The sequence below is a fragment of the Oncorhynchus nerka genome, linkage group LG9a, assembly GCF_034236695.1.
Source record: "Oncorhynchus nerka isolate Pitt River linkage group LG9a, Oner_Uvic_2.0, whole genome shotgun sequence".
Classification (NCBI taxonomy): Eukaryota; Metazoa; Chordata; class Actinopteri; order Salmoniformes; family Salmonidae; genus Oncorhynchus; species Oncorhynchus nerka.
The window spans coordinates 26,521,432-26,780,502 of record NC_088404.1 but is presented as its reverse complement, the minus strand read 5'-3'; the positions used below and the strand labels follow the sequence as shown (position 1 = coordinate 26,780,502).

Here is a 259,071-nt window from a genome sequence, read left to right as displayed (position 1 = left end):
CACTGTTTCACATTTTATTTTACCTTTATTTTACTAGGCAAGTCAGTTAAGAACAAATTCTTATTTTCAATGACTGCCTAGGAACAGTGGGTTAACTGCCTGTTCAGGGGCAGAACGACAGATTTGTACCTTGTCAGCTTGGGGATTTGAACTTGCAACCTTTCGATTACTAGTCCAACATTCTAACCACTAGGCTACCCTGCCGCCCCACATGTTCAATGAACCATAAACAATTAATGAACATGCACCTGTGGAACGGTCGTTAAGACACTAACAGCTTACAGACGGTAGGCAATTAAGGTCACAGTTATGAAAACTTAGGACACTAAAGTGGCCTTCCTACTGACTCTGAAAAACACCAAAAGAAAGATGCCCAGGGTCCCTGCTCATCTTCGTGAACATGTCTTAGGAATGCTGCAAGGTGGCATGAGGACTGCAGATCTGGCCAGGGCAATAAATTGCAATGTCAGTACTGTGAGACGCCTAAAACAGCGCTACAGGGAGACAGGACGGACAGCTGATCGTCCTCGCAGTGGCAGACCACATGTAACATTGCCTGCACAGGATCGCTACACCCGAACATCACACCTGTGGGACAGGTACAGTATGGCAACAACAACTGCCCTAGTTACACCAGGAACACACAATCCCTCCATCAGTGCTCAGACTGTCCGCAATACATTTACATTTAAGTCATTTAGCAGACGCTCTTATCCAGAGCAATAGGCTGAGAGAGGCTGGACTGAGGGCTTGTAGCATGTGGGCACACAGGTCCTCACCAGACATCACCAGCAACAACGTTGCCTATGGGCACAAACCCACCATCAATGGACCAGACAGGACTGGCAAAAAGTGCTCTTGACTGAAGAGTCATGGTTTTGTCTCACCAGGGGTGATTGTTGGATTCGTGTTTTTCGTCGAAGGAATGAGCGTTACACCGAGGCCTGTATTCTGGAGCGGGATCGATTTGGAGGTGGAGAGTCCGTCATGGTCTGGGGCGGTGTGTCACAGCATCATCAGACTGAGCTTGTTGTCATTGCAGGCAATCTCAACGCTGTGCTCTACAGGGAAGACATACTCCTCCCTCATGTTGTACCCTTCCTGCAGGCTCATCCTGACATGACCCTCCAGCATGACAATGCCACCAGCCATACTGCTCGTTCTGTGCGTGATTTCCTGCAAGACAGGAATGTCAGGATTTTTGCTCACCGTTCTTGTGATCATTTTGACCCCACAGGGTGAGATCTTGCGTGGAGCCCCAGATCGAGGGAGATTATCAGTGGTCTTGTATGTCTTCCATTTCCTAATAATTGCTCCCACAGTTGATTTCTTCAAACCAAGCTGCTTACCTATTGCAGATTCAGTCTTCCCAGCCTGGTGCAGGTCTACAATTTTGTTTCTGGTGTCCTTTGACAGCTCTTTGGTCTTGGCCATAGTGGAGTTTGGAGTGTGACTGTTTGAGGTTGTGGACAGGTGTCTTTTATACTGATAACAAGTTTAAACAGGTGCCATTAATACAGGTAACGAGTCGAGGACAGAGAAGCCTCTTAAAGAAGAAGAAGTTACAGGTCTGTGAGAGCCAGAAATCTTGCTTGTTTGTAGGTGACCAAATACTTATTTTCCACCATAATTTGCAAATAAATTCATTAAAAATCCTACAATGTGATTTTCTGGATTTCTTTTTCTCATTTTGTCTGTCATAGTTGAAGTGTACCTATGATGGAAATTACAGGCCTCTCTCATCTTTTTAAGTGGGAGAACTTGCACAATTGGTGGCTGACTAAATACTTTTTTTGCCCCACTGTAGATGGCTCTGACACCATCTGGCTGATTACCTGTCACTCACTTACTTAACTAAACCTTTGTACTATGCCCTATTATGCAAAAGGGTACATAGACTACATGTCATTGTTTGTCTATCAGTTAATGATCCATCATTAGCCTGCCCTGCACCTTTGGCCTGCATTGTAACAGGTAGGCCTATGTCACACCACAACAAAAATTGTGATGTTTTGAAATTAATGTGATTAGACTACATGAAACTTCACATGGGCTATGCATTGCTTGAAATGACTGCATTATGTGTCATTTCAATGTCAATTCAGTCAACTGAAATTCTTTGAGGGAAATTCATAGCTTCCACCCCATATGACTTGCATGAATAGAACCAACTGTTCATGGACCTCGCCTACAATCCACTGCAATTCCTTTTGTATCTTTTGACTTCGTCTATTTTCTATTCATTTTAATTGACTTTACATTAAAAAATACTTCCTTAACTTAAATAGCTTCCATTCCATTTGACTTGCATAAATACACCCTGGTTCAGGGACTTCTTCCCTCCAATCTATGGCAAATGTTTTTTGACTTTGTAATTTTTTAATATGAATTTTAATTGAATTAAATGAGATATCTCCTTAAAGCTGCAATATTTAACTTTTTGAATGACGTGACCAAATTCACATAGAAATACGTGTTATAGGTCTGTCATTCTCCTTGAAAGCAAGTCTAAGAAGTGATAGATCTGATCTAGGTGCACTATTTCTATGCTTCCCGTTCTTAAGTTTCGTTTTTGTCTTTTACTTTTGGGTTTTGAACACCATATACAAACAGCTGAAAATACAATAGCTTTGGTTATGGAAAATATATTTCACAGCAGTTTAGATGGTACAATGATTATCTTCACAATACTTGATTGTTTTGTCACATAAACTGAAATTAGGTGAACTATTACAATTTTAGCAACCAAGAATTATGGAGCAATTTCACATTTTTGTATTTAATAACATTTTAAATTTAATGGATTTTAGCTGGAGAAGTTAGCGTATTTTTTGTTGTTGATTGGGCGCCATTTAGGTTTACACGATTTGTGACTGGATTCTGTCTTATGTAGCAAACTTTTATTTTTTATTACATTGGATAAAAGTAGAGATTCCCAGTCACAAAATGGTATATCATACAAAGCTATTTGAGGAACAATAGGAAAGTATTGTTGATGATGATATGGAGCTGTGAGGGGAACGGCACCTCAGTACCTCCAGGCTCTGATCAGGCCCTACACCCAAACAAGGGCACTGCGTTCATCCACCTCTGGCCTGCTCGCCTCCCTACCACTGAGGAAGTACAGTTCCCGCTCAGCCCAGTCAAAACTGTTCGCTGCTCTGGCCCCCCAATGGTGGAACAAACTCCCTCACGACGCCAGGACAGCGGAGTCAATCACCACCTTCCGGAGACACCTGAAACCCCACCTCTTTAAGGAATACCTAGGATAGGATAAAGTAATCCTTCTCACCCCCCTTAAAAGATTTAGATGCACTATTGTAAAGTGGCTGCTCCACTGGATGTCATAAGGTGAATGCACCAATTTGTAAGTCGCTCTGGATAAGAGCGTCTGCTAAATGACTTAAATGTAAATGTATACACTTGTAAACTCACTTTTGAGAAAAGGGCCTTTGAATGATTTGATACCTACTGAAGAGCTCACCCTCTGAAGCCAGCTCCACCCCTCTCTTTAAATCAAATCAAATGTATTTATATAGCCCTTCTTACATCAGCTGATATATCAAAGTGCTGTACAGAAACCCAGCGTAAAACCCCAAACAGCAAGCAATGCAGGTGTAGAAGCACGGTGGCTAGGAAAAACTCCCTAGAAAGGCCATAGCCTAGGAAGAAACCTAGAGAGCAACCAGGCTATGAGGGGTGGCCAGTCCTCGTCTTGTTGTACCGGGTGGAGATTATAACAGAAAATGGCCAAGATGTTCAAATGTTCATGAATTACCAGCATGGTCAAATAATAATAATCACAGTAGTTGTCGAGGGTGCAACAAGTCAGCACCTCAGGAGTAAATGTCAGTTGGCTTTTCATAGCCGGTCATTGAGAGTATCTCTACCGCTCCTCCTGTCTCTAGAGAGTTGAAAACAGCAGGTCTGGGACAGGTAGCACATCCGGTGAACAGGTCAGTGTTCCATAGCCGCAGGCAGAACAGTTGAAACTGGAGCAGCAGCACGGCCATGTGGACTGGGGACAGCAAGGAGTCATCATGCCAGGTAGTCCTGAGGCATGGTCCTAGGGCTCAGGTCCTCCGAGAGAGTGAAAGAAAGAGAGAATTAAAGAGAGCATACTTACAGTGCCTTGCGAAAGTATTCGGCCCCCTTGAACTTTGCAACCTTTTGCCACATTTCAGGCTTCAAACATAAAGATATAAAACTGTATTTTTTTGTGAAGAATCAACAACAAGTGGGACACAATCATGAAGTGGAACGACATTTATTGGATATTTCAAACTTTTTTAACAATTCAAAAACTGAAAAATTGGGCGTGCAAAATTATTCAGCCCCCTTAAGTTAATACTTTGTAGCGCCACCTTTTGCTGCGATTACAGCTGTAAGTCGCTTGGGGTATGTCTCTATCAGTTTTGCACATCGAGAGACTGAAATTTTTTCCCATTCCTCCTTGCAAAACAGCTCGAGCTCAGTGAGGTTGGATGGAGAGCATTTGTGAACAGCAGTTTTCAGTTCTGTCCACAGATTCTCAATTGGATTCAGGTCTGGACTTTGACTTGGCCATTCTAACACCTGGATATGTTTATTTTTGAACCATTCCATTGTAGATCTTGCTTTATGTTTTGGATCATTGTCTTGTTGGAAGACAAATCTCCGTCCCAGTCTCAGGTCTTTTGCAGACTCCATCAGGTTTTCTTCCAGAATGGTCCTGTATTTGGCTCCATCCATCTTCCCATCAATTTTAACCATCTTCCCTGTCCCTGCTGAAGAAAAGCAGGCCCAAACCATGATGCTGCCACCACCATGTTTGACAGTGGGGATGGTGTGTTCAGGGTGATGAGCTGTGTTGCTTTTACGCCAAACATAACGTTTTGCATTGTTGCCAAAAAGTTCCATTTTGGTTTCATCTGACCAGAGCACCTTCTTCCACATGTTTGGTGTGTCTCCCAGGTGGCTTGTGGCAAACTTTAAACTACACTTTTTATGGATATCTTTAAGAAATGGCTTTCTTCTTGCCACTCTTCCATAAAGGCCAGATTTGTGCAATATACGACTGATTGTTGTCCTATGGACAGAGTCTCCCACCTCAGCTGTAGATTTCTGCAGTTCATCCAGAGTGATCATGGGCCTCTTGGCTGCATCTCTGATCAGTCTTCTCCTTGTATGAGCTGATAGTTTAGAGGGACGGCCAGGTCTTGGTAGATTTGTAGTGGTCTGATACTCCTTCCATTTCAATATTATCGCTTGCACAGTGCTCCTTGGGATGTTTAAAGCTTGGGATTTTTTTTTGTATCCAAATCCGGCTTTAAATTTCTTCACAACAGTATCTCGGACCTGCCTGGTGTGTTCCTTGTTCTTCATGATGCTCTCTGCGCTTTTAACGGACCTCTGAGACTATCACAGTGCAGGTGCATTTATACGGAGACTTGATTACACACAGGTGGATTGTATTTATCATCATTAGTCATTTAGGTCAACATTGGATCATTCAGAGAACCTCACTGAACTTCTGGAGAGAGTTTGCTGCACTGAAAGTAAAGGGGCTGAATAATTTTGCACGCCCAATTTTTCCGTTTTTGATTTGTTAAAAAAGTTTGAAATATCCAATAAATGTCGTTCCACTTCATGATTGTGTCCCACTTGTTGTTGATTCTTCACAAAAAAATACAGTTTTATATATTTATGTTTGAAGCCTGAAATGTGGCAAAAGGTCGCAAAGTTCAAGGGGGCCGAATACTTTCGCAAGGCACTGTAAATTCACACAGGACACAGGATAAGACAGGAGAAATACTCCAGATATAACAGACTGACCCTAGCCCCCCGACACATAAACTACTGCAGCATAAATACTGGAGGCTGAGACAGGAGGGGTCAGGAGACACTGTGGCCCCATTCGATGATACCCCCGGACAGGGCCAAACAGGCAGGATATAACCCCACCCACTTTGCCAAAGCACAGCCCCCACACCACTAGAGGGATATCTTCAACCACCAACTTACCATCCTGAGACAAGGCCGAGTATAGCCCACAAAGATCTTCGCCACGGTACAACCCAAGGGGGGCGCCAACCCAGACAGGAAGACCACGTCAGCAACTCAACCCACTCAAGTAACGCACCCCTCCTAGGGACGGCATGGAAGAGCACCAGTAAGCCAGTGACTCAGCCCCTGTAATAGGGTTAGAGGCAGAGAATCCCAGTGGAGAGAGGGGAACCAGCCAGGCAGAGATAGCAAGGGCGGTTCGTTGCTCCAGAGCCTTTCCGTTCACCTTCACACTCCTGGGCCAGACTACACTCAATTATATGACCCACTGAAGAGACGAGTCTTCAGTAAGGACTTAAAGGTTGAGAACGAGTCTGCGTCTCTCACATGGGTAGGCAGACCATTCCATAAAAATGTAGCTCTATAGGAGAAAGCCCTGCCTCCAGCTGTTTGCTTAGAAATGAAATTCTAGGGACAATTAGGAGGCCTGCGTCTTGTGACCGTAGCGTACGTGTAGGTATGTACGGCAGGACCAAATCGTAAAGATAGGTAGGAGCAAGCCCATGTAATGCTTTGTAGGTTAGCAGTGAAACCTTGAAATCAGCCCTTGCCTTAACAGGAAGCCAGTGTAGGGAGGCTAGCACTGGAGAAATATGATCAAACTTTTGTTCTAGTCAGGATTCTAGCAGCCGTATTTAACACTAACTGAAGTTTATCTAGTGCTTTATCCGGGTAGTCGGAAAGTAGAGCATTGCAGTAGTCTAACCTAGAAGTAACAAAAGCATGGATTATTTTTTATTTTTTTATTTTTTATTTCACCTTTATTTAACCAGGTAGGCTAGTTGAGAACAAGTTCTCATTTGCAACTGCGACCTGGCCAAGATAAAGCATAGCAGTGTGAACAGAGAACACAGAGTTACACATGGAGTAAACAATTAACAAGTCAATAACACAGTAGAAAAAAAGGGGGAGTCTATATACAATGTGTGCAAAAGGCATGAGGAGGTAGGCGAATAATTACAATTTTGCAGATTAACACTGGAGTGATAAATGATCAGATGGTCATGTACAGGTAGAGATATTGGTGTGCAAAAGAGCAGAAAGTAAATAAATAAAAACAGTATGGGGATGAGGTAGGTGAAAATGGGTGGGCTATTTACCAATAGACTATGTACAGCTGCAGCGATCGGTTAGCTGCTCAGATAGCTGATGTTTGAAGTTGGTGAGGGAGATAAAAGTCTCCAACTTCAGCGATTTTTGCAATTCGTTCCAGTCACAGGCAGCAGAGTACTGGAACGAAAGGCGGCCAAATGAGGTGTTGGCTTTAGGGATGATCAGTGAGATACACCTGCTGGAGCGCGTGTTACGGATGGGTGTTGCCATCGTGACCAGTGAACTGAGATAAGGCGGAGCTTTACCTAGCATGGACTTGTAGATGACCTGGAGCCAGTGGGTCTGGCGACGAATATGTAGCGAGGGCCAGCCGACTGGAGCATACAATTCGCAGTGGTGGGTGGTAATAAGGTGCTTTAGTGACAAAACGGATGGCACTGTGATAGACTGCATCCAGTTAGCTGAGTAGAGTGTTGGAAGCCATTTTGTAGATGACATCGCCGAAGTCGAGGATCGGTAGGATAGTCAGTTTTACTAGGGTAAGCTTGGCGGCGTGAGTGAAGGAGGCTTTGTTGCGGAATAGAAAGCCGACTCTTGATTTGATTTTCGATTGGAGATGTTTGATATGAGTCTGGAAGGAGAGTTTGCAGTGGTCATTTTTCTGCATAATTTTTGAACAGAAAGTTTCTGATTTTTGCAATGTTACGTAGATGGAAAAAAGCTGTCCTTGAAACAGTCTTGATATGTTCGTCAAAAGAGAGATCCGGGTCCAGAGTAATGCCGAGGTCCTTCACAGTTATATTTAAAGATTCACACGAGGTCATGTGAGTAGTGTAGTAAAGAGTAATACTAAAAGTGGTGGTAGCCCACAATAAGGAAAAATTCCAGGTAAACAAAGTGTCCATTTTTTTTAAAATATTTTTTTTTTAATACATTTTAGATCAAATCAAATCAAATTTATTTATATAGCCCTTCGTACATCAGCTGATATCTCAAAGTGCTGTACAGAAACCCAGCCTAAAACCCCAAACATCAAACAATGCAGGTGTAAAATATGATGCTTACCCAGACACTATTATCTAAATTGATGGGTAATCTGAAATAAATGCTTTAAACCCAGCCACATCCAGTGGTGGAAAAATTACTAAATTGTCATACTTGAGTAAAAGTATAAATCATTTCAAACTCCTTATATTAAACCAGACAGCACAATTATTTTTTTATTACATTTTTATTGACGGAAAGCCAGGGACGCCCGGGTTTACTTCTCTTCCTGCTCCATCTGGGCCCAGTCAAAGACACCCAGAACACCACCCTTATGGAATGCTCCTTCCCCTGCCGATTTCACAATGACCCTGGTCTCCCCTCTCGGTGGACTTTGTCACTGACCTTCCCCCCTCCCAGGGCAACACAATCGTTCTCGTTGTTGTGAACCGGTTTTCCAATGTTTGTCGCCTCCTTTGCCTGGGCTCCCGTCAGACTGACATTGTGTCAGACCGTGGCCATCTTCACCTCACGCGTACGGAAAGTGTTCATGGAACGCCTGGAGGGTCACAGTCAATCTCACCTCTGTGTACCGTCCTCAAGCTAATGGGCAGGTGGAGAGGGTCAATCAGGGAGTGGGCACGTTTCTGAGGTGTTACTGTCAGGACCGACCAGGGGGGTGGGTGGATTTTCTACCTTGGGCTTACTACTCGCAGAATTCCCTCTGCCACTCCTACAGTAACCTTACTCCTTTCCAGTGCGCGTTGGGGTATTGTGTTGGGGTATCGTCAGTCGAGGATGCCTGGTCGTTCTTTAAAAGTAATTTCCTCACCATCTTAAATAAGCATGCCCCTTTCAAAGAATGTAGAACTAAGAACAGATACAGCCCTTGGTTTACTCCAGACCTGACTCCCCCCGACCAGCACAAAAACATCCTGTGGTGGACTGCACTAGCATTGAATAGTCCCCGCAATATGCAACTTTTCAGGGAAGTTTAGAACCAATACATGGAGTCAGTCAGGAAAGCAAAGAATAGCTTTTTCAAACAGAAATTTGCAACCTGTAGCTCTAACTCCAAAATGTTTTGGGACATTGTAAAGTCCATGGAGAATTAGAGCACCTCCTCCAAGCTGCCCACTGCACTGAGGCTAGGTAACACTGTCACCACCGATGAATCCACGATAATCGAGAATTTCAATAAACATTTCTCTACGGCTGGCCATGCTTTCCTCCTGGCTATCCCAACCCCGGCCAATAGCTCCGCACCCCCCGCAGAGACTTGCCCAAGCCTCCCAGCTTCTCCTTCACCCAAATGCAGATAGCAGATGTTCTGAAAGAGCTGCAAAACCTGGACCCGTACAAATCAGCTGGGCTAGACAATCTGGACCCTCTCTTTCTAAAATTATCCGCTGCCATTTTTGCAACCCCTATTACCAGTCTCTTTCGTATTGTCCGAGATCCCTAAAGATTTGAAAGCTGCCTCGGTCATCCCCCTCGTCAAAGGGGGTGACACTCTAGACCCAAATTGTTATAGACCTATATCCATCCTGCCCTGCCTTTCTAAAGTCTTCAAAAGCCAAGTTAATAAACAGATCACTGAGCATTTCGATTCCCACCGTACCTTCTCCGCTGGTCACGGTTTCCGAGCTGGTCACGGGTGCACGTCAGCCACGCTCAAGGTACTAAACGATATCATAACCGCCATCGATAAAAGACAGTACTGTGCAGCCGTCTTCATCGACCTGGCCAAGGCTTCCGACTCTGTCAATCACCGAATTCTTATCGGCAGACTCAATAACCTTGGTTTCTCAAATGACTGCCTCTTCTGGTTGACTAACTACTTCTCAGACAGAGTTCAGTGTGTCAAATCGGAGGGCCTGTTGTCCCGACCTCTGGCAGTCTCTATGGGGGTACCACAAGGTTAAATTCTCGGGCAGACTCTTTTCAATGTATATATCAACGATGATGCTCTTGCTGCGGGTGATTCGCTGATCCACCTCTACGCAGACGACACCATTCTGTATACATCTGGCCCTTCTTTGAACACTGTGTTAACTAAACTCCAAACGAGCTTCAATGCCATACAACACTCCTTCTGTGGCCTCCAACTGCTCTTAAACGCTAGTAAAACCAAATGCATGCTTTTCAACCGTTCGCTGCCCACACCCGCCTGCCCGCCTGACTAGCATTACTACTCTGGACAGTTCTGACCTAGAATATGTGGACAAGTTGTCTTACTTGAACCAAATCGGAATATTCAGGGGGGAATGCTCACGGCGGAGACCTGGTCTGGACTTTCCACCGTAGTAGCACCAACGGAAACCCCTAAACACCTCCCCGAGCACTCACGCGACCACCCCGTAAGAGCCCTCCGCTGCCATGAGACAGTGGGGTCATGACAGGCTAACCAGGGAAGGCCTAGCACCACGGGAAACGCAGGAGAGTCAATGAGGAAGAGACTGATTCTCTCCTTGTGACCCCCCTGTGTCACCATACCCAGGGGAGCGGTGGCCTCCCTAATAAACCCGGACCCTAAGGGTCGGCTATCTAGAGTGTGAACTGGGAAGGGAACAGCCACTAGAACAATAGGGATCCCTAAACTATGAGCGAATGCTCTGTCTATAAAATTCCCTGCCGCGCCTGAATCGACTAGCGCCTTATGCTGGGAATGAGGGGAAAACTCAGGAAAAATTACATGCAAAAAACTGGTGTGCAACAGAGGGCTCTTGGTGAGAATGGTCCCGGCTCACCTGTGATGAAGCTAGAGTGCCCTGCCTGCTGCCTCGACCCCCAGAGGAACCAACTCTACACCGGCTGGCAGTGTGACCTCTGAGGCCACAGATGATGCAGGCGAAGGCCCCTCCTCCGGCCTCCCTACACACAGCACCTCCCAGCTCCATAGGTATCGGAGCGTTGGTGCTGGAGGATCGAACCAACAGAGCCCGATCTGGACGTCCGCGGGTGGCCAGCAGGTTACCCAGTCGGATGGACAGGTCCACCAGCTGGTCAAATGTGAGGGTGGTGTCCCTGCAGGCCATATCTCGACGGACATCCCCGCGCAAGCTGCAGCGATAGTGGTCGATCAGGGCCCTGTTGTTCCATACAGCTCCGGCTGCCAGGGTTCGAAAGTCCATAGCGAACTCCTGGGCGCTCCTCGTCCCCTGCCGCAGGTGGAAGAGACGTTCACCCACCACTCTACCCTCTCCCAGCGGTCCATTGTTTGGACGACACGGTCCATGGCGGCGCCGAGATGGTGGAGCATCGCTGTGTGCTCCTGGACACGCTCCCCTACCCCTATAACAGGGGCACCTGCTCCTGCTGACTCCATCGAGGTGGGGTATTCTGTCATACGGTGGGTGTAGCTGGTGCATGGAAGTCAGGCGCAGGAGAGCAGAGATGAGTGGACAAAGAAGTGCTTTACTGAGGCAATAGTAAGAACAGAACAGAACTGTGTCACAAAAACAAATGCCCAAAGAACGAGTGAGGCAGCACAAAGTACAACAACCAAGTACAAAGTACCAGTTGCCACAAATCACGGGTACAAATAAAACCCGGCGCAACCCATCCGGAAGCATGCCGACATAGACAATAAACAATACCCCACACAGACATGGAGGGAACAGAGGGCTAAATACACATATTAGTCATGAGGAGATGTAAACCAGGTGTGTGGAAAACAAAACAAAACAAATGGAAAATTGAAAGGTGGAGCGGCGATGGCTAAAAGACCGGTGACGTCGACCGCCGAATGCCGCCCGAACAAGGAGTGGGACCAACTTCGGCGGAAGTCGTGACACAACTACAAATACCTAGGTGTCTGGCTAGACGGTAACTCTCCTTCCAGACTCATAATAAACATCTCCAATACAAATCTAGAATTGGCTTCCTATGCTCTAGTCGGCTGTCCCTCGCTACATATTCGTCGCCAGACCCACTGGCTCCAGGTCATCTACAAGTCCATGCTAGGTAAAGCTCCGCCTTATCTCAGTTCACTGGTCACGATGGCAACACCCACCCGTAGCACGCGCTCCAGCAGATGTATCTCACTGATCATTCCTAAAGCCAACACCTCATTTGGCCGCCTTTCATTCCAGTTCTCTGCTGCCTGTGACTGGAATGAATTGCAATAATCGCTGAAGCTAGAGACTTATATTTCCCTCACTAACTTCAAACATCAGCTATCTAAGCAGCTAACCGATCGCTGCAGCTGTACATAGCCCATCTGTAAATACCCACCCAATCTACCTACCTTATCCCCATATTGTTTTGTTTACTTTTCTGCTCTTTTGCACACCAGTATTACTACTTGAACATCATCATCTGCTCATCTATCACTCCAGTGTTAATATACTCAATTGTAATTACTCCGCTACCATGGTCTATTTATTGCCTTCTCACGCCATTTGCACACACTGTTATGCAGGTGAGTGAGGACCCAACAGCGATTCAACAGAAACAGAGTCTTTTAATGTCCAAACAGGGAAAACATAAATCCTCAATCTTTACAGGAGATGTCCAAACAGGGAAAACATAAATCCTCTATCTTTGCAGGAGAGTCCTCCTTCTAGTAGTAGAGGAGAATTGCAGGGCTAGCGGCAACAGACTGCAGGTCCCTCTGGGTAGGCGCGGGCCGTAGAGGACAGAGACACCTGCTCACACGCAGCATCTGATGAAGAGGCAGATTACGACAGGACGGGACAAGGGCAAAGCAAACAAGAATCCGACAAGGACAGAAGCAGAAACAGAGAGAGAAATAGAGACTTAAGAGGAGACAGGTGTGAGAGAGTAAACGAGGTCGTTAGGAGAATGGGGAACAGCTGGGAGCAGGAACGGAACGATAGAGAGAGAGAGAGATAGTAACCTAATACGACCAGCAGGGGGAAACGAAGAGAAGAGAAAGCACAGGGACAAGACATAACATGACACACACTGTATATAGACTTTATTTTTTTTCTGTGTTATTGACTGTACGCTTGTTTATTCCATGTGTAACTCTGTGTTGTTGTTTGTGTCGCCCTGCTTTGCTTTATCTTGGCCAGGTTGCAGTTGTAAATGAGAACTTGTTCTCAACTAGCCTACCTGGTTAAATAAAGGTTAAATAAAAAATTTAAAAAATCAGCTGACCCTGGCACCTTGGTATCTGAGCCAGACTGAGGCCCCTGCGGTGGACGAATGTTTTCGGTGCGCTGAGGAGACCTGGAACGCTGCGCACACTTGTCTCCAGCGGGCCGTGCGTCAGCACAAGGAACAGGCCGACCACCACCGCAGTGAGGCGCCTGTTTCCTCTCCAGGCGACTGGGTCTGTCTCTCTACCTGGAACTTGCCCCTCCGCCTGCCCTGCCCGAAGCTGAGCCCACTGTTTGTGGGGCCGTTTAAAGTCCTGAGGAGGGTTAATGAGGTAACGTACTGTTTGCAACTCCCTGCTGATTACTGCATTAACCCGACTTTTCATGTGTCTCTCCTCAGACCAGTGGTGCCTGGTCCCCTCGCTGAGGCTGGACCCAGTTATGCCCCGCCTCCACCTCTGGACATCGAGGGAGGTCCAGTGTACTCGGTCCGTGAAGTCCTGGATTTAAAGCATCGGGCGGGGTGTATCCAGTACCTCATCGACTGGGAGAGGTATGGCCCAGAGGAGTGTTGCTGGGTTCCTGCGATGGAGATCCTGGATGCTTCCCTGACCAGGGATTTTCACAGTTGGTGCCCTGACCGACCCGCACTGCGTCCCTGTGGTTGTCCCCGAGGCAGGTGTCGTCCCACTGCTGGTGCAGCACGTCAGTTGGAGGTACTGTCACGGATCCCCCCGCAACTGCTGCTCATTCCATTCACCAGCTCCGGAGGTCTACGTCACCGGCCTTCTAGGCGTCACTGAATTGGATTCAATACCATCGACCCTGGACTGTCTTGTCTCATTACGGACACCTGGTTCCCATTTCCCCCTGATTAGTATGTGTATACTGTATATGTGCCCTCTGTTCCCCATTGTCCTTGTCGATTATTGTCCCATGTCCGTTGGTCTTGTGAGTACCTGTGCTCTGTTGTGCTTTCGTGCTACATGTTATTGTACACTTGTTATGACGTGTCTCGTCCCGTATTATTTAGAGGTTTACATCTCGCTCTTTTGTTTGGGTTACATCCCTGTGTTATATATATATATATAACTCAGCAAAAAAAGAAACGTCCTCTCACTGTCAACTGTGTTTATGTCAGCAAATTTAACATGTGTAAGTATTAGTATGAACATAGCAAGATTCAACAACTGAGACATAAAGTGACCAAGTTCCACAGACATGTGACTAACATAAATGGTATAATGTGTCCTTGAACAAAGGGGGGGTCAAAATCAAAAGTAACAGTCAGTATCTGGTGTGGCCACCAGCTGCATTAAGTACTGCAGTGCATCTCCTCCTCATGGACTACACCAGATTTGCCAGTTCTTGCTGTGAGATGTTACCCCACTCTTCCACCAAGGCACCTGCAAATTCCTGCACATTTCTGAGGGGAATGGCCCTAGCCCTCACCCTCCGATCCAACAGGTCCCAGACGTGCTCAATGGGATTGAGATCCGGGCTCTTCGCTGTCCATGGTAGAACACTGCCATTCCTGTCTTGCAGGAAATCACGCACAGAACGAGCAGTATAGCTGGTGGCATTGTCATGCTGGATGTCAGGATGAGCCTGCAGGAAGGGTACCACATGAGGGAGGAGGATGTCTTCCCTGTAGAGCACAGCGTTGAGATTTCCTGCAATGACAACAAGCTCAGTCCGATGATGCTTTGACCCACCGCCCCAGACCATGACCCTCCACCAAATCGATCCTGCTCCAGAGTACAGGCCTCGGTGTAACACTCATTCCTTCGACAATAAATTCGAATCCGACCATCACCCCTGGTGAGACCATCACCCCTGGTGAAACTCGTCAGTGAAGAGCACTTTTTGCCAGTGCTGTCTGTTCCATCGACAGTGGGTTTGTGCCCATAGGCGACATTGTTGCTGGTGATGTCTGGTGAGGACCTGCCTTACAACAGGCCTACAAGTCCTCAGTCCAGCCTCTCTCAGCCTATTGCAGAGAGTCTGAGCACTGATGAAGGGATTGTGCGTTCCTGGTGTAACTCAAGCAGTTGTTGTTGCCATCCTGTACCTGTCACACGTTGTGATGTTCAGATGTACTGATCCTGTGCAGGTGTTGTTACACGTGATCTGCCACTGCAAGGACAATCAGCTGTCCATCCTGTAGCACTGTCTTAGGCAGCTCACAGTACTGACATTGCAATTTATTGCCCTGGTCACATCTGCAGTCCTAATGCCACCTTGCAGCATGCCTAAGGCACATTCATACAGATGAGCAGGGACCATGGGCATCTTTCTTTGTGTTTTTCAGAGTCAGTACGAAGGCCTCTTTAGTGTCATAACTGTGATCTTAATTTTATTAACTAGGCATGTCAGTTCATAACAAATTCTTATTTTCATTGACATCCTAGGGACAGTGGGTTAACTGCCTTGTTTAGGGTCAGAACAACGTTCAGCTCAGGGATTCGATCTTGCAACCTTTCGGTTACAAGTACAACGCTCTAACCACTAGGCTACCTGCCACCCCTACTGCCTATCGTCTGTAAGCTGTTAGTGTCTTAATGACCGTTCCACAGGTGCATGTTCATTAATTGTTTATGGTTCATTGAACAAGCATGGGATATAGTGTTTAAACCCTTTACAATGAAGATCTGTGAAGTTATTTGGATTTTTACGAATTATCTTTGAAAGACGGTCCAGAAAAAGGGACTTTTATATATTAAAACAAGGTGCAGCGTGGTGAACGTACATTTTCCTTTTATTAATAAAAATGACGCTGAACAAAACAATAAACACTACAAAAACAAACCGTGAAACTAAAGGCTATGTGCCCTAAACAAAGTCAACTTCCCACAAACACAGGTGGGAAAAACGGCAGCCTAAGTATGGTTCTCAATCAGAGACAACGATAGACAGCTGTCCCTGATTGAGAACCCTACCCGGCCAAAACATAGAACTACAAAACACAGAACATAGAATACCCACCCCAACTCACGGCCTGACCAAACCAAAATAGAGACATAAAAAGGATCTCTAAGGTCAGGGTGTGACAGGTTGGTGTCATTAAAACTCATTTTTCAACCACTCCACAAATTTCTTGTTTACGACTATAGTTTTTGCAAGTCGGTTAGGACATTTACTTTGCGCATGACACAAGTAATTATTAAAACAATTGTTTACAGACAGATTACTTGTAACGGCTTTCTTCCTGGGAAGGAGAGGACCAAAGCGCAGCGTGGTAAGTGTCCATGGGTCTTTAATGACAGAAACTCAACATGAACACACTACAAAACAATAAACGTGGCAAAACCCGAAACAGTCCTATTTTTTTTATTTTTATAAAAAATAATTTATTATCTTCAATACCATTCATTCTTTACAACTCATAATTTTCATACATACTCAAATAATGGTATTTTAATTAAACTAATTTAACTAAACATAAACCCCAAACAAAACCTCAGGGGAGCATCTTCCCTCCCCGTCACCCTACAAAATACCTTTCCCTATCTCCCCGTCCCTAATCTATCCCCTTACAAATCTAAATGACACCCAGCCCTAAACCCCCCTTCCACCTCTCCCGAGCAGCATGCTGCCCCCACTTCCTCTCCTCCCTCTTCATCCTCCCCCTCAAATCTCCTTCCACCCTCCTCACTATCCCTTCCACCCCCCAATCTCTCCCTGTCTTCACCATGTTCTGCCTGCCACAGCCCCCGTTTAAAGAGACTCATGAGAAGCCAAAGCAGAAACCTGTCCCTATCCGTCCCTCTCACTCTCCCTACACCTCTCTCTAACCTGGCCCGCGTCAATACAAAATCCCCCCTTACCAAACCTAACAACACCCGTGCCCTAGCCCATACTACTCCGGCAAAGGCACAGTCCCAAAAGACATGGCGCACAGTCTCCTCCCTGCCACAAGAGGATCTTGGACAGGTGGGGGATTGCACCAAACTATACCGGTACATGATGGAACGTACCGGCAAGCACTTATGGAGGCTCAACCAATTCAGGTCCTTGAGCCTGTTGTCCAGACTACCGGTGAGAACACCATCCGTAATCCCGACATCCCCCCCTCTTCCTCCATCACACCCTCCCAGGATGCAGGAATAGTGTTTGGCTCCGGAGTGCCCTGCACCCTGGGTCTACCACCACAATCCTCCCCCTCCCCAGTGTTGCAGCTGGTTTGGAAAAAAATTGGGGAGGCTGAGTCCCCAAACAAAAAACTCCCCACCTCCTCTTGTACCCAGTCCTGAGTCTTGTTATGTGTGTCCCCACCCAACAGAAGTTGAGGGCCTGGGGAAACCAGCAGCAACCCAGAGGTTTCTCCCGCCCCCATCACTCTCTTGGCCATCCCTTCCCCCTCACTGTCGGCCAATCGCCCCCTCCTCTTCATACTCTTCTTTGGTGATGGCGGCAGTGAAGAGATACCACCATACCCCTCATCTCTTCCACCATGGCACTTTCCCCCCAGTCCACTTTCTCTTCCACCGTCTCCTTCTCCACCACTCCTCCCTCGCTTTCTTCTCTCTCATGCTCCTCCACTCGGTTGCCTTCTTCCGCCGCTTTTTCTGGTTCTCCTACTCCCGTGCCTTCCGTTTCCTTCTCTCTTCCATCCGCCACTTCTGGCTCCTCCTCCTTCCTTGTGGCCTTCCCCTCTGGACCTGAACTCTGGTCATGAGGCGTGCTTCCTTCCCCTCCTCTTCTTCCCCCATCCCCCGCTCCTGCTCCCCCCAGCCGCAGACGCATATGACCTCTGACGGGCCGGGCACCCTCCACAGGTGTGCTGACGAGCCACACCCATGGCACGTCTTAGGCTTGTCACAATCCTCGCCTCGTGATCCTCAGATGCACAAAATCTGCATTTTCTTGCACTGCATGAGGCGAATATGTGACCATAGGCCATACAGCGTCTGCAAAATGGGGCTGACGTGCATAATACAACGTCCCCTGTCAGCCCCTAGGGAGAACATAGCAGGAGGATGGAGGTAGCCACCATGTCCCCTTGGGTCCTCTCTGAGGAGGGCCTGGAAGCCTCTCCTCCCATTCCAAAACCCAAGGGAGTCTTTGAGGTGCCTTGCTGAGGAGACGTTATCCATGTATCTCCCCAGAAAAGCCCTCACCTCTTCGTCCTTAACGTAAGGGTTGTAAATGTTCACAGTTACAACCCTAAAGTTATTCTTCGCCAGGCTTGTTATTTCGTAGTGGCACATCGGCCTCTCACCTCCCACTGCTCTTGCCCTTCTCAGGATATCATCGTGTTTTTCCTCTGTATATAGTGCAACGTCGTATGCTCCCTCCAACGAGTTGCCTTGGAAACAAAACACGTCCTTCACCGTCAGCTTTAGAATCCCCATCAATATTATCCTTCCAAAGGATTCCCGTCCTAAAGGCTCAAACTCCTTTTCCTTCCAAGCAAACCGAATCGTGTTGGCCAGCCCAATCCCAGGGACCGACCGTGTTGATGTATTTAGCACCATCTCCGCAAGGAGAATGGCGCTCGTTCTCTTCTCTTCCAAAACAATTGAAAAGAAAAAACCAAGTGACTGAGCCTATCTTGTGACAACAAACACAGAGACAGGAACAATCACACACCAAACCCAACACAAAACAGGCTACCTACATATGGTTCCCAATCAGAGACAATGACTAACACCTGCCTCTGATTGAGAACCATATCAGGCCAAACATAGAAATAGACACACTAGACACACAACATAGAATGCCCACCCGGCTCACGTCCTGACCAACACTAAAACAAGGAAAACATACAAGAACTAAGGTCAGAACGTGACATTACTTCACTAATCATTCACTGTATCACAATTCCAGTGGGTCAGAAGTTTATATACACTAAGCTGATTGCCTTTTAAACAGCTTGGAAAATTCCAGAAAATGATGTCATGGCTTTAGAAGCTTCTGATAGGCTAATTGACATCATTTTAGTCAATTGGAGGTGTACCTGTGGATGTATTTCAAGGCCTACCTTCAATCTCAGTGCCTCTTTGCTTGACATCATGGGAAAATCTAAAGAAGTCAGCCAAGACCTCAGAAATAAAACTGGAGACCTCCACAAGTCTGGTTCATCCTTAGGAGCAATTTTCAAACGCCATTAGGTACCACGTTCATCTGTATAAACAATAGTACGCAAGTATAAACACCATGCAGCCGTCATACCACTCAGGAAGGAGACGTGTTCTGCCTCCTAGAGATGAATGTACTTTGGTGCAAAAAGTGCAAATTAATCCCAGAACAACAGCAAAGGACCTTGTGAAGATGTTGGAGGAAACGGGTACAAAATTATCTATATCCACAGTAAAACGAGTCCTATATCGATATAACCTGAAAGGCCGCTCAGCAAGGAAGAAGCCACTGCTCCAAAACCGCCATAAAAAAGCCAGACTACGATTTGCAACTGCACATAGGGACAAAGATTGTACTTTTTGGAGAAATGTCCTCTGGTCTGATGAAACAACAAAATAACTGTTTGGCCATAGTGACCATTGTTATGTTTGGAGGAGAAAGGGGGAGGCTTGCAAGCAGAAGAACACCATCCAAACCGTGAAGCACAGGGATGGCAGCATCATGTTGTTGGGGTGCTTTGATGCAGGAGAGACTGGTGCACTTCACAAAATTGATGGCATCAAGAGGATGGAAAATTATGTGGATATATTGAAGCAACATCTCAAGACATCAGTCAGGAACAGTACATCACAGCTTGGTCGCAAATGGGTCTTCCAAACGGACAATGACCCCAAGCAAACTTCCAAAGTTGTGGCAAAATAGCTTAAGGACAACAAAGTCAAGGTATTGGAGTTGCCGTCACAAAGCCCTGACCTCAATCCTATTGAAAATTTTTGGGCAGAACTGAAAAAGTGTGTACGATCAAGGATCCTACAAACCTGACTCAGTTACACCAGCTCTGTCAGGAGGAATGGGCCAAAATTCAACCAGCTTATTGTGGGAAGCTTGTGGAAGGCTACCCGAAACTGAAATGAATCATTCTCTCTACTATTATTCTGACATTTCACATTCTTAAAACAAGGTGGTGTTTCTAAGTGACCTAAGACAGGGACTTTTTACTAGTATTAAATGTCAGTAATTGTGAAAAACTGAGTTTAAAAGTATTTGGCTAAGGTGTATGTTAACTTCCGACTGTATATATACACGTGTTTGGTTTGTGCTTCGTCCCTGTCGTTTTCATGACATACTTTTTTGGGGGTGGAGATATAAAAAAACCTATGTATTCCTGCGCCTGTCACCTATCATTTTACAGCGTGACATTCTTATCTGCTTGTCGTCCCCTTATGCCAAATTTTGTACATCTCAGTTGTCAGTAGAAACCACATTCTTTTAAGCTTGTCAGCCATATCAGCTATGTTTTTTAGAAGGCAGTATATGAGGCTGAATGAACTATTTCACTGCCAGACAAGGCTCTTCTGAGAGCCAGGTGTAGCAGTGGTAAGGTGTTGGGACTGCTGTTTAGACTCTTCTGTTGGGACAGCTTTATGTAGGCCCTAACAGTTTGTGGGCAATTCATGTGCAATTAATGTATTGTTTAGTGTTGTGTAGTGGCTTTGCTGGCATGCATCCCTCACAATTTTTTTTTGTTTGCCCCACCAAGATTTACATGCTAAAATCGCCACTGTGTAGGAACAATAGTGTATCAATATATTAGTAATCTGTTTTATTCTTGACTTGCAGTGTATACAGATGGTTTAAAGGATCCCATAACTGGGAAGACAGGACCAGGTGTTAATGTTAATCTATGCAAGAGACTGACAAATTATATATCTGTATATTCAACAGAAATGGTTGTGATAATTGTTGGATTGCAGTGGATAGGAGGTGCAACCAAGAATATGTTAATATTTTGTGAAATGTATGATGTAGAAAGATTGAGGTTGTTCACAGGGTCAGACAGGTTGGACAGGAATGGGGAGTGGGTGATATTTTGGGTGGGGGTGATGGGAGTAGTTAAGTTTGTAGGTAAGTATCACATTTTTGTTAGAAAATCAGGGTTAGTTAAGAGAATATAGTGGTATAGATTGGTCGTGATCGGCCTCACACTCCTGTACAGTAGGTGGCGTTGTATGCACATGTCAGTTGGTTGCGACCCCCCCCCGAAAAAAAGTCGAGGAAGCGAGCCGACGTTCAGCCTTTTTCTCTCGCGAGGAAGGACGCCGTTATCGGAATCCCTACAAACAACACGAGAATTCATCATTCACACGGTAATATAACCCAATCTAACACCGTACATATCTCGTGAGCCAGAAGTGAAGTTACTGGGTGCTTTCAACCCGCATTCAAAATGTTATTTCACAGGACTATTAATATGGTACCAACTGCAACATACATCTATTCCGCTGCCACGGACGGACATTGAGGCCTAGCTAGCTACCATTGCGCGATTGTGTCTTCTGGCTAGTAGCACGCTGCAGCTATTCCATCTACAACTCGCTAATGTGCGCAAGCTAGTTAACCTGATGGAATGGCAATGGTTTTGCCCGGATACATCACATTTAACTACACTGTTATCTGTGACTGAATTTGTAGCCTGTTCTGGAAGATATGTCAGCTATGTTTCCCTATTTACCCTGCACAGATACTAGCCCAGCTAACTAGCAACGTAGCGCACGCCTGCTGACATTTTATCTAAGAACAACTTATCTAAGAACCAATAGCAACTACAGTACATCACAATGTATTGACTAATCTAGGCCTATCTAGAGTATAAATGAGACTTGTCAGCGAGTGAATGTACAGGTCACAAGCTAGCTAACGTTACATGCTATGGTAGACAATCATGATTTAGGACAAGGCGGGACTCTTAAAACACGCCACTTCGATACTGCTACGACCGGAAGTGACTTTCCGTTACAGATTAGGAGAGCATTTTCGCGAACCCCTTAACTAACCATAATCTAACCTAATTATCCTAACCTGCTGCATATGTTCTCCAAACCAACTGTAAATTATAACCTGCAACGAAAAAGTAACATCCGGTCGTAGATCTGTCGAAGTGGCATGTTTTTAAGGAGTCCCGTTTTAGATGGCTAATAATCAATATCAAGAAGACTTATAATACTTGTATCTGAAACTTTGTCTTAAAAGTGAGCTGTCTAGCTAACATTGTCTTCAACCATGATCTAGCTAATGTACATGAACAGCTCGTTGTCTGGAGCCTCTGGTCCATTTGTCCGTTTGATCAAGTTCAGAAATTATTTGAGTGCCTGTCATTTATAGTTATGTTGATATTGTCAACATGATAATGACCATTACTCAGTTTAAATTGTTAATGAATAAAGTAATTTATTTTTATACCCATTCACCAAAATCCACAAACTTATTTTAATTGAGGTTGTGGTTGACTTTTTGTGCCACTAGGCATTACACAATATCCCACGATTAGCAGGCAAAGTTAGACCATGACACATGCACTCACTGAACCGTTCTCCAGTATATTCAACTAGTTAAACATCTGTGGAACTGTGAAAGAAGAGCAATTAATGTGCAAACTGAACTTTTCAAATATGTTTATTTCAAGAAACCATAAGGTACATCATTCTCAGTAGTATAAAGTAACTTCCTTTCCAGATGCACCCACATTAGGAATCTTGCTCAACAAGAAGCCAACACGATTGAGAAGCTTATAAATAATAAATACAGTTATTTGTCCAATGACTCAAACCCACTCAGGTAAAACTTCACCCCAGCACACAGTGAACAGAGCGGAGAAAAGAAAAGGTTCTTTCTCAATTGTCTTCGATTCCAGGGCCCTATCCAGAAACACCCCCTACCCTCTGGACACTTCTGGAGATTTGAGAGGGTTGAATAGGTGTAAGCAATATGGCAAACATTTCTTCTAGCATGTCAGAGGTCAAGGTGGATCTATCACCATGTATACAGTACCAGTCAAAAGTTTGGACACACACCCACTCATTCCATTTTTTTTACTATTTTCTACATTGTAAACTATGAAATAACACGTATGGAGTCATGTAGTAACCAAGAAAGTGTTAAACAAATAGCCACCCGTAGCCTTGACAGCGTTGCATACTCTTGGCATTCTCTCAACCAGCTTCATGAAGTAGTCACCTGGAATGCATTTAAATGAACAATTTGCCTCAATTTGTAGTTCCAACCACCGTGTCTTTGAGACGCATAGTAGGTGAAAGGATGATCCCTGCATGTGTGGTTCCCTCTGTGAGGCATGGAGGAAGAGGTGTGGGGGTGCTTTGCTAGTGACACTCAGTGATTTATTTAGAATTCAAGGCACACTTAACCAGCATGGCTACCACAGTATTATGCAGCAATACTCCATCCCATCTGGCTTGCGCTTAGTGGGACTATCATTTAGTTTTACAGCAGGACAATGACCCAAAACACACCACCAGGCTGTGTAAGTGGTTTTGACCAAGAAGGAGACTGGTGGAGTGCTGCATCAGATGACCTGGCATCATAAAACAGCTCCCTAAAACACTTCTGCGAGCAGGCCTTTCTAATCAACCTGGCCCGGGTATCCTGGAAGGATATTGACCTCATCCCGTCAGTTGAGGATGCCTGGTCATGCTTTAAAAGTAACTTCCTCACCATCTTAGATAAGCATGCTCTGTTCAAAAAATGCAGAACTAAGAACAGATATAGCCCCTGGTTCACTCCAGACCTGACTGCCCTCAACCATTCTGTGGCGGACTGCAATAGCATCGAATAGTCCCAGCGATATGCAACTGTTCAGGGAAGTCAGGAACCAATACACGCAGTCAGTCAGGAAAGCAAAGGCCAGCTTTTTCAAGCAGAAATTTGCATCCTGTAGCTCTAACTCCCAAAAATTCTGGGACACTGTAAAGTCCATGGAGAAAAAGAGCACCTCCTCCCAGCTGCCCATTGCACTGAGGCTAGGTAACACGGTCACCACCGATAAATCCATGATAATCGAAAACTTCAACAAGCATTTCTCAACGGCTGGCCATGCCTTCCTCCTAGCTACTCCAACCTCGGCCAACAGCTCCGCCCCCCCCGCAGCTACTCGCCCAAGACTCCCCAGCTTCTCCTTTACCCAAATCCAGATAGCAGATGTTCTGAAAGAGCTGCAAAACCTGGACCCGTACAAATCAGCTGGGCTTGACAATCTGGACCCTCTATTTCTGAAACTATCCACCGCCATTGTCGCAACCCCTATTACCAGCATGTTCAACCTCTTTCATATCGTCTGAGATCCCCAAGGACTGGAAAGCTGCCGCGGTCATCCCCCTCTTCAAAAGGGGAGACACCCTGGACCCAAACTGTTACAGACCTATATTCATCCTGCCCTGCCTATCTAAGGTCTTCGAAAGCCAAGTCAACAAACAGATCACTGACCATCTCGATTCACACCGTACCTTCTCCGCTGTGCAATCTGGTTTCCGAGCCGGTCACCGGTGCACCTCAGCCACGCTCAAGGTACTAAACGATATCATAACCGCCATCGATAAAAGACAGTACTGTGCAGCCGTCTTCATCGACCTGGCCAAGGCTTTTGACTCTGTCAATCACCATATTCTTATCGGCAGACTCAGTAGCCTCGGTTTTTCTAATGACTGCCTTGCCTGGTTCACCAACTACTTTGCAGACAGAGTTCAGTGTGTCAAATCGGAGGGCATGTTGTCCGGTCCTCTGGCAGTCTCTATGGGGGTGCCACAGGGTTCAATTCTCGGGCCGACTCTTTTCTCTGTATATATCAATGATGTTGCTCTTGCTGCGGGCGATTCCCTGATCCACCTCTACGCAGACGACACCATTCTGTATACTTCCGGCCCTTCCTTGGACACTGTGCTATCTAACCTCCAAACGAGCTTCAACGCCATACAACACTCCTTCCGTGGCCTCCAACTGCTCTTAAACGCTAGTAAAACCAAATGCATGCTTTTCAACCGTTCGCTGCCTGCACCCGCACGCCCGACTAGCATCACCACCCTGGATGGTTCCGACCTAGAATATGTGGACATCTATAAGTACCTAGGTGTCTGGCTAGACTGTAAACTCTCCTTCCAGACTCATATCAAACATCTCCAATCTAAAATCAAATCTAGAGTCAGCTTTCTATTCCGCAACAAAGCCTCCTTCACTCACGCCACCAAACTTACCCTAGTAAAACTGACTATCCTACCGATCCTCGACTTCGGCGATGTCATCTACAAAATAGCTTCCAATACTCTACTCAGCAAACTGGATGCAGTTTATCACAGTGCCATCCGTTTTGTTACTAAAGCACCTTATACCACCCACCACTGCGACCTGTATGCTCTAGTCGGCTGCCCCTCGCTACATATTCGTCGCCAGACCCACTGGCTCCAGGTCATCTACAAGTCCATGCTAGGTAAAGCTCCACCTTATCTCAGTTCACTGGTCACGATGGCAATACCCACCCGTAGCACGCGCTCCAGCAGGTGTATCTCACTGATCATCCCTAAAGCCAACACCTCATTTGGCCGCCTTTCCTTCCAGTTCTCTGCTGCCTGTGACTGGAACGAATTGCAAAAATTGTTGAAGTTGGAGACTTTTATCTCCCTCACCAACTTTAAACATCTCTCTGAGCAGCTAACCGATCGCTGCAGCTGTACATAGTTCATCGGTAATAGCCCACCCAATTTACCTACCTATCCTACCTATCCAATTTACCTACCTATCCCCATACTGTTTTTATTTATTTACCTTTTTGCTCTTTTGCACACCAGTATCTCTACCTGCACATGACCATCTGATCATTTATCACTCCAGTGTTAATCTGAAAAATTGTAATTATTCGCCTACCTCCTCATGCCTTTTGCACACACTGTATATAGACTCTTTTCTTTTCTTTATTGACTTGTTTATTGTTTACTCCATGTGTATCTTTGTGTTGTTGTCTGTTCACACTGCTATGCTTTATCTTGGCCAGGTCGCAGTTGTAAATGAGAACTTGTTCTCAACTAGCCTACCTGGTTAAATAAAGGTGGAAAAAAAATCTACATTCACCTGACCTCTACCCAATTGAAATGGTTAGGGATGAGTTAGACCGCAGAGTGAAGGAAAAGCAGCCAACAAGTGCTGAGCATATGTGTGAATTCCTTTTAAGACTGTTGGAAAAGCATTCCTAATGAAGCTGGTTGAGAGAATGCCAAGTGTGCAAAAAATATATTTTGATTTGTTTAACACTTTGTGGTTTCTACATGATTCCATGTGTGTTATTTAATAGTTTTGATGTCTTCAGTATTATTCTACAATGTAGAAAAGTCCAAATAAAGAACCTTTGAATGAATAGGTGTGTCCGAACCTTTGATATTGTCTCAACGCTGCAACTACCCAATGGGTTCAGGAGAGGCAAAAACATGACCCGCCTAACGGCGTTCCTTAACACCCGCCTGCTTAACCCGGAAGCCAGCCACACCAATATGTCGGAGGAAGCACCATTCAACTGGCAATCTGTGTCAGCCTGCACCCTGTCCGCTAGGGCGCGATCAGCCAAGTAACATGACCCAACCACTATTCAAACAAATGCATACCAGATCCCAATCAAATTGTAATTGTCACGTGTCCACTTTAGTGAAATTCTTAATTACATTTACATTACATTTACATTTAAGTCATTTAGCAGACGCTCTTATCCAGAGCGACTTACAAATTGGTGCATTCACCTTATGACATCCAGTGGAACAGCCACTTTACAATAGTGCATCTAAATCTTTTAAGGGGGGGTGAGAAGGATTACTTTATCCTATCCTAGGTATTCCTTAAAGAGGTGGGGTTTCAGGTGTCTCCGGAAGGTGGTGATTGACTCCGCTGTCCTGGCGTCGTGAGGGAGTTTGTTCCACCATTGGGGGGCCAGAGCAGCGAACAGTTTTGACTGGGCTGAGCGGGAACTGTACTTCCTCAGTGGTAGGGAGGCGAGCAGGCCAGAGGTGGATGAACGCAGTGCCCTTGTTTGGGTGTAGGGCCTGATCAGAGCCTGGAGGTACTGAGGTGCCGTTCCCCTCACAGCTCCGTAGGCAAGCACCATGGTCTTGTAGCGGATGCGAGCTTCAACTGGAAGCCAGTGGAGAGAGCGGAGGAGCGGGGTGACGTGAGAGAACTTGGGAAGGTTGAACACCAGACGGGCTGCGGCGTTCTGGATGAGTTGTAGGGGTTTAATGGCACAGGCAGGGAGCCCAGCCAACAGCGAGTTGCAGTAATCCAGACGGGAGATGACAAGTGCCTGGATTAGGACCTGCGCCGCTTCCTGTGTGAGGCAGGGTCGTACTCTGCGGATGTTGTAGAGCATGAACCTACAGGAACCTACAGGAACGGGCCACCGCCTTGTACATAATTACAAGCCCTTACCAACAGAGCAGAGTTAAAAAATTATAACACAAAGCATAAAATGCACAAGAATGAAGCCATATGGAGGGTGTACCAGAAACATATCAATGCGCAGGGGTACTTGAGGTAGATATGTACAGTTGGAAGTTTATATACACCTTAGCCAAATACATTTAAACCCAGTTTTTCACAATTCCTGACATTTAATCCAAGTAAAAGTTCCCTGTTTTAGGTCAGTTAGGATCACCACTTTATTTTAAGAATGTGAAATGTCAGAATAATAGTAGAGGATGATTTATTTCAGCTTTTATTTAATTTCTTTCATCACATTCCCAGTGGGTCAGAAGTTTACATACACTCAATCAGTATTTGGTAGCATTGCATTTAAATTGTTTAATTTGGGTCAAACGTTTCAGGTATGAATTTTGTCCCATTCCTCCTGACAGAGCTGGTGTAACGGAGTCAGGTTTGTAGGCTCCTTGCTCGCACACGCTTTTTCAGTTCTGCCCACAAATTTTCTATAGGATTGAGGTCAGGCTTTGTGATGGCCATTCCAATACCTCGACTTTGTTGTCCTTAAGCTATTTTGTCACAACTTTGGAAGTATACTTGGGGAAGACCCATTGGTGACCAAGCTTTAACTTCCTGACTGATGTCTTGAGATGTTGCTTCAATATCCACATAATTTTCCTACCTCATGATGCCATCAATTTTGTGAGGTGCACCAGTCCCTCTTGAAGCATTGTTTTTTCTTCGGACCAGAGGACATTTTTCCAAAAAGTATAATATTTGTCCCCATGTGCAGTTGCAAACCGTAGTCTGTCTTTTTTATGGCGGTTTTGGAGCAGTGGCTTCTTCCTTGCACTTTTCGCACCACATCTCTAGGAGACAGAACGCGTCTCCTTCCTGAGCGGTATGACGGCTGCGTGGTCCCATGGTGTTTATACTTGCGTACTATTGTTTGTACAGATGAACGTGGTACCTTCAGGCGTTTGGAAATTGCTCCCAAGGATGAACCAGACTTGTGGAGGTCAATTTTTTTTCTCCCAGAGATCTTGGCTGATTTCTTTCGATTTTCCCATGATGTCAAGCAAAGAGGCACTGAGTTTGAATGTAGGCCTTGAAATACATCCACAGGTACACCTCCAATTGACTCAAATGGTGTCAATTAGCCTCAGAAGCTTCTAAAGCCATGACATCATTTTCTGGAATTTTCCAAGCTGTTTAAAGGCTCAGTCAACTTAGTGTATGTAAACTTCTGACCCACTGGAATTGTGATACAGTGAATTATAAGTGAAATAATCTGTCTGTAAACAATTGTTGGAAAAATGACTTGTGTCATGCACAAAGTAGATGTCCTACCCGATTTGGCAAAACTATAGTTTGGTAACAAGAAATTTGTGGAGTGGTTGAAAAAGAAGTTTTAATGACTCCAACCTAAGTGTATGTAAACTTCCGACTTCAACTGTACATATAAGCAAGCGTAAAGTGACTAGGCATCAGGATAGATGATTATAAGAGTAAAATGAAGAACAGGGTAGCGACACTATATGTTTACTGTGTGTATGTCTGCGGCATCTATGAGCATGTGTGTGTTATGCGTTTGTGTGAATGTGATTTAGTCAGTGCAAGATGGAGTCAATGCAGTGAGTGGTGGTGTCTGCCAAACTTGTTAAATAACTCCTTCTTGAATCAAGAGGTCCAGGTAAACAAAAGGCACAACCTGTGGTTTGTTTTCTTTTAAAACAAGCCCCTTTGTTTTGTTTGCTTATTACTGTCAGTGATAAGTTCACCGATGTTGAGGTTGAACAGCCTGAGAATGTCAATTCTCTTTTATTTGCAATAATGATTTGTTTTGTGGTTCTCTGGATTTACAGGTCTGAGTGATGTCGGACCAAGATTTGGCAGAGATGGTACAGATAGCAGTGGAGGACTTGGGCCAAGGCGACCAGACTGGTAAGATCTTTATTAAAGACCACAAAACTCTGTCTGATCACCATAACCAGGGCCATGTGACCTGATCAGGAAAACAATTAGGGGGAAATTGCTGGCTCAAGATAAATGTAATGCTCATCCCTCTGAAGTTGTCTCTTTATAATCATTTGCCTGTATTGTAAAGGACCACTGACTGGCCAATGGTTCAGCTTTACTTCTGGCTTAAGTTGTTTTATCTTCATGGTAGCTATGAACCATTTGTGTACATTTGGTTAAATCGCTTGATTTGGAAGAGCTACTTATAAGCGTCAACAGTGCATCTGGTAGTTTTTTTCATGATCGTGTGTATGTTTTACTGTGCTTGACTGCATTTGGGATTTGTTTTAGATGTTTTGGACAATCATGAAGATTGTGATGACAAGCCTGACAGGAAAAGGCCAAGGGTGGACAACAGCTCCCAAGACGCATCTCTAAAGGTAGTTACTCCTGCACTACATCGTGGTCGTGGGTATACTCACCTTGCTGTGAGTGATTGGATTCAGTATGTACTTACAAGCTGAATCAGTCATGTGAGCATGCCAGCTGGTTTGTCCTCTGAAAATAAAGCATAAATTGCATTTATAAAGGCCTACTTTAGTGATTTTTACAAGGTCTCTAAGCTCTGCATTGTAAAAGGGGAGCTCACTTCATCAACCACCAATGTGTAACATGTAGCACCCACCTTTTCTTACACACACACAATGAACTGTCTTTCCCTCTGCCTCTTTCCCTCTTCCTCTCTCCAGACCTTGTTGTACTCCATTAGCCAGACGATCTGCCAGCGTCTGGACAACATGGAGGCTAAGCTGCAGATGGTGGAGGCGACGTGCCGGGCCCTGGAGAGGAAGCTGGATGCTGTGGTCAACAAGAACCAGGCGCCCATCCAGGTCCCCATGGTGGCCGGCTCCCCTCTGGGTGCCACCCAGACCTGGAATAAAGTGCGTTGGTGAGTTGAGGTTTGCACCTGGGCCCATACTCGTTAGGGCACACCGTAGCACACATTTTGCAACAGACAAGTTATTGGACAAGTTCGGGTAGTCTTTCCCTGTCATTTTATTCTGCTTTGTGCCTAATGAACACAACCCTGGTTAGGACTGAGGATCGTGGTGGGATAAAATGCTGGGACTTAGACTGGGGGATGATGACACTGGTTGATTGGTGCTTTGAGGGTTAGGGAGTTGTGGCGTAGTACTCATTCTCTTACAAGTGAGTGCTAGAGTAGAATAGCTAGAGTAGCACCTATTCCCATGAACACAATTTGACACTGGAGCCTGTTGAGATATTAGACACTGAAGAATTCCCTGTCTGCCCCTGCAGTGTTGTTCCACAGACCAATGTGATAGTGAGCCAAGATCGACCGAAGGGCCAGGAGGAGCCAGTAACTCGAGGGGCAGATTCCCTGGAGAACCTCCTCAGCAAGTGAGTGACTGATACCTGTTTTCTTCTGTCATCATGCAGAATGTAGAATTGAGTATAGAACAAACACTGTTGTGCATGAAACTGATCCCCACTAAAGTTTGTTCAACACAGAACCCTCATAAAACAATGGTACTCTGAACCCTGCAGAGTTTAGTAGCTCACACAGAACACAATGGAACACATATGAGCTCGGCTCACGTCCCTGTGTTGATACGGGGCTGTAACTCAGCCTGTGTGTGATCCGTCAGCACGGTGGGCGGGCGGAGGCAGAACACGTTCCTTGTGAAGGTGCCGGCGCCGGAGGACAGCCAGGAGGACCAGGAGAGCGGTTCAGAGGCCAGTGACTCTGTGTCCAACAGCGGCCAGACCAACAACGCCCAGAGCACCCAGAACGTCACCCTCATCACCCTCAACTCAGAGGGTACGGCCCTGTCAGAATACGTGCACACATACACAGAAACCAAGAAACACACACACAAACACATCCATATATTTATATGTACATATTCTTATTCATTCCTTTACACTTGTGTGTATAAAGTAGTTGTTGTGAAATTGTTAGATTATGTGTTAGATATTAGTGTATGGTTGGAACTAGAAGCACAAGCATTTCGCTACACTGGCATTAACATCTGCTAACCATGTGTATGTGACCAATAAAAATTGATTTGCTTTGAGAAACACATGCATGTCCCAAACATGGCTTAAAAAGTGTAAAGAAACAAGTCACTTACTGAACTGTTCATCAATGTGAATCCTACTTCTTGCTTAACGCCCAAATAGCACAGTCGTGGCCAAAAGTTTTGAGAATGACACAAATATTAATTTTCACAAATTCTGCTGCCTCACTTTGTATGATGGCAATTTGCATATACTCCAGAATGTTATGAAGAGTGATCAGATGAATTGCAATTCATTTCAAAGTCCCTCTTTGCCATGCAAATGAACTGAATCCCAACAAATCATTTCCACTGCATTTCAGCCCTGCCACAAAAGACCAGCTGACATCATGTCAGTGATTCTCTCGTTGACACAGGTGTGAGTGTTGATGAGGACAAGTCTGGAGATCACTCTGTCATGCTGATTGAGTTCAAATAACAAGACTGGAAGCTTCAAAAGGAGGGTGGTGCTTGGAATCGTTGTTCCTCGGTCAAACATGGTTACCTGCAAGGAAACACGTGCCGTCATCATTGCTTTGCACAAAGAGGGCTTCACAGGCAAGGATATTGCTGCCAATAAGATTGCACCTAAATCAACCATTTATCGGATCATCAAGAACTTCGAGGAGAGTGGTTCAATTGTTGTGAAGAAGGCTTCAGGGCGCCCAAGAAAGTCCAGCGAGCACCAGGACCGTCTCCTAAAGTTGATTCAGCTGCGGGATCTGGGCACCACCAGTACAGAGCTTGCTCAGGAATGGCAGTTGTGAGTGCATCTGCACGCACAGTGAGGAGAATACTTTTGGAGTATGGCCTGGTGTCAAGAAGGGTAGCAAAGAAGCCACTTCTCTCCAGGAAAAACATCAGGGACAGACTGATATTCTGCAAAAGGTACAGGGATTGGACTGCTGAGGACTGGGGTAAAGTCATTTTCTCTGATGAATCCCCTCTCCGATTGTTTGGGGCATCCGGAAAAAAAGTTTGTCTGGAGAAGACAAGGTGAGCGCTACCATCAGTCCTGTGTCATGCCAAAGGTAAAGCATCCTGAGACCATTCATGTGTGGGGTTGGTTCTCAGCCAAGGGAGTGGGCTCAATCACAATTTTTCCGAAGAACACAGTCATGAATAAAGAATGGTACCAACACATCCTCTGAGAGCAACTTCTCCCAACCATCCAGGAACAGTTTAGTGACGAACAATGCCTTTTCCAGCATGATGGAGCACCTTGCCATAAGGCAAAAGTGATAACTAAGTGGCTCGGCGAACAAAACATCAATATTTTGGGTCCATGGCCAGGAAACTCCCCAGACCTCAATCCCATTGAGAACTTGTGGTCAATCCTCAAGAGGTGGGTGGACTAACAAAACCCCACAAATTCTGACAAAGTCCAAGCATAGATTATGCAAGAATGGGCTGCCATCAGTCAGCATGTGGCCCAGAAGTTAATTGACAGCATGCCAGGGTGGCTTGCAGAGGTCCTGAAAAAGGGTCAACACTGCAAATATTGACTCTTTGCATCCACGACTACCACCTGTCTTGGTGTATAATGGTGCTGTGTTGATGTGTTGGGATGTTTCACTCTTTATCATTACCAGCATAGACATCTGTGGCGAGGTATCTTTGGTAGCTATTGTCTCACTCGGACAGTTTTGAAGTCCTCGAGGATGATGTCTCACTCTGTCGGGACTCAGTGGCTTTCCCGGTGGTCATGGAGAAGCCTGAGGAGAGGAAAGCTTTCTGACTGCAGCGCATGCTGTTGTTTTTGTTATTGTTGTTTGGGCTGTTTTGAGTGGTTTCTTGGAGTTCCTTCGTTAGCATCAAAGACATCTATTTTGGCATACATTCATTCATTTGCAGATGCGAGTTTCCATGACAATGTGTTTTAGTCAGCATTAGTCGAAGGGCACCATGTTTTTCTTAAAAAGGAAACATGCATGCCTGGGTGTGTGTGCGCGATCCTTTGACTTCCTTGCATTTTACTCTCAATGTCACTGTCAGCTGTCTGCCTCTCCACACCTCTCCAAACCTCTCCATAGACAAAGTGAGCTCTCGGGTTACTACTCTTTATATAGATTTAAAATAGGCAGTCGGTTGTTTCACTGATAGGTTCCTTGTTGAACTCTGTAATGCTCCATGGAGGTGTCATGCTAATGTTTGAGAATGTCACAACAACGCTCATAATTACCTCCAGAACTGTATGCCGGTGTAGTCTTGATGCTCACCAGAAGGCTGTGCTGTGGTATCAGCAAATCAGAGATTAGGAAGGTGTAGGCCTATGAAGTTTCAGTGCATGCACTGTGGGATCTGTGACTACAAAAATACATATTCATAAAACATTGAGCCCAAAAACCCTCACACATGAGGCGTTTGATATATTACAGTTGCTCTCCCTGATACAGACAGACAGTACCAGTACCAGTACCGGTCAAAAGTTTGGACACCTACTCATTCCAGGGTTTTTCTTTATTTTGACTATTTTCTACATTGTAGAATAATAGTGAAGACATCAAAACTATGAGATAACACATGAAATCATGTCGTAACCAAAAAAGTGTTGAACAAATCTAAATATATTTTTGATTCTTCAAAGTACCACCCGTTGCCTTTGTTGACAGCCTTGCACACGCTTGGCATTCTCTCAACCAGCTTCACCTGGAATGCTTTTCCAACAGTCTGGAAGGAGTTGCTGAGCACTTGTTGGCTGCTTTTCCTTCACTCTGTGGTCCATCTCATCCCAAACCATCTCAATTGGGTTGCGCTCGGGTGATTGTGGTGGACAGGTCATCTGATACAGCACTCATCACTCTCCTTCTTGGTAAAATAACCCTTACACAGCCTGGAGGTGTGTTGGATCGTTGTCCCTATAAAAAAACAAATGATAGTCCCACTAAGCGCAAACCAAATGGGATGGCGTATCGCTGCAAAATGCTGTGGTAGCCATGTGACTTGAATTCTAAATAAATCACAGACAGTATCACCAACAAAGCACCATCACACCTCCTCCTCCATGCTTCATGGTGGGGACCACACATGCAGAGATAATCCGTTTACCTACTCTGTGTCTCACAAAGACACAGCGGTTGGAACCAAAAATCTCACATTTGGACCAAAGGACATATTTCCACCGGTCTAATGTCCATTGCTCGTGTTTCTTGGCCCAAGCAAGTCTCTTCTTCTTATTGGTGTCCTTTAGTAGTGGTTTATTTGCAGCAATTCGACCATGAAGGCCTGATTCACACAATCTCCTCTGTACAGTTGATGTTGAGATGTGTCTGTTATTTGAACTCTGTGAAACATTTGTTTGGGCTGCAATTTGAGGCTGGTAACTCTAATGAACGTATCCTCTGCAGCAGATGTAACTCTGGGTCATCAATTCCTGTGGCAGTCCTCATGGGAGGATGGTTTTTGATGGTTTTTGCGACTACACTTGAAGAAACTTAAAGTTCTTGACATTTTCCGTATTGACTGACCTTCATGTCTTAAAGTAATGATGGACTGTTGTTTCTCTTAGCTTATTTGAGCTGTTCTTGCCATAATATGAACTTCGTCTTTGACCAAATAGAGCAATATTCTGTATACCACCCCTACCTTGTCACAACACAACTGATTGGCTTAAACACATTAAAAAGGAAAGAAATTCCACAAATGAACTTTTAAGAAGGCACACCTTTTAATTGAAATGCATTCCAGGTGACTACCTTGTGAAGCTGGTTGAGGGAATGAGTGTGCAAAGCTGTCATTGAGGCAAAGGATGACTACTTTGAGAAATATCAAGTATATTTGGATTTGTTTAACACTTTTTTGGTTACTACATGATTCCATATGTGTTATTTTATAGTTTTGATGTCTTCACTATTACTCTACAATGTAGAAAATAGTACAAATAAAGAAAAACCCTTGAATGAGTAGGTGTGTCCAAACATTTGACTGGTACCATATATACTATACTATACATTCAGTCAGTCAGTTGAAGTCGGAAGTTTACTACATACACCTTAGCCAAATACTTTTTTCATAATTCCTGACATTTAATCCTAGTAACAATTCCCTGTCTTAGGTCAGTTAGGATCAACACTTTATTTTAAGAATGTGAAATGTCAGAATAATAGTAGAGTGATTTATTTCAGCTTTTATTTCTTTCATCACTTTCCACATTCACAGTGGGTCAGAAGTTTACATACACTCAATTAGTATTTGGTCGCATTGCCTTTAAATGGTTTAATTCGGGTCAAACGTTTCGGGCAGCCTTCGACATGCTTCCCACAGTAAGTTGGGTGAATTTTGGCCCATTCTTCCTAACAGAGCTGGTGTAACGGAGTCAGGTTTTTAGGTCTCCTGCTCGCAGCACACGCTTTTTCAGCTCTGCTCACAAAGTTTCTATGGGATTGAGGTCAGGGCTTTGTAATGGCCATTCTAATATCTTGACTTTGTTGTCCTTAAGCCTTTTTGTCACAACTTTGGAAGTATGCTTGGGGTCATTGTCCATTTGGAAGACTCATTTGCGACCAAGCTTTAACTTCCTGACTGATGTCTTGAGATGTTGCTTCAATATATCCACATCATTTTTGGCTTCTTCCTTGCTGAGCGGCCTTTCAGGTTGTCAATATAGGACTCGTTTTACTGTGGATATAGATACTTTTGTACCTGTTTCCTCCAGCATCTTCACAAGGTCCTTTGCTGTTGTTCTGGGATTGATTTGCACTTTTTGCACCAAACTGCGTTCATCTCTAAGAGACCGAGCCCGTCTCCTTCCTGAGCGTTATGACGGTTGTGTGGTCCCATGGTGTTTATACTTGCGTACTATTGTTTGGTATCTTCAGGCGTTTGGAAATTGCTCCCAAGGATGAACCAGACTTGTGGAGGTCTACAATTGTTTTTCTGAGGTCTTGGCTAATTTCTTTTGATTTTCCCATGATGTCAAGCAGAGAGGCACTGAGTTTGAAGTAAGGCTTTGAAATACATCCACAGGTACACCTCCAATTGACTCAAATTATGTCAATTAGCCTATCAGAAGCTTCTAAAGCCATGACATAATTTTCTGGAATTTTCCAAGCTGTGTAAAGGCACAGTCAACTTAGTGTATGTAAACTTCTGACACACTGGAATTATGATACATTGAATTGTAAGTGAAATAATCTGTCTGTAAACAATTGTTTGAAAAATTACTTGTCATGCGCAAAGTAGATGTCCTAACCGACTTGCCAAAACTATAGTTTGTTAACAAGAAATTTGTGGAGTGGTTGAAAAACAGGTTTTAATGACTCCAACATATGTGTATGTGATCTTCCAAATTCAAATGTATATACTACTGTTCAAAATGTTGGGGTCACTGAGAAATGTCCTCTTTTTTTTTTTAAAGGAAAGCACATTTTTTTTGTCAATTTTTAAAATTAACATCAAATTGGTAAGAAATACAGTGTAGATATTGTTAATGTTGTAAATTACTATTGTATCTGGAAAAGGCATCACTGGTTACACACTTAATGAAGCTGCCAGTTGAGGACTTGTGAGGCGTCTGTTTCTCAAACTAGACACTCTAATGTACTTGTCCTCTTGTGCACTGGGGCCTCCCACTCCTCTTTCTATTCTGGTTAGAGCCAGTTTGCACTGTTCGGTTAATGGAGTATTACGCAGCGTTGTACGATATCTTCAGTTTCTTGGTAATTTCTCGCATGGAATAGCCTTCATTTCTCAGAACAATAATAGGCCGACAAGTTTCAGAAGAAAGTTCTTTGTTTCTGGCCATTTTGAGCCTGTAATCAAACTCACAAATGCTGATGCTCCAGATACTCAACTAGTCTAAAGAAGGCCTGTTTTATTGCTTCTTTAAATCAGCACAACAGTTTTCAGCTGTGCTAACATAATTGCAAAAGGGTTTTCTCATGATCAATTAGCTTTTACAATGATTAAACTTGGATTAGTTAAGACAACGTGCCATTGGAACACAGGAGTGATGGTTGCTGATAATGTGCCTCTGTACGCCTATGTAGATATTCCATTAATAATCTGCCGTTTCCAGCTACAATATTAATTTACAACATTAACAATGTCCACACTGTATTTCTGATCACTTTGATTTTATTTTAGTGGACAAAAATGTGCTTTTCTTCCAAAAACAAGAACATTTCAGAGGGACCTCAAACTTATGAACTGTAGTGTGTGTGTGTTTTTTAGTATAGAAACAGACCCACACATACAACAGGCTGGGAGCAGCTTTAGGGGTTTTATCATTACCATTATTCTCCCACCCATGCCCCCTCTTTCTTTATAGATGACTACCCAGCAGGTACGTGGCTTGGCGACGAGAACAATGCAGAGATGCGCGTGCGCTGCCCGGTGTCGCCGGGCGACATGCTCCACATCAGCACCAACTGCCGCACGGCAGAGAAGATGGCACTGACACTGCTGGATTACCTATTCCACCGTGAGGTGCAGGCTATCTCCAACCTGTCGGGCCAGGGCAAGCACGGCAAAAAGCAGCTGGACCCACTCATGATCTATGGAGTACGCTGTGAGTCACGCACACCTATTCACTCCAATACTCACACTGCTGTTTAACCCTGTACAGACTAAGCTGGTGCAGGGGGTCATACCAAGGGTCATTTAGCTATTTGAATTTTGAAGACCCCTTTAAGTATTACAAAAAAAATAATATATATATATATATATACATACATACACAACCGTTCAGAAGTTTGGTGTCACTTAGAAATGTCCTTGTTGCTTTTCTTTCAAAAACATTTTTTGTCCATTTTAAAATAATATCAAATTGTTTAGAAATTTTATTTCACATTTATTTAACCAGGTAGGCAAGTTGAGAACAAGTTCTCATTTACAATTGAGACCTGGCCAAGATAAAGCAAAGCAGTTTGACACATACAACGACAGAGTTACACATGGAGTAAAACAAACATACAGTCAATAATACAGTATAAACAAGTCTATATACGATGTGAGCAAATGAGGTGAGATAAGGGAGGTAAAGGCAAAAAAAGGCCATGGTGGCAAAGTAAATACAATATAGCAAGTAAAACACTGGAATGGTAGATTTGCAGTGGAAGAAAGTGCAAAGTAGAAATAAAAATAATGGGGTGCAAAGGAGCAAAATAAATAAATAAAATAAATACAGTAGGGAAAGAGGTAGTTGTTTGGGCTAAATTATAGGTGGGCTATGTACAGGTGCAGTAATCTGTGAGCTGCTCTGACAGCTGGTGCTTAAAGCTAGTGAGGGAGACAAGTGTTTCCAGTTTCAGAGACTTTTGTAGTTTGTTCTAGTCATTGGCAGCAGAGAACTGGAAGGAGAGGCGGCCAAAGAAATAATTGGTTTTGGGGGTGACCAGAGAGATATACCTGCTGGAGCGCGTTCTACAGGTGGGTGATGCTATGGTGACCAGCGAGCTGAGATAAGGGGGGACTTTACCTAGCAGGGTCTTGTAGATGACATGGAGCCAGTGGGTTTGGCGACAAATATGAAGCGAGGGCCAGCCAACGAGAGCGTACAGGTCGCAATGGTGGGTAGTATATGGGGCTTTGGTGACAAAACGGATTGCACTGTGATAGACTGCATCCAATTTGTTGAGTAGGGTATTGGAGGCTATTTTGTAAATGACATCGCCGAAGTTGAGGATTGGTAGGATGGTCAGTTTTACAAGGGTATGTTTGGCAGCATGAGTGAAGGATGCTTTGTTGCGAAATAGGAAGCCAATTCTAGATTTAACTTTGGATTGGAGATGTTTGATGTGGGTCTGGAAGGAGAGTTTACGGTCTAACCAGACACCTAGGTATTTGTAGTTGTCCACGTATTCTAAGTCAGAGCCGTCAAGAGTAGTGATGTTGGACAGGCGGGCAGGTGCAGGCAGCGATCGGTTGAAGAGCATGCATTTAGTTTTACTTGTATTTAAGAGCAATTGGAGGCCACGGAAGGAGAGTTGTATGGCATTGAAGCTTGCCTGGAGGTTTGTTAACACAGTGTCCAAAGAAGGGCCAGAAGTATACAGAATGGTGTCATCTGCGTAGAGGTGGATCAGAGACTCACCAGCAGCAAGAGCGACATCATTGATGTATACAGAGAAGAGAGTTGGTCCAAGAATTGAACCCTGTGGCACCACCATAGAGACTGCCAGAGGTCCGGACAGCAGACCCTCCGATTTGACACACTGAACTCTATCAGAGAAGTAGTTGGTGAACCAGGCGAGGCAATCATTTGAGAAACCAAGGCTGTCGAGTCTGCCGATGAGGATGTGGTGGTTGACAGAGTCGAAAGCCTTGGCCAGATCAATGAATACGGCTGCACAGTAATGTTTCTTATCGATGGCGGTTAAGATATCGTTTAGGACCTTGAGCGTGGTTGAGGTGCACCCATGACCAGCTCTGAAACCAGATTGCATAGCAGAGAAGGTATGGTGAGATTTGAAATGGTCGGTAATCTGTTTGTTGACTTGGCTTTCGAAGACCTTAGAAAGGCAGGGTAGGATAGATATAGGTCTGTAGCAGTTTGGGTCAAGAGTGTCCCCCCCTTTGAAGAGGGGGATGACCGCAGCTGCTTTCCAATCTTTGGGAATCTCAGACGACACGAGAGGTTGAACAGGCTAGTAATAGGGGTGGCAACAATTTCGGCAGATCATTTTTGAAAGAAAGGGTCCAAATTGTCTAGCCCGGCTGATTTGTAGGGGTCCAGATTTTGCAGCTCTTTCAGAACATCAGCTGACTGGATTTGGGAGAAGGAGAAATGGGGAAGGCTTGGGCGAGTGGGGGATACAGTGCTGTTGACTGGGGTAGGAGTAGCCAGGTGGAAAGCATGGCCAGCCGTAGAAAAATACTTATTGAAATTCTCAATTATGGTGGATTTATCAGTGGTGACAGTGTTTCCTATCTTCAGTGCCGTGGGCAGCTGGGAGGAGAGTTAGTGTTGCAGGAAGCAAATTTCTGCTTGAAAAAGCTAGCCTTGGCTTTTCTAACTGCCTGTGTATAATGGTTTCTAGCTTCCCTGAACAGCTGCATATCACGGGGGCTGTTCGATGCTAATGCAGAACGCCATAGGATGTTTTTGTGTTGGTTAAGGGCAGTCAGGTCTGGTGAAACCAAGGGCTATATCTGTTCCTGGTTCTAAATTTCTTGAGTGGGGCATGCTTATTTAAGATGGTTAGTAAGGCATTTAAAAAAAATAACCAGGCATCCTCTACTGATGGGATGAGATCAATATCCTTCCAGGATACCCCGGCCAGGTCGATTAGAAAGGCCTGCTCGCTGAATTGTTTCAGGGAGCGTTTGACAGTGATGAGTGGAGGTTGTTTGACCGCTGACCCATTACGAATGCAGGCAATGAGGCAGTGATCGCTGAGATCTTTGTTGAAGACAGCAGATGTGTATTTAGAGGGCAAGTTGGTTAGGATGATATCTATGAGGGTGCCCGTGTTTAAGGCTTTGGGGAGGTACCTGGTAGGTTCATTGATAATTTGTGTGAGATTGAGGGCATCAAGCTTAGATTGTAGGATGGCTGGGGTGTTAAGCATGTTCCAGTTTAGGTCGCCTAGCAGCACGAGCTCTGAAGATAGATGGGGGGCAATCAATTCACTTATGGTGTCCAGAGCACAGCTGGGGGCAGAGGGTGGTCTATAGCAGGCGGCAACGGTGAGAGACTTGTTTTTAGAGAGGTGGATTTTTAAAAGTAGAAGTTCAAATTGTTTGGGTACAGACCTGGATAGTAGGACAGAACTCTGCAGGCTATCTTTGCAGTAGATTGCAACACCGCCCCCTTTGGCAGTTCTATCTTGTCTGAAAATGTTGTAGTTTGGGATGAAAATTTCAGAGTTTTTGGTGGTCTTCCTAAGCCAGGATTCAGACACAGCTAGAACATCCGGGTTGGCAGAGTGTGCTAAAGCAGTGAATAGAACACATTTAGGGAGGAGGCTTCTAATGTTAACATGTATGAAACCAAGGCTATTACGGTTACAGAAGTCATCAAAAGAGAGCGCCTGGGGAATAGGAGTGGAGCTAGGCACTGCAGGGCCTGGATTCACCTCTACATCGCCAGAGGAACAGAGGAGGAGTAGGATAAGGGTACGGCTAAAAGCAATAAGAATTGGTCGTCTAGAACGTCTGGAACAGAGAGTAAAAAGAGGTTTCTGGGGGCGATAAAATAGCTTCAAGGTATAATGTACAGACAAAGGTATGGTAGGATGTGAATACAGTGGAGGTAAACCTAGGTATTGAGTGATGATGAGAGAGATATTGTCTCTAGAAACATGATTGAAACCAGGAGATGTCATCGCATGTGTGGGTGGTGGAACTAATAGGTTGGATAAGGTATAGTGAGCAGGACTAGAGGCTCTACAGTGAAATAAGCCAATAACACTAACCAGAACAGCAATGGACAAGGCATATTGACATTAAGGAGAGGAATGCTTAGTCGAGTGATCAAAAGGGTCCAGTGAGTAGTGAGGTTGGTTGGGGTAACGGCGATTTAGACAGCTAGCCGGGCCATCGGTAGCAAGCTAGCATAGGATGGAGGTCTGTTATTAGCCACCTCGTACGTTTCCATCGGTAGGATTAGTGGGGTTCCGTGTGGTAGAGGGGATGAATCCAATTCACACACACACAAAAAAAGCAATAGATATAGTTAGAGGCCCAATAATAAAAAAATATAATAAAAAAAATATATATATATATATATATATATATATAAAATAAATTGTCCGATAGGTCTATTCAGAAAGCTGTCTTATCGGCTGATTGTTAATGGAATATCTACATAGGCTAACAGAGGCACATTATCAGTAAACATCACTCCTGTGTTCCAATGGCACGTTGTGTTAGCTAATCCAAGTTTATAATTTTAAAAGGCTAATTGATCATTAGAAAACTCTTTTGCAATTATGTTAGCACCTCTGGAAACTGTTATGCTGATTTAAAGAAGCAATAAAACTATCCTTTAGACTAGTTGAGTATCTGGAGCATCAGCATCTGTGGGTTCGATTACAGGCTTGAAATGGCCAGAAACAAAGACTTTCTTCTGAAACTCGTCAGTCTATTCTTGTTCTGAGAAATTAAGGCTATTCCATGTGAGAAATTGCCAAGAAACTGAAGATCTCGTACAACGCTGTGTACTACTCCCTTCGAAGAACAGCGAGAGAACAAGTATATTAGAGTGTCTAGTTTGAGAAACAGATGCCTCACAAGTCCTCAATTGGCAGCTTCATTAAATAGTACCCGCAAAACAAGGTCTCAAGGTCAACAGTGAAGAGGCGACTCCGGGATGCTGGCCTTCTAGGCAGAGTTGCAAAGAAAAGGCCATATCTCAGACTGGCCAATACAAATGAATGATTAAGATGAGCAAAAGAACACATACTGGACAGAGGAAGATTGGAAAAAAGTGTATTGGACAGACTAAAGTTTGATGTGTTTGGATCACAAAGAAAAACATTTGTGAGACGCAGAAAAAAATTACATTTGCTGGAGGAGTGCTTGATGCCATCTGTCAAGCAATGTGGTGGTCTGGGGGTGCTTTGGTGGTTGTAAAGTGGGAGATTTGTACAGGGTAAAAGGGATCTTGAAGAAGGAAGGCTATCACTCCATTTTTCAATGCCATGCCATACCCTGTGGACGGTGCTTAATTGGAGCCTATTTCCTCCTAGAACAGGACAGTGATCAAAAGCACAGCTCCAAACTATGCAATAACTATTTAGGGAAGAAGCAGTCAGCTGGTATTCTGTCTATAATGGAGTGGCCAGCACAGTCACCAAATCTCAACTCTATTGAGCTGTTGTGGGAACACCTCCCTATCCAACTTGTGGGAGGTGCTTCAGGAAGCATGGGGCTGTAGACCACACTATCTACCAAGGGAGTTCTCATCTATATTATTTGTAGCCGTCTATTTAGCACCACAAACCGATGCTGCCACTAAGACAGCATTCAACGAGCTGTATAAGGCCATAAGCAAACAAGAAAAGGCTCATCCAGAAGGGGTGTTCCTAGTGGCCAGGGGACTTTAATGCAGGCAAACTTAAATCCGTCTTACCAAATTTCTACCAGCATGTCACGTGCAACCAGAGGGAAAAAAACTCTGGACCACTTTTACTCCACACACACAGATGCATACAAAGTTCTCCCTCATCCTCCCATTTGGCATATCTGACCATAATTATATCCTCCTGATTCCTGCTTACAAGCCAAAACTAAAGCAGGAAGTACCAGAGACTCGCTCAATACGGAAGTAGTCAGATAACATGGATGCTACGCTACAGGACTCTTTTTCTAGCACAGATTGGAATACGTTCCGGGTTTCATCCAATGGCATTGATGAGTATAACACCTCGGTCATCGGCTTCCTCAATAAGTGCATTGACAGTTCCCACAGTGACCGTATGTACATATCCCAACCAGAAGCTATGGATTACAGGCAACATCCGCATCGTGCTAAAGGCTAGACCTCCCACTTTTAAGTAGTGAGACACAAATCCGGACCCTTATAAGAAATCACGCTACACCCTCAGACGAACCATCAAACTGGCAAAGCGTCAATACTACATCGGCTCTGACGCTCGTCGGATGTAGCAGGGCTTGAAAACTATTACAGACTCCAAAGGAAAACCCAGCCGCGTGCTGCCCAGTGACACAAACTTACCAGACGAGCTAAATGCTTTTTATGCTCTATTCGAGGCATGCAATGCTGAAGCGTGCATGAGAGCACCAGCTGTTCTAGACGACTGTGTGATAACGCCCTTGGTAGCCGATGTGAGCAAGACCTTAAAACGGGTCATCAGGTTTCTTGGCCCAAGCAAGTCTCTTCTTATTGGTGTAGTAGTTTCTTTGCAGCAATTCGACCATGAATGCCTGAATCACGCAGTCTCCTCTGAACAGTTGATGTTGTGTCTGTCACTGGAACTCTGTGAAGCAGTTATTTGGGCTGCAATCTGAGGTGCAGTTAACTCTAATGAACTTATTCTTTGCAGCAGAGGTAACTCTGGGTCTTCCTTTCCTGTGGCAGTCCTCATGAGCGCTAGTTTCATCATAGCGCTGGATGGTTTTTACGACCACACTTAATTTTCCGTGTTGACTGACCTTCATGTCTTAAAGTAATGATGGACTGTTGTTTCTCTTTGCTTATTTGAACTGTTCTTGCCATAATATAGACTTGGTATTTTACCAAATAGGGATATATTCTGTATACCACCCTACCTTGACACAACACATCTGATTGGCTCAAATGAATTAAGAAGGAAATAAAAGATTGCACTATTTAACTTTTAACAAGGCACACCTGTTAATTGAAATGCATTCCAGGTGATTAGCTCATGAAGCTGGTTGAGAGAATGCTATGAGTGTGCAAATCTGTCATCAAGGCAAAGGCTGGCTACTCTGAAGAATCTCAAATATAAAGTGTATTTTGATTTGTTAAACAGTTTTTTGGTTACTGCATGATTCCATATGTGTTAACATCCTAGTGTTGATGTCTTCACTATTATTCTACAATGTAGAAAATAGTAAACATCAAGAAAAACCCTTGAATGAGTAGGTGTGTCCAAACTTTTGACTGGTACTGTGTGTGTATATGCCTATTTGACATGTATTTACAGTGCATTTAAAAAGTTTTCAGACCCCTTCCCCTTTTCCACATGTTGTTACATAACAGCCTTATTGTAAAATTGACTACATACTATTTTCCTTTTCAATCTATACACCCCATAATGACAAAGTGAAAACAGGTTTCTAGACTTTTTTGCAAATTTGTTAAAAATAAAAAACAGCTACCTTATTTACATAAGTATTCAGACCCTTTGCTATGAGACTCAAAGTTGAGCTCAAGTGCATCCTGTTTCGATTTATCGTCCAAAATTAAATGAATTGGACATTATTTGGAAAGGCACACACCTGTCAATGTAAGGTCCCACAGTTGACAGTGCATTTCAGAGCAAAAACCAAGCAATGAGGTCGAAGGAATTGTCCTTAGAGCTCCAAGACATGATTGTGTTGAGGCACAAATCTGGGGAAGGGTACCAAAAAATGTGTGCAGCCTGGCCAAACTGTGCAATCTTGGAAGGACCTTGGTCAGGGAGGTGACCAAGAACCTGATGGTCACTCTGACAGAGCTCCAGAGTTCCTCTGTGGAGAATGTTGTCCTTCTGGAAGTTTATACCACCTCTGCAGCACTCCACAAATCAGGCCTTTGTGGTAGAGTGGCCAGACGGAAGCCACTCCTCAGTAAAAGGTATATGACAGCCCGATTGGAGTTTGCCAAAAGGCACCTAAAGGACTTTCAGACCATGAGAAACAAGATTGCCAAGCGTCATGTCTGGAGGAAACCTGGCACCATCCCTATAGTGAAGCATGTTGATGGCAGCATCATGCTGTGGGGATGTTTTTCAGCGGGAGTGACTGGGAGACAGGATCCAGGGTAAAGTGCAGAGAGATCCTTGATGAAAACCTGCTCCAGAGCACTCCGCTCCAGTCTGAGGTCCTAAGGTTCACTTTCCAACTGGACAACGTCCCTAAGCATACAGCCAAGACAACGCAGGAGTGGCTTCGGGACAAGTCTCTGAATGTCCTTGAGTGACCCAGCCAGAGCCTGGATTGAACCATATCAAACATCTTTGAAGAGACCTGAAAATATTTGTGCAGCGACGCTCCCAATCAACCTGACAGAGCTTGAGAGGATCTGCAGAGAAGAATGGGAGAATCTCCCCAAATACAGGTTTGCCATGTTTGTAGCATCATACCCAAGAAGACTTGATGCTGTAATCACTGCCAAAGGTGCAAAGTACCGAGTAAAGGGTCTAAATGTTATATTTGAGTTTTTTAATTATTTTTTAAAATAAATTTGCAAACATTTCTAAAAAACAGTTTTTGCTTTGTCATTATGGGGTATTATTGTGGGTAGATTGATGAGGATTTAAAAAAATCTGTTTTAGAATAAGGCTATAACGTAACAAAATGTGGAAAAAGTCAAGGGGTCTGAATACTTTCCGAATGCACTGTAATCCCTTATTCTTAAACGATCTCCATATATACTTCCAGACATTTTTTAAAACTGGTACCGGGGGACCTTCAGACGAGTCTTGTGAGGCCTATTGATCGTCCTGGAGCTAAACATGTTCATGAGAGTCTCACCTTTCCACAGAGGAGTCATATTAGTGTTTAGCTCCAATTGTTTGAACGCTACGTACAGAAGTTAGCAGATCGGATCTTCCGTCAGACGAGTCCCAAGACACTTGTGGTGGTCTAAAAACAAAACTGAGGACACCATCGTGTTCGTGGGAGTCTTTCTTTACATAGAGGGGTCATAATAGTTTTGTAGGCCAAACCGTTCAGATGTTAGACAATTCTTTTGAGAAGAACGATTTTTGGGATATCTCATGGTCTGACAAACACCGCTCTGTCACCTTTCACCGTGGAAGTGCGACTTCGACGGAGGAGATGGGTTGAGACGCATCCAATGCAAAAAAAAGTTTTCTCTAGCTTAAACTGACAGATTTTTATGGGGATTTTTTTATTATGCTAATAAGATATCTACAGGGGCGTGGACATTGACTCTATGGGTTAACCAACTGACAGAAAACCAACCAACTGACAGAAAACCAACTAACTGCATCAAATTCCCTTCCATTGACCAACTGACCATCTCAACCCCTGCCATTGAGCATCTGACCAATCTATCCCCATAGATGTTTCATAGGCAGGGTTCAATCACTTCACCCTTTAGCCCTTAGGTTCCCAGCGGAGGGAGACAGCAGATCGGAGGGGAGCCAGGGAAAGGGAGGGCAGACAGCAGAGCCAACGGAGGGGAGACAGCGGAAGGGAGGGAGGGGATGGAGTGGAGACGGGAGGGAATCCAGTGGAGGGGAAGGGAGCCAGCGGACAGGAGGGAGGGTGGACAAGGCTGAAGGAGTTTTTATTGGGAGTGTGTGTGTGTGTGTGTGTGTGTGTGTGTGTGGGGGGGATGCACAGGAAATGGACTCTGTCACCCCACATGTATTACTGTCTGCTGATCGCAGGTGCTGTGTGTGTGTGTCTACTTGCCTTGTGTGATGCAGGTGTCTTGTTTTGTGTGTGTATGTAATTCAGGTGTGTGTGTGTGTGTGTGTACCGGTTTCCTCATGCCTTAGTGGATTGGTCACAAACCTTTTCTGAGCCAAGATTATTTTCTGAGTCAAAATGAAGGCCGAGATCTATCACTCAGATTTGTTTTTAAAACATTACTTAAACTTAAGCCTATGTAACATTAACCTCTTAAAAACGGGCCTGTAGCAATGAGGTTTGTGTAGTTGGCTATAGGCTCAATATTGGCTATTCTTAAATAGCCCTGGCAATGTTGTTCCTCTCAGACGATTTTAAAATGATTTTTTAACTATATATTATATCCTATTGCTAAACAACCGACATGTACGTGTTTGTGAGAGTCTCACCTTTCCACAGAGGTTCATATTAGTGTGTAGTTCAAACTGTTTGGATGCTGCAGACAGAAATTGGCAGATTATATTTTAAAAGGTGAGGTATATGATCACACTGGTCATCGATCGTTTATTGCATTACTTGAGGCATAAATTGAAGTCATTTGCATTTAAAAAAAAAAAAATGTTGATAATAAGATCCGCTGCACCAAGTCATGTTATACATACAACGGGAAATACTCCTCGTTGTTAGAAAGACACATCTGACTTGACCCTCTTTGCACTCTCACAGGGCCCTACACACTCACTGACACTCCAACATACAAACACTCAATTCATCATTTGCTCACACATACATAATATGCACATATGATTTTACACACACACGCACAGCCAACCCACTTACATACAATCATCATATACACTGCTGCAGCTTCATTTATCATATATCCTGATGCCTAGTCACCTTACCCCTATACATATCCACCTCTATCACTCCAGTATCCCTGCACATTGGAAATATGCTGCTGGATCTGACTGACCTTGTGTATAGTATGCTTACTAACTTTTTCTTTGTTATTTCTAGTATTACATTGTTATTGATTACTGCACTCTTGGGTTTAGAGCTTGCAAGAAAGGCATTTCATTGTACTTAACCAAGCAAGTCTATCGATACACTTTGTGGAGTGAGTGGATAAGGAGAGGGCGTTTTATGGCTTGTAAGTGTTGAATAAAGTGTTGACAGTGCTGAATAAAATCTTAATCATGAACTCACTCATAAATACAGCAGCCATTTGCTGAATTCGTTGATAGTTTTGCTCTAGGCATGTTTTGAAATCTCACACAATAGAGATGACTATCAACTTCGCTGTGGGCTGGTGGAAGCTGCAGACACTGATCTGAGCTATCTGATTGGCCAGCGGTAGGCCTATAGGTGCACTTGATTTGCTTTCCGGGTCTGCCGGGTAGGCGGAGTTTATACTTTCAGATCCATGAAACGCCGTGCATTGCATTTGAAGTGTGTGTGTTGGGAAATTTCTCTGACCCCAACATTTTGAACAGTTGTATATACAGTTTAAGTCGGAAGTTTACACACACTAAGGTTGGAGTCATTACAACTCATTTTTAAACCACTCCACAAATGTCTTGTTAACAACTATAGTTTTGGGAAGTTAGGACCTCTACTTTGCACAAGTCATTTTTCCAACAATTGTTTACAGACAGATTATTTCACTTATAATTCACTGTATCACAATTCCCGTGGGTTAGAAGTTTACATACACTAAGTTGACTGTGCCTTTAAACAGCTTGGAAAATTCCAGAAAATGATGTCATGGCTTTAGGAGCTTCTGATGGGCTAATTGACATCATTTGAGTCAATTGGAGATGTATTTCAAGGCCTACCTTCAAACTCGGTGCCTCTTTGCTTGACATCATGGGAAAATCGAAAGAAATCAGCCAAGACCTCAGAAAAAACATTGTACACCTCCACAAGTTTGGTTCATCCTTGGGAGCAATTCCCAAATGCCTGAAGGTACCACGTTCGTCTGTACAAACAATAGTACACAAGTATAAACACCATGGGACCACGCAGCCGTCATACCGCTCAGGAAGGAGACAGATTCTGTCTCCTAAAGATGAACGTACTGTGGTGTGAAAAGTGCAAATCAATCCCTGAACAATAGCAAAGGACCTTGTGAAGATGCTGGAGGAATCCGGTACAAAATTATTTATATCCACAGTAAAACGAGTCCTATATCGACATAACCTAAAAGGCCGCTCAGCAAGGAAGAAGCCACTGCTCCAAAACCACCATAAAAAAGCCAGACTATGGTTTGCAACTGCACATAGGTACAAAGATCGTACTTTTTGGAGAAATGTCCTCTGGTCTGATGAAACAAAAATAGAACTGTTTAGCCATAATGACCATTGTTATGTTTGGAGGAAAAAGGGGGAGGGTTGCAAACTATAGTTTGTTAACATGAAATTTGTGGAGTGGTTGAAAAATGAGTTTTAATGACTCCAACCTAAGTGTATGTTAACTTCCGACTTCAAGCGTGTGTGTGTCTGTGTGTGTGACTATATGTATGTATATACAGTATTTCCTGAGCTTTTAAAAATATCCTAGCTATAGAACAGACCCCTGTTTCTTATGATTTATTTTTTACTGTCTTTTTTGCCATTTTATGAATGTATTATTCATTGTTTCTCTGTGCTATAGAAGTAAAAGTCAAATAAAATATTTTAGCACTTTAACATATATATTTTTTAAACTAAAGTGGGCTTAAAATTCAAAATCTAGAGTTAATGTGCTTCTGACATTTTGACAGCTCCGGCAGAGTTGCATTGATAGTGGGACAAGGTTGCACTGTTCAAACTATACACACAGACTTGGTATGAACTGCTGTCCATCCTAAGCAAGGAATGTGACTTATTATACCTTGTCATGGTGATTTAGCTTAAGTTTAAGATTTCAATGGTTCTTAAGATTGTTAAATTACATGACCCTGAACTCATGTGCCCTCTGTCATTGGTTTCCTCAGGTCACCTGTTCTATAAGTTTGGCATCACTGAGTCAGATTGGTACCGTATCAAGCAGAGCATCGACTCCAAGTGTCGCACTGCATGGAGACGCAAGCAGCGCGGCCAGAGTCTGGCGGTCAAGAGCTTCTCCAGACGTAGTGCCAACGCACCGGGAAGCTCAGGTAATTTCTGGAAATAGCAAGTGTGTGTGTGTCTCACACGCACACATCTTTTCACTTATTTGTATGTAATGAATCCAGTGAGTAATGCAGAGTGTAGCAGATGGTTATAATCTCCACAACACAACAACGCCTCCTGTCCTCCCCTCCCTGAGATCCATCACCTCTCAACCCTGACCGGAGAGAGTGGGACAACAAGGGAAACCCAAATATCCTGTGAGCCCACTGTGTGTACATTGTAGAATCACAGCCCGCTCTCCTCCCAGGCCACACGCACCCCACCAGAGCACACACACCACTATAAAGTAAACACACACACACACACACTCCAGAGCAAGTTCTCTCATACTCCTCTTTATAAAACTGCTTTGGAATTAAACTAATAGGTTGGAAAGAGGTGGCTGGGACTGTTTTTAAACAGTTATTTATTAATGAATGGGGAGAGAGGGCTAACACAAAGTACCGTCTCCACGAGCTACCTGGCTCTCACCTCACTACCAATGATTGGGCTGTGGAGGATTTATATACTGCAATACTTGGACTGTGTCCCAAATGGCAACCTATTCCCTATATGGTGCACTACTTTTGACCAGGGCCCATGGCTCTCTCTGGTCAAATGCAGTGCTCTATAGGTAACTGACATAATAAAGGAAACTCCAACATAAAGTGTCTCAATAGAGCATTGGGCCACCGTGAACCAGAACAGCTTCAATGCACCTTGGCATAGATTCTACAAGTGTCTGGAACTCTATTGGAGGGATGCGACACCATTGTTCCACAAAAAATCCATTATTTGGTGTTTTGTTGATGGTGGTGGAAAACACTGTCTCAGGCACCGCTCCAGAATCTCCCATAACTGTTCAACTGTGTTGAGATCTGGTGACGGAGACAACCATGGCATATGGTTTAGATCGTTTTCATTTCAGTGAACACTCGTGCCCTGTGGATGTGGGCATTGTCATCCTATGGGGGCAAAGTCATGCATGGTAGCCAAAATAATGGCCACAAATAATGACTGGCAGGTCATTATTTGTGGCCATTATTTTGGCTACCATGCATTTTTATATATGACCCTAAGCATGATGAGATGTTAATTGCTTAACTCAGGAACTCAGTGTGGAAGCACCTGCTTTCAATATACTTTGTATCCCTCATTTACTCATGCGTGTCCATTATTTTGGCAGTTACCTATATATTTCTTTTTTTTTTAACCTTTATTTAACTAGGCAAGTCAGTTAAGAACAAATTCTTATTTTCAATGACGGCCTAGGAACAGTGGGTTAATTGCCTGTTCATGGGTACGGATTTGTACCTTGTCAAGCACGGTGGTTTGAACTTGCAACCTTCCGGTTACTAGTCCAACGCTCTAACCACTAGGCTACCCTGCCGCCCCAAGGTAAAGGGTGTCATTTGGGACATGTTTATGCTGTAGGATGGGAGAAAGAACTCTCACTGGCAGGAAACACAACACATGTCTATGATATGAGCTGCACCAAGCAGATATCTGTGCTACATGTTTTGTCTATCATGATATAATTATTTTGAGTGAATTCTTTAGGCCTACTTTGTCACTTCTCAGTGTGGTGTGATTTCCTCAATGTAGGCCTCCATCAATCTAGCAACAACAAAAAAACATTCTCATAGCGAGCAGGGACACACGCATGCACCAGTGTAAACACACACACAGTGAGATAATAGATGAAGCTGTGGTGGGCCGATGGGGGACGTTATGGTGTGTGATTTAGACTGAGTTGTGGGTGTTTAGACTGAGGCAGGGGGTTTATGTTTGACGGCTCATTCATATGTGTGTGTGTGTGTGTATGTTTTGGATTACTAGCTTGAGCGTCCTTGTGTTATTTAGACATGCTTGATACAGTGTAAACACACCACATCACCCAGCAGATGGCCTGTGCTCAGTTTTCCAAAATCCTCTTAAGGCTAAGTTCATCGTTAGAACCTTCGTAGGTGCATCGTTTCCCAAAACCATTGTCACTAAAGTTGCAATTGAACGCTTGTTAATCATCAACTGCCTTAGACCACTCGTTGAGCAGTTAAGTGCATGTTTAGATGCATTTTCCGCAGATCTCTACTAAACAGAATCAAGATGTTTATCTGTCTCTCTGTGACTGCCGATAACTTCAAAACGAAGTTGATTACAAATACAAAGTTACCAATGTCTTTGCAGTTGTTACAAACAAGTGAATGATAAAAAGATGCTAGAAAACCAAGAATACTGCATTAAAAGATAAATAGCCTACCAAAAGTATAGGCTACATGAGCCTATATATTTCAATGATATTGATATCAATTTCATGTCCATTCAATTTAGTTTTATTTGGCTACTGTCTGTATTTTGTTGCCTCAATATATTTGATGACGTGTAGCTAACAGGTGTGCCATATCTTGATATAGTGCAATATTATTGGGTAAGCATTAGAATAAGCTGCCTCAATATTTGCTGCCATAAGTGCTAATATCTCTCTAGGAGCTGATCCGTCATCAGTATTGTGGAATAATTCTGATGCGCTGATCAGATAGCAGCACTGCCTTTTCTTTGGAACCTATCATTATCAACACATGCCTCAACAAGGCACTTAGCAAACATTCTTTCGGCGTGGTGTTTTGGAAAACACATGTTACATCTTCGGCCATTGCAAGAAAGATACATTGTTAAAACACTCGTAAGCCTAAGTTCCTTCGCTATTGTGAAACCAGGCCATGGCCCGTTGCCAAGTGTTCCTTCAGAGGTGAAAGGGGCTCTTCTTTCAGCCTCCAGGTGTGTGCTAACCCCCCTCCTCCCTCCAACTAATGGATCTGGGGGAGTCTTATCAATTTTCTGATCCTAGATCTGTGACTAAGCTGGGCAACTTCTACCACACCTTACTGTTGTTAACTCATCTGCCCTGTGCTCATGCCCCTCCTCCCTAGAGGGTGGCGCTGTGGTGGAGGCAACCCAGCAGACTCTACACTACACCCTGGCCAACCAGGCTGTCCAGCAGGTCCAGATCCATCGCATAGGAGAGGACGGACAGGTGCAAGTGGTGAGTGTCACTGTCTCCACCCTCTATCTGCGTCTCCTCTCTCATTCCTGCTCTACTGCCTGATTTCTCTGTTAATCTCTCTCATCCTCTTTCACTTTCCTCTGTCTCTAACCAGACCTATTTCTCTCTCGGGTCTTATTCTCTTTTTCTCCCCTCGTGACCCATCTCTTTCATGTCTATCTGTCACTCCTTTCTCTTATCCTCTTTTTTCCCTCTCCTTTTTTGCACTCCCTATCTCTCTGCCTTCTGTCTCGATTCTCTCTGTCTTGTTCTCGTTCTATCACTCTCTCCTCTCCACACACACACACAACCCTCCTCCAGTTTCTTAGTCATCTGAGAGTCCCAGAGTGAGTCTCTTTATCTGTGTTGTGTGGGTAGATCACCTCACCCTACTATACTGAGACTGTCCACCACTCCACAGGAAGACAGTGTGTCAATGAAGCAGAGTTCCATCATGCTCAGGGATTCGATTGAACAACCTTATACAGCTGTAGGTGCCAGAGGTCACACTCAGGCCCACCACATCACTATGGGTGGGTGGGCCAACAGTGATCACTTTCTGTTCCCTGTGCACCTTCATTGAGTCACACTGTGGCTCTATTCCAATGTCCACACTATTACTTACTATCAAGAAATGTTCTTTGACCTTTTCAGTGTTAATGAGGGAAAGAACCTACAAGTAAATCTTATGTATCCCATTCAAATGTGTTGAAGCCCAACTAATAAAAAAAAAATGTTACCTTTATTTTACTAGGCAAGTCAGTTAAGAACAAATTCTTATTTTCAATGACGGCCTAGGAACAGTGGGTTAACTGCCTGTTCAGGGGCAGAACGACAGATTTGTACCTTGTCAGCTCGGGGATTCGAACTTGCAACCTTTCGGTTATTAGTCCAACGCTCTAACCACTAGGCTACCCTGCTGCCCCAATTAAGGAGCAAATACTATAATCTCACCACTTCCACCGGGCTGGACTGTGTTACTGAGGGAAGCAGCTGCTTGATAGCCTGAATGCCAGTCTGTTTGTGCTATCATGCCAACTCATGCCAAAATTATGTGTATAAGCTATTTGAAGATTGCTGTGAGGCCAGTCAGACTGTTTGGCTTGATAATGACAGCAAAATAGTTGGCAAGAGCACAAACAGATCTGAAACCAGGCTAGCAGGTTGAATCTATCGTAAATGTTTATACTGCGGTATAGAGGCAGAGAGCGTTGCGGAAAGTGCTGTTAACATTATAATCTCTATCATGTCCGTGACCTGTATATACTCCAACGCTTTCTCAAAAGTCTGGAACCGGTTTCTCAAAAATGGCGAGTGTAGTAATGCATAAAAAGACAGGATAAGGCTGGAATTCCACTCTTGTGGACCAAAAAAAAGAAAAAAAAGTAACAATCATTATTTGTGTTTCAAATGAAAAGTCCATTTTAGTTTTGAGTCAAAATGCAACATTACACAATTGTCAGACTTTTCGATTGATCTTCTTGGTAAACTCCTACTCTGCTTTTATTCAAAGATGATCAGTCCCTCATGTGTTATTAAAGAGGAAGGGGGAGGAGAGGAAGTGGTATGAGGGAGTAGACCTGGGTTCAAATACTATTTGAACTAATGTAAATACTCAAACTGTTTTTAATTGAGCTTGTCTGGCTTAATGGACAAATGTAGTAGGTGGAGTTTGCAGTTTTAGGACTATCTGGCACTCTAGAGCAAACGTTCAAAGTACATTTTGAAAGATTTAAAGTAGTATTGGACTCCAGTCCTCGAGTACCCTCAACAGCACATCTTTTTGTTGTTGCCTGATTCAACTCATCAAGGGCTTGATTAGTTGACAAGTTGAATCTGGTGTGTTGTACAGGGCTACAACAAAAATGAGTGCTGTTGGGGGTACTCAAGGTCGGATGATAGTTGGTAAACACCGTTCTAGAGTATTAGTTGGTGCAGCCGAGCTTAAGATGTACGAGTGCTGCTAAAAACCTGACAGCAGCGAGGTTCAGACTAGGGTCTGATGGTGGAGGGGGGAAAGTGGACTCACTAACTGTATGTGTTAATGGTGCCAGAAGAGTAGTGCACATTATAGTACACACATACACACCTCATATTGTGAGCTCTTTCTCTTTTCTTTCTTTCTCTTTTCTTTCTTTCTTTGTCTGTCTGTGCCTTTCTTTCTTTCATCTTGTTCTCTCTCTCCATTATCAGATCCCTCAGGGACATCTCCACATTGCCCAGGTGCCACAGGGGGAAGAGGTGCAGATCACACAAGACAGTGAGGTAAGTGTTTCTGTCAGTCCATCCGTTTGTCTGTCTGTCTATGCGGTCTGTCTATCCGGGTATCCCAGTCAGTAAATCGGAAGTGCACGGTAATAGTCAGTAATGGTAGCAAGTATTAAAGTCATTAGGCAGGAGTTCACCGCAAGCAGATGTTAAATGTTAAGAGTGCTTGTTTATATCTACTGCCTGCTTATGCATGGGTCATTATACTATTTGTTTCCACATAATACCCAGATGGCCTGTCTCTCTCACCAGGCAGCCTTGCATGCACACAATGGCTTGACTCTATGAGAATCTGACCCAAAACCACACCAAGTGTCTGAGAAAGAATTCTCTGCCTCAGCATCATAGTTAAACATTTTGTTTAATAATATGTGGGGGGGAGAGAGATTTATTTCAAGGCGCCACTGCATGCACGCACACACACACTCTTGAGTAGACACATACATACGCTCATACACACACTTGAATACTCACTCATGCACAAAAGCATACCTAAACAAAAACATACCAAACAAATAAATAAACACTGGCACTCATGAAAATAGGGCTGACACACTGACCAGGTATTCTTAGAGGTTCTTAACCTGTACAAGCAAGGAGTAGCGAGAAGCGAGAAGGAGTAGCGAGAAGGAGAGAGCAAGAGAGACGGAGGAAGAAAAGCTCCAAAAGCCTTTCTGCTCTTTGTGATTGGATGACAGAAATGTTTTTGCTGTTGTCTCTCCTTCCCAATCAATGATCTTGTTTGTTTTGGGAGTTCATTACATAGCAACAAAATCCCTCTTCTCCCAATTGCCACTCAGTGTGTGGAACAGGGCACTCCTCATCAAAGCCATTGGCATGTTGGAGAAGGAAATTAGGCTATTTGGGAGAGATTACTATGCTGCCTGTCCATATGGCAGCTGAGACGGCATTGGATATGTATGAAATACAATTACAAATGAAAAATAGCGCAGAGGGAATGAATGTGGCTTATTTGGGCTTGTTTTTAATGTGGTGTTGCTAATGTCATGTGACTGTGATGCTGTCTGATTGATCTCGCTCTCTCTCTCGCTCAGGGGAACCTTCAGATCCACCAGGTGCATGTTGGGCAGGATGGACAGGTAAGTCCCTTCACTCCCGATAGTAACTCTCCCCTCAGGTTTTACCCCCAAATTTCTTCACAGAAAATATTTGCAATGAAACACGAACTAGCGGTTGTTATTGGACGAGTCCATGTTGCCCATCCCTGTTTCAGGTCGTTTTGTTCTGTTTGGTGCCTAACAGAACAAAATGACCCATGGAGGTTTAGTTTAGTTCCCACAAATTCTTCATTACTTCTGGGTTACCTCCATGTGCTGGTCCTCCTCTTTCCTGTGGATCCTTCAAACACACATAGAGAGGAGCTACAGCATTTATCCATCCCTGTCTGATCTTTCTCTCTCTCGAATGTCTTTCTTTCTCTCTCAAATGTCGTTCTCTCTCAAATGACTTTCTCTCCTTCCCTCTCTCTCTCACTTACCCAGCCTCTCTCGCTGTCTGTCTCACATGCTTTCTCAACTTCCTGTCAGTCTTTCCCCTCTGTCCATCACTCCCTTCTCTCTTTGTGGGTAGAGGAATGGATGGTGTGTTTGGTGCCGAGGGCCCTGTTCTTCCTGTTTCTCTGTTCTTTCCTCTGGGATCAAATAGAGACTCCTGATCAAAGCACAAGGGCTGTGTGATGATCACAGATCACACATCACAGATGGGCGCTGTGCAGACCAGCCATTATTTCATATTCATGATCTCATTGCGATCGTCTAGAAGCCTGGCCGTAGAGGAAGTGTCTCACTCTCTGTCTCTCGCTCCCTAGACTGTTTTTCTCTCTCGTGTGTGTGTGTGTGTGTGTGTGTGTGTGTGTGTGTGTGTGTGTACAGGACCGATTGTGTGAAGTTAAGTCTTTCTCAGCTTATGAGAACTGTTTTTATTAAACCCAAGCTATTTTTAAGCCAATTAGCTCACCCCTTATTCCAAGGTGCTCTCTGTGTTTGGAGAGGAGCAAGAGTTGGGTAAGGAACTCCAACAGCCATACCAACTCTAGACTAGACTAGAGTTAATGGCCCTAGGGCTGCCAATGGTACTTTCCACAATATGGTAGTTTATCAGTTATCAACCGATATTCAACTCCAGCTGTTCTCAGTATCTCCATAACTCCTTGAACTCAGTGACTCTCAAATGAGTGTAAGTTGAAGTCTAGCCTTGTTGACTTTGAAGGCAAAAGCACTAACACATCTGGGACCAGGCTAGCTTGGATCAAGAGTTATTGGATCCATTTGTCTGTTCTAGACAGGGCCTCATTGTGAGTCTCTGTAATGACACCTGTGTGTGTTTGTGCGTGTGGCATGGTTTTGGTTTGTATTAGATCTGCATTTCAAGCGGCATTGTTTTTTACATGTGTTCTCATTTCCACAGATTAGGTATTTGTCCCTTACCCGTTTACAGAAACACACACACACACACACACACACACTCCTCAGATGAACCGGTCATTGAGTCCGGTGGGCGTGATGGCACAGCAGCATTCCGGACTGTTTATCTTTTGTATCTTGGCTCCGGTTACGACTCTGTTCTGGTTCTGATTTTGAAGCCTCCTTAACCCAAGTTCTACAGTAGTTTTACAACCCTGTTTCCGATGTTATTCAGCAATAACCTGTTATTAACTCTTAGGCTTTCTGCCAGTACGTTTCACTTGTCAGGATAGGGCTAGTTCCTCATCGGTTTACTATCAAATGTGCACACACACACGCTCACACTCATCCACCACCACGGCATGTAGCCTAGCGGTTAAGAGCGTTGGGCCAGTAACCGAAAGGTCGCTGGTTCGAATCCCTGTGCTGGCAAATCTGCCGTTCTGCCCTTGAGCAAGGCAGTTAACCCCCAACAACAACTGCTCCCTGGGCGCTGATGACGCGGACGTCGATTAAGGCATCCCCCCACACCTCTGATTAAGAGGGGTTGGGTTAAATGCAGAAGGCACATTTCAGTTGAGTGCATTCAGTTGTGCAGTTGACTAGGTATCCCCCTTTCCCACCCACACACCGCAACACACACCCCCACACACTCCTCTGTAAGCCTGATGTATAACACCAACTCCTGCCGTTAACCCTAGATCCTGCCATACTATGCAAACATTTGACTAAGTCCCTCTGAAGAGCAGAGTGTGTGTTAGAGCTTGGGTTGCAAAATAGAAAAGTTAGCTTATAACAGTGAACCTTTTTTGTGGGATACACAAGGCAATTCTAGGTTTTGTGGCATATTTTGGTTAAACTTTCCCAATTCATTGGAATTGCAACCCTCTACATGCACAGTGAATCCTTCCATCACATGTGCAGTGCGTTCTTCCATCACATGTACAGCTGATTCTCAAGATCTTGCACACTAATGAGATGCTATTGACCCCACACTACTACACTGTCTGAGCCAAGGACTACATGCTTTCTGGTAAGTTTTGATTACAATACTGGGTGGGGTGAATATATTTTATGACATACATGCTTTTTTGTTAACTAGTAAATAGTAGCCTACAGCAGTGTGTTTAAATCATTTCTAACTTGTTAACAATTTCTGCTTGTTAGTTTTTGCTACCATGGGGGTTTTTAGCTTGCTTGAGACTGCTGAGGAGTGTTAATTCACTTGTTTTCCATACATGTTTCATTTTAAAACCATTTATCTTACAAGGAGTTGTTTAATCTAACTGCTTAACTGTTTATCTGTACATGGAATTGTATTTGGGAGTTTTTGACACTTTTCCCCCCTACTCTTTACAGGAAAATGCCACGGGAACTATCTGATGTGTGGAGACATTTCACTGCAGCTAATGTAGATGGAAAAGCTGTGTACATTTTCAAATACTGTGCCAAATCATATGTGAAGACTGCAACAAAGATGCAGAATCATCTGGCCAAGCGCATAAAGTCTCCACAGCGCTCACAACAAGCAACCTCTGACAAAAGTCCCTCTACTTCTATTCAAGGTGAAAATTATGAATCAGACACCTTATCAATAGCAACAGCTCATGGTCCTCCCGGAATCAGATGTTTTTTTTTACTCAATGGAGGAACGTAGTCAAAGATGCTGATGAATGTCTTGCTCGAGCTGTGTATGCAACTGGCTCACCTCTGATGATCACAGCAATGTGTATTGGAAGAGATTTCTGAATGTTCTTCGCCCAGCATACACCCCTCCAACCAGACATGCTTTATCTACTAATTTGCTGGATGCAGAGTTCAACAGAGTTCAAGTGAAGGTCAAGCAAGTCATAGAGATAGCAGACTGTAGTGCAAACATCTCTGATGGGTGGTCGAATATTCGTGGGCAAGGAATAATTATCGACATCTCCACCCCTCAACCAGTATTCTACAAGAGCACAGACACGGGACAACAGACACACAGGTCTTTACATTGAAGATGAGCTGAAGGCAGTCGTCAATGACCTTGGACCACAGAAGGTATCTGCACTGGTGACAGACAATGCTGCGAACATGAAGGCTGCTTGGTCTAAAGTGGAGGAGTCCTACCCTCACATCACACCCATTGGCTGTGCTGCTCATGCATTGAATCTGCTCCTCAAGGACATCATGGCACTGAAAACAATGGATACACTCTACAAGAGAGCCAAGGAAATGGATAGGTAGGTGAAGGGTCATCAAGTTATAGCAGCAATCTACCTCACCAAGCAAAGTGAGAAGAATAAGAGCAGCACATTGAAGCTGCCCAGCAACACACATTGGAGTGGTGTCTTCATGTTTGACAGTCTCCTGGAGGGGAAGGGGTCTCTCATATCACAGTCTGCTGATATGGACCGCACCATCAATAGGATCCTCCTGGATGTATTTTGGGAGAGAGTGGTAAGCAGTCTGAAACTCCTGAAAACTGCAGAAATAGCCATTGCAGTGATTGAGGGACACAATGCCACTCTGTCTGATGTTCAGACTGCTTGCAGATGTAAGAGGAGAAATCCATACTGCCCTGCCCACTTCACTGTTGCTCCAAGCAGAGGAAACTGCAGTTCTGAAATGCATCAAAAAGTGTCAAGACTTCTGCCTGAAGCCCATACATGCCGCAGTGTACATGTTGGACCCCAAGTATGCTGGCAAGAGCATCCTGTCTGGTGCAGAGATCAACAAGACCAGTGGTGTCATCACTACCGTGTCTTGCCACCTTGGCCTGGATGAGGGCAAGGTTCTTGGCAGTCTGGCGAAGTACACTTCTAAGCAAGGGCTTTGGGATGGAGATGCAATATGGCAGTCGTGCCAACATATCTCAGCCACCTGGTGAACGGGACTTTGTTGAATTGAGGCTCTTTTCCCTGTTGCCTCCATCATCCTCCAAATGCCACCAACATCAGCCACCTCAGAGCACAACTGGTCCTTGTTTGGGAACACACACACCAAATCATATAACAGGCTGACCAATACAAGGGTTGAAACATTGGGGGCCATCTGGGCAAATCTGAGTCTTTTTGAGCCTGACAATGAGCCATCCTCAACAAGATAAGTTCTCAGAGTCTGATGTTCAAGAGGTGAACATTGAGGAGGTCCAGGGAGAAGACATGGAAGCCTGAGAGGAAGACCACCAAAGCTTTAGTGTCTAGACTATCATTTTACAGATGTATGTTGAAAACGTTTTTGGGAGATGCGATGGATCATTCAATATTCCCTTTCTTTTGTTGTTTAGTGAAATCATCCCATGTGAAGAGTCAACTCCATTTAATTTATGTTCAATTTGTAACTAAATAGTTTTTTATATTATTTTTGGAAGGATTTAAGCATTTTCAAATATGTCTACTTATGATAAGGTTAAACGTTTGTTTCTTGTGGAGCAATAGAGCAGGAGTGGTAGAGATACTCTGAATGATCATCCATGAAAAGCCAACTGACATTTACTCCTGAGGTGCTGACCTGTTGCACCCTCAACAACCACTGTGCTTATTATTATTTGACCCTGCTGGTCATCTATGAAGATTTGAACATCCTGGCCATGTTCTGTTATAATCTCCACCCGGCACAGCCAGAAGAGGACTGGCCACCCCTCATAGCCTGGTTCCTCTCTAGGTTTCTTCCTAGGTTCTGGCCTTTCTAGGGAGTTTTTCCGAGCCACTGTGCTTCTACATCTGCATTGCTTGCTGTTTGGGGTTTTAGGCTGGGTTTCTGTACAGCACTTTGACATCAGCTGATGTAAGAAGGGCTTCATAAATATATTTGATTGATTGATTTCTGTCTCCGTATGGTAAGTATATCCAATGCAAAAAACATCTAAATTGAAATGCTATTAATATTAATTTGCATATATTTCCATTATTTCCCATATTCCCGTTAATTCCCATATATTCCCGTTAATTCCCATGGAAAGTTTCCACCTTTGAATTATTCCCCAAAATGTGCAACCCTAGTTAGATTTAAGTGTCCCTCCCAGTGCCCGAGTGTCGCTGACTAGGGTTGTGTCCCAAATGGCACCCTATCCTCTACTATATAGAGTACTACTTTTGACCAGCCCTGCTCAAAGGTAGTGCACTACATAGGGAATAGGGTGCCATTTGGGAGGCACACTAGCTGTGTATAGGGACTTAACGAGACAGGACCTCTATCCCCCTGGCAGAACATGAGACCCTTGTCCAATAAAGACCCACTCTTTTCTTTTCCCACTTAACTTTATAGGTCCTATTTTGATTGTGTCTGTAAAATGATATGAGGCCAGCGCCAAAACAAACACACACTGACTTATTCTTCTAACCTTGTGTCCCAGGTCTGGCTTTTCACACACACACACACACACACACACACACACACAGATATGGACATACACACAGTGACTCAAGGGTATCTTCCCCTCCTTGCTAGTGTGTTTTCCCAGGGAGTGAGACAGGAATAGCACTAGCTAACTCTTGTCAGTATTGTTCTCGTATGAGCCTGGTGAGTTTTTATGTGTGACTGATTGCTTTGAACGTTGATGCAACCCAGATCAGATTAAAGGATACACACACACACACACACACGGAGAAAGGCACAGAGGAACGGAGCGTGAAGTTGTTTCACTTCTGACTTATGAGTCACTTACTTATAAGTGAAGTCAGGTTTGTCAGATTAACTCGATTTGATTGCATCCCGGATTGTGTTCTGTTCATTGTGCGTCGGTAATGATGATTACTCTAACATGGTGAGAGCACAGCACACATTGCCAAAGGACCAAGGCACTGCATCTCAGTGCTCGAGGCGTCACTACAGACCCTGGTTTGATTCCAGGCTATATCACAACCGGCTGTGATTGGAAGTCCCATAGGGCGGCGCACAATTGGCCCATTGTTGTCCGGGTTTGGCCGGGGTAGGCCGTCATTGTAAATAAGAATTTGTTCTTAACTGACTTGCCTAGTTAAATAAAGGTGAAATAAATAAATAATAAATGAATCTACTACAATATACAAGGCCTGTTTCTGAGTACGTAGGCTACAGCTACACTTAATATCTGTGTGATGTCATTGTTGCTCCAGCGCAGTAGGATACTGCTCACTCTATGTTAGGGTAGCCTATATCACACTGCTCCACATCTCCTCCCTCTCTCTCTCTTATCCGTGGCTCTCCTCTTCCCTCTCTCCTCTTCCCTTTTGGTTATAGATAGGGCCTGTCTATCAGGCAGCAGGGTGCTTCCTTCTGCAACGCTCACTACCTCTCGTCACAGCTGCAGACTGCTGCCCCCTAGTGACGGGATGGTTGATGAGTGTGTGAGGGTGGTGGGAGGGTGGGTGCGTATGTGTGTGGTGGCGGGGATGCTATGTTTCAATGTGGTGACTGGTGTTTCTGTGGCAGTGGGATCCACTGTGGTCGCTTGGGAGATTGTGGCTTGTGTAAGGGGTGTGTATTCTTGGTCCAGACAGAGCAGTTGTATTATAGGCCTGTGTCATTGCAGTGTTGTGTGTTTACATACTGGGGTTGTGACTCCCTGTTAGAGGTCTGCAGGCTAGTTGATGGGTGAGGGTGGAAGAAGGGCTTTGGGGTTAAAGGGGAACAGAGAGAGGGGAAGACAGCGATAAGACAGTTTTAGCCAAACAGAGAGAGTTTAAAAAGCTGAGTGGGATGCAGACTGACCCCCATGTCTGCTCCCTCCTTGCCCTCTACCCTTCTGTGACGGTACAAAGTCTCCGGACATTTACTGCTTGTAAAGGTACAGTGGCACGGTATAAAACTCACTGTGTGTGTGTTGGTCTGTGCGTTTCTATGTGTATGTATCCCTCCTATTGGAGAGGGAAAGAAATTCTTGAAAAGATGTTCATGCTGACACTGAGGGGAAATAGAGAGTTAGGCAGAACTCTGTGTCACGCACACACAGAGCTAGATACGAACACACGATACCCAATACCTGTGTGGAACTCCTCTCTCACACACACACACACACACACACACACACACATACACACACACATAAAAGGAGTGACAGTAAGTGCACCTGCTATATGGTCATACAGTTGAAGTCGGAAGTTTACATACTTAGGTTGGAGTCATTAAAACTCGTTTTTAAACCACTCCACAAATTTCTTGTTAACAAACTATAGTTTTGGCAAGTCGGTTAGGACATTTACTTTGTGCATGACACAAGTAATTTTTCCAACAATTGTTTACAGACAGATTATTTAACTTATAATTCACTGTATCACAATTCCAGTGTGTCAGAAGTTTACATACACTAAGTTGACTGTGCCTTTAAACAGCTTGGAAAATTCTAAAAAATGATGTCATGGCTTTAGAAGCTTCTGATAGGCTAATTGACATCATTTGAGTCAATTGGGGGTGTACCTGTGGATGTATTTCAAGGCCTACATTCAAACTCAGTGCCTCTTTCTTTTACATCATGGGAAAATAAAAAGAAATCAGCCAAGAGCTCAGAAAAAACATTGTAGACCAGCACAAGTCTGGTTCATCCTTGGGAGCAATTTCCAAACACCTGAAGATACCACGTTCATCTATACAAACAATAGTACGCAAGTATAAACACCATGGGACCACGCAGCCGTCATGCCGCTCAGGAAGGAGACGTGATCTGTTTCCTAGAGATTAACGTACTTTGTTGCGAAAAGTGCAAATCAATCCCAGAACAACAGCAAAGGACCTTGTGAAGATGCTGGAGGAAACAGGTACAAAAGTATCTATATCCACAGTAAAACGAGTCCTATATCAACATAAACTGAAAGGCCGCTCAGCAAGGAAGAAGCCACCGCTCCAAAACCGCCATAAAAAAAGCCAGACTATGGTTTGCAACTGCACATGGGAACAAAGATCGTACTTTTTGGAGAAATGTCCTTTTGGTCTGTTGAAACAAAAATAGAACTGTTTAGCCATAATGACCATTGTTATTTTTGGAGGAAAAAGGGCGAGGCTTGCAAGCCTAAGAACACCATCCCAACTGTGACGCATGGGGGTGGCAGCATCATGCTGTTGGGGTGCTTTGCTGCAGGAGGGACTGATGCACTTCACAAAATAGATGGCATCATGAGGCAGGAAAATTACGTGGATATATTGAAAAACATCTCAAACATCAGTTAGGAAGTGAAAGCTTTGTCGCAAATGTGTCTTCCAAATGAGCAATGAGCCTAAGCAAACTTCCAAAGTTGTGGCAAAATGGCTTAAGGACAACAAAATCAAGGTATGGGAGTTGCCATCACAAAGCCCAGACATCAATCTTATAGACAATTTGTGGGCAGAACTGAAAAAGGGTGTGTGAGTGAGCAAGGAGGCCTACAAACCTGACTCCGTTACACCAGCTCTGTCAGGAGGAATGGGCCAAAATCCACCCAACTTATCGTTGAAGGCTACCCAAAATGTTTGACCCAAGTTAAACAATTTAAAGGCAATGCTACCAAATACTAATTGAGTGTATGTAAACTTCTGACCCACTGGAAATGTGATGAAAGAAATAAAAGCTGAAATAAATCATTTTCTCTACTATTCTGACATTTCACATTCTTAAAATAAAGTGGTGATCCTAACTGACCTAAGACAGAGCATTTTTACTAGGATTAAATGTCAGGAATTGTGAAAATCTGATATTAAATGCATTTGGCTAAGGTGTATGTAAACATCTGACTTCAACTGTGTTTGTATGCATTCCTTAAGTGATACCGAGGTGACCCACTTGGTGCTCAGGCAGGAGGAAGTGGCTTTGAAACCCCACATCCTCTCTTCCTGTCTTTCGCTCTCCCCCTTCCATGCAACCTCCGGTAGAGCCCTCGGGCCAGGCCTCATCCTGTCAGGCAGATGTTGCATAACACCTGGAACGTCCTGAGGTTCAACTGTTGTGTTCTTGTGGATAAGCAGTGTGGGAACCGGGTCAGGGAACTCAGTGGTCCCAGCCGGGCCGGACGGCTCAGTTTGTCCTGGAGTGGGTCAAGAACCCCAAGCCCCTCTCACTTCCCCAGGCCTGTCTGTCAGTCAGGGGCTTTAATCACCAGAGAGCGGGAGGGAGGGAAAGGGAGCAGGAGTGAGGGAACGGGAGCAGGAGTGAGGGAACGGGAGCGGGAGTGAGGGAAAGGGAGCGGGAGTGAGGAAAAGGGAGCGGGAGTGAGGAAAAGGGAGCGGGAGTGAGGGAAAGGGAGCAGGAGTGAGGGAAAGGGAGCAGGAGTGAGGGAGCGGGAGTGAGGGAACGGGAGCGGGAGTGAGGGAAAGGGAGCAGGAGTGAGGGAACGGGAGCGGGAGGGAGGGACGGGAGCGGGAGGGAGGGAGGGAAAGGGAGCGGGAGGGAAAGAGAGCGGGAAGGAGGGAAAGGGAGCGGGAGGGAGGGAGGGAAAGGGAGCAGGAGAAGTGGATGGGAGGGAGGGGGGAAGATGCAAAGTAAGTGATGGGGAGGATGGGACAGGTGGAGTTAGTGACAAAGAAAGGAACAAGTGGAGGTGGAGTACAGAGAGAGAGGGAGAGAGGGGGGGTGGATGGGACAGATAGAGGGAGAGGTAGAGGTAGAGAGGTGAGAGGTAGAGGTATTAGAGGTAGAGGGATGAGAAAAGGGAGAAGCAGTACCATACTGTTGCAGGGCTCTTTGGAGCTCAGCTCCCTCTGCTTCTAACACTGGAGTTCTGGGCTGGACTGCACTTAGCTCATTTCCCAGAGAACATAATTAAAGCACCAGGAGATTGCACTCGAACAAGTAAATGCCATTGGCAGCGTGGTGTGTGTGTGACACTGACCATACCAATCACTCATTGCAGGCATTTTGCTGTTATTGTTCAGTTTGATAATTAGCCTGTACTAGAGAAATGTGAAGTTTGAAATGAAATACATTTGCTAATGTTGATGGGACTGGTGGTGGTGGAAAGGATAGTAATAAAAGAACAGTGGTGCACAATGTTTTAAACTTATTGTTGAGGCAATTTATCACAATATACATTTTTGTCCAGCACTACCATCACTCTACTGTTCCTGATGTCTAACACATAGAGCAGATGCTGTGGAGGTCTACAGGGTTAAGAACATAGAACACTCCGGATCGAACCGCTGGGCCACAGCCGGAATTTGTATTTAATCGTCCTATTTCTCCCTGTCCAAGAATGTTGTTGATAATATCATGGGAGGGCTTGTTGAGTATTTTGGGATCCAAAATGGAGGAGAGAGAGAGTGAATGGAGAAGACAGGCAGCGGCTCCCCCCGTAAATTATATCCACAAGGGGAGTGGAAAGCGAGTGAGAGTTGCATACTTGGAAACAGTGATGTACATACAGAAACATGTATGTTTTGTATCCATGTTTAGTGTTTGTGTAATGCATGTTAGTGGTGTAGGATTTAAAGCTTGTGCTATTAAAGAGGTTCACATTTCAAAGGAGCAGTGTTTTAATAGGGAGTCTGCACTGTCTCCTATAGACCTATGGCATTATAGGAGGAAGATAAGGGGCTTTCTTCTCAGATCACAGATCATTCTGTAGATATCCAAGATCAAATATGGAGATCACAGATTGCATGTCAAAATGTGTCTGTCTACTGTCTAGATGGTGTATGCTTTGCCTTGCTGTGTAAGTGTTGGTGTTCATATCATTGTGTGTGTGTGTGTGTGTGTGTGTGTGTGTGTGTGTGTGTGTGTGTGTGTGTGTGTGTGTGTGTGTGTGTGTGTATATATATATATATGAGAGAGTGAGTGAGTGAGGAATGGATAGTAAAGAGGTTCTCTATGTCCCTTGTAGTGGTACTTTATGCCCCTAGTAGTGTGTCTGGGTAGATAAGATCTGTGGAGCCTGCCTGGTTCCCTGGTAGTGTGTTAACAAGAACAAGATGTCTCTGGTAACAACTTCACTGTGCCTGGAGCATCACTACCACACCAGACCTCCAGACTCCTGCTGGGTTTGAGCCCACAGCTACCCCAGGAAGATGCACCACAGCAGGGCTTAGAGAGGGATGGAGAGTCTCTAATTATACCCTATTCCCCATTTTTGGGGGGGTTAATTGTAGCTACCACTTAAGTCAACAATTTCCTCAGTCTCCCATTGACATCAATTCATGAATAAGGGAAAATGTGACACAAAGTTGTCTGTAGGCAAGTAGTGACAGCATGCAGAATAATTTGTTGTGTACTTTTGTCGCAGCTAGGAGGTAGCATGAGAAGCATCGTCCCAAAAAATGAATGTAATCCATTGTACCGATATTAGCAAAGCTGCATTGCAAGCCGAAACCTCAAACACTTGCAGTGGGCCACAGTCCACTGCTGCTAAATTTATACAGGGGAAACACTGACTTCAAACTAAGTTTTGTAGCGTCAATATTCAAGAAGAATCTGTCCATGTTTTCTTTTCAGTGAGAATGTTGTTATTTTTTGCATCAAGCCACCTGTGAGTTTGTTCACAGCTCTGGTAATCAATCTGCGATACACCTTATTGTCTATGTTACAACAAAAAACAGACAGATGTGGCTGTGAGACTGCATAAGGAAGTAGTTCCAGTTTTGAGTTTAAAAAAATCAAACTACGGTACCAAACTTAGTTTGAAGTGTTTTTCGGCTGGCAATGCAGCTTTGCTTACATCGGTACTATGAATTACATGCATTTTTTGGGATGATGCTAATAATGCTAACACCTGGCTGTGGCAAAAGCAAACTATTTAAACCGTTTGTGGATACTGTCACTACTGGCCTACAGACACAGTTCATCCACAATTGAGTTATCTCGTTAAGAATATACACGGCCAATAGACACACCTTATCCCATCACACTTTGATGACACAAGCAATTAAAGATGATCCAGAGGATCCCTGTAAAGGGTCTGTTTTATATTTATACAGTGTATATATATAGCCATGTTATTTTTTACTAGTTATTCAATGTGTATTTATTCCTCGTCACATGTTTTATTTATTTTTTAAATCTTTAATCATTGTTGGAAAAGGACCCGTAAGTAAGAATTTCACTGTTTAGTCTACACCTGTTGTTTACGACAAATGTGACAAATATAATTTGACTAGATGTTTTGTTTCCTTTTCTGATAAAGACTACTCTTATAAACAGCAGTAAAACACCCTGAATGGTGGATAAAGAGGCTTTTATTTACACATGTACATAAACCAGAGATGTCCTTTCATGGAAGATATGAAAACCCAGCAGGGAGGGTTGTAATCGTGGACAATGTGGGCTGCGTGTGAAAGATCAGAGGTGAGGGTGTTGCTCCCTCACAGTGGGTTGGTGGGAGGTCAGGACCAGTTTTTGCTCACTACAATATTTTGTTCTGTGGAGTGTGTATATCAGGTCTACACACTCAATCTAAAGAAACAATCTAATTCGAACCATCGTAAAGTCATTGTGGAAAATGGAGACTGGCTGCAAATGCCAGAGCCCATGTGTGTCTGTGTGTAGGTCGATTTATGGGTGGAAAGGAAGAGCGGGGCAGAGGTGTTTGTTTGGGTGGGGTGACTGTATGCCTCTTTTGACAAAAATGTAGAATTCCTACTAAAGGCCGTTTTTACCTATAATAAATATTACAGACATCTACATACACTTCAACTGTGAGAGATGGAATCTAAAACAAAAATCTAGAAAATCACATTGTATGATAAGTAATTAATTTGCATTTTATTGCATGACATAAGTATTTGATCACCTACCAACCAGTAAGAATTCCGGCTCTCACAGACCTGTTAGTTTTTCTTTAAGAAGCCCTCCTGTTTTCCACTCATTACCTGTATTAACTGCACCTGTTTGAACTCGTTACCTGTATAAAATACACCTGTCCACACACTCAATCAAACAGACTCCAACCTCTCCACAATGGCCAAGACCAGAGAGCTGTGTAAGGACATCAGGGTAAAATTGTAGACCTGCACAAGGCTGGGATGGGCTACAGGACAATAGGCAAGCAGTTTTGTGAGAAGGCAACAACTGTTGGCGCAATTATTAGAAAATGGAAGAAGTTCAAGATGACGGTCAATCACCCTCGGTCTGGGGCTCCATGCAAGATCTCACCTCGTGGGGCGTCAATGATCATGTGGAAGGTGAGGGATCAGCCCAGAACTATACGGCAGGACCTGAAAAGAGCCGGGACCACAGTCTCAAAGAAAACCATTAGTAACACACTACGCCATCATGGATTAAAATCCTGCAGCGCATGCAAGGTCCCCCTGCTCAAGCCAGCGCATGTCCAGGCCCGTCTGAAGTTTGCCAATGACCATCTGGATGATCCAGAGGAAGAATGGGAGAAGGTCATGTGGTCTGAGACAAAAATAGAGCTTTTTGGTCTAAACTCCACTCGCCGTGTTTGGAGGAAGAGGAAGGATGAGTACAACCCCAAGAATACCATCCCAACCGTGAAGCATGGCGGTGGAAACATCATTCTTTGGGGATGCTTTTCTGCAAAGGGGACAGGACGACTGCACCGTATTGAGGGGAGGATGGATGGGGCCATGTATTGCGATATCTTGGCCAACAACCTCCTTCCCTCAGTAAGAGCATTGAAGATGGGTCGTGGCTGGGTCTTCCAGCATGACATGACCCGAAACACACAGCCAGGGCAACTAAGGAGTGGCTCCGTAAGAAGCATCTCAAGGTCCTGGAGTGGCCTAGCCAGTCTCCAGACCTGAACCCAATAGTAAATATTTGGAGGGAGCTGAAAGTCCCGAAACCTGAAGGATCTGGAGAAGGTCTGTATGGAGGAGTGGGCCAAAATCCCTGCTGCAGTGTGTGTAAACCTGGTCAAGAACTACAGGAAACGTATGATCTCTGTAATTGCAAACAAAGGTTTCTGTACCAAATATTAAGTTCTGCTTTTCTGATGTATTAAATACTTATGTCATGCAATAAAATGCAAATTAATTACTTAAAAATCATACAATGTGATTTTCTGGATTTTTGTTTTAGATTCCGTCTCTCACAGTTGAAGTGTACCTATGCTAAAAATTACAGACCTCTACATGCTTTGTAACCTGAAAAATCGGCAGTGTTTCCTACTTATCAAATACTTGTTCTCCCCACTGTATATACACCTAATTGTTTTTATTCAAATAACTAGATGCAGTACAACCCAGGCGAGGGCGTTCGAAATGATGCTGGCTGCGGATCTGGTTCAGTACTGTAGGTGGCACCATGTGCTCTTTTTAAAGGCCCTAGGATCTATGTACAGCAATGGTCAGCCAGTCAGTGGGACGACAACCCAATTTGGTTTGAGGGGAGGTTTTAGTGGGTGGAAAATTGGAGGACAATTAAAGCTTTATATCGTCGCAGCTACAGTATGCGTAACAGTGCAAATATCACGCAACAGCTATATGGACACTAAATGATCATGGTACTTAATGGTAAGTTTACAAACGTATAATTGCAACTTGTATCTCATTATGGTAAGTGGTGAAATAAGTATAGCTAATTGTAATGGCTTAGCAGATAATAAGACTATCAGTCTTTACCTGGCTAAAAGATAAGGAATATTATATCAATTGTTTACAGTAAACTCATTCTGCACATTTAGATGAAGTTGTAATGGAAAAAGGACTGTGGGGGGGGTCTATTTTTCACATGGGCAAAGAAACTCAAATAAGCGATGATATTAATTAGCAATAACATTGATCTGAATGTTCAAACTATTCAAACAGATCCGCAAGGAATGTGGCCCATTAATCTATATGGTCCAAATAATGATGATCCATGCTTCTTTGTAAATAAATATATTACTTTATCGAGCTTAGAGTCAATACATGACTCAATTATTATGGTGTGAGATTATAATACGGGTTTAAATACCTCAATGGACCGTAAAGGAAATCGCACTACAAACTATCACCCTCATGCACTTTAAGGAAATCACGAATATCATGGATTTATTGGAACTAGTGGCTATATGGAGGCTTAAATATCCTGACCTAGTGAGATAAACATGGCGGAGCTTCAATCAAGCTAGTCGTCTTGACTACTTATGTCATTCTCGCTGGCACTAAAAAAAATGTAATTGTTGATGGGGGACAGAATGCGGTTGGACCATCAAATAATTGGTATACACATTACTTTTACAGAGTTTCCACATGGGCGAGGATATAGGACATTTAATCAAAGCCTACCAGATGACAACTTGTTTTTAACCAAGACAGAAGAATTTATGACTGACTTTTTCCTACATAACATACAGTGCATTCTGAAAGTATTCAGACCCCTTCCCCTTTTCCATATTTTGTTACGTTACAGCCTTATTCAAAAAATCCTCAATCTACACACACTACCCCAGAATGACAAAGTGAAACTTGACTTGGAAAAGCACACGTGTCTATATAAGGCCCACAGTTGACAGTGCATGTCAGAGCAAAAACCAAGCCATATGGTCAAAGGAATAGTCCATTAGAGCTCAGAGAGAGGATTGTGTCCTGGCACAGATCTTGGGAAGGGTACCAAAACATTTCTGCAGAATTGAAGTTCCCCAAGAACACAGTGGCCTCCATGATTTCATAAATGGAAGAAGTTTGAAACCACCAAGACTCTTCCTTGAGCTGGCCGCCCGGCCAAATTGAGCAATCGGGGTAGAAGGGCCTTGGTCAGGGAGTTGACCAAGAACCCGATGGTCACTCTGACAGAGCTCCAGAGTTCCTCTGTGGAGATGGGAGAACCTTTCAGATGCACAACCATCTCTGCAGCACTCCACCAATCAGGCCTTGTGGTAAATTGGCCAGACTGAAGCCACTCCTCAGTAAAAAGGCATATGACAGCCCGCTTGGAGTTTGCCAAAAGGCACCTAATGACTTTCAGACCTTGAGAAACAAGATTCTCTGGTCTGATGAAACCAAGACTGTGAAGCATGGTGGTGGCAGCATCATGCTGTGGGGGTGGTTTTCAGCGGCAGGGACTGTGAGACTAGTCAGGATGGAGGTAAAGATGAATGGAGCAAAGTATAGAGATCCTTGAAGAAAACCTGGTCCAGAGTGCTCAGGACCTCAGACTGGGGCGAAGGTTTGCCTTCCAACAGGACAACGACTCTAGCACACAGCCAAGACAACACAGGGGTGGTTTCGGGACAAATCTCTGAATGTCCTTGAGTGGCCCCGCCAGAGCCCGGACTTGAACCCGATCGAACATCTCTGGAGAGACCGGAACAAAGCTGTGCAGCGCGCTCCCCATCCTACCTGATAGAGCTTGAGAGGATCTGCAGAAAAGAATGGGAGAAACTCCCCAAATACAGGTGTGTCAAGCTTGTAGCATCATACCCAAGAAGACTCAAGGCTGTAATAATTTCCAAAGGTCCTTCAACAAAGTACTGAGTCAACAGTGAAGAGGCGACTCCAGGATGCTGGCCTTCTAGGCAGATTCCTCTGTCCAGTGTCTGTGTTATTTTGCCCATCTTAATCTTTTATTTTTATTGGCCAGTCTGAGATATGGCTTTTTCTTTGCAACTCTGCCTAGAAGGCCAGCATTCCGGAGTCGCCTCTTCACTGTTGACCTTGAGACTGGTGTTTTGTGGGTACTATGTAATGAAGCTGCCAGTTGAGGACTTGTGAGGCGTCTGTTTCTCAAACTAGACACTCTAATATACTTGTCCTCTTGCTCAGTTGTCCACCGGGGCATCCCACTCTCTATTCTGGTTAGAGCCTGTTTGCTCTGTTCTGTGAAGGGAGTAGTACACAGCGTTGCACGAGGTCTTCAGTTTCTTGACAATTTCTCACATGGAGTAGCCTTCATTTCTCAGAACAAAAAGAGACTGACGAGATTCAGAAGTTCTTTGTTTCTGGCCATTTCGAGCCTGTAATCGAACCCACAAATGCTGATGCTCCAGATACTCAACTAGTCTAAAGATGGCCAGTTTTATTGCTTCTTTAATTAGGACAACAGTTTTCAGCTGTGCTAACATAATTGCAAAAGGGTTTTCTAATGATCAATTAGCCTTTTAAAATGATACACTTGAATTGGTTAACACAACGTGCCATTGGAACACAGGAGTGATGGTTGCTGATAATGGACCTCTGTACACCTATGTAGATATTGTGTTTAAAAAATCTGCCGTTTCCAACTACAATATATGTATTTCTGATCAATTTTATGTTATTTTAATGGACACATTGTTTAGCTTTTCTTTCAAAAACAAGGACATTTCTAAGTGACCCCAAACTTTTTAACGGTAGTGTATAGATATTATATTTATAAAAAATATATTAACCAAAAAATATATGGGGGATTGGATATGATACAGTCAATTTTACACTAACATAAGCCACAATCTATCTGCAAAATGAAAGCTAATCTACCCCATAAAAATTATAATAATAACATTTAAAAAATGTAACCTTTATTTAACTAGGTTATTTCAGTCATCTCAGAGACCAACCGAAGACCTTTTGATTCTACTGGTCCTGGATCAGAATTCAAATTGATCTGGTCATAAAACCACACTAGCCTCTACTGACTGTTTAGGAATGGTGTCACTGAGTGGGTTGATGAGAAACCGTAGATGGAATGGAGAGTGTGGGAGTAAGTGCATTTTAGGACAAATACAGATATACAAAGATTAGAGCTTTATTTCAATTTGTGCGATTCCTCACATCCTCTTTCCTCGCATCCTTCTCTTTCAGATATGAAGTTGGTGGTTACATGACAGTGCCAGGAGTTTTCGACTCAAGATTTAGGTAGAACTGTTTCCTTGAGTCTACCTACTTAGTTACAATTTTTTTTTGGTCAGGTCATGTGGTTAGGAATAACTCTGGGCCTTAGTTATGACTTGAACAGAGTCCCTCCTGTAGGCATTCCACTAAGACTAAAAGCGAAATATTAAATGTATAGTTTGGGATTTTGGCAATATCTACTTCCTCAGAGTCAAATGAACTTGTGGATAACAGTTTTCTGTCTCTGCTTCCAGTATGAAGGAATTTAGAGGATGTTGTGTGAGCCAATGCTGGAAATCTTTGGGATCACTAGCATACTAGTTGGTCCGGAAGACTTAAGCTGTGTTCGAATACCCATACTAACATACTGTATACTACATACTTAATGAGTATATACTACATACTGTATACTATTAGTTCAATTTAGTATACTGTAAAGGAACGGTATCCTCTCAGTTGAGCATGCTAGCGCTTCGCCTGTCTACCTGAAGTTGTTGCTATGAAACCTCTTGCTTGCTATTTAGCATAACAAATGACTATCTAGACATTTTACGATTTCGGATGTGTTCATAAATTCAATCTGGAGTGCCAGAGTGTGCTTAGAGTGCCCCCTGGGCGTTCATAAATCCAGAGCGTGTAGGTGAAAATTCATGACTATGGTTGATTTTCCAGCCGCTCCCTCTATGTCCTTTTGTCCCCCTCACACCCCAAATCATATTTGTCCTGGCTGGCTCAGAAAGGCTGCAGCAGTTGCAGATGTTGTTGACGGCTGTGAAGTAGGGAGGAAGTTCCAAATACTCCAGAATTCTCTTCTCTTTTTACATGTTTGATCTGAGAGGATAGCAGTGATTCCACTGAGGCTGATAGAAAGCAGATTGGAGTGGTGGATTTATTTGAGCTGTGCCTTGTAAAAGTGTGCTGTGTGTGTAGGTCTTTGTGTGTTTTTAGGTTTGGTTGAGCCAAGTGGGCTGCAATGAGACAGAGGTGGAATGACCTGTTGAGAGTGTGAATGAGGGCTCTGACAAAACATACATGCATGTAGATAAACACAAGCACCTCCACACAGATACTCAAAAACATACACACACACACAAAGCATTATATAATTATTGTTATCTAAAGAGATTCTGATGCAATTACACCACAGTCCAAAACTGTAACAGTTGAAGACCGAGGGGTAACATAACAAATATGCTTTTCTTTTGTTTTCGAACAACTATCTTATTGTCCTCTATCTTGCATTATTCAATCTGAACCATATTCACATGCACCCAAAAGTACCATTCAGATTGCAACAACAGAAAGGGCCTTGTTTGCACAGTTGGTTATTGTGTTTCAATCTGGCCTTCTCCAAATGTTCTCCAAATGTTCTCCAAATGTTTTTTTGCATTAAGCCACTGTTGTTTAGTTCTGTCTTCTTTGGCCCATTGCTGTATTTCTTCAGTATCTTGGCTCCATTACTGTTGAAATCATTAAAAAAAAGATTGGCATCAACAACAAAAAAGAAAGCTTTATCCACTTTTTTGTTATTTTCAGGTCATAGCAACTAGCAAACTCTGCTGAGTTGAATTTGAGATGCCTCTTTATTGTTCAGCGTATTTTCTTCTCCAGCTCGTCTTGGCACGGAAACAGCGTGGGCTTGTCTGATGCAGCCTTCTAATCCTCCCCACACACACACACACACCTCAGTGAGCCCTGCTGGTACAGTACTGGTGTGATCAGCCAGTTCTTATTATTTAGGGACCCAAATCCTGCAAGCCGGAGTTTAACAGTAACTAATGCACTTAAGAGCCAAACCACCACGGTCTATTCTGATTTGTGCTGCTTCTCTCTCGCCAAGTTTTATATTTCTTACTAGGCATTTCTTTGACAACTCATTGCAAGTTGATGTGATTTCGACTTGTGCGAACTTGGGCCTAAACACGAATTAGGCTATTGAAAGCATTGGAAAAATTGTGTGCCTGTGTATAAGTCAGAATATGGCACCGAATGGTGTGTGTCACTCGGACTGTGTGCCAGTGTTTGTCAAAGAGTGTGAGATGGTGTGTTGTTTGCTTCATATTGCTTACAGATCTCCGTCATGTGTTTGGGTTATATGTGGTCATTGTGTATCTTGTGAGTGTCAGATCCATAATTTCATACGACAGTTTGTGTTTTTGATCGGAACACATTCTCCTTCCAGACATATCAGTCTAAGCCCAGATATGGGAGATGATGGCTCTTTCTCTATTCGTCTTTCATTAATGACTTGTCCTCTCCTCACCTCTTTCTCAAACCTCATTGGAGGAGAAGCCCTCCCCTCTTACCTTTTCCTCCAATGAGTTCTGAGAAGTAGGTGAGGAGAGGTTTTGAGGAATCAGAAGTGGTTCCTGGGAGACTTCCTGTAGTGATGAACCCTCTGCTCTCTGTGTGCTCAGATCCTCAAAGCTGAGAATGCTAACAGCTCTCTCATGAAGGGTTAAAGTCCCAACCTTTTAGTTGAATCGGACAAGTGGTAGTCAACCCTTGAACCCCGTTGTCCTTAAATATACTAGTAGATTTAGCAGCACACAATCAAACACTACACTTAGCAAACTCAATCACACTTAGAATTTCTCTTAAACTGACAAGACCAGAATCATTTAATAGTTATTCACTCATCATTAAGCACACCCGCAGTCATAAATCATTTTAGTCCACATAGACAACATATAGTGCATTCGGGAATTTTTCAGACCCCCTGACTTTTTCCACATTTTGTTACGTTACAGCCTTATTCTAAAATTGATTTTTTTTTTAAACTCATCAATCTACACACAATACCCCATAACGACAAAGCGAAAACCGGCTATATAACCTGTCTATATAAGGTCCCACAGTTGACAGTGCATGTCAGAGCAAAAACCAAGCCATTAGGTCTAGGTAATTGTCCGTAGAGCTCAGAGGCAGGATTGTGTCGAGGCACAGATCTGAGGAAGGGTACCAAAACATTTCTGTAGCATTGAAGGTCCCCAAGAACACAGTGGCCTCAATCATTCTTAAATGGAAGAAGTTTGGAACCACCAATACTTTTCCTTGAGCTGGCAGCCCGGCCAAACTGAACAATTGGGGGAGAAGGGCCTTGGTCAGGGAGGTGACAGAGCACCAGAGTTCCTCTGTGAAGATGGGAAAACCTTCCAGAAGGACAACCATCTCTGCAGCACTCCACCAACCATGCCTTTGTGGTAGAGTGGTCAGACGGAAGCCCCTCAGAAAAAGGCACATGACAGCCCGGTTGGAGTTTGCCAAAAGGCACCTAAAGGACTCTCAGACCATGAAAAACAAGATTCTCTGGTCTGATGAAACCAAGATTGAATTGTTTGGCCTGAATGCCAAGCATCACGTCTGAAGGAAACAGTTTTACTTTAATTATTTGTCTCTCAGATTTAGAGGCCTGTTCAGACAGAAAGTGTGTATCCCTAATAAACAGATTAGCCTAGTGCGTCTTTCTACAGAGTTCATATGACTGATGGTCTATCCGCATTTATTTCACAGCTGTTTTGTCTTTTTGTACAGAGCTGGGCTGACTTGCCTGAAGAGTGGAAAAGGGTTGAACTTTTGATGGACCGCAGATAGATATGACAGAATGTGTAGATGAATATGACAGAACGTGTAGCTGCAGATGAATATGACAGAACGTGTAGATGCAGATGACAGAACGTGTAGATGCAGATGACAGAACGTGTAGATGCAGATGACAGAACGTGTAGATGCAGATGACATAACGTGTAGATGCAGATGACAGAACGTGTAGATGCAGATGAATATGACAGAATGTGTAGATGCAGATGCATATGACAGAACGTGTAGATGCAGATGCATATGGCAATGTCTCTGTGGTCAGTGTATTTATTTTCTCACAGAAGGGTCAGTTTCCCTGTGGTCAGTTTTTGTATAGTCTGTCTGTGATTACCGTTATTCAGACTACGATCTATTGCCCTTCAGTCAGTCAGTGTATGTTCACTCAGCAAGACCCCTCAGATCAAGGCTATTTATTGCCCTCTAAGTGGTCAGTATATACACGGACCCTTTGTCCAATCACATACACTCCCTGTCAGTGTGTGTTTATAGTCCCACAGACCATTACAATAATTACAATACCACAGAGCAGTGGTCCTGGAGCAGATTTGAGGAGTTAAGTGCCTTGCTCAAGTGCACAATGTCAGTAGGTAGCACATGGAATATTGAAGCCAGGAAGCCTCCAGCTGCCGGCTCATTCCCTGCCGAATTCCTCCGTCAGCCTTGGGATTTGAACCGGCAACTCTCTGTTTACTGGCCCCCCTTTTCAAGACTACCTTCACCCCCCCCAATCACCCTCTCTAGTTCCCTATGTTGCATCCGTTTTGTGGCTCTTATCCGGCTAGTGTAGCCAGGGAGTCTTCCTTCTCATCTAATAGTTCCCATCAGCCCGGCTGGGACTGGCGTGTCCTGGTGAGTCGGCATCAGACATTGTGGTGAAAAAGAAAAATCTGGCAAAATCTCCCGGAGCCTGACACAACCCACCAGGCTCCAGGGGGGTTAACACGACTCACGAAACACGTAACCGAGTCACCAACTTCAAAGCGAAGGTTGTGGTTTGGTGAGGGGGTGGAACAGGGCGGGTTGATACGGTAAGGGGGGCACAAACAGCATCTGTAATTGGGGTTTGAGGTTTGGGTTTTTTCTGCAGACAAGCAGATTCTGATTCATCCCCAAATTGGGAATGTCTGTTAAGCCTGCACCCAGCTGCTCTGCTCTACTCCACTCCACTGGCATGGGAGTAAGTCAGACTGGTTAAAGCTGGAGACAAATCACACATGGGAGTAAGTCAGACTGGTTAAAGCTGGAGACAAAGCACACATGCAAGAGGACATGTAGGTCATGCAAGGTAGAGAGAGAGACATGTTGTAGTGCTGTGTAAGGTAGTAATCGCAAGAGAGATGCATGGTTTTATTTAAACGCACACACACACAGTTCACTTAATATTTTCCTTCATCAGTCTTGCTGGGTCAGGTGTGACAGTATGATTGTATGTTAGCTTTGCATGTCTGTTCAAATATTCCACAACTTATTACAGTTGGCCTACTGTATGTTATTAAATTAGGCCTAGACATCATAGCTCTTACACTAGGGCCTTGGGGCTATAGGTTGTGTGTGTGTGTGTGTGTGTGTGTGTGTGTGTGTGTGTGTGTGTGTGTGTGTGTCAATGTAAATCTACAGGAATACTCCATACCATGTTGCAGCTGTACTATCCTGCTCTGTTATTAGTGAGTGTGTTAAATGCTGAGCTTTGGCACAGCTTGGCTGTAGTTCAACAGGGTTTAGGGGTCTCCCCTTCTCTAGATGTTTCGCTCATTCCCTCTCCTCCATCTCTATCTCAGGTGGCAATGAGAGTGACATGTTCAGTGATCTGTGTGTCCCGGTACGCTAGCCTGTGCTTGTTACACCCTGATAGCTGTGTCTAATGAAAGAATGTAAACACACATCAGATCGGGCATAAATACTTCTGTCTGCTGTTTATTGTTAATCGGCCTCTCTTCAGGGAAGTGTAGCCAGTCAGTGAGTTAGAGAGCAGATCCAGATCCTGGCAGTAAACTCTTGATTCAAAGCATTAGCTAGTTGGCAGAGGCAGCTAACGATGGCTGCATCTGAAATGGCATCATGTTCTCTACATAGTGCACTACGTTTGACCAGAGCCCTATGGCAGTACACTATAAAGGTAATAATAGGGTGCCATTGTGGGCACTGTAATGCTAAGCAGACGTCTAATAGGGTGCCATTGTGGGCACTGTAATGCTAAGCAGACGTCTTCAAAACCATAGTGGCTGCTCTCTCGCTCTCTCGAAGATGATGTGATATCATTGGCGAGAAAGCTAGGGGTTGTGTGTGTGTTAAGGTTTGAAGTCATGTTTGATGTACAAACAGACACATTGGCTGACCCTTGCACAAGCTCTCACCAGAGGCAATATTTTTCTTGCAGTGAAATTAATCATAGTTTTGTTATTAATTAGACAAATCATAGCCTTGCCATTGTGATAATAAATATTTGCTCCAATTGAGCATTTTTCCAATTCCATCTTATATTAATCATTTTCCCTCCCTCCCTCCTCCTTCCCACTCTCCTTCCCTCCCTCCCACTCTCTTTCCCCTGGTCAGGTGTTGCGTGGGGCCCAGCTGATAGCGGTGGCGTCAGCTGACGGGGGGGCCACAGCAGTGGAGGGCTCCCCCCTACAGGCCAGTGACATACAGGTGCAGTATGTCCAACTGGCCCAAGTCAACGACCACACCACTACTGTACAGGTGAGGAGCACAACCTGTCGTTGAGTCTGGCAGGCCTGACGGCAGCATTCCTGACTGTTTCTGTTTTGCATCTCAGCTACGGTTCCGACTTAATGTTCGCTCAAACTCCTGAGACACACCTGTGACATTTACATTTCCACACATCCAGTAGAGTAGACTTCAAACATACATGGTGTATATAATTGTCTATTTTCTATGCTATTCTGTACGTACCTGTGAGACGTATCTCCCCAGCCCAGGCCATATCTGTGAGCTCACCCAGAGGCTACATTTGTATTTATTAAGGATCCCCATTAGCTGCTCCCAAGGCAGCAGCTACTCTTCCTGGGGTCCAGCAATATTAATGCAGCTATATACAATTATTTTTTAAAGAACACATTAAGTTTACACGTTACAGGGCTGTACGGAGATTAGTCAGCCAGCCCAGTTGACTGAGCATTCCAAGGGAGTGAACACAGCTCCCTTGCGGTGAGGTGAAACAGGTCCTCAACACTAATCTACACCAATCGCACTACACAATGCATTTTGTTTTTTTAAACAAAGCATAATAAATATCCTCTCACACCCTCTCTCTATCCATCCATCCCCCAGGAGATCATTAATCATTCCCCGATGGTGCCATTAAAGAGTATCAAAGGCAGGGCGGCGGGCGGTTTACACTGGTGTTCTCAGACATCAGGAGAGAGCAAGGGGCTGATGGAGCCATCACAGGTTCTGGGTCTGAAGTGGAGGGGGGTGGATTAGTGTAGGATATTGTGGAGGTGAGGGGGAAATGGGTGGAAGGTGTAAGCGTTTACAGATGTAAGGGGAGGTTAGAGTGGGTGGTTGATAGTTATGGGTTTTATGTGTAGGGGGTGTTTCAGATGAGATGTGACAATTTTGTCAAGTGTTGGGGATGTTTGGGGGTGGTTGAGTTGAGGGAGACCGAAGTATAGAGGGTTGGGTTCTAAATATACCTGAGGACAGTTAAGGGCTCACACCAGGACATTCTGGGCTCTATTTAAACAAACCTAATGCATTAGCGTTATAGGTTCGGGGATGTGTCAAGTATTCTTTTCTATTTTCTGAACCAGAATCATGGTCGCACTAGCTGGCGCAAAAGGGTTGGGTTTTGATGAATAAACAAGTTTCTGGCCAATCAGAACATGTTCCATGGCTAAATACAGTGTATACATACAAAATTATGTGGAGACCCATAGATGCCACGTTTCCAACAAGTCAGTTCGTCAAATGTCTGCCCTGCTAGAGCTGCCCCAATGAACTGTGTTATTGTGAAGTGGGAACGTCTAGGCGCAACAACGGCTCAGCCGTGAAGTGGTAGACCACACAAGCTCCCAGAACGGACGGGAGCACTGGGTGCTGAAGTGCGTAGAGAGTGTAAAAATCATCTGACCTCGGTTGCAACATTCACTACTGAGTTCCAAACTGCCACTGGAAGCAACGTCAGCACAAGAACTGTTTGTCAGGAGCTTCATGAAATGGGTTTCCATTGCCGAGCAGCTGAACACAAGCCTAAGATCACCATGCGCAATGCCAAGTGCTGGAGGGGTGTAAAGCTAGATGCCATTGGATTTTGGTCAGGCTAGGCACCTTAGTTCCAGTGAAGGGAAATCTCAATGCCCGATGCCATTGGACTCTGGAGCAGTGGAAACGAGTTCTCTGGCAGTCCGAGTGGACTGCAGTCACCATCTGGCAGTCCAATGGACGCATTTGGGTTAGAAGGATGCCAGGAGAACGCTACCTGTCCGAATGCATAGTGCCAACTATAAAGTTTGGTGGAGGAGGAATAATGGTCTGGGGCTGTTTTTCATGCTTTGGGCTGGGCCACTTAGTTCCAGTGAAGGACAGCATACAATGATATTCTAGACGATTCTGTGCTTCCAACTTTGTGGCAATAGTTTGGGGAAGGCCCTTTCCTGTTTCAGCATGACAAGGACCCCGTGCACAAAGTGAGGTCCATACCGAAATGGTTTGTCGAGTTCATTGTGGAAGAACTTGACTGGCCTGCACAGATCCCTGATGTCAGCCCCATTGAACACCTTTGGGATGAATTGGAACGCCGACTGTGAGCCAGGCCTAATCACTCAACATCAGTGCCAACCTCACTAATGCTCTTGTGGCTGAATGGAAGCAAGTCCCTGCAGCAATGTTCCAACATCTAGTGGAAAGCCTTCCAGAAGAGTGGAGGCTGTTATAGCAGTAAAGGGGGGACCAACTCCATATTAATGCCCATGATTTTGGAATGAGATGTTTGACGAGCAGGTCTCTAATATACTTTTGGTCATGTAGCGTATGTGGTTGCTTCAAGTTGTCTTTACATTATTTTATGTATTGCGTTGTCATCAACTCCAATTCAAATGTTAGTCTGTTACAGCCTAGTTGGTTAAAAAGCCTGCCCCATATTTGTTAAACATGTTTTGTTCTAATTGTATTGCTTCAATATAGAAATACATTGTTAAATATAGGCTATAGCATTCACACTCATAGGGGCTAGGCCTACTGTAAATTGCAGTCTGGAACTGGACATGCCACTTATAGTCAATAAGCAAGATTAAATTCACTAGGCTATTGATAAAGCCCAAAAAATTGAATATAAACATAACGACAACTTATTTTAAATAAGCTGGGCATATATTAGAGACATGGCATCTTAGACTACAGAGGGTTGTACTTAAATCCAAACTTTTCACAGGAGCCGGGTAAAGCACCAAAATATAGAGAAAGGGGGCATGTCTACTCATCGCTATACGCAAATGTAATGTTTAGAAATATCAAGGAACCATCTTACATGTCGTATTTTCACTTCTCCAGACGAAAGTGCATTGCATTCGAGTCATGTACCATAAACCCATGGACGGTTAATCTTTCTAATTCATTTGATTAAAAAACAAAAAAAACAAATCTATTTTTTAAACCAACAATAATATTTCTAAATAGGATTTGGTCCGAAGCATGATATCATAAATCGCTTCTCGTTCCATGGCACTGTGTGCACACGTAGGCCTAAATGTCTATACATAACATTCGCATGTCTACAAAATATTAGGCTTCTGTCAATTGTATCGTTGTCTATGTTCGAGACCGATTCAGAAAATAATTTGATGTTGATATGGCATTATAGGAGGACTGAATAGTGTGGAGGGGCACTCCTTGAAAATTGGGATGGATAGCCTACTTGAACAAGCGAAATGCAGGTATGTGAATTATGAATAATGAAAAAGCATGGAGAGCAAAATATTTCAACGCACACTCAGTTGACCATTTAAAAACCCTTTATTCATAGGCTACTTTTGGCTAATGGCCAGTATAAAAAGACGCAACTATGCAATGCTAAACCAGCCTTGATTAAGGGGAGGGTAGGCTATGCTTGGTTTTCAATCAAATTGAACTAAAAATGGGGAGAAGCCAATCGTGTTTTTATGTTTCTAAATACGAGATTCACCGACACATCTCTCCTTCAATGGGCACTGCGAATCATGGCTGGGTAGGCGGCGCTTCCGTTGTCAAAATCCATGCCATTATCAACTGCGTTACCGTCAAGCCCTGCTTTTATGGGTCTTTTGCACTTGTTTTTAAGGACACGCCTCAAATATTGCCACCCCTCCCACCTGTTAGACAGGTAAATTGCCGAACCTGATGTCAGGGCTGGAAAAGGCCAGCCCGCCACTTTTTACTCGATCAAACTAACGTGCTTTTGACACTTGCGCCTCCTTAGCACCAGCCGAGAATAGAGTCGTCAGTCTCTCACTTCCCCTTTAAATGACACAAACATATATTGTGCAGTCTCCCAGTAAGACTGGCTATGCGGCGCACTGCCATATTTCTCCTTATAATTACTGACATGTTGAAATCAAAATACCAGCGTAATACCTAGCAATTTCATCAAACTGCTTACAGGTACTCAACGCACAGCTATTCTCCCTATTGTAATGCTTTCACTCAAAGCTAATGCCCTTATCCTTTCAGTCCTACAGCTGGTGTTTAGTAAACAGTCATTTAACAATGTGAAATGTACAGACGCAGCTTCAGAAAGAGGAAAGTAATAATTACTAGATTAGCTTTGAATCCCTTGATGGTTGAGCTCAGAGACTGGGAGCCATGTGTTGAAAGCAGGAAGGGTGCACATGCACCCACAGCAGACCCACTTTTAAGTGGCCTGCTTGGCACGTCCAGAAACCAAGGAGGCTCAGTTTTTTCCCTCTGTTTTTCCAAACCATGTCAACTGTCACATCCTCCATAATGCTAACTTTTCACTGAAGTCACATGTTTTTTTTATAGGTATCGCTGATTCGTCTCATGCTTATCAAAGGCATTGTTTTCATGCTGTGCAACATTATTTAAAAAATGGACCCTAAAAAGAGCTTTGGCTCTTTAAAATGTATTTGTTGTTTGGCTGTTTTTAGAAATGCCAATCCTACCCAGAGTTGGAGTAATTTGAGTCTTGTTCATTTAGAGTGAGTGATTGTATACTTTCTGCTGGCTAAATGCAGGCATATGCAGAGAGTATCCTGCCCCACCACCTATCACTCTTCTGGGCAACTATACTAAACAAAAATATAAACGCAACATGTAAAGTGTTGGTCCCATGTTTCATACAATTTCTATCAAATGTTGTGCACAAATTTGTTTACATCCCTGTTAGTGAGCATTTCTCCTTTACCAAGATAATCCATTCACCTGACAGGTGGCATATCAAGAAGCTGATTAAACAGCATGCTCATTACACAAGTGCACTTTGTGCTGGGGACAATAAATTGGCCACTCTAAAATGTGCAGTTTTGTCACACAACACAGTGCCACAGATGTCTCAAGTTTTGAGGGAGTGTGCACTTGGCATGCTGACTGTAGGAATGTCCACCAGAGCTGTTGCCAGAAAATTGAATGTTAGTTTCTCTACCATAACCCGCCTCTAACATCGTTTTTAGAGAATTTGGTAGTGCGTCCAACCGGCCTCTCAACCGCAGACGACGTGTTGCCAGCCCAGGACCTCCACATCTGGCTTCTTCACCTGCGGGATCGTCTGAGACCAGCTACCTGGACAGCTGATGAAACTGTGGATTTGCACAACCAAAGAATTTCTGTCAGAAACCGTCTCAGGGAAGCTCATCTGTGTGCTAGTCGTCCTTACCAGGTTCTTGACCTGACTGCTGTTCGACGTTGTAACTGACTTCAGTGGGCAAATGCTCACCTTCGATGGCCACTGACACGCTGGAGAAGTGTGCTCTTCACGGATGAATCCTCGTTTCAACCGTACTGGGCAGATGGCAGACAGTGTGTATGTCTTTGTATGGGCGAGAGGTTTGCTGATGTCAATGTTGTGAACAGAGTACCCCATGGTGGCGATGGGAATATGGTCATTTGAATGCACATGATACCGTGACGAGATCCTGAGGCCCATTATCGTGCCATTCATCTGCCGCCATCGCCTCATGTTTCAGTGTGATAATGCACGGCCCCATGTCGCAAGGATCTGTACACAATTCTTGGAGGCTGAAAATGTCCCAGTTCTTCCACGTTTGGGATGCTCTGGACCGACGTGTACGACAACGTGTTCCATTTCCCACCAATATCCAGGAACAGCCATTGAAGAGTGGGACAACATTCCACAGGTCACAATCAAATCCTGATCAACTCTATGCAAAGGAGATGTGTTGCGCTGCATGAGGAAAATGGTGGTTATACCAGATACTGACTGGTTTTCTGATCTGCACCCACCCCCACCGTTTTTTTTAAGGTATCTGTAATCAACAGATGCATATCCGTATGGAGTCATGTGAAATCCATAGAATAGGGCCTAATGAGTTTATTTCAATGGACTGATTTCCTTATATGGACTGTAATTCAGTAAAATCTTGAAATTGTTGCATGTTGCGTTTATATTTTTGCTCAGTGTAGCTGTATGAGGTATGGCATCCTCGGTCACCACTTGTGTCTCTGTCAGCGCTCTAATTTGTCCCACCCGTACCCCCGTTCCTCTCTTGAAGCAATGGATATCCTAAATGGATTCATTTCTCCCTCCCTGACCAGGCTGGGGTTTGCTTGTGATATCATCAAATATATATATACAGTTGAAGTTGGAAGTTTACATACACCTTAGCCAAATACATTTAAACTCAGTTTTTCACAATTCTTGACATTTAATCCTAATAAAAATGTCTTTGGTCATTTAGGATCACCACTTTATTTTAAGAATGTGAAATGTCAGAATAATAGTAGAGGATGATTTATTTCACCTTTTATTTCCATCATCACATTCCCAGAGGGTCAGAAGTTTACATACACTCAATTAGTATCTGATAGCATTGCCTTTAAATTGCTTAACTTGGGTCAAACGTTTCGAGTAGCCTTCCACAAGCTTCCCACAATAAGTTGGGTTACGTTTGGCCCATTCCTCCTGACAGAGCTGGTGTAACTGAGTCAGGTTTGTAGGCCTCCTTGCTCGCACACGCTTATTCAGTTCCGCCCACAAATGTTCTATAGGCTTGAGGTCAGGGCTTTGAGATGGCTACTCCAATACCTTGACTTTGTTGTCCTTAAGCCATTTTGCCACCACTTTGGAAGTATGCTTGGGGTCATTGTCCATTTGGAAGACCCATTTGCGACCAAGCTTTAACTTCCTGACTGATGTCTTGAGATGTTGCTTCAATATATCTACATAATTTTCTGTCCTCATGATGCCATCTATTTTGTGAAGTGCACCAGTCCCTCCTGCAGCAAAGCACCCCCACAACATGATGATGCCACTCCCGTGCTTCACGGTTGGGATGGTGTTCTTCGGCTTGCAAGCCTCCCCCTTTTTCCTGCAAACATAACGATGGTCATTATGGCCAAACGGTTCTATTTTTGTTTCATCAGACCAGAGGACATTTCCCAAAAAGTACAATCTTTGTCCCCATGTGCAGTTGCAAACCATAGTCTGGCATTTTTATGGCGGTTTTGGAGCAGTGGCTTCTTCCTTGCTGAGCGGTCTTTCAGGTTATGTCGATATAGGACTCGTTTTTACTGTGGATATAGATATTTTTGTACCTCTTTCCTCCAGCATCTTCACAAGGTCCTTCGCTGTTGTTCTGGGGTTGATTTGCACTTTTCGCACCAAAGTACATTAATCTCTAGGAGCCAGAACGTGTCTCCGTCCTGAGCGGTATGATGTCTCTGTGGTCCCATGGTGTTTATACTTGCATACTATTGTTTGTACAGATGAATGTGGTACCTTCAGGCATTTGTATATTGCTCCCAAGGATGAACCCGACTTATGGAGGTCTAAAAAAAACAATTCTGAGGTCTGAACAATTCTGTGGAGAGGTGTACAATGTTTTTTCTGAGGTCTTGGCTGATTTCTTTTGATTTTCCCATGATGTCAAGCAAAGAGGCACTGAGTTTGACAGTAGGCCTTGAAATACATCCACAGGTACACCCCCAATTGACTCAAATGGTATCAATTAGCCTATCAGAAGCTTCTAAAGCCATTACATCATTTTCTGGAATTTTTCAAGCTGTTTAAAGGCACAGTCAACTTAGTGTATGTGAACTTCTGACCCACTGGAATTGTGATACAGTGAATTATAAGTGAAATAATCTGTCTGTAAACAATTTTTGGAAAAATTACTTTTGTCATGCACAAAGTAGGTGTCCTATCCAACTTGCCAAAACTATATTTTGTTAATTTTCAAGAAATTTGTGGAGTGGTTGAAAAACTATTTTTAATGACTCCAACCTAAGTGTAGGTAAACTGTAGGTAAACTTCCGTCTTAGCTTTAATTTCTCAGAACAAGAATAAACTGATGAGTTTCAGAAGAAAGGTTTTTGTTTCTGGCCATTTTGAGCCTGTACACGAACCCACAAATGCTGATGCTTCAGATACTCAATTAGTCTAAAGATGGCCAGTTTTATTGCTTATTTAATTAGAACAACAGTTTTCAGCTGTGCTAACATAATTGCAAAAGGGTTTTCTAATGATCAATTAGCCTTTTAAAATGATCAACTTGGATTAGCTAACACAACGTGCCATTGAAACATAGGAGTGATGGTTACTGATAATGGGCCTCTGTTCTCCTGTGTAGATATTCCATTTAAAAAATCATCCTTTTCTAGCTAAAATAGTCATTTAAAACATTAACAATGTCTATACTGTATTTCTGATCAATTTGATGTTATTTTATTGGACAAAAAATATGCTTTTCTTTCAAAAACAAGGACATTTCTAAATGACCACAAACTTTTGAACAGTAGTGTGTATATATTTAAGCAATAAGGCGGTGTGGTATATGGACAATATATGATGGCTAAGGACTGTTCTTAAACATGACGCAATGCGGAGTGCCTGGATACAGCCCTTAGCTGTGGTTTATTGGCCATATGCCACAAACCCCCGAGGTGCCTTTTTGCTATTATAAACTGGTTACCAGCGTATGTAGAGCAGTAAAAGTACATTTTTTGTCATCCCCGTGTTATACGGTCTGATATACCACAGCTGTCAGCCAATCACAATTCAGGGCTCGAATCACCCAGTTTATAAATATATATACACCATAAGTATACATGATTGCCACCCCAGCTGCACTCTGGTTCCATTTCACCTCTCACCTCTGTTGTTTGTGCACACTTTGTGAATGGACTCTTAAAGAGCTTCACTATTTATTCTAATGGTTGATTGTACACTGACAGCTTGATAGAAATCAACAAAGTTGACTGGGCCCTGATCAATCTCCAATTTACTGCTCCGAAGAGATGAAATGAAGCATCTTGTGTTCAACAAGGGCATATGGACCAGGAAGGGGAGAGAATACAACTGTTGAACAGCCTGAAAAATATAGGATACTGTACATGCTGTTCTTTTAGGCTACTCAAAGTGAGACAACTCTAATCCATTGTCTTTTAACAAAGTCCCACTCCTTATTTCTAAATTCAACAAAACTGTGGCCACCAAAATGCTACTTGGTTTTGCTATAAATCTGAGGGTTTGGGATTGGAGAAATGTAGACTAACAACTCTCAAATTCATAGATGGAGATGAATAGTAAAAAAAAAAAAGAACAGACTGCAAATATCACAGAGTGATGCTGTAGCTTGATGTTTCTGTTGCAGGGCCAATTTCATGGCTGTTACTAATATCGATGTCAAGAGAGTTTGTGGACCCGTACTTCACACAACCAACATTGGGCAAATCAAATACACAGTAGGCTTGTGAGGAGATGTACACTATAAGTCAGGTAAAGCGCAAGGTCGCCCCTGAAATAGCCAGTACTTACCGATGGTTTGCCACCTTTCCAGTTCAAAGGTCAGGGAAAGGTCACAACCGCTTTTTCCCCTCTCCCCAAAAAGTGTTGAACACGAGCGATTCGCTCTAATCTGTTTTCCCGAACATATGGGAGCATTTATAACTAAGAGCTCTTGATGAATTGCTTTAGCTTTTCCTTTATTTATCTAAAAAAAAAAAATCCCCACTCTCTTTATTCAATAGTTTCCATTACACAAGCTATATCAAATAAAGTTTAAAAAAAACGAACTCAAATAAGATAATAGTTCAGAATAGGAAGGCCTGTTTGCCCTGGTTTGGCGGCGCCTCTTGACAGATCGGTGTTTAACATTTCTGACATTAGCCTTGTGATGGTTCAGACACGGGTCAAGTCTATGGCTGGCCCTACTACAACCCAACAGGGTCTGGTCCCGGGCGGGATCCTCATACAGTGCCAGAGGCATCTGTTATATACCAGATGAAAAACAATTGGCCATCATATGGAGAGAGGAATAGGAAAGGTTTTAGTTGGACACCTGGGTCATATTCATTATGCACCACATGGTAGAAAGCTGACTGAAACAAGGTACTACCTGTACTTGCTCAATTACAACCGCTTGTTTTCGTTTTCAGTTGAAAAAACTGCTATGGTGGGATATGTTACAACTTATTAGGTGTGTTTGGTTGGATTCTGTAGCTAGATGTTTCTGTTGCAGGGCCAATTTCATGGCTGTTACTAATATCGATGTCAAGAGAGTTTGTTTTAATCTAGTGAAACCACTTCAGTGTGGATAGAATAATGTTGTCCAGATCAGACACCAGATGGTATCCACGCACCTTTGTCTTGTGTTGGCTAGTCTGGTGCACCTGTGCGCACTAGCCTGTGTGAGCACACGCTGTGCTGTTTTGAGTGGAGGATTAAAAGATGCAGGTGTGCTGTTGGGGAGAACTTTGGCATCTCGGCTTGGAAGGAATGACTCACCAGACCAGACTCACCAGGTCCTCTCTTTCTCTCCTAGCACAGTGACTCATCCTTGACTATTCTCATCTTTTACTGGGGGTTACCCATTCCACATCTCCATGCCTCTCTGAACTGAGGTTGGCCCAGGAGATAACATGTCTGCTTTTTATTTATAACTTGTCTCTCTTCTCTCTTTCTCCCTCAATTTTTCTTCTCTCTCCATCTTCCCTCTCACCCCTCTCCGCTTCCTCCGCTCTCCTCCACTGACTCTCTTCTCTGACTTCCTACCTTTCTCACTGTCTCTCTTTCATCCTCTCTCTCCCCTCTCTCCCTCCTGTCTCTTTCCCCAACATCCACTCCTGCATTTCTCCTACTCCTATTCCTCCCTGGTTTCTTCCCCAATCATCCCCTCAATCCCCCTTTCCCCTCCCAGGCGGCGGAGCTGGCCCCAGCAATGCAGGGTGAGATGGAGGTGAAGGAGGGATCCCTCCATCTGCCAGCGGGGGAGAACGGGGAGGTGGTGCAGATCGTCACCTCTGTGGGGACATAAGGGCCCCCGAGGGCCTCGAGACAGAGAGAGAGAGATGGCCAGCACCCTACGACAGAGTTACAGAGGTGTAGGTGAAAGGGATGGAGAAGTGGGGGTGGTCCATAGACAATATACAATTAAATTTAATTTTGTAAATTGTAAATTAAATAAATAAGAAAGTTAGAAAATGTCAAAAGAACAACAGCAAAGATCAAGAGAAGTGGTTTTGTTATTTTATATTGACTTTGTCCAGCAACCACTCGTTCATTGTCAACCAACAGTATGAAAATGTTCATAGAGCACACAGTCTTTCATAGCTTCTATCAAGAACTAGTTAACTCACATTGTCGTCATCAGAAGAGGACCCGGAGACCTGGCCTGGGCACAGTGCAGGGGATTAAACCCTACCCATAAAGGATGCTGCTCAGGCAGACCATCACTACCTACACCTGAGCATCAGCATAAAATGTTTACATCAACTCTGGGAAAGCATGGAGCTATTAGAAGTTAAGCCACTCGGCTCAATATCCCTCTCTTGAGGGGTCACAGTAGGCTAGGCTAACCCCCTGGACTCGTACTTCACACAACCAATACTGTGCTGTTCTCCTCTCTAGCATCCTGCAATCGTGTCATGCTGGACTGCTGTGGAAAGTAATACAAGCCTAACGGTACTTACTAATGGTTGTGTTTTCTTTGGCTTTTTTTCTTTCTCTCTGTTTGTGCATCATTTCTGGGATGGACCCTTACTTTCTTCGCCATTTTTTCCTAGCTTTTTTTCATATTGGTTAACCCACATAGCTTTTGTTTGTTTGTTCCATGTACATAATTGTACCACATCTAAATGTTTGCGGAGCTTTGGTTGGAGGTAGACAACCACAAAATAGCAAAGATGATGTTCATGATAATACATGACAATGAGTTACATGTAGAGTAGCCAGAATTTCACTTTTTTTGTTTTTCCTGCTGTATTTCTGTGAAGGATACATTCGTGTGAATAAAATGTTTTGTGGTTGCCACAAATGTGTGTTTTGCTCTTGCATTTCAATGGTATTTTCATCTCTCCATAGACAGTGTTCGACAAACTCCAAAACAAGCTCCAAAATGTTTGAGATGTTGACTTTGACATGTATTTTTGAATCCCCTAGTACATAAATATCCTTCTGTGGAGATGTTGAGAGAGTAAGGGGTCACATGTTATTACATTAGCTTCACATGAAAATGTGTTTTCAGGCCTCCCGGGTGGCGCAGTGGTTAAGGGCGCTGTACTGTAGCGCCAGCTGTGCCACCAGAGACTCTGGGTTCGCGCCCGGTCGTAACCGGTCGTAACCGGGCCGCGACTGGGAGGTCCGTGGGGCGACGTACAATTGGCCTAGCGTCGTCTGGGTTAGGGAGGGGTTGGCCGGTAGGGATATCCTTGTCTCATCGCGCACCAGCGACTCCTGTGGCGGGCCGTGCGCAGTGCACGCTAGCTGTGCCAGGTGCATGGTGTTTCCTACGTTACATTGGTGCGGCTGGCTTCCGGGTTGGATGTGCTCTGTGTTAAGAAGCAGTGCGGCTTGTGTATCGGAGGACGCATGACTTTCAACCTTCGTCTCTCTCGGGCCCGTACGGGAGTTGTAGCGATGAGACAAGATAGTAGCTACTAAACAATTGGATACCACGAAATTGGGGAGAAAATGGGGTAAAAAATTTAAATGTTTAAAAAAAAACATGACAGGTGACACTTCACATGTGATCAAATGAAATTCATGTGGGGTTTTTTCGTAAGTTCTGTAACGCACTTGGGTGTTTGGGTCTATGGTATGCTATTGCTGTGCTATTTTAGAGCTAGTCTCTTATGCCATTTCAATTTGCGATTGAGTTCAATAATGTTGTGCAATACTGTTTTAAGAGTGTTCAATTTGCTCAAAAGGCCTATCCTCTCTAAGAGGGAAGACAAACCATCACAAATGACGGCTGTGTGCAAGCGGGTAGCCGTCCTTTCGCCTCTGATCACAGAACATCAGCCATTATTTTCTATGAATTTACCTAACAATTCTACATTTTGAATGGCCAGTGTTTGTCGACACTCAGCAGGTGATCTACTGCACATGGCCGATGCTCGTGTTGGTCTGTCTTCTATCTAATGCAATGCAGGTAAACAAACCGTATAAATGTATTGTAACGCTACAAAGAACCATGATACACTGATAAAGATTGATAGCGTTAGACATGCTCAGGGTGGAATATACCTGGGGCGGCAGGTAGCTTAGTGGTAGAGCGTCTGGCCAGGTAGCGGAAGGTCGCTGGTTCGAATTCCCGAGCCGATTAGGTGAAAAATCTGTCATGCCCTTAATTGCTCCTGTATGTTGCTCTGAATAAGAGTGCTCTAAATTACTAAAATGTACATTTTCAGTGGAGTAACTTTACTGGATAGCTTATGTTATCTGATGTAAGTTTCCACACTTTGTCAGCTCAAATAGATTAATTCTACTGATAATGTATTCACTTTCTCTGAGTGTGCATGCATACAACATTTATGTGTAAAGAACAATTCTGTTCCAGTGATGAATATCTAAGACGAGAGAAATGGAGTTCTTTGGAAAACATTTTTGTGCTTCAGGGAGATTTCCCACGCACAGTGTGATGTAATGGTGTATTTTGGAGCGACAGCAAGAACCAGTCGTACTTGGACAGCAGAACTTGATAACATCTCTCTGCTGTTTCCTTTTATTTTCTCTGTGTCTGTCTGCTTCCACTCTGCCTCTTCTCTGTTTTCAATCCCACTTGGGATCTCTTTTTGTCTCTCACTCTTTTTCTTCTTTCTAACTCTCTGACTCTGACATTATTTGACACTGTGGAGCAGTAAGTCTTGGCATGGACAGCCCCAGCCTCCCCCTGGTCTGCTCTTCCCGTCTTCCTCCATCCCTCTGAATCCAAGGGGGACTTGGCCGTCCTCTTTCTTGAAGCTGAGGAAACAGCCTTGGATGTAACGGCTTGGACCCTTCACTTTTTATAACCCTGGGCCCTGGCCAGGGGACTGGAGTGGTTGCCACGGCAACGACATGGGCCTTCTGGGCGCCGCCACAGTAATCTGCTGAAAAACAGCGATGAATGATGGAGGGATGGGGTGGCTGAGTTTAAAGGGGGGAGAGATGGGCAGAGACCAGAGAGGGTGAAATGACTCCCTTCTCTCAATACCTACCTACATGTTCCCATGTTCTTTTGATGGCAGGTCCATCCACCCTGATCGTAGATTGGTATGTGCTTAGCCAACTCCTCGTTGTATGTATGGCATGACAATGGCCGTCAGGGCAGTTGGCTAAAGCACATTCTGGGACCAGGCTACCAGGGAACTATCCACCTCCATGCCTTGGAAATCTCCCCCCTAGTGAAGGTTTACAATAAGGATAAGGGTTATCCTGAGATACGTAAAATGCAGAGAACATAGTTTGGACTGAAATGAAAATAAAAATAAAAGCCCAACATAAAGGGTTTCCAGGGAAATAAATCAGCACTTGTTATAATCTTGTAAAAACAAAGCCCCCCCCGAGCCAGGATGTCTCTGACGCTGGCTCACACTCAGCTGAAACACCAGGGCAGAGGAGTCACTGTTTATGGCTAACACATTTCCTCATCACCCCTTTTATATCTCCCAGGCTCTGAAATACTGTATACCTGTAGAATGAATGTCTTGTGTAAGTGGATTTGTGGATGGCTAAGGGTTGAGAGATATTGTTTGTATGTTGACTAGGGAATGAGTAAATGTGAGTGTTTTCATGGTGTTTGTGTTTACGCTGGTTTGATTAGAGAATTGGTTGATTGAGTGCCTGGAGATGTCATATGTTGTGTGGAGTTGTCCAGGGACATGACCAGTATGTTGATCATCCAGAAATGGAGATCATTGAGAGTCTGAGGAACTCCAGCTCCCATTATTTATCCAACTGACTGCAGGCTGAGTGAAGAGTGAAGTGAAGAGAGTGAAGACCAACAACAGGACTGCACTGCGGCAATAAGACGTACCAGCTGCAGGTTAACTATCAAGAAACCTGGCGTTCTAATGGGAATAGTCAAGTGTGTTAAATTCTCTTTCCTATAAATTCTCTTTCCCTTGAAGTAATTGCCAATATAACATGATGGGTGAAAACTGTGATTAAAGTTAAACCATTGCTTACACCTATTCAATTGTGTTGCATCAAGGAAGTGAAGGAGGAAATATGCATATTGAGTGTTTGATTAAGCCAGGCCAAACCCACTGGGCACACCACGTATTTTCAACGTGGATAACTTGGTAATATTTGGTTGAGACGGTGATCAGAGATTACAACCTATATTCACCCACGCAAAAAGACAGTCAAAAGTTTGTTGAATTTCCAATGTGTTATCACTATGCTTACAACCATTTATTAAAAGCACAACCAAATGGAAAAACATTGTCAGATGTTTGGTTTAGTTTTCACCCAAATGTCTATCACTGCGCTTTCAACCATTTAAAAGCACAGCAAAGTTTAAATGGGAATACAATGCCCTATATTTTGTTTATTTACACAACAGATTGTGGTATCACTGCTTAATCTAATAGCAGAACCGGATGAGCTGGATTGCAGTTGAGATTACATTAAAAAATACATGGTGCAGGTGATTAATGCCATTCAAGATTATTTCTTTTTTATCACACCTGCCCAGACCCACTAGTCTCCACCCCTAACTCCAGCGCCATTATCACTTTTTGCCACATGGCCTCAGCCTGCACAATTTTGTTTCTCTCCGTTGCCCACGCTCTTGACTTTTTTTGATAATAAACCATTTGACCTTTCAATTCTGTGAATGACGGAGGATTGGCTGATTTCCAGTTTGAGTATATTTTTTTAAAGATAATTGATGAGAAGTGTATTGTCTAACCCATCAGGTATCTCTCATTTCGTCGTTCGAGATTCCGCACAGATTATTACCACAATTGTGAAGATCTATAGAGGACCTATGCAGGCTATCTTGAACATAAATGCTTATATGGTAACATTACAAGACATGTATAGTTACAATAACCAACAAATGTGGCCATGGATGTGTTACTCATTTAATGTTAAATGTTACATTAGTTTGCAAGATAGCCTTCACTTTAGGCTATTTACTGTATTATAAAAGTAATTTTGAATTGTGTTTGGTTGACAATGCAACCAACTATAAACATATAAAAGAGATGTATCTACATTTACATTACATTTAAGTCATTTAGCAGACGCTCTTATCCAGAGCGACTTACAAATTGGTGCATTCACCTTATGACATCCAGTGGAACAGTAGTGCATCTAAATCTTTTAAGGGGGGGTGAGAGGGATTACTTTATCCTATCCTAGGTATTCCTTAAAGAGGTGGGGTTTCAGGTGTCTCCGGAAGGTGGTGATTGACTCCGCTGTCCTGGCGTCGTGAGGGAGTTTGTTCCACCATTGGGGGGCCAGAGCAGCGAACAGTTTTGACTGGGCTGAGCGGGAACTGTACTTCCTCAGTGGTAGGGAGGCGAGCAGGCCAGAGGTGGATGAACGCAGTGCCCTTGTTTGGGTGTAGGGCCTGATCAGAGCCTGGAGGTACTGAGGTGCCGTTTCCCCTCACAGCTCCGTAGGCAAGCACCATGGTCTTGTAGCGGATGCAAGCTTCAACTGGAAGCCAGTGGAGAGCGGAGGAGCGGGGTGACGTGAGAGAACTTGGGAAGGTTGAACACCAGACGGGCTGCGGCGTTCTGGATGAGTTGTAGGTGTTTAATGGCACAGGCAGGGAGCCCAGCCAACAGCGAGTTGCAGTAATCCAGACGGGAGATGACGAGTGCCTGGATTAGGACATGCGCCGCTTCCTGTGTGAGGCAGGGTCGTACTCTGCGGATGTTGTAGAGCATGAACCTACAGGAACGGGCCACCGCCTTGATGTTAGTTGAGAACGACAGGGTGTTGTCCAGGATCACGCCAAGGTTCTTAGCGCTCTGGGAGGAGGACACAATGGAGTTGTCAACCGTGATGGCGAGATCATGGAACGGGCAGTCCTTCCCCGGGAGGAAGAGCAGCTCCGTCTTGCCGAGGTTCAGCTTGAGGTGGTGATCCGTCATCCACACTGATATGTCTGCCAGACATGCAGAGATGCGATTCGCCACCTGATCATCAGAAGGGGGAAAGGAGAAGATTAATTGTGTGTCGTCTGCATAGCAATGATAGGAGAGACCATGTGAGGTTATGACAGAGCCAAGTGACTTGGTGTATAGCGAGAATAGGAGAGGGCCTAGAACAGAGCCCTGGGGGACACCAGTGGTGAGAGCACGTGGTGTGGAGACGGATTCTCGCCACGCCACCTGGTAGGAGCGACCTGTCAGGTAGGACGCAATCCAAGCGTGGGCCGCGCCAGAGATGCCCAACTCGGAGAGGGTGGAGAGGAGGATCTGATGGTTCACAGTATCGAAGGCAGCCGATAGGTCTAGAAGGATGAGAGCAGAGGAGAGAGAGTTAGCTTTAGCAGTGCGGAGCGCCTCCGTGATACAGAGAAGAGCAGTCTCAGTTGAATGACTAGTCTTGAAACCTGACTGATTTGGATCAAGAAGGTCATTCTGAGAGAGATAGCGGGAGAGCTGGCCAAGGACGGCACGTTCAAGAGTTTTGGAGAGAAAAGAAAGAAGGGATACTGGTCTGTAGTTGTTGACATCGGAGGGATCGAGTGTAGGTTTTTTCAGAAGGGGTGCAACTCTCGCTCTCTTGAAGACGGAAGGGACGTAGCCAGCGGTCAGGGATGAGTTGATGAGCGAGGTGAGGTAAGGGAGAAGGTCTCCGGGAAATGGTCTGGAGAAGAGAGGAGGGGATAGGGTCAAGCGGGCAGGTTGTTGGGCGGCCGGCCGTCACAAGACGCGAGATTTCATCTGGAGAGAGGGGGGAGAAAGAGGTCAGAGCACAGGGTAGGGCAGTGTGAGCAGAACCAGCGGTGTCGTTTGACTTAGCAAACGAGGATCGGATGTCGTCGACCTTCTTTTCAAAATGGTTGACGAAGTCATCTGCAGAGAGGAGGAGGGGGGGAGGAGGATTCAGGAGGGAGGAGAAGGTTGCAAAGAGCTTCCTAGGGTTAGAGGCAGATGCTTGGAATTTAGAGTGGTAGAAAGTGGCTTTAGCAGCAGAGAGAGAAGAGGAAAATGTAGAGAGGAGGGAGTGAAAGGATGTCAGGTCCGCAGGGAGGCGAGTTTTCCTCCATTTCCGCTCGGCTGCCCGGAGCCCTGTTCTGTGAGCTCGCAATGAGTCGTTGAGCCACGGAGCGGGAGGGGAGGACCGAGCCGGCCTGGAGGATAGGGGACATAGAGAGTCAAAGGATGCAGAAAGGGAGGAGAGGAGGGTTGAAAAGTTCCATCTGAGCAACTGGCTTAATTCCCATTCCCAACTTTTATTTTTGGTTGAGCTGGAGACATGAAACCAAATATCAACATTTGTGGGAGATTTATGTTTTGCTTGAATAGTTCCATCTGTGCCACTGACTTTAATTCCATTTGTAAACAAATTAATAATTGATATGTTGGATTCACGTCTCCATCTCAACCAAACATTTTAGTAAAAAAATAGGACTAAATCAATTCAAACTATAGTGTTCTATTAACCCTACCCCTTGGAATAACTTTGATAACTTTGACTTTCCTGTGCTTGGCCCTCCTATGTTGAACATAATAAACGGCTCTCTATCCACCGGATGTGTACCAAATTCACTAAAAGTGGCAGTAATAAAGCTTCTCTTGAAAAAGCCAAACCTTGACCCAGAAAATATAAAAAACTATCGGCCTATATCGAATCTTCCATTCCTCTCAAAACATTTTAGAAAAGGCTGTTGCGCAGCAACTCACTGCCTTCCTGAAGACAAACAATGTATACGAAATGATTCAGTCTGGTTTTAGACCCCATCATAGCACTGAGACGGCACTTGTGAAGGTGGTAAATTACATTTTAATGGCATCGAACCGAGGCTCTGCATCTGTCCTCGTGCTCCTAGACCTTAGTGCTGCTTTTGATACCATCGATCACCACATTCTTTTGGAGAGATTGGAAACCCAAATTGGTCTACACGGACAAGTTCTGGCCTGGTTTAGATCTTATCTGTCGGAAAGATATCAGTTTGTCTCTGAATGGTTTGTCCTCTGACAAATCAACTGTAAATTTCGGTGTTCCTCAAGGTTCCGTTTTAGGACCACTATTGTTTTCACTATATATTTTACCACTTGGGGATGTTATTCGAAAACATAATGTTAACTTTCACTGCTATGCGGATGACACACAGCTGTACATTTCAATGAAACATGGTGAAGCCCCAAAATTGCCCTTGCTAGAAGCATGTGTTTCAGACATAAGGAAGTGGATGGCTGCAAACGTTCTACTTTTAAACTCGGACAAAACAGAGATGCTTGTTCTAGGTCCCAAGAAACAAAGAGATCTTCTGTTGAATCTGACAATTAATCTTATTGGTTGTACAGTCGTCTCAAATAAAACTGTGAAGGACCTCGGCGTTACTCTGGACCCTGATCTCTCTTTTGAAGAACATATCAAGACCATTTCAAGGACAGCTTTTTTCCATCTACGTAACATTGCAAAAATCAGAAACTTTCTGTCCAAAAATGATGCAGAAAAATTAATCCATGCTTTTGTCACTTCTAGGTTAGACTACTGCAATGCTCTACTTTCCGGCTACCCGGATAAAGCACTAAATAAACTTCAGTTAGTGCTAAATACGGCTGCTAGAATCCTGACTAGAACCAAAACATGTGATCATATTACTCCAGTGCTAGCCTCTCTACACTGGCTTCCTGTCAAAGCAAGGGCTGATTTCAAGGTTTTACTGCTAACCTACAAAGCATTACATGGGCTTGCTCCTACCTATCTCTCTGATTTGGTCCTGCCGTACATACCTACACGTACGCTACGGTCACAAGACGCAGGCCTCCTAATTGTCCCTAGAATTTCTAAGCAAACAGCTGGAGGCAGGGCTTTCTCCTATAGAGCTCCATTTTTATGGAACGGTCTGCCTACCCATGTCAGAGACGCAAACTCGGTCTCAACCTTTAAGTCTTTACTGAAGACTCATCTCTTCAGTGGGTCATATGATTGAGTGTAGTCTGGCCCAGGAGTGGGAAGGTGAACGGAAAGGCTCTGGAGCAACGAACCGCCCTTGCTGTCTCTGCCTGGCCGGTTCCCCTCTTTCCACTGGGATTCTCTGCCTCTAACCCTATTACAGGGGCTGAGTCACTGGCATGCTGGGGCTCTCGCATGCCGTCCCTGGAGGGAGTACGTCACCTGAGTTGGTTGATTCACTGATGTGGTCATCCTGTCTGGGTTGGCGCCCCCCCTTGGGTTGTGCCATGGCGGAGATCTTTGTGGGCTATACTCAGCCTTGTCTCAGGATGGTAAGTTGGTGGTTGAAGATATCCCTCTAGTGGTGTGGGGGCTGTGCTTTGGCAAAGTGGGTGGGGTTATATCCTTCCTGTTTGGCCCTGTCCGGGGGTGTCCTCGGATTGGGCCACAGTGTCTCCTGACCCCTCCTGTCTCAGCCTCCAGTATTTATGCTGCAGTAGTTTATGTGTCGGGGGCTAGGGTCAGTTTGTTATATCTGGAGTACTTCTCCTGTCCTATTCGGTGTCCTGTGTGAATCTAAGTGTGCGTTCTCTAATTCTCTCCTTCTCTCTTTCTCTCTCTCGGAGGACCTGAGCCCTAGGACCATGCCCCAGGACTACCTGACATGATGACTCCTTGCTGTCCCCAGTCCACCTGGCCATGCTGCTGCTCCAGTTTCAACTGTTCTGCCTTATTATTATTCAACCATGCTGGTCATTTATGAACATTTGAACATCTTGGCCATGTTCTGTTATAATCTCCACCCGGCACAGCCAGAAGAGGACTGGCCACCCCACATAGCCTGGTTCCTCTCTAGGTTTCTTCCTAGGTTTTGGCCTTTCTAGGGAGTTTTTCCTAGCCACCGTGCTTCTACACCTGCATTGCTTGCTGTTTGGGGTTTTAGGCTGGGTTTCTGTACAGCACTTTGAGATATCAGCTGATGTACGAAGGGCTATATAAATAAATTTGATTTGATTTGATAGCAAATCTATTTAGTTTTTAAGTGGAGACTCTACAACAATCATTCTCACAATAGCACGTGGTAATAGGAAGTGACAAACGTCATAGCTAAGCAGGCCTGGGCTTGGTTAAAATCTTGGATGGGAGACCAGAGGGTTGCTGTAGATAGATCAATTCTCCAGGAGGTACTGCCCAGCTTATTTTTTTCCTTTTCTGATAGTGGATGTAAAGTACAAATTCAACATATTTTATACAAGGTTTGTATATGTTGAAATTTGGTTATCATGATGATATAATCCTGTGATTTTACCCTCAAAACAACAAATCCAATGTATTTTCTATGTAGAGAGCACGTCAAAATAAGCTGACAAATAAAGTTGAAACCATTTTGTGCCCAGTGGGAAGACATAGAGGAGAGCAAAACATATTTGAGAGGACCGCACATCAAAAACCATCCAAAAAAGTATCTGAAATGTATTGTGAAGCTTAAAAGTCACTTATAGATGATTTGAACATGATCCGTGAAAAATGCTAATATCGGTACCATGACTTTAATGGGATTTTTTTTATAGCATTTTGGAAACAGTGCCATGGAAACTAAACCAAAGCTTGGATTGCTGTACCTTGTCCATAGACTGCTTATAGGGTAAGAAAACCAATATGTAATTTTGTGTAAACTATCCCATATTGAATTAAATGTTTGAATAAGTCTGACAGTGTGCTTAATTTGTTTTAGGGAGACTTTTTGTACACAAAATCTCAACGTGAGATTGTTGGATATTTTGACATTGCATCCTCTGAGGCAAGATCTGTTCAAAATGCCATATTTTCACACCTGGATTGGGCGGAGTAGCCTAAACATGCAGTGATGAGTGAGATGCGGATGCACATAGCCTAGTTTGGCATCGAGCCCTCTAAAAAATTATTTGTGATAGTCTCGGCCCTATAAGAATATATGACTCAAATTACAAGGATCAGCATCAGTAACCCTTACCTAACCTTAACCTTTTTACATTTCAAATTCAATTGGGCTAGGGACATCTCAATGATTCCGGATAGCAAGGACCGTTCTCCTATATACCAGCTGTAGTTAAGCCACAGATAGAACAATGAGACAGGTGCTTCACCGCATGTGTATATAAATGTGAAGCATCCGGTTGGTGTTTCCACTCAATACCAAATATGGAGGTGAGAGGAAGCCCAGTGGCTGGCAGTGGGAGAAGATGGAGGTTCTGTCCCCAACCAAGGAGGGCCTACAGCAGCACCTAGATCTTCTGCACAGATTCTGTCCAAACTGGGCGCTGAGTAAATCTCAGTAAGACAAAAAATAATGGTGTTCCAAAAAAGGACCAGTTGCCAGGACCACGAATACAAATTCCATCTAGACACTGTTGCCCTAGAGCACACAAAAAACGATACATACCTTGGCCTAAACATCAGCGCCACAGGTAACTTACACAAACCTGTCAACGATCTGAGAGACAATTCAAGAAGGGCCTTCTATACCATCAAAAGAAGCATAAAATTCGACATACCAATTAGGATCTGGCAAAAAATACTTGAATCAGTTATAGAACCCATTGCCCTTTGTGGTTGTGAGGTCTGGGGTCCGCTCATCAACCAAAAATTCACAAAATGGGACAAACACCAAATTGAGACTGCATGCAGAATTCTGCAAAAAAAGGTCCTCTGTGTACAACGTAAAACATCAAATAATGCATGTAGAGCAGAATTAGACCGATACCCGCTAATTATCAAAATCCAGAAAAGATTTACAAACACCTAAAAGGAAGCGATTCCCAAATCTTCCATAACAAAGCCATCACCTACAGAGAAATGAACCTGGAGAACAGGCCCGTAAGCAAGCTGGTCCTGGGGTTCTGTTCACAAACCCAAAGAGACCATGCTGCATCTCAGTGCTAGAGGCGTCACTACAGACCCTGGTTTGATCCCGGGCTGTGATCGGGAGTCCCATAGTGTGGCGCACAATTGGTCCAGTATCTTCCGGGTTAGGGGAGGGTTTGGGTAGGCCATTGTAAAAAAACAATTTGTTCTTAACTGACTTGCCTGCTTAAATAAAGGTAAAACCAAAATATACACTACCGTTCAAATGTTTGAGGTCACCTAGAAATGACCTTGTTTTGGAAATAATTATTTTTTGTCCATAAAAATAACATCATATTGATTAGAAATACAGTGTAGAGGACCATGCCCCAGGACTATCTCAACGCCAACAGTGAAGAGGCGACTCCGGGATGCTGGCCTTCTAGGTAGAGTTGCAATAAAAAGCCATATCTCAGACTGGCCAATAAAAATAAAAAATTAAGATGGGCAAAAGAACACAGACACTGGACAGAGGAATCTGCCTAGAAGGCCAGCATCCCGGAGTCGCCTCTTCATTGCTGACGTTGAGACTGGTGTTTTGCGGGTACTATTTAATGAAGCTGCCAGTTGAGGACTTGCGAGGTGTCCGTTTCTCAAACTAGACACTAATGTACTTGTTCTCTTGCTCAGTTGTGCACCAGGGCCTCCCACTCCTCTTTATTTTCTGGTTAGAGCCAGTTTGCGCTGTTCTGTGAAGGGAGTAGTACAGTAGTGTTGTACAGTACAAGATCTTCAGTTTGTTGGCAATTTCTCACATGGAATAGCCTTCATTTCTCAGAACAAGAAAAGCCTGATGAGTTTCAGAAGAAATGTCTTTGTTTCTGGCCCTTTTGAGCCTGTACTCGAACCCACAAATGCTGATGCTCCAGATACTCAACTAGTCTAAAGATGGCCAGTTTTATTGCTTTTTTAATCAGAACAACAGTTTTCAGCTGTGCTAATGTAGCCGATGTGAAAATGCTAGCTAGTTAGCGGTGATGCGTACTAGTGGCGTTTCAATCGGTGACGTCACTTGCTCTGAGACCTTGAAGTAGTGTTTCCTCTTACTCTGCAAAGGCCGCGGCTTTTGTGGAGCGATGCTTCGAAGGTGACTGTTTACGTGTGCAGAGCGTCCCTGGTTCGTGCCCAGGTCGGGGCGAGGGGACGGACTTAAAGTCTATACTGTTACACTAACATAATTGCAAAAGTGTTTTCTAATGATCAATTAGCCTTTTAAAATGATAAACTTGGATTAGCTAACACAACGTGTCATTGGAACACAGGAGTGATGTTTACTGATAATGGGCCTCTGTACGCCTATGTAGATATTCCATAGAAAATCAGCCGTTTCCAGCTGCAATAGTCATTTACATTAGCAATGTCTACACTGTATTTCTGATAAATTTTATGTTATTTTAAAGGACAATTTTTTTTTTTTTTCCAAACAAGGACATTTTTAAGTGACCCCAAACTTTTGCACGGTAGTGTACATACAGTCGTATGAAAAAGTTTGGGCACCCCTCTGAGGCTGCATAATAATTTACTCTGTCATCACAGAAAATTATCACAGTGGCATGCCATTCATTTTCTAATAAAAGCTGAGTACTGGGGTATTGTCCAGACAAAGATTTTTAGATGTGAAAAATAGACTATGCAAAAATGTGGGCACCCTTGTCATTCTGTTGATTTGAATACCTGTAACTACTTAGCACTGATTAATTGGAACACACAATTGGTTTGGTGAGCTCATTAAGCCTTGAACTTCATAGACAAGTGCATCCAATCATGAGAAAAGGTATTTAAGGTGGCCAATTGCAAGTTGTTGTTCTCTTTGACTCTCCTCTGAAGAGTGGCAACATGGGGGCCTCAAAACAACTCTCAAATGACCTGAAAATAAAGATTGTTCAACATTATGGTTTAGAGGAAAGCTACATAAAGCTATTGCTGAGATTTAAGCTGTCAGTGTCCACTGTGAGGAACATAGTGAGGAAATGGAAGACCACAGGCACAGTTCTTGTTAAGGCCAGAAGTGGCAGGTCAAGTAAAATATTGGAGAGGTGAAGGATGGTGAGAACGGTCAAAAACAGCCCACAGACCACCTCCAAAGACATACAACATCATCTTGCTGCAGATGGTGTCACTGTGCATCGTTCAACAATTCAGCGCACTTTGCACAAGAAGAAGCTGTATGGGAGAGTGATGCGGAAGAAGCCTTTTCTGCACACACGCCACAAACAGAGTCGCTTGAGGTATGCAAACGCACATTTGGACAAGCCAGCTTAATTTTGGAATAAGGTGCTGTGGACTGATGAAACAAAGATTTAGTTATTTCATCATTACAAGGGACGTTATGCATGGCGGCAAAAGATCACAGCGTTCCAAGAAAAACACTTGCTACCCACAGTAAATTTTGGTGGGGGTTCCATCATGCTGTGGGGCTGTGTGGCCAGTGCCGGTACTGGGAATCTTGTTAAAGTTGAGGGTCGCATGGATTCCACTCAATATCAGCAGATTCTTGGGAATAATGTTGAAGAATCAGTCACAAAGTTGAAGTTACGCCAGGGCTGGATATTTCAACAAGACAACGACCCAAAACACTGCTTAAAATCTACCCGGGCATTTATGCAGAGGAACAAGTACAATGTTCTGGAATGGCCATCCCAGTCCCCAGACCTGAAAATCATTGAGAATCTGTGGGATGGTTTGAAGTGGGCTGTCCATGCTCGGCAACCATCAAACCTAACTGAACTGGAGATGTTTTGTAAGGAGGAAATGGTCCAAAATACCTTCATCCAGAATCCAGACACTCATTAGAGGCTATGGGAAGCGTCTAGAGGCTGTTATTTTAGCAAAACAAGGCTCTACTAAATATTGGGGTGCACCTGTCTAATTGTTTTGATGCATATTGCACATTTTCTGTTAATCCAATAAACCTAATTTCACTACTGAAATATTACTGTGTCCATCAGTTTTTTAATAGATCAAAATGAAATTGCTGATCCAAACACCATAGTATTTATAAATGGAAATCATGGAAATTGTCAGGGGTGCCCAAACTTCTTCATACGACTGTATATATATATATATATATATATATATATATATATATATATATATATAAAAAAAACCTGGTGCCTCAGGATAGCAACACAATTAGGCCAAATCATGAGAAATCAAAAAGCAAATTACTTGACACATTGGAAAGAATTTACAAAAAAACAGAGCAAACTAGAATGCTATTTGGCACTAAATAGAGAGTACATAGTGGTAGAATACTTGACCACTGTGACTGACCCAAAATGAAAGAAATCTTTGACTCTGTACCAACTCAGTGAGCATAGCCTTGCTATTGAGAAAGGCCGATTAAGGCAGACCTGGCTCTCAAGAGAAGACAGGCTATGTGCACACTGCCCACAAAATGAGGTGGAAACTGAGCTGCACTTCCTAACCTCCTGACAAATGTATGACCATATTAGAGACACATATTTCCCTCAGATTACACAGACCCACAAAGAATGACAAATCTATTCCAATTTTGATAAACTCCCATATATATTGGGTGAAATACCACAGTGTGCAATCACAGCAGCAAGATTTGTGACCTGTTGCCACAATAAAATGGCAACCAGTGAAGAACCAACACCATTGTAAATACAACCTATATTTATGTTTATTTTCCTTTTGTACTTTAACTATTTGCGCATCATTACAACACTGTATATAGACATAATATCATGAATGAAATGTCTTTATTCTTTTGGAACTTTTGTGAGTGTTTATTATTATTATTTTTTCACCTTTATTTAACCAGGTAAGCTAGTTGAGAACAAGTTCTCATTTACAACTGCGACCTGGCCAAGATAAAGCAAGGCAGTGCGACACAAACAACAACACAGAGTTACACATGGAATAAACAAGGGTACAGTCAATAACACAATAGAAAAAAAAGAAAGTCTATATAAAGTGTGTGCAAATGGCGTGAGGAGGTAAGGCAATAAATAGGCCATAGTAGCGAAGTAATTACAATTTAGCAGATTAACACTGGAGTGATAGATGAGCAGATGATGATGTGCAAGTAGAGATACTGGTGTGCAAAAGAGCAGAAAAGTAAATAAAAACAATATGGGGATGAGGTAGGTAGATTGGGTGGGCTATTTACAGATGGACTATGTACAGCTGCAGCGATCGGTTAGCTGCTCAGATAGCTGATGTTTAAAGTTAGTGAGGGAAATATAAGTCTCCAGCATCAGCTATTTTTGCAATTCATTCCAGTAACTGGCAGCAGAGAACTGGAAGGAAAGGCGGCCAAAGGAGGTGTTGGCTTTGGGGATGACCAGTGAGATATACCTGCTGGAGTGCGTGCTACGGGTGGGTGTTGTTATCGTGACCATGAGCTGAGATAAGGCGGAGCTTTATCTAGCATTGACTTATAGATGACCTGGAGCCAGTGGTCTGGCGACGAATATGTAGCGAGGGCCCGGCGACTAGAGCATACAGGTCGCAGTGGTGGGTGGTATAAGGGGCTTTGGTAACACAACGGATGGCTCTGTGATAGACTGCATCCAATTTGCTGAGTCGAGTGTTGGAGGCTATTTTGTATATGACATCGCCGAAGTCGAGGATCGGTAGGATAGTCAGTTTTACTAGGGTATGTTTGGCGGCGTGAGTGAAGGAGGCTTTGTTGCGAAATAGAAAGCCGATTCTAGATTTCATTTTGGATGGAGATGTTTAATATGAGTCTGGAAGGAGAGTTTGAAGTCTAGCCAGACACCTAGGTATTTGTAGTTGTCCACATATTCTAGGTCAGAACAGTCCAGAGTAGTGATGCTAGTCGTGTGGGCGGGTGCGGGCAGCGAACGGTTGAAAAGCATGCATTTTTTTTACTAGCGTTTAAGAGCAGTTGGAGGCCACGGAAGGAGTGTTGTATGGCGTTGAAGCTCGTCTGGAGTTTAGTTAACACAGTGTCCAAAGAAGGGCCAGATGTATACAAAATGGTGTCATCTCTGTAGAGGTGGATCAGGGAATCACCCGCAGCAAGAGCGACATCTTTGATATATACAGTGAAAAGAGTCGGCCTGAGAATTGAACCCCATAGAGACTGCCATTGGTCCGGACAGCAGGCCCTCCGATTTGACACACTGAACTCTGCGAAGTAGTTGGTGAACCAGGTGAGGCAGTCATTTGAGAAACCAAGGCTATTGAGTCTGCCGATAAGAATACGGTGATTGACAGAGTCAAAAGTCTTCGCCAGGTCGATGAAGACGGCTGCACAGTACTGTCTTTTATCGATGGCGGTTATGATATCGTTTAATACCTTGTGCGTGACCAGCTCGGAAACCTTATTTCACAGCGGAGAAGGTGCGGTGGGATTCGAAATGGTCAGTGATCTGTTTATTAACTTGGCTTTCGAAGACTTTAGAAAGGCAGGGCAGGATGGATATAGGTCTATAACAATTTGGGACTAGAGTGTCACCCCCTTTGACAAGAGGGATGACAGCAGCAGCTTTCCAATCTTTAGGGATTTCGGACGATACGAAAGAGAGGTTGAACAGACTTGTAATAGGGGTTGCAACAATGGCGGCGGATGATTTTTTATTGTTTATTTCACTTTTGTTAATTATATATTTAACTTTCTTTGGCAATGTATAAATATGTTTCCCATGCCAAGAAAGACCTTTAAATTGAAATTGAATTGATAGATTTTGGCCGATATTCTGCTAGATGAAACATTTGATCTCAATACAGTTTTCTGTTTCCAAAACTGGAATCTGTTACGAACATAGTGGAATAAGTTTCGTAGACTTTGTCGTTTGCCAAAGTTAACAAACAAAAAATGCGCGGTTCACAAGGAGTGCAAGTGCGATTTGAGTTGATACACACGCGCGTTCCCTAATGGAATATGCAAGCATATGCTATAACGCGCCAATATGCTCTTGTTAGGCTCTGCCCACTTCCTTGCTTGTTCTTCACACTATGATTAATTTGCTCCCATTGGAAATAACAGGCTGTGGTCTTGTGTTAGTTAAACAAATCTTTGGTTGTGGGAGGAAACCACCGCTCATTGGGGCTCGAGCAGGAAGGATGCGCTGCAGGCTTTAGCAGAGACAAGGAAAGTGTAAGTTTACAGTTCTGACGGAAGATAAATGACAGCTCACATTGCAGCCTGGACATCTTACATTTGGAATTTGTAGGTGAGTTTAACCTCAAACGACATTGTATGTGTCCTGTCTTTTCCGAGCCGGTGTTGGAGACCACAGCATTTTACTCAACTTTAACTTTGGTGACTTGAGAATTAGACAACTTTTGACAGGTTGTCGGTAACCAGCTCGTAACTTGTCAAATTGACAAATAGTTACTTCTTAAATACACCGTTCACGGTGACATTTCGTTTATTGCGTTTACATTGGTGCAGTAGACTCGTTCGTATGATTTTTAAACGATATTTTGAGCCAATTCATGCGGAGGCATTAGTGGAAATCAAGACTTATCATCAGGGCAGGTCTGGTTGTACAGCTAGATATGTTCTAGTCGCTTCGGGGATAATTTTAGCTAACGCCTTGCATTTTGGTACACCAGAAGTACATTCATTTCCAATGGAACTATGCGTTTGCCTTGCAGCATTGCGTTGCAGAGGCAGTGCGTTCTGTGCAAACCAGTGGAGACTGCTGAGGGTTAGGACAGCACATAATAATAGCTGGAATAGATAGGCATCAAATACATGGAAACCTTAGCTTTGTTCGAATACTCGTACTAACCGTACTATTTGTGACGTGAATTGAGTATATAGTATGGATATAGTTAGTATGCCAAAAGTTCCCGGATGTCGGGATGTCGAACTAAATTCGCCAAAATATGAGTATACACGCAGAGGACCCTTTCGGCCCATAATGCAATTCTTCAGAAAATGGGCGTGTCTTCACAATTTTTTTGAAGAAAATGGCTGAAAATATGCAAAAAATTACTTTAAAGTTACGTTACATGTTATGTTGGCTGACAATTTGTTAGCCACGCTATCCTTACGAACTACATAGCATTACAGCAGTATGTACCGGTATGTTAGCTAGTTAACTAACGTTAGTTGGATACTAATACAGTGGGGCAAAAAAGTATTTAGTCAGCCACCAATTGTGCAAGTTCTCCCACTTAAAAAGAGAGAGGCCTGTATTTTTCATCATAGGTACACTTCAACTATGACAGATAAAATGAGACTTTTTTTTCCAGAAAATCACATTGTAGGATTTTTTATGAATTTATTTGCAAATTATGGTGGAAAATAAGTATTTGGTCAATAACAAAAGTTTATCTCAATACTTTGTTATATACCCTTTGTTGGCAATGACAGAGGTCAAATGTTTTCTGTAAGTCTTCACAAGGTTTTCACACACTGTTGCTGGTATTTTGGCCCATTCCTCCATGCAGATCTCCTCTAGAGCAGTGATGTTTTGGGGCTGTTGCTGGGAAACACAGACTTTCAACTCCCTCCAAAGATTTTCTATGGGGTTGAGATCTGGAGACTGGCTAGGCCACTCCAGGACCTTGAAATGCTTCTACGAAGCCACTCCTTCGTTGCCCGGGTGGTGTGTTTGGGATAATTTTCATGCTGAAATACCCAGCCACGTTTCATCTTCAATGCCCTTGCTAATGGAAGGAGGTTTTCACTCAAAATCTCACGATACATGGCCCCATTCATTCTTTCCTTTACACGGATTAGTCGTCCTGGTCCCTTTGCAGAAAAACAGCCCCAAAGCATGATGTTTCCACCCCCATGCTTCACAGTAGGTATGGTGTTCTTTGGATGCAACTCAGCATTCTTCGTCCTCCAAACACAACGAGTTGAGTTTACCAAAAAGTTATATTTTGGCTTCATCTGACCATATGACATTCTCCCAATCTTCTTCTGGATCATCCAAATGCTCTCTAGCAAACTTCAGACGGGCCTGGACATGTACTGGCTTAAGCAGTGGGACACGTCTGGCACTGCAGGATTTGAGTCCCTGGCGGCGTAGTGTGTTACTGATGGTAGGCTTTGTTACTTTGGTCCCAGCTCTCTGCAGGTCATTCACTAGGTCCCCCCGTGTGGTTCTGGGATTTTTGCTCACCGTTCTTGTGATCATTTTGACCCCATGGGATGAGATCTTGCGTGGAGCCCCAGATCGAGGGAGATTATCAGTGGTCTTGTATGTCTTCAATTTCCTAATAATTGCTCCCACAATTGATTTCTTCAAGCCAATCTGCTTACCTATTGCAGATTCAGTCTTCCCAGCCTGGTGCAGGTCTACAATTGTGTTTCTGGTGTCCTTTGACAGCTCTTTGGTCTTGGCCATAGTGGAGTTTGGAGTGTGACTGTTTGAGGTTGTGGACAGGTGTCTTTTATACTGATAACAAGTTCAAACAGGTGCCATTAATACAGGTAACGAGTAGAGGACAGAGGAGCCTCTTAAAGAAGTTGTTACAGGTCTGTGAGAGCCAGAAATCTTGCTTGTTTGTAGGTGACCAAATACTTATTGTCCACCATAATTTGCAAATAAATTCATAAAAAATCCTACAATGTGATTTTCTGGATTTAATTGTCATAGTTGGAGTGTACCTATGATGAAAATTACAGGCCTCTGTCATCTTTTTAAGTGGGAGAACTTGCACAATTGGTGGCTGACTAAATACTTTTTTGCCCCACTGTACATTGACCTTGCCAGGCAGTATATTAACTATCTGCTATCTAACTAACCAACGTTTATTGACTTGATTATTCACATCATTCTTAGCCAAGTGGTATAGTCGTTGTTGATTATGGCCAGTGTCAGTAAATATCAGCAAAAAAAACAACATAATAAATTGTTTCCGGCAGCACAGTTAGTCACCAACGCTCTGGATAACATGAAAACAGCCTAACCAGCTCTGCTATGGTCAGTAAAGTGGTCAGTGAGGTGCGCTCTGAACGCTCCAAGCTATACATTTACAATCTGACAACTCTCTGGATTTACAAATGTAGAATTTATGAACACACCCGAAATCGTCAAATGTTTAGCTAGTCATCTGTTATGCTAGCAAGAGGATGCATAGCAATAGCATCAACTTCCGGTAGACAGGCGAAGCTCTAATACGCTCAACTGAAATGATACCGTTTGTCATGCTCGACAGGGGCATTCATGCAGGAACAAATGGGGTGCTTGAGCGGGGCTCTCATGCAGGAACCAATGGGATGCTTGAGGGGGGCAATCCTACAGATGGAATCCAATGTGATGGTGGTAATGCACCATATACTGTACTAGAGTGCCCTTTCCTCCCACATATGTACTGGAGTCATAGCTTAAACATTTACAAATAGTAGTATAAAGAGGGGCTCCGAACGTCCCAAATTGCAGGCTGCAGTTGCACACTATTGACTGTAGGTGTGAGTTAGCTTAGTCCAGTGGTTCCCAAACTGTGGAGCGTGTCCACTAGGAGTGGCACGAGAGGTCGGCAAGGAACTGTCTGGCTTTCAACTTACATCTGAAAGTTGTAATAGTTGAATGTGCAATTTTGAAATTGGGTAGTGCATCAGCAGTTGTCCTAGTTAAGTCAGTCATTGCAGACCTTAGAGAGCTATTAATAACAAGTCAAATGTCCAGATCAACTAGCCCAGGTCAGCTGTTTTTTAGCCCATTGATTTTGTTGTAATGTTTAAGTCACCCAAATATCACATGAACACACATTAGAAATTTCAAAAATGTGTGGAATTGCATGAAATTAGCTTTAAAATTGCAAAAAAAAGTCTCCATCCCATGGCAAAATGTAGAGTTGCAGGAAATACTCTTTAAATCTGCAACATTTTCTCTCCACAATCAAGGGTGGGGTTGTCATGAATGGGGCATGTGCATATAGAAATAGCAATTATTTTGGTAAAAAAATAATCTGTGATGATGTGAATTTAAGCCTACTCGTCACAAACTTGCACCCTGTCTAGTCTGCCATTAGGCCGTATTTCCCATTTTGCCATTTCTTCCTAGAAAGCAAGCATTATACCGCACATGACTATATTATTCATTAGTTTCTTTGTTAGCAATAAGCTACTGTTTTAAGTTCATGCCCAGTTCGTCAGGAACATTTTTGTATGGAAAGGTATTTCCGTATAATCGGTTCCACACAGAAATGCAGTTATTTTCCTGTCTCAGCCTACCAGAGTGAAACGTGGTTTCTGTGCACAGATTCATCGTAACACTCACAAGCAAAAAACTGTTTGTTTCATTCTGTTAATGCTTTCCTTTGTTCATACTTCCCACGTTGTGTCGGAGCTCCTTGTGTCTTGTCTTGTCTATGTAATTTGAGTTGTGGGCTGCCGCCATTTGCCAGTTCCATTCACTTAACAATTAATGATTGTTGTTTAACGTGTGCCCAATTTTAAACTGTACATGGAAGTGGTCAGGTTTGTTTTAGACTGAATGTATGTAATGGGGTAATTATGAGGAAGCCAGTTCAATTTGTATTTGCCAGATTTTGGTGTTATGTTGCCATACATATTGGTATGTTCCAGGAAGTGTACTTCAGGTGTATATATGGGCTCGTTTTGGAGAGCAATGCAGTTCTGTTTTAGAATTCAAGTGGGGAAGCTGCTTGAGCGATACACACAACCCAACCTATAAGATCTATGGGAGCTACAGGGTGAGCCTGTTTTAGGCAGTGAGGTTTGTTATTTTGCTTCAGCAGTAAGTATTGTTCACCTGTTTGTCTTGTAAATATTAATCGCCGGCTATCACTATTGAAAACTGAAAATAATATGGACACCTTTGCACCAGAAGCTTCTGCCCCCTGAATATCTGCCCTCAATACCACATCTCTATGCTACCTATTTCACACAATCACAGTAAGGTGCTGCTTTGGAGGCAGAAGTGGGATGCCGTTACCGTGGGTTAATTGGAAGTTGGAGGTCAGGATGCGTTTAGGTTGCAGTCTCCCTTGGGGGTGTAGGTTCTAATCCTATTTCTGACATTCAGGGACCGCATATAGCCTAGATATACTTTGGGTCGGGCAGAGGTGTAGGTGGGTCGCGGGTTGAAATGTTTTGTCGATTTATACCAATAATTGAATTATTATACAGTCAATTCCTTAAAATTAGATACAAGCCAATACTCTTTAAAAAGTTGGATGTTTTGAAGCGGTGGGGTTTTATTAACTCATCTTTTTTTCTTATTATTTGGTATGAGTGTGTATTGTTCACTGCTCAACCCTTATGGTGTGACGTGATTCACCAGACAGCTGAAATGGTGGGACACAAAGTCAAAAATGGCAGGCCAGAAACCAAACGTTTGCTGGTATGAATCCCAACAGGATACATCTGGTGGGATTCCAGGTATCCTAGATGTATTGTCCTAAGTACAGCACCAGCGACCTAGTCAAGAAGTTCACCACTCTTGGCCTGTTATTGGCTTAAGAGATGTTGGACTATTAGGTGCAGGGTCACGGATTCAAGTCCTGAATGGACTTCCCCTGTATTGGCAGCAATATGATACAGTATACAAGAATGTTATATTGTCCATCTGAAGATATATTTAAACGTTTAGTCAACGTTTAGTCAATAGAGGGTACAAAGTTGAATAGATCTCAACATAATGGAATGCTTGGCCCAATTCTGGGTATATAGTGATAGTGTTTCCTAAGTATTATGTTTTGGAAGACAATGATGACAATGAGGTCAGGCTTTTTTTATGAGCCACAATGCATCTCTTAGCTCAACAACTGGGTAACAAGTACTGTTCTTGCAGTTATGAACCCACTTTTGTTGGATATGGTCTGTAACTACAGCAGTTTCATATGAAGGGATTTCTATAATAAGCAATGCAGTCTTAACATCCAGATGTGTATTCTGGGTTTGAACTGCAAAACCTATCTATTATCAACTTGGCTACCTGTTGCTTTTACCACCTTGTTTATTTTGTCCACATATGCTATTTCCTATTTGTGGCTTCACCAGCGATTTTTCAAACACATTTTAAAATGTTTAAAATAAGTGTCGGGGTAGCGCACATCACTTCTAAAATGAGATCATATAAATGAATACATATTGTGCTAACTGAAATCAAGGGTGATTCTCATGAAACCAGTTTTAAACATGTCTGTAGCAAGTCAAGTTACAAAACCATGATACATCTGCAAAAATCAATGATCATTCTGAGGACTAAGTAGTATAGTTTTTGGCAAAGTGTCTTATTTTAAATAGATTATACATTTTTGCCAGATTATTGTACATTCACCCCAAATTCTCATTACTGAAATTACATTCTCAGGTCATTTTATACAGTTATACATCATAAAAACCTAACTTATTTTAATAAAACACTTAAGAATGTTGCTGTAGTTTGGCCATAAATCATAACAATGTTATACTAGTTGAAGTTTACATTAAGCTATAATATTTATTATGTACAAACACAGTGTCTGTGGACATATCTCATTACCATAACACTTTTTGAAGTTCCTGTGAAAACTGATTGGAGTTTAAAAAAAAGTTGTATTCACTAATGTTGCATCATCTAGAGCAGAGTTTCCCAAACTCTGTCCAGGTAACCCCAAGGGGTGGATGTTTTTGTTGTTGTTGTTGCCCTAGCACTACACAGCTGACTCAAATAATCAAAGCTTGATAATGAGTTGATTATTTGAATCATCTGTGTAGTGCTAGGGAAAACTCCAAAATGTGCACCCCTTGGAGGCCCCAGGACTGAGTTTGGGAAACACTGATCTAGAAGATTAGTAGAAGTTAATGTATTTGCTTTCATGCCTTCAGAATTGGGTTCTTATTCTTAAACAATACCTTTAACCCACTTGGCCTTCTCATTTACAAAACGGCTAAAAAGCTGATATTGTGAAAGTCTGAATTAAATTTTTATGTTTAACTCGGACCTTTTCATTACGGGAGCAGTGTTAAAACATAATTTGAAATTAATTTGTTTATTACTTGTTTGGACTGTAATGAAAATGGTGATCAAATGCATAATCCGATTTTTTTTAAACAACAATAATTGCGAAATAGATAAGTAAATGTCCTAATCGCAGTGATCCAAAAGGACATTTCATAAATGACACTAGGTTTTTTAAATCAAATGTCAGTTTCGTGAGAATGACCCACTAAACCAAAGGTCTGCTATAGCCGCGTCATAATCCACGTGTCAGCTGTGCTACAACTTCTCTCTTCATTTTGTTATACAGTATTGGTATGGCGTCTTGGGAGAAATATGTGCGAGATGGAATCTTGTATCTCCTGTCCAGTTTGTTTATCATCTTCCTGAAGCCATCTTTGCTGACTGTGTTAATATTATTAGGAACCATGTCTTTGGCTATGTGATGGGTGATAGCCTCAGTGATTTGTATGCGTCTGCGGGATGCTTTTTTGTAGGGCGTTACATTTGAAAACGCCTCGGCAATCAATGTCTGTTTATTGTTAGTAGTTGAGGGACTTTGCTGCTTTCGGGTGCTTTTTTTTCATCATACAATCGTTGTAAAGTAAGGGATGGTTCATCTTTGAATACATTTGTTGTGTTGGGTCTTGTTAATACAACTCTGAGGCACTTTTTGCAAAACACTTGCATTTGGTTGACTGACATCTGTTTGCCTGTAGACTAAATACTGCCATACAACTGAAGATGCGCCCTTCTTTCGCACTGAATCAATGTTCTCATTAGCACTAGCAGCACTTATCTTTCCGAAACACACTCTGCCTACAATGGAGCTACGGTGAAGTGATGCCCTTTCTTTCCTCACCAGAATCTAGCTGCGCACTTTAAGCAGGGACACACGTAATTGGCGAGTGCGAGAGCACGCTTGTGATTGGTTAGCATCATCTGTACATGTAGAGAGGGAATGAACGGAGTCTAGCGCATCTCACTGGAGAAGGTACCACTGTCTATTTGTTTTTGTTTTAACAGTGTCAAAGAAAGGAGAATCGCAGCCTCTTGCGATATGGCTATTGCACGTTAATATCGCAATTTCGATCTGAATTCGATGAATTGTGCAGCCATACTATATGGTATTACTGATAGTGCACACACCGTGCGCTATTTATTTCTAAACAAATTCTAACAAAATTCTAGCGAATTCCCATAGATGATGCTAGCTAAATTCTAGCAAGTGACAGCGAACATAAATTCAATGCAAGGACAAACACGCCCAGCTTATACAGCTCATACTGGGTGGGTCATTCTCATGAAACCAATAATATGCCATTGGCAGTAATGATTTTAAACATAAAACATGTAATATAATAAAGAGAATACTGTTCTCTATCTTGCACAAAGAGTCATTTCAACATAGGAATTCATTATTTTTGTATTTTATTGCATTTTCAGCTGAAATTATCATTACTGCAACACGTTCAGCTATGTCTGAATGTATGTTGTAATTAAAACAGTAAAATTAAAATATTCTGAAAAAAATTCATGAATGTTATACTAGATGTTTTCGCATGACAGAAAAATTAACTAATTATTCATGTAAAATAATAATGAAAAAATTGTGGAAAAATTAAGTGTCCATGACTGATGTTATCATCCTCCACAACATTTTTGAAGGACTTTTTACACACACAAAGAAAGTTTGATTTTGAATGAAGCAACACATCTGCCAGTACCTTCAAGATGGCTACCAGGTAAGCAGATCTCTTTTTTATAATTCTCCAGTTAAAAGTTAAACATTCTCTTGTCAGACTGCGAACACGACAGTATTGATTATCATTACCGATACAGGTAGTTTTCCACATTAAAAAAAAACATTAGATAATTTTTTTAAATGAAAATATACTTAATTCATGTCTAATTATGAACATTGAGTAAAAATTTGCTTAGTCATCATGTCTTCTCTATTGTTAGCAAAACATGCTAAGGTTCCTCATCCTCCACAACACCCATTCTCACTTACTGCTGCAATTTAAGGCCATTTGTGGTAGAGAACTTTTGTTTTGGTAATGAGAATTTAATCATACAGACTATTAAAAAAAATATATATATATATATATATATATATATGTAATATATATAAAAAATGAACTATTCATTTAAATATTATTTACTAAATTTTGAGAATTTGCTTTATGTCCTGTTTAATTGCAGACAGTCAGCAAGGGACAAAAAGAAAGCTTTAGCGAAGGCTGACAAAATTCAGAGAAAGTTTACACCAACCCAGAACTGCTGGAAGACTACAGAAGGAAGGAAAGGTTAGGGTTGGAGAGGTTACAGAAAGAGTAATTAGCATACTGTTAGTCTATAGGAAGCCTATGCCCTCATACAGTGTCTATAGGAAGTTAATACCCTACAGTGTTAGGAAGTCTACACACACACACACACACACACACACACACACACACACACACACACACACACACACACACACACACTCAGTAAACCATTTAGTGTATACTATAGGATGTCCACACACAGTTTCTAAGCCATTCAGTCCCTACTGTAGGATGCACGCACACGCATACAGTCTGTAAGCCATTCAGTCGCTTCTTTAGGATACACACACACACACACACAGTCAGTCAGTAAGCAAGCCATTCAGTCTCTACTATGGGATGACGTGTCCATAACAGTACGATTTTTCATGTTTTGAGACATGCTCATTTCATGTTATGCTTCCTTTCCATTTCCAGATATCAAAAATGAAAGCATAATTGTAAAATCAGAAGAACTCCAGATCTGACAAAGAAGCAACACGAAAAGCGAAGACAGTGAAATGACACCAACCCGCATTTAAGAGTATGCTGTGTCTCAACTGATAGCGGGCACAAGACAAACACCTCAGATGATGTAAAATAGGGTCTAAGCTACAACAACCCATTGCAAAAATGTAAAGAAAATCGTAGTTTATGCATTTCTAGATAATTGACGGTAAAAATAGTTTAAAAATGACAATTTTCATTTAAAAAATAATTTGACAACCCTGTTTGCAAGCTTTTAAATGATATCAAACTCAACTGTTTATATTTTCCAGTGATGAAGACATGATATTGTGGGGGTGTGCAAAATGGGTGAACTTTGAACACCTCAATCTCTTAAATGTTTTGTTATTCAGGTCCAAAAAGTAACTTTCTGACCTCTTCTACCTTGGACAAATATGTATGGGAAGTTTTGTTCAAAACGAAAAGGGTGTGGTCAAAAGATATTGAAATCAAATGAAACAACCAACTATTTCAAGGCTACTCACTCTTGATCCAGGATTCTCTAATGTAACAAAGAAGCTTGAGCTTGCAAGCTTGCCACCTATAGTTAGCAAACTAACTCATAGCTGGAGAAAATGTATTTGGCACAATTATAGTTACAGTGCCTTCAGAAAGTATTCATACCCCCTTGACCAACTCCACATTTTCCTGTGTTACAGCATGAATTCAAAATTGATTCAATATTTTTTTCTCACCCATCTACACACAATACCCAATAATGACATTTTTGCAAATGTATTGAAAATGAAATAACACATTTACATAAGTATTCACCCCTGAGTCAATACTTTATAGGACCTTTGGCAGTGATTAGAGAGCAGTGAGTCTTTTGGGGTAAGTCTCTAAGGTGTGGAGTGTAAGTCTCCACACCTGGATTGTACAATATTTGCCCATTATTCTTTTAAAGTTCTTCAAGCTCTGTCTAGTTTGTTGAAAATTGCTAGACAGCCATTTTAAAGTTGCCATAGTTTTTCAAGCCGATTTTAAGTCAAAACTGTAACAAGACCACTGTCATCTTGGTAAGCAACTCGTGTAGATTTGGCCTTTTGTTTTAACTGAACCAGGTTTTTCTGTAGGATTATGCCTGTGCTTAAAGCTGTATTCTGTTTCTTTTTATCCTAAAAAAAATCCCTAGTCCTTGCTGATTTAGACGCCACCATGCTTTAAAATAAGACGAGTGATACTCTGTGTTGGATTTGCCCCAAACATAACACAACACTTAGTATTCAGGGCAAAAAGTGAATTTCTTTGCCACATTTTTTGCAATATTGCTAAGGTAACAGGATGCAAACAGGATGCTGGTTTTGAAATACTTTTAATCTGTACAAGCTTCTGTCTTTTCACTCATTTAGATTAGTATTGTGGGGCAACTACAATGTTGTTGATACATTCTCGGTGTTCTCCTCTCACAACCATTCAACTCTGTAACTGTTTGGCCTCATGGTGAAGTCTCTGAACAGTTTCCTTCCTGTCCAGCAACTGAAGAAGGATGCCTGTATCTTTGTAGTGACATGGTGCATTGATACACAATCTAAAGTGTAATTAATAACTTGACCATGCTCAAATGTGTAAAAGTGTAAAAAAAAAATACCGTCTACCTGCGAGGTGCTTTTAAAGGCTGGTCAACACCATTGTCCCAGAGACCCACTCCAATTTGCGTACCGCTCCAACAGATCCACAGGCACTTAACACTGCCCTCTCCCGCCTGGACAAGAGGGGAAATTACTATGTGAAAATGCTGTTCATAGACTACAGCTCAACTTTTGACATTTACTCCTGAGGTGCTGACCTGTTGCACCCTCGACAACCACTGTGATTATTATTTTCTGACCCTGGTGGTCATCTATGAACATTTGAACATCTTGGCCATGTTCTGTTATAATCTCCACCCGGCACAGCCAGAAGAGGACTGGCCACCTCTCATAGCCTGGTTCCTCTCTAGGTTTCTTCCTAGGTTCTGGCCTTTCTAGGCAGTTTTTCCTAGCCAACGTGCTTCTACACCTGCATTGCTTGCTGTTTGGGGTTTTAGGCTGGGTTTCTGTACACCACTTTGTGACATCAGCTGATGTAAGAAGGGCTTCATAAATTAAATTGATTGATTGATCCTGGACATCCTGACAGGCAGCCCCCAAGTGGTGAGGGTAGGCAACAACAATTCTGCCATGCTGATCTTCAACATGGGGGGCCCTCAGGGGTGTGTGCTTAGTCCCCTCCTGTACTCCCTGTTGACCCACAACTGCGTGGTCACGCACGACTCCAACACCAAGTTTGCTCACGACATGACTGGTTGGCCTCATCACCGACTACGATGAGTCCTCAGGGAGGAGGTCAGAGACTTAGCATTGTGGTGCCAGGACAACAAACTGTCCCTCAACATCAGTAAGACCAAGGAGCAGATAGTGGACTATAGGAGAAAGAGGGGAGAGCCAGCCCCCATCCACATCGACAGGGCTGTTGTGGCGTGGCTCTAGAGCTTTAAGTTCCTTGGTGTCCACATCACTAACGACTTAACATGGTCCACACACACCCACACAGTCGTGAAGAGTGTACGGCAGTGCCTCTTGCACACTCAGGAGGCTAAAAAGATTTGGCATGGGCCCTTGGATCCTCAAAAGGTTCTACAGCTACATCATCGAGAGCATCTTGACTGACTGCATCACCGTTTGGTATGGCAAATTCACTGTCCTTGACCGAAAAGAGCTATAGAGGGTAGTGCGGACAGCCCAGTACATCACTCGGGCCGAGCTCCCTGCCATCCAGGACCTCTATATCATGCGGTGTCAGATGAAGGCCCCAAAAATTGCCAAAGAGTCCAGCAACCCAAGCCATAGGCTGTTCGCTCTGCTACCGACCGGCAAATGGTACCGGCTCATCGGTTCTCAGACCAACAGGCTCCGAGACAGCTTCTACCCCCAAGTCATACGACTGCTAAATGGTCAAACTGACAAATAGTAAATTAATGGTACCCAACCTATCTGCACTGACTCTTTCTTGTGGTGACCCTATGCAAACTCACTAGACTGTATATGCAAACCATATACTCACATTCTACATTGAAACTCTCACACAAAACCCACATACATTCACACACACACAAGCATACCGACACAACACAAATACACGTACTAATAATTTGCTGCTGCTACTCTGTTCGTTATTTTACTCTTATCTATCCTGATGCCTAGTCACTTTACCCTGCCATCAAGTACATATCTATCTCAAATACCTTTTACATTGATCTGGTACTGGTACTCCCTGTATATAGCTCCACATTGATCTGGTACTCCCTGCATATAGCTCCATTCTTGTGTATTTTATTTCTCTCTTTTTTTTACTAACAGATTATAAGATATGAGAACAGTTCAACCCCAACCCCTTATTCATCCATCCATCCATCCATCCAAACCCTCCAATCATTTCACCCCTCCCTCCCTCCAATCCACCCACCCACCAAGGGATCATACAAGGACAACATAGAAAAATACATTTAAATAGGACAAAAACAGTAACAGAAACCAAATACAATGGAAAAAGTTCAATAAAAATAAAATCGGTATCATAATTATAGTTGAATCTTATCAGCACAATATATGGCCACTAGAACAGACATGATTGCTTACCAAAATATGCATGTTACACTAAGACAGGCTCTCCACGTATTGTATTAATGCGGACCAGGTTTAGTCTAACTTTTGTCAGGATCAATGCACAGTGTACCTAACCTTCTCCAGAGGCAGAGATCACATCACCTGCTTAACCCACTGCATAAAGGAGGGCAGATTTGCAGCCTTCCAGTGAAAGAGGACAGGGCGGCAAGCAAGCAGCGAGACAAAGGCTATTGCAATCGCCTGATGCGTGGTAGCATTCTGGCAGTGAACGGGTTGGGGCTAACAGTTGTATTACACATATGTGAGAGTGCCTCAAAAATGGAGTCCCAAAAGCCACTCAAAGATTGGCATAACCAAAACGTTATCTACAAGTCTCTGCTAGGTAAAGCCCCGCCTTGTCTCAGCTCACTGGTCACCATAGCAGCACCCACTACACCCATGGCACGCGCTCCAGCAGGTATATCTCACTGGTCACCACCAAAGCCAATTCCTTCTTTGGTCATCTTTCCTTCCAGTTCTCTGCTGCCAATGACTGGAACGAACTGCAAAAATCTCTGAAGCTGGAGACTCGTATCTCCCTCACTAGCTTTAAGCACCAGCTGTCAGAGCAGCTCACAGATCACTGCACCTGAACATAGCCCATCTATTTACCTACCTCATCCCCCATACAGTATTTATTTATCTTGCACCTTTGCACCCCAGTATCTCTACTTGCACATTCATCTTCTGCACATCCACCATTCTAGTGTTTAATTGCTATATTGTAATTACTTTGCCACCATGGCCTATTTATTGCCTTAACTCCCTTATCTTACCTCATTTGCACTCACTGTATATAGACTTTTTGTTTTCTTTTGTTCTACTGTATTATTGACTATGTTTTGTTTATTCCATGTGTAACTCTTGTGTTGTTGTATGTGTCAAATTTGCTATGTCTTTATCTTGGCCAGGTCACAGTTGCAAATGAGAACTTGTTCTCAACTAGCCTACCTGGTTAAATAAAGTAAAACGTGTCCCAAAGTCGCTGGACTCTAGTGGCATCTCAAACACTTGGGGTCAACATTTGGATTTTTTTGCCAATCTGTCATTTGAGTAATGGAGACTTGGAAAACTTTGAACTGAATGAGCCCATGCCTTAGCAAAATGATGAGGTGTGGATAGTCTTAATACTATATTGCTATATATCATCGGGTAGCTCGCCACCCATGTCTTGCTCCCATGCAGATTTTGTATTTGCCAAGGATGGCGGATTAATGTTCCGTGCCCTTCAGATACGGGTTAAGATCTAAGCACCTCTCGACTGGACACTTAGTGGGCTAGAGTGGAAATTAAGGGAAATGTTTTTTTTTGCAAAGCTGCGAGTTTGCAGGTATCTAAGAAAGTGGGTATTGGGAATATTATGGTCAACCCTCAGAATATCGAATGAGACAAATAGGTTACAAAAAGCACTAGACCATTCCTATGCCAGAACTGGAAGAAAAGCAGCTTGCTTGTTTTAGGCTAAAGTGATTTTGGAATTGGGACCAGATTTTAAGGGATTCAAAACATGGGTGCCTAGGTTCATGGGCAATGGGGAGCACAAGAGCGAGACAGGAGAAGTTGGAAGGCTTGACTGTAACTCCATGATGGCCCAGTTGGACCATCCTTGTTTTCAAATGTAGAAACCCAATAAACATATTTAGATATATTTGCTGACCAGTGGTAGTGTAAAAAATTGGGAAGGCCCGGCCTGCCTGTGGGCTTAGGTCTCTCTAGATATACAGTACCAGTCAAAAGTTTGGACACACCTACTCATTCAAGGGTTTTTCTTTAATTTAGCTATTTTCTACATTGTAGAATAATAGTGAAGACATCAGAAATATGAAATAACACATGAATCATGTAGTAACCATAAAAGTGTTAAACAAATCAACATATTTGAGATTCTTCAAAGATTCTTCCCTTTGCCTTGATGACAACTTTGCACACGCTTGGCATTCTCTCAACCAGCTTCATCTGGAATGCTTTTCCAACAGTCTTGAAGGAGTTCCCACATAAGCTGAGCACTTGTTGGCTGCTTTTCCTTTACTCTGCGGTCCAACTCGTCCCAAACCATCTCAATTGGGTTGAGGTCGGGTGACTGTGGTGGCCAGGTTATCTGATGCAGCACTCCATCCCTCTCCTGCTTGGTCAAATAGACCTTACTCAGCCTGGAGGTGTGTTGGGTCATTGTCCTGCTGAAAAATAAATGATAGTCCAATTAAGCGCAAACCAGATGTGATGGCGTATCACTGCAGAATGCTGTGGTAGCCATGCTGGTTAAGTGTGCCTTGAATTCTAAATAAATCACAGACGGTGTCACCAGCCAAGCACTGTCACACCTCCTCCACGCTTCACGGTGGGAACCACACATCCAGAGATAATCCGTTCACCTAATCTGCATCTCTCACAAAGACATGGCGGTTGGAACCAAAAATCTCAAATTTGGACTAATCAGAACAAAGGACAGATTTCCACGGTCTAATGTCCATTGCTCGTGTTTCTTGGCCCAAGCAAGTCTCTTGTTCTTATTGGTGTCCTTTAGTAGTGGTTTCTTTGCAGCAATTTGGCCATGAAGGACTGATTCACACAGTTTTCTTTGAACAGTTGATGTTGAGATGTGTCTGTTACTTCAACTCTGTTAAGCATTTATTTGGGCTGGTAACTCAAATAAACTTATCCTCTGTAGCAGAGGTAACTCGGGTTTTCCTTTCCTGTGGCGATCTTCATGAGAGCCAGTTTCCTCATAGCGCTTGATGGTTTTTGTGACTGCACTTGAAGAAGTTCTTGAAATGTTCTCCCTTCACTGACCTTCATGTCTTAAAGTAATGATGAATTGTCATTTGTCTTTGCTTATTTGAGCTGTTCTTGCCATAATATGGACTTGGTCTTTTACCAAATAGGGCTATCTTCTGTATACCACCCCTACCTTTTCACAACACAACTGATTGTCTCAAACGCATTAAGAAGGAAAGAAATTCCACAAATTAAATTTGAACAATGCACACCTGTGAATTGAACGGCTCCCTCCATGAAGGTGGCTGAGAAAATGCCAAGTGTGCAAAACTGTCTTAGCAAAGGGTGGCTACTTTGCTTATTTTTGGTTGCTACATTATTTCATAGATTTAATGTCTTCACTATTATTTAGAAAATAGTAAAAAATAAAGAAAAGCCCATGAATGACTAGGTGTCCAAACTTTTGACTGGTTTTGTACCTTTTTTCGCTCATGGATTTTACTTATTCCAAATGAAGTTGGAAAGTACCTGTCCAGTTGTTTGAACATCGACTTTGGCAGAAAAAAATGGGAATCATTTGGAATAAGTACAAAATCCCTAGGTAGTACAGTCATCTTATAAGAATTAATGTGACCTGCTAATGAAATGGGAAGAGACGACCAACTTTATAAAATCCTGCTTAGTGCGCTCCTGGAGTGTTTTTGAAGTTATGTTTAAACAGAGCCTAAATGAGTGTGTGACCTTTATCCCCAAAATAAGTAAATACCTGATGCTCCACCTTTTAAATGGGAAATTGGCATACCCAATACCTTCTGCTAACTGATTAATGGGGAGGAGCACACTTTGTTAGGTCTAACTTATAACCAGAGAATGTCCCAAAACCTTGTAGCATGTCCAAGAGATGGGGTATACACTCCAGGGTTAGAGATGTATACAAGAAGAGAGTCTGCATATAAGGACACCTTGTGAGTTATGTTGCCCCTTAATATTCCCTTAATCCTCTCCTCCGGGCGCAGGGCGATAGCAAGAGGCTCAATAGCCATAACAAATAGGAAAGGGGATAAACAGAAACTCTGCCTGGCCCCCTTGTGGAGAGGGAAATAGCTGGAGGTAACGTTGTTTGTGTGAACAGAAGCCACTGGGGACAAGTACAACATCTTAATCCAGGAAAGGAATGACGGGCCAAACCCAAATCTCTAGTACTGTAAATAGATGTTCCCTTAACCCGGTCGAAATCCTTCTCAGCATCAAGAGAGATGACGACCTCTGCCTGCAGAGTTGGGTGGGCAGTATAAAGAACTTTTAAATAGCCGCTGCATATTATAGAAAGATTGCCTATCTGAGAGAAATCCGGGTTGGTCAGAGTTAATTCAATTAGGCATCAAATCAAATCAAAATCAAATCAAATCAAATCAAATTTATTTATATAGCCCTTCGTACATCAGCTGATATCTCAAAGTGCTGTACAGAAACCCAGCCTAAAACCCCAAACAGCAAACAATGCAGGTGTAAAAGCACGGTGGCTAGGAAAAACTCCCTAGAAAGGCCAAAACCTAGGAAGAAACCTAGAGAGGAACCAGGCTATGTGGGGTGGCCAGTCCTCTTCTGGCTGTGCCGGGTAGAGATTATAACAGAACATGACCAAGATGTTCAAATGTTCATAAATGACCAGCATGGTCGAATAATAATAAGGCAGAACAGTTGAAACTGGAGCAGCAGCACAGTCAGGTGGACTGGGGACAGCAAGGAGTCATCATGTCAGGTAGTCCTGGGGCACGGTCCTAGGGCTCAGGTCCTCCGAGAGAGAGAAAGAAAGAGAGAATTAGAGAGAGCATATGTGGGGTGGCCAGTCCTCTTCTGGCTGTGCCGGGTGGAGATTATAACAGAACGTGGCCAAGATGTTCAAATGTTCATAAATGACCAGCATGGTTGAATAATAGTAAGGCAGAACAGTTGAAACTGGAGCAGCAGCATGGCCAGGTGGACTGGGGACAGCAAGGAGTCATCATGTCAGGTAGTCCTGGGACATGGTCCTAGGGCCCAGGCCAGTTGAAACTGGAGCAGCAGCATGGCCAGGTGGACTGGGGACAGCAAGGAGTCATCATGTCAGGTAGTCCTGGGGCATGGTCCTAGGGCTCAAGTCCTCCGAGAGAGAGAAAGAAAGAGAGAAGGAGAGAATTAGAGAACGCACACTTAGATTCACACAGGACACCGAATAGGACAGGAGAAGTACTCCAGATATAACAAACTGACCCTAGCCCCCCGACACATAAACTAATGCAGCATAAATACTGGAGGCTGAGACAGGAGGGGTCAGGAGACACTGTGGCCCCATCCGAGGACACCCCGGACAGGGCCAAACAGGAAGGATATAACCCCACCCACTTTGCCAAAGCACAGCCCCCACACCACTAGAGGGATATCTTCAACCACCAACTTACCATCCTGAGACAAGGCCGAGTATAGCCCACAAAGATCTCCGCCACAGCTCAACCCAAGGGGGTGGCGCCAACCCAGACAGGCCGACCACAACAGTGAATCAACCCACCCAGGTGACGCACCCCCCCAGGGACGGCATGAGAGAGCCCCAGTAAGCCAGTGACTCAGCCCCGTAACAGGGTAGAGGCAGAGAATCCCAGTGGAAAGAGGGGAATCGGCCAGGCAGAGACAGCAAGGGCGGTTCGTTGCTCCAGAGCCTTTCCGTTCACCTTCCCACTCCTGGGCCAGACTACACTCAATCATATGACCCACTGAAGAGATGAGTCTTCAGTAAAGACTTAAAGGTTGAGACCGAGTTTGCGTCTCTGACATGGGTAGGCAGACCGTTCCATAAAAATGGAGCTCTATAGGAGAAAGCCCTGCCTCCAGCTGTTTGCTTAGAAATTCTAGGGACAATTAGGAGGCCTCGTCTTGTGACCGTAGCGTACGTGTAGGTATGTACGGCAGGACCAAATCAGAGAGATAGGTAGGAGCAAGCCCATGTAATGCTTTGTAGGTTAGCAGTAAAACCTTGAAATCAGCCCTTGCTTTGACAGGAAGCCAGTGTAGAGAGGCTAGCACTGGAGTAATATGATCAAATTTTTTGGTTCTAGTCAGGATTCTAGCAGCCGTATTCAGCACTAACTGAAGTTTATTTAGTGCTTTATCCGGGTAGCCGGAAAATAGAGCATTGCAGTAGTCTAACCTAGAAGTGACAAAAGCATGGATGAATTTTTCTGCATCATTTTTGGACAGAAAGTTTCTGATTTTTGCAATGTTACGTAGATGGAAAAAAGCTGTCCTCGAAATGGTCTTGATATGTTCTTCAAAAGAGAGATCAGGGTCCAGAGTAACGCCGAGGTCCTTCACAGTTTTATTTGAGACGACTGTACAACCATTAAGATTAATTGTCAGATTCAACAGAAGATCTCTTTGTGCATCACTGTTTCTAAATGGCGTGAGAGGACCTTAGTGAGAATTTTATAATTGCAGGTTTAGGTGAATAGTTTGGGATTGGTAGAAGTTGTATTTTATTCCTTATCATTTTTTTACAAACTGTAATTGTTGGGAAGGGCTCGTAAGCAAGCATTTCATGGTAAAGTCTACACCAGTTGTATTCGGGGCATGTGACAAATTACATTTGATTTGGTTGAATCTGTGCTTGAAATTCACTACTCGATTGAGGGACCTTACAATTATCTGTATGTGTGGGGTACAGAGAGTGGGTAGTTGTTACAAACTTATGTTATGAGTCCATGGACCTTTTATTATGGGATTTGTTAAGCACAATTTTACTCATTAACTTATTTAGTCTTGCTATAACAAAGGGGTTGAATACTCAAGACATTTCAGCTTAACATTTTTTACTAATATTTTTTGTTTTGTTCTGCAAACAAAATTCCACTGAGTTTATGGGGTATTGTGTGTAGATCAGTGACACAAAATCTAAATTTAATACATTTTTAATTCGGGCTGTAACTACAAAATGTCGAAAAAGGAAGGGGAAGTGAATACTTTCTGAAGGCACTGTATAAGATATTTAGCTGGTGAACATTTAGTAGTGAGTTTCTAGTGTAACTTGATAACTTCTCTTGTGCTGCTCAACAGTGGATCGTCACATCATGAAACTTCAGTTTGCTCTTTGTAAGCAAACATACCATGTGATTGGCTCAATTAAAAAAACATTTTTTTAAAGGGACGGTATTGAATATCACACTGTCTGTATTTGAAAATACCCCGGTATAGAGAGCAATAGTAATGGCGTCTTTTTGTAGGCACTAACTTCGCTATGGTTTGATGGCCAAAGCCTATGGGGATTCTTTTTTTGGGGGGGGTGGGTTTGATAAACGTCAAAGTAAGTTCTGTGGTAAACACAGGCTTCGGAGATCTTATGTTTTGTTCTATGAGATAATGTTAATCAGCTAATGTTACTTTTTGTGAATTTTGAAGCATTTATGTATTATTCATAAAGGTCATGTTAACTGACTGATATCTCATAGAACAAAATGTATAAGATCTCCTAAGCCTGTGCTAACTTCAGACCTTATTTTCGACATTGATCCCAATACCCAATTCTTTCCCCATTCATTTCTCTGATAGGAATGGCTGAACGAACCAGAGGTAACTCATTTCCATTTTTTAGGACAACAAGCTGGCGAGCTCTATACGGTATAACGCCCAAGCCTACTCCGGGGTGCTAATAATAATGTCAATGCCATTTGTCTTCATTTTCAAAATAAACATTTTAAACTTAAGTTTACAAAAATACAATTGGTTCTGCAATGTTGAAAATCCAAGAACAAGGTGTGGTGACCATTTTTACATTTATTTCAACATACACTACATGGCCTTCAAATGAGTGGATTTGGCTTTTTCCACCACACCCGTTGCTGACAGGTGTTTAAAATCGAGCACACAGCCACACACAAGCCTAAGATCCCCATGCGCAATGCCAAGTGTCGGCTGGACTGGTGTAAAGCTTGCCGCCATTGGACTCTGGAGCAGTGGAGATGCGTTCTCTGGCGTGATGAATCACACTTCACGATCTGGGTTTGGCGAATGCTACCTGGCTGACTGAATTGTGCCAACTGCAAAGTTTGGTGGAGGAGGAATAATAGTCAGGTTCATGCTAGATGATTGTGTGCTTCTAACTTTGGCCAAATGTTTGGGGAAGGCCCTTTCCTGATGCAGCATGACAATTCCCCAGTGGGCAAAGCGAGGTCCATACAAAAATGGTTTGTCGGGATCGGTGTGGAAGAACTTGACTGGCCTGCACAGAGCCCTGACCACAACCCCATCGAAAACCTTTTGGGATGAATTGGAACGCCGACTGCGAGCCAGGCCTAATGGCCCATCATCAGTGCCGACCTCACTAATGCTCTTGTGGTTCATTGGAAGCAAGTCCCTGCAGCCATGTTCCAACATCTAATGAAAAGCCTTCCCAGAAGAGTGGAGGCTGTTATAGCAGCACAGGGGGACCAACTCCATATTAATGCCCATGATTTTGGAATAAGATGTTTGACAAGCAGGTGTCCACCAACTTTTGCCCATTTAAGAAGAAATAGGGAGCTATTTAGGAAAAGTGGATGGGCGTCAATATATTTGGGTGCAAATGTATCTTACTCACACCTGGTTGTAACGCACCCCCCACAGTTGCCACAGTTGTAAATATGTTTTTATAAAAAAATAAAAATCATTCACACCTGCACTGTTGGATCTTAAGTATGTTACTGTATACTGAAACTACATCTGCTAAATAAAAATCTAATCTTCCTGGCTTACCACTTACAACTAGACTAAATTCATAGCTTTTCTATCAGTTTATCATGGAATGCAGCCTGTTGCTTGATGACTCTCTAAAGGTCAACATTGAGACATTATGATAACTGATCTGGTATTGACACATCAAAACCTGTGTTTTCAGTCACACTCAGTGGGTTTTAATATGCCTAATATAGAATAGGCCTTTTGTTTTTCAAAGTGAAGGGAGACTCAGGAAGGTCACTCAGTTTGGAATGGGGCAGGGTCTGATTCCATGGGAGAATGACCAAACGAATGAGTGCTTGTTTGTTCAAAGCAAAACTTGCGCTCGCTTTGTCTCTCACGTGATGAATGCCAAGGAAAATCCATTTTACTTTTTCATTGAGAAAAAAATCACTTCTCTCTTGGCCTGGGAAAGTCTGTCTTTGATTTACCTCCTCATATCTTTGTTATGGTTACAAATATGATTATCCCAGATGTGGCATGAGTTCAAGGGCTCCCTGGGAGCGAAGAAGTGGATGATAACAAAGTTCTGAGTGTTTTCCTTCTGCCAATCCGTACCAGGAGGTCAGCCCAGGGGAACGGGGAAAACAGATCTGTTGATTGCTGCAACTGCATCCCACTGGATCGGTTTACCATTCTGATATACTGTACGGTGTACACAATCAAGTTTTATCTTGAGAAATTATGTGTGTGAGAGAGTGAGAGAATCTGTGATTCTGAGAATGAGGTTTTGGCGAGTGTGTGAGAGTGAGCCTGTTAGTGTTTTCTAAGAGAAAGTGTGTGTGTTAATTGTCTGTTCTCTTAAGTGTGATGGTGTACAGTGCCTTCAAAGTATGCATACAGTGGAGCAATAAAGTATTTAGTCTGCCACCAATTGTGCAAGTTCTCCCACTTAAAAAGATGAGAGAGGCCTGTAATTTTCATCATAGGTACACTTCAACTATGACAGACAAAATGAGAAAAGAAATCCAGAAAATCACATTGTAGGATTTTTAATGAATTTATTTGCAAATAAGTATTTGGTCACCTACAAACAAGCAAGGTTTCTGGCTCTCACAGACCTGTAACGTCTTCTTTAAGAGGCTCCTCTGTCCTCTACTCGTTAGCTGTATTAATGGCACCTGTTTGAACTTGTCATCAGTATAAAAGACACCTGTCCACAACCTCAAACAGTCACACTCCAAACTCCACTATGGCCAAGACCAAAGAGCTGTCAAAGGACACCAGAAACAAAATGGTAGACCTGCACCAGGCTAAGAAGACTGAAACTGCAATAGGTAAGCAGCTTGGTTTGAAGAAATCAACTGTGGGAGCAATTATTAGGAAATGGAAGACATACAAGACCACTGATAATCTCCCTCGATCTGGGGCTCCATGCAAGATCTCACCCCGTGGGGTCAAAATTATCACAAGCAAAAATCCCAGAACCACACGGGGGGACCTAGTGAATGACCTGCAGAGAGCTGGGACCAAAGTAACAAAGCCTACCATCAGTAACACACTACGCCGCCAGGGACTCAAATCCTGCAGTGCCAGACGTGTCCCCCTGCTTATGCCAGTACATGTCCAGGCCCGTCTGAAGTTTGCTAGAGAGCATTTGGATGATCCAGAAGAAGATTGGGAGAATGTCATATGGTCGGATGAAACCAAAATATAACTTTTTGGTAAAAACTCAACTCGTCGTGTTTGGAGGACAAAGAATGCTGAGTTGCATCCAACGAACACCATACCTACTGTGAAGCATGGGGGTGGAAACATCATGCTTTGGGGCTGTTTCTCTGCAATGGGACCAGGACGACTGATCTGTGTAAAGGAAAGAATGAATGGGGCCATGTATCGTGAGATTTTGAGTGAAAACCTCCTTCCATCAGCAAGGGCATTGAAGATGAAACGTGGCTGGGTCTTTCAGCATAACAATAATTCCAAACACACCGCCCGGGCAACAAAGGAGTGGCTTCGTAAGAAGCATTTCAAGGTCCTGGAGTGGCCTAGCCAGTCTCCAGATCTCAACCCCATAGAAAATCTTTGGAGGAAGTTAAAAGTCTGTGTTGCCCAGCAACAGCCCCAAAACATCACTGCTCTAGAGGAGCTCTGCATGGAGGAATTGGCCAAAATACCAGCAACAGTGTGTGAAAACCTTGAAGACTTACAGAAAACGTTGGACCTCTCATTGCCAACAAAGGGTATATAACAAAGTATTGAGAAACTTTTGTTATTGACCAAATACATATTTTCCACCATAATTTGCAAATAAATTCATTGAAATAACCAATTATTCACACCCCTGAGTCAATACATGTTAGAATCACCTTTGCCAGCGATTTTACAGCTGCGAGTTTTTCTGGGTGAGTCTGGGTGAGTCTCTAAGAGCTATGCACACCTGGATTATTCTTCAAGTTGGTTGATGATCATTGTTAGACAGCCATTTTCAAATTTTGCCATAGATTTTCAAGCTGGTTTAGGTCAACTGTAACAAGGCCACTCAATAACATTCAATGTTGTCTTGGTAAGCAACTCCAGTGTATATTTGGCCTTGTGTTTTAGGTTATTGTCCTGCTGAAAGGTGAGTTTATATCCCATTGTCGGTTGGAAAGCAGACTGAACCAGGTTAGTCCACTAGTATTTTACCTGTGCTTAGCTCGATTCTGTTTTTATTTTTATCCAACAAAAAAACTCCCTAGTCCTTGCAGTTGACAAGTATACCCATGACATGATGCAGCCTCCAAAATATGAAGAGTGGTACTCAGTGATGTGTTGTGCTGGATATGCCCCGAACATAACTCTTTGTATTTAGGATATAAAGTTAATTTCTTTGCCACATTTCTTGCAGTTTTACTTTAGTGCCTTGTTGCAAACATGATGCATGTTTTGGAATATTTTTTCTGTACTAGCTTCCTTTTCTCTCTGTCATTTAGGTTAGTATTGTGGAGTAATTACTATGTTGTTGATCCATCCTCAGTTTTCTCATATCACAACTATTAAAATCGAACTGTTTTAAAGTCAGGTGCTCTTGGTGAGGCATTGGAAAATCTCCCTGGTCTTTGTGGTTGAATCTGTGTTTGAAATTCACTACTCGACGGACGGACCTTACAGACAATTGTATGTGTGGGGTACAGAGATTTAGGTAAATATTCAAAAATCATGTTAAACACTATTATTGCAAAACGAGTGAGTCCATGCAATTTATGTGACTTGTTAAGCAAATGTTTTATTCTGAACTTATTTAGGCTTGCCATAACAAATGGGTTGAATATGTATTGACTCAAGACATTTCAGCTTTTAATTTTTAAATAATTTGAACATTTCAAGACATAATTCCACTTTGACATTATGGAGTATTGTGTGTAAACTAGTGTCACAACATCTCAATTTAATACATTTTAAATTCAGGCTGTAACACAACAAAATGTGGAGAATTTCAGGGGGTGTAAATCGTTTCTGAAGCCCTCTGGTGTGCTGGGTTGTGTGATAGCAGCTCAACTCCCATGGAGTGTCAGCAGGCAGACACTGTGTTCCAGACAGACTTGAGGGTTGCGCCCTTACAGCGCTCACACAATCACAGTTCAAATAATTTGCTCACACAATCACAGTTCAAATAATTTACCGGCTCACTTAACCCCAGCCAACCAGCCACCCACCCAGCCTATATGCCTTGCCAGACAGACTGACTGACACTGAGGAGGAACAGGAGAGTGAGTCACCCACATAATGAATCTCCATAGATCTCCCTGGCTAGACAGAGGGGGAGGGGAGGGGGTGTGACAGTGAGAGAGATAATTAGATGGTATTGTCTTCTGCTGTGTGTGTGAGAGAAGATAATGGGATTGAAAGTGCAGGTATGTCCTGTGGTGTTTGATGAGGGGAAGATGAAGTTGGGAGGAGGGGGGGCTAGAAAGAAACAGCTTAGGTTACACAGTGAGACAGCAGGGATCTACAGCTGCAGTGTATTGGACAATGGATAGCTGTTATGATCTGGCTGGTCTACTACTACTACTTGGCAGGTGATGGCAATATGGATGTTTAGGCTCTTGAATTGAACGTACAAATTGAAGTTTACATGAAGTGCATACTGTTTATGTAGTGTGTGTGTGTGTGTGTGTATATAAGGAATATGTGTGTTATGTATACAGGGACACATTATTTGTAGATTTGTTCAGTTTCTTACCAGAGATGTTTATCAATTTGTTGCAAAATGTAAAAACATGTTACATATGTTATCTTCCAGCTCGACTAACATGTTGCATTTGACAGGTGTTGACCAGTGACAATCTGGGCTTTCACTTTAGAGGTAGACTCAGTGAGATGACGTAGCTGCACGAAGTAAACAGCAGTAGTTGGTCAATTTCCTCAACAACTAAGAGCGTTGAAGTGTGAGGCTAATGTTTTGCTCCCGTAGCTATCCTGTTGTAACAGCGTGAAGCCCACCCATGCACATGTGCAAATACTCTGTGACGGCAAATTTTGCATCGCGCTCATCTCAATATCTGCAGTGCTGTTCGTGGCAACATCTTGCCAAGTCTCCATATATGAAAATATTGACGCTTTTATTTCACCCTGGATATACACTAGAAATCTGCTGAATGATGAAAATAAATAAACATGTGGAATCCCCTTCTCAGCCAAGTCTGGCTCAGTGGAGCCTCTTGCTGTATTGGATGGCTAAATCAATTTTAACCTCTGAGCATTTACATCTAAAATGACCGGGGGGGGGACTGACGACAACCAACCTGTGTTGCCAGGCGGAGTGGAAAACATGGTTTCCGAGTGGGGTGGATTTCCGAGTGGGGTGGGGATGCGGGGGGTTGAACGGAGACATGTTGGGTTACTTAATCTGTCCAAATTGGGTGTCACTTAAAAGCTAAGAGTCTACATCAACTACAAAGGCACCCACTCCATTAACGTAATCTTGATAGCAGTGTGGGATGCCCGCTACAGGTTCACAAAATGGTGGATGTCTGGTCATACGGCCAAGAGAGCAATGTTTTAAGAGTTCTTTTGGGTCCAAACTGCTGCAGAAGACCCTCGATTTACCACCTCCAGCTGTCCTGCCAGGTACCACAACGCCAAGTCTTCATGTTTTACTGGGAGATTCCCCCTTCATGAGAACCTCATGCACCCTTATCCAGGTACTGTATGTTGGTAATAGGATGTTGGAATCAATTGCACTTTTTCTGTTTCTAATTTCCCTTTTTTACTGCATACATGTGTGCACCTCTAAATTAGAAATGGCATTTTTTCAAGGCGTATATCTGACATACAGTATATTCTCTTGTTACCTCTCATTCACAGCTGTCCATCTCAATGAACCTGGGCGTACCTACAACTACCGCCACTCTCGTTGTCGGATAGTCATAGAGAATGCATTCGGCATGATGGCTGCAAGGATGAGGATTCTTGGTTGCCCAATCGAGTGTACCCCTGAAAACGCTAAGGACATTGTGAAGCCATGTGGCCCTCTAAAACTACCTGTCCTCCACGGATGAAGCTCATAAGCCAAACGCAAGATGCATACCCCCGCTTTTGCTGACACACCCCAACTACCAACCTGGAGAGTGGAGGAGGGTTGTGGCAGGGACAACAATCTCCAAGATCCAGGGAGACGTATGTCATATGGTCAGATGAAACCAAAATATAACTTTTTGGTAAAAACTCGTCGTGTTTGGAGGACAAAGAATGCTGAGTTGCATCCAAATAACACCATACCTACTGTGAAGCATGGGGGTGGAAACATCATGCTTTGGGGCTGTTTTTCTGCAAAGGGACCAGGACGACTGATCCATGTAAAGGAAAGAATGAATGGGGCCATGTATCGTGAGATTTTGAGTGAAAACCTCCTTCCATCAGCAAGGGCATTGAAGATGAAACGTGGCTGGGTCTTTCAGCATGACAATGATCCCAAACACACCGCCCGGGCAACGAAGGAGTGGCTTTGTAAGAAGCATTTCAAGGTCCTGGAGTGGCCTAGCCAGTCTCCAGATCTCAACCCCATAGAACATTTTGAGGGAGTTGAAAGTCCGTGTTGCCCAGCAACAGCCCCAAAACAGCACTGCTCTAGAGGAGATCTGCATGGAGGAATGGGCCAAAATACCAGCAACAGTGTGAAAACCTTGTGAACACTTACAGAAAACGCTTGACCTCTGTCATTGCCAACAAAGGGTATATAACAAAGTATTGAGAAACTTTTGTTATTGACCAAATACTTATTTTCCACCATAATTTGCAAATAAATTCATAAATCCTACAATGTGATTCTCTGGATTTTTTTTTCTTCTAATTTTGTCTGTCATAGTTGAAGTGTACCTATAATGAAAATTACAGGCCTCTCTCATCTTTTTAAGTGGGAGAACTTGCACAATTGGTGGCTGACTAAATAATTTTTGCCCCACTTTATCATCAAAACAGTACGTATGTTATTTTAAAACTCACCTCACTGTAATTGATCAATTTGAAGAAAGAAGTTCAAAAGGTTGAAACCGAGTGGAATACATGGTCGTTGTGGATGTTGTTTCAAAGCAAGCCTAACACAATAAAATGGACAGCGCTTTCTAAGGCGACGATTAATTCAAAATACCCATTCACATGTTAGGGCTTACACTAGCCCCCCCCCACACACACAAAAAACAATAAACTAATGATTGTGTCATTACACAATACACACAGTGCCTTGCAAAAGTATTCATGCCCCTTGGCGTTTTTCCTATTTTGTTGCATTAAAACCTGTCATTTAAATAGATTTTTATTTGGATATCATGTAATGAACATACACAAAATAGTCCAAATTGGTGAAGTGAAATGAAAAAGTGGTGCGTGCATATGTATTCACCCCCTTTGCAATGAAGCCCCTAAATAAGATCTGGTGCAACGAATTACCTTCAAAAGTCACATAATTAGGTAAATAAAGTCCACCAGTGTGCAATCTAAGTGTCACATGATCTATCACATGATCTCAGTACATATACACCTGTTCTGAAAGGCCCCAGAGTCTGCAACACCACCAAGCAAGTGGCACCATGAAGACCAAGGAGCTCTCCAAACAGGTCAGGGACAAAGTTGAGGAGAAGTAGAGATCAGGGTTGGGTTATAAAAAAAATATATCTGAGACGTTGAACATCCCACGGAGCACCATTTTAAATCCATTATAAAAAAGGGAAAGAATATGGCACCACAACAAACCTGCCAAGAGAGGGCTGCCCACAAACTCACGGACCAGGCAAGGGGGGCATTAATCAGAGTGGCAACAAAGAGACCAACGATAACCCCGAAGGAGCTACAAAGCTCCACGAGAGGAGATTGGAGTATCTGTCTATAGGACCACCTGAAGCCATACACTCCACGGAGCTGGGCTTTATGGAGGTGGCCAGAAAAAAGCCATTGTCTAAAGTTGTGTTCGCCAAAAGGCATGTGGGAGACTCCACAAGCATATGGAAGAAGGTACTCTGGTCAGATGAGACTAAAATTTAGATTTTTGGCCATCAAGGAAAACACCGTCTGGCGCAAACCCAACACCTCACATTACCCCGAGAACACCATCCCCACAGTGAAGCATGGTGGTGGCAGCATCATGCAGTGGGGATGTTTTTCATCGTCAGGGACTGGGAAACTGGTCAGAATTGAAGGAATGATGGATGGTGTTAAATACAGGGAAATTCTTGAGGAAAACCGGTTTGAGTCTTCCAGAGATTCAAGACTGGGATGGAGGTTCACCTTCCAGCAGGACAATAATCCTAAGCATACTGCTAAAGCAACATTTGAGTCATTTAAGGAGAAACATTTAAAGGTCTTGGAATGACCTAGTCAAAGCCCAGATCTCAAACCAATTGAGAATCTGTAGTATGACTTAAAGATTGCTGTACACCAGTTGGTTTCACAGTAAAAAAAAATATTTTGCATCTTCAAAGTGGTAGGCATGTTGTGTAAGTGATATAAACCCCTGAAAAATCCGTCTTAATTCCAGGTTGTAAGGCAACAAAATAGGAAAAATGTCAAGGGGGTGAATACTTTGGCAAGCCACCGTAACCTACCGCATATTTTTCCATACAGATTTAAGATGTCGTTGTTGGTACATAATTGGTGTAGCCTATACTCTAATATTAAATCAATTACAGTAATCTTCTTTGAGTGTGGACTATTATTATGCATACTGGATAGACTAGTTCTTATGCTATGCTCCAAACGTTATGTTCATGAGTCTGCGAGAGAACATACAGGCCTAGCGATGCTGTTGGTTTATTAATTGTGTAGAGCAGCTTACAGTTGGCCTACAATTTATAGTGAATTTGTATTTATTTGATTTTGAATGGTCTAGTAATAGGGCACTTTTTTTCTGAATTAATAGGCTGACTGACACATTACCTTAGCTACAGAATATCTCACCACTGTTCATTTCTATCTATTCCACTCTCCTTCGTTCCTTTCTTGAGAGTACAAAGAGAGGGGCTGTCAACAGTTTAATGAAATATGTTTAGTTGTGAAAACGTGTTACTATTGATGTCCCCGAACAGTTTTCACTTGGTTTCCCATATTAAACACTGGGCAGTTGCAGGAACAGGGTTGGAGAGCCCATGGTATACAGTGTTTGGGTGGGATGTCACCTCACACAGCGAGAGGCTGCATGCTCCTCAAACAGTGGTTGATGTGTGGAATGAAATAACCAGAGTAGCCTACGCGGCAGAGGTGAAAAATGAACCAGCAGGAAAGTGGTCGCTGTTCGCATTGTCGTTTTTCACCTGGCCCTGTTTCTGCCCATTTTGATGATGGGCCATTTAAAACCAAAACTAATTTCACATATTAGAGACTCATTAGAGTAGCACCGCCCCCTCAGGGACCAACAAAGTCTAAGCCCCCGGGTGGGCGAGCATAATATATAAGGAATTTCTCAAAGCTGCTAATGAGAACCTTGATGACCTTGTACCTAACCGGTGGGAATTCTAGTGGAGACCCCCACCCAAGCAGTGGCAGTGCTGGCAACACCAGCTACAGTAACCCATGGGGAGGGGGTCACATTCGTACAATCAGAAAGGGGGCAAATTATTGGTGCCCTGGTGGCACAAAATAATCGAAACTGCTCAGAGATGCTTGGGAAAATGGTAACAACTGGGGACCTGTGTGTGTGTGTGTGTGTGTGTGTGTGTGTCAGCTAGGACTTTACATTGGTTAAGCAAATCTCCCTATTCTTGATACATTTTGCATGTCTTCTCAAACAGCTCCAACTGTATATGCAAATCAAGTCTTCTCTTGGTTGTTTGTGGGGAGAGTGTGTATGTATCCCACATCTGTTGCTAAGGGGTAATGATGTTAGAGACAGTATAGGATGAATCACAATAATATTATTTCCCCAACATAATAATTGCTTGCCAAAAAAGCTAAATAAAATGTAATGCCACTCCTGGTTATAGGTAATGATCCTTCATATGAATGGCCTACATTATTATACATATTATTTGTAAATTGTGTAAATATACTGAACAAAAATATAAATGCAAAATGTAAAGTGTCGTTCCCATGATTCATGAGCTGAAGCACACGAGCTTATTTCTCTCAAATGTTGTACACAAATGTGTTTACATCACTGTTAGAGAGCATTTCTCCTTTGCCAAGTTAATCTATCCACGAGATGGATGTGGCATATCAAGAAGCTGAATAAACGGCATGATCATTATACAGGTGCACCTTGTGCTGGGGACAATAAAAGGCCACTCTAAAATGTGCAGTTTTGTCACACAACACAATTCCACAGATTTCTCAAGTTTACAGGGAGCGTGCAATTTGCATGCTGACTGCAGGAATATCCATCAGAGCTGTTGCCAGAAAATGTCATGTTCTTTTCTCTACTATAATGTTGTTTTGGAGAATTTGGCAGCATGTCCAACCGGCCTCACAACCACAGACCACGTGTAACCACGCCAGCCCCGGACCTCTAAATCCGGCTTCTTCAACTGCGGGATTGTCGGAGACCAGACACCCGGACAGCTGATAAAACTGAGGAGAATTTCTGTCTATAAAAAACCCATTCTGATTGGCTGGGCCTGGCTGCCCAGTGGATGCCCTTCTAGTCCCACCCATGACTGTGCCCCTGCCCAGTCATGTGAAATCCATAGATTAGGGCCTAATGAATTCATTTCAATTCACTGGATTTCCTTATATGAACTGTAACTCAGTAAAATCGTTGAAATCCTTGCATGTTGCGTTTATATGATTGTTCAGTATAAATTAAGATATGCAAGATTTTGTTTTTTAAAAATAACAGCACACAATAGAATTGAAGTGAGGGTGTTGGAAATGCTTTTGGTTGTTAATCTGGTTCTGTTCTGTAGTTGGCACTGTGCTCTTTTTAAAGGATAGATTCCAATCTCTCAAAGGCCCTAAAAAAAACTTTCACATTTACACAAGTATTCAGATCCTCTACTCAGTCTTTGTTGAAGCACCTTTAGCAGCAATTACAGCCTCAAGTCTTCTTGGGTATGACGCTACAAGCTTGGCACACCTGTATTTGGGGAGTTTCAGCTGATCATCTCAAGCTCTGTCAGGTTGGATGGGGAGCATTGCTGCACAGCTACTCTCAGGCCTCTCCAGAGATGTTCGATCAGGTTCAAGTCCGGGCTTTGTTTGGGCCACTCAAGGACATTCAGAGACTTGTCCCGAAGCCACTCCTGCGTTGTCTTGGCTGTGTGCTTAGGATTGTTGTCCTGTTGGAAGGTAAACCTTCATCCCGGTCTGAGGTCCTGAGCGCTCTGGAGAAGGTTTTCATCAAGGCTCTCTGTACTTTGCTCTGTTCATAATTTCCTTGATCCTGACTAGTCGCTGAAAAACATCCCCAAAGCTGCTGCTTCACCATAGGGATGGTGCAGGTTTCCTCCAGGCGTGACACTTGGCATTCAGGCCAAATAGTTCAGTCTTGGTTTCATCAGACCAGAGAATCTTGTTTCTCATGGTCTGAGAGTCCTTTTCAGGTGCCTTTTGGCAAACTCAACTCCAAATTTGCTTTTTTATTGAGGAGTGCCTTCCGTCTGGCCAGTCTCCCATAAAAGCATGATTGATGAAGTACTGCAGAGATGGTTTTCCTTCTGGAAGGTTCTCCCATCTCCACAGAGGAACTCTGGAGCTCTGTCAGTGACCATTGGGTTATTGGTCACATCCCTGACCAAGACCTTTTCCCCCTGATTGCTCAGTTTGGCCAGGCGGCCAGCTCTAGGAAGAGTCTTGGTGGTTCCAAACTTCTTCCATTTAAGAATGATGGATGCCATTGTGTTCTTGGGGACCTTCAATGCGGCAGAAATGTTTTGTTACCCTTCCCCAGATCTGTGCCTCAACACAATCCTGTCTCGGTGCTCTATGGACAATTCCTTCGACCTCATGGCTTCATTTTTGCTTTGACATGCACTGTCAACTGTGGGACCTTATATAGACAGATGTGCGCCTTTCCAAATCATGTCCAATCAATTGAATTTACCACAGGTGGACTCCAATGAAGTTGTAGAAATCTCAAGGATGATCAATGGAAACAGGATGCACCTGAGGTCAATTTCGAGTCTCATCGCAAAGGGTCTGAATATTAAGGTATTTCTGTTTTTTATTTTTCATACATTTGCAAATATGTCTGAAATTGTTTTCACTTTGTCATTATAGGGTATTGTGTTCCAAGAGTGTGCAAAGCTGTCATTAAGGCAAAGGGTGGCTACTTTGAAGAATCTCAAATATAAAATATATTTTTGGGTTACTACATGGTTCCATAGGTGTGATTTCATCGTTTTGATGTCTTCACTATTATTCTACAATGTAGAAAATAGTAAAGATAAAGAAAATCCCTGGAATGTGAAGGTGTCTACTTTTTACAGGTATTGTGTGTGTGTATATATATGAAATGATTCAGACAATTATGTTAATAGAAGCCACAATCTATTTGCAATATTAAGGCTGATCCACCCCTCCAAAAATAAATTATAATGTTTACATATTAGTAAAGATTAGATTAAATTGAGAATAATCTGTTGGGTGATAATATGATCACTTGATGAGAGAACAGCGTGTGCAGCCTGAGGCAAGGAATAGAGTGCAAGCATTTTTTGCGACTTTCTCAAATCAGTAGCCTATAGTTGCATCACGCAGTCCATAGAATGTCTTAGAAATCAAAACATATAAGGTTTATCATTCACAATCGCAACTAAAGTTGCCAAACTCTAAATCTGTCTTATATGACCTGTTTCAAATGATTTAACGTTCACCATAGGCACTTCATATGCGCACTCGCTCCGGAATGGCACATTCAGTTAAGTTCAATTATATTCTTCTTACTAAGAAATAATATAGAATAATTGCACATGACTTCTAAGCAGATCTTGTCTGCTAAGTTAACAAGCCTACAGCCTATGGCATGGCGCGTTGCCAGATAACATATAGTAGGCCAACTCATATTCTGTTCTTCTGAAATATATTTTCCTCATATCATGTTACCTTAGATCTGCCGAAAAGAAATAATGGATTTATTGTGATGGTGTATATTATTACATTGATTTATAATACTTTTTTACATTTCTATTTTCCAAAGGCTGTATCAGGAGCTTGTATGCGTGGAGGCCTGGAGATGCTAAACATGTTTATATAAATTACCATTCAATTACCGTGAGATCGGTATTTTGCTTGACAATAACCGTCTGACAAAATGTTGTGACTGCCACAGCCCTAGATTTTCTGCACAACACCTGTTCCAAGTCAATGTGCGGGGGGCACAGGTTAGTTGAGGTCATTTGTACATGTAGGTAGGGGTAAAGTGACTATGCATAGATAATAAAAAAGTGAGTAGCAGCAGTGTAAAAACAAAGTGGTAAGTGTCAATGTAAAAAATAGTTTGGGCAGCCAATTTGATTCATTGTTCAGCAGTCTTATGGCTTGTGGGTAGAAGCTGTTTATGAACCTTTTGGGCCTAGACTTGGAACTCTGGTACCGCTTGTTGTGTGGAAGCAGAGAGAACAGTCTATGACTTGGGTGACTGGAGTCTTCAACAATGTTTTTGGGCCTTCCACTGACAAATAAAATTTATTTTTTTAAAGAAAGCCTGTAAAGTCTGTGGCACATATCTCTTCTCTATGTTGTCAGCACTTAATGTTTAATATAATGCACCTTGTATTGAGATAACAAAACGCCAAAAGAGCTTTTTCATCACAAATAAATCTTTAGTCTTGTTTCTGGGCTCGATAAGTAAACCAAAACACAAAGGTGTCTGAGAATTGACATGTAAACAAGTGTCTATTGAATAAATGATTGTCAGAGTGTAGATATATCTATGAACAATATAAATAATAACGAACAATAGTACAACCCTGTCTGCTACAGTATGAACAGACGTGTAAACAAAAGTGTCTATGGAATAAAATGAAAGTGTCTAGTATCTGATTCCTGTCTGAACAACAACACAAGTTGTGGTCCCAGTCATTTGGTCCATGTCCTCTTCTTGAAGTCATGCACAAACTCATGCAGCTGGTTATAGAGTTCCTCCCAGAGTTTTTGCTAGAGTTCATCCATGAAATCAGCAATAGGTGCCAGGGCCCTGTGGAGAGGGGGGGGGGGGGGGATTAGAGGAGTGTCTGTGGCGAGCAGTGTGCATGGTGAGGGAAGAGGACAACAGAAGAGAGGAAAGGGGATCAGAGTAAAGGAGGAGAGTCTGAAATGATATTTTTTTTATTTACGGTAATCGGTAACAATTACCCAAAAATCTGTAACGGAATTTCTGCAATTGAATTAGCTACAATGCGAAATCATAGTAGTCACAAACGACAGTTGATTCACTTCACCTGCTACTGTCCTCCCTTCCTCTGGCATACTGTTATGCTCAGCTCATAACTGTTGTCTTTCTCCTTCTGTCATCTGCTGGTCAAAGCCAGACTTGGAAAACAGTCTGGACAACCCCTCTCTCCCTCTCTCTGCCGCTCTCTCTTCTCTCTCTCTCCATTTACTGTAAGAAGCATCCTCACCCACTGAGCACCGACGACCAAGTCTGAACTAATCATAGACGTCAGTACAGTAGAGAACAGTACAGTAAAGAAAAGTAGAGTAGTGTACCATATAGTAGAGTACAGTATAATGTATGCTACTATGCTGTACTGTACTCTATTGTGCTGTACTGTGCTTTCAAAACTTGTGAAACATAGAGGTTTATGATTGGTTCAGATTTGGTCTGGTCAGGACCAACCAAATGTGGTTTGTATAGGTGTGGAACTCATTATAATAATAGCCAGTGTGTAGAATAATGCCCAAATATACAAAAGAAGGATATTGCATATTTCTACCTTTTCTGTACCTTTTCAGGATATTTCACCATGAAGAGTATGATATTCATATTCATAATTATGCATTTCTGTATAATACAGATCAGGACCCATGATGTAATTCCGTTGCCGTAATTCTGTTACCGGATGAATACTAAACAAAAATATAAACGCAACATATAAAGTGTTGGTCTGAGTCAAGGCGTAATTCCGTTACCGTGGAATTTACGCCTTTTGAAATATACTGTTAAATCCTTTGATCAACTCCCAGTCAGTCAGTCAGAGACTTACGACTACTGTGTCTCAAGCTCAAAGGCAATGCTGCTGCTTCGACACACAAGATCCCATCCACTGACCAAACCACCGAACATCCACGCAGTCTCTACAGACACCTTGTTGTTCTGTCGTTCTCTTCATCTCCACTAATGAGCTCCAGAGTGTGTGGCCGAGGGAGAGTGGGAAGCAAACGAGAAGCAGACGCTCATTAAATCTCACACAATGAAATAAATCACCAGCGGTACGTTAAGCTAAGCACACCGAGTGCCGAGCAGCAGATCTGATTGTCTGGGCTTTTGAGTCTCTTGGCTGAGATACTCGCACTCTGCTCCAATCAGGGCCTTCTACCGTTCTGTGATGGACAGCCAGGCCGGGCCGTGCCAGGGCTCTGATGCGAGTGAGTGAAGGAGAAAAGAGGAGTAAAGGAACAGGAAGAGATGAGAGGAACTGCAATGTGGGCCTGCCTGCATGGTTTGTAAGCCCCGGTAATTAGCCTATTCTGGTAATCAGGCCTAAACAAAAATATTTTTATTTTTAAGGGATGGGGCCTGCCCGCTCCCCTTAGTTCAGCTCAGCCCAGCTAAGCGTAGCTTATGGAGCGATGAATCCTTCAGAACTTAACCAGCTCCGGGGCAGGCTAACTCAGGGCTAAAGGGTCAGACAAACCAAGAAATCTGTCTGCCGATAGCTTCTTAGCACCTCTGCCCAAAGTGTCGGCAGTTAACTTTTTGTTGTTCACACACACAACAGTTTTACCTCCGATTTGCCTAATTTAAATACTCCAGGCCACAAGGTGGCAGTAGCTTGTTTGGGTTGTGCCTGCTGTAGATAATGTAAGCTAACTAGCAAGATACGCTGATGTTGCTAGCTGGCTAGAATTTGTGGTAAGTGTTTGTTGATACTAACCAGATTGCCATGCCTATATAACTAGTGTAGCTGGCAAGATTATATAATTCAATCACAAGGGATTTGTTTTTGAATGAAGCAGCTGCCTGTTTGTTGTCGAGATTTGGGGTAGCTAGCTACCCTGGCAGTATGTGATAATGGAGAATTTAAATGATTTATTCATCTTGCTAGGTGAAGCTTTTCATGTTGTGTGCATTGTACTGCACTTACTGCAAGTGTGTGTGTGTGTGTGTGTGTGTGTGTATGACTTCTTGGCTCAGGCAGTCAGCTAACATTAGTTAGCTAGTTAACCAATGAGCAGGTGCATATATTCAAACTGAACCTAACAAAATAAATCATTCTTCAAGCACCAAACTCCTTAGCTAGCTGTAAAAGATGCTCTTAAGGTTGGGCGATGTCTTGAATTACACATTGTCCCATCATCCGGTCCAAATATGATTGTATGATTGTATTGTCAAAGTAAATTCTCAGGCTACAGTCATTACATATCTGGTTAAAAGACTACTGTAGCTCGATTGGCATTACTTTTATAGATAACTTCAACACCTTTTGGGAACAGAAGATACAGGAATGACAGAGTCCATCCAAATCATCTTGGTGCCTGGGCCCTGTCCTCACATTTCAAGGCTGCGTTGAGACAATGACTTATCATTGACCCAAGCCCCGCTCAGATAACCCCTAGCATTGTGTCGCTGAGCTGCCGTAGTGCTGCTGCAAATGTACATTTTCCCAGCAGTATTGACAGTCATAATGTAATTAACCTAATTTATGTTCCTCTAAATGCATCTGTCAATCCGACAGCTATTGTCAGCAGGAATCATGTGCTTATGAACCCAAGTTATACTGTTAGCTCTGAGATGTTTTGCCCTAGTAGGATGCCCACTGTGAACAGTTCACCCTGCACTATCAGCTGAAATATAAATATCGTTGTCATGTCTACCTCTGATAAGCCTCAGAGTAAAGTAATAAAAACAATCAGTAATCCAAGAAAAGTGCAAAAAATAGCCCACATTAACATATGGATTTTGTTATGAATGAGCCATCAACCTTTAATGGTTCAAATAAGGACAAACCACCTGGAACCGACAACCTGAATGGTAAAATAATAAGTTTGGTAGATGAATACATTGTGACTCCTATTTGCCACATCTTCAATCTTAACTAGATGATGGAATGTGCCCTCCGACCTGGAGGGAGGCAAAGCTCATTCCGCTGCCCAAAAATAGCAAAGCACCCTTTAATGGTTCAAACAGCAGACAAATCAGCCTCTTACCAGTGTTTAGCAAATTTTTGGAAAAAAATTTGTTCGACCAAATACAGAAAACAAATGAATAGACTTTCAATATGCTGCTAGGGAATGGCCATCAACATACTTGGCACTGACACAAATGACGATGATTGGCTGAAAGAAATTGATAATGAGAAGATTGTGGGAGCTGTTTTGTTAGACTTCAGTGCAGCCTTTGATATCATTAAATCATAACATATTGCTTAAAAAACGTAGGTGTTATGGATTAACGTTCTCTGCCTTATCATGTATGGTCAGTTACCTATCCAATAGAACACAGTGGGTTTTCTTTAACCTCTCTTGGGTAGGGGGCAGTATTTTTTACTTCCGGATGAAAAGTTTTCCCAAAGTAAACTGCCTGTTACTCAGGCCGAGAAGCTAGGATATGCATATAATTGGTAGATTTGGATAGAAAACACTCTAACGTTTCTGAAACTGTTACAATTATGCCTGTGAGTATAACATAACTGATATGGCAGGCGAAACCCCGAGGACAAACCACCCCCCCCCCAAAAAAATCAGCCTACCTCTATTTTCAATGGCTATCACTTTAATTATAAGGCCAAGTCCTCTTAGTTGCAGTTCCTATGGCTTTCACTAGATGTCAACAGTCTTTAGAAAGAGTTTCAGGCTGGTTTTTGGAAAAATTTGCCAGAAATGGTAGTTTTTCTAGGTGGCTCCCATTTTGGCTGTAGTGTTTCCAAGCACGTGGAAGAGAGCGTGTTCTTTGGTATTTTTCTCCGGTAAAGATTAACGATTGTCCGTCATAAATTTGATAGCTTATTTACGTATTAGGGTACCTAAGGTTTGATTATAAACATTGTTTGACTTGTTTGTAAAAGTTTATTAGTAACGTTTGGGATTCATTTTGAATGCATTTTGCTGGAGGGAAAACGGGTGGATGATTGACTGAAGAGCTTTTTTATGGATATAAAGAAGGACATTATCGAACAAAAGGACCAGTTGTGATGTAACTGGGACCTTTTGGAGTGCCAACAGAAGAAGATCATCAAAGGCATTTTTTATATTGCTATTTCTGACTTTCATGTCGCACCTGCCTGGTTGAAATATATTTTTCATGTGTTTTGTATGCGGGGTGCTGTCCTCAGATAATTGCATGGTTTACTTTCGCCGTAAAGCCTTTTTGAAATCTGACACCGTGGCTGGATTGACAAGACGTTGACCTGTTGGTACTAGGGGGCAGTATTTTCATTTTTGGACAAAAAACGTTCCCGTTTTAAACGGGATATTTTGTCAGGACAAGATGCTAGAATATGCATATAATTGACAGCTTTGGATAGAAAACACTAACGTTTCCAAAACTGTAAAGATATTCTCTGTGAGTATAACAGAACTGATGTTGCAGGCGAAAGCCTGAGAAAAATCCAATCTGGAATTGCCCCATATTTTGAAAGCGCTGCGTTCCAATGAGTCCCTATTGAGCTGTGAATGTCCTATCAACGAGCTTACGCTTTCTACGTATTCCCCAAGGTGTCTACAGCATTGTGACGTAGTTTTACGCATTTATGTTGAAGAATAGCCGTAGGCGGCTACATTGCGTAAGTGGTCACATGATGGCTCCCAGGGTGACTCTCGCGTAAAATACAGAGGTAGGCATTACTCCAATTACTGAAAACGATTGTCCCGATGGATATATTATCGAATAGATATTGATTCTAAACAACGTTTGCCGTGTTTCTGTCGATATTATGGAGCTAATTTGGAATATTTTTCGGCGTTGTCGTGACCTCAATTTCCGGGCGATTTCTCAGCCAAACGTGAAGAACAAACGGAGCTATTTCGCCTACAAAAATAATCTTTTGGGAAAAAATAAACTTTGGCTATCTACCTGGGAGTCTCGTGAGTGAAAACATCCGAAGTTCATCAACACACACCCCCCCAAAAATGGAGAAAAAAATATGGAAAAAAAATATGAAGAAAAAAATATATACATTTACAAAATAACATGGGTAACTATTTACACACTTTCAATATTTGGAAGACCCTCAATATTTGGAAGACCCTCAGTCCTCTATCAAATTACATGTATTTATATAGCCCTTCGTACATCAGCTAATATCTCAAAGTGCTGTACTGAAACCCAGCCTAAAACCCTAAACAGCAAGCAATGCAGGTTTAGAAGCACGGTGGCTAGGAAAAACTCCCAAGAAAGGCCAAAACCTAGGCAGAAACCTAGAGAGGGGTGGCCAGTCCTCTTCTGGCTGTGCCGGGTGGAGATTATAACAGAACATGGCTGAGATTTTCAAACGTTCATAGATGACCAGCAGGGTCTAATAATAATAATCACAGTAGTTGTAGAGGATGCAACAGGACAGCACCTCAAGAGTAAATATTAACAGTTTAGGGTTCCATAGCCGCAGGCAGAACAGTTGAAACTGGAACAGCAGCAAGGCCAGGTGGACTGGGGACAGCAAGGAGTCATCATGCCAGGTAGTCCTGACGCATGGTCCTAGGGCTCAGGTCCTCCGAGAGAGAGAAAGAGAGAATTAGAGAGAGCATACTTAAATTCACACAGGACACCGGATAAGACAGAAGAAGTACTCCAGATACAGTATAACAAACTGACCCTGGCCCCCCGACACATAAACTACTGCAGCATAAATACTGGAGGCTGAGACAGGAGGGGTCAGGAGACACTGTGGCCCCATCTGATGAGACCGCCGGACAGGGCCAAATAGGAAGGATATAACCCCACCCACTTTGCAAAAGCTCTGCACAATATTGTGCTGCTGATGCCAGGTGCCATAGCAGTCTCTTTCTGCAGTAAAGTGAGTATCAACAGGTATAATAAACAGATATATATATATAGAGTACAGGGAACATAAGGTTGAATATATTATTATAGACCTGATAGATCTACTGTCTCTTTTATATTATGACATTTCAGCTAGATCTACTGTCTCTATTATATCATGACAGACCAGCTGTATCTACTGTCTCCATTTCACTTTGGCCATTGTTGTGGGCCTGCCCCCCCCTCAACAGCCTCATAGGCTATTTCATGTGGGTTGGGGTAGGGCTTCTAAAATTTAAATAAATCGCAAATAATATTTTATATTATTAATTTCAAACAAAGGCATCAGCATGAGAAGAACTTACCAGTCCAAAACATGTCCTCTCCGTTCAAAAAATATTCCTCTATACACCTGTGTATCTAGACTTCGATTTAGCTTTCCCTGACTTAGTCGCCATACTGATTGATATATAAACAGCTGATTCTGCGCGTTTACCAAACAATGCTGTGCGTAATATGCGTAGCTCCTTCCGGTATAATGTTACCTTTTATTTAACTAGGCAAGTCAGTTAAGAACAAATTCTTATTTTCAATGACGGCCTCGGAACAGTGGGTTAACTGCCTGTTCAAGGGCAGAACGACAGATTTCAGGGGTTTGAACGTGCAACGTGCAACCTTCCGGTTACTAGTCCAACACTCTAACCACTAGGCTACCCTCTCTTTACGCCGGAGTTTACTACATGGGTTGGTCTTCCAACACATAACCATTGCATATTGCCGTTTACCTCAGCTCATTGGCTATATACCCAGCTAGATTTCAAGACGATCAGTGGTCATTGGGTTAAAATACAGTCAATCAATGAAACAGTGGTCATATCATTGGTGCACAGTGATGTCATTACTTGTCTTCAAATTGGTTTCTTTCAGTCAATACGTCCCGCGAAATGGCCCATCTGGTTTGGTTGTGTTACAAACAAACCAGTTGATGGCAGTGAAACCAAACATGACTGGAAAAGTCACGTTTTGTGTGGGTATTTACCCTCGAATGTGTCGTCGAAAATGGAATGAGACTGAATTCACGACACAAGCGGTTCACAAAATATTTTGTGTTAGGCTATAAAAACTGATTTTATCAAACAAAAGATCATTCACTGTGTAACAATGAGCATTGGGATTGCAAACAGACAAAGATCGTCAAAGGTAAACAATTTATTTTAATGCAGTTTGTGATTTTGTTAGCCTGTGCTGGTTGAAATATATATATATTTTTATGGGCCTCTATCCTCAGATAATCGCATCGTATTCTTTCGCAGTAAATCCTTTTTTAAATCTGACAACGCAGTTGGATTAGCAGGATTCTAGGCTTTCGATACATGTGAGACACCTGTATTTTCATGAATGTTTAATATGACTATTTATGTAGCGATCACCGTATGTTGTGGAATTTCAGCCCGCTACCGGGTTCCGTGCGCAAATCAGAAAAAAACTATTGCTGACTTTGTGGGAAAGAAAAGCACGTCTTTGCCTGTTTGGCAATTCTTCATTTTCAAAGGTTTCAAAGGATGGACAGACTACAAAGCTCCATGAACGTTTACATCCTACGGAATTCACCACTCTGGTGCAGAAAAGGTGAGCATGCTTTTGGCGTTCCTTGCCAGAAACCTTTAGGTAGGCCTAAAACATGGTAAAAAACAACTACCTAATGGTTCCTTATTGCACTTTTAAATTTCATTTCAAATGTAGCCTATATTCACATCCAAATGCATCTTATTTGAAAGAGATAGCCTGCCCTATAAGATAAGCAAAAATATTCTTATTTGTACTTGCTTTTTTGGCACAAATGTAGGTTATTTTCATACAAATTTTGTTTAGGCTACTTTATTTATTTTGTAACTTATAGACCTATATTCAGGATTTGTACAGTTCGATAGGCATAGGCCAGGGGTGTCAAAGTCAAATGGACGGAGGGCCAAATAAAAAAATCAGCTACAAGACGAGGGCCGGACTGTTCGAATGTTCATTGAAAATTTTTAAATGACGCATATAGTCTAGTGAACCTAATTGAACCTACTGAAAACCTAACAAATATATTACAATATGATCAGATAAATAAAGCAATATTTTCTTATGGCTCTGTCAGTAATCTTTAATTTTCAACAGACACAAAAGACAAATTTCCTTTATATAAATATCCCCATAACATGAACATTAAATGAAAGAAACCGGTATTCAAGGCACCATCAGTAGACTATATTTTCTATTTTAGCAAAAGTGGGCTAAATTTACTTCAAAGAAAAAACAATAATAGCAATTTTCTATCATCCACTCAACTGAAATATTTTTAAAATATAATTGGATTGAAATACAAAAAATAAAGTGCAAAAATCTATTAATCAAAAACAACACTTTGTTTAAGGAGAAGTAACATGCAGTGAAAACAAATATTAAATTTTAACTTTTAAACTTGAACTGAGTAAAAACTCTAAATATGTGATTGCACAGTAATGTTCACTTGTTTGAGGTTGAGGGTGATACTTGGTGGTGTCCCATCTTTTCCACAAGTTCATCAATGTTCGGGGTAAGGCTCTGAGCTGAAGAAATCCTCAGAATTGAGTGGAGGTGTTCAGCAGTAAGTCGACTTCTGTGTGATGTTTTGTTCAGGTTCATCAAAGAAAACAGTTGTTCACACAGGTATGTGCTGCCAAACATAGACAACGTTTGAGCAGCCTGGATGCGCAGCTGGGGCATTGTGCCGGGGTGGAAACGGGCGAACTCCGCAGCACCCACTGCCGCATATTTTGCCCTCAGTGCATCATTGCATTGGAGGTCAATCAACTCCATTTGGAGGTTTGGTGGTGAGCTTTCCACGTCAACAGCAAATGGGTTACCGAGCAGTTCCAACCTGCTTTTTGTGCTTCAAAGTCAGCAAATCGGCGTCGAAAGTCAGCGGCAAGCATACCTATTTTATCAGCCAACTGTGTGCTCGGGAACGCACTGGTAGAGAGCTTCTCTTTCATGGTCTGGCAGCTGGGAAAGTGGCTCAAATTTTCTTTCCGCATCTGCGTCTCCCACAGAGTCAGTTTGGTTTTAAATGCCTTCACTGTACTGTACATATCAGAGATGACACGATCCCGACCCTGCAGCTGCAAGTTTATTGCATTCAGATGACTCGTAATGTCACACAGAAAAGCCATTTCACACAGAAACATTTCGTCTCGGAGTTGTGTTGTGTCTTTCCCTTTGCTGTCCAAGAACAGACAAATCTCCTCACGAAGCTCGAAACATCTTTGAAGCACCTTTCCCTGGCTTAGCCATCGCACCTCTGTGTGATAAGGCAAATCACCATGCTCCGTTTCTAACTCCGTCAGAAATGCCTTGAACTGGCGGTGATTCAAACCTTTGGCTCTGATAAAGTTAACTGTGCGCGTGATGATGCTCATTACATGCTCCATTTTCAAGGCTTTACCGCACAACGCTTCCTGGTGTATGATACAATGATAAGCTGTCAGCTCACCTGTCGCGTTTTCCTCTTGCATCTTTTCCCGTATCTTCGCCACCAGTCCGCTCCTGTGTCCACACATCGCAGGTGCTCCGTCGGTTGTCAAACCCACAAGTTTTTCCCAAGGCAGCTCCATCTCATTTACACATCTTGACACCTCTTCATACAAATCATGCCCCGTAGTTGTGCCATGCATAGGACGTAAAGCCAAAAATTCCTCTGTCACGCTTAGGTTGGAGTCCACTCCGCGGATGAAAATTGACAACTGGGCAATGTCAGAAATGTCGGTGCTCTCATCCACAGCCAAGGAATATGCAATAAAATCTTTTCCCTTTTTCACAAGCTGCTCTTTTAGATTGATGGACAACTGGTCTACTCTCTCGGCAATGGTGTTTCTGCTCAGACTCACATTTAAAAAGAGTTGCCTTTTTCTGGGCAAACTTCGTCACAAACTTTAATCATGCAGTTTTTGATGAAATCCCCCTCCGTAAATGGCCGGGCTGATTTAGCGATCTCTTCTGCCAAAATAAAACTGGCCTTGACAGCAGCCTGGCCTTGTGATTTGGCTTTTTTGAACAGAGCCTGTCGAGATTTGAGGCCTCGTTTTAATTCCTCTGCCTTTGTAGCCTTTGTTCCATGTCCATATTCTTGTTTTTGTCCGCGTGTTTCGTTTCATAATGTCGTCTCAGATTATACTCTTTCAGTACCGCCACACTTTCTCCACACAGAAGACACACAGGTTTTCCAGCTACCTTCGTGAACATATACTCCGACTCCCACCTTGTTTGAAACCCCGGTTCTCAGTATCCACCTTCCGTTTTGCCATTTTTGATGGGTATCTGAAAGTTAATTTTACTGTGATGCTGACGACTGCTGTGCCAATAAATATTGAAATGAAGCAGCCTACTGCTCGGTGCGTCACCTTTGCATTGTGGGAAATGTAGTATTGGTGCGTGTAAAAGATCTGCGGGCTGCCGGCTTGCTGCGGGCCGGTTCTAATAATAAATCAAGATCATCCCAGGGGCCGTAAAAAACCTTCTTGCGGGCCGGATGTGGCCCGCGGGCCTTGACTCTGACATATGTGGCATAGGCTATCCTAATAGGCCTATTCGTTTTTAGGCAATGTTCATTCGTTATGTGTTATAGCCTTGAGAATGTTATATATAACAGTCTGTTTGATCTGATTGTATATTTAGGATTTTATAGTTCGATAGTCAAAAGGCATAGCCTATAGATAATTGGCCTATTCATTTTTTGCCTAAGCAAATGTTCATTCATATGTTATAGACTGAATGACACATTTGTTTTTTCTGATTGTTGACTTTTATATAAATGCACGATTTGTAAGTTATTCAAAATAAAGTTGTTTGTGTGACAACTCTGACAGCGACTCATCATTCATTTATTGACAGTAGCTAATGTGTAGGTGTAGAAGTGTGATGTTGTTCACCTAGATATTGCACCAAATTGCACACAAGAACCAGTTCAAATAGGCCAGGTCAAGAGGGGATGCTAATACTCTGATAATAATACAGTGTGCTTTTTATTTCATTACAGCTGCATAGCTAATGTTGTTTTTGTGGGGGGGGTTTCTCTCTTGCCTGACCTTCAGTTAGCGAGGTGCCTGAGAGCTGTGACTGAGCCAAGGGCTAACATATTGTGCGTTGTCTCTTCATGCGCAGGACAAATACAAATCCAGTTGTGGCAGTGTCGTCATTAAATTACACAACGCAGAACAAACCACGCTACATAGGCCTGTAGCCCTTTAATGGCTGTTTGGTTTGCACTTTGTTCAAGTAAAGCAGAAACGTATCAGGTTTGTTTAAACTTCTTATTTGATTAGTCTATCTTGCAATTGTTTGTTCTCTCTCATTATTACTATACTAGGTTTTTATTTAGGCCATTTGCAAACAACTTTCTGAGATGGAACTCCATTAGGCCGATAGATTAAATCGATCATGAAAGAGTATGCAATGCTTAGGCCAACAAGTCACAATGAAATGGAATGGGGATTGGGAAGAAAAACAGAAAATGAAGAATCTAAAACAATAAAGCCATACAACGGAGTGTACATGGCAAAAGGCCAATGGTCATCCAACATTGGAGAGGAGTGGGGGGAAAAAACATGTTAGGTCCTATCTGACATTTTGCGCTACTTTGGTGCTCTTCGCTCTTTCTACAATCTACATTGTTCTCTTGCATTATGTTAATAGTCTAACTACCGCATATGTTTTGAAAATATAGGCTAGGGAGTAGGCCATTTGGCATGTTACTCTGCTGCGCTGTTGTGGAGAGTCAAATTCATATGCTAAAACGTTGTTTATGATGTTGTCACCATCGACGATGACTGTCAAACATCGTAAAATCGCCCAACCCTGATATGGTGTCACTGCCTACTCTGGTGATTAGCTGTGACCCAACACCAGGGTTCCAAGGAAAAAGACGTAAGGCTGAATCACAAACCATTCCCATTCCCATCCCCTCGCCCCTTGGCCCTCCATTTGTGTGTTCATGCACACCTTCGCCGTATGCACAAGTCTCACAAAGCTGAGGGAGTGAATATTTTCGAGGATATCGGAGCTAATTAGACCTTCCGATAGCCACTTTGTCCGAGCCAGCAAGGCTCCAGGGCAAAGTGGTTTCTCAATAAACACTGCAATACTGTACGTTTGGAGTTGGGACAATTTAGTATACATGAATGGAGAGGCTTTTTAAATTATATGCCACGTGCATCTCTGTCTGATTTCAAGGCGCACTCATGGAACAAATTAAATGCCTCCCAAATTAAATATGAGTTACTCAGGTTTATATCTTATAAAACAACAGATAATTGGGATTTATTGATTTTAATTTTATGCTCCTCTTATTATGTACATTTGGACATGAATTGGTTTTGTTGTGGCTGGAAGTCACCCTCTGACCTCTGTCAGCAACATTCAACAACGAAGGGACCTTTGAATCAGTTGGTCGGGGCGATGGGCTGATTTGGGATTGGGTGTAAATCTACAGTCTCCACCTCCAGGAGAGTTTGGCTTAACCCTAAAGGTTTGTGCTGTCACTCTATAGTCATAGTCGTAGAATTATGTCTTCATTTTGACAAGGCACATCCATTCATAATTATTCATAATTTGGAGGTTTGCAGTGATTTCAAGCGCCAAATAATGCAGTGAGTTGATGAGATTATGTTGCAATTTCACAGTCCAACCAAGATGCCCGAGTTAAGGAACAGACTGAATACATTACGGATGCATATGCTAATAGTAGGCTATTCAACCACTCTTGGATGACAAATGGAGCTTGGTGCTTACAAATGGAGCTTGGTATCCCAGGACAAAATCATGTTGAGAGACTTCTCCAGTCTTAAGACTGAACAACCCAAGAGTTTGAGATCATTATGGTATTGAAACGGAAGCATAAAGGGTTCAAGGCATTCATTTGTCATGTTTTCTATTAAAAAAGCCAAGGCCTTAGGACAAAACTAGACTCCTATTTAGAGCTACAGCACCCAAAGATTCAATTATAAAACTTAGTAAGATTTAAGCATTTCCTTTGGTGCATTTTAGCAGGACTGTGAACCACAAAGATCCCAGAGTTTGAGATCATTATGAGACGAGTCAGTGTGAAAGGTATTACTGTTGGTGTGGCTGAGAGTTTTAGAGATTTTAAGAGTACAGGCTGAATAGGGAGAGAAGTGGTATTAGGACTTGCGGGTGTGAAAAGGAATTATGCCCCTCAATGTAAGAGTACTCACTTTTCAACAATTTGAGAACATAGTAGATACGCAGCAGTGAGGTGCTGGTTTCACGGGATCAAAGTGTGAGAGTGTTAAAGTATCCATGTGAGCAGTGTTAAGGTAGTACAAATAGGGAGTGTGTAAGGATTTTACTATTGAGGGGCTAGGGTGAAGAAATATCAGAAGAGGGCTTGACTCAAAGAGTATTCGACCAGGGCCAATGTCAAAGATAATACAATTATTGTGAGAGCTTTACAGAGTAAAGTGTAAAGGCATTGGTGTCAAAGGGCCAGTGTGTCTTTATGTCTGAGTGAGAGTGTGTGTTAAAGGCATTTTGTTTTGGGACAAACTCCTCACCATCTGGTTCAGCTCTATGATCACATGATCGGTGAGGTAGAGCAGACCAGGAGGGAATTGTTACTCTGACACGCATGCACAAACCAATGCACACATACAAGTACAAGTACACACACACAGAAACACATTCATGCAATCATTTTCTGTGTTTATTTAGCTGTAATTTGCAGGTCAAACTTGAGACCCAGCCAGGCATATTTCTGTTATTTACAGTGCTTTCAGAAAGTATTCATAGCCCTTGACCAATTCCACATTTTGTTGTGTTACAGCCTGAATTCAAAATGTATTAAATATACTTTTTTTCTCACCCATCTACACACAATACCCCATAATGACAAAGTGAAAACATGTTTCTATTCTGTACAGGTTTCCTTCTTTTCACTCTTTCAATTAGGTTAGTATTGTGGAGTAACTACATTCTTGATTCATCCTCAGTTTTCTCCTATCACAGCCATTAAACTCTCTAACTGTTTTAAAGTCACCATTGGCCTCATGGTGAAATCCCTGAGCAGTTTCCTTCCTTTCTGGCAACTGAGTTAGGAGGGACGCTTGCATCTTTGTATTGATACACCATCCAAAGTATAATTAATAACTTCACCATGCTCAAAGGGATATTCAATGTCTGCTTTTTTTACTCATCTACCTATAGGTGCCCTTTTTGTGAGGCATTGGAAAACCTCCCTGGTCTTCGTGGTTGAATCTGTGTTTAAAATTCACTGCTTGACTGAGGGACCTTACAGATAATTGTACAGTGCGTTCGGAAAGTATTCAGACTGCTTGACTTTTCACATTTAAAAAAAACTTTACAGCCTTATTCTAAACTGTATTAAATAGTTTTCCCCCTCATCAATATACACATAAATACCCCATAATGACATTAATTTTAGCAAAAATAAATAAACAAACAAATATCACATTTACATAACTATTCAGACCCTTTACTCAGTATGTTGTTGAAGCACATTTGGCAGCGATTACGCCCTTGAGTCTTCTTGGGTATGGCGCTACAAGCTTGGCACGCCTGTATTTGGGGAGTTTCTGCCATTCTTCTCTGCAGATCCTCTCAAGCTCTGTTAGGTTGAATGGGGAGCGTCATTGCACAGCTATTTTCAGGTCTCTCCAGAGATGTTCGATCAGGTTCAAGTCCGGGCTCTGGCTGGGCCACTCAAGGACATTCAGAGACTTGTCACAAAGCCACTCCTGCGTTGTCTTGGCTGTGTGCTTAGGGTCGTTATCCTGTTAGAAGGTGAACCTTCGCCCCAGTCTGAGGTCCTGATTTGCTCTGGAGCAGGTTTTCATCAAGGATCTCTCTGTACTTTGCTCCATTCATCTTTCCATTTCCATTTACATTTAAGTCATTTAGCAGACGCTCTTATCCAGAGCGACTTACAAATTGGTGCATTCACCTTATGACATCCAGTGGAACAGTAGTGCATCTAAATCTTTTAAGGGGGGGGGGGATTACTTTATCCTATCCTAGGTATTCCTTAAAGAGGTGGGGTTTCAGGTGTCTCCGGAAGGTGGTGATTGACTCCGCTGTCCTGGCTTTCCCTCGATCTTAACAAGTCTCCCAGTCCTTGTAGCTGAAAAACATTGCCACAGCATGATGCTGCCACCACCCTGCTTCACCGTAAGGATGGTGCCATGTTTCCTCCAGATGTGATACTTGGCATTCAGGCCAAAGAGTTCAGTCTTGGTTTCATCAGACCAGAGAATCTTCTTTCTCATGGTCTGAAAGTCCTTCAGGTACCTTTTGGCAAACTCCAAGTGGGCTGTCATGTGCCTTTTACTGAGGAGTGGCTACCGTCTGGCCACTCTACCATAAAGGCCTGATTGGTCGAGTGCTGCAGAGATTGTTTTCCTTCTGGATGGTTCTCCCATCTCCATAGAGGAACTTTGGAGCTCTGTCAGAGTGACCATCCGATCCCCCCTGATCAAGGGCCTTCTCCCCTAATTTCTCAGTTTGGCCGATCTCCCAGCTCCAGGTGGTTCCAAACCTCTTCCATTTAAGAATGATGGAGGCCACTGTATTCTTGGGTACCATCAATGCGCCTTCCCCAGATCTGTGCCTCGACACAATCCTGTCTCGGAGCTTTACGGACAATTCCTTCGACCTCATGGCTTGGTTTTTGCTCAAATAAAAAACATGAGCTGGCGCACACCCAGAGAAAATTATTTTATGTAGAGGTGCTGACTAACAGCGAATAAACTATAAGCTATACAAATAAAGACAATTATAGCCCCAATAATTTATTGGGTAAATTACCAATGTTTCGGATATTTGCTCTGACGTGCACTGTCTACTGTTGTAACTTATTTTGACAGGTGTGTGCCTTTCCAAGTCCAATCAATTGAATTTACCACAGGTGGACTCCAATCAAGTTGATTGTGATGGCTGTTTAACAGTCTGATGGCCTTGAGATAGAAGCTGTTTTTCAGTCTCTCGGTCCCAGCTTTGATGCACCTGTACTGACCTCGCCTTCTGGATGATAGCAGGGTGAACAGGCAGTGGCTCGGGTGGTTGTTGTCCTTGATGATCTTTTTGGCTTTCCTGTGACATCAGGTGTTGTAGGTGTTTTTTGGTGACAAGCCGAATTTCTTCAGCCTCCTGAGGTTGGATGAGTTTGGAGGGTACTATGGTGTTAAATGCTGAGCTGTAGTCAAAGAACAGCATTCTTACATAGGTATTCCTCTTCTCCAGATGGGTTAGGGCAGTGTGATTGCGATTGCGTCCTCTGTGGACCTATTGGGGCGGTAAGCAAATTGGAGTGGGTCTAGAGTGTCAGGTAGGGTGGAGGTGATATGGTCCTTGACTAGTCTCTTAAAGCACTTCATGATGACGGAAGTGAGTGCTACGGGGAGATAGTCATTTAGCTCAGTTACCTTAGCTTTCTTGGGAACAGGAACAATGGTGGCCCTCTTGAAGCATGTGGGAACAGCAGACTGGGATAAGGATGGATTGAATATGTCCGTAAACACACCAGCCAGCTGGTCTGCGCATGCTCTGAGGACACGGCTAGGGATGCTGTCTGGGCCAGCAAGCTTGCTAGGGTTAACACGTTTAAATATTTTACTCACATTGGCTGCAGTGAAGGAGAGCCCGCAGGTTTTGGTAGCGGGCCGTGTCGGTGGCAATGTATTATCCTCAAAGCGAGCAAAAAAGTTAGTCCACACATTCAATTAGTCCACACAGTTAGTCCACACATTCAGTTAGTCCACACATTGTTAGTCCACACAGTTAGTCCACACATTCAGTTAGTCCACACATTCAGTTCTTCACGATGGTGAATTTAACCTGCTGAAAGACCCAAATGAGATCTCAGGTGATGGCTATTCAAGCCAGGTGACATCCAGGTCCTTCCTGATCCCAGACCTGTTTTTGCTGTCGTCCCAACTTCTATGGTCAATAGGAGTCCCTTTGGTATTTAATTAGGATCCCCATTAGCTGTTGATTAGCTGTTGTGAAAGTCCACACAAAACATGAAACATGACATAATATAGAACATTAATAGAACAGCTCAAGGTATGCGGTGGCTATACAGCAGAAACAGATCTGGAACAAGTCTTGGTCCTCTAGGGGTTGAAGGAATTGTGCCTGTGATCACCTGGGGAATTGATCATGCATGGGACACTAACAATGTCTATCTGCACACATAATTTGTCTATCTCAGTTTTTGACAGATGTCTCAATTAGATCCACACACAGTCCCAACATGCATACTGGAAGCATGTCTTGATTAATCCACCTACACAGATTCCTACTGTTCCCCAGAGTTCCTTACAATGCACTTCACATCCCTCTCTTGGTGCACTCTCTCTTTTTTCTTCCCTACATAGCTGTACGCTGCCAACAACAAAAAAAACATATAGAATGCCATCTGCCATTAAAGTTATGATAGATATAACTGTAGATAATATCCCTTTGTTGGTAAATAATTTGTCTTGGGTGTAGGCTACTCGCTGAGGCATACATATAAGTCATTGCTCGTCGAGTGTGATTCGACTTGTGCGTTTGGCTCGTTTGCCGGGGAAGAAATTATGGTAAATGTGTCTGGTAGATGAATGACTGGTAGTGGGGAGAGCTGCTGCTGCTACTGGCTTTCTCTTCAGCCCAGAGACATTCCTGCTTTACGATGCACAGAGTGCTACCTGAGGATGTATTGGCAGAAACATGTCATTGGATTCCAGAGAATGTGTTAGGCCAGGTATGTGTACTGTAGTAGAAGTAGGAATGTGGCGTGTGTTTGTGCATTTTTAAAATGTGAACTTTTTGGGAGTGTTTATATTGCACTTGTACAGGTGTGTGTGTGTCCTGTTCGGATATGTGTGCATATTTTTTGTGTAAACGCTATTTGTAAAAATCTCCTTTTTTGGGAGTGATTCTCTTACATGGATTTCTGTGTGTGTGTCTGTCTCATTCCTGACTAAGTGTGTGTGATTCCTCAGCAAGGGCTGAGTGGCCATTGGGGTGTTCTGATAAGTAACTGCTCTGCCTCGGACTGGAATGTTTTGAAGCAAAGCAAAATATTGAACACATTCCAGAGATACCAGCTGACTTCTCACCTCCGACTGGGCTGTCATTGTTAAATAATGTACATACAATGCAGACTGTGCAGATCCTAGAGCTCCATTGTATAAAGCATCCAGGATAAGGCCTTTGAACGTGTTGAAGTGAGCTGGCTGGGCCAGTCCAGTGGGATGTTCCTTTATACAGGTAACTTTCAAAATAAAGGAAACGCCAACATAAAGTGTCTTAATAAAGTGCTGGGCACCACGAGCCGCCAGAACAGCTTAAATGCGCCATGGCGTAGATTCTACAAGTGTCTGGAACTTTATTGGAGGGATGCGAGTGCGACAATTCTTCCACAAGATATTCCATAATTTGGTGTTTTGTTGGTGGTGGAAAACACTCTCCCAGGCACAGCTCCAGAATCACCCATAAGTGTTCAATTTGGTTGAGATCTGGTGACTGAGACACACACACACACACACACACACACACACCTCTTATAGTCATGATATCCAAAATGATTGTCAACTGGGCAATTTTTACATGACCCTAAGTACGATGGGATGTTAATTGCTTAAAAAACCCAGTGCAGTCAAAAATGAGATTTTTCTGTCTTTTATATACTGTTTATTTCCACACTGTGAGGTTGGAATAATACTTTGATATTGTGAACATTATGATAATACCATTTTAGTGTAAGCTGCTTGAAAAGACTGTCTGAGTTTTGGCCTGCCTGTGGTGACATCACCAGGCAGTAAATTGATGTGGAATAGAGTTACATGTAGTCATGGCTCTCTGTAGTACTGTGCGTCTCCCATAGTCTGTTCTGGACTTGAGGATTGTGAAGAGTCCTCTGGTGGCATGTCTTGTGGGGTATGTATGGGTGTCTGAGCTGTGTGCTAGTAGTTTATACAGACACTTCGGTGCATTCAGCATGTCAATACCTCACAAATACAAGTAGTGATGAAGTCAATCTCTCCTCCACTTTGAGTCATGAGAGGCTTACATACGTATTATTAATGTTAGCTCCCTGTGTACATTTAAGGGCCAGCCGTGCTGCCCTGTTCTGAGCCAATTGTAATTTTCCGAGGTCCCTCTTTGTGGTACCTGACCACATGACTGAACAGTAGTCCAGGTGTGACAAAACTAGAGCCTATAGGACCTGCCTCATTGATAGTGTTGTTAAAAAGGCAGAGCAGTGCTTTATTATGGACAGACTTCTCCTCATCTTAGCTACTGCTGTATCAACATGTTTTGACCATGACAGTTTACAATCTAGGGTTACTCCAAGCAGTTTAGTCACCTCAACTTGTTCAATTTCAACATAACTTATTACAAGATTCAGTTGAGGTTTAGGGTTTAGTGAATGATTTGTCCCAAATACAATGCTTTTAAATATTTAAAACTAATTTATTCCTTGCCACCCATCTTTTTATCATTATTTTCTCTCAGCCAATCATCAGTCATTTGTGTAGGTGCTGTGTTTGTTGAATGTCCTTCTCTATAAGCGTGCTTGTTGTCAATTTCTTTACAGTAAAATAGCATTGTATCTGGTCAAACACCATTTTTCCCAAAAGTTTACTAAGGGTTGGTAACAGGCTGATTGGTCGGCTATTTGAGCCAGTAAAGGGGGCTTTAATATTCTTGGGTAGCAGAATTACTTTTGCTTCCTTCCAGGCCTGAGGGGGCACACTTTCTAGTAGGCTTAGATTGAATATATGGCAAATAGGAGTGGCAATATCGTCCACTATTATCCTCAGTAATTTTCCATCAAAGTTGTCAGACCCTGGTGGCTTGTCATTGTTGATAGACAACAATACTTTTTTCACTTCTTCTACACTCACTTTATGGAATTCAATGCTGGTCTTTCATAATTGGATCAGTTATACTTGGATGTGTAGTGTCAGCGTTTGTTGCTGGCATGTCATGCCTAAATTTGTTAATCCTGCCAATGAAAAAAATATTCAAGTAATTGGCGATATCAGTGATGAATGACTCATCTGATTCAATGAATGATGGAGCCGAGTGTGCCCTTTTGCCCTAAATTTAAGGTGCTCCAAAGCTTTTTACTATCATTGTTTGTCATTTATCTTTGTTTCATGGTGTAGTTTTTCTTCTTTTTTTCAGTTTAGTCACATGATTTCTCAATTTGCTGTACGTTTGCAAATCGGTTTTGAAGCCAGACTTATTTGTCATTCCTTTTGCCTCATCCCTCTCAACCATACACTTTTTCAATTCCACATCAATCCAAGGGGATTTAACAGTTTTTACAGTCATTTTCTTGATGGGTGGTTATTAGTGACTGGAATAAGCAATTTCATAAATGTGTCAAGTGCAGCATCTGTCTGGTTGCTCCTCATTACACACCACAAACCAACAAATATTCTTTATATCAACAACATAGGAATTACTACAAAACTTCTTATACTGTTCACTATAATTGGTCCAACCTTTCAAACTTTGGTTTTCCTAGATATGGCTACTATATTGTCATCACTGCATGGATTTGGATACTGCTTTAAAGCATATTTCTGCAGCATTAGTAAAGATGTGATCAATACATGTTGATGATTTCCATTCCTGTGCTGTTTGTAACTACCCTGGTAGCTTGACTGATACCCCCAACTTTGGCATTTCTCTTTTCTGTATATGTTATAACCATGTATTGCTACCACTGTATCATCAAAGGTATTATCTAAGTGAGTTTCAGAGATTGTTAGAATATGAATATCATCTGTCACTGATTTCATGAACCTTATTTCTTAAGCTACATATGTTAACTTGCACTATTTTTAGCACTTTTCTGGGATGCTTGATTGTTTTAATTGCTTTACTGGGAAGCTTAGCAGAAGTAGACATGCTCATGTTAGTGCAGGGAGCTGCACACAGTGGACTTCGTACTAGGGCACACCGCTTCAGTGCTAACAGTATAACTCTGGTTCGTAGGCACATGATTACTGCATACAATATCTGTAGGATCAGCATAGGAATTCAGGGCAGTTAGAGGGACATAAATTAGGTTACTTGCATTGTGTCTTCCAACACCCCTGGGATGTTAACTAGCTAGCTATTACTATCCAACACGAACTATTTCAAGTCGAAGGTACATTTTTGGTTTTAATAATTTATTGCCACCGGGGCCCGCTGGTGTAACTGCTAAACTGATTACTGACTGTATACATTTACATTTAAGTCATTTAGCAGACGCTCTTATCCAGAGCGACTTACAAATTGGTGCTTTCACCTTATGACATCCAGTGGAACAGCCACTTTACAATAGTGCATCTAGGTCTTTTAAGGGGGGGTGAGAAGGATTACTTTATCCTATCCTAGGTATTCCTTAAAGAGGTGGGGTTTCAGGTGTCTCCGGAAGGTAGTGATTGACTCCGCTGTCCTGGCGTCGTGAGGGAGTTTGTTCCACCATTGGGGGGCCAGAGCAGCGAACAGTTTTGACTGGGCTGAGCGGGAACTGTACTGTATGATTGTAGCAGGTTCATTAACATGCTAGTTCTATTAGCTATGTTGACTATGATGTTACTTTAGCTAATATGGTGACAACGATGTAGGCTCTGTGTAGCGGTTATGTTATGAAGGTTTGGAAATGATTTTTTTTGCCTGGTCACATAGAGCTGATGTGTAGTGCATTGACGTCCACAAGCAAATAGAAAAGGTGAAAGGAGGAGAGTGAGTAAATGCGAGAAGGAACACAAGGAGCTGTTTGTATGTGGCTGTTATGAAAGTGAACTGTGTTTACGTGTGATCAGGAGTGTATTCATTCCGCCAGTTCTGTTGAAAAACGTTTCTTAGATGGAATTAAACGTAATGAAACGGGGATAAACATACCTGAATTGTCCAATAGAAACTCTTGTCTGCTCCCGAGTGGCGCAGCGCTCTAAGGCACTGCATTTCAGTGCTAGAGGCGTCACTACAGACCCTGGTTTGATCCCGGGCTGTATCCCAACTGGCCATGATCGGGAGTCCCATAGGGCGTTGCACAATTGGCCCAACATCGTCCAGGTTAGGGGAGGGTTTGGCTGGGGTAGGCCCTCATTGTAAATAAGAATTTGTTCTTAACGGACTTGCCTAGTTAAATAAAGGTTATAAAGGGATCGGTATTGAATAGCAATGGGGAGTGAGCATTCATTTCCTGATTCCGCTTTGTTCAAGTTTATTTGCGCTAGTCTATAAATCTGTATGTGACAGCAGGCTGTTCGAGATTGCGCTGATTTAAAATGCATCAGCCTGAATGCACATGATGCGCTCTTCTAAGTTGTCAAATTAGGGTTTGTAAGATCATGAAAAGTCATCGAAATTAGTTTTATACTTTTTGTTCATGTAATTCATGAGTGCACACTTTTTTAACATGATAAACAACATATGATATGCCAACATAATCCATCCACCTGACAGGTGTGGCATATCAAGAAGCTGATTAAACAGCATGATAATTACACAGGGGCACCTTGTTCTGGGGACAATTAAAGGCCACTCTAAAATGTGCAGTTTTGTCCAAACTAGGGTTGCAAAGGGGTTGGAGAATTTCCGGTCAATTCTAGGTCTTGTCGCATATTTTGGTTAAACTATCCCCAATTCAATGGAATTGCAACCCTCTACATGCACAGTGCATTCTTCCATCACATGTGCAGTGCACTCTTCCATCACATGTACAACTGATTCTCAAGATCTTGCACACTAATGAGATGCTATTCAGCCCACAGTACTACACTGTCTGAGCCAAGGACTACATGCTTTCTGGTAAGTTTTGATTACAATACTGGGTGGGGTGAATATATTTTACATGATTTACATGATTTTTTGTTAACTAGTAAATAGTAGCCTACAACATCGTGTTTAAATAATTTCTAACTTGTTAACAATTTCTGCTTGTTAGTTTTTGATACCATGTAGGTTTTAGCTTGCTTGGGCCTACTAATTGAGGAGTGTTAATTCACCTGTTCTATACATGTTTCATTTAAAAAAAAATATCTTACAAAGGAGTTGTTTAATCTGTACAGGAAAATGCCACGGGCACTATTTGATATGTGGAGACATTTCACTGCAGCTAATGTAGAAGGAATAGCTGTGTACATTTGCAAATACTGTGCCAAATCATATGTGAAGAATACAACAAAGATGCAGAATCATCTGGCCAAGTGCATAAAGTTCCCTCAGCGCTCACATTAACCTCTTGCCTCTAGTTGGGACGCTTGCGTCCCAACTAGAGCTCTGGAAATGCAAATGTGCTACGCTAAATGCTAATAGTATTAGTTAAAACTCAAAAGTTCATTAAAATACACATGCAGGGTATCAAATTAAAGCTACACTCGTTGTGAATCCAGGCAACAAGTCAGATTTTTAAAATGCTTTTCGGCGACAGCATGAGAAGCTATTATCTGATAGCATGCACCAATACACTACAACAGAAAAGCACAGCAGGGGACGTAAACAAAATAATTAGCATTTTGGCGTTACACAAACCGCACAATAAAATAGAAAACAGTCATTACCTTTCACCATCTTCTTTGTTGGCACTCCTAGATGTCCCATAAACACTATTGGGTCTTTATTTCGATTAAATCGGGCCATATAAAGCCAAGATATCGTTATATGTAGACTGTGTGATAAACGAAAAAAACAGCGATTTCACAACGTAACGTCATTTTTTAAAATTCAAAAAGTAGACGATAAACTTTCACAAAACACTTCGAAATACGTTTGTAATGCTACTTTAGGTATTAGTAAACGTTAATAAGCGATAAAAATCATCCGTAGGCGATGTACATATCATTAGCTGTCGTCTTGGAAAAAATTTCAGGAGAGAGCTCTTCCGGAATGATCTGGGCGGAGACCGGAGGTAAGTCGTGCCCCTCTTTCGGTTCAACCAAGAATCAAAGAGGATTAAATTCACAAGACTCTAGACAACATGGGGATGCTGTGGGAGTTGAATGCTCGGTCTTATCTAATTCGGCTCACTGTTAACAATTGCTTGAAGTGGCGCAAGGATATTTATTTCCATTTTCTGTGATCAGGTTTTCCTGCGCTTTCCGATGTAACGCACGTTATGTAATAGCCACAGTCGTGATTTAACCCGTTTTAAAAACGTCCGAGGGTTTCCTATCCACACATTCTAACCATATGAAACCCAGCCTAAAACCCCAGACAGCAAGCAATGCAGGTGTAGAAGCACGGTGGCTAGGAAAAACTCCCTAGAAAGGCCAAAACCTAGGAAGAAACGTAGAGAGGAACCAGGCTATGTGGGGTGGCCAGTCTTCTTCTGGCTGTGCCGGGTGGAGATTATAACAGAACATGGCCAAGATGTTAAAATGTTCATAAATGACCAGCATGGTCAAATAATAATAAGGCAGAACAGTTGAAACTGGAGCAGCAGCACGGCCAGGTGGACTGGGGACAGCAAGGAGTCATCATGTCAGGTAGTCCTGAGGCATGGTCCTAGGGCTCAGGTCCTCAGAGAGAGAGAGAGAAAGAGAGAATTAGAGAGAGCACACTTAAATTCACACAGGACACAGAATAGGAAAGGAGAAGTACTCCAGATATAACAAACTGACCCTAGCCCCCCGACATAAACTACTGCAGCATAAATACTGGAGGCTGAGACAGGAGGGGTCAGGAGACACTGTGGCCCCATCCGAGGACACCCCCGGACAGGGCCAAACAGGAAGGATATAACCTCACCCACTTTGCCAAAGCACAGCCCCCACACCACTAGAGGGATATCTTCAACCACCAACTTAGCATCCTGAGACAAGGCCGAGTATACCCCACAAAGATCTCTGCCACGGCACAACCCAATGGGGGGCGCCAACCCAGACAGGAAGATCACATCAGTGACTCAACCCACTCAAGTGACGCACCCCTCCTAGGGACGGTATGAAAGAGCCCCAGTAAGCCAGTGACTCAGCCCCTGTAATAGGATTAGAGGCAGAGAATCCCAGTGGAAAGAGGGGAGCCGGCCAGGCAGAGACAGCAAGGGCGGTTCGTTGCTCCAGAGCCTTTCCCTTCACCTTCCCACTCCTGGGCCAGACTACACTCAATCATATGACTGACCCACTGAAGAGATGGTCCTCCTGGAATCAGATGTTTTTTTGACTCAATTGAGGAATGTAGTCAGAGAAATGCTGATGAATGTCTTGCTCGAGCTGTGTATGCAACTGGATCACCTCTGCTCACAGGCAATAAGTATTGGAAGAGATTTCTGAATATTCTTCGCCCAGCATACATCCCTCCAACCAGACATTCTTTATATACTTTATATACTATACTTTATATACAACAGCGTTCAAGTGAAGGTCAAGCAAATCATAGAGAAAGCAGACTGTATTGCAATCAACTCTGATGGGTGGTCGAATGTTTGTGTGCAAGGAATAATGAACTACATTATCTCCACCCCCAACCAGTATTCTGCAAGAGCACAGACACAAGGGACAACAGACACACTGGTCTCTACATTTCAGATTAGCTCAAATCAGTCATCAATCACCTTGGACCACAGAAGTTATTTGCACTGGTGACAGACAATGCTGCGAACATGAAGGCTGCTTGGTCTAAACTACCCTCACATCACACCCATTGGCTGTGCTGCTCATGCATTGAATCTGCTCCTCAAGGACATCATGGCACTGAAAACAATGGATACACTCTATAAGAGAGCCAAGGAAATGGTTAGGTATGTGAAGGGTCATCAAGTTATAGCAGCAATCTACCTCACCAAGCAAAGTGCGAAGAATAAGAGTACCCCATTCAAGCTGCCCAGCAACACCTGTTGGGGTGGTGTTGTCATCATGTTTGACAGTCTCCTGGAGGGGAAGGAGTCTCTGAAAGAATTGGCCATATCACAGTCTGCCGATATGGACAGCCCCATGAAGAGGATCTTCCTGATTGATGTATTTTGGGAGAAAGTGGTAAGCAGCTTGAAACTCCTGAAACCTATAGCAGTAGCCATTGCACGGATTGAGGGAGACAATGCAATCCTGTCTGATGTTCAGACTCTGCTTGCAGATGTAAGAGAAGAAATCTGTACTGCCCTGCCCACTTCACTGTTGCTCCAAGCTGAGGAAACTGGAATACATCAAAAAGTGTGAAGACTTCTGCCTGAAACCCATTCATGCCGCAGCGTACATGTTGGATCCCAAGTATACTGGCAAGCGCATCCTGTCTGGTGCAGAGATTGTGTCATCACTACTATGTCTCACCACCTTGGCCTAGATGAGGGCAAGGTTCTTTGCAGTCTGGCGAAGTACACTTCCAAGCAAGGGCTTTGGGATGGAGATGCAATAAGGCAGTCATGCCAACATATCTCATCAGCCACCTGGTGGCTCTGAGTCTCTTTCCCTGTTGCCTCCATCGTCCTCCAAATCCCACCAACATCAGCCGCCTCAGAGCTCAACTGGCATTGTTTGGGAACACACACACCAAAGCACGCAACAGGCTGACCAATACAAGGGTTGAAAAATTAGGGTCCATCTGGGCAAATTTGAGGCTTTTTGAGCCTGACAACGAGCCATCCTCAACAAGGTTGGAAAGTGACAGTGAAGATGAGGCCTCAGAATCTGATGTTCAATAAGTGGACATTGTGGAGGTCCAGGGAGAAGACATGGAAGCCTGAGAGGAAGACAACCAAAGCTTTAGTTTCTAGACTATCATTTTACAGATGTATGTTGAAAATGTTTTTGGGAGATGCGATGGATCATTCAATATTCCCTTTCTTTTGTTGTTCAGTGAAATCATCCCAGGTGAAGAGTCAACTCATTTAATTAAATTTCAATTTGTAACTAAATAGTTTTTAAAATTTCTATTGGAAGGATTTAATCATTTACAAGTACGTCTACTTATGATAAGGTAAAATGTGTACAGTGCCTTGTAAAAGTATTCATCCCCCGATTTTTATTTAGATTTCATGTAATGGACATACACAAAATAGTCCAAATTGGTGAAGTGAAATTTAAAAAATGACTTGTTTCAAAAAAATTACAAAATTCAATAAATGGAAAAGTGGTGCGTGCATATGTATTCACCCCCTTTACTATGAAGCCTTTAAATAAGATCTGGTGCAACCAATTACCTTCAGAAGTCACATAATTAGTTAGATTTCACACAAGTGGACTTTAAGTGTCACATGATCTCAGTATATCTACACTTGTTCTGCAAGGTCCCAGAGTCTGCAACACCACTAAGCAAAGCGGCACCATGAAGACCAAGGAGCTCTCCAAACAGATCAGGGACAAAGTTGTGGAGAAGTACAGATCAGGGTTGGGTTATAAAAAAATATCTGAAACTTTGAACATCCCATGGAGCACCATTAAATCCATTATTAAAAAATGGAAAGAGTATGGCACCACAACAAACGTGCCAAAAGAAGGCCGCCCACCAAAACTCACGGACCAGGCAAGGAGTGCATTAATAATAGAGGCAACAAAGAGCCCAAAGATAACCCTAAACGATCTGCAAAGCTCCACAGCGGAGATTGGAGTATCTGTCCATCGGACAGCTTTAAGCCGTACACTCCACAGAGCTGGGCTTTACGGATGAGTGGCCAGAAAAAAAGCCATTGCTTAAAGACAAAAATAAGCAAACACGTTTGGCGTTCACCAAAAGGCATGTGGGAGACTCCCCAAACATATGGAAGAAGGTACTGTGGTCTGGAAGAGCTTTTTGGCCAGCAAGGAAAACGCTATGTCTGGCTCAAACCCATCACCTCGCATTACCCCAAGAACCCCATCCCCACAGTGAAGCATGGTGGTGACAGCATCATGCTGTGGGGAAGTTTTTTCATCGGCAGAGACTGGGAAACTGGTCGGAATTGAAGGAATGATGGATGGCGCTATATACAGGTAAATTCTTGAGGGAAACCTGTTTCAGTCTTCCAGAGATTTGAGACTGGGACAGAGGTTCACCTTCCAGCAGGACAATGACCCTAAGCATACTGCTAAAGCAACACTCGAGTGGTTTAAGGGGAAACATTTCAATGTCTTGGAATGGCCTAGTCAAAGCCCAGATCTCAATCCAATTGAGAATCTGTGGTTTAACTTAAAGATTGCTGTACACCAGCGGAACCCATCCAACTCAAAGGTGCTGGAGCAGTTTTGCCTTGAAGAATGGGCAAAAATCCCAGTGGCTAGATGTGCCAAGCTTATAGAGACATACCCCAAGACACTTGCAGCTGAAATTGCTGCAAAAGGTGGTTCTAACAAAGTATTGACTTTTTTTGGGGGGGGGTGAATAGTTATGCACGCTCAAGTTTTCAGTTTTTATGTCTTATTTCATGTTTGTTTCACAATAAAAAATATTCATATTCAAAGTGGTAGGCATGTTGTGTAAATCCAATGATACAAATCCCCCCAAAATCCATCTTAAAAATCCAGGTTGAAAGGCAACAAAATAGGACAAATGCCAAGGGGGTGAATACTTTCGCAAGCCACTGTATGTTTCTGTCTCCATATGGTAAATATATCCAATGCTAAAACATCTACATTGAAATGGTATTAATGTTAATTTGCATATTTTTCTGTTAATTCCCATATATTCCCATTAATTCCCACGGTAAGTTTCCACCTCTGAATATTCCCCAAAATGTGCAACCCTACACACAGCACAGTGCTACAGATGTTTCGAGGGAGTGTGCAATTGGCATGCTGACTGCATAAATGTCTAACAGAGCAGTTGACAGAGAATTGGATGTTCATTTCTCTACCATAAGCCGCCTCCAACGTCATTTTTGTGAATTTGGCAGTATGTCCAACCGGCCTCACAACCACAGGCCATGTGTAACCACACCAGCCCAGGACGTCCACATCCAGCTTCTTCACCTTCGGCATCGTCTGAGACCAGCCACCAGGACAGCTGATGAAACTGTGTGTTTGCACATCCAAAGGATTTCTGCACAAACTGTCAGAAACCATCTCAGGGAAGCTTATCTTCGTGCTCGTCATCCTCACCAGGGTCTTCTTGATCTGACTGCAGTTTGGGGCCGTAAACTACTTCCATGGGGAAATGCTCACCTTCGATGGCCACTGGCATGCTAGAGAAGTGTGATATTCACGGTTGAATCCCGGTTTCAACTGTACCAGGCAGATGGCAGACAGTGTGTATGGCTTTGTATGGGCGAGTGGTTTGCTGATGTCAACGTTGTGAACAGAGTACCCCATGGTGGCGATGGGGTTATGGTATTGGCAGGGATAAGCTATGGACAACAAACACAATTGCATATTATTGATGACAATTTGAATACACATAGATACTGTGACAAGATCCCGAGGCCAATTGTTGTCCCATTCAGCCGCCGCCATCACCTCATGTTTCAGCATGATAATGCACGGCCCCATGTCGCAAGGATCTGTACACAATTCCTGGAAGCGGAAAATGTCCCAGTTCTTCCATCGACGTGTACGATAGCGTCTTCCAGTTCCCACCAATATCCAGTAACTTCGCACAACCACTGAAGAGGAGGGGGACAATTTCCATAAACCACAGCCTGAACAACTCTGTGAAGGAGATGTGCCGTGCTGCATGAGGCAAATGGTGGTCACACTAGATGCTGACTGGTTTTCTGATCCATACCCCTATGTTTTTTAAGGTATCTGTGACCAACAGATGCATATCTGTATTCCCAGTCATGTGGAATCTATAGATTAGGGGCTAATGAATTTATTTCAATTGACTAAGTTCCTTCTATGAACTGAAACTTACTAAAATCTTTGATATTTGTGGATGTTGCATTTATATTTTTGTCCAGTGTCCAGTATATAACCATGTCTAGTTAGATAACTTGCTTTGAAGTAGCCTACCTTATCCATTTGAATCATGTTTCATTAAATGAGTGAATCATTTTATGAAGACAAATCTATTTAGTTGTAATGTTGCAATATTTTATATCAAGGGTTGCAACCATCCTCCAGCATAGCTACTGGGTGTGCAGGCATTTTTTCAAGCCCTGGTCTAACTTACTTTTTCATGTAGGCTATAATAATAGTCATGAAAATTTTGTTAAAAGTCATGGAGAAGTCATGGAAAATGTGTATAAACCCTTAACAGTGAATAATCAGAGGTCTCTATAGCATAATACACTGCTCAAAAAAATAGAGAAGAGAACACTAAAATAACATCCTAGATCTGAATTAATGAAATATTCTTATTAAATACTTTTTTCTTTACATAGTTGAGTGTGCTGACAACAAAATCACACAAAAATTATCAATGGAAATCAAATTTATCAACACATGGAGGTCTGGATTTGGAGTGACACTCAAAATTAAAGTGGAAAACCACACTACAGGCTGATCCAACTTTGATGTAATGTCCTTAAAACAAGTCAAAATGAGGCTCCGTAGTGTGTGTGGCCTCCACATGCGTGTATGACCTCCCTACAACGCCTGGGCATGCTCCTGATGAGGTGGCGGATGGTCTCCTCCCAGACCTGGACTAAAGCATCCGCCAACTCCTGGACAGTTAGCGGTGCAACGTGGCGTTGGTGGATGGAGCGAGACATGTTGTCCCAGATGTGCTCAATTGGATTCAGGTCTGGGGAACGGGCGGGCCAGTCCATAGCATCAATGCCTTCCTCTTGCAGGAACTGCTGACACACTCCAGCCACATGAGATCTAGCATTGTCTTGCATTAGGAGGAACCCAGGGCCAACCGCACCAGCATATGGTCTCACAAGGGGTCTCGGTACCTAATGGCAGTCAGGCTACCTCTGGCAGGCACATGGAGGGCTGTGCGGCCCCCCAAAGAAATGCCACCCCACACCATGACTGACCCACCGCCAAACCGGTCATGCTGGAGGATGTTGCAGGCAGCAGAACGTTCTCCATGGCATCTCCAGACTCTGTCACGTCTGTCACGTGCTCAGTGTGAACCTGCTTTCATCTGTGAAGAGCACAGGGCGCCAGTGGCGAATTTGCCAATCTTGGTGGTCTCTGGCAAATGCCAAATGTCCTGCACGGTGTTGGTCTGTAAGCACAACCCCCACCTGTGGACGTCGGGCCCTCATACCACCCTCATGGAGTCTGTTTCTGACCGTTTGAGCAGACACATGCACATTTGTGGCCTGTTGGAGGTCATTTTGCAGGGCTCTGGCAGTGCTCCTCCTGCTCCTCCTTGCACAAAGGCGGAGGTAGCGGTCCTGCTGCTGGGTTGTCTCCACGTCTCCTGATGTACTGGCCTGTCTCCTGGTAGCGCCTCCATGCTCTGGACACTACGCTGACAGACACAGCAAACCTTCTTGCCCAGCTCGTATTGATGTGTCATCCTGGATGAGCTGCACTACCTGAGCCACTTGTGTGGGTTGTAGACTCCGTCCCATGCTACCACTAGTGTGAAAGCACCGCCAGCATTCAAAACTGACCAAAACATCAGCCAGGAAGCATAGGAACTGAGAAGTTGTCTGTGGTCACTACCTGCAGAACCACTCCTTTATTAGGGGTGTCTTGATAATTGCCTATAATTTCCACCTGTTGTCTATTCCATTTGCACAACAGCATGTGAAATGTATCGTCAATCAGTGTTGCTTCCTAAGTGGAGAGTTTGATTTCACAGAAGTGTGATTGACTTGGAGTTATATTGTGAACCTGTTAGGGATGATGCGAATTTTCGCAGCTTTTCGCAGCTTTTGTTAAAAATCGCGCAACATTTCAAAGTCCTGCTACTCATGCCAGGAATATAGTATATGCATATGATAAGTATGTGTGTATAGAAAACACTCTGAAGTCTCTAAAACTGGTTAAATCGTGTCTGTGGCTATAACAGAATGTGTTTAGGAGTAAAAATCCCTCGAAAAACTGTTCACCAAAAACACAAAAAAAATATTCATCCGCCAGTCAATGTATTGTCTAAGGCGACAGGAAATAAATTAGGTTCCCCTGTCAACGCCTACAGCTTCCACACGATGTCGCCAGTATCCTTGGTTAGATGACGTATAGGCACTTCCTTTCTTTGGGCGCACCACAGGATGTTGTGAAAGTGAAAACATGGACGATGATTTCAAGACTTGCTGCTATCGAATACAGATCGCCCCGTGATCAATTTGATAGATTATTAACGTTTATTAATACCTAAAGTTGGTTTAGAAAAGTAGTTTGAAGTGATTTGTAAAAGTTTATAGGCAACTTTTGTAATTTTAAAAAGTGACGTTGCGTCTTGTAAAGGGGATTTTTCCTGGATCAGACCGTCCTTCAGAAAGTGCCATTTTGGGTATACAATGACGGATTTAATCGGGAAAAATACCCAATTGTGATGTTTATGGGACATATAGGAGTGCCAACAAAGAAGCTCGTCAACGGTAATGAATGTTTTATATTTTATTTCTGCGTTTTGTGTAGCGCCGGCTACTGCAAAATCTGTTGTTTTAGGTGACGTTCTGGTATTTTGGGGGGTGCATGCTATCAGATAATAGCTTCTCATGCTTTCACCGAAAAGCATTTTACAAATCTGACTTGGTGGCTAGATTCACAACGAGCGTAGCTTTAATTCAGTACCTTGCATGTGTGTTTTAATGAAAGTTTGAGTTTTATCAAAAACTATAGGTGGCACTCTAAAATTTCCGCTGATTTGGTTCCGCCACAGGAACACTCATCCATAAGAAGATTTATAAAAGTGTTCCCTTTATTTTTTTGCGCAGTGTATCATTTGTAATAATTTATCCTATAAAAATAAGATAACAGTCCATTACATAAATAAAGAGTGTGTGTTATCCACCAAGGAGCTCAAAACTGCAGATAACACACGGCCAGCTATTGTGAGAGAGTACTTGTTGATTTCCTCTATCGCTTCAAGCGGCCTACTGTCCACCTGGTAATTGTGTGGTTCCAAAGGATGAAGAGTCAACTACAGATGGATTTATAGTTTCAGAGAGAAGCCAGCTGCACAGCAATTTGAATAAATCCAGTGATGAATGACTGCTTTTGAAGTTGTTTTAGTATATTTATTTGTTGACAAATTTTACAAGACTGATTTGCATTGTCAATGTGCCGCATTGCATTGTGAAAATAAAAATATGTTGTTAATTCATCGCATGGTTTCTTTTTAGCCAAATGTTGAATAGACATGCAGACAATTTAATTAATGCAGGAAAAGAGGAATAATAGACTGTCTGTGGTCATAAAAACAATTAGGCTAAATACAGTGCCTTGCGAAAGTATTCGGCCCCCTTGAACTTTGCGACCTTTTGCCACATTTCAGGCTTCAAACATAAAGATATAAAACTGTATTGTTTTGTGAAGAATCAACAACAAGTGGGACACAATCATGAAGTGGAACGACATTTATTGGATATTTCAAACTTTTTTAACAAATCAAAAACTGAAAAATTGGGCGTGCAAAATTATTCAGCCCCTTTACTTTCAGTGCAGCAAACTCTCTCCAGAAGTTCAGTGAGGATCTCTGAATGATCCAATGTTGACCTAAATGACCAATGATGATAAATACAATCCACCTGTGTGTAATCAAGTCTCCGTATAAATGCACCTGCACTGTGATAGTCTCAGAGGTCCGTTAAAAACGCAGAGAGCATCACGAAGAACAAGGAACACACCAGGCAGGTCCGAGATACTGTTGTGAAGAAGTTTAAAGCCGGATTTGGATACAAAAAGATTTCCCAAGCTTTAAACATCCCAAGGAGCACTGTGCAAGCGATAATATTGAAATGGAAGGAGTATCAGACCACTGCAAATCTACCAAGACCTGGCCGTCCCTCTAAACTTTCAGCTCATACAAGGAGAAGACTGATCAGAGATGCAGCCAAGAGGCCCATGATCACTCTGGATGAACTGCAGAGATCTACAGCTGAGGTGGGAGACTCTGTCCATAGGACAACAATCAGTCGTATATTGCACAAATCTGGCCTTTATGGAAGAGTGGCAAGAAGAAAGCCATTTCTTCAAAGATATCCATAAAAAGTGTTGTTTAAAGTTTGCCACAAGCCACCTGGGAGACACACCAAACATGTGGAAGAAGGTGCTCTGGTCAGATGAAACCAAAATGGAACTTTTTGGCAACAATGCAAAACGTTATGTTTGGCGTAAAGCAACACAGCTCATCACCCTGAACACACCATCCCCACTGTCAAACATGGTGGTGGCAGCATCATGGTTTGGGCCTGCTTTTCTTCAGCAGGGACAGGGAAGATGGTTAAAATTGATGGGAAGATGGATGGAGCCAAATACAGGACCATTCTGGAAGAAAACCTGATGGAGTCTGCAAAAGACCTGAGACTGGGACAGAGATTTGTCTTCCAACAAGACAATGATCCAAAACATAAAGCAAAATCTACAATGGAATGGTTCAAAAATAAACATATCCAGGTGTTAGAATGGCCAAGTCAAAGTCCAGACCTGAATCCAATCGAGAATCTGTGGAAAGAACTGAAAACTGCTGTTCACAAATGCTCTCCATCCAACCTCACGGAGCTCAAGCTGTTTTGCAAGGAGGAATGGGAAAAAATGTCAGTCTCTCGATGTGCAAAACTGATAGAGACATACCCCAAGCGACTTACAGCTGTAATCGCAGCAAAAGGTGGCACTACAAAGTATTAACTTAAGGGGGCTGAATAACTTTGCACGCCCAATTTTTCAGTTTTTGATTTGTTAAAAAAGTTTGAAATATCCAATAAATGTCGTTCCACTTCATGATTGTGTCCCACTTGTTGTTGATTCTTCACAAAAAAATACAGTTTTTTATCTTTATGTTTGAAGCCTGAAATGTGGCAAAAGGTCGCAAAGTTCAAGGGGGCCGAATACTTTCGCAAGGCACTGTAAATTGCTGTTATTTTGTTGGGTAATGGATTGGCTGTCGGAACTCATTAAGAGGCGGCTTCCATCTTCAATATCATTCATTCAGAAGGTTAAACTCATAGATCTTAGGACTGTAGTAAATTAAATTATAAGGGCACAAGGCGAGACCCAAATGCAGACACAGTAGAGCTCTGATATTTATTATAAAAAAAGGAGTAGGCAAAGGAAAGTCGGGGTCAGGCGAGAGTTCATAAACCAGGTAAGAATCCAAACAGTACCAGACAATAGGCAGTCTCGAGGTCAGGTCAGGCAGGGGTCAGAAACCAGATCTGAGTCCAAAAACAGTACAAGGGGTTAGGCAGGCTGGTAGTCAGAACAGGCAGAGTGGTCAGGCAGGCGGTTTCGGAATCAGGACAGGCAAGGATCCAGGAGGACTACAAACAAACTGGGACTGGGAAAAATAGGAGCAAGGAAAACCACTGGTTGACTTGGCAAACAAACTGACGCAGACGAACTGGCACAGAGAGACAGGGATATATACACCGGGGATAATAAGCGACACCTGGAGGGGATGGAGACCATCACAAGGACAGGTGAACTAGATCATGATGTGACAGAAATATATCACCAAGTAAATGTTTCATTAGGTTAAAGTAATCCATGCCTTCTGGGAATGTTATAAAGTCCCAAAATAATGAGCGGAATTAGAAAATTGTCCGTCAGAAGTATTACATGGTAAATTAAACTTTAAAGCTGTCTGCATATTTCAAGACATAGCATATAAGGGTGCAGTGAGATACACTGTGGGTTGGACGATACTTTTCTTGTCAATCATATTTTAAAAATGTAATAAATGGAAATCACCCATTGTCCGCCTTTTTAAATGCTTTATTATTGAAATGTTAAGTGTTTGGGCGACGGGGAGATAAATTGGTGCAGTTTGAGGCCATGTGGCAGAGAATAATATGGGCGAGATGGGGTGTGAGCAGGAGGGTCTGGGCAGTTGTGATGTAGTTGTCGTTTGTATGATTGTATTTTGTATTGTCTAAAAAATATATTTAAAAAATCATAAAATGAAGGAAAAATGACAAGCTTCCAAAATGCATCTGATTATTCATTATTAATAAGATTTATTTGACAATCAGAAATGGTACTTACTGTATTTATTTTGATCCAAAGCCACGAATGAGTGAGGACTGAGTTTTATGCTGACAAATATTATATTACAAATATTATGCTAAATAGGCCGAGCCTAAATGAATATACAGTATAAACTAGTACATTTCATAAATATATTAAATAGCACAGGTCTTGAACATATGGTCAACCTTTTTTCCCTCCCTATCCTCAGCAAAGAAGGACTCTGTGTTTCAGAAACTCACTTCATAGTGAGGAGCTATCAGTCTTTCACACTGGTAAATAAAGCCAGTTTGTTATTTAGAATTCTTTCTTTCTGTTTTTAGAGGTAGAGAAACCAAAAGCATGATCAGCTTTCTAACTCCCCCTTGTGATTGTGTGGCGCAATGACAGAATGATGCAATTTACCACAATCTACCCCAAACTACTGCGGCAGAAACTCAAAACCTTTAATTGAGGAACCACTGGAGATCATTTCGTTGCAGGCTAGAGTGTACAAGGTGTTATTGAATGTGTCATGTGATGTCTGTCTGTGTCACTTTCACCTCAAATTTTTCTCTCAACCTTTGTGCACCTACGTTATAAACTTTCATTCATAGGTTGTAGCAACATCATAATGGGTACAGGGAAAATTTGAGTATCATGTAGTAGCCTAAACCTATTAATGTTACATTGTCATTCATATTCCATTCACTAATTCAATCATCCAATATGCTGTAATAGAATTAAAAAAAAACTCCTCATCTTAAACGGCACTGACAGCCACTGCTGAATAAAGAAAAGGGATACCTAGTCAGTTGCACAACTTAGTGCATTCAACCGAAATGTGTCTTCTGCATTTAACCTAACCCCTCTCAATCAGAGAAGTGCATGGGGCTGACTTAATCAACGTCCATGTCATTGGCGTCTGGGAGCAGTTGTTGATGGGGATTAACTGACTTGCTCAAGTGCAGAATGGCAGATTTTTCCACCTTGCCGGCTCGGGAATTGGAACCAGCGACCTTTCGGTTACTGGCCCAATTCTCTTAAGTTAGATTCTCTGTCAATGTATATCTGTCTGTAGGGGACTCATGGGGATTTTTACAGTTTTCTACAGGCTTTTTATGGGTTATTGTCATTTAGTAGTAACATAGCTGTGAATGTCTATAGAATGACGGAATCTCATTCTGATTTATATCTTGGCGAGAGCTATTGACTTCAAAGCCAAACTGAATAAATGCGTTACGATAATATAATAGTGTTTATTGTTGTCAGATTGCTCACAGCACAGCATACGACACATCTCCCTTGGCTCGAAAGCACGATACGACAGTTTACATTTAGGTAGGCCACCCAATTCAAGTGGGTAATTGGAGGACTTGGTGGAATATTAATGTGTACTTTATTATCTTGTCTTCAGAGAGTTAGGCTTAGTCTCTAGCTTATAGCAGCCATTCTGTCAGACATGGTTTAGCCAGATATGCTGTGCCATTATGCCTTATCCATTGAATCAAGAATAATAACCTACTGATAGGCAATGGAAGAATGGCTCTGTAGAATCAAATCAAATCAAATGTATTTATATAGCCCTTCGTACATCAGCTGATATCTCAAAGTGCTGTACAGAAACCCAGTCTAAAACCCCAAACAGCAAGCAATGCAGGTGTAGAAGCACGGTAGAACAGATGGTTGTGGTGGTAGCAGCAGAGAAGGCATACAGGCAATGATTCGAGTTGCCATGTGAACTGTGTTCCGTGCCTAATAGTATCTGCCGAATCCCTCCCGTCAAAATATTTTGAAGAGGCACCCAATCTTGATCAATAATGATATCTCCAGTCTCCACCCAGAAAGCCACGTTAGCCAGACTCTGAAGTAAGTCTTATTTTGATTAGACAATAGCTCTCTGCCATTAAGGATCCATATTAGCTAAGCAGTTATAAATCATTTCATCCTTCTCTCTGTGTGTGTGATTGCTTCCACATGTCCAGGATGCTGGGGTTCAGTAGGCTCCATCCGTGGGCTAAACACACACATGAACGCATGTGCACACACACAATACAGAGCTCAACCAGTAATGCATCTTTGAGGCTGGGAGGCTCTAATGGGGTTAGACAGGACTGGCCTCTCCCCTGGACGCACCCAGAGAGGGAAGAGAGCAGCCTGTTGATTAGGACGGATAATGTGAGCACTCTTGCTGAGGTAGAGGGGGAGATAGAGGGGTGTGTGGAAGGGGAGGGGGAGTGCATTGGGGTAGACCCCTCAGTGGTGGTGAATGTGAATGGTGCTGAGGGAATATTTGTAGCAGCTTTTGGATCGCCTTGTCTGGAACCCACTGAGGATAAAGCTGTATGGGGAAATAACGCTGATGCAAGGCGGATGCATTTGACAGCTGGGAAAACACGTGTGTGTATCTACACGTAAACATACTCAACACACACACACAACGCATGTGCACAGATGCATGCACAAACACTAACACACATACACAGAGTATGACTCAGCGGTCATATCAAATTTCATATCATATGCGCATAATGTGTGTGACCTCTATACTAGTTGGCTTCTTGTATGACTCAATGTCTCTTTGTGGATCCAAGCAAAGTATTCAAATTTGTGAATTCATGTATAGGATGTCTCAGATGGGGAGGATAGTGTGAGTGAATGGTAACTTTACCCACGAAGCCAAGCCAGGTGGAGGTTCTTAGAGACAGGATATGTTGGATATGTCCATAATAGGACCTGGAGAGCTGGCCCTTAATCGTACTACCACAGGTGGAGTCTACATCTACACAAGTGATCTTCAGTGTTGGGAAAGGATACGAAGATGATTAAACCAGCTGTGAGCTTCAACAGTATGAAAACACTGAAAAACAGTTTCAGCGCCACAGCCATTTTCCACTGAAAATTATGGAACATATTATGATGACAGACGAGGTTTTGGCAGACTGATCGGGTTTGACAGTGGTGGTAAGCAGAAGCTCTCAGTGTCAGACTAGGCATCTTGAGGTTCGAAGCCAGCGGCGTCAGTGGTAAGGAAGCCCCTCTTCAGAAGAGGAGTGAGGGAAAGAGTGGGGAGAAAGAAGAAGAGAACCACTGGGAATATGATTTGAATCACCATATTTTGACTTGTGGTGTCTTTCTTTGGATAGAGTGGATCCTTTTTGTCCAAATATAGTCTTGAATATACCGAGTTAAGTTTGAGACTATTGGAACGGATGCTTCAGCTTAAGGTGGATGGAAAATGTTAAACCTTAGGGAGGCGAAAAATGTCCTTTTTTAGCAATGGAATGATCAGCACACAATGCAGAGATAAGGTGTTTGTGTTTTTTCACATTCGGAAGAGGGGGAGTGGTTTGCTGTTAACATTAGGAGCGGCTCAAAGAGGGATTACTTCCAGAATCACCACTTTTAGTAATAATTTTTGTGTCTGTTTTTTTCTTCCCCTCCCCAATTTAGAACCAGAACACTTGTTGGCCCTGCTTTCTGTTTTGCCTGTTAGTAGTTTGCGAGGTTACATTTTTAACCTTGAGAATATCACATACATTTTTGTTTGCAGCAAGCGCCAATGTTTTCTTTCAATAAATGTCAGTTTTCCTTCCCAGATAGCATTGCTATGTAATTATGCTGCCAAACAGCGGAGACAAGTGTTTGAACAATCCCCTCCATCTCCCAGAAAAGATTGCGTTTGGTTTCTTGGGTGCGAAAAGACCATGAAAGTGTAGGGTTCTCTACATTTCCCTCTCAATGGACAACCGTGGGTTTTCAGGGTGCAATATACATAAGTGGAGGCTGCTGAGTGGAGGATGGCTCATAGTAATGCCGGGAATGGAGTCAATGGAATGGTATCAGCCACATGGAAACCACATGTTTGATACCATTCCATTGACTCCATTCCAGCCTTTATTATGAGCCGTCGTCCCCTCGTCAGCCTCCACTGATATACATGACATCGGCCTATGATCTTTCTTCACTGCTTGATAAGAAACAAGTCAAATCAAATGTATTCGTCACATACACAGTTTACAGCCGGTATAAAAGGTGCAGTAAAATTCTCGTGCTAGCTCCCGCAACAATGCAGTACATTAATCAATAATAACAATGAAAAGAGACAAGTCAAAAATAAGTAGTAGAAGTAGGTAGTATGCATGGAAATAATGGACTGTATTTACATTGTTTACCAATGTAAAGTTGGTAGTGGAATCAATAGTATATATTAGAACAGCAGCGGGGGGGGGGGGGGGGGTGTTTGAGCTCTCAGTGCATGTGTGTGTAGAGTAGTGTGTAGTGTAACCATTGGATGTGTGGGTAGTCGGTGCAAATACTTTTCTAAGGTGCATATAGACTCGGCGGTGTATTGATAGAGTTTCAGTTACCTACTATTTGGCAGCGACTGTGGATCTGATGTGATCATGATCCTGTCATCTGTCCTGTCATCTGTGTTAAATCTGATGTTAAGCCATGTCAGCTGCCTGCTGCCTGGTCTGCTTGTTACAGAACCCTCTCCTTGCAAGAGTTTGATCAGAGGGTGGCTTATAGTCTGCAGCAGGCCACTGACCCCTAGGAGACACCACACTGTTCCCTGTGGGACCCCATCACTCACTCCTCTTCCAGCCGAGCCAAGCCCATCTGCTCAAGATTCAAACCATGCGAAGGAAACCGTAACCAGATAACACGCCTTAGATCTTTTGCAGAACAAAGTTCAAACTGTATGTGCATCATGTGGGATTGGTGATATATTTTTTTTCTTGTCTTGTTTGAGGAGGATGGTATAGGGTAGTAGTGGGTGCAGATGGGAGGATGGGTTGCCAGGTTGCCTAGAGGTTAGAGAAAGGAGCCATGGAATCCCATAGACAATGGGGAAAAAATATTGGGGAGTGAGCCCTTCTTCTTAGTGTTGGTCTTCACAAACAATTGAGCACAGCTCAGTGATGGATGTGGACATGCAAACACTGCCTACCACATAAACACACGTTTAATAGCTATTGTGATGGCTGTCATACTGTGGTGTTTGCGGTTCAACACATACAAAAACATGGAGATGGTGCTGTAATAAAGTGTCAGTACGGGTCCCTTTACAACACAAATTATGGTCCATCTACAATATAACTTATCTCAGCACACAGAACCAAATCTCGCATGTGCGCTGGCTGCTGGACAACATTTTAATTTTAAGGCTGTCATAACAGACTACGGTATTATAGACATTATGACAATCAGATGTGAGCAACAGTAGAGAAGCAGAACTGTACAACATGGCAGCCTAGAGAGCAGAGATTCTATAGTAGAGTCGAGTTCACCATCTCCTCAATGTGTGTTCCTTCCACCTGTTAGCCATCAGAACCGTGTGCTTCTCGTTGATCAGGTTTGACTGTTGGCACACATAGATGCTGCTGTCAACAGACCCCAAACAGTACCCCCCGTGAACAGCGGAACATGTTGACTGCATTATACCGAGCCCCACTTTTTTGTTTTCCCACGGCATTTATGTCCCATTCTCATTTCAATTATTTGTGCATCGCGGATGTACATCGTCACAGATCCCTCCCCTACAAATTTGTTTAATTGACAACCTTGATAAAGATGAGAAAAAATGACTGTATAAAATAAATAATTCAAATACTGAGCTATATTGTACTCCCAAAACAATTATCGGAAATTATATTATTTTATATTAATACAATTGCTCAGAGAAAGACTTTGTTTATCAAGTATTTTTTTTCTCAAAAGGGTAGGGCTCAAAATTATTGACACCCCTGTTTTCAATACCTTTCAATACCACACCTGGCGAGGATAACTGCACTGAGATTTTTTCTAAAATGTTTTATGTGATTGGAGAACACATTGGGAAGTATCTTTGACCTCTCCTCCATACATAATCTTTCCAGATCCTCGATATCCTTCGGACTGCCCTCTTGTTTTGAAAAAAGATCCACTTGTAGCCAAGTTTAATACTCCTGGCAGAGGCAACCAGGTTTTTGGCTCAACTGTCCTGGTACTGGGTAAAGTTCATGATGCCTTGACCTTAACAAAGGCATCATGTGGAAGCAAAATAGCTTCATAACATCAAAGATCCACCACCATTTGTTACAGCAGGAATGGGTTTGGAATCTGCATATTCATATTTATTTCAACGCAAAACCCACCACTGGTATGTGTGGCCAAAGAGCTCTATTTGAATGTCATCCAACAAATCTAATGCCTGGAGTTTGCTATACGGCATTAGCACTTGGGCTGGAACCGGTGCTCTGGTCAGATTATATGAAAATAGAGCTCTTTGGCCACGGACACCAGTGGTGGGTTTGTCTTCAAAAGAAAGATACACTATCGTTCAAAAGCACCTTTTTTGTCCATTAAAATAACATCAAATTGATCAGAAATACAATGTAGGCATTGTTAATGTTGTAAATTACTCTTGTAGCTGGAAACGGCTGATTTTTGATGGAATATCTACATAGGCGTACAGAGGCCCATTATCAGTAAACATCACTCCTGTGTTCCAATGACACGTTGTGTTAGCTAATCCAAGTTTATCATTTTAAAAGGCTGATTGATCATTAGAAAACACTTTTACAATAATAGACCACAAAGAAGAGCTCTCCAGTAGGTGTACCAAAACATTCAAGGGCCATTTTCTCAAAAGTTTATCAACTTTCAAAGCAGAATTACTTTCCCATTGTTCCTCAACTGTAACGTATGATATAGTCTCTATTTTTTTTCTTTTTCCCAAATGTTACTATATAACATCGTCAAACATCACATTCCAAAATTAATATGGAGTGTGTCCCCCCTTTACTACTATAACAGTCACTCTTCTGGGAAGGCTTTCCACTAGATGTTGGAACATTGCTGTGGGGTCTTGCTTCCATTCAGCCACGAGCGTTAGTGAGGTTGGGCACTGATCTTGGGCGATTAGGCCTGGTTCGCAGTCGGCGTTCCAATTCATCCCATATGTGTTTGATGGGGTTGAGGTCAGGGTTCTGTGCAGGCCAGTCAAGTTCTTCCATACTGATCTCAACAACCCATTTCTGTATGTACCTTGCTTTGTTGACAGGGGCATTGTCATGCTGAAACCGGAAAATGTTGCCACATTTTGGAAGCACAGAATTGTCTAGAATGTCACTTTATGCTGTAGCGTTAAAATTTCCCTTCACTGGAACTAAGGGGTCATAGCCAGAACCATGAAAAACAGCCCCAGACCATTATTCCACCTTTACAGTTGGCACTATGCATTCAGGCAGGTAGCGTTCACCTGGCATCCGCCAAACCCAGGTTCATCTGTCAGACTGCCAAATGTTGAAGCATGATTCATCACTCCAGAAAATGTGTTTCCACTGCTCCAGAGTCCAATGGCGGCGAGCTTTACACCACTCCAGCCGACACTTGGCATTTCATATGGAGGCTGCTCGGCCATGGAAACCCATTTCATGAAGCTCCAGATGAACACTTTTCCACTTCACAATAACAGAAATTATAGTTGACCGGGGCAGCTCTAGCAGGGCAGAAATTTGACAAACTAACTTGTTGGGAAGGTGGCATCTTATGACAATGCCACTTTCAAAGTCATTGAGCTCTTCAGTAAAGCCATTCTAATGCCAATGTTTGTCTATGGAGATTGCATGGCTGTGTGCTTGATTTTATGCACCTATCAGCAACAGTTGTGGCTCAAATAGCTGAATCCATTAATTTGAAGTGGTGTCCACATACACTGTATATACAAAGGTATATCTCTTTTATTTTGTAAATCTGTTGTTTATGGCCAGCTTTAAAGTGATGGCATCTGATATCATGTGTCTTTTTACTGCTCTGCTGGGTATTGGATGATTGTGAAGTCAGTTAGTGAATCAATTAAAAGATGGTCACTCCCTGCCTGCTGACTAAGTAGGAATTTACACTGGCAGTGACAGAAATGTCACCCAATTCTGTAGGCTGGTGGTTAATATTGTTTTGTACTTGGGGTGTTTTTTTCAGTTTAGGACTCTACTGTCTTGCACAATCTTGGTGCGATTTTTGCGAGGGACCTCACGATACGATATTATCACAATACTTAAGTGCTTGTACAACGTGTTGTGATTCTCACCATTCTCACGGTTCTATATGTATTGAGATTCTATACTGCAATTTTATTGCAATTTGATATTCCAAACATATTGCGCCCAAAATTTCTGTTGCAGAGAAAGAAGAGCTTGTGAAAAAAAGTTTGATCATTCATGGAAATAAGTGCTGAAAACATGTTGGCTCACTATTTAAAAAGAAGATGGAGAACAAGCTATTGGATGAAAAATCCCAGTGTTTTGCGCAGGTTCAGTGCCTTGCAAAAGTATTCATCCACCTTGGCGTTTTTCCTATTTTGTTGCATTACAACCTGTAATTTGGACTTAATGTAATGGACCAACACAAAATAGTCCAAATTGATGAAGTGAAATGGAAAAAATAACTTGTTTCAAAGAATTGTGGTGCGTGCATATGTATTCACCCCCTTTGCTATGAAGCCCCTAAATAAGACCTGATGCAACCAATTACCTTCAGAAGTCACATAATTAGTTAAATAAAGTCCACCTGTGTGTAATCTTAAGTGTCACATGATCTGAGTATATCTACACCTGTTCTGAAAGGCCCCAGAGTCTGCAACACCACTAATGAAGGGGTACCACCAAGCAAGTGGCACCATGAAGACCAAGGAGCTCTCCAAACAGGTCAGGGACAAAGTTGTGGAGAAGTACAGATAAGGGTTGGTTAATAAAAAAATATAAAAAACTTTGAACATCCCATGGAGCACCATTAAATCCATTATTAAACATTTTTAAGAATATGGCATCACAATAAACCTGCCAAGAGAGGGCCACCCACCAAAACTCACAGACCAGGCAAAGAGGGCATTAATAATAGAGGCAAGAAAGAGTCCAAAGATAACCCTGAAGGATCTGCAAAGCTCCACAGCGGAGATTGGAGTATCTGTCCATAGAACCACCTTAATTATTGACAATTACAAGATGGCGGACGGAAGACAGGGTGGTGCGGTAGGTGCCGTTTCTCATTCGAATGCTGGAATTTTATCTAAACCATCAGGTGTACGCCGACCCCAGCTAAGTAACTCATGCAAAGAGTTAAAGCGCAATTATGTGTTTTATCTCCAGTACTCTACCATGATTGTCAGTTATGTAGCTGCTCTACTGAGTGCGTCCTTGCTGGGATATGACAAATCTACTGCCGGAGAATATTAACACCAAACACATTGGTTCACCGTTCCACGGGAGCAGACAGTACACAGCGTACCATAATGTTCTGAATAATGGCGAAGTCTATCTCGCTCCCTATTCCACTGAACCGCTTAGGCGTAACAAACACAAGTCCAACATTTATCGGAACGTGTTAAACTACCTGTTCACTACCCTCCTGCTCTCCGGGGATGTGCAACTCAATCCTGGGCCCAACATCACCGAGCCAGCGATACGCACCGGAGTGGAAAGCGGTGGATGGCCTCGTCCACTGATCGTCGCCGCTGTGGAAGTGGGTGAGTGCTATGGTCCTATGGTTTCTCTCGACTCACCCGGCTCCAGGATAGATTTTGACTCTTCAAACATACCCAAGTCGCTATATGCGATCCCTGACTCTGCTTCTGGTACTCAAGCTGCTTTAATTAATTCTCCGCATCCAGTGCAGGCGGGAGGGATTGCTAATTGCGCTACCGAACTGCCCCTAATCAAAACGGCCTAAACCCAGCCATCAGAAAACACAGAAAATGTAACTTTTTTCAATGTGTCAATCACTCTCGAGTCATCTGGGACCCACGAGCTAAGCCCAAGGGACTACTAGGGGGGCACTTGAACATTTGTAGTGTCATTACAAAAAGTGATCAAATTCAACATCTACTCACAGACTCCAACCTTGACTTCCTCTGCTTCTCAGAGACACGGCTCCATAAAAACTCTCCATATGCTGCTTTGATTGTGATTGGCTACAATGTTTTCAGGAGAGACAGGATTATAGGAAGAGGAGGGGGTGTGATGATTTACATTAAAGAACATATCTGATGTAAACAAATTGAGTGTTCATGTGATAATGAACTAGAATGTATTGGCCTGAATGTTACACTGTCTCTCCAAATGTATTTGACCCTTATTGGAATGTATAGGAAATTCAACTGTCCTGGTACTGGGAAATTCTAAACTGATCTGGGAGAATCTAAAAAGGTTAACAGGGAAAGACCATAGTAACACTGCAAAAAGACTAGAAATCATGGTGAATAACAATCTAACACGGGATGCAGTCGAAATAGCCTTCAATTTCTACTTTATTGACTCTGTCAGGGTACTGACACAGAACCCCTCCACTGGTTTCTTGGACTCAGTGCTAGTAAATGATGCTCAACCTGTCTTCATCATAAAGGAGGTTTCTGAGTCAAAGGTGAACAAGGTGATTAGCTCACTAAAGAACTCTAAAGCCAAAGATGTGTTTGGGCTGGACTATACCTTTCTTAAAAAGTACAAAGAGTCACTCATTGGCCCCATTACTAAGGTCACCAACACATCTATTGGTCTTGGAGTGTTTCCAAGGGTATGGAAGTCGGCCATAACAACGGCCATCTTTAAATCAGGCGACCCTGCTGACGTGAGTAACTACAGGCCCATTAGTACACTACCTGTGGTGTCAAAGGTTGTTGAAAAGTGTGTAGCAGAACAACTGATTGCCCACCTCAACAACAGCCCCTTCACATTACACTCCATGCAGTTTGGCTTCAGAGCGAAACACTCCACAGAAACGGCCAACTGCTTTCTTCTGGAAAATGTGAAGTCCAAGATGGACAAAGGGGGCGTTGTTGGGGCTGTGTTTCTGGACCCAAGGAAGGCTTTTGATATGGTTAACCATGAGATTCTCATCGCAAAATTGTCCAAGTTCAACTTTTCCCCTGATGCTTTGAGATGGATGAAATCATACCTTGAAGGCAGAACTCAGTGTGTCAGAGTGAGCAATGAGCTGTCGCCCACTCTTAGCTATGATGTAGGCGTGCCCCAAGGGTCAATACTGGGGCCCCTCCTGTTCAGCCTGTACATTAATGATCTGCCTTCTGTCTGTACTGGGTCTGAAGTTCAAATGTATGCAGATGATACAGTGATATATGTGCATGCAAAGAGCAAACAACAAGCTGCACAAGAACTCACCACTGTAATGGTCCAGGTTACAAAGTGGCTCAGTGACTCGTGTTTGCATCTCAATGTGAAAAAAACTGTTTGCATGTTCTTCACAAAGAGGGCAACAGATACTACTGAGCCAGATGTCTATGTGTCAGGGAAGAAATCCAGGTGCTATCTGATTTTAAGTACCTTGGCAACATACTTGATTCCAACCTCTCTTTTAAAAAGCATGTGAAACAAGGTAATTCAAATAACCAAATTCAACCTAGCTAATTTCCAATTTATACGAAATTGTTTGACTACAGACGTAGCAAAACTGTACTTCAAATCTATGATACTCCACCACTTAACATACTGCTTGACTAGTTGGGCCCAAGCTTGCTGTACAACATTAAGACCTATTCAGTCTGTCTACAAACAGGCTCTCAAAGTGCTTGATAGGAAGCCCAATAGACATCATCACTGTTACATCCTCAGAAAGCATGAGCTCCTGAGTTGGGAAAGTCTTGTGCAATACACCGACGCATGTCTTTTATGAATTTTGTCTTGCTGCTTTTTGTTCTATGTTTCTCTGTTTGTATGCTACGTCTTGCTTGTCCTATGTTGCTCTGTCTGTATGCTACGTCTTGCTTGTCCTATGTTGCTCTGTTTGTATGCTACGTCTTGCTTGTCCTATGTTGCTCTGTCTGTATGCTACGTCTTGCTTGGCCTATGTTGCTCTGTCTGTATGCTATGTCTTGCTTGTCCTATGTTGCTATTGTCTATATTGTAATTGTTTTTAATAACCTGCCCAGGGACTGCGGTTGAAAATTAGCCGGCTGGCTTAAACTTGCACTTTTACTGAAACTTTGATTAATGCACTGTCCCTGTAAAAATTAAATAAACTCAAACTCAAGCCATACACTCCACAGAGCTGGGCTTTATGGAAGAGTGACCAGAAAAAGCCATTGCTTAAAGAAAAAAATTGGTGTTCACCAAAAGTCTTGTGGGAGACTCCCCAAACATAAGATAGAAGGTACTCTGGTCAGATGAAACTACAATTTTAATTTTTGTCCATCAAGGAAAATGCTATGTCTTGCGCAAACCCAACACCTCACATCACCCTGAGAACAGCATCCACACAGTGAAACATGGTGGTGACAGCATCTTGCTGTGGGGATGTTTTTCATCAGCAGGGACTGGGAAACTGGTCAGAATTGAAATAATGATGGATGGCGCTAAATACAGGGAAATTCTTGAGGGAAACCTGTTTCAGTCTTCCAGAGATTTGAGACTGGGACGGAGGTTCAACTTCCAGCAGGACAATGACCCTAAGCATACTGCTAAAGCAACACTCGAGTGATTTAAGGGGAAACATTTAAACGTCTTGGAATGGACTAGTCAAAGCCCAGACCTCAATCCAATTGAGAATCTGTGGTATGACTTAAAGATTGCTGTACACCAGCGGAACCCATCCAACTTGAAGGAGCTGGAGCAGTTTTGCCTTGAAGAATGGGCAAGAATCCCAGTGGCTAGATGTGCCAAGCTTATAGAGACATACCCCAAGAGACTTGCAGCTGTAATTGCTGCAAAAGGTGGTTCTAACAAAGTATTAACTTTTGAATAGTTATGCATGCTCAAGTTTTCCTTTTTTGGTGAATACTAGTGCTAGGCATGTTGTGTAAATCAACAACCCCCCTAAATCCCTGTACAACCGATTAGTGCTAAGCTAACGTTGCCTACATTAGCAAAAATAATAATACTTATTTGAAAATTGATACAAGACCCTTCTCAAACTCTTTTCTTGACTGCTTTATCAAGCATTTTCTGCAGCAAGTGTTGTGTTGCGTGAGGCTCTCACAGAATCAGTAGGCTATTAAACAAACAGGCAACAGAAGCAAGATCTGTCTTATTTCTGTAGATATACTAAATGGATGATTTATTAAGCCAGGCACATTTAACAGTTAGGCTATTGATTACAGACCTAATTAAATTGGGGTTTCTCTCTTTTCTTAGACAATTAAGGCAAGGGCTGTTTTCTCATCTCCTAACTCAACACAAATAGTATGGTTAACTTTGCTATTATGCACATAGTAATATGGTCTAGGAAAAGGCCCCAATTCAACAGCTCACTGATGTTTCAAAACCGCGGACAGCAACCGCTATCAAACGTAGGCGATACCGCATTTGTTATAAAATAATATTATTTTTTATTAGTGTTGCAGCATTTCAGTAGCACATCCCTTAGAGTGATGGACTGTGATATCCTCACGGCGTCTACAATTAATTAGTCCACTCAGACAGGCGCAAATCAGACAAGTATGAATCAGACAGGTGTCTTGTACACCAAGAATGTTTTCTTTTTTTTGCTGCTGCTCGACTGTCACGAGAATTTTCAATCCCAATGATAATAACTAACAATCAATAAGCTTTGACCAATCCCCAAGGTTTGTAAGACCCTGGGTTTAATAATAATCAGGCAAAGACTCAGCTTATGCAAAAGGTTTGTACAGTTTATTCACGAGAACGTTCTAAAGTCCATAATACAAAGACATCCATTTTATAACTCACTCCCTACTTACGCTCATACCTACACACAAACAGTAGATATGCCACGCACATACATACACACAAACAGTAGGTGAGTTGTATCCACTGTTTATCACTACCAAGCCGGCAGTTCCATTCCCCCGAGATTAGAGGAACCTTGAAAAGGACTCCCTGTCCTATCGTAAGTTTCTCAGAGTTCTAGCCAGGTCAGGACATACACAGTTGAATTATTCTCGGTATTTTCTTACACACACACACATTTCTCTCCCTCACATGTCTCTACCGAACCTTACTGGACTTACGTTTAGTACTTTAATGATTAATTATACATGCTACATAAACTAATAATCACTAATAGTTACGTTTCAGGGTGGAATTCTTCAATCATTACCGTAAACCTATAAATCTCCTAATCACCGACTAAAGAAATCTTGGTCGACCAACAGCCTATCGACCAAACAATCGACCAGTCGACTAAATGGGGTCAGCCCTAGTATTTGGGGGCCGTCCAGATGGCCTGGTGGGGCCCACAGCTGCTCCTCTCTCTCTCACTCTCTTTCTCTCTCGTGTTCTCTCTTTTTCTAGCTCTCTTTCTTGCTATCTCTTGCGCTCTTTCTCTCTCATTCTTTCTCTCCGCCTCAGATACTGTATCAAAACAAGCTCTCAAAGGGAGCGCTCAGTTCATTGCAGTGAGGCAGTGAAACACACTCAATACAAATCAAATCAAATCAAATCAAATTTTATTTGTCACATACACATGGTTAGCAGATGTTAATGCGAGTGTAGCGAAATGCTTGTGCTTCTAGTTCCGACAATGCAGTGATAACCAACAAGTAATCTAACTAACAATTCCAAAACTACTGTCTTATACACAGTGTAAGGGGATAAGGAATATGTACATAAGGATATATGAATGAGTGATGGTACAGAGCAGCATACAGTAGATGGTATCGAGTACAGTATATACATATGAGATGAGTATGTAGACAAAGTAAACAAAGTGGCATAGTTAAAGTGGCTAGTGACATAAGAATGCAGTCGATGATCTAGAGTACAGTATATACATATGCATATGAGATGAATAATGTAGGGTAAGTAACATTATATAAGGTAGCATTGTTTAAAGTGGCTAGTGATATATTTACATCATTTCCCATCAATTCCCATTATTAAAGTGGCTGGAGTTGGGTCAGTGTCAATGACAGTGTGTTGGCAGCAGCCACTCAATGTTAGTGGTGGCTGTTTAACAGTCTGATGGCCTTGAGATAGAAGCTGTTTTTCAGTCTCTCGGTCCCAGCTTTGATGCACCTGTACTGACCTCGCCTTCTGGATGATAGCGGGGTGAACAGGCAGTGGTTCGGGTGGTTGATGTCCTTGATGATCTTTATGGCCTTCCTGTAACATCGGGTGGTGTAGGTGTCCTGGAGGGCAGATAGTTTGCCCCGGTGATGCGTTGTGCAGACCTCACTACCCTCTGGAGAGCCTTACGGTTGAGGGCGGAGCAGTTGCCGTACCAGGCGGTGATACAGCCCGCCAGGATGCTCTCGATTGTGCATCTGTCACACTGAGTGTTGTGTGTTTAATGTGAGTTACTGATGACTGACTGATGTGTGTGTGTCTGCTCTTGTCCCTGTTAGGAAGGTGTGGACAGCAGCCTGCCAGCGTGGAGCAGGACCAGAGAGAAGACAACCAGTGCTACCTAAGACAGATAGGTGTGTGTTTATGTCCAAATGTATCCTGTGCTTATGGGTGTGTTGTATATCCAAAGAACATCTCATGGAACCCCCCCCCCCCCCACACACACACATACATTCCTCCCCCCTAAACGTATGTCTGTCTGTTTGTCTGAATGGATGGTCAGACTGATGGTTGTGGGTTTACCCGTGCGAGTCTCCCTTCCAGTCAGTAATGCTGCTTTTCCATTGAGACTTATCCCCACACCAGAGGGGCCGCCAGAGTTTTATGTTAACGTCAGCTCTCGTGTTGTGTTTCCATCAGGTGTGTGACACTAAAGACTTTGGTGAGAAGAATCAACCACCTCTGCATCATTGAAAACTTGCTTTTTGAGGTGTTAATGTTCAGTTAGCCATTGATATGTAAATGCCAGCTGGAAAGTATCCAGGGCTTGGCCCCAAATCAGGGCAGGTCCGACAGAGGCATGGCCCAGTGAGACACGGATGCCGGTTCATGTAGGCCTAGTCTGAGTCTTTTGGGTGAAACATCCGGGTAAATCAATGTGTGAGCTGTTGCTCCAGGAACATCAGTAGAGCTATGCTAGCTAGCCTATCCCTCAGATCTGCCTTTGTCGTCATGTCTCCTGTGTTTGGCACAGCCATCAGACTTAATACAACTCTTCTGTTTACTCAATATCTCTGAAATCAATGGCATGTTGAATTGGTCACTTGCTGTGCCAGAGTGTTTTTTAGGAAGTAGTGTTTTGTTGGCTTTGATTACCGGGCGGGTGCATGGGTACTATGGGTACCTTTACACACTGTCAACACACCCACACACAGAGCTCTCCTGAGGGCTTCTTAGCTCTCAGCTCTGCTTCAGGTGGTAATCTATGGAGTCAATGAGATGGAACCTGAGTGCTCCGAGTGCTCATGTGTCAACACAACGCTGGCGGTCTGAAGGTGATGCCGGCCTCGGCCACTGGGGGGCAGTGGCATGGTGGTGTATGTGGTGTGACTAGGGCTGCCTGTGAGAAATACCTTGGAGACTTGTTCTAGACTGTCTGTTTTATGGCCAGTCAGACTCTTCTCCAGGTGTCTAACAACCATGTAAAGTCAAGGCATGTTTTTGTGCCATGCCAATGAAAACTTTCTCTTACCTTACTTATAGTGTTGGGTTAAAAATAGGTAGAAGGAAATTGCCACATAGATCTTGATCTTGCATCAATTTTTGTGTCCCCCCCTAAAGTTAGGATTTGATACAGTATGTGTTGGAGCATTTAAGTGTGCTCCAGGCCCTGCTTAATTTCCCATGTGAGATCAGAACCCTTGGTTCTTGTCTTTTCATGAGCCCTAGCATGGTAGTCTGTGGACGAGTGGAGCTGTTGGAGCAGTGTGGAGCTATCGCCAGCGGTGTGTGATATATCCTACTAGTGAAGAGGGACTCCCTAATCCCATGGAAAACAACACACAGGTTTGGTCAATTCAATTTCAGTTTAGGAAGTGACAAATGAATACATTGAATCAAGAATGATCTGTTATTTTCTGAGGAAGGGGGCATTTGTTTCTTGTTTTTTCTTTTTCATTATTTGTGTATTAGTATTGTACTGTTAGACATTTATTGCACTGCTGGAGCTAGATACACTATAATTTCGCTGCTTTATCATTTACAAATCAGTGTAAGCAGCAAATAAACTGATTTGGTTTGTACAGGCTTGGGTTGGGTTCACCACTCTTCCTCAGTGGAGCATTACCCAAACGCGCAAAGTGATTTATGAGCTGCATTAGTGATGCTGGGAGCGATTCCTTTCTGAGGGCTTATGTCCTACTCTGTGATTGCCACTGTGTGTGTGTATGCGAGAGAAAGGAAGTGTGTGTGTGTGTGTGTCCAAGTTTGTGCGTATCAGGGTTGGTGTCAATTCCTTTTAAATTCCAGACGATTCAGAAAGTACACTAGAATTGGAATTTAGTTTACCTTCTGAATTGAAATGGAATTGACCTCAACCCTGGTGTGTATGTGTGTGTATTTGTATCTCTCTGAGTGTCTGTGTATGTGTACGTCGAGGGTCAGATCCTTCCGAGTTCCCACCACTGGTACCTGTTCTAGTGTTTCCCTCATGGTAATGGTATACAGTGGTGTTTGATGGATAGTGATGGGATGGATAGATGTTTGAGTGATGGATAGTTGTTTAAAAGACGTAATGGGAATGATTAAATGAAACAGGGCTGAGAGCCCATGGCTGAAACTGTAACGCCACTACCAAATGACTCTGCCCTCCAGTGGAGGCCAATGAGAACGGCTCATAATAATGGCTGGAACGGAGCAAATGGAATGCCCCATGTGTTTGATGCATTTGATACAATTCCATTTATTCTTCTCCAGTCATTACCACACACCCGTTCTCCCCACTTAAGGTGCCACCAACCTCCTGTGATACCCTCTGTCTGATGGGCAAAAAAAGTATGGGTTGAGGTAAAGATAACCAGCCTTTATGGCTGGCCCTTAAAGGGAAATGTCACCACAAGACACTATTTGGGGTGTTTTTCTAGTCTTCCTACATAATTATGAGTGATGAGAGGGTGTTTCAGACATAATTATGCACTATAGTTGTATTTAAAATAAAAAAATTGTTGGGAGAGTTCAACCAATGACATCATTGGTTGATTGAGCCTGCTGTCTGATGATCTAAAAATGAGTCATGTTTTGTAGCAATTATTGTGGCCTTTGTGTTTCGCTGATTGCACGATCACGCTAGCACCTAGTAGATATGGTTGTCCTTGTCCAATAGAGCAATTGGAATTGTCTCAACAATTTTCCTATCTGCCAGGATATTGCAGGATATCTAGGTCGACTCATTTTCCCTGGCTTTGTAAAGACTACAGCCTGACGGGAGCCCTTCTTCCTTGTTCCCACCCTCGAAGGCAGTCTTTTCAAAACGGTGGAGGTAGTAGTTTACAGGTTCACGGAAGCTATATAACCATGCACTGTTTACCGAGATTGCTAAATAATTAGTTACAATGGCTGCTTCTGATGATTCCGCTTCCTCCATGTTTTTATTTTATTTTACATAGGAACATACGACCCTATTTATTTGATCCAGAATACACTGAAGAGGAGTTGAGACAGCAAGAAAAAATAATTGCGAGACTAACAAGCAGTGGCAGCGGCAGCCTAGACCAGCTGGGCCAGGACTCAGGAGGGCAAATGAAAAATTAGCAAGTAATTTTGCTGTTATTAGCTAGCTAGCAATATAAGCTCTCTTTTTACACAAAGCAGTGTTGTATAGTACAATTTGGTGATTGATTCGGACATATCGGGGCTTGCTAGTACCACTGCAAGGCAAGCTAGCCAAGTTTAGCCAGCTGTGTATTTGATATACCTAAAATGTACTATAGTCTGTAATAGCTAGCTAGCTAACATGTGTCTGTAAGACGTCTCATTCTACACCTTGCTGCTACAGTAGAATTCCATCAGTACACAACGATTGCCCATGAATGTGTAATAATGTTTTCGTCTTTCTCTCACAAAGAAGTTGATGACTCAAGGAGATGTGAAAGATCCCATAAGGTACTTAAAATCAGATACCACCTGGAGCTTCTCCCCTGACACATAGACATCTGGCTCAGTAGCATCTGTTGCCCTCTTTGTGAAGAACATGCAAACAGTTTTTTTCACATTGAGATGCAAACACGAGTCACTGAGCCACTTTGAAACCTGGAAAGTAGTGAGTTCTTGTGCAGCTTATTGCTTGCTCTTTGCATGCACATATATCACTGTATCATCTGCATACATTTGAACTTCAGACCCAGTACAGACAGAAGGCAGATCATTAATGTACAGGCTGAACAGGAGGGGCCCCAGTATTGACCCTTGGGGCACGCCCACATCATAGCTAAGAGTGGGCGACAGCTCATTGCTCACTCTGTTCAACAAGCAGGTGTCCACATACTTTTATTCATGTGGTGTATGTCAGACATTAACATACCTGTTGTGTAAACTCACCTCAGTTAGACAGACTAATCTATTGTTTTATTGAAACATGTTTTACTTGGCAACAAATTAAAGTTGAAATGATACACCAACTCCCTGCATCAATTGTTTTAGCAGTAAGTCTAAAGCTAGTTTATTCAAATGCATTTCATTAATATCACAATGAATTGATCCAGATGTTGAAGTCAACATTTTATTGGTTTCTGATGCAGCAGGAATGATTAAGTCACTTGTCTGTACACTTGTAAAAATATTATATGAAACACCATTATATACGTACAAAAGCGATCACTATCTATACCACAATGCAGTTGTGAGCATACTAAGCATTCTATACTATATTACAATATCAGTCTAACTGTATATGGATATTGTGTTGGTTGAATGTTCCAGGCAGGTTCCAAAATGTTCTTCAGCAGGTGAACCTCTTCTTGAAATGAGTAAAGCCAGCTGGTTTAGCAGGCTTTGGCATTATGGTAACGTTGCCAGGGTTGTTGGGTTGGGGGGTTGAGACTCTGGCTCCTTGTTGACAACTGTCTGGTCCTTTCTGCACTCCACAGCCAGGTGGACAAGCCTCTTGTACTCTTTCTTTACCACCCACTGCTTCGACCTATTGCACAATAAGGATTAGCCACAATAGTGGATTTGCAGTTAGCCTTCAAAATAAATTAGGGCATAATTCTACTACTATGTATTCACTGTCAATGGCAAACTGCAAATTTGTGCCTAATCCTTATTGTGGCTAGCTTCACAACACATGGTCCGGTCAAGCATCACTAGCCAGATGAAGCTAGCTGGCTGCTTATAACTTTAGCTTTGGGCAACAGGGTTAAGTAGCTGGCTAGCTATTTATGTTCATGAACTAAATTTAAATTCAACAACAAGTGGCAACCTAGCTAATATTTACAAGGATTCCTAAATCATTGCTAAGAATAATGAAAATGACTGCAGTACTGGTCATTGTTTTCAGGCTGGTTGTATTGGTGCTAGCTAGGTACCAAGCTAAAGCTAGCTACCCCAGAAGTTGCGGTCGAACAAATTATGCTTTATTACCAATGCGGTATTGTAAACACTGTTAACCTGTTGCTTCTACTCGGGACGCTTGCGTCCCAACTAGAGCTCTGGAAATGCAAATGCGCTACGCTAAATGCTAATAGTACTAGTTAAAACTCAAAAGTTCATTAAAATACACATGCAGGGTATCGAATTAAAGCTACACTCGTTGTGAATCCAGGCAACAAGTCAGATTTTTAAAATGCTTTTCGGCGAAAGCATGAGAAGCTATTATCTGATAGCATGCAACACCCCAAAAGACCCACAGGGGACGTAAACAAAATAATTAGCATTTCGGCGTTACACAAACCGCACAATAAAATAGAAAACATTCATTACCTTTCACCATCTTCTTTGTTGGCACTCCTAGATGTCCCATAAACACTATTTGGGTCTTTATTTCGATTAAATCGGTCCATATAAAGCCTAGATATCGTTATATGTAGACTGTGTGATCGAAAAAAAAATCGTTTCAAAACGTAACGTCATTTTTTTAAAATTCAAAAAGTCGACGATAAACTTTCACAAAAACACTTCGAGAAATCGTTTGTAATGCAACTTTAGGTATTAGTAAACGTTAATAAGCGATAAAATTCATCAGGAGGCGATGTAAAGATCATTAGCTGTCCGTCTGGAAAAATGTCCGGCTAGAAACTCAAGAAAATATCCGGTCCTAGACCGGATTAGATACTGTGTCCTGCATGTGTTTGACCAAGAAAAACTCGAAGGGAAATGACAAGACTCTAGACACCGTGTGGAAGCTGTAGGTACTGCAACCTCAGTCAATTAATTGTGGTTCACCTTTATCAATGGGATCAAGTAGCGCATGGATATATTTTCCCATTTTCAGTGATCAGTTTTTCCTGTGCTTTTCGATGTAAATGCCGTTCTGGTAAAGCCACAGCAGTGATTTAACCAGTTTTTTAAACGTCTGAGTGTTTTCTATCCACACAGACTAAGCAAATGCATATACTATATTCCTGGCATGAGTAGCAGGGCGCTGAAATGTTGCGCGATTTTTAACAGAATGTTCAAAAAAGTAGAGGGTCGACTGAAGAGGTTAAGTGGAGCGACACCGGGGAACCCAAGAGCAGACTCAGATGAGGAAATAGGGATGAATGAACCAAAATATTTATTGTTACAAAGAGATATGGAGTGCAGACCCGGGGAAGCTCGGATGAGTTACAGAAAAAACAGATGTGGAGACTGAGGTTGGAGTTGGCTGAGTAGAACAGGGTAAACAGATCCTGAGGGAGTCAAGGTAGTGATGGTGAGTACAATCCAGAGGTGGGTAGTTGGGTGGTGAAATGTGGAACAGGAGACAGGAGCCAGAGACAGAGCGGTAATGAGCAGAGATTACGATCTGGCAGAGTGAAAGTGGCAGGACTGAGTATTTGTAGAGGTCTTGATTATGGAACGAGTTGCAGCTGGAAGGGATTTGCTCTGACTCCAGCACACCTGTCTCCAACCACACAATCACACAGAGAAGAAAGACACCGGATGAACACCAGAGGGCGTAGCAGAAGCAGATGTGACAAACACATTGTTTGTGGCCGGTGTTTGCTTGTTTACAGACTTTTTTGTATAGCTTTGACAGTGCTACTGTGTCTTTTTTGACACACAAAGACCCAAACAGCATTCCATAGCATGTATGTCATGAAGTTAATAGCAGTGACGCTATTACTGTGTAACTCCGGTAGGGCAACGTCTGAAAAATAGCTCACTTGGTAGTGTGTACCGGTGCTCAACCAGTCGGCGAAAGCCAACATCATCCACAACAGAGAATGGTTGATTGTCAAGGGCATTGAATTCCAATATCTTGGCTTTAATGGATTTTGCCTTTGAGTTGTCTCGCTGAAATGGTCTTACTCTTTCAAACGACTGCTCTATCCACATAGCAGATATTGTGGGCTACTCCTGTTCACTCATGACTGCACGGCCAGGCACGACTCCAACACCATCATTAAGTTTGCCGATGACGCAACAGTGGTAGGCCTGATCACCGACATTTACATTACATTTAAGTCATTTAGCAGACGCTCTTATCCAGAGCGACATACAAATTGGTGCGTTCACCTTAAGACATCCAGTGGAACAGCCACTTTACAATAGTGCATCTAAATCTTTTAAGGGGGGTGAGAAGGATTACTTTATCCTATCCTAGGTATTCCTGAAAGAGGTGGGGTTTCAGGTGTCTCCGGAAGGTGGTGATTGACTCCGCTGTCCTGGCGTCGTGAGGGAGTTTGTTCCACCATTGGGGGGCCAGAGCAGCGAACAGTTTTGACTGGGCTGCGCGGGAACTGTACTTCCTCAGTGGTAGGGAGGCGAGCAGGCCAGAGGTGGATGAACGCAGTGCCCTTGTTTGGTGTGTAGGGCCTGATCAGAGCCTGGAGGTACTGAGGTGCCGTTCCCCTCACAGCTCCGTAGGCAAGCACCATGGTCTTGTAGCGGATGCGGCTTCAACTGGGAAGCCAGTGGAGAGAGCGGAGGAGGCGGGGTGACGTGAGAGAACTTGGGAAGGTTGAACACCAGACGGGCTGCGGCGTTCTGGATGAGTTGTAGGGGTTTAATGGCACAGGCAGGGAGCCCAGCCAACAGCGAGTTGCAGTAATCCAGACGGGAGATGACAAGTGCCTGGATTAGGACCTGCGCCGCTTCCTGTGTGAGGCAGGGTCGTACTCTGCGGATGTTGTAGAGCATGAACCTACAAGAACGGGCCACCGCCTTGATGTTAGTTGAGAACGACAGGGTGTTGTCCAGGATCACGCCAAGGTTCTTAGCGCTCTGGGAGGAGGACACAATGGAGTTGTCAACCGTGATGGCGAGATCATGGAGCAGGCAGTCCTTCCCGGGAGGAAGAGCAGCTCCGTCTTGCCGAGGTTCAGCTTGAGGTGGTGATCCGTCATCCACACTGATATGTCTGCCAGACATGCAGAGATGCGATTCGCCACCTGGTCATCAGAAGGGGGGAAAGGAGAAGATTAATTGTGTGTCACGTCTGCATAGCAATGATAGGAGAGACCATGTGAGGTTATGACAGAGCCAAGTGACTTGGTGTATAGCGAGAATGGGAGAGGGCCTAGAACAGAGCCCTGGGGGACACCAGTGGTGAGAGCGCGTGGTGAGGAGACAGATTCTCGCCACGCCACCTGGTAGGAGCGACCTGTCAGGTAGGACGCAATCCAAGCGTGGGCCGCGCCGGAGATGCCCAACTCAGAGAGGGTGGAGAGGAGGATCTGATGGTTCACAGTATCGAAGGCAGCCGATAGGTCTAGAAGGATGAGAGCAGAGGAGAGAGAGTTAGCTTTAGCAGTGCGGAGGGCCTCCGTGATACAGAGAAGAGCAGTCTCAGTTGAATGACTAGTCTTGAAACCTGAGTGATTTGGATCAAGAAGGTCATTCTGAGAGATAGCGGGAGAGCTGGCCAAGGACGGCACGTTCAAGAGTTTTGGAGAGAAAAGAAAGAAGGGATACTGGTCTGTAGTTGTTGACATCGGAGGGATGAGTGTAGGTTTTTTCAGAAGGGTGCAACTCTCGCTCTCTTGAAGACAGAAGGGACGTAGCCAGCGGTCAGGGATGAGTTGATGAGCGAGGTGAGGTAAGGGAGAAGGTCTCCGGAAATGGTCTGGAGAAGAGAGGAGGGAATAGGGTCAAGCGGGCAGGTTGTTGGGCGGCCGGCCGTCACAAGACGCGAGATTTCATCTGGAGAGAGAGGGGAGAAAGAGGTCAGAGCACAGGGTAGGGCAGTGTGAGCAGAACCAGCGGTGTCGTTTGACTTAGCAAACGAGGATCGGATGTCGTCGACCTTCTTTTCAAAATGGTTGACGAAGTCATCTGCAGAGAGGGAGGAGGGGGAGGATTCAGGAGGGAGGAGAAGGTGGCAAAGAGCTTCCTAGGGTTAGAGGCAGATGCTTGGAATTTAGAGTGGTAGAAAGTGGCTTTAGCAGCAGAGACAGAAGAGGAAAATGTAGAGAGGAGGGAGTGAAAGGATGCCAGGTCCGCAGGGAGGCGAGTTTTCCTCCATTTCCGCTCGGCTGCCCGGAGCCCTGTTCTGTGAGCTCGCAATGAGTCGTCGAGCCACGGAGCAGGAGGGAGTACCGAGCCGGCCTGGAGGATAGGGGACATAGAGAATCAAGGGATGCAGAAAGGGAGGAGAGAGGAGGGTTGAGGAGGCAGAATCAGGAGATAGGTTGGAGAAGGTTTGAGCAGAGGGAAGAGATGATAGGATGGAAGAGGAGAGAGTAGCGGGGGAGAGAGCGAAGATTGGGACGGCGCGATACCATCCGAGTAGGGGCAGTGTGGGAAGTGTTGGATGAGAGCAAGAGGGAAAAGGATACAAGGTAGTGGTCGGAGACTTGGAGGGAGTTGCAGTGAGGTTAGTGGAAGAACAACATCTAGTAAAGATGAGGTCGGCGTATTGCCTGCCTTGTGAGTAGAGGGGGAAGGTGAGAGGGTGAGGTCAAAGAGGAGAGGAGTGGAAAGAAGGAGGCAGAGAGGAATGAGTCAAAGGTAGACGTGGGGGAGGTTAAAGTCGCCCAGAACTGTGAGAGGTGAGCCATCCTCAGGAAAGGAGCTTATCAAGGCATCAAGCTCATTGATGAACTCTCCGAGGGAACCTGGAGGGCGATAAATGATAAGGATGTTAAGCTTGAAAGGGCTGGTAACTGTGACAGCATGGAATTCAAAGGAGGCGATAGACAGATGGGTAAGGGGAGAAAGAGAGAATGACCACTTGGGAGAGATGAGGATCCCGGTGCCACCACCCGCTGACCAGAAGCTCTCGGGGTATGCGAGAACACGTGGGCGGACGAGAGAGAGCAGTAGGAGTAGCAGTGTTATCTGTGGTGATCCATGTTTCCGTCAGTGCCAAGAAGTCGAGGGACTGGAGGGAGGCATAGGCTGAGATGAACTCTGCCTTGTTGGCCGCAGATCGGCAGTTCCAGAGGCTACCGGAGACCTGGAACTCCACGTGGGTCGTGCGCGCTGGGACCACCAGATTAGAGTGGCTGCGACCCACGGTGTGGAGCGTTTGTATGGTCTGTGCAGAGAGGAGAGAACAGGGATAGACAGACACATAGTTGACAGGCTACAGAAGAGGCTACGCTAATGCAAAGGAGATTGGAATGACAAATGGACTACACGTCTCGAATGTTCAGAAAGTTAAGCTACAATTTAAGTTAATTTAAGTTAACCGACAATGACGAGACAGCCTATAGGGAGGAGGTCAGAGCGTGACCGTGTGGTGCAAGGACAACAACCTCTCCCTCAACGATATCAAGACAAAGGAGATGATTGTGGACTACAGGAAAAGGAGGACCGAGCATGCCCCCATTCTCATCGACGGGGCTGTAGTGGAGCAGGTTGAGAGGTTCAAATTCTTTGGCATCCACATCACCAACAAACTAACATGGTCCAAGCACACCAAGACAGTGGTGAAGAGGGTACGACAAAACCTATTCCCCTCAGGAGACTGAAAAGGTTTGGCATGGGTCCTCAGATCCTCAAAAGGTTGTACAGCTGCACCATCGAGAGCATCCTGATGGGTTGCATCACTGCCTGATGTCGGTGTCAGAGGAAAGCCCTACAAATTGTCAAAGACTCCAGCCACTGTAGCCATAGACTGTCCTCTCTGCCACCGCACGCCAAGCGGTACCGGAGCAGCACGTCTAGGTCCAAGAGGCTTCTAAACAGTTTCTACCCCCAAGCCATAAGTCTCCTGAACATCTAATCAAATGGCTAACCAGACTATCTGTATTGTCCCCCCACCTCCACCCTACATGTACATATGACCTTAATTACTCTCGACACTGGTGTCCTTGCAAATTGACTCTGCACCGGTACTCAATGTATATAGCCCCGCAATTGTTATTTACTGCTGCTCTTGAATTATTTGTTATTCTTATCTCTTACTTTTTTTGGTTTTATTTTCTTAAAACTGCATTGTTGGTTAAGGTTGTTACTACAGCATTGTTACAGCACTTCATTGTTACTACAACATTACTATGACATTTGATTTGAAGGTCATTGTCATCAGTAGCAGGGTTAGTCTGTAGGACACACAGTAGTCAGTGATTAGACAACATTTTACTACTTTGTCCCCATCAATACACAATCAAACAAGGTACTCTATCTACCCACACCCCTCATGTCAATAGATCATACTAAACATCACACACAATACCCACCCCCAACAGTCACCAGTCAGTCACCCACACCATCGCCTCCCTACTAATAACTCCTTTTCTCCAATGTTGACTTCAAGCCTTACATGAACAATCAACTAAGCCTCCATAATACAGAGAAAACTACAGTAGAAGTTCTAGCCTACTTGTAAACACACTAACTCTGACAACAAGACACAGTCCATGTTTATGCCTAGCTCCAGTATGTTTATTTGCTCATCATGGGAAATCTTTAGTATGATTTTAGAAGGAGACTTACTTAGTTCCTGGTGCTTATGTTGACGCCTCTACTTATGTTGACGGAATCGGACTAAATAGAACACATAGTCACGTTAGCCTCCGGTAGTTAGTTTGGTTACGTTAGCTATTAAGCTAGCTAACAAAGCTAATGTTATCTTGAAAAGTTACAAATCACATCGCCAGATAGCAGCTGGCTAATTACATGCTTTGGAATGTCTAGCCAGCATATTATTAAAGCTAGCTAGCTAGATTTTAGTTTAGATAAACAAATGTAGTTTGTTAGCGAGGTAAAGTTAGCTACGTTACCTCAGCTTCCTCTTAGAGGTGAAGGGGAAAATCGATGGAATAGCATCTCTTTTCAACATTCAATAACATGGCAACCCCATCAGTTGAGACTTCAATTCCGCTTCGAAATCCTCTGGCTGAAAGTGCTGGCTACAGACACAGACATTTGGCTATTTCTCACAACTGGATATGCCTCCACTTAGCGGTACTGCGTCCTGAAATAAATATGAATTCTGGATATTGTGGTTTGCTTACAACCAGGAACCGTATTTGCATTTAGTGAGGAAGTTCTAACTTTTTATGAAACATATAATATAATAATTTCATATAAATGGACATGTATAGTAAAATTGAGCAGTGGTGAAATTTCCCTTTAAAGAGAGAGCTGACCCAAGACTGAACCCAGGCATGTAAAAAGCTGCAAAGCACCTCATCTTGTGTTTTCTCTGCATGTGATTGGCCCTGGTGTTTCCCAGGGCTGTGCTCTGTGCGTTGCTATTAGTGACAAACCTGCTTATCTTGGGTGGGGTTGGACATTCCTGTCTTTTGGGTTTGGACAGGTCTGTTCTCCTTCCTTCTGCTTCAGGAGCCCAGGGTGGAGCCTTGCCAGGGCCAAAGGCACAGGCTGCAACTACAGTTCTGTGTGTAAAGGCTGAGCATCTGAGTGAGTGAGTGAGTGAGTGAGTGAGTGAGTGAGTGAGTGAGTGAGTGAGTGAGTGAGTGAGTGAGTGAGTGAGTGAGTGAGTGAGTGAGTGAGTGAGCGAGTGATTGAGGTGAGTGAGGTGAGTGAGGTGATACATGAGTATATTTGTGTGAGAGCATTTGTTAATGTGCATCTGGGTCTCAGTTGCTGTTTTTTGAATGCGTGTACATATTTGCGTGCTTAACTGTATGCCTTTTCATGTACCATTTTGCATCTCAGTCCATTTGTCTTAGCATGTGTGTATGTTAAGATGCATTTGAGTCTTTGTGAGTATGCAAACGAGTACAGGGTACAGGGTTTGTGTGTGCATATGTGAGCGAGCACCAGGTGTGTACCACAACTTTTAGTTTGTATTGTAGTGTGCGAGTGTGTCTTCTGTATGTCATCCACCAAAAGTATTTGAGCTTGTAACAATAACATGTCCACTTCCTCCCCCTGATATCGCTGTGGTTACAGTCGAACAATAACATGTCCACTTCCTCCCCCTGATATCGCTGTGGTTACAGTCGAGGGATTGTAGACGGGACAGACCGTATCAGTCCAGATCAGAGCAGCAGCCTTTGTTGTGTTTTGGATTGACTTGTCAGGACTGCAGCTGAGAATATTTCCTCTCCCGACACTTTTATCAGAGTTCTACTTTCCTCACACGGAATCTAAAAATAATGTCTAACTCCCATCTCTAATTTGAAGCTGAAAATTCAGACTTATATTTTTTTTTAACAGCTTCTAACACAATTAATACATTTTGGTAAGTTTACTTTGAAAGTTCCTGTTCCGACCTGCAAAATAAAGTTCTGATCCGGTTCGAACCCCAAAAAAGTACAGGTTTATGTAGTTCCTTTCTGTTCCTCTTTAAACCTTGAAAATAAACCTCACCAATTAGTGCGGATAGAGCAGCTTGCTATGGAGCGGGCAAGCTGTAGTCTTTTACATGCGCAATGGATAGACAAGTGTAAGGCCTGAAATGTGACGGAAAGTTTACGGGTGGGGAGAGAGCGAGAGAGGGTGGAGGAGGACGCTTGGCCTCAAGCACTGGGCATCTTGTTATGACATGCATTATCTGAATTAGGCCTGCAGAATTCATCCTACGGAGGAGAGGCTTCTGTGGAGGAACTTTGAATGTCTTTGAACTTCCGATAGTTAGCTTACTGTGGGACCAGACATAGCTAATTAGCTAACAAGCTTGTGTGTGCAGAGAGGCACCAAAATTAAAATCACATCATACCTTTTTGTAGTTAGTAAATCCAATGTGAAACATGATAACTATATTATCCTTAGTATTGAAAAAGTTAAATCAATTCTTCTCGAATTAAAAATCTCTCCCTATTTTTTTTTATTCACGCTTGTAACATCAGTAGGCTACAGTAGCCTAAGCTTCAGAGGGGGATGTGCAGGTAGCCTACACATGCAAACACACTGGCAAATAGTGTCAGTTGGCAGGCAGACACCAGAATAGGTTTTGAAGTGATAGAGTGAGGGCTTTGCATAGGCGCTTTGTTGCATTTTTTTGTGGGACTGGAAAAGTGCCCAGAGCGTAAAATAAGGTTATTAACCGGTTTTAGTTGATATCTCTTGCTGTTTGAAGTAGTGTGGACTTGGTGATTTGTCATTGCTTCAAAGTGTTGAGTGCCTTTTCACCTCGGCACTAACAAACACCTTTGCTCAAATTAAAAGGGCATTGCTGAAATATTTTGGCATTTCTGTCCCTTCAGCAAGTGGATATAATTATTCTAACATAGTATAGAATAAAGTTAAATAATCACACAGTGCATCTTTGATCTTTGGAATCAGTATGAAGAATAGCGACTGGAGTTTTGCCAGACCAAAAAACAATCCAGGCCCTAGTAAGTAATGGGGTTATAAGAACGGCAGAGAAAAATAGACATTGTAGACTAGATCAGGAGGGAATTCCATTACATTGTTGCTAATACTGTGAAACGCTTGTCTGGGGTTGGATCACTCGTCAGAAGGATTTCTTTCACAACACCCTGCCTTTGATAAGGGCTTTTTAGCCTGACTGTTTATGAGAACGTGGGCTGATTTTATGCCTTTAAATGAAAGTGGTGGAGTGGCAAGTGCTCATCTCATCTGTGGTTAAGTAGAGAGAGGTGTACCACTCTGTTCTAGCACTGACTGTTCTGACTGTTCCAAGCCCCCCATTCAACCACCCACCGTCTAGACGGGAAAACACCTGTGTTTATAGACCCGCCGATTGACATACACACCTGACTGTGCTTGAAGTAGAAGGGGTTGAGTCAGATGATCATAATGCCTATTTAAATAAAGGTTAAATACATAAAAAATGATTGACAGGTGGTGCTGCTTTAATGAGGGAGGGGGTGGGAGGGGTAGGGGGGAGGGATGATCGAAGGGGAGGATTATCCAATCAGGCCTGAGGAAAAGCACCTGCATAGAGGTGAATATAGTAGCAGCTACCACCTGCTCAAGCTGTTGGAGAATGATCAACGTGACTGCTGCTCATACATATCAAAAGGGATTGGTAACAATAGTGTGTGCATGAGTGCGTGTGCGTTTATAGATGTGTGTGTGCACGTGCATAGATGTGTGTTTGGGGGTGCATACGTGGATGTGTGCATTCCTGTTTGTGTGATTTTATGTATGTGTGAAAATGTGTGTGTGTTTGAGTACGTGTGTGTGGTGTATTTGTGTGTGGTACGGTACAGTGATGAAATAAGCATTTGTCGCAGCGGTGCTTCTGGTTCCCCAGCCAACAATAAGAACCCTAACAGTGCCAATGAATCATGTTGTTTGGAAAGAGAGAGGAGATAACAAAGGCCGTGGTGTTTTGATTTTTTTCTGTGATCTGTCTCTATCTGGGTCTGCTGTGGGGGTATTTTTTACCTTTATTTAACTAGGCAAGCCAGTTAAGAACAAATTCTTATTTTCAATGACGGCCTAGGAACAGTGGGTTAACTGCCTTGTTGCTGTCATGGTATTACACACACACACACACACACACACACACACACACACTCTGTCTCTTTTCATTAGGTCATCACTTTCTCACGACTTAGCAGAGATACTCTGGAGTGATAGCAAAGTGGAAAGTTGCAAAGCACCCTGCCAATTTTATGAGGGGACTGTTTGACGAAACAAATGGCGATACAAGTCAAACCTTAGGAGGCACCTTCATCATGAATAAAGCACAAACAGTGTATAGCAATCTGAAAACATCACACTTTAGGGACACTACATTGGAAGATACCACAGTAAATCAGGACTGTTCCTTTCTCATGAGTCACTGCGAATCAACATCAAACATCATTACTGTGCCATCAGCCTAAGGCCCTATACTAGTATCCTGATTCGAGAGAGAGACAGAGCATTATACACTTCTCCCATCTATCCTCTCCATCACACAGCATGCACAGCCTGTAGTCAGGACCACAGTCCAGAGAGCTGGCCCCTCTTCTCCTGCTCCATTCAGATCCCTGCTTCTAAGAAACCAAATCCCACACAATCTTGGTGGATAGGCCTATCTGACTTCAGGATCAGCACCAGAGAAATCTCCCCTTCATGTCTTTCGCCTGGCGGGGCAGAGCTCATGCATGCCAGCCCCTCTGTGTCTGTCTGAGTGGGAGGGAGGGGATAGGTAGAAGAGGAAGAATAATGTGTAGGAGAGGGAGGATGAGAGGGAGAAAGATATAGGGAGTGAGAGAAATTGAGGGAGAAACAAAGAATGTGATTGTATGAGAGCAAGAATTGTATGAGAGCAAGAGAGAGAGGGGAATAGCAGAGATTGCTTTGGTTATTTGTACCTGTTGATGTCATACCAGTAAAGCACATTGAATTGAAGGATAGAGTACGTGTGTGTGTGAAGTGAGTCAGAATGCGAGCGAGAGTTTCAGAACAAGAGCGATGGACCTGTGCTAGCTGTGCTCTGAGTCCCTCTGTCTGACAGTGCAATAACAGCAGCCACTGTGCAATGACTAGTGAGCACATGGAAATGACACAGAAATCCAGCCAGCCAGCCCTCTAACAGGTTCAACATCTATCAGGACATTGCTGCTAAACCTACAGTAGAGCCCATGGGGCACAGCCTTGGCAGCGTTTACAGTCTACCTCTTCCATGTTTATTAGCATAGCCATCACGCTACAGTTTTTTATATCTCACAGCCTAATGGAGATTCCTCCTGACACCTGTGTTGTGTTCAGACTGCCGAGCAGAAAAGAAAGTGATGGGATGTAGAATGAAGGGAGCGAATAAGCCCTAGCTTAGTCCAATATCTATTTGTGCTGTATTCTAACACCTATAGCAGGCATAACAATGACCACGTTAGTTGGTAAGACGGCATAACAGATGTTTGAAGCCTGTTTGATAAATTACCTTGTGTTGTACACTGAGTGAGTGAGTGAGTGTGTGTGTGTGTGTGTGTGTGTGTGAAGTGAGTCAGAATAAGAGTGTGAGACACTGAGTGTACAAAACATTAGGAACACCTTCCTAATATTGAGTTGCACCCCCTTTTGACCTCAGAACAGCCTCAAATCGTCGGGCATGAACTCTACAAGGTGTCAAAAGCATTCCACAGGGATGCTGGCCCACGTTGACTCCAATGCTTCCCACAGTTGTGTCAAGTTGGCTGGATGTCCTTTAGGTGGTGGACCATTCTTAATACACACGTGAAACTGTTGACTGTGAAAACTCAGCAGCATTGCAGTTCTTGACACAAATCGGTGCGCCTGGCACCTACTACCATACCCCGTTCAAAGGTACTTAAATATTTTATCTTGCCCATTTACTCTCTGAATGGCGCACATACACAATCCGTCTGTTTTAACCTGTCTCCTCCCCTTCATCTACACTGATTGAAGTGGATTTAACAAGTGACTTCAATAAGGGATCATAGTTTAATATGGTCAGTCTATGTCATGGAAAGCGCAGGTGTTCCTAATGTTTTGTATACTCAGTTTATACAATAGCTTTGTATGTATTAATTTAAATTGTGTTGTTATGTGGACTACGTTGTGTGTGTGGATGTGTTATGAATGCTTGTTATTGCATTTGTAAGTCTTTTTCGGCATCCTTCAGTTGAACTAGTAATACTGTCTTTGTCCACTAGGGGGTAGGCCAGAAGCACAGTTGGGAGTGTTTGTCGTTCCCCCCGCGGATCAATGTTTGACTGGGTTTAATAGAATTCTGATTAATTTGACAGTGTTATTCTAGTCTAGTTACTCTGTTATACTGTAGTTCTATGTATTTAAAAGAGAGAAGGGGGAAAGAGAGAAATACAGAAGGACAGAGACAGCGAGGGAGAGAAAAGGAGAATGAAAAAGAGTACAGTGTACACAAAACGAACGGTCAGGCCTCTGTGTTATTACTGTAAGCCTGCAGATCTTTGACACAATAACCCAGGGAGAGCACTTAACTTAATCAGACTCTGAAAACAGCCCTCTCTTTATCATATTACGGTTTCCACTTTCAACTGTCCTAACCACTGACCAGGCCCAAGTGTCTCAAAGTGTACCCTAAATGGTTCAGACCTACTGTAACTGTCTGAAAGCATACCTTTAAGGGATTGTGATAAGAAGGGAAACCTTTGAGGAGCCAGTCAGTGTCTGATTGAGATATGAGTCACTGGTGCTTTGTGATGAATCCATGCATGCAGTGTGTAGGAGCTCTGCTTTTGGACAGGCTCACCTGTGTGTGTGGTTGTGTGTGTGGTTGTCATACAGCTTCAATGTACTAAACAGTTTCTTTTTCTGTTGCCATTCCTAATATCCTGTAGTTACTGTAGTTACTGTATGTGTGTGTCTGTGTGAAAGCGAGATGACGAATACATGTGTTGTTCTGCTTCCCTGCTGCGTGTTCAATAAATAAAAATTATTGACATTTTACCAATCACTTTGAACCAGCCATTTGTGATACAGTGCAACACAATACACAACACAGCAGGCAGAGCATAGCTCGATCTGGGCCCATATTCACAGATAGTCTCAGAGTAGGAATGCTAATGGGATCCGATTTTGCCTTTTAAATCATAATACATAAAGGGGGGGGCGGGTGATGCAGCAGGGCTAGGGGAACAAGCTCCAGCTGAGCACGGTTCCCTTAACGAGGGTGTGGCAGCTCTCTAATTGACTGCCTAATGACTTAATGGTGTGCAGCTCTCACTCTGGAAGAGAGCAGCACACCTCATGTGAGCTATGGCTAGGACCGATATGATTGGCAGTGTTGAAGCTTTTGGCTAGTCCTGTTTACTTGCTGCTTTTATCTCTTCAGTTTAAAGTCTCGATCCTGGATTTAATTAGCCTTTTGTTAATAAAAGCCTCTTTGTTTGCACTGTGCTTCTGTCTCTTGTGCATTTCCCTTTGAGCCATTGACTATGTCCGACCCCCAGCCTAAATGACTTGGGGATGTATGTATGAAGCATTTCATTGGAGGAGTGCTGATTTGGGATCAGTTTTGCCTTTTAAATCAGCATTCTGGCAATGAACACAGGCTTTGCTCTGTCAGATCAACTTGACTTCTGCATTGCAGGATCTTCATTGCAATCTTCACATCTCTTTAAAGGCCTAATTGCCATGGGTAAATTTTGATCAGACTACGTTACTATACACGTACAGGAGCCAAAATGTTTATCTGAGGCAATGACCTTATAAACCAAGCATCTCTTTTACACATCCAGGCCTATATTAATAGTAGGGGATGTTTAAGTGCATTTCCAGATGAAGGTTATTCCTTGTTGGATGCTGCCAACTGTATAAATTATATGAAGCACCTCTAATCAGTTGCATTTAATCTTGCTCATTAGGTGTTATGGGAATCATATGCATGCACGCAGACATACACACACACACACACACACACACACACACAGCAGGACATCATATTGAGTGTATGCCTCATCACCGCCCTAGTGATAGATGTGATAAAACCCTTGATAATCTCTCAGTGCATACACATGCACACATAATACCGTGACTAGATCCAGAGGCCCATTGTGAGGACTATTTTTTTATGGTATCTGTGACCAAGAGATGCATATCTGTATTCCCAATCATGTGAAACCCATAGATTAGGGCCTACTGAATTAATTTCAATTGACTGATTTCCTCATATGAACTAAGTCAGTAAAATCTTAGAAATCTTAGAATTTTTGCATGTTGCTTTTATATTTTTGTTCAGTATATGATCATCTGTGAAAATTCAAGTGGGTGTAATTTCCAATATCCTGTGTGTGCTTTGGAGGGGTGAAGAGGACCACAAGGCTCTGTCTGATGCGTTCTGGATGTGCCTGAATTTATAAGACCCTGCAGTTAATCCAAACACGGGCTGACACACACTACACACACACACACAGGCACACACACACACAGGCTGACATGGACAGACACACACAAGCTCACACTTACAGTCACCTCAGATTATTGGCACCATTGATAAACATGAGTAAAAAGAGGCTGCGGATCGGACTTTTCTGGACCTTTCTTTGACAGCTAAAGGTCCCAAAGCTTTTTCACATGTGCAGGATTGTCTTCTTTATGTACAGTCTCTGCTCTACTCAAAGAGAACCTCCCTTGTACATTTCTCACTGTCAATCGTGAATGATAATTCTTCAAGTTGTATTTTTTTAATTTAACCTTTATTTAACCAGGTAGGCTAGTTGAGAAGAAGTTCTCATTTACAACTGAGACCTGTCCAAGATAAAGCAAGGCAGTGCGACACAAACAACAACACAGAGTTACACATGGAATAAACAAACATACAGTCAATAACACAATAGAATAAAAAGAAAGTCTATATACAGTGTGTGCAAATGGCTTGAGGAGGTAAGGCAATAAATAGGCCAAGTAATTACAATTTAGCAGATTAACACTGGAGTGATAGATGAGCAGATAATGATGTGCAAGTAGAGATACTGGTGTGCAAAAGAGCAGAAAAGTAAATAAAAACAATATGGGGATGAGGTAGGTAGATTGGGTGGGCTATTTACAAATGGGCTATGTACAGCTGCAGCAATCGGTTAGCTGCTCAGATAGTTGATGTTTAAAGTTGGTGAGGGAAATATAAGTCTCCAGCTTCAGCTATTTTTGCAATTTGTTCCAGTCACTGGCAGCAGAGAACTGGAAGGAAAGGTGGTCAAAGGAGGTGTTGGCTTTGGGGATGACCAGTGAGATATACCTGCTGGAGCACGTGCTATGGGTGGGTGTTGTTATCGTGACCAGTGAGCTGAGATAAGCCGGAGGTTTACCTAGCATAGATTTATAGATGGCCTGGAGCCAGTGGGTCTGGCGACTAATATGTAGTGGGGGCCAGCCGACTAGAGCATACAGGTCGCAGTGGTGGGTGGTATAAGGGGCTTTGGCTTTAGTGAAATGTCCATGCAGCATCTGCATACCAACTATTTGATTTCAATCAGTTTCATGTGGATATGCATTTAGTGAAATTTAGTGAACTTTAGAGTGAAATTCAGAGCAGATGGTTTTAACAAACTGTAGCATAGCCTACCTTTGTTTAGTTTCACTCAAAGCACATATTTAGTTTAGGGCTGAGTTTTGGCGACATGAGAGAAAAATGTGACCATTTGATCTCAATCATCCTAAAATCTCATAACAAATTAGGTGGTGCTTTTTGTCTTACAGTAATGTTATACAATGCTATTATATTCAGTTTTGTTATGTAAAATACGATCATTATGTCATCTTCCAGACATTGATTCAGCTTTGATCTAACTTTATTAAACGAGCACAATTCGTCACAGTAGCCTGTTCTCTACGAGTAGGGGAGAGACTATGCGTAAAGGACTGTGCGTAAAGTGGAGAATCTCGCACATACGCATATACATCAGGATCTTTAGCTGTCAGGAAGAAAGGTCCATAAAAGTCAGCAGCCACTCCATTAAAATAAATAATTCAAATACTGAGCTATATTGTATGCTCCAAAAAATTACTCAGAGCAAAATATTTTGTTAATCAACTAATAATTTATTTTCTCAAAAATATAGGTGTCAATATGATTGACACCCATGTTTTCAGTACTTTGTGCACCCTACCGTTGCGAGGACAACATTACTGAGCCTTTTTCTATAATATTTTAAAAATATTTTATAAGGTTGGAGAACACATTAAGAGGGATCTTAGACTAGTCCTCCATACAGAATCTTTCCAGGTCCTTGATATCCTTAGTCTGTGCTTATGGCAGTTTCCCAAGGGCTGCACGGTTTGCCCTGACACTACACAGCTGATTCAAATAATGACCTCATCAAGCTTTGATTATTTGAATCAGCTGTATAGTGCTAGGACAAATAAACTAAATGTGCACCCCTTAGGGTCCCCAGGACCAAGTTCACTCCTTCTGTGCTGTGCACCTTCCCATTTACACCGGAGATATGTATGTAATGGCGAGATGCTCATGTCTCCGCCCTAACAATGGGAGTCGTTGTCCCAAAGGCGGGAGGTCAGGCGACAAGCTTAGGTTCAAAACAAGCGCATTGGGCTTTTTTTGGACAGATTTTGGCGAGAGTGAAACTTCTCGATTCGCCTCTTTCTCCCAAGCCCCTCCCCCTACCACTCACAACAACAAAGATGAGAGATCCCTTCTTCCTCTCTGACAAACAGTTTCAACACGCTATTTGCATTTGAGGTTTGGTCCAACAGAACCGGTCATATGGACACCGAAACACATGGAGACATTACGCTACCACGTATCGCTAGAAGCATTTTAGTCAAGTAAGGATTAATATACTAGCTGTTTAGTCTGTGTTTTATAAATGTGCAATAAGCATAAAACAATTACGTAAAGAATTGTCAACTCGTTCTCATTCTGATAAATAAGGTAGGCCACTTGATTTCAACCTCTGAACAAAGTGGACAGGCTAACATGCTGTTCAAACAGTTGGAGAAGGACAGAATGGTGTGTTCATAACAATTCAACTCTTTTACCTCGTTAGCTAGCAAATAGATCCAAGTTGGCTAAACTTGAAATATAAATATTAGAGATGGCTACTCACTAGCACGTGGACTTGTGTTTGAGAGATTGTTTGAGATCGGTGTTAATGTTCTATAATGCCTGCTACGTTATTAGTGAATGTGCATTATGCATGGTTCTGGTCAAATTTGTTACAAAAAGGTCATTTGTTTTGACAGACCTGAAAGCCAGATCAGTGATTATTGCAAAAAAAGCAGTTACAACTATTTTTGATAAAATAATGACATTATTAGTGGGTCTTATGGTTGTGGAAGGCATATATTCAGCCGAGGTATAATTTCACAAGCACTGAATTCATTAGATTATTGCTGACTGTTTTAAATTCAGTGTATTTTACCTTTAATTGTACAACAAAGCTGATTTAGAGAAAACATAAAAAAGAGGGATATATTGTGAATAACCCATCAATTTGAAAAAAAAAAATAGATTTAGTTTTAGGCCATATCTAGTTCTTGGCCTATATTCTAAATCTGACTTTGGTGCAGGTTATGTTGTTCTTCACATTACCGTCTCTGGTAAACACAAACTATATCAAAAAATATATACTGTATGTTTATTTGTCACATGCACAGGATACAGAAGGTGTAAGTGGTACAGGTAAATAATTATTTGCATATTTGCATAGCAATAAAATATTTTATACATATTTCATCATTATTAGATGACGCTTATCCAGACACACTTGTCTAAATTGATGGGTCATGTGAAAGAAATGCTATAACCACCCCCAACCACATCTAACTATTTGTATGGGTCACTATTGTCTAGACATGTTCATGAAATACAATAGACGGCCGTAATCACCTCCAGACAAACCTGGCTAACTTGATGTGTCATGTTATCATCTTACAAAGTGGAGTCTTTTGTTTAGATGTAGCTAGCTAAACGATCCCAACTCATACTACTACCACCACCAATACAAACTGATTGTCATAGCTATAGTATGAATCTGCAGGTAGCTAAAGCTAACCAACTAGGTCTAGTGTTAGCTAGCTAACATTAGGCTATATCTAGCAATGCAAATGAGAATTTCTGATTAGAATAATATTACTATACAGATCATACATGTAACATTAGCTAGCGAGCCAGCGAGCTAACGTTCGCTAGCTAGCGAACAGTACGCTTTAACTTGCAATGACTTTGACTAAATTAGAAACATATAATATATGAAAATATAGCTAGACTCTTACCCAGATACATGGATGAACGCTTCATGGCACACTGGAACTGTTATGTTTGTAGCTACTTGTTTGGCCAGTGTTGTTTCAAGTCACTCTGTTTCATGCTAAACGTGGTATATGCAGAAAGTAGCCCATCACAACTTTTTCCAACTAATTTGTTGGTAGCGCCTGCTACCGACAATTTCGGTGCATCGATGATAAAATTAGCAAAACTATTATAGTTCTCGATGGCTAACGTTATTATCTTTCAAAATAGCTGCAACACATACTGAGCAGCTCATGTTATAGACAGAAGCCCGCTGCATGGCAGACAATCCAAACTCATCTCCTGGCATGTCCAGCCCAGCCATTATCTCAGCCAATCATGGCTAGAGGGAAGGTTCCTGTGTTTTTCCATGGCTAAACCAACTAGGCTCGTAATTTAACAATTGTATTCAGAATACAAGTTTGTTAATAAAAAAATTGGGCCTGTCCGAGGGTCCTCACAGTGTTCTATAGGAGAACCATTGAGAGCATACTGTCCGGCTGTATCATGGCCTGGTATGGCAACTCCACCGCCACTGAGAGAGGCTCTACAAAGGCTCTACAGAGGGTGGTACAGTCAGCCGAACGCACCATTGGGTTCTCACTGCCTGGCCTCCAAAGCACCTACAACACCAGGTGTCGCAGGAAGGCCAAGAAGATCATCAAGGACCTCAGCCACCCAAGCCACGTCCTGTTCTCCCTTCTTCCCCCCAATGGACATTTATCATTGTTACAGCTGTAAATATGTATATATAATTTTTTATTATTGTGTCATTCACTTCTCACTTCCCCCCCTGCTGCTCCCCATGGACATTCTACACCTCCATCTTCACCTACCCTGCCCCCACACCCAATGGACATTTATCATTGCTACAGTTGTTAATGTGTACACATTATTAGTATTTTATTATTGTCTCATTCACTTCTTTTTCTTCAGCCCTGTTGAAAATGTCACTTTACCCTGCGATTACATCTGTGACCCTGTCCCTGTAGAGCAGACCCTGTACCTTTCAGATGCAGATAGACTAGGTCAATCTAAAGGGCTGTGTACTGTACAGTATGTCTCAAAGTGTGTGTTTGTGACCAATATACACACATATGAGTCTATATATCCTTTAAACTTAAAGGGGAAGTTCAGGATTTGACAAGTAGATGTTATGGATGGTTCGTCATCCTGAAGAGAGTATATGGGCCAGGAGAAACTGTAATCCATGGTTCGGTTTCTCTAAAAAGCCACGACAATTTCACCTTACTTTAGCCTATATCATAAGGCAACCTAAAATAACTATTGCCCTTTTCCAGAGAGGTTGATCCCTAGATTACCCTTTAACCTCTGACATCAACATTCTCCACAACATCCAAATGATTCATCTGAGGGCCCCATCGCTTATGTTGACAACAGACCATGGAGAAGTGCTACCGGTCCATTGGCTATGCTGATTTCATACATACCCCTTCAAGTGAATGCCATTATGGTTGATGAGAGATGCATAGCAGCGTGTTTTTATTACGTATCATACTTAGCCTTAGAGTTCACGTTCGCACCGAAACAAAGACGCACCACTGGTATGTTTGCAGTAAGGTTAATCTGTCTTCATTTGTGTTTGAACTTGTTGAACTCTCATTTGATGAAAGAGGTTTGAGCTATTGGCCAGCATCCCAAATGGCACCCTAATCCCTACATAGTGCACTACTTTTGATCAGCTCTGGTCAAAAGTAGTGCACTTTGTAGGGAATATGGTGCCATTTGGGATGTAACTAAACTGTGAACCACACAAGGTCTGGACGGGTGCCATTTCTAATTCACTACATTTTCCCATTAGTTGGCGGTCCCTCCATCCCGTGCAGGCAAGTAACGCTGCTTTCCTAACCTGATCTCAGTTAAATAGAAAAAAAAATCCCCTCTAGGTTCACATCTGCACTACAATGGACCTCTTACAACCTGTCAGAAAAGAGCAGGATGGGGAGAGTGTAGAGTGCATTCAGAAAGTATTCAGACCCCTTCACTTTTTCCACGTTTTGTTATGTTAGCCTTATTCTAAAATTTATTAAATGTTTCCCTCATCAATCTACACACAATATCCCAAAATGACAAAGCAAAAACAGGTTGACATTTAGCAAATTTTATAGAAATAAAAAACAGCAATACCTTACATAAGTATTCAGACCCTTTGCTCTGAGACTAGAAATGTAGCTTGTGTGTTTCCTGTCTCCATTGATAATTTTCTACATTGTAGAATAATAGTGAAGACATCAAAACTATGAAATCACACATATGGGACCATGTAGTAACCAAAATGTTATATTTGAGATTCTTCAAAGTAGCCACCCTTTTGCCTTAATGACAGCTTTGCACACTCTTGGCACACAATACCCTATAATGACAAAGTGAAAACAAGTTCAGACATTTTTGCAAATGTATGAAAAATAAAAAACAAATACCTTAATATTCAGACCCTTTGCGATGAGACTCGAAATTGATCTCATTTGCATCCTGTTTCCATTGATCATCCTTGAGATGTTTCTACAACTTGATTGGAGTCCACCTGTGGTAAATTCAATTGATTGGACATGATTTAGAAAGGCACACACCTGTCTATATAAGGTCCCACAGTTGACAGTGCATGTCAGAGCAAAAACCAAGCCATGAGGTCGAAGGAATTGTTCGTAAAGCACCGAGACAGGATTGTGTCGAGGCACAGATCTGGGGAAGGGTATCAAAACATTTCTGCAGCATTGAAGGTCCCCAAGAACACAGTGGACTCCATCATTCTTAAATGAAATAAGTTTCGAACCACCAAGACGCTTCCTAGAGCTGGCCATCTGGCCAAACTGAGTAATCGGGGGAGAAGGGTCAAACCTTCTCCAACCTATCTCCTGATTCTGCCTCCTCAACCCTCCTCTCCTCCCTTTCTGCATCCTTTGACTCTCTATGTCCCCTATCCTCCAGGCCGGCTCGGTCCTCCCCTCCCGCTCCGTGGCTTGACGACTCATTGCGAGCTCACAGAACAGGGCTCCGGGCAGCCGAGCGGAAATGGAGGAAAACTCGCCTCCCTGCGGACCTGGCATCCTTTCACTCCCTCCTCTCTACATTTTCCTCTTCTGTCGCTGCTGCTAAAGCCACTTTCTACCACTCTAAATTCCAAGCATCTGCCTCTAACCCTAGGAAGCTCTTTGCCACCTTCTCCTCCCTCCTGAATCCCCTCCCCCCTCCCCCCTCCTCCCTCTCTGCAGATGACTTCGTCAACCATTTTGAAAAGAAGGTCGACGACATCCGATCCTCGTTTGCTAAGTCAAACGACACCGCTGGTTCTGCTCACACTGCCCTACCCTGTGCTCTGACCTCTTTCTCCCCTCTCTCTCCAGATGAAATCCCGCGTCTTGTGACGGCCGGCCGCCCAACAACCTGCCCGCTTGACCCTATCCCCTCCTCTCTTCTCCAGACCATTTCCGGAGACCTTCTCCCTTACCTCACCTCGCTCATCAACTCATCCCTGACCGCTGGCTACGTCCCTTCCGTCTTCAAGAGAGCGAGAGTTGCACCCCTTCTGAAAAAACCTACACTCGATCCCTCCGATGTCAACAACTACAGACCAGTATCCCTTCTTTCTTTTCTCTCCAAAACCCTTGAACGTGCCGTCCTTGGCCAGCTCTCCCGCTATCTCTCTCAGAATGACCTTCTTGATCCAAATCAGTCAGGTTTCAAGACTAGTCATTCAACTGAGACTGCTCTTCTCTGTATCACGGAGGCGCTCCGCACTGCTAAAGCTAACTCTCTCTCCTCTGCTCTCATCCTTCTAGACCTATCGGCTGCCTTCGATACTGTGAACCATCAGATCCTCCTCTCCACCCTCTCCGAGTTGGGCATCTCCGGCACGGCCCACGCTTGGATTGCGTCCTACCTGACAGGTCGCTCCTACCAGGTGGCGTGGCGAGAATCCGTCTCCTCACCACGTGCTCTCACCACTGGTGTCCCCCAGGGCTCTGTTCTAGGCCCTCTCCTATTCTCGCTATACACCAAGTCACTTGGCTCTGTCATAACCTCACATGGTCTCTCCTATCATTGCTATGCAGACGACACACAATTAATCTTCTCCTTTCCCCTTCTGATGACCAGGTGGCGAATCGCATCTCTGCATGTCTGGCAGACATATCAGTGTGGATGACGGATCACCACCTCAAGCTGAACCTCGGCAAGACGGAGCTGCTCTTCCTCCCGGGAAGGACTGCCCGTTCCATGATCTCGCCATCACGGTTGACAACTCCACTGTGTCCTCCTCCCAGAGCGCTAAGAACCTTGGCGTGATCCTGGACAACACCCTGTCGTTCTCAACTAACATCAAGGCGGTGGCCCGTTCCTGTAGGTTCATGCTCTACAACATCCGCAGAGTACGACCCTGCCTCACACAGGAAGCGGCGCAGGTCCTAATCCAGGCACTTGTCATCTCCCGTCTGGATTACTGCAACTCGCTGTTGGCTGGGCTCCCTGCCTGTGCCATTAAACCCCTACAACACATCCAGAACGCCGCAGCCCGTCTGGTGTTCAACCTTCCCAAGTTCTCTCACGTCACCCCGCTCCTCCGCTCTCTCCACTGGCTTCCAGTTGAAGCTCGCATCCGCTACAAGACCATGGTGCTTGCCTACGGAGCTGTGAGGGGAACGGCACCTCAGTACCTCCAGGCTCTGATCAGGCCCTACACCCAAACAAGGGCACTGCGTTCATCCACCTCTGGCCTGCTCGCCTCCCTACCACTGAGGAAGTACAGTTCCCGCTCAGCCCAGTCAAAACTGTTCGCTGCTCTGGCCCCCCAATGGTGGAACAAACTCCCTCACGACGCCAGGACAGCGGAGTCAATCACCACCTTCCGGAGACACCTGAAACCCCACCTCTTTAAGGAATACCTAGGATAGGATAAAGTAATCCTTCTCACCCCCCTTAAAAGATTTAGATGCACTATTGTAAAATGGCTGCTCCACTGGATGTCATAAGGTGAATGCACCCATTTGTAAGTCGCTCTGGAGAAGAGCGTCTGCTAAATGACTTAAATTAAATGTAAATGGATGTGACCAAGAACCCAATGGTCACTCTGACAGAGCTCCAGAGTTCCTCTGTGGAGATGGGAGAACCTTCCAGAAGGACAACCATCTCTGCAGCACTCCACCAATTAAGCCTTTATGGTAGAGTGGCCAGACGGAAGCCACTCCTCAGTAAAAGGCATATGACAGCCCGCTTGGAGTTTGCCAAAAGGCTCCTAAACGACTCTCTGACCATGAGAAACAATATTCTCTGGTCTGATGAAACAAAGATTGAACTCTGGCCTGAATGCCAAGCGTCATGTCTGGAGGAAACCTTGCACCACTCATTCCTACGGTGAAGCCTGGTGGTGGCAGCATCATGCATTGGGGATATTTTTCAGTGTCAGGGACTAGTCAGGATCAATAGAAAGATGAACAGAGCATAGTACAGAAAGATTGTTTATGAAAACATGTTCCAGAGCGCTCAGGACCTCAGACTAGGGTGAAGATTTACCTTCCAACAGGACAACAGCCCTAAGCACACAGCCAAGACAACGCAGGAGTGGCTTCGGAACAAGTCTCTGAATGTCCTTAAGTGACCCAGCCAGAGCCTTGACTTGAACCCAATCGAATATCTTTGGAGAGACCTGAAAATAGCTGTGCAGGATCGCTCTCCATCCAACCTGACAGAGCTTGAGAGGATCTGCAGAGAAGATGGAAAAATTCCTCTAATACAGGTGTGCCAAGCTTGTAGCGTCATACCCAAGAAGATTTGAGGCTGTAATCACTGCCAAAGGTGAGTAAAAGGTCTGAATACGTATGTCAATTTTGTATTTGTTTTTTTTTATTGAATAAAATTTGCAAACATTTCTAGAACCCTGTTTTTGCATTGTCATTATGGGGTATTGTGTGTAGATTGATGAGGGGAAAAATCTGTAACAAAAAGTCAAGGGGTCTGAATACTTTCCAAATACACTGTATATATTTTCACTCAGGTATGGGGGATTAAGGAGTGCCCATGACTGACTGTCTGTTAAATGCCCATCAAAGCTGGAACAACTACTATGAGTGTGTGTGATATGTGCTTGTGTGTGTTCAGCTGCTAGGTTTTTTTTTTTTTGGGGGGGGGGGGGGGCAGTCGGTCAGTGCATCTTTGACCTTGGCAGTGTGCGTTAATGCACTTATATTCCCAGCTGCTGTGAGGGTCAGGAGTGTGTGATGGGTGTTGCTTGAGCTTCACTGGGCTGTGTTAAATCACTCACAGTTGTTGTTTTGTGAGAAGAAAAGAGAAAGAGGGAGGGAGGGAGGAAGGCAGACAGAGGTCAAATAGGGAGAAAGATGGAAGGTGGAAGTCTCTGGGAGTGGAAAATATTAAGAGACTGAGACTGAAATAGAGGGAGGGAACAGATAAAGGCAAAGAGAGTGACTTGTGTGATTGTTGGCCTTACCAGGATAGAATTTGGGATTCATATCTCAGTGAACTGCAGAGAGCTAGCTAGGAGTGCCTATTGTATTTGTAGCCTTAAAGAACAATACCTTCTCTATTCTCTCCCTCCTATCCTACAAATGGAATTCGGAGTCGGGTTAGTGGTTCAGAAAGATCTAATCATTCTATTATGTTGGAAAATGACAGTGATGTGGTTGCCCTTGGAAACAAGGGAGGGACGGAGCACACCTGGACAGAGGCCCTAGCTCTCATTCAACAAAGACTTTGTGGCCCAAATGGCAACCTATTTCTTACATAGTGCACTACGTTTGACCAGAGCCCTATGAGCCCTGGGAAAAGTGGTGCACCCTTTAGGGAATAGGGTGCCATGTGGATGCTCGCCTAGTTACCTCTCAATAACCCTCTGTATCAAACCTAGATCTTGTTTCATCAATCACTATATTTGTTCATGTATTGTTGATAGATGTTTGACTTTGTCTGATAATGTAAACTTAACCTCAGGTAAGAGCCATATTGTTCATGCTATATCAACCTGATGCACTTGCAACTGAAGAAAGAGTTGAAGGTTGATAATGGGTGGCACACCGAGAGAGAGCGAGAGAGAAAGAGATAAAAGGGCAAGCAGAGAGGGAGCAAGAGATTTGATTAGATTTGATTTGAATCTCTTTTAGTCCCCATTTGGACTAATCTTCCAAGAGTCCTTAAACATTAAAATACAATTTATAATACGAACACATTTTCACATATATCACATTATTACAAACATACATATAAAAAATATTGATTCTTCATCTACTATAGTCCCACAACATTTCTATGTATTATATTTAAATAGTTTTAAAAGAATGTTTAAATTTATATATTGAAATGTTTCTAGTTTGCTCAGTTAATTTATTCAATTTCTTTATTGCTATAGATACCTTTGTACCTGTTTCCTCCAGCATCTTCACAAGGTCCTTTGCTGTTGTTCTGGGATTGATTTGCACTTTTCGCACCAAAGTACGTTCATCTGTAGGAGACAGGACGCGGTATGATGGCTGCATGGTCCCATGGTGTTTATACTTGCGTACTATTGTTTGTACAGATGAACGTGGACCTTCAGGCGTTTGGAAATTTCTCCCAAGAATGAACCAGACTTGTGGAGGTCTTGGCTGAATTCTTTTGTATTTCCCTCAATGTCAAGCAAAGAGGCACTGAGTGTGAAGGTATGCCTTGAAATATATCCACAGGTATACCTCCAATTGACTCAAATTATTTAAATTAGGCTATCAGAAGCTTCTAAAGCCATGACATACTTTTCTGGAATTTTCCGAGCTGTTTAAAGGCACAGTAAACTTAGTGTTTGTAAGCTTCTGACCCACTGGAATTGTGATACAGTGAATTACGTATAAGTGAAATAATATGTCTGTAAACAATTTGTCACGCCTTGACCATAGAGAGCTGTTTATTCTCTATGTTGGTTGGGTCGGGGTGTGATTTAGGGTGGGTTATCTAGGGGAATTGTATTTCTATGGTGGCCTGATATGGTTCCCAGTCAGAGGCAGCTGTTTATCGTTGTCTCTGATTGGGGATCATATTTAGTTAGCCAGTTTCCCATTGTGCTTTGTGGGATCTTGTCTAGATATAGTTGCCAGTGAGCATTATTATTAGCGGCACGAGTCGTTTGTTCGTTTTGTTGTTTGAAGTTTTCATTTCCAAAATAAAGGCTGGAAACATACCACGCTGCATCTTGGTCTACTCCTTATAACGAACGTGACACAATTGTTGGAAAAATTACTTGTCATGCACAAAGTAGATGTCCTAACCGACTTGCCAAAACCATAATTTGTTAACAAGAAATTTGTGGAGTGGTTGAAAAACTAGTTTTAATGACTCCAACCTAAGAGTATGTAAACTTCCGACTTCAATTGTATATGATAAAATCTAATATCGTGATATTTGACATTGACAATATATCGTGAAGTGTGAGACTATACTCTATTTGAACTTTACAAATGCAGTTTTATCAGTTAGTTTTATTGGAGAAGCATATCGTAGATGAGGTCTCCCCAAATATCGATCAACCCTAGCTGAGGACAGATGTGTTTGGGAAGAGGGGTGGGGGTGGGGTGGGGGGACAAAGGGTTGCATAAATGTTAAGAGAACGAGAAAGAAACCACAAGGGGTGATGGTGGTGGGGGTGGAGCAGTCACACAAGTGCTTGAAGCTTTGCTCTCTAGGACTGACTGCTGTGATATTGATTTGACTGGCTGCACATAGGGACTGGAGTCAATCACCATTGTGACATCAGACAGATGTGGTATTCTGCAGAAACAGCAACCATTTAGAATCATGTCAGCCATAGTGTGTAACCTGTACAGAAATCCTACACTGAGGGCCAGTACTGTGGTAACTAGGCTAACTTAGTTCCAGGTCTTGAAAGACAGTTTTCTGTTGCGGTTACTACTTTGGCTGTGTTGATAAATTGATAGCCTCAGTAACGTTTATGGGGTGTGGTTGCAAGCAGAGATGTCTAGGCAATAGAAAATGGAGACAACTATTCAACTGAACTGGGTAAAACAAATTACAACTTGCTCTTCCCTTCAACTTGTTTTAAGTCACTTGAACCCAGACTGTCATGCTCATTAAAAAAAGGGACCAAGACAAAACTGTAGTTTCTTGTCCAGAGGCCACAGTACACACATGTTCGCACGCACTGTTGTTTCTCAGTCTCAACTATGAGTTCAAAACCCAGACTCAAATCCAGAACCAAATCTCTCCCAGTTCTGTGATCCTAGAACTTTGCTTACTGAAGTATCAGAAGATGTACTGTACGTAATGGGTGTCACCATAATTTCTTCACGCTATTACAGTATAGATGTCACTCCTAAACTGGGAAAAACAACCTAAGGGGTGAATCCTAACTTCCACTTGTTAGTCAGATTTTTACTTGATGTCAATGTGAGTCTAAGTGAAAATTGGACTTAAATGGGAGTTTGCCCCATACAGACAACTATCCGCGTAGAGCAGAGTATAAGATGCATTTCTGTTGAAACAGATACTGTAAATAAAGTACAATTGTATTCCATTCAATTTCAGAGAGTAGTAATATCAGTTTGGTATGCATGTACACACTAAAGGTCAATTATTGAACTATATCATTATTGATAGTGTTGGCTGCAGCTGTTACTTTTGTGTGAGTCTGGATAAAGAGTATGTTCTTGTTATGTGTATAATAAAGTGCTATTGTACTCTATGGAAAAGGGTAGTAATAATAGTAAATTGAAAGTCTTCAGCCTTGAAGGCTCTAGGATGCTCTTCTAAGGTTACTGTCAGCATGGGCTATATTTCTGTTGTGTGAGTCAGGCTAGTCAGTACACACACACACACAGCTCTTCACTGTGTGGCAGTAGGACAGAACAGAGAGCAATCATTAGGGTCCACTCTGGTGTGTTCCGTAAGAATTGCCACAGTGCAATCAGTGTTACTGAGTACGGGGTACAGCACATCTGCATGTGCGTATTCATAAGTGTTTAACCCTGCTCTAACCCTCCCAGCTCTTTTCGGGGAAAATCACCAATAAGCTTGAGTTTCAAGGCCAGGATTGTTTGATTTCAAAATGTAATATGCGTGTCCCTGGCGTACTGGGCATTTCCATGTAAAAAGCCCCATAAGCACCAACATGTAAAGTTTATTTAAGCAATATTTCCCGAGGAGGTGTGGTATATGTCAATATACCACGGCTAAAGGCTGTTCTTACGCACGACGCAATGCAGAGTGCATGGACACAGCCCTTAGCCGTGGTATATTGGCCATATAGCACAAACCCCTGAGGTGCCTTATTGCCATTATAAACTGGTTACCAATGTAATTGGAGCAGTAAAAATACATGTTTTGTCATACCCATGGTATACGGTCTGATATACCATGGCTGTCAGCCAATCAGCATTCAGGGCTTGAACCATAAAGGAGCACATACATTTTGATATCAAATGGCTATATTTTTGAGAAACTAAGGCATATATAAATGTTCAACCAGGGATCATAGCTTTCACCTGATCAGTCTATGTCATAGAGAGAGCAGGTGTTCTTAATGTTTTGCACGCTCAGTGTATATTTAGTTTTGCATAAATTATTTGCCTACTGTAAGTGTAAGGAATATCATTCTGTTACCAAAAACCCACATAGTTTTAAGATATTTTCTAATTTCTTTCCCTTCATGAGGACGGAGGATGATGAAAGTTCACAGAAGTAACAAGGTAGACCTACGAATTAGTTTAGTATTTTTACTAATAATTTGGTTTATGATTTATTAAGTGATTAAAATGAGTCAGTCTATTACCAAATCGGTTACAGAATGACCAAAAAACATTAACAGAATGACTGCAACTGAACTGGCTACAATAGGAATTCATAGTAGTAGAGTCTCAGTGTCATTCTGTTACTGTGGAATTGCACTACTCCTACAGTCAATGTGTATGCCTTTTCTTCTTTCATTTCTTGCACGTGTGTGTTGTGCATGTGTCTGGGCGAGCATGTGTGTATTTGTGTGTGAATGTGTGTGCTTGTTGTAGTGGTATGTGAGCATATTGAATCTGTGTGCTGTCGTTATTATCAATAGTTGGCAATAATGACATCAGCTAAGGCCTGTGGCACAAAAATGGACTTGTGCGGAAAGTCATGGCTTGTCTGGGTGTGTCTGTATCCTTTACAAATGTGGTCCTAGACAGCAGTTCCCTTGTTCCATAGACTTTGAGTGTAATAATGGTTGTTTTCATTGTTGCTTTGTCAAGTACTGCATAACCTACTGTGATGGATTGACTCTGGTTGAATATAGTTTGCAACCTGTGCCTGACTAAGGTTTAACTCCTATACTTGAGTCTTGCTGTTAGTACTTGCCAAAATGTTGATGTCAGTTTCCATTGTAGGCCCCAACATTCATTATGGATGCGTGTGTCTGTGTGGTAATGGGGTGTGTGTGCATGCATGTGATTGCCAATGATGGGACCCTAGTGGTAACGTATGTAAGCAGGCCTAACGTCAGGGCCTCGGGGGGGCATCAGTGAAGTGTCTCTCAGACGAGCCGGAGTGTCAGTCCCTTTGAAGATTATGACATGTAACACAATAACGCAGGTCCTTTTCCTGTTATTATTCCTGTTTTATTTGGAGTGTTGGGCTGGAGCACATGCTAGTGATTACCGGTAGGGGTGGGGTTGGCGGTAGGGTAGTTTCCACTGGGAGAGACAGATGGAGAGAGGGGAGGATGAAGTCAAACCACGCGTTTCTCCAGGGTTTATGTTTCCCCAAGCCTACCCCCCCCATACAAAGATGTGAAAGCCCACCTTTACAAGGCAGGAGTCAGATTTGGCCTGATACACCCGGCTAAACTGAGGGTTACTTTCCAGGGGGCTAGCCACACATTTGACGACCCCCAGTCTACGCTAACCTTCTATCGGGAAATATCCACTCAACAGCGGCACAGAACCCAGATCTGTGAAGGCTGCTAGTTATGTTATTAGGGTGCACACATGGTCAGTTTAACTAAGATTTTCATTTATAGAACTGAGATTCTTTTTCATTTTTTCATGAATGAATAAGCCAAAGCCCAATGCTCATTTAGTTGGGCCTCAATGTAGGCAAAGGGGTATAATTACTGGGCTATATTCATTTACTTTAGGCCCGCATTTTTTAAAATGTATTATATAGACTAGGCTACATGTGGCTGTATGGTGTGTGTGTGTGGGCACGTGCAATAGCGATAATGCTTAGGACAATTTAGAAAAGATTAGGTTATACATTTTTGATCCACATGTCCATTCCCCTCTATTGAACATAGGTGTTAATAGTGAAACTATTTTTTATACAATTTTTTCTTAAAAACTCTTAGTGGGCTTCCTGTTAGAAAACAGGGCAGGTATTTTATTGTTATGTTTTAGATTAGGGTTACACAAACGTCTTATTCTTTAATACTACTGTAACAAACAGTTCATTTAAAGCAGTCTCCTGGAATGTTCGGGGCAGTGGGCATGTGGTCAAGAGGAAGAAAAAACATTCTTAAAAAAGGAAAGTTTCAATTGCTGTGCTACAGGAAACCCATTTATCTTCAACAGAACATGCTAAACTGAAGAGGGACTGGGTGGGCCAGGTGTACTTTTCTTATTTTAGTTGAAACAAAAGAGTCACTACCATCCTTGTAAATAAAGATACAGATCCTGAAGGAGGATTTATTTTGATTAGAGGTAGTATACTTGGTCAACATATTACTATACTAAATGTATATGGCCCGAACACAGACTTTCTGTCTGACATGATTTTATTATTTAATCAACACTGCAAATTATACTTTAATTGTACTTTGGATTGGATAAATCATCAACTGCTTCAGAAGCATATAATGGGTTCGGTAACCATCCGAGATGTCTACTTGCACACCAACTTAAAAAATAATAATAACAGAATGAAAGATTGATTAAGTCTATAAGGATGGCAGATGGCTCCACTTCTTATGATCCATTGTTTGTCAGTAATATTGTAACGACCCTGGGTTTATAAGCGCGGATATTGACTCTACCGCTTGAGCATGCTATTGCGGCACAGTCGATAGCGCGCTGGACTTTGGGCTAGAAGGTCGAGGGTTCGAGACCTGCTCCCTGCCTGTTTCATTACAATATGTAATACTTCACAATGTACATGAAATAACACAAATATCTGAATAAGAACTATATCAGATGAGCATACTGCCCTACCAAGCAAAAAGTCAGGAAATGCTAATTTGGTCGAAAATGTGTTAATGTCATTTTTGCTACATTAAATACATGCTTAATTATGTGGACAAGTATCCTGCTTCTATTGTATTGTGTTTTGAAGAAAATGGGGGTCATGTTAGCAGTAACTGCATAAAGTTACTGTGAAATCAAAGTAAATAAAAGCCTTTTTTTCTCAGTTCCACGCTATAAGCAGTTACTGCTTTTTTGCTTAGTAGGGCAGCACAGAAAGACAAAAAAAGCTCCTTTTACTCCTGAAGAGGTTTGGGAAACTATTAAGGCAAAGCCTTCTGGCATGGCAGCCGGCCTAGATTGCTTCTCTGCAGAGTTCTGCAAGAAGTTCTGGCCTGAGATATGCCCCATCTTCATTCCTTCTCTAAATGATACAGCATGTTCGAAAGAGACATCATACCAGAGTCCTGGAAAACTGCATCCATTAGCCTGATACTAAAAATAACAAAAACCCATTAAACTGCTTTTCGTTTAGACCTATCAGTTTGCTAGGATTTGATGTTCAAATTGTCGCTAAGACACTTGCCCGCAGTTTGGAGGTACTACTTCCAGACCTCATTAAATCCGACTGGCTTTGTCAAATCCAGATTTGGAACGGATAATGTGAGACTTGCTTTGAATATCATAAACCACCTTGGCAGAATTAAAGACCCTGCACTCATTGTCTCTCTCAATGCCGAAAAAGGCCTTCAATAGAGTTGACTGGACATTTTAGTTTGCTGTATTAGAAAAAGTTAATCTGGGTGACCATTTTATTAATTTAGTAAAATTACTTTATTCTGACCCATCAGCGGCAGTTAACATGGTAAATGATCAGAAAGATTTCCTATCAGTAGGGGCTGTCGTCATGGCTGTCCTTTATCTCCTGCTCTGTTCTCTTTAGTCATAGAACCACTGGCTGAGGCAATAAGGTCTAGTAATAACATCAGGGGCATCTATATGTGTGAGGAAAAGCATAGAATTTCATTATTTGCTGATAATGTGCTTTTATACATGTCTAAACCAGAGACCTCTGTCACTGCAGTAATGGACATCATATCTGAATTTGATAACCTGTCAGGGTACAAAATTAACGTGGATAGGAAAGAGTTTGGTTTTACCTTTAAATATCCCCTCTACAATCAATTTAGAAATAATATCTCCATTCCAATTGACTGAATCAGGTTTAAAATGCTTGGGCATATATGTTACTCCAAATCTTAAAGACCTGTTCACTTCAAATGATATACCTTTGCTCACAAAGATTAAACAGGACCTGATCAACTGGTCTACCCTACCAAACTCCCTTTTTGGCAGGATTAATGTCGTTAGCATGGATATCCTTCCTCTGCTAAATTATCTATTCCAAAATATCCCCTGCCATCTAGGTCATTTTTTCAGAAAATGAATGCCAATATATCTGGAACAATAAGGAACCTAGAACCAAATTTACCAAACTAATTAAGGTTAAAGATTTAGGAGGGGTCTCTGCCAATTCTACAACTATATTACTGGTCTGCTCAGATCAAGCACATGATTAGTTGGTGCCTAGATAGTTGCCACTTACTTTGGGTTGTGATGGAATCAATAGCATGTCATCCAAGCATGAGCTTCCTTACCATTTGGTAATAGCTTTGAAAAGATCCAGGCCTTATCTGACAATTCTATAGTACATAATACACTCTTAACTTGGAAAGATGCAAGGAGGTACTTGCAGATTCCAGACCATATATCACTCTGGTCACCGATTGCCCTTAAACCATTGGACATGCATTCGGTGAGGAAGAATGGGCTTCTATCTGCGATAGGGTCTATCCCAAACCTCCATAAGCATACAATAACTACATTTCAAAGGTTTTCATAGAACCTACTTTACACCTGTCTGCCTTCACAGAGTGTTTCCCAATGCATCACATTTATGTTTCAAATGGAAACAGGATACTGGCACCTTCATGCACGTTTTTTGGTACTAGCATAATTCAGTCTTATTGGAATGATATTCATTTAAACATCCAGAAGATCTTGGGTAGACAAGTAGCTATTTCACTGAATTTATACTTTGATTGTAACGTTGTGTTTGACCCTGAACGTCTGTTCATTACCCTTGTTTACTTAGCCAAAAAAAATGCACATTCTTATTATGGTCCACACCTGAAGTACCATCGGTGAGAATGGGGCTTTCTCAAGCTTCTGCTATTCTACCCTTAGAGAAAATGACCTTCGACTTACACCAGAAGTCTGATACATTTGGGAAAATCTGGTCTCCATTGTGCTCCTATGTAGAAAACCTCCCATAAATGCCCCAAGTTATAATTGTGATGTTTGTATATATTTCTCTCTTCCTTTTGTTTGTCTTTTTGCATAATGTTTTGCTGTATCCTTATTCCTTTTATTGTACTTAGACAACCAAACAAAGTGCACCACACAGACTCCGTTAAAAGAAAATAACTTTCTATAAAAAGATCAATTACAAAAAAACAAAAAGAAAGTGTTTTGATGACCTCTAATGTTGGGCTACTCTCTGTCTACATCCTCTTGATCGCCCATGCTATCTAACAGGTGCTGCAATCTCCTCTCCTCCGGAGCACCTGCTCACTCACGTTTGACTCTGAAGGAGACAAATTGATTTAGTGGTTTGGCAGGTTGCTACTGTAGTTTACTTTAAACAAATGCTCTCTTTTTTTGAAACATTGGCTGGAACAGGCTGTAGAGGGTTTGGAAATGGCAGTACCTAGCGAACACTTATTGGTCTTATACACAGCATTCAGAGTTTAGAACGTGAGAGGGTTTGACAATAAGAGACTAGTTGTGGTGGTTAGAGCTGTACTGTCAATATTCACTTAAGTGACTTTTTAGCACCCTGTGTGTGTGTTGATATAGTGATACCTGGAAAAGGGGTTTGGATTCTCTGATGGGTGTGTCAGCTAGCTGCATATGTGAGTTCTGAGTTCCATGTCGGCTAGCTCAGGGTTATAAAAGGGAGGACGCTGAAACCAGCTGAAAAAACAGGTTTCCACACGCAAGTTTCTTTGGATCCTACCCCTCTCTAAGAAGTGGAGTCACAAAAACAACATGCATGCTACCCCAGCACTCCATCTTTCAGGGGCCAGTCACTCCTGCCTATTCCAGCTTGATCACAGCCCAAATCAGCCCTGCTCCAGCTGTGTTCTGTGTTCCAGAATGGATCAATGTGTTTCACTGTTCAGGACCCAGACTAACACTGTTTGGTTGAAAGTTGAGGCTCCGATCTCTTCTGTTCTCCCCACACCACATGATTCCACTGGCAGCCCTTGTACACTTCATTACTGTTGCATTTTATTGACATTAGATGTGTTTTTATGTCTCTCAAACAGAGCAGGGGAGAGATTGACTGCCCTGGGCCCTGCGTAGTGCTCCCGCTCGCATATTTGATGCGTGGTACTCGGCCATTGGAAAGTCAACTGGTGGGGGAGACCCCATAAAGAAGTTGGCTGCTCCACCGTCCCATTTTGGGTTGAGATTTATAGTAATAATCACTTTGTGGAGCGGTCAAGGCCCGGGCAGCTGCATGGGGAAATGCTGCAGTGGTAATATTTATAATAGACCTTTTTTTTTAATTTATTTTTTACAAACATGGACATTTGGCCTAGTCTCTCATTACTATGGATTGTGGCCCCTCCAGTTGTTTGTCACCTCGGCAGACAGTTTCAACACACACACACGGAACCAGCTTCTCTGGTAAACAGTTCCATTGGGGGACAGGCTTCTAGAAAAGCCAGGGTTGGTTTTCCATGGAGGATAGGGCTTTGGGATAGTTAGCAGACTGACTGTTTGGAAGCTGTTTGTCCTGCTGCTGTACTATGGTGGGTGGATGATGGACCAGAGGTTAAACTGAGGACCTTTGCTACCTGTCATGTCCATAGCAATACTATGTGTGTACAATGCACAGTATCCCGCCACTAAACAGCCAGAAGAGATAAAGGTATACATGTTTCCACCAGAACAATATGTGTACATGTCTGTCTCCCCGTCTCAGTCGAAATCAGAGTGGACAGGTCAGTAGCGTGGAGAACTACTTGTTCCGTGGATTAGTTCCAACACATCCTCTCACATGCCCTATCTCAGACCTTAAGCAGGAAAGAAGGCCTCTATCGTGTCAAATGAGAACAGTATTTCAAGACATTGGCTGCAACCTCTCCAAAACCCAGCACAGGTTTTCCCATTAAGCCAGGAATTCGGAAATGGGTGCTGACAATTTTGATCAGGAGTACATGAAAGGTGAAGAGTGTGGGAGTGTGTGTCAGCAGTGTTTGTCCATGTGTGTGTGTTTAATTTTGCGCTAGCTGCCTATGAGATTTCATTACCTCTGAGTGCGGCTGAGTAAGAGTTATGTTTCTTATCAACACCATGTGTTTTTATCCTCTAGATGGTGTAGACTTTATTAGATCCTCACTTGTTTAAAATGAAGGCTGGGGCAACGTGGGTGGTACATCATTGTTTGAAATGGACTGAAACTATTTTAGCTAGGTTAGCATTATTGTTTGCTGGCATGTTGTAGTTCATCTCAGCTCAACAGGAGTGGGGGCTATCCTACCTGATACAAACCACCAGCTGAGGACGATGATTGTCTTTTGATCAGGAGCACATGCACTATACAGCCTGGTATTGGGTATACGGGCTCTGCTTGGTTCTGGCTGGTAGGCAGTGCATGGGGTTACCACTGCTACCCTATCTGAAAACAACATGGCTATTTATGCTCTCCCTGTCCAGGTAACAGTATGTGGTCATAATGGAAGAGTGAAGGTAATGAAGACTAGGCCTACAGCCCTAACCACAGGTACCACTGAAGAAAGACATAGGCTAACCATGATCCCAAAAGAAATGAAGGTTGACCACTCTCTTAATTTTACAGCACTTTTGTTCTTGATAAAGTTATCAATTGGTAGTCTGTTGAATGCAGTACTAGGTAGAGGAAAATATGTATCCTTTTCTGGTGTTTAAGACAACAGGTATGGATCATTATGGTTTTTAACTAAACTTCTGTTTAGTTACTTTTTGATAGACTGTCCATATTTTAGTCCAAGCAGCTCTGTATCTACTAATGCTACAATTCATTGCTACTATTCTACTAATGCTACAATTCATTGCTACTATTCTACTAATGCTACTATTCATTTCAACAGAGCAGGTAAAGTAGTTCTGCATCTCAATTAACATGACAACTAATGGAAGTCCAGTCATTTCAACCTATGCCTCTTCCAATAAGTGTTACCAACTACATTCCAGTGCCACCCAGACTCCAAATGACTAATCTACACCCAGCCCACTCCATGGCAACGGAAGGGTGTCAATTTGGACAGGAAATAATTTATTTGAACGTGACTAGGGTTTCTTCAGGCCCCAACTCCCTGGTGAGATAGATAGGATATGTCTCTGGTTACTTTGTCCCTGATCTATTCGCCACACACACTCCAAACAATGGCCGATACATCTGTCTATCTGAGCCAGAAGCCTGGGGAGGAGGCAGGGAGAGGAATGAAAAACATTTCGCCACCCCATCCACTGGAAGCTGGGAGAGGGAGCACCATGGGAAGGAGAGACACATAGGAAGGTGAGGACACACACACACACACACACACACACACACGATAGCAGTTTTGGCCAGTCCAGCCCAGCAAAGACCTGTAATTGACTCCCAGCAGCAACTTGCACAGTATGTACTGTGTGCCATGTCACCATTATAAATCAACATATTGTCAGTTCTCACCTGTTTTAAGATGAATGTTATGAATTTGGAGCTTTGGAATCTTACAGCATGAACTTGGTATATCCATTCTGTACTGTGAAAGGATAATATTTGCCTACATTGTACAGGTAGAGTTCTGTGAGAGTAACTGTGTAGATACCAAGGGTATCAGTCGAATTAACAATGGCTTAATTATCCAACAGGGGCAGGCAATAGACAGGTCAAGGCAGGCAGGGGTCAGTAACCAGAGGTGGGGCAATGGTACCGGATGGCAGGCAGGCTCAGGGGCAGACAGAGTGGTCAGGCAGGCAGGCTGGTCAGGACAGGCGAAGGTCAAAACCAGGAGGGTGAGAAAAGAGAGACTGGGAAGAGCAGGAGCTGAGAAGAAAAATGCTGGTTGACTTGACAAACAAGACGAACTGGCAACAGACAAACAGAACACAGGTATAAATACACAGGGGATAATCGGCGACACCTGGAGGGGGGTGGAGACAATCACAAAGACAGGTGAAATAGATCAGGGTGTGACAAAAATTCAAATTCCTAACCTATTTCTACCACCATATATGGATCTTCAGCTAGTTTCTACCCTCTGAATAACTGCAGTGACCTTAGCTGACTGATTCCTATCAGTCTCATGCATCACAGCATCCAGGTTATCTGGGAGTCCCCATGCTATGGTACTATGCCCTAGAAACCCATGTCCTTCAAACTGGGAACCACCAGGCTTTTTGTTTTGATTCTCAAGCCATGCAATTACGCAGGGTAGCGGCATCTTGGTCCTGTGGACAAACAGTTTCTATGGTGAAACCGCCACAGCTCATACTGTGAAATAATAAACCCCCGGCCACAGAGATCTAGGTGATGATGGGCCCCAGAGCATCTCCAGTAGGCCTCTCCCACTGGTCATCAGTCTGAATGAGTGTCTGTTCCTGTCGACATATCTGTCTCTCATCGCCACCCCATCAATCCCACTACCGACACCACGTCTCACATCCTCCCCAGAGACAGGGCTCTACTTTGTCCGTTGATCTGCCCATACCGTAGCCAAGCAGCACCACAACCCCAAGCCATGTATGGGGGGTGACATCTATCCCCTACAATAGGGAGTGACTGCTATCCCCTGCCTTACCCTACCCCCTACCAAATCAAAACGCTACCGCCAGGAGCCCCCTCCCCCATACACCTTAGTGAGATCTCCACTCCCACCCACTCTATCCAAATGACAGCCCTCCACCTTAAAAGGAAGAACCACCCCCAATGTATCAAAATACCAGAATACTAACACCCACCCTAAAAAGAGTATTACCACCCCCAAAGAGAACCACTCCCACTGTATCAAACTACCAGAATACTACCCCGACCCTAAAAAGAGTATTACCACCCCCAAAGAGAACCACTCCCACTGTATCAAACTACCAGAATACTACCCCGACCCTAAAAAGAGTATTACCACCCCCAAAGAGAACCACTCCCACTGTATCAAACTACCAGAATACTACCCCCGACCCTAAAAAGAGTATTACCACCCCCAAAGAGAACCACTCCCACTGTATCAAACTACCAGAATACTACCCCGACCCTAAAAAGAGTATTACCACCCCCAAAGAGAACCACTCCCACTGTATCAAACTACCAGAATACTACCCCCGACCCTAAAAAGTGTAATACCACCCCCAAAGAGAACCACTCCCACTGTATCAAACTACCAGAATACTACCCCCGACCCTAGAGATAGAGACCTACCCTACATCAATACAACTACACTACACTGTAGCCAAACACTAATTCCCCACTCAAACCTTCCTTCATCCAAAACAGGTTAGAAAAATGTGTCTTATGACATTTGACCTGCAGCATTTTAATTGACTGAACATATGAGAAATGTATTTCTTCACATTATAAGCACAGCAATGCGCATAAAGCAGTAGGCTACATGTGAATGTTTGTTCCATAATGCAATTAGTAGGAAAACACGATCGGTTTGATGTGATGTATATCATGTGATAGATTAAAATATCCATTCTAAATTTCAAAATGTAATAAGCAACAACTAGTATAGGTTGCTAATATGACTAGGATTGTGCCTTTGGCTACTGGATAATAAAATAACGTTGACATAAAATACTTGCCTCCGGATATGTTCTGATTTTGGCTCGGCTACTTTGAAGCAAGGTAAGACATGCCTCATAATATGTAGTAAAACGTTCAGGTTACAAACAATTAGGTATATGTTTTCAAACTGCATACTGCCTCCAACTCATTGCATAGTGGTATGTGAAACGCTGATGAAACCTGTTTTCCATTGCCTATGCATTTGCTGTTTGAGATGCTGTAGCAGCTCTCGCGCAGTCTGACAGATTTTCTGCTCGAAGGCTCTGTATCTGTATGCTGTACATGTGATACATAAGGAATACGCTGTATATACGAGCCAATTTAATTTCACTACATTATGCAAATTAACCTGTAGACCAATAAGCAGAACCAGTCAAATGTACAGTATTTCCATCAATGAATAGGTTAAAGCATTATTTGGCAATGGCATATTTTCTTCTTCTCCTGGACAATTGGCCAAAAGCCAATTTTATTTATCCGCTTTTCCCAACAACAACAAAACATCTGTCAAAAGCTGGCTAACGGAAACCCTGAAACACACACACACACACACACACACACACACACACACACACACACACACCAGATGTGGACGTCAAATAAAGCATGGTGAAATGAATGAAGCTGTTGCTTGGCATAATAACAATAGTTCCAGTATTTTCTATTGCCCCGTAATCATTTCTTCAGTTCACTTTTACTGCGTGCTTTTCCCTGGTTTGGAATGACTAATGCTAACAATACAGGGAATGTATTGTTAGCATTAGTCGGAAGGTGTAATGCTTTTCTCTGTAATAGCTGTAAGATTGGAGCCTGGGCTGCTCCGTGTATGTGTGCTCATGTCCATGTGTGTGTAATATGATGTGTGTGCATAGCTTACCTAACTCCTACACTCTTTCCTGCTCTCCCTCATCAATATGAACTCTAACCTGTTTCCCAAGTCTTTCCTCTGTAGAAAGAGTTAACAGAAAGTAGAGCGAAATCCTAGACCAGGGTCTTCCACCTTGTTCCTGGAGAGCTACCCTCCTGTAGGTTTTTGCCCCAAACCCAGTGGTAACTAACCAGGTTCAGCTTATCAACCAGCTAATTATTAGAATCAGGTGCGCTAGATTAGGGTTGGAGTGAAAACCTACAGGATGGTAGTTCTCCAGGAACAGGGTTGGAGAACCCTGTCCTAAACAGACCAGCACAGTGTGGACTAGGAGACAAATGGCTGACCTGAACCGTACTGGGTATGGCTCAGATAATTTATTTTCCTTTCCAGGAACTAACCAGGTCAGCTTGGCTTGGCTCTGTTGGCTGTCGAGTGTGAAAAGCGTAAAAGAGATCTTGGTGGGTTAATACAGAGGATGTTCTCATCTCTTTCACTTTGTCATTCTGACACAGTATTGTTTTGGGAAATGTAGAGCCCCATAGTGAGAAACATATCCTCCAATAAGCTTAGAGTCACTGGACTAGAGCTCCCAAGGCATCCCACAGCTACGCATCCCTAACACACACCCCTGACACTGTCTTTCTCCTACTCACTACTATCATCTTAGACTTGAGGTAGCCAGGTCTACCAAAGCCTGTTCACCATATCAAATACCATATCAAATAGGCTTACATGTTGTCCTAGATAGGGTTGCACATTTTGTGGAATATTCAGAGGTGGAAACTTTCCATGGGAATTAACAGAAATATATGCAAATTAATATTAATACCATTTAAATGTACATGTTAATACCATTTAAATGTAGATGTTTTTTTGCATTGGATATATTTACCAGATCATATGGAGACAGACATAAACCTTTTACCTTATCATATGTAGACATAATTGCAAATGATGAAATCCTTCCATAGAAATAAAAAAAAACAATTTAGTTAAGAAGTTAAAGAGTTAAACTAAACTAAAAGTTAAAGAATTTAACTTTAATTAAATGAGTTGACTCTCCACATGGGATGATTTCAATGAAAAACAAAAAGGGAATATTGAATGATCCCCAATGATCCATCGCATTTCCCAAAAATGTTTTCAACATATGTCTGTAAAATGATAGTCTAGAAACTAAAGCTTTGGTTGTCTTCCTCTCAGGCTTCAATGTCTTCTCCCTGGACCTCATCAATGTCCACCTCTTGAACATCAGACTCTGAGGCCTTATCATCACTGTCACTTTCCAACCTTGTTGAGGATGGCTCGTTGTCAGTCTCAAAAAGCCTAAAATTTGCCTGGATGGCCACCAATCTTTTAACCATTGTATTGGTCAGCTTGTTGTGTGCTTCGGTGTGTTTGTTCCCAGATAAGGACCAGTTGCGCTCTGAGGCGGCTGATGTTAGTGGGATTTGGAGGATGGTGGAGGAAACAGGGGAAAGATCTACAAAGTCCCTTCCACCAGGTGGTTGATGAGATATGTTGGCACGACTGCCATATTGCATCTCCATCCCAAAGCCCTTGCTTGGAAGTGTACTTCACCAGACTGCCAAGAACCTTGCCCTCATCCAGGCCAAGGTGGCAGGACACGGTAGTGATGACACAATCTCTGCACCAGACAGGATGCGCTTGCCAGTATACTTGGGGTCCAGCATGTACGCTGCAGCGTGTATGGGCTTCAGGCAGAAGTCTTCGCGCTTTTTGATGTGTTTCAGAACTGCAGTTTCCTCTGCTTGGAGCAACCGTGACGTGGGCAGGGCAGTACGGATTTCTTCTCTTACTTCTGCAAGCATCAGATAGGATGGCATTGTCTCCCTCAATCTGTGCAATGGCTACTGCTATAGGTTTCAGGCTGCTTACCACTCTCCCAAAATACATAATCCAGGTGGATCCTCTTGATTGGGCCGTCCATATCGGGAGACTGTGATATGGCCAGTTCTTTCAGAGACTCCTTCCCCTCCAGGAGACTGTCAAACATGATGACAACACCACCCCAATGTGTGTTGCTGGGCAGCTTCAATGTGGTGCTCTTATTCTTCTCACTTTGCTTGGTGAGGTAGATTGCTGCTATAACTTGATGACCATTCACATAGCTAACCATTTCCTTGGCTCTCTTGTAGAGTGTATCCATTGTTTTCAGTGCCATGATGTCCTTGAGGAGCAGATTCAATGTATGAGCAGCACAGCCAATGGGTGTGATGTGAAGGTAGGACTCCTCCACTTTAGACCAAGCAGCCTTCATGTTTGCAGCATTGTCTGTCACCAGTGCAAATATCTTCTGTGGTCCAAGGTGATTGATGACTGCTTTCAGCTCATCTGCAATGTAGAGAGATGATTGCAATACAGTCTGCTCTCTCTATGACTTGCTTGACCTTCACTTGAACTCTGCATCCAGCAAATTAGTAGATAAAGCATGTCTGGTTGGAGGGGTGTATGCTGGGCAAAGAATATTCAGAAATTTCTTCCAATACACATTGCCTGTGAGCATCAGAGCTGAACCAGTTGCATACACAGCTTGAGCAAGACATTCATCACCATTTCTCTGACTACGTTCCTCCATTGAGTCAAAAAAACATCTGATTCCAGGAGGACCATGAGCTGTTGCTATAAGGTGTCTGATTCATCATTTTCACCTTGAATAGAAGTAGAGGGACTTTTGTCAGAGGTTGCTTGTTGTGAGCGCTGAGGGAACTTTATGCACTTGGCCAGATGATTCTGTATCTTTGTTGCATTCTTCACATATGATTTGGCACAGTATTTGCAAATGTACACAGCTTTTCCTTCTACATTAGTTGCAGTGAAATGTCTCCACACATCAGATAGTGCCCGTGGCATTTTCCTGAAAGAAAAACCCAAATACAATTCCATGTACAGATACATAGTTACGCAGTTAGATTAAACAACCCCTTAGTAAGATAAATGTTTTAAAATGAAACATATATGGAAACAGGTTATTTAACACTCCTCGATTAGCAGGCTAAAGCAAGCTAAACCCCACATTGTAGCAAAAACTACCTAGCAGAAATTGTTAACAAGTTAAGAAAAAATGTAAACACACTTTGCTGTATGCTGTAGGCTACTATTTACTAGTTAACAAAAAATCATGTATGTCATATAAAATTTATTCACCCCACGCAGTATTGTAGTCAAAACTTACCAGAACGCATCTAGTCCTTGGCTCAGACAGTGTAGTAGTGTGGGCTCAATAGCATCTCATTAGTGTGCAAGATCTGGAGAATCAGCTGTACATGTGGTGGAAGAATGCACTGTGCATGCAGAGGTTTGCAATTCCATTGAATTGGGGATAGTTTAACAAAAATATGCCACAAGACCTAGAATTGCCTTACCTGTATCCCACAAAAAAGGTTCACTGGCTAACTTTTTTGATGAATTTAAGCAAAATTCCCCAAATTCCAAGGCTTAACTTCCCATGGAAAATTTCAGACTCTTTGCAACACCAGTCCTAGACCATTTTCATACTTCTTAGCTGAGCCAAGCTGTGCTGTGCAGGCTTGGTTACAAATTCACTATAGTTGCTGGGAAGGGATATGTGATAAGAAAATAATGGAGCCAGCACAGTACAGTTCGGGTCAGCACAATAGTGGGAAAAGGTTTGTACTGTAGTTCCTACTGCTCTGCAGGCGTCCATGCAGGTCCTGTCTGAGTGAATGCGCCTTGATCGGAGCCCAGACTCTCCTTTCTTCACTGTTCACTTCCCTCCAAATTTCCACCACACACCCCTCATGGGATTCAGACTAGAATCAGCACACAAAGGCATTACCGCTCCACATACACAGCAGCGGTTTTTATGTGTTATTGTAGATGAGCTCGCCCATGAATCTCACTTTCTTTCTTTGGTTATTGAGTTGTAACCAAAAAAGACAAAGGGAAAAGTCAGGGGCACCTCTGTGACTTTCTCCTTGAGTTATTTATTTGGGAGCATGGCAGGTTGAGCTGGGGCTGGCGTAGGTGAGGCACTGTGTCCGGTGGCCAGGAAAGGTGGGGTTGAGATGGGGCAGGGGTATGTTGAGAGAGGGGGTTGGCCGCACTCGCACGCAACTGGTTAGATATGGAGTATGAGTGTGTGAGTCTGCGGGCTAATCTTTTGTCTGTAGGTAACAACTCGGCTGCTCGGGCCCACATTTCTCTTCTTTTACAACGGTTTTGAAAGTAACACAGAGCGTTTTATTGTCCCAGTACAGTTATTATGATTATTTAGGATTTATTGAATATACAGTGGGGCAAAAAAGTATTTAGTCAGCCACCAATTGTGCAAGTTCTCCCACTTAAAAAGATGAGAGAGGCCTGTAATTTTCATCATAGGTACACTTCAACTATGACAGACAAAATGAGAAAAAAATCCAGAAAATCACATTGTAGGATTTTTTAATGAATTTATTTGCAAATTCTGGTGGAAAATAAGTATTTGGTCAATAACAAAAGTTTATCTCAATACTTTTATATACCCTTTGTTGGCAATGACAGAGGTCAAACGTTTTCTGTAAGTCTTCACAAGGTTTTCAAACACTGTTGCTGGTATTTTGGCCCATTCCTCCATGCAGATCTCCTCTAGAGCAGTGATGTTTTGGGGCTGTTGCTGGGCAACACGGACTTTCAACTCCCTCCAAAGATTTTCTATGGGGTTGAGATCTGGAGACTGACTAGACCACTCCAGGACCTTGAAATGCTTCTTACGAAGCCACTCCTTCGTTGCCCGGGTGGTGTGTTTGGGATCATTGTCATGCTGAAAGACCCAGCCACATTTCATCTTCAATGCCCTTGCTGATGGAAGGATGTTTTCACTCAAAATCTCACGATACATGGCCCCATTCATTCTTTCCTTTACACGGATCAGTCGTCCTGGTCCCTTTGCAGAAAGTAGGTATGGTGTTCTTTGGATGCAACTCAGCATTCCTTGTCCTCCAAACACGACAAGTTGAGTTTACCAAAAAGTTATATTTTGGTTTCATCTGACCATATGACATTCTCCCAATCTTCATCTGGATCATCCAAATGCTCTCTAGCAAACTTCAGACGGGCCTGGACATGTACTGGCTTAAGCAGGGGGACACGTCTGGCACTGCAGGATTTGAGTCCCTGGCGGCGTAGTGTGTTACTGATGGTAGGCTTTGTTACTTTGGTCCCAGCTCTCTGCAGGTCATTCACTAGGTCCCCCCGTGTGGTTCTGGGATTTTTGCTCACTGTTCTTGTGATAATTTTGACCCCACGGGGTGAGATCTTGTGTGGAGCCCCAGATCGAGGGAGATTATCAGTGGTATTGCATGTCTTCCATTTCCTAATAATTGCTCCCACAGTTGATTTCTTCAAACCAAGCTGCTTACCTATTGCAGATTCAGTCTTCCCAGCCTGGTGCAGGTCTACAATTTTGTTTCTGGTGTCCTTTGACAGCTCTTTGGTCTTGGCTATAGTGGAGTTTGGAATGTGACTGTTTGAGGTTGTGGACAGGTGTCTTTTATACTGATAATAAGTTCAAACAGGTGCCATTAATACAGGTAACGAGTGGAGGACAGAGGAGCCTCTTAAAGAAGACGTTACAGGTCTGTGAGAGCCAGAAATTTTGCTTGTTTGTAGGTGACCAAATACTTATTTTCCACCATAATTTGCAAATAAATTCATAAAAAATCCTACAATGTGATTTTCTGGATTTTTTTTCTCATTTTGTCTGTCATAGTTGAAGTGTACCTATGATGAAAATCACAGGCCTCTCTCGTCTTTTTAAGTGGGAGAATTTGCACATTTGGTGGCTGACTAAATACTTTTTTACCCCACTGTATATAATAATATGTTTGAGCTCCCATCTCAGGTGGGGAAACAGTGGTGTCATAGGTGGATCTGGATTTGCATTCATTTTAAACTCTCCATCACAGATCCTCTGGGAGATGTGGTTTAGTGTTTAGACTCAGCTCTCCTGGCCCCGCTCTAGTTCTGCTGGTGAAGGGGTATGTGATAAGCTCAGTCGGAGCTTTGGTGTGGCTGTTGTTGGTGCTGTTCCCATGCTGAGTACTGCCATGTTTCTTGTTGATGTGAAAGTGTGATTTGGCTCCTGGCTCTTGGCTCCGTGTGAGAAGTTGGTTTGGATCGAAGCGGGATCTTCATCCAGGATGCCGTTGGAGGAGAGTCTATAGGGGACGATGACACAAACAGCACATAAAGAGAACACAACAAAGCATCCAAGGGAACGTATCCCATGGGAGGAAACTGTGATTTACTTTGATTGAAAGTGTTATATACTGTACATCAACAGAGGATTAATATTTTTCTAACTTGTTTTGACTTGGCAATATCATGCTCTGATCAAACACGATAACCAAGTCGCCAGAGGATATGTGTTCTCGCTTCATTGGCCGGCATTCAAAACGAGGAACAAAGGCCCATATTGGCTCTGCGAGTAGAAAAAAGCCACTTACAACAACAGTTCACCCATTCATGTTTTATTTGTGTACTCATCTGAACTGATTTGTCACTCGGTGACTGATTGGAAATGTGTGTTTTCAGATCTATGTAGCTCTGATGTCATGTACAAGCAGATGCGGTAGCTTGGTATCCACCTATTGCCAAGAATGTGGTGTCACTGGTGTCCCCCAGGGCTCTGTTCTAGGCCCTCTCCTATTCTCGCTATACACCAAGTCACTTGGCTCTGTCATAACCTCACATGGTCTCTCCTATCATTGCTATGCAGACGACACACAATTAATCTTCTCCTTTCCCCCTTCTGATGACCAGGTGGCGAATCGCATCTCTGCATGTCTGGCAGACATATCCGTGTGGATGACGGATCACCACCTCAAGCTGAACCTCGGCAAGACGGAGCTGCTCTTCCTCCCGGGGAAGGACTGCCCGTTCCATGATCTCGCCATCACGGTTGACAACTCCATTGTGTCCTCCTCCCAGAGCGCTAAGAACCTTGGCGTGATCCTGGACAACACCCTGTCGTTCTCAACTAACATCAAGGCGGTGGCCCGTTCCTGTGTTCATGCTCTACAACATGTCGACCCTGCCTCACACAGGAAGCGGCGCAGGTGACTGTCATCTGGATTACTGCAACTCGCTGTTGGCTGGGCTCCCTGCCTGTGCCATTAAACCCCTACAACTCATGTCTGGTGTTCAACCTTCCCAAGTTCTCTCACGTCACCCCGCTCCTCCGCTCCCTCCACTGGCTTCCAGTTGAAGCTCGCATCCGCTACAAGACCATGGTGCTTGCCTACGGAGCTGTGAGGGGAACGGCACCTCAGTACCTCCAGGCTCTGATCAGGCCCTACACCCAAACAAGGGCACTGCGTTCATCCACCTCTGGCCTGCTCGCCTCCCTACCACTGAGGAAGTACAGTTCCCGCTCAGCCCAGTCAAAACTGTTCGCTGCTCTGGCCCCCCAATGGTGGAACAAACTCCCTCACGACGCCAGGACAGCGGAGTCAATCACCACCTTCCGGAGACACCTGAAACCCCACCTCTTTAAGGAATACCTAGGATAGGATAAAGTAATCCCTCTCACCCCCCCTCCCCCTGAAAAGATTTAGATGCACTACTGTTCCACTGGAGGTCATAAGGTGAATGCACCAATTTGTAAGTCGCTCTGGATAAGAGCGTCTGCTAAATGACTTAAATGTAAATGTAAATGTAATGTCAAACCAAATCTTGGGTACCTATGAATAAAATAGTGTTTACTGAAAGAGAAGGATGACTCATTCAAGGGTTATTCTTTATTTGTACTATTTTCTACATTGTAGAATAATAGTGAAGATATCAACACTATGAAATAACACATATGGAATCATGTAGTAACCAAAAAAGTTTTAAACAAATCAAAATATATTAAATATTTGAGATTCTTCAAAGTTGCCACCCTTTCCCTTGATGACAGCTTGGCATTCTCTCAACCAGCTTCATGAGGAATGCTTTTCAAACAGTCTTGAAGGAGTTCCCACATATGCTGAGCACTTGTTGGCTGCTTTTCCTTCACTCTACGGTCTAACTCATCCCTAACCATTTCAATTGGGTTGAGGTTTGGGTGATTGTGGAGGCCAGGTCATTTGATCCAGCACTCCATCACTCTCCTTCTGGGTCAAATATCCCTTACACAGGCTGGAGGTGTGTTGGGTCATTGTCATGTTGAAAAACAAATGATAGTCCCACTAAGCACAAACCAGATGCGATGGCGTATCGCTGCAGAATGCTGTGGTAGCCATGCTGGTTAAGTGTACCTTGAATTCGAAATAAATCACAGACAGTATCACCAGCAAATTACCCCACACATCACACCTCCTCCTCCATGCTTCACGATGGGAACCACACATACAGCGATCATCTGTTCACCTACTCTCACAAAGACATGGCTGTTGGAAACAAAAATCCCAAATTAGGACTCATCACACCAAAGCACAGATTTCCACCGGTCTAATGTTCATTGCTCGTGTTTCTTGACCCAAGCAAGTTTCTTATTATTATTGTTGTCCTTTAGTAGTGGTTTCTTTGCAGCAATTAGACCATGAAGGCCTGATTCACACAGTCTCCTCTGAGCTCTTTCAAAGTTCTTGAAATGTTCCGTATTGACTGACCTTCATGTCTTAAAGTAATGATGGACTGTCGTTTCTCTTTGCTTATTTGAGCTGTTCTTGCCATAATATGGACTTGGTCTTTTACCAAATAGGGCTATCTTCTGTATACCACCCCTACCTTGTCACAACACAACTGATTGGCTCAAACGCATTAAGAAGACAATAAATTCCACAAATTAACTTTGAACAAGGCACACCTGTTAATTGAAATGCATTCCTGGTGACTACCTCATGAAGCTGGTTGAGAGTGCCAAGAGTGTGCAAAACTGTCATCAAGGCAAAGGGTGGCAACTTTGAAGAATCTCAAATATAAATATATTTAGATTTGTTTAACAATTGTTATGGTTACTACATGATTCCATATGTGTTATTTCATAGTTTGATGTCTTCACTATTATTCTACAATGTAGAAAATAGTCAAAATCAAGAAAAACCCTTGAATGAGTAGGTGTGTCCAAACTTTTGATTGATACGTATGTATGTCAAGGCTTGGGGAGAGACGTATCCATGTAAACTTCCAGGGTGACAGGAAAAGCCATAGGTTGAGCAACTCTCTTGGAAGGCTTTGTGAACTTGGGCCATATATTAACCGTGTTTAGCTAACCAGATTAACCTTCTTGGCACTTGCCTTTTAAACACTGCATTCCAGTCATCAGAATACAACCTCTAGCCATTGTTCTACTGCTCATAATAGCTTTGTTTCCCTCATTATTGATTGGCTTATCCCACTGTGCGCTTGCATATATTACAATTGTATTCCAATAGACCTGCATTCTGAAATGTGCTTACAATGTGCTTACAATTAAAGTGGTATTCTGAGGGGGGAAATGGTTGCATATCGTCTAGGGCGTTGAGGCAGTGCTAAAGACTTGTGGGTCAGTACGAGCATGTGAGAGCATGTGTCTCCGCTGCAGGGTGGGCTCTGCCCGCCTTCAGTAAGCACACACACACACACACACACACAGGTGACTGGAGGATCGTTGAGTTACATCTGAAGGAGGTTTAAATTTAGTGTTTAAACTCGGCAGACCTCGTCGAAAAGGGATTGGATTTTTATCATGGTTCCCATTCAGATTTTCAGCACTACTCATTGTTGGAACATGTGACAGTGATTTATAAGCGACAGGACTGAAACCCAAGCCTGTGTGTAGCTATAGAGCTTCAGAGGAACGAGGAAAGGGAACATTTGGGGTCATGTACACACAACTTAATCCGTGCATATAAAAGGCTGTGCTCATAGTTGAGTAGCCACCACCCCTCGGCAAGCCTCAGACTTTTCTTACGGCCGTAACTGTTGGTTCCCAGGCCTGGATGTTGCCGTGTCAAGGCGGTGCTCTGGCCTGTCCTTTACTGGACTCCCCGGGGACTGAGAGAGGTGCAGCAGGTTACGGTGTGTGTGCGTGCGTGTGTGCATTATTTTATGTAATACACACTTCTGTGAGTCAAGGCACCGTGTATGTGACTGTGTAAGACTGTGTGAGAGATCTGAGCAAAGGGGAGAATGGGGAAAACACCAAACTCTCTTAAACAGAATTCAGCATCAACCAGGGTACGACTCTTAATGTTTCCGCGTATGTTTCCGTCCTGGCCATTCTTTAACCTGATAGGAGCACCACCTCCTATCAAAATGGAAACAGTTAGATAAATTCACAAAGATGTCTATGAATCTTAACACAGAACGGGGAATGGGCTTCTGCTATTGACACGTATCTCTTATTATTCAAAAAGATTAAATCTTATTCTCTACAGTTTTCAAAAAGAGCCACAGTATATTAACTATAACAGAACTGGAGATGGGCTTCTGCTGTTGACATATTTATCTCTTATTAAATCTTATTCCCTCCTATGGTTTTCATATGGAATAATTTCAGATCATGGACATTAATTAGAGCTTTGACTGAGATCACTCTCAAGCTGACAACAGCTGCGTTTTGGGCTTGTCTTGATGTTGATTCCAGCGTCTCACAGGGAGTTAATGGGATAAGAAAAATGTGCTGTTGCTTGTGTTGATTGTCGGCCTGTAAAACACTAATAAAACTAAGAGCTTGTTAACACACATGGTTTATTTATCTGTGGCTGTGGATTGTAAATCACGGTAAGCAGTGTCAATCTGAGCTGCCTCTGGCCTGCCGCACACATTACCACTCGCATCCGTTTGTTTGTGTGTGTCTGTAACTGTGTGTGTTTGTTTGAGTGCATCTTCCTAATGACTATCTCTTAACTGGCTTTGCAAATACACCTTGGGCTGGCATCAGTGTCCAATCTGTGTGAAGTGATAGTGAGTAGAGAAGAGTGAGAGAGTGTGGAGCCAGGGGTGGATGATACAGGCTCTGGTGTGTGTACGTGATGGTGTTTGTGTGTGTGTGTGTGTGTGTGTGTGCGTGCATACGACCCTGCCTGTGTGTGTGCATGTGCTCGTGCCCTTGTGTGTGTGTGTGTGTGTGTGTGTGTGTGTGTGTGTGTGTGTGTGAGTGCCCCTGTGTGACTGTGCACCTTGTTGTGTGTGTGTGTGTGTGTGTGTGTGTGTGTGTGTGTGTGTGTGTGTGTGTGTGTGTGTGGTAAAGCAGTGCAGACCAGGAGCCCAACACACACTCCACCATCTTGGCAGCAGACACAGCGCAGGAGTACTGCTCTCCAGCAGCAGCAGCCCAGCCAGCCTCTGTGACTTGGACATGCAATCTTTTCCATTCTTTATTATATCTGATTTCATATAATGTTTTCTAAAAGTATTGAACAACACAAGTTCATTACATTACGCATGCCTTGGCCCCGGGATGATTTAGAGCGAACACACTGAGAGGGGCCGAACCAAATAAAAGTGTAAAAATTTGAATGAAAGCAGCGAAGCGCTAAAGTCCACACCGACCTCATGCTTTGGTTGCCGTGCCAGAAAAGTGTCTCGATCCAGTGAGAGACCGTTCCTCATTCAATTATATGTTCCATGTGTGCGTTCCAATAAGGCTTCAGGCAGAGGGGCTTCTGAGCAGGTCTGATCTCGCTCTTGCACACACACACACATGCGTGCACATGCGCATACGAACACATGCACGAAAACGCATGTACACAGACGTGTAGTTACACACACACACACACACACACACACACACACACACACACTACTCTAACTCTGAAATTGCTGCCTATTTAAACAGGACAGCACACATTGTGTGTGTGTGTATGTGTTTATACAACGGGTGGGTCTAATCTTGGATGTTGATTGGTTAAAACCACATTCCAGCCAGTGTCTATTCCACAAGTTACCACCAGCTAAAGCTATGATGTTGAAATGTGTATTTACTCTGTTCCATCTCACTTCACAATCCGCTGTCTCATCAGCCCAGACAGGAAATGTATAAATTTGATCTCCACTATAAAAAGCATGAAGACATTATCTCACATTTGTTTTAGACTAGCATTTGGTTTTCAAGAGCAGGGATTTGTATAAACCTTGCTGTCTGTCTCTTCGACATTTCCAACATTGAAATTGGATCACTAGCTGTCGCATAGTAATGAACAAGTCGGGACGAGACAGAAAGCAGTCGAAATCTTGAATCAGCTGGCATCATTTTTCTGGATATATACTAGAAATGTCATAGAAAACAAGTAAAACTAAATGAAGTGCAGCTAGTTTGCAGTGATTATGTTGCTGTGTTGTTGGCTAGCTCCTCTGAACAACAGTGTCCTGACGAAAGAGCACATTTTCTTTGCCAGGTGAAATTGTGCATCATTAGCTCATTGTTATGGATGTATCCAAATAAATATCACTAGAAAACAGCTTAAACAAACACAATGTAACTCCTTTGCAGTTATTCTGGCTGCACTGTTTGACGTGACTGTAAGTTAGCCATAGTTGGCTAGCTAGCAAGCAAAGGATAAGAATGTTGCCAGCCAGTATGGCAATGGAACATTTTGAACGAACGACTGGGTCACGTGCAAAGATACAGAACAAAAAGACAACGTGTCTCTGGCAGCCAAATTGATAGAACAAATAACCAGCCGGCTTGGGTAGCTTTGTGTCGGGACTATATCTTGTAGAAGGATGAAATAATATGAATAAATTCATCAAAATAAAGTTTTATAAAAGTGATAATGTCCTCAAAGCTGGTGTTTAGAGGATATGTTGGCATGGCCTAACAACACCTGTACCAATATACAGAACATTCGGAAAGAATTCAGACTCCTTGAATTTTTCCACATTTTGTTACGTCACAGCCTTATTCTAAAATGTATTAAATATATAAAATTCCTCATCAATCTACACACAATACCCAATAATTACAAAGTGAAAACAGGTTTTTTAATTGTTTAGCAAATGTATTAAAACTAAAAAACTATTCAGTATTCAGACCCTTTGCTATGAGACTCGAAATTGAGCTCAGGTGCACCCTGTTTCCATTGATCATCCTTAAGATGTTTCTACAACTTCATTGGAGTCCATTGGACATGATTTATAAAGACACACACCTGTCTATATAAGGTCCCACAGTTGACAGTGCATGTCAGAGCAAAAACCAAACCTTGAGGTCGAAGGAATTGTCCATAGAGCTCCGAGACAGAAATGACAAATAATGTTTGCAGCATTGGTCCGCAAGTCCTCAAGAACACAGTGGCCTCCATCATTCTTAAAAGGAAGAAGTTTGGAACCACCAAGACTCTTCCTAGAGCTGGCTGCCCTGCCAAACTGAGTAATCGGGGGAAAGAGCCTTGGTTAGGGAGGTGACCAAGAACCCGATGGTCACTCTGACAGAGCTCGAGTTCCTCTGTGGAGATGGGAGAACCTTCCAGAAGGACAACCATCATTGCAGCATTCCACCAATCAAGCCTTTATGGTAGAGTGGCCAGAAGGAAGCCACTCTTCAGTAAAAGGCATATGACAGCCCGCTTGGAGTTTGCTGAAAGGCACCTAAAGGACTCTCAGACCATGAGAAACAAGGTTCTCTGGTCTTATATAACCAAGATTGAACTATTTGGCCTGAATGCCAAGCGTCACATCTAGAGGAAACCTGGCACCATCCCTACGGTGAAGCATGGTGGTGGCAGCATCATGCTCTGGGGATGTTTTTCAGTGGCAGGGACTGGGAGACTAGTCAGGATCGAGGGAAAGATGAACGGAGCAAAGTACAAAGAAATCCTTGATGAAAACCTGCTCCAGAGCACTCAGGACCTCAGACTGGGGAGGTTCACCTTCCAAAAGGACAATGACCCTAAGCACACAGCCAAGACAATGCAGGAGTGACTTTGGGACAGTCTCTGAATGTCCTTGAGTGGTCCACCCAGAGCCCAGACTTGAACCCAGCAGCAATGCAATGCTCCCAGCAATGCAGCAATGCTCCCCATCCAACCTGACGGAGCTTGAGAGGATCTGCAGAGAAGAATAGGAGAAACTCCCCAAATACAGGTGGGCCAAGCTTGTAGTGTCATAGCCAAGAAGACTTGATGATGTAATCGCTGCCAAAGGTGCTTCAACAAAGTACTGAATAAAGGGTATGAATACTTATGTAAATGTGCTATTTCAGTTTTATAATTTTCTTAATCTAGGAAACATTTCTGAACAACTGTTTTTGCTTTGTCATTATGGGGTATTGTGTGTAGATTGATGAGGGGAAAAAACTATTTAATCAATTTTAGAATACGGCTGTAAAATAACAAATATGGAAAAAGTCAGTGTCTGAATACGTTCTGAATGAACTTTGTCAATAAGAACAATTGTTTTCATTTGCTAAATTGTGATTACTTCGCTACTATGGCCTATTTCTTGCCTTACCTCCTCACGCCATTTGCACACACTGTATATAGACTTTCTTTTTTTACTACTGTATTATTGACTGTACGCTTGTTTATTCCATGTGTAACTCTGTTGTTGTTTGTGTCGCACTGCTTTGCTTTATCTTGGCCAGGTTGCAGTTGTAAATGAGAACTTGTTCTCAACTAGCCTACCTGGTTAAATAAAGGTGAAAAAAAAGACGTTTTTTTTCTTTTTCTCCCATGAACCCATCATCATCACTAAACTGTTGTGTGTTTGTCTCTTACAGTCCCAGCTGATCTGTCCCATCAGAGACCCCGAGAACATCACACAGGTATGGACACTTCTCTTTCAAACATCCAAATGTTATATGTCAGTCAAATGAATACATTGGGGAAGTACTGGTTTGGAGAACTTCTCACTGACTAATAGGTTTTGGTTCAGGTCTTGTTGGTATGTTACAGTTGCCTGGCTGTCAATGCACACATGCACGAGAGAAAAGTGTCCCAGCTCATCTGTTACATTGGTGTGGTTCAAAGACATTTTCTCCTATCATGAATAATTGGGAAACAGTGCAGACTGTCCACTACAGCTGTTCTGATCTTGCTTCTTCTTAATGTCTTTTGGAAGTTAATCAGTACTGTAGTGATGTGATGCGACTATACTGTATGACTAACTGGTTGATTACAATCAGTTAGTTTATCACACAAGTAAGAAAACACAGACATACTACACAAGCTCACATACACACACACACAGTCTGGTTACAGTTATACTCTCACATACCCCTCTCTTTACACCCCCATTATGTCCCCCACCTCCCATCTTCATGGCATGTGAATGTGTAATCTGACATTGCGATTTTGATTTGGGGGTCTCTCTCGCTCTCCCTCATGCTTTAATTTCACATGAGAGCGCTCCTCTCTGCAAGCCGTGTCACCAGTTTCTCCCCCTGCAGGGCCTTGTGGCAGCCGGTTGGACTTTTATTGCGCTGGCCGGCACGCAGGCAATAAGTGAGCAGCCAGTCATCTGCTTTTAGAGCCCCACTCAATTAGTTCTAGTGTGTGTGTGTGTGTGTGTGTGTGTGTGTGTGTGTGTGTGTGTGTGTGTGTGTGTATGCATGTGTGTGTGGACCGAGGGCTGAGTACTAATGAGCCTAGCAGCTCATTCCGCTTTGATCCAGATTACAGGCCCTCTGCTGGACCTGGTCCTAGCTCTGCATCACCCTCCAAACCACCTCTTTCTATCGGTACAGCTAATTGGTCCTGTTCTCTCCTTACTCATCTACTGATTGGACGACCAGTTCCAAGAGGATTTGGGTATTTTATGACCAGAGCGGTGGGCGGCTGTCGTCAGGCTCGGCGGACTGTGGGTGTGTATGTGTGTGTGTAGAGGGACCCCAGAGCCCTGTCAACCCCCAGCCCGTGGTGTCACCATGGGGCCATTAAGGCCTGTTGTATGTATGTTTTCCTGGAACCTCCAGACAGACTGCTGTGCTGCTACTGGTTCTGCTGTGGAGGCCTGTTACTCTACTACACACACACATCAGCAGCATACTACCATGCTCCAAGCACACACATTGGAGCACGCATCAGTCGGAGAATGAGTCCAAATTAAAGTATGTGAAATGGAGGATGGAGAGCACTTCTTGGAAGCGTACTTCGCTTGTACACATTCTGAAGCATGCATCAATGCAAGCTTCAATGGAAAGTATGCACAGAAATATAACACAACCACGTAAAAAACTATGAAAAATGTATTGAAATCAATGGTGGACATTATTTGGTCTGAAGCGAGAGAAAATAAACTCTGACTACAGAATTAAATATTTCCCATTTACATCTCATATGTTGCCTGACTACAATATTTTATCTTGATACGTTAATAAATTAATTCTGTGTTAAATCTGGCAGGTTTACCTGCCTACAATACCTACTGTAGAGAGCGTAGATCGCAACCCCATAGTCAATAGGGCTAACTGGCTAGCTAGCTATAGTGGTGGTGAGTCGACTCCAAAATAATAGATTCCTCGACTCCTTGCCCGTTGACTCCCATTTCTGGGTAGATGAATCGACCCCTCAACTCCTAAGATTCAGTATTTTTGCAGCGGAGGAAACTGAGTAGGCTAGTTGCCGTAGGCTACTTTTGAGAACACAAACTCTTTCACAGCAAAGAAATAGCGAACTAGTGATGGAGAGAGAAGGGAGGGGCACAGCCAGGCATAGGTAGGCAAGTCAGCCACCAGGCAGATGAGTCAGATGAGGTGCACCCTATGTTCCCTCGGTCCTATGTTCCCTCGGTCCTATGTTCCCTCGGTCCTATGTTCCCTCGGTCCTGTGTTCCCCCGGCCCTATGTTCCCCCGGCCCTATGTTCCCCAGTCCTATGTTCCCCCAGCCCTATGTTCCCTCACCCCTATGTTCCCTCAGTACCCACTGAACCAATTTCAATCAAAATTAGCACAAAAGCTTATTGTTATAAGATATAAAATGCTGAATATTTCAGCATCGACACAAATACACTACATGCTTGTTGAAAATCTCATTCCAAAATCATCTGCATTAATATGGCGTTGGTCCGCCCTTTGCTGCTACTGTATAGCAGCCTCCGCTCTTCTGGGAAGGCTTCACGTCACGTCTGGAGGAAACCTGGCACCATCCCTATGGTGAAGCATGGTGGAGGCAGCATCATGCTGTAAGGGATGTTGTTCAGCGGCAAGGACTGGGAGACTAGTCAGGATCGAGGGAAAGATGA

General features: G+C 43.1%; 1 protein-coding gene, 1 long non-coding RNA gene and 1 pseudogene across 2 annotated transcripts; 2 read left to right on the top strand and 1 right to left on the bottom strand.

Annotated features, from left to right (window-relative positions):
- Positions 1-21,278: 21,278 nt before the first annotated feature.
- On the top strand, positions 21,279-92,984 carry LOC115134121 (protein BANP-like). The gene is made up of 13 exons (XM_029667783.2): positions 21,279-21,376; positions 29,339-29,417; positions 29,784-29,872; positions 30,182-30,381; positions 30,753-30,854; positions 31,103-31,275; positions 37,782-38,021; positions 50,439-50,600; positions 53,526-53,638; positions 55,832-55,903; positions 56,962-57,006; positions 81,097-81,240; positions 91,869-92,984. Exons 2-13 carry the CDS (start codon positions 29,348-29,350, stop codon positions 91,983-91,985), a joined length of 1,527 nt encoding a protein of 508 aa, XP_029523643.1. The 5' UTR covers positions 21,279-21,376; positions 29,339-29,347; the 3' UTR covers positions 91,986-92,984.
- A 16,955-nt stretch (positions 92,985-109,939) lies between these two features.
- LOC115134715 (uncharacterized) lies at positions 109,940-256,890 on the top strand. Its single transcript, XR_003864359.2, has 3 exons — positions 109,940-110,073; positions 196,413-196,487; positions 256,609-256,890. It is a non-coding gene; the product is annotated as an uncharacterized LOC115134715 (long non-coding RNA).
- Positions 153,596-155,718, bottom strand: LOC135573269 (general transcription factor II-I repeat domain-containing protein 2-like; annotated as a pseudogene).
- Positions 256,891-259,071: the final 2,181 nt, after the last annotated feature.

Excerpts from the sequence above, each read along its gene's own strand:
- LOC115134121 (XM_029667783.2), top strand. The coding sequence starts at position 29,348 with ATGTCGGACCAAGATTTGGCAGAGATGGTACAGATAGCAGTGGAGGAC. Across the intron at positions 31,276-37,781 it reads CATCACCCTCAACTCAGAGG|ATGACTACCCAGCAGGTACG; the intron begins GTACGGCCCTGT and ends CTTTCTTTATAG. Across the intron at positions 38,022-50,438 it reads CATGATCTATGGAGTACGCT|GTCACCTGTTCTATAAGTTT; the intron begins GTGAGTCACGCA and ends TGGTTTCCTCAG.